We start from the raw sequence: 287,510 nt of genomic DNA, 5'->3' as shown, positions 1-287,510 counted from the left end.
CATGCTCTTTGGCCCAGGTGTCTATGAGGTTATTTTGGAAATGAGTCCCATTGTCTGACTCAATTCTCTCTGGGGTGCTATGTCGCCACAGGACTTGTTTCTCAAGACCCAGGATAGTGTTCCGGGTAGTGGCGTGGGGGACAGGAGATGTTTCCAGCCAACCAGTTGTTGTTTCTACCATTGTAAGCACATGGCGCTTGCCTTGGCAGGTTTGTGGGAGTGTGATATAGTCAATTTGCCAGGCCTCCCCATACTTATATTTCAGCCATCGTCCCCCATACCACAGAGGCTTTACCTGCTTTGCTTGCTTGATTGCAGCGCATGTGTCACATTCGTGGATAACCTGTGCAATAACATCCATGGTCAAGTCCACCCCTCGATCACGAGCCCACCTGTATGTTGCATCTCTCCCTTGATGGCCTGAGGTGTCATGGGCCCACCGAGCTAGAAATAGTTCACCCTTATGCTGCCAGTCCAGATCCACCTCAGCCACTTCAATCTTGGCAGCCTGATCTACCTGCTGGTTGTTTCGATGTTCTTCAGTGGCCCGACTCTTGGGGACGTGAGCATCCACATGCCGTACCTTTACAACCAGTTTCTCTACCCGGGCAGCAATATCTTGCCACAATGTGGCAGCCCAGATGGGTTTACCTCTGCGCTGCCAGTTGCTTTGCTTCCACTGCTGCAGCCAGCCCCACAGGGCATTTGCCACCATCCAGGAGTCAGTATAGAGATAGAGCACTGGCCACTTTTCCCATTCAGCAATGTCTAAGGCCAGCTGGATGGCCTTTACCTCTGCAAACTGGCTCGATTCACCTTCTCCTTCAGCAGTTTCTGCTACTTGTCGTGTAGGACTCCATACAGCAGCCTTCCATCTCCGGTGCTTTCCCACAAGGCGACAGGACCCATCAGTGAACAGGGCATATTGCTTTTCATCTTCTGGCAGTTTGTTACACAGTGGGGCTTCTTCAGCACGTGTCACCTCCTCCTCTGGTGATAATCCAAAATCTTTGCCTTCTGGCCAGTCCATAATCACTTCCAAGATTCCTGGGCGACTGGGGTTTCCTACTCGAGCCCGGTGGGTGATCCGTGCAACCCATTTACTCCACGTAGCATCAGTTGAATGGTGTGTAGAGGGGACGTTTCCTTTGAACATCCAGCCCAGCACTGGCAGTCGGGGTGCCAGGAGCAGCTGTGCCTCAGTACCAACCACTTCTGAAGCAGCTCGGACCCCTTCATATGCTGCCAATATCTCTTTTTCAGTTGGAGTATAGCGGGCTTCGGACCCTCTGTATCCCTGACTCCAAAACCCTAGGGGTCGACCTCGGGTCTCCCCTGGTGCTTTCTGCCAGAGGCTCCAGGTAGGGCCATTCTCCCTGGCTGCAGTGTAGAGCACATTTTTTACATCTTGTCCTGCCCGGACTGGCCCAAGAGCTACTGCATGAACTATTTCTCATTTAATCTGTTCAAAGGCTTATTGTTGCTCAGGGCCCCATTTGAAATCATTCTTCTTCCGGGTCACTTGATAGAGAGGGCTTACGATCAGACTGTAATTTGGAATATGCATTCTCCAAAAACCCACAATGCCCAAGAAAGCTTGTGTTTCCTTTTTGCTAGTTGGTGGAGACATGGCTGCTATTTTGTTGATCACATCCATTGGAATCTGACGACGACCATCTTGCCATTTGATTCCTAAGAACTGGATTTCTCGTGCAGGTCCCTTCACCTTACTTTGTTTTATGGCAAAACCAGCTTTCAGGAGGATTTGGACTATTTTCTCTCCTTCCTCAAAAACTTCTTCTGCTGTGTTGCCCCACACAATGATGTCATCAATGTATTGAAGGTGTTCTGGAGCTTCTCCCTGTTCCAGTACAGTCTGAATCAGTCCATGGCAAATGGTAGGACTGTCTTTCCACCCCTGGGGCAGTCGATTCCAGGTGTACTGGACGCCCCTCCATGTGAAAGCAAACTGTGGCCTGCACTCTGCTGCCAGAGGGATTGAGAAGAATGCATTAGCAATATCAGTTGTGGCATACCACTTGGCCGCCTTTGACTCCAGTTCATATTCAAGTTCTAGCATGTGGCACAGCAGCACTCAATGGTGGAGTGACTTCATTCAGGCCACGATAGTCTACTGTTAGTCTCCACTCTCCATTAGACTTCCGCACTGGCCATATGGGACTGTTAAAGGGTGAGTGGCTCTTACTGATGACTCCTTGGCTCCTCAGTTGGTGAATGAGCTCATGGATGGGGATCAGAGAGTCTCTGTTGGTGCGATATTGCCGCCGGTGCACTGTTGTGGTGGCGATTGGCACCTGTTGTTGTTCGACCTTCAGCAACCCCACAACAGAAGGGTCCTTTGAGAGACCGGGCAAGGTAGACAGCTGTTTAGTTTCCTCCGTCTCCAAGGCAGCTACACCAAAAGCCCACTTGTAACCTTTTGGGTCCTTGAAATACCCTCTCCTGAGGTAGTCTATGCCAAGGATGCACGGAGCCTCTGGGCCAGTCACAATGGGGTGCTTTTGCCACTCATTGCCAGTTAGGCTCACTTCGGCCTCCAATACAGTTAGCTCTTGGGATCCCCCTGTCACTCCAGCAATGCTGATGGGTTCTGCCCCTATATAGTTTGATGGTATTAAGGTGCACTGTGCACCGGTGTCCACTAAAGCTTTATACTCCTGTGGGTCGGACGTGCCAGGCCATCGGATCCACGCAGTCCAGTAAGCCCGGTTATCCCTTTCCTCCACCCGGCTGGAGGCAGGGCCCCTCTGGTCTTGATCATGGCAGTCACAACTCACTTCCTGTAAATGTGAACCAGGAGTCCCTCTATTACACTTAGAAATAAAATCAGCACTTCTACTCCTCTGTCTGGGGACCTGCTCACTGGAAACTGGAGCAGCAGCTTTCCTGGAAGAGCCTCCCTGAGCGACTGTTCTTCCTTGCAGTTCATGTACTCGTGCCTGTAGGGTCGAGGTAGGCTTGCCATCCCGCCTCCTCATGTCCTCTCCGTGGTCACGCAGGTAGAACCATAGGGTGGCCCGTGGTGTGTATCCCCTTCTTTGAGCCAAAATACGCTTATTCCTAACAGCTGAGACACTGCTCTGTCGAGGTGGGGAGTAGGACAGATCTTCTTTGAGTTGCTGGACCTCTTGGGATAGCTTCTCCACAGCAGAGACGAGCGAGGAAGAGATATTTGTTTCGTAATCCCGGAGTCTATCAATCACCTCTGCCACCGTTGGTGTCTCGTCATCTTTCCAGGACATCACTGCCAATGAGTTTGCGTGCAAAGATGGTGCGCTCCGTAAAAACTTCCGCCACGTGGGTCGTGTGCACTCGGCTTCATCTGGATCTTTGGATGACCGTTGATTGTACAGGTCACCATAAATCACCTCAAACACAGCTAATTCCCTGAGATACTGGATGCCTTTCTCCATAGTTGTCCATTTTCCTGGGCGATATGTAACATCTTCTTTAAAGGGATACCTTTCCTTCACTCCAGACAGGAGTCGCCTCCAGAGGCTGAGGGCTTGTGGTTTTTTTCCAATTGCTTTGTCAACGCCCCCTTCCCCAGAAAGGGTTCCCAATTGTTTGGCTTCTTTTCCCTCTAGTTCCAGGCTACTGGCCCCATTATCCCAGCATCGGAGCAGCCAGGTGACAATGTGCTCACCTGAACGACGGCTATAATCTTTTCGCATATCTCTTAACTCGCTTAAGGACAGGGATCGGGTGGTCTCTATTTCATTTATGACTCCTCCCTCCTCTCCCCGTGACGACCCTGGTTCTTCATCATCCCGTTCTAAACGAGTTGATGTCCGCTTCCAATATTTCGTCTTGTGTATGGGGGCAACTGATACTGGTACGGGTTTATTTTCTGAGCTAGCTCCGGTACTTGTTGTGGGGGTTTGAGTGGCTGCAGTGCCTGTTGTTAGGGCTGGATTGTCTACAGTGCCAGTCACTTTGCATTTCAATCCAGAGACATTATCTTCCCCCTGGGGGCACTGAATACTGTTGAGCAGGGCTCGGTATGCATGGGCCAGACCCCAGCATGTTGCAGTTATCTGTGTCTCTCTGGAGATCCCAGCGTAACAACATACTTTCTCCAAATATTCTACTATTTTTTTAGGATTCTGCACTTGTTCGGGGGTGAAACTCCAAAACACTGGGGGTGCCCACTGCCCTAGGTATTTGCCCATGCTATCCCACATGCCCTGCCACTCGTAACTATCAAGCCTCGGGGCAGATTTCTGGGTGATATTCTTAAGTTGCTTAGTCAAAACCAAAACAACATGCCCAAAAACTAACAATAAGTGCACCTTAACCACCCAAGGATGTTGTAACAAAGGCACAGACATCATAGAACAAAGTTGCAAAGGTACTATTCTGTATTTCCTCCATATAAAATCTCTCCGAGGAGGAGGTATAATTGCTAATTGCCTCAACAAGGTGCTATCTGAAGTACAGTAAGGGTTCCAGCAAAACCCCCCAAATACCAGATAAAGCTGAAAACGAGTGTTTGTATAACAAATCTTGTAGGCAAAACGTTACTAATCACAGCAGACTAAACAAACCAACACCGATTTTTAACACCAACTGCAAAAAGGACAACATGGTGCTGTGACCAGCAGCTGTTGTTATCTCCAACCCTTGAGCCCCACGTTGGGCGCCAAAAATACTGTTGTGGTTAAGCTGGCAGCTCAGCCCCACACAGTCGCTCGCTCACTCCCCCACCGGTAGATGGGGGAGAGAATCAGAAGGGTAAAGCTCATGGGTTGGGATAAGAACAGTTTAATAATTAAAATTAAAAGAAACAACAACAGAAATGCAATGTAAAGGAGAACAACGAGAGGTGCAAAGCGGGAGGGGAGGGGAGGGGAGACAAACCGCACATACCACAGCCACCCATCGACCTGACACTGCACTACTCCTGAGCCATAAACTGCCCCCCCTCAATATACTGGTCATGGTGTCACGTGGTATGGAATGAACCTGCCATTGGCCAGTCAGGATCAGCTGCCCCCACCATGGCCCTGCCCCTCCCAGCCCCCCCCCCGCCACGCGGCAGAGCGCGGGAAGCTGGAAAGGTAGCCGACCCCCACAGTGAGGAGAATTAACCCCTTCTCAGCCAAAACCAGCACAGCGTCTCATAAATGATCTTAGTCTACTTTAATCCAGGCTGTGCAAACAAAGCCCTGCTTTGCAGGGTAGCGTGTAGGAGCAGTGAGAAGCCACCAACTCCATTTCCTAATGAAGGCAAGGTGAGAAGGAAATCGAGCTGATTGATATTGCTTCCCAGACCTCATTCAAGTGGGTTCTATGGGAAATCTCTATGTTCATTTGCTGTGGAAGAGGTAAAGTATCTTCTCAGGGAGGTCTGGATGGTATGTTCAGACCATGTGAAGCCATCTCAGTGGACAAAGATAAGCTGAGAAAGGAATCTGTCTCATGGGTCAGGGATGATGGTTACTGAAGTATGATTTTATGTGTCTTTCATTTCTGCATTTAAAATTTTGGGTTATACCTCTTAGAAAAGAGGTGCTTTGGGGACTCTTGGGATTAGAGTTAAAATAAATGTCTGGTTCAACAAACTGAAGATGGCTTCTTTGTACAACCTAATGAGCATCTGCTTGGTCATACAGCTCCTTGATTAATGTGTGTCTCTGTCACTGCAGAGAAGTCCTGCTGCCAGCACTTTCTTTTCCATAAGCAGAGGGAACAGGCTGCAGCAGTGTGAGTTGTCTACACAGAGTTGTGTCACTGGGGATGCAGGTTAAAAAAATCGTTCAGCGCTAAGTGAAGTACTTGAGCAATAAAGGGTCGTCCAGCGATGAGGGAGAAGAGCGGGGGTAATGGAAGGCAGCTTTTTCCTGCTTCTAGTCTCATTACATGATTTATCTATGCCTGTAGATTGCAATGCATTTATTTCTTAAATTCTGTCTCATTGTACCAAGAAGGAGCAGTTATATGTCTTCAGCCATTATGATTGCTGCTGCTAAGATATCCCTGCTGCTCCTTTTGGGTTCTACTTGCCTCCTATCGAAGGTGATTATCTTTTCTGATGGGCTGTTTCTCAGGTGCATGCATCTGTTCTACATTGTAGTCACACTGTTGTTGGTTTTAGCTGGGAAATCAGTCTGACAGACCAAAGAGGTATATGGAAGGTGTGGGCACTTCCCATCAAACATACGAGGAATTGGGAGCCATTGTGTAACTTCATGTTAAGCTTCTCAGGCAGGGAGCTGCCAGATTGAGGCTCTTGCTTGTTTGTTTCCCAAATTACAATAAAACGTCCCTCTCTCATTAGTAGTTTAATTACAGCCTTTTCATAGTCTGTCTTCAGTGTTGTCAAAAGTTTGAATGTACTTCATTTTGCAGCCCTATATTAAACCTCTTGTGGTAGGAGTTTTTACTGTATCAATTATACATATTATGTATAATTACCTTATACATTCATATGCTGAGATCTAAAATAGAGCATATTGTCAAACGATGCTAACAGAAGACTGATTTTTATTTTTTTTTATAATGACAGAAGCAACAAAACTGAATGCCAAGCCTCATACTTCATGGTTGTTATGGCATTTTGAGGAACGTATGCATCTCAACCCTTGCAATTTCAAAAGCGTATTTTTAAACCCTGCAATACTCCATCGCTTCGTTTCACCTCTGTAAGAATGTGCAGTACCTACCTTGTGGTGGGGAAGTGCTGAAGGAAACTTTAAATCTCAGTAATGTGAATTTGACGGATACACTGTGGAAGTGTGATGTCTCTGTCTTTTGTCAACACTGTATCTCCTGACTGGGTAATAAGTTTATTTTTCTCAGATATTTTATGACTGCTCTTGCTATATAGCAACACTATGTAATGTACCTCCTCTAAGTACTATGGGGATGTTATACTGTGTTCTTTCTCTCAGAAACTGCAGGTGTTAAACCAGAGTGACACTGAGGATGGTAATTGATTTTTATAAAATGTCCCTGTTTCCTTATCATGATGGATGTTTAATCCCTTTAATTAAAATAGGGAGCCAGCTTTAGCTGTTAAGTTACATGGTCTCCTCTCCAAAATGTTCCCTTGCTGGAAGTGGATCATGCCTAATCTGTTTGACTTTGATATCACAAAGTACACGTTATGCCAGAACAGCAGTTTATGTGGAATTAAGGACAAATTACTAAATTACCATATTATTTAAAATAAGATGATTAGTTGAAAGCACATACAGTTACATTTTAAAAAACACTTCTGGAATTCTGTCTTGTAAAAGTCTTAAGACTGATTACTTGGAGGTACATAGAGTTACCTGAAAACTTTCAAGTATTTTTAGAATTTCTGCTTTCTTTCCTTGGGGTGTCTAGCGAGGTTCCCCGTGTAGGGTAAGTCTGTCTGTAGGAGTTGAGAAAAACAAGTCCACAGGAGGACTTGCTTGTAACATCTACAGCTTAATAAATTTGTACTATCTGTAACTGATGCCACTATCAATAGGGAAGCCTTACATTTTCTAACAGTGATATGATGAGGAGATTTAAAGCAAGACATGATTGTTCCCCCGGGAGAGGATTGTAAAAGGAGCCCACTTTATTCTTGGCTAAAAGCATATACTAAAGCAGCTGCAGATACAAAGTGCTGAGGATCTCACTGCTGATTTTATTTTTCATTGTTGTCTTAGGGAGCATTGCAGCTGTCTTAGTCAGAACTCTTGTCCTATTCTCCCCCAGGATAGAAAATGTTAATCCCTGGAAAACTATCCTGGAGAAAGAAAATGACCTAATACAGTCATGGAGCTTAACTCTTCCAGCTTCTCTCCTTCATCCTTTTCAGTGCAGGATGCTGGGTCCTTATCCCCATTTCCCCCATGTGGTATTCTGCACCATCTCTCTGCTTTAACACTCTCACATATGTTGCAGTTTGTTGTGAGCTTGATGTAATCTCATTTAAAGCAGCTGGGTTTAATGTTTGATACTGAATTGTATGGCAACGGGGGGGAAGGGCACTTGTCCCTTGCATCATTTATTGCCTTCTAACTATTACATTCCCTTAGGGGGCCATCGCACAAGGCGGTTGAATTGCTGAATTGATCAGATGTGATTATAAGTCTTGATTATTGGGATCTCAGTAACCCTTGCACCCTGGAGATCCTCCGAGTTTCTTAAAGCTAGATTAGCTGGAATCGCATATGTGTTTTGCCCTTGAGGGAACTGAGGACTCTGTATTTGTTACACTATGACTTTGCATTTTGCTCCATACAGAGAGTTTTTTTCCTTAGTTTTACTTTTCCTATTTCTTGGCATTAGGCAAAATCCAGAATAAGATTCTGCAGCCTTTCCTCCCTTGATCCCCAAGGTCTGCATCAGCCTTCCACGCGAAGTGTGTGGGGTTGCCTCGCTCTTAAATGTGTGCACACATTTGCGGCTTGTGTGTTCCACTCCTGACAGCAGAGATTTATAGGCTTGTTGGGGTGGAGTGGGGGAGAAAGGAGGGGCAGGGAAGGCCATTTGGCCGTGATGGGCTCCTTGCAGCTCACAAATTTCCTTCCTGTCTCTATCCCATGTAATCTGTTTTACAGCTCTGCAGTTCTGGATGGAGAAAGAGTAGAATTTATGGTGATGGTTGATTTATAGATTAACTGCAACGCCATTTGCTCTCAGGCAGATTTGGCAAAGCAAGACCCTTTTCTGTTGATAAAAGGGACAGAGGAAGGAACAGCGATATTCATTAAAAGAAATAAAAGGAAAGTGAGATAAAGTATGGCCAGGCAGACCAGCTTTTTACTCTTCTACCTCTCCCAAAACTGTTAGGTGAAAGCTGCTTTGGAACAGGCTTTCTGTGTTGAGAACCTGTGTGCATGTTGATTTGCCCTGAGATTTGTGAAAGGAGTGATACATTGAGATGCAGAGTTGCATCCCCCTGTAATTCACTGATAAATGAGAGCAGTGCAGCGGTGAGTTATTAATACAGCCTTTCAAGCTTCATATACCGCAGTCATTAGTTAATCAATACAAATCACATTATACTTCTAATATTCAAACAAGCCTTTCTCCAGGCTCCCCTCAGGTCTGAGGGGTACTGTTTGTCCTGGAGATGTTGCTGTGGGTGAAGGATGATGTAAATCTCATTAGGGAGGGAGCACTGCTAGCTGATAGTCTGCTTTAAAAATCCAAGGGATTGGCGTATTGTCCAGAGGCTAAATCTTGGGTGACTTGAGTGGTCTTAATGTGGTTAAGTCCTCAAACCAAACTGCATTAAGAGTTATGAGCTCTAACTTGTGTTATGTGGATTATCTTCCCAATCAAATGCCTGCAATTAGAATAGTGGAGATTTTTCTTTTTAATAGGCTTAGATTTTTGTTGTGTTTTATTATGCTGTTGTAGAAAGATTATTAAAAGATAATTTTTCCGATGCAGAGGAGGCACGGTGTTCTGGGGAGGTAGGACTCGTGTGTTGCCTTCATTCACCCTCATCTAACTTTGAGAGAAAATGCCATAAAGATAAGCCAGACTCTTGGACTGATGGCATCAGCTACGGAACTTGTCTGAGGAGGGACTGTTGCTCCTTAAGAAAACAGATGAAATGACCTCAGCCAGCCAGGTGGCCACTCGTACCCTTGCGGTCTGCCTCCTCCTTTTACTCAGCTCTGTTCTATATATGCACTTCCCCTTCCAAAGTCCTATTCTGTCTGTTTCTTAGTCTTGTGTAAATCCACTGCAGAAGACGTAGTATTAGTGCGTACTTTGCTGCCATTTTAGTTTTCAGTTTGTGCTTTTTATGTCTGTCTTTGCTGGGCCTGTTTAATTAGTTTGTTGAAATGATAAACTCTTAGAGGTTGGGTTTCATCTGCGAGTTGAACCTCACCTAGCAATGTGGAGATCCTTCCGATCTATGGCTGTCTCTGTACCTTTCCATAATGATCTTGGAAGGTGGTGATGCTGATCTGTGATCACATCCTCGTTTTTACAGCAGTGTCTTCAAGTGGGCTCCTACTCCACTGACACGGTGTTTAATGTGTGTACTGCTGTTTCCACCAGCACTAATAATTCATCACAGCTCAGTAGTCTCAGTCTGGATTGAGAGAAGCATGTCTTTGATCCAAGAAGGCTCTCGCTGCAACTCATTCTTACGTTTTGAAAAGTGTCTGCTCAAAGCTCAGGCCTGATTTGAAATGAAGATCTATGGAAGTCTGACAGGATCACAGACTGGTTTTAATAACTGAGGCTTTTGAAAAATGCACTCTGCCACTGAGACAAGATGGGAGGGAGATGTGCTTCCATGCTTCATAGAACTCCTTCAGCCTGATCTGACTTGGGCCCTGTGGGAGGATGAGCTTGCAAATTCTGCCTTGGTGTGGTGCTGAAAGGAGGGGTTGGAAAGACCAGAAGGAACCAACAGTGGTACTGCAGAGCTTTGTCTTTATTCACGTTTTGTTAACACATTGGCAGAAATCAGCAGGGATTTTTTTCTTTACTCAGCAGAGAAAATTGATGTTGGGTGACGCCAAGTGCAGTACAAGTGTAGTTTAAAATAACAGAAGCCTGTAGTAATGACAGTACTTAAATAGCACTCTGCATAGTCTGAGTGCTGTGCAATTGTTAACTAGTTAACATTCTAAGTAATATATATGCTGGGTTTTTATCCACTTCATTTCTAACTGGCCAATCAATGTGACAAAGGGGATCAAGTAGAAGAAATAAAGGAAACTTTACAAACTGGCACTGATCTTTATCAAATCTTAGCTATAACACTTCGAGCTTTGATGCTGACAAGAGCATAGGCGTAGCTTCAAAGTAGCAGCTGTGGTTTGAACCAGTGCAGCTGGATGGATGAGGAGCATTAAACCTTTGGAACGCTTCCCCCCCCTTCAAAAAAGAAAAGAGTGTGCTTGTGTAGAGGCATTGCACCTCTAGCACAAGGGGCTTCCTAATCCAAAAATATCTTTATTTACTAGTGAGCAGATTTCTTTTGTTCTGCTCTAGGCAATTATCCACATTTTTTTCCAAACGCGGTAAGCAGGAGTGTGCGTGTGCCTGTGCCCAGTAAAGGAGGCAACTCTCACAGGCCAGCTGGTACAAGGTAGGAACATCTGTGATCTCCCCTGGTTACCTTTTTTTCCCTCCTTGTTTGATTTGCAGTGAGGTATTTTTTTCAGAATATAAGATCTCTGAAGCATAATCTTTGCTTTTCTTTATATGCACACAGTATCCACTACAAAAAGCAACCAGTAATTAATAGTCTGATTGCCAGTTTTGGAAAATAAATCTGATGTGAACAGGTTCTTCAAAACAAATAACAGAGAATGGCAAGGGGATGAATATTGTAGTCATTCATCTCTGTTGAATTGTACTCTAATTATCTTCTTGGCCAAACTGAGTGAATAAATGATTTAATAATGTTTTTCCCAAAACACCTTTTCTTAGTAAAATACCCCCTTCATAGTGCTCATTCACTACATGCAGAAGCAGGCTATGGGTTTATTTTGTACGTGTGGAAGGAGAGTCACTCCAATGTGATTTGTAATTCTGTGCTTTATGCCTGGCATTTGTCGCTGTGAAGCTAACTGGACTGGTACATTGATAATCTTTCCAAGAGCAGATGGTTGTTCTTATTAAGCTCTCTGTTTTAAAATAGTATTTAAAAAATGCATTTGAATTCTGGAAAAATCTCCTTTTTGTATTCATCGAGTTTTGGGTTCGTGAAACACTCTGAAAGTAGCCAATTGCTCAGTTGTTTTGTGCCAATCTTGTAGTTACGAGTTCAGGTGCACCTCTTGAAAATTCATATTGCTTTAAAAATCAGAATTTTAAAAAGCTGCTGTCTAATGTTGCTTCTTGAAACTAATACCTCTTTTAATGCTATTTCTAGCTCATGGCAACCTTAAGGGTGAAAGAGCAATACGTGATTGGCACAAGTCAGGTTTGACTTTCATCTTCCTACAGTCAATCCATAAGGATTTGATCCCCGCTCCAGAGTGACCTGAGAGATTCTGCCCATCGTTACTGGAAGACAAACGGCGAGTTTGCAGTTGCACAAGCTTTAGTTTCTTAAGGGAAGAAGGAAGTTTCTCATTTGCTTACTGCTCTGGTAGCCTTCAGAGTCGCTTGCTGTTTGTTCATATCAAACTTGGCAATGGGATTGATAATTAGGCAGCTATGCGCATGGAAAAGAGATCTACGGAGGGAGGTGGGCCCTGTGGTGCAAGTGCTGAGACTGCTTGCTGTTACCCAGGGCCTTTCTGAGCAGGTCTTGTCCTGATTTTCTTCCTCTACTGGTTCCCAAAGGATTGTATTTGAGCAGCTGTCTGCGGAGCTCATTTTAATCCGAGCTTTAGAAGACAGGTTGATTTGGTATGTTTGTGTGGCTGTAATCTTGTTCTGTCATTACCTATTCACTCCTTATTATGGCTGTTTGCACAGATACTCCCCAGCCTCTGTGTTTATCTTTCTCCCAATGTGTATTTCAATAAAAATGTCGTTATTTGAAATCATTGACTCTGCTGGTTAAAGATACTGAATTCCATCATCTATTGTCCTGTAAAATGATCCATTAAAGATAAAAGTGCAGACACTCCATAAAGGTTCTTTCCTAGGAACAAGGAGCGCTCTGATCTGCGAACGATCTTATCTCCAGAGCATGTGTTTGCATTCTTGATGTAAAGGAGCCCCAACAGAAGGGGACTGACGGGGAGGCCGGAGATTTTCCTTTCCAAACGGCGATCTTGAGAAGGGAAGCTGAATACTTACAGCAAATTCTCTGTGGGGTAACCTCAGATATTGATGAGGAGAAGAAGAAAGGGAGTTGATTTTTGTCTTTTAACAAACTGAGAGGGAGAGAGGGCTGAAGGGAGGTTAAACATGGGGGGAAGTAAAGGTGAGGAAAAGAGCTGACCATGAAAGGGAGGGAGATAACAGTCCATTCTTCCTGTTGAAATGCCTTTTTCTTCTTCGTACAGGCTGCAAAACAGCTTAAAAATAGTGTGGAAAACCTACTTTGGTTGCTCTGAGCTTTCTTTGACACTGGTAGGAGATGTAGTCTTGTAAATACTTTACCTTGTAGAAAGATCAGGCCTTCGAAGCAGGATATGAACTTTGCAAATGAGGGACTACCCTGTATGTAGTGGTGGTTCTTAATGGCTTCTATTGGGTGATAAATATTCTTGATAGACTGAGGGCTTTCTTTGGAGGCATTGCTGCCGTCATGGGGGTTAAAGATGTTGAAGGTCAGGGTTCAGATTATGCATTTATGGACACACTTTGTCTTAGAGAGATTGAAATAAAAGCTTTTTATTCTGCCTGTCATGACTGAGAGTAGGTTGGCATTTGAATCTTCAAAGGGTCAGTATTCTTGGCACAACTAAATCTGCTTTGAAGACAGATAACTAACCCCCAGCTTGACACATGGTCTTGGGCGTTTTAAATGTGCTGTTCTCTTTGTTTCTGTTCCTTATTTCAGTAATTATAGCATGTTAAGCTGTGTGGGGCCTGTTTGGCCAGACCTTGTGCAGACACTGTGAAATTAACTTTCTTACCTTCTCACATGAATCGGACTGAAGTGACATTTCTGAAGCCTTGTGGTTGAACCTCCTCCTGCCCGTGGTGCCCAATCTCTAGCAGAGAGTGGGTGCATGAGATTTAGTAATCTAATCGCTGCTTAACTGCTCTGTGCTGGCGCAAGGAGAGGGTGACATGAGATGAGGTGGAGAGGCGAGGTGTTGTCGCAGATGCACAAAAGTTTTTTGGTAGTTAAAACTGTAGCAAGAAGAGGTCTTGGAAGCTTTGGGGGGAGGATGAACTAAGGGACAGGATGGTCTGGTCCTCTGCCAAAGCTCGTGATAGCTTCAGGTGAGAACAGCTCTTAAATGGAGAGAAGCCAGAGGAGGATTGCTTTTGTTATGGATAAAGTTTTTAGTAGCTTTGAGTGGCCAAGGAGATGACAAAATGGAATTGCACCCCCTTTGAAGAAGCAGCGGTGAGGGCAGAATCTGAGCTAGGCTGGAAAGTGCCTGAAGAGCACCTGATGCTGGAAACTGTCGCTGCCATAGTGTGCTTCCCCCTTATGTCATCTCTTAATGGCTTCTAAACTGGTCCTTGTATCCCAGGATGGTCTGCCTGCTCTTTTTTACTGACACACTCATTTAATTCTTAACTCAAAAGACATTTGCTTATTTATTTTCATTGTTCCTGATAATAATTCTAAGCCATTAGAGGGGAAAATTGTATTCAAAAATGCTGTTTCACACTTTGTTTGATGATTTAGAGCGATAGAAAATAGCACATTTGCTGGCTTTTATAGTCTGATAATTATCCGCATCCATCAAGCCATTCCAGGGGAACAAACAAAACACCAAGAAAATTACACTATTAGTGACATCTTTTATGGCAAATAGGAAGGATCTTTTTTTGTGTTAAGGATGAAAAGGGGCCTGGCCAGTTAATCATTTCCCTACAGTGGTAGTTTGCTTTTGTTACCATAGGTTTATCTGACACATTTGTAGCTTTGGGGCAAATAGCTTCTGGATGCTGGTGTCTGGTAACTACAGTCAGAATCAGTTTTGAAGTACATTCAAGAACCCAGAAAACTACACGCATTTAGAGATCAGAAATGCTGGAATTAGGTTTCGTGAAACAAGTCTGGAAGTCTTTCAGGTAGAACAGCAAGTTCCATATTTCTAGAAGTGATACTTAACCCATTTCAGGGACCTGCTTTTGTTTTGGTAGAAAGAGTAGAAAAGGGTAATTTAAAAGGATCAGTATATTTCTTTCAGATTGTTGACTTCGGGGTAAGATGACATTTGAGTCATACAGCTATAACTTTTTTTTGTCTTGAGAATTTTTCTCCCTCTCTGTAAATCTTGTGTTCCTGGGCGAAGCAGCAAGACGTTATTCATGCTGTAATCCGACAAATTGCTGAGTATCAGGTTTTCAGGTTAAGTTCGGCCCTTTGTCTTGGTCAACACTGCAAGGCTGACCCTTGGAAGTACATACTTAAGGCATTAGTCTCTTGGTTTGTTTGCAAGCCCAGTTTCTTGGAAGTTTGATCTATCTTACAACAGTTGCTGGTTTAGCACTATTTACGTAACTTTGCTTTTATTGGGAACCAGGTTGAACCAGAAGGGACAGATTCTGCACTTGAAGCAGTGGCTCAAGGTCAGCTTTTTTGACACTGTTGTGTTTTCTGTTGGCTGTTGCAGATGTCTTCTCTGCAGTAGTAGTAGTCTATAAAAAGATGGTTCTTAAGCAGGGCTGTTACAGTACTTATGCTGCCACCACCTCTCCTTAATTTAGGCTGTTTGGGGCAATGGAAAATTCTTGTGCCATCCTCGCTGTGGTTAAAAGGAAGTATCTGCTCAAGGCTGGATCAAAGTTAGTCCTGCTCTACTCTTAGATTGGTTTTCTCCAGGCAGAGGGATGTCATGAAACTGCTTCTATCAATGGGGGTGAAGCAGTGGGCAGTTCTCAGTCTGGTAGTCTTGACACAGCCCAGTTCAAGATCTTTCGGGGGTAGCATAGTCTATTTTGGCCAATTGATAGAAAAGTGGTATTTTGCTTGTTCTGTGGTGTGTGTGGTTTGTTGTGAGGGGTTCCCCCCTGCTCCCTTTTCTTTCCTTGCCTTTGTGGAACGTGTCTGTGCTATGATCTGAATCGGACAGGGAAGGGAAGCAGCTTCACACGTGTTTTGATTTTTTTTTTTCCCCCCTTTTTATCTTTTTAAGATTTTGATAGGGTGGATTTTGGTATTTCTCTAGAGGGAACCTACTACATTTAGTATTTGGGCTGGGGTACTAAAGGAAAAAGAACCATGCTCTTTGAAAAATGTGTTGAAAGTGATGCATATAGGAAAGGAAATTACTGGATATGCTTTACCATCTTTACCATGAATAATCTTGTCAGTTGTCTCTGGAATTCAAGATACTTTGCTGTGGATCTGAGCCCCAGCCTGTGGGTGCAAGAGGGATGGTAACAAATTGTACTGAATGACAGTATTTTGTCGGTTCCCCCTGTCAAGGATTTTTGTCCCCAGCAAGTTCCTGGCCATTTTTCATAGTTAAAGCAGGAGGTTGGTACCATAAGGTCGGACACAAAAGCCAGCCCTTCGTGGATGTTTATATGCTCAATAACAGTACTCCTTTGATTGCAGCAATTTCTAATCTTTCCCTGTCACCCCCATTGTTATTCTACCTTGTAATCAATCATTTTATGTCTAGATTGAGCTAGCTAGCTCAATCTGTGCAACGCTCACAGAAGCCTTCTGTTTCTCTTACTGGTTTTAAATAGCAGCCCAAATACTTTCTTTATTGCCTATCTTTATGTAAATCAGTCAGATTTGTGAGTGTAACTTAAAGCAGAATTTGACCTACTTTTAATTCTCTTCTGCAGTTAATTTTTTTAATTCCTAAGAATAAATGTATAAGGATGTATAGGTTCTGCTTCCTAAAAGACTGGCCCAGACAAAAAACTTAATTTCTAAAATTGGAGTCGGCTGTTACCAAGAGGCTGGTCTGTGGTAGGGTGTTCTGATTTGTATATTATTACATATAGTTCTTTTTCGTAAGCTGGAAATTCCTCCTCTCTTGCTGTTTTCTATCCAAGCAAGTCCTTTTTCTTTGTCTCTCCATGGACCGTTCTCTAAAGCTCAGCTTGGCTTTTTGCAGTCTGCAGTTTCAGATAACACAATAACCATGTTCCAATGCATTAAACTTTTAACATCCTCAAGATTCAATTAATCTTATCTTTACAACTCCCAATTACAGGCACTAATTAAGTGAAGGTTGCATTGTAGACTGGGGATATTACATTAATCATCAGCAGCCTTGTAGCCATAAATTAGTTCTTTCCCAATCCTTCAGCATTTTTCCCAGAAGGAATGGAATGTCTCATTTCCCTGTTTTAAGGGACATTAATCCCACAAAGGAGTTTTGGATTGGGATTAGTTTTATCACATTTATGTAAGTGATGAATGGTCTTTGTAAAATGAAAGCTGCTAGCTTTGTCCCAGACAAATGAATTGTCTGATAATTATGCAATTTAAGGCACTGTCAAACTTTGGTCAGAGGATGTTGGGAGTCCATGACTGTATTTATTATTTTACAAGATTAGGTGCCACATAGTATTTTCCCTTAGATTTTTTTTTAAGAAGCCATCAGTTTAAATCGGCTTAATGTCTAAATCTTGAAGCATCCTATGTATGATTTCTGTCCTTTGTTATCCTCTCTAACCTGCCAGACCACAACAGATAAATTTTGGTTTTGTACAAAAACAATAGAGGATGTGACTTCAACCTATTTCTCCTTACATTGTAGATAAACTTTAGACTTGAAAATTGAGAAGCTGAGCAAGGGGACTGGCTGCAAGTCTTCTAAAGTCAGGTGTATTTTGAGAGATCCTATCATAAGCAGAGCAATAGTGTTTACCTGTTGTTGAGATCGTGTGGTTGCCCACGACAATATCCTGTTTTCAGCTTGTTATAATGAGACATGATGGTTTTGACATCTTCATTGGAAATAACAAAAATAATGCATTTTTTATTATTCACATTGGGCAGAAGTTATAGCTGGCAATAAACTGTCACTCTCACAAATGTAAACTTTCAAAATTCCCTGTTACAAAGCATGGTACGAGTGCTGCATTTAATTTGATGCCATATGTAAACAATGTACAAAATTCCATTGACATTATTATGTGTGTCATCATGTTAACCGTGTTTAAGTGTTTCATGGTATTTCATTATCTCGTTACAACCCGAACACCTAAAATTGTCATCGCCTGATTTTTGCTTCCCTGAATACTGAGGCAGTACAACTTCAAAGCAGTAAAGTAACTTACAACTTTTGGGAAGAAAACCAACCATTTGAAACTTTCCTGATCTCTTAAAAGTAAACATCACACACAGTACAGTTTCTGCAACTCTTAGAACTCTTTTTGCAAGTTTTTTTCCCAGTTGTTTCTAACGTGCGCGTTGCGTTAGGGCATGCACGCAGCAGTCGGCAGCGGCTGCACACACAAACGAGCTCAGTGGAAGGCTTCTGCGTCATAGAAATGAACGGTCTTTGGCTTTCCTATAACCGAGTGTATTATCTCTTTGCTTGGCAAAACCATTTTAGAAGTAGGACTCTGCTGTTTTCTAGTGATCACAGGGGAATATTGCAGTTAGGCTTGTGCGTGGCTTTGGGCAGTTGGTTGTTTTTCTAGAATTATGTTCAATACTTTGCACTTGTGGGAAAACCCCCCATTTCAGTCAAATTCTTTTGTACTCCTTTTACCCCTAATCATACAAAACTCTCTTTAACAGGCATAGAAGTTGTCCATGTACCCCTTCAATGTTGTTTTCCTCAGAAGATCCTGTTTTTTCATTCACCCTACCAAGAAAGTTATCAAATAGTTAATTGTTATTTTTTATCAGACAATACAATCAGCATAGTTTGACTACTTCAGATATTATGAGAAATATTCTACTTTTTTGAATAAAACAAAAAAGATTTGCACAGAGTTTTCTTTGGAAGAATTTATCTTTGTTCACTGTGGATATGCCAACATGCGCAGACCCTCCTTCGCACCACCTCAGCCCATCCAAAATTTCTTGCATCCTCATGGTTTTATTTTGCTGGTATCCTTCCTGCAGAAAACATGCCTGCTGTTCCCTATACTGATTTATTTCCATTTTTTTCCAGTGCTGTATCATCACTTTGCCTTCTTGGTTCTCCTACCTTGTGAATTCTGTGTTTAAAAAAATTGCAGGGAAATAACACACATCATATAACATGTCTAAGAACTTTTAGTAAAATATTGGCTTTCTTCCATGTATTGAAATTATGTGTTACCGATACCTTCCAGACTTCTAAAATTTTGGTTTAATTTCCAGACGTTAACTGTAAGTGTGCGGTGCTAAAAGTTATTACCACACCTGTTTCTAGCCTTGTTTTTCTTTCAGGTTAGTGTGTGATTTTCATTTTCTTTTTTCTTGTGCGTTAACTTCCCCTAGGTATGCCATACCTCCAGAACATGGCAAGAGATTGGAACGCCTGGCGAAAGGTAAGCTTTGCTCTTCCTCCTGTGCTTGGAAAAACACATGGGTGTGTTCTTGGTGAAGGGAGAATCCTACCCTTGATTTTTTAAATGGATTGATAAAGAATTGACATTGAACTGGCTGCTATAATTTAATCTTGCAAGAGCTGCTTGGTGAACCTGCATGGGTATAATAGCTTCAGAGTCAGAAACCCTGTCCTCTGGTCCGTGAATTTTCCTTCTAGTGCAGCTGTTTCCTCAAAGCCTCGGTTTTCTGATACACCACCACCCTAACTAAAATTGATGGAAAAAACCTTTGAATTTTGAGGCGTTGAGACCTAATGCTCCCACTTCTGGGAAATGGGTTTAACAAGAGACCCATCACGCATCTCCGTGTGTGATATGAGGTGTGTCATGGTGAGGCGAGAGCTGTTGCTCTGGTTGTATGGAGTGCAGCCTGGGGCGCCTGCCTCTTACCCCCGTATACACGTTCTGTGGGGAAAAAGGGCGGTAGAAACTACTCTTTCTTCCTACATGATAAATGTTACATATAGAGTATTAGCATTGATTACTTTCAGTGGTAAGGAGGAAGGTGCTTACAAATTCAGCAAGAATGTTCATGGAGGATAGCTAGTGGAGTTCTCATTTCCTTCTGTAATGATATGTGCTGTATTTGGTGGCTTGCCTTTTATTCCGGCCGTCTTAAAAAAACAAAACAAACCAAAAAACCCCAACAAAACAAAAAACCAAACAAAAAAAGAGTAGGGCTAGCTCAAGCGGTGGTAAACTTCCACCTCTCACCAGGCTGTCTGTAGATTTTTGGCCTTGCAAAGTGCCAGCCTCAGCTGCTGATAACCTTGTATGAGCATGTGAGTTCTTGCCTGACTCCCTGCCAAGGTCGTCGGTAGCGGCCGCCCGCCCCAGCACAAGCAGCGAGCACAGACTGCAGCATCCTGTTCTTGGCATTTCTGCCGATTTCCCGTTGGTAACGCTGGAAGCTTCAGGGAAGATGTCTGACTGCAGAAGTACATATTTTTTAATTTGTTGATGTTGCGGTTAGTTTTTGTTGCTGTTTTTGTTCACTTGCAAATGTTCTAAGTGCTGCCCAGCTAAAAAAAGCTCCTGTCCCAGAATAATTAACTCAAAATCTACGTGTTTCATCTTCAGTGAGGCATACTTTAATGATTTAAATCTGTTGTGGAAGTTAGCGAGCAGAAGCAGGCAGGAGAATCTGGAAGACTGTATTCTGAAGCAAAATATAAAAGAAGTTCTGGTATTGTTCTTCCAGAAAGTAGGCAAAGTCATAGTAATGACATTTCTTGCTGACGGTCTGACATTCTATTGACTGTTTCATACTTGAATAAAAGAGGGGAGCACATTGAAGGGACCAACTGGTTGTGCAGGATAAATGTAGAGCAAATGGGTGTAAATGGCCTAGGGCCTGGTAGCACTGTTTTCCTGTGCAGTGAGACCCGTGATCCCTAAATACAAAGAATATTGAAAATTGCTGCTCCGAAATGTTGTGTTTCAAAGCTATGGGTCAGTTTAGTCATTTGCCAGGTTTTGTAAAAGTTACTTTTCATCTATTGAAAAGTTGATAAATCCAGATGACCTGTGTTCTGCAGAATCTGAAATACCACACCGAAGTCTGACATAAATTATACTAAGTCTCTTGCCGCTTGTAACTTATTTTTACCGATGATCAATTTTTGAGACACAAATGGTTGGCAGTGTATAAACCAGAAGCAAATTATCAATGAGCTTGTCTTTATTTTTCTTTTCTGTTGCTTAATACCTTCTGGAAGTTGGGGTGGGTAATGTTTTGAAACTACGACGAAGCAGTATTGCTGCCTGGGCGTTCTCCCTGTCCTATGCATCAGTCGTCTGTACTATGAAGAAGTTTACTATGGAGAAATGAGTGTGCAATTAATATAGAAAATGAATAGCTGAGCTGTAAATGGGCTCACTGGGAGAGCTATGGAGCCCATGGAGAGCACGTTAATGTGTTGCCATGTTATTGGTGCTAATCACTTAAAATGTGCTTCTTTATTAGTAGCTTTAATGAGAGCCACTTAAACTGTGCATTAAAAAGAGGAACTGCAGAGGGGGACGACAGACTGGGTAGCAGACAGTCATAATTTTAATTGAAATGCTTTTAGTACAAAAATATAAGAAAACCTGGAATCCAGTGATCCTTTTCACTTTCTGAAACCCCTTCCATTATGTCTCATCAATTAGTTTTGTTTCCAGAGCTTGGGTTATTTATTTTCCTAAATAGTGATGGGTTTTAATCCCTATAAACACATAATTTGTTACTGAATCACCCACTTGGAGTGGAACATGTGGTCTTGAAGAAAATGGTGTTACACTGGTCAAGCTGACATTTCTGGGAGCTAAGTGCTGACATCAAGGGGGTTGTTCAGTTTTTACCACAACTTTAGTATTTATAATTGTTTGTGTTTTTTGTTTTACTGCCTCGGCATGGATCTTGTAACTATGGTAGAACTTAACACTTCAGAGTCAGATCGTGCTGTCTCTGCCAGGCTTGTTAGTGACCAGGGCGGCCAGTGAACCAGTGTCCCTCCTCCCACTGCCCTGTGATGGATACATTTTGTTTCCTTTCCTTCTTTAGACTGCATATTAACATCTACATACTTATTTTTTTTTCTTTAGGGGGTGGTATGTAGGGCAGATTGGTCTGGAATCTTACGAGTTGTGTTACTTTCCCAGGAATAATATAGCTGCCCATCAAAGAAGGTATGAAAAGGACAGCAGTGCTTGGAGCAGATGATGCATGCTTGTCACTTTTTTCTTATCCATATTCAGCAAAAGGATGGCTCAGGGTTTAGCTGAAACTAGAGACAGACAGGTTCTGTTTCTTGATTTGCTAGGGTTTACTGAGATTTTGACCAAAAGTTGCTTATTCCCAAACATAGACGATTTAGATGCTCAACAGGCAAGTTTTTGTCACAAAATTTATCTGGTATTTTAAACAATGAGGGATGTGCTAATTTACTGACATCATCATGCCTGCTGTTTTCGTCTGTATAAAGTATTGAGGCAGGCTTTCATTTTGTCAGCTTGTCTCTGCTTAAATAATGATGGGGGATACTATTCCTATAGTGATACTCCTCTTTTTAATGTCTCTACAGGATTTTTTCCAGGAAGCTCTCAGGGATGTGATGCTTTCCTCCGTCACAAGATGACCCTTATTTCACCCTCAATCTTGAAGAAGTATGGTATTCCTTTTGACCGGGTACGTACAAAGGATGCATTGAAGACAGTGGCAAGTTGTTGAGGCGCACAAGGCGTAGCACCCCTCTTTTAAGGAAACAATTCATTGCGAGCCACTGGGGAGCAATTTGCTTAATTTCTAAATACATTGTTATGCTAAATGTATCCTATCGGTTTCAACCAGGTGGCTGCCTGTAAATGAGGATTTGTGGTTTGGCTAAGATGCTTTCTGTGAAGTGCTTGTCTTCATAAAAGCTTTCACTAGAACTAACTTTGTCGATTAGAGAGGCTCTCCAGGTAGAGAGGGGAAGCTGTAACACAGATGCTGTGGCTTATCAATAGGCAGCATAACTCATAGGTAATTCTTGAAGGCAGGCATTTTTTTTTCTCTTCTGGATCTGGTATGAACCAAAACCTGGAGTCAGATGTGCTGGTTCTCTGTTGTGTAAGCGTTCTTTCTTACGCTAAGCCAGCAAGCATCCACGAATCTTTAAGTCCTCTGACTTGAAATGAGAGGTCATGTTTATTTGGTATGATCGTTTTAATATGCTTATTCTTAGTCTTCTGGCAAGAAGTAAATCTCCTCAGCCAAGTGTGCTTACCACGGATTTAGTATCTGTGCAGAATCAGTCAAACAACTACTGGTGCTGCGTGTTACTGGCACGCAGAGCCCATCCTGCCGGGGCGGCCAAGGACAGCCTTTGGATGTGGGGAAAGGAATTGAGTTAGAGGCACCAGGACTCTTATCTCCAGTGGGAATTGTCAAAGAATGCCTGATTCAAACTGATTGCATCCTTTCCCATCCCCTTTGCATCACCAGCTGTAGGTATTATGGCCATCTTTTTCTAAGTAAGAACTCTCAAGTTCTGATATATTTTTTTTTCTTTTAAGCATGGTTTTGCTAGATTTAGTCCACCTGAGACAAAGTGTAGCATCTATTTGATGAGCCTGGTGATTCTTTGAGATGGAAGTAAAAGATCTTGGCTCCTTTATAGCATAAAACCTATGAATTCATTCAATTTACTGCTCCAGAGACTGTTTCATTTTTCCTAGTGGAAGGCTATGATGAACTAAATTTGAAGTGTAATCATCTGGCTTGTCAGATGAGCTTGCCATCATTGCAGGGGAGACTTGCATGAAGCAGTGCGGTGCTTACGGTTCAACATCAGTGGCTAGGCTTGGCCTAGTTTGCGCGTGATGGTTGGTATTAAATTGTTCATAGAGAGCAACAAATTGTTTTTCTTGTAATTCTATCTGTGGAACCTAATTCCCAAGTGTGAACACACAGCCACCTGCTACACATGGTTGAAAATAGTAATGAAAATAACTAATTGTGGGATCTGAATTTTTTGGTAAGGATTTTCATTTTACAAATTTCAGGAAAGTAGATGTGTGGATTGGAATATGGGAGGCATCTCAGTTTAATGCATAGATGCCCCTCTGAGGAATGACTTTTGATAGAGGATAGAAGACGTTCTCTGCCCTGACCATATTCAGAAAAGAATAAAAAAATCTGTAGCTAGTACATGCTCCTGGAAAATCTGTTTGACCTTATCTTTATTTATTGGCCTGTGAATCCTTAAACTGTGAAGTCTAAGGATTTATTGTGCTGCTTTCTGCTTCAGTATCAGTTGAACGCTGTTTCTTGCTACTTCTGTGGTGTTTTTGTTAAAAAGTTGTTTTAACCAGAAGCCATCAGTGGTGCAATAATTGGCTGAAGAGAGCCTAAAAAGCGTGTGCTGCTTATCCAGAGAAGAAGCTGAAAAATAGTAATTCAAAAACTACCTGTTGATGCACAGTAGCTGTTCTAAGCGAAGTTTGCCGTGCGACCCTCTGGTGACATGCAGTTGGGCAGCAGGATGGAGGAGAACAGGAAAGGGGAATTAACTTCTGCCGTTCCATTCAAGCAGCATGCTGGGGCCGTGCTCTTGGGTCTGCCGGGGTCAGAAGGGGAAGGAAATTCTTGCAGGACTTCAAATGTTGGAATGTTGTAGGTGGGCATATTTTTCTCCAGAAATAATACGTTGTTCTATCTTTGCTTTTCTATCTATCTGAGGAAAGTGGCATTGACTAGTAGTTATATACTAAGTGATTTCTAATCAATAACCAACCAAGAGGAGCAAAGGAGTTTGTAAAAAGGCAGTAAAGGAAAACTTTCCTTCCAAACTTATCGTGAGTCAGCTGTGGTAAGCTGTATGGTGGGAGGGGTGGGATACAAAGTGGTTTACATACGGCAGTTTCTAATTTATTGCCTGGTAAAATGTCTTCACCTGCTTAGCTAGGCTTCCCACTATGAAACTTCCCACTGTGGTTTGTGACATGAAGGTTTTTTGCAGACTGATGTCTGGTGTCTCCCTCATATTGAGTATATGTAGAAATCTTTAAAATATGCACTCTCTGAACACAAAGAGTCTGATTTTTGTCTCCCTGTTTTTTAGAAAAAACAGAAGATGCCAGTGTACACAGAGGATGAGGTTACTGTCAAACCCAGACCTTTTAAAGGAAGGGGGATTATTAACACGTTACTTTAAATATAACTCCTAATCCTGATTTACAGAGTGTGGGGGGAGTGTGTTCTTTACGATAGCTTCTCTCTTCGCTCTGGCACGCACTGGAAGGACCTTTTTAAATGTAAAAAGGCGGAGATCTCTTTCATCGGAGCAGCCTGTGTCTGCAGGCTTCCTGTGCTGAAATAGTAGCTTTTGAAGGAGCATCACTATTATTCAGACACGGTGAACACGTGCCATTTTTCTTTAGAATCAGAGATAGGATCACTTCGTCTAAATTCCTGGCAGCTTTCAATGAAGTGAATAGGCTAGCATTTATAAATCTCTGTAATGGTATTTACTTCTGGAAAAAAAGAAAGATCAATACTAGGGCTTTTTAATAATTAAAAATGTGTATTTCTGTAATCTCCTATTGATTTCTCCATTTATTCTTCAAGAGCTTGCAGAAGCCAGTAAATTTAAGGCTTTCTCCATGAGTGGCAGTTTGTGCTGGCTTTCCTTCAATAGTTATTACTTTTCTGCATGGCCTATCCATCATCCTGAGTGCTTTCTAATTTATTGTAGGGATAATGTTGACAGCAGTGACATGGAGGACATACACTGTGGGCTTGAAATGAAGGCACCAGGATGTAGATTTCCTGACAGAAACATAATCTTTCTGTCTTCTGAAGTTAGCAAGCTACCACTCTGCTTTGATTTATGGAGGGGGCTGGGTGGGAGGATGCTCCGCGAAGCTGGGTACAGACCGGACTTTGGCACCTCTCATCCAGAAACACTGCAGAAGCTTCTTGTATTGTCATATCAGCTTTTAATCTCTCTCTTTAATTATTCTGCTAATGTTAATGACATTAGCAAGTTTAGGTGTTAGTCCAGCCAAGTGGGTAAATGTTTTAACTTCTGTCTGTTTACGTTTTGTGTTTGGACCCACCTGCCTGTCCGTAAGCGTAAGCTCGCTGAAATCGCTGCAGGCTCTGAACTGCTGTGTTGTGAGTTACTGCTGGTGGGAAGGAATCCAAATGGAGTTGCTTGGCATGTGATTGCTATGAAAGGCCTGTCAGCACTTCTGGGTTGGAAAGACAGGCAAGGTCAAACTTTGCCTCTCTCATAATCCGTAGAAGGGAGGTGCTGTTGCACGCTTGCTAAGCTAGAGCGCTGCACTGGAAGGATTGCTCCAAGTGTGCTCTATCGCTGCCCGCTGCTCTTCTGATCTGTGCCATACTCTAGGAATGAAATTCCTTCTTTCCCCAATGTCTTCTCTGCATAAGATTTAAAAAGAGGATTTTCTAGAAGCATCACAAATTGATTGGCCTCTAATTACAGCCATAATCTGCAGAGTTTTCAAACCTTATATTAATAATGTCCGTAATGCTTATTGCTGTTTTAATTTTACTTAAGTAGAGAAGTGGTGGGCTGTAATTTTTAAGTTGTTTGGCTTACGGGTGAACAAAAGGGAGTAATGCAGTGGGGAAAGAGATACAGTGAAAGGTAGTGTGTACTTGAATGGGACCCTGCAATGTAGAGCACATGTTAGGAGGGAAATCCAGTTCTCCCACCATCATGCCAGCGGGGCCAGGAATGTAGATTTGAACTTACCATGAGCTGAAGTGGTCACAATCATTTATTGATCTTTTGGAAGGCTGCAGCCTGAGACCTCTTGTAACTGGAGCCTGTGAGTCTAAATAGTTCAGATCTTGTGACCCCTTTCATCCATTGAACCTTCTTTTTTCCTTAATAGAAAGGAATTTCTTCATTATTATACTTCATTATGATTTGCCACACTACACATACTTCAGTTTTCCTGCAGTTAACAAGAAATTGTTCTAGGCTTAACCAAGAGTTGGCAGTGGCTGTTCTGCCTGCCCTCCAGCTGAGAGAGAGAGATTTAACCAGTGAATTTTTTTTTATAGGTCTCTTCTCAAGCTGTGTCAACTGACCTGTGGGTATCTCTTCCTTTTATTTTTGTTTTTCAGATCACCCAGGAAGCTGGAGAGTTTATGATTACATTTCCTTATGGTTACCATGCTGGCTTCAATCACGGCTTCAACTGTGCCGAGTCTACCAACTTTGCCACTTTGCGATGGATTGACTATGGAAAAATGGCAACCCAAGTAGGTGCCTGTTTGGATGAAGGGTTACTTAAAACCACTAGCTCATGAAATACAGAGGAATGAGAGTGGGAGACCGACCCCTAAGAACAAAATGGAAAGTGCCAGTGTTTTGGCAATGCGCTCTTTCATTGTGCCGTCTTGCTGTTTTATGCCTGTTGATAACTTGTGTCATTTTGAGGGCATAGTAATGACTTCCTTGCGTGCTAGATGCTACGGACACCTTGTGAAGAGGTTGTTCTGAGACAAGTAAGTTAGGATTACTTTTCTGATGCATCTAAACTGCATTTCACAGTGAATACGTTGACTGATGTAACTGAATACAATTCATTAGGTACACACTGAAGGGGAAGGAATAAGCTGGAAATACTTTTAAGCTTTAATAAGACTGTGGTAATAACCTTCTGAAAATATCTGAATTTCTCTATGCACTGTACAAAAGCTCTCAGTTAAGTCTGAAGAGGAGAGTCATGCTGGGATGGCTTTGGGTGGCGATTTCTCATTAGGGCAAATTTCTTGTATGTTTTGTTACTTTTGACAGTTCTGAAGTCAGTGATGGTTTTCATGGCAGCAGGCGTGCTGCATTCTCTTGTTTTTAATGTGAAGTATAACCGATTGGCTTAACTGACTCAATAGGATCTGGGAATTTTTAAATTAGGGTTCAGTTCCACATAAGTCTTTGGGGGAATGAGAAATTATTACAGTGGGCAGCGGTTTAAAATTGGCTCAGATGTTCCTTTCCAGAAAGGCACTCTTAGTTTTCACTATAGAATAGCATTTATAATATTTCCTTCACTTATTTTTCTTCTATCAACTCAGTTTGACTCTAACTTTTGTAATGCATCCTAATGCTTTTTTCTGGGCAAAACGAATCCTGTTGAAAACCAGCTGCAAATACATCTGTGTCTCAGTCTGTGGAACAATCTAGTGATGTCCATTTTCACTTTACAAAGGCTTATATTCTGAGAGTAGTAAAAGGTAGATGGTTACTAATGGCGTCATTCTCTTCTCAGCTTTGGGATCCTGGGGTCCTTGACAGCGCCCTCTTTAAAACCCTCCACCTTTTTGCTGTAATGCCTTCAGCTGTTTTTGAGCCAAGCTAAAACTTTCTGCAGAGAATTATATTTGGTAGCGATCGATGTTGTGTGTTAATCAGCCTGAGTGGCTGCTTTTGTGACTAATGTGAGTCACGCTTTTTTGCTTCTGGAGGCCAGTGCTGTTCTGGCACTGCAGGCCTCACGGGATCTTGTAGAATCGCAAGAGAAACCCCCATGCTGTTTCTTCTGATTTTTCTCTTTTAATAAGTGAACATCATTAACCCAACTAGAAAAGGAAGATGGTTGTCACCCCACAGGAGCTTTTTTCCTGCTTTTTCCCCCCTCTTTGGTATTCTATATCCCGCCCTTAGCAACTGCAGGCAGTCTTTGATTATCCAATGGTACAGCAATTGGTGTCTGAGAAGCTCATCCTGTGGAAAGCAAGCTCAGCCCATCAGATTCCTGAAAGGTGAAGCGTCTGTCTTTTTTACTTCTTTCAGTAATATTCAGCCCATAGTTCCAAGGACTCTGCTGTTAGCCAACAAATTTGACATTTGAGCTCTTTCCTTTACTAAAATAAACAATTTCATGATTTAATTTCTGAAGCTACAGCTGTGTAAAAGCATCTTCTGTTAGGCATGCAAGTGGCTGTGCCATGAAATACAAAAATGAAATACACCATGAAATATAAAATACACGAACTCACTGTGCCAGTGGGGTAACACCTCTAAATTTTGTTAGTAATGGCAACTGAAATGATTCTCACGGAGGAAGAATCCTCATGCTGTGAAGTTGCGTATTTGTCCTCTCTGTCTCCCACCAGTGTTGAAGTAGTGAACCCTGCGCTGGTGTTTGTAATCTCTTCCCATCCCATCACGGCTGTAGACCAGACCCTGTGGCAGTACCGGAGGCTCCGGGGCCGGATGGAGGGTGGGGTGAGAGTCGTACGTTTGAATTAGTCCTGGTGTTAAAGGGATGGTAAGAAAAACCTAGAACCGTGAGAGGCCTCCAATCAGTGTTAAGTGTCTTAAACTCAAAAATAGCCAAGCAAACTCGGTTTGAAAATTTTAAAAATTGCGTTTGTCTGCTGTGACCTTGTATACCAGGTTTATCTGTAGCAAATGGTCATGGTATTACACCCCAGAAAATGGGGTTTATCGTGGAAATTCTGACAGACCCTTAGCTACAGCAGTGCCAGCAGGCACCACTCTAATATTAAAAGCAATTTTGGGTTCAGCCATGTGTTCACAAACAAGTGACATTTGGGAAGTGCAGTTTTAGATTGAGCCTCCATGCTTACATTGTTAAGCAGTGTAGCGTGAAATTACTGAACAAGCAGCATAGAGAGCTCTGAGCAAATCTAGGGAGAGAAAGTTGAAGTGTTGAAGGAGACGCCCAATTTATTTCTATTGCACTCAGTGACACTTGTCTGTTCAGAGATTTCCATTTAATATTGCCTAAACCACGCACTGCATACATGTTAATTAACCCTTTGATACCTTACTGTCAGGTTCCAGGTGAGGTATGAATGCTGTTACACTGTAAGGGCAAAAGGTTTGTTTAAAACTCATTTTAAGTTAAACAGGGACTTAATGAAATATCACCTGATTGTGTACAATTGAGCTGCCTGCACATTTGTGGAGAGAGAATTTGTGGGGAGGCACATCCTGGAGTCTGATTTTTGGTTAACTACTGCAGGTTTACTAAATTTAAAAAAAGGCTATATTGATTTCGGTGCTCTCGGGCAAAATTAGATTATCCTTGCCCACATCCGAGCAGGGATTTCCCCCCCCACCCCTTGTCACATACTCATTTATAAAGTTCTTGGAAACTCTGCAGGAACATATTCTTACTGCACTGAAACCAGTTGTCTGGAAGGTGATTCTTCTCCTTTCCTCAGGTTAGCAATATCGCTATCTTGTCCTACCAGTACTCGTGAGATCGGTGACAAGGTGAGGTTCAAAATCAGCCGGTTGTAATGTTCTCCTGGACATTATCCTGCGGCTGGAACTTGGATTCCGGTCTACTGAGAGTGATTTATGTCAATGGCATAGCATTAGGGAGAGCTCGTACAGGAAGGTAATGGCTTACCTCGGAGAAACATAGACCGAGCCATGCTAGTTGCCTGCCAGATGGATGAAATGTTCTGCTAACCACAGCAGAACCTGCCTAGGCTATAAAAAGTACATAATAACCAGACTGAAGTTTAAAGATCAGCTTCTTAGATGCTGGTTCTGCCCTAATTGTAGAACAAGCATCAGCATTAGCAAAACAAAAAACACCAAGGAATGGCTGCAGAGTTGTGTAGTGGGTGATACGCTCGTGTAGTGGGGTAAATGTGCTTGTATCTGTGTAAACCTGTAACCAGGATGAACAGATCCTTAAAAACTCAAGTGGAAATTGGTTTGGTGAATACCCAAGTGAATAAGCTAGGTGTCCCTTTTGGTTCAAAGCTTTCTGAGAACCTAGTGAGAGGTATTGGAGCCTCTTTCAGAACTGCTTAGGAGAAGTTGGTGTGAAGGGTGTATGTATAACGGTAACGAGGGTGTGATGCTGGGTTTCGTGTCTTTAGATGGAAGCTGTAAGCCTTGCCGACAAGTAGCTTCTAACCATAAGAAGATATTGATGAAAACATCTTTATTAATTGAACATAGGGCCAATACACAGAAATAAACCTGTGTCTTCATCAGTATCAGATGCCTCCGGTCTCTGTTTAGCATGTCCCAGGCTCAGGTGGGCAATTTGAGAGCCAATGGCTTTTGGCACAAAGGTCAGGACAAACGTTCAGCAGAATTTCCTCCTTTCTCTCTACATTTTCCCTGGTCTTGTTTCAGCTTTTTAGCTATAGCAGGTGCTTGCCTCTTAAGTCTGATTTGCTGATCCTTCTAATAATTGCTTCTCTAGCCTCAATGCTTAGTGCTGGTACGTGACAGACAAAATTCATGTCATCTCTCACGATGTGCGTAAATCCTCAGGACTGATTGCTCTCTGTTCTTAGCAAATGTCAATCTCAGATTCAGAGAGGGGTATAACGCTCTCCTTTACTTCATGTCTTTAATTATATGGTGGTGTACCACTGGGAAATAGATGTCTTGCCTACAGCTGGACGTTGTGCCCAGAAGTATAAGAATTAACAGCTCTTTAACTGTTACCGCATTTATCGTCAATGTAAATGTCTCCATCTGTCCTCAAGGAACCTTGTGTTGCAGCTGACTTCTTTCCAGTCAAGGTGACTTTGAGGCCAACCCCAGCTTGCCTGTTCCGCCGAATCCATGTGAAAACCTGTGGCTGAACAGCACATCTGTCAGTTACTTGTCTCGGGGTGGGAGAGAGTTAATCTTGGGGTCCCCATAGATAATCCTGGTGTGCTGTCACTAGGTCTTTCCAAATACGTGATGGGAATTCATTTCAGCATTCTTTGCAGATCAGGGAATGCTCTTTCTGAGATACAGTCCTATTTGGCTAGCGTGAGGGTTCAGTTACGGAGTGCAAAGTAAAAAGAGATTCAGAAGAAAGGAGTTAAAAGGGGTTTTGTAGTGTTGGAGATACTGGTACAATATTGCAGGAGTCAGCTGTAACCTGACTGCTTTGCTTTAGACCTTAACATTACTGATTAAATAATACAGTTGAGTAGGGATGGGTTTATTTGTCTATACTGCAGTTAGTGTTTACCTGCATAGGCAGAGCCTGGAAAATTAGGGAGAAATATTTTCCTTTGTACTCCATAGTTGGAGTTTGTCAGTCATTTGTCTTCCACTAACTCTTTGTCATGTTCTTTTTTCTGTTTGGCTGTTGAAGAAGGCCTGGTGCATGAAAGGCAGTGAATGATAATTTTCATTCCTTACCATCAGTGTTTTTTTCCCTTTTTGTTTCGCTACATGAGCCTGCAGCTCCTTTCTGCATTACTGTTTTGATTTGCCTTTTTTCTGAAAACTCTTGGATGCAGCCATCGACAGTCAGAGGGCTGTATTAGCTGTGTATTTGACTAAACAACCCTTTTAAAGCCAAGTGTTTTAGTAAAGTGTCCTTCCTGAAGTCAAGGTGGCCTGTAAGTCTCCTGGTACTCAAAAAGGCGCTTTCAGAGTGCACAATTTTATAAGAGTCAAGTGTGCCTCACAGGTCGGCTTTTCTATTTCTTTTGCAAACTGGACTGGAAATAAGTGGATGGGAGGGGAGCAATTTCTTGCACTTTCCTGTATATTAATAGCGGACACTCCTGGATGATAACATCTGTGTTACTATTGGTTGACATTTTCGTACCTTCATTTTATCTCCTGTTTACTCCAGAGGTAGTGCTGGAATTATCTATCTCAATATAAAATGGGGTCAAGTCTGCCCTTCCTTCCCAAATCCTACATCTTATGTTCTGAAATAAGTAGCCTTCACCTCACCCTGCGCAGTATTCCTAGACAGACCTCCACTCCGGTGCAGTTCAGTCCTGCTCTGCTGCTTAGTCATTTCCCTGGGGAGAAGGGGAGGACAAGTAAGGCTCTTCTGTTTGGATTTTACTGATATATAAAGGCATCTTGGAGAGGTGCCTTTTGTATCGCAGACTGTGGCCTTTTCCATAGCTTATTGCTTCTGAACACTCTCCCACCATGGTTGGTTTTTTTTTGTATAATATTGAAATAACATCTCAAATTTACGTTTGGAGTATTTGTGATTTAAAGTTGTCTAGCATATAATTTTTGTTGTAAAATTGAAGCTTATTTCTTACGATTCAGATGTTAATTGGTTTTCTTACAACATGTCCCTATTTTCCAAGAAAAGAAAATTTGTGAGGTTTTTGCAGAAACTGGTAATACTGTAAAATTGGTCTCTGAAATAAGGGAAATCAGAACTGTGTTTTTGCAGTACTTTGTGTTTGTCTTCACTGATTCTAATTAGACCTTTTAAGTTTAGAATACTTTAAAAAATTCTAGTAAGGAAAATAATTTCCATAGTTTATTTTTGTAAGACATTCAAAAACTGCTCTTGTACAAAATCTTCCACTTTTTTAGTGCTTATTTCTTTCTGCTATTTGTAAACATCCCTAACACCTTACTCTCCACCAAGCACTGAGCCTGTGCGATGAAGAGGAAATTTTAGTGTTTTTCATGCTGAAGTGGAAAGGAGACAGTTACTTTTCTGACACTGTCATGGAGCTTCATTTTATCAGCTCTCCTCCAAGATGCCCTTCTGAAGTGTACTGACTGGGAGGTTGCTTGTCATCATTTTTGTTAATGAAGGAAGAACACTTGCACTTCTGTCAGCAGAAAAAATACACTCTGGAGGCTTCCAGGGTTTCAGTCCTCGGGGTGCCTGGCTGCCGCTGGACCCAACGACTGATGTCCGTGCAGGTGGATGGGTGCTGAGTAGGTACCTGGCCTGCCCCTTCGGGATGTCCTGCCCTTGAGAAAGGGCACCTGAGAAACTCATTTTAAATCCCGAATGTAATTATAAACTGTTCAAGACTTGATTCACACAGCAAATGGGACATTTCTACCTCGGAGCAGGCAGCTGGGGCAGCGATGAGTTCAGGCAGCTCGCCTCCCTGTCTGCTCAGTGGTTGGTGTAACCCTCAGAGCACTGAACTGGGGGAGGATCCGGGGTGTTTTAAACATTTTTAAACAGACTAGGCTTACTCATGCTACTCAGCCTAATTTACTTTGGCTTAATTACTGCAAGGTGTAAAGCATGCTGTTCTTGACTTTTGGATTGCTGTGTAGTAATGACTTTGTCAGCTCAGGGTGGCTCCAAGAGCCTGCGATGGAAACTGCTGGATCTCTGGGATGGAAAGCTGCCCTGAACACACACAGTCCTGATGTTGCTGGGTTGACACAGTCTCCCATTCTCTCTCTGCCTCACTAACCCTGTGATTTATAGTGTGGAGGTTGTGGTGTGCTTTGTAGCCGCAGTAAATAGCGATATGAAGAATGTGCTCCCTGCAGCTTATTCGTTCAGCTTCTCTGTCGCACAGGAGCTCCTGATAAAGTCTACCAGCTCCAATCATTCATGTGGCAGAGCGAAGGCTTAAGGGTCATCTGGCTTTGGGGATGCTAGTATGGCAAGGCCATCAAAAAATCTCTTTTAAAGCTGCCTGAGCATTGTGCTTTGCTGTGCAGCTGGTGCTGCTCCGTTGGAATTGCCTCAGGGGTGACACGTGAGGACATAGATACGAAGAAGAGAGTCTTACATTCCACCTAAGAATAAATAACTAAATAGTGCATTCTGTTCAAGAACTGCAGAAATGGTGATGGTAGAACTCTGAAAGGCAGCGTAAAAGTGTGAAGTAGCTGTGAATCGACATTACATGTTCTTATCAGGTACCTTTCCTGTTTGATGGCCTCTACAGAAATTCCTCCAGTGTACTGAAAGGCAACATTTTTTACCCTTCTGCCTCTTTGCTTGTGCACGAAGAACACTTTTAAAAATAAAGCCCATTTTTATTATAGTGCAGTGAGAGTAGATTGCTTATGAACAGCCTCGTTTACTTTTTTTTAAACTCCATTTTGCTTTAATTTGCTTTTCCTGAGGGCCTGGTTCCCTAGTGGCAGTTAGCGGTTTCAGGGGTTTCGTGGGGTGGCTCACAGCTGTGCGCTTCCTAGTGTCAGTCATCAGGAATCAGATCTTGCTTCTGCTCTGTACTCGCTGACTCTAAGTGCTTCAAAAATACGTGCAGGTAGGTCTCGACTGTTACAGGAAAGAGACAGAAGCGCTTCATTTGGTGTGTGCTTTTCAGAGGGGTCCTGATGTTCTTTCCTTCAGGATTGATATACAACTTGTTGCCTCCTTTATTTATACATCAACCTCCCTTGATTCTAAGTTGTGGCATTTGGAGTTGCAAAACATACATTTTCAGCTTTGTATCTGTCGTGGTTCAGCCTCAGCTGGCAACTGAACACCACGCAGCCGCTCGCTCACACACCCCCCACCCCTGTGGGATGGGGAAGAGAATCGGACGAGCAAAAGAACTTGTGGGTTGAGCTAAGCACAGTTTAATGATTACAATAAAATGATAATGATAAATGATTATGATAATAATGACAATAATGTTAATATAATAAAAGGGAAAAGGAAGGGAAAGGGAAAACAGGAAAAAAAAACCGCAGAAACACGAACGATACAACCGCTCACCACCCGCCGACCGACGCTGCCCGTCCCCGAGCCGTGATTGCTCCCTCCCTCCCCCGGCCAGCCCCTCCCAGCTAGCATACTGGGCATGACGTTACATGATATGGAATATCCCTTTGGTCAGTTTGAATCAGCTCTCTTAGCTGTGCCCCCTCCCCTCCCAGCTTCTTGTGCACCCAGCAGAGCATGGGAGGCTAGACATGTCCTTGACTAGTATAAGCGCTACCCAGCAACAGCCTAAACATCTGTGTGTTATCTCAACAGTTTTTTTTTTCCATGCTAATTTCAAAGCACAGCACTATACCAGCTAGAGTGAAGAAAATTAACTCTATCCCAGCTGAAACCATGACAGTATCCACCCCTTATTCCATATCATTGACATCATGCTCAGGTCCCATACTATTCAGTACAAATTCAATAATCCCTATCCATCTTCTCATCCTTTAACTATATATATATATCTATACAGATTTTTCATTTATCATTCCACTAGTCTATGGAACACCCCTATAAAATGCCTGTGAAATGTCCATTGAGTTCATTTAGTCCATGACTTTGGATTTCATCTCTTGTAAGGGTCCTTCAGAGAGGCGGTGTGTGTGGGGTCAGATTGTTGCATGTCAGTCCTTGTTCCATCACCGCTGCACTGGTAGTTCTTGTTCTCTCACTGCTGCACTTTGCTCGGTTCCATTGAAAGTTCATTTGCTATTATTATTAATTGGGAGATTCCCACCATGATAACATTCCATTGATGCAACCATAGTAGTGATGACATACAACATCATATAGCAATTAACAGCATATTATTCAGTTCATTGGCTGTTTTCACCCAAAATTAAATCCCCCTGAGGTACACACCGGACTCCTCCATCCTCCCGCATCACCCACCAAGTGCACCCAGGTCCTCGAGCAAACGCAATCCCACGAGTGGGTTTGCCTCTGCTGGAAGCAGGAATAACCCAGACTGTCTTGCCCAGCATATTTTTTATGTGCACTACAGGGACTCTATCCCCTTCCACAGTACGTAAGGATTCTGATTGGGCAGGGCCAGCTCGCCTGGCAGATCCCCTCGTGTTGACTAACCAGGTGGCTTTTGCTAAATGTGTATCCCAGTGTTTAAATGTTCCACCCCCCATTGCTCTCACTGTCATCTTTAATAGTCCATTGTATCTTTCGATTTTCCCAGAGGCTGGTGCGTGATAGGGGATGTGATACACCCACTCAATGCCGTGCTCTTTGGCCCAGGTGTCTATGAGGTTATTTTGGAAATGAGTCCCATTGTCTGACTCAGTTCTCTCTGGGGTGCCATGTCGCCACAGGACTTGTTTTTCGAGACCCAGGATAGTGTTCCGGGCAGTGGCGTGGGGGACATGAGATGTTTCCAGCCAGCCGGTGGTTGCTTCTACCATGGTGAGAACATGGCGCTTGCCTTGGCGGGTCTGCGGGAGTGTGATATAGTCAATTTGCCAGGCCTCCCCATATTTATATTTCAGCCATCGTCTCCCATACCACAGAGGCTTTACCTGCTTCGCTTGCTTGATTGCAGCACGTTTCACATTCGTGGATAACCTGCGCAATAATGTCCATGGTCAAGTCCACCCCTCGATCACGAGCCCACCTGTATGTTGCATCTCTCCCTTGATGGCCTGAGGTGTCATGGGCCCATCGAGCTAGAAATAGTTCACCCTTATGTTGCCAGTCCAGATCCACCTCAGCCACTTCAATCTTGGCAGCCTGATCTACCTGCTGGTTGTTTCGATGTTCTTCAGTGGCCCGACTCTTGGGGACGTGAGCATCCACATGCCGTACCTTTACAAGCAGGTTCTCTACCCGGGCAGCAATATCTTGCCACAATGTGGCAGCCCAGATGGGTTTGCCTCTGCGCTGCCAGTTGTTCTGCTTCCACTGCTGCAGCCAGCCCCACAGGGCATTTGCCACCATCCAGGAGTCAGTACAGAGATAGAGCGCTGGCCACTTTTCCCGTTCAGCAATGTCTAAGGCCAGCTGGATGGCCTTTACTTCTGCAAACTGGCTCGATTCACCTTCTCCTTCAGCAGTTTCTGCTACTTGTCGTGTAGGACTCCATACAGCAGCCTTCCATCTCTGGTGCTTTCCCACAAGGCGACAGGACCCATCAGTGAACAGGGCATACTGCTTCTCATCTTCTGGCAGTGTGTTACACAGTGGGGCTTCTTCAGCACGTGTCACCTCCTCCTCTGGTGATATTCCAAAGTCTTTGCCTTCTGGCCAGTCCATAATCACTTCCAAGATTCCTGGGCGACTGGGGTTTCCTACTCGAGCCCGCTGGGTGATCAGTGCAACCCATTTACTCCACGTAGCATCAGTTGAATGGTGTGTAGAGGGGACGTTTCCTTTGAACATCCAGCCCAGAACTGGCAGTCGGGGTGCCAGGAGCAACTGTGCTTCAGTACCAACCACTTCTGAAGCAGCTCGGACCCCTTCATATGCTGCCAATATCTCTTTTTCAGTTGGAGTATAGCGGGCTTCAGACCCTCTGTATCCCCGACTCCAAAACCCTAGGGGTCGACCTCAGGTCTCCCCTGGTGCTTTCTGCCAGAGGCTCCAGGTAGGGCCATTCTCTCCGGCTGCAGTGTAGAGCACATTTTTATATCTTGTCCTGCCTGGACTGGCCCAAGAGCTACTGCATGGACTATTTCTCGTTTAATCTGTTCAAAGGCTTGTCGTTGTTCAGGGCCCCATTTGAAATCATTCTTTTTCCGGGTCACTTGATAGAGAGGGCTTACGATCAGACTGTAGTGTGGAATATGCATTCTCCAAAAACCCACAATGCCCAAGAAAGCTTGTGTTTCCTTTTTGCTGGTTGGTGGAGACATGGCTGTTATTTTGTTGATCACATCCATGGGGATCTGACGACGACCATCTTGCCATTTTATTCCCAAGAACTGGATTTCTTGTGCAGGTCCCTTAACTTTACTTTGTTTTATGGCGAAACCAGCTTTCAGGAGGATTTGGACTATTTCCTTTCCTTTCTCAAAAACTTCTTCTGCTGTATTGTCCCACACAATGATGTCATCAATGTATTGTAGGTGTTCGGGAGCTCCACCTTGTTCCAAAGCATTATGGATCAGTCCATGGCAAATGGTAGGGCTGTGTTTCCACCCCTGGGGCAGTCGATTCCAGGTGTACTGGACCCCCCTTCAAGTAAAAGCAAACTGTGGCCTGCACTCTGCTGCCAGAGGGATTGAGAAGAATGCATTAGCAATATCAATTGTGGCATACCACTTGGCTGCCTTGGACTCCAGTTCATATTCAAGTTCTAGCATGTCTGGCACAGCAGCACTCAACGGTGGAGTGACTTCGTTCAGGCCACGGTAGTCTACTGTTAGTCTCCACTCTCCATTAGACTTCCGGACTGGCCATATGGGACTGTTAAAGGGTGAGTGGGTTTTACTGATGACTCCTTGGCTCTCCAGTCGACGAATGAGCCCGTGGATGGGGATCAGAGAGTCTCTGTTGGTGTGATATTGCCGCCGGTGCACTGTTGTGGTGGCGATCGGCACCTGTTGTTCTTTGACCTTCAGCAACCCTACAACAGAAGGGTCCTTCGAGAGACCGGGCAAGGTAGACAGCTGTTTAATTTCCGCCGTCTCCAAGGCGGCTACACCGAAAGCCCACTTGTAACCTTTTGGGTCCTTGAAATACCCTCTCCTGAGGTAGTCTATGCCAAGGATGCACGGAGCCTCTGGGCCAGTCACAATGGGGTGCTTTTGCCACTCATTGCCAGTTAGGCTCACTTCGGCCTCCAATGCAGTTAGCTCTTGGGATCCCCCTGTCACTCCAGCAATGCTGATGGGTTCTGCCCCTATATAGTTTGATGGCATTAAGGTGCACTGTGCGCCGGTGTCCACTAAAGCTCTATATTCCTGTGGGTCGGACGTGCCAGGCCATCGGATCCACACAGTCCAGTAAACCCGGTTATCCCTTTCCTCCACCTGGCTGGAGGCAGGGCCCCCCTAGTCCTGATCATAGTATTCATCACTCCCGGTAAATATGAATCACGGGTGTCTCTGTTAAGATCAGTCAGGCCATCAGCACTTCTGCTCCTCTGTCTGGAGAATTGCTTACGGGAAACTGGAGCAGCAGCTCTCCTGGAGAAACTCCCCTGAGTAATTGTTCTCCCTTGCAGCTCACGTACCCGTGCCTCTAAGGCTGAGGTAGGTTTTCCATCCCACTTCTTCATGTCCTCTCCGTGATCACGCAGGTAAAACCATAAGGTGCCCCGTCGTGTGTATCCCTTCTCTTGAGCCAAGGGACGATTACTCCTAATGGCTGAGATACTGGTCCGTACTGGTGGGGAGTAGGACATATCTTCTTTAAGTTGCTGGAACTCTCGGGACAGTTTCTCAACAGCAGAGACGAGCGAGGAAGAGAGATTCGCTTCATATTCCCAGAGTCTATCAATCAACTCAGCCACCGTTGGTGTCTCGTCATCTTTCCAGGACATCACTGCCAATGAGTTTGCATACAAGGATGGTGCGCTCCGTACAAACTTCCGCCACATGGGTTGTGTGCACTCAGCTTCATCTGGATCTTTGGAGGACCGTTGATCATCCAGGTTACCATAAACCACCTCAAGCACGGCTAATTCCCTTAGATGCTGAATGCCTTTCTCCATGGTCATCCATTTTCCTAGGCGAAATACAATATCTTCTTTGAAGGGATACCTCTCTCTCACTGCGGACAGGAGCCGCCTCCAGAGGCTGAGGGCTTGTGTTCCTTTTCCAATTGCTTTATCAATGCCCCCTTCCCTAGAGAGGGATCCCAGTTGTTTGGCTTCCTTCCCCTCTAATTCCAAACTACTGGCCCCATTATCCCAGCATCGGAGCAGCCAGGTGATAACGTGCTCACCTGAATGACGCCCGAAATCTTTCCATATATCCCGCAACTCACTCAAGGATAGAGATCGGGTAGTTTCCATTTCTTGTACACATGCTTCCTCCTCCTCCTCTTCTCGTGATGGCCCTGGTTCCTCGTAATCTCTTTCTAAACGAGTTGACCTTCTCTTCCATGATTTCTTCTTGCGTATAGGGGCGACTGATACTGGCACAGGTTGGTCCTCTGGTTTAGCTGCAATGCTTGGCACTGGGGTTTGAGTAGCTGCAGTGCCTGTCGTGGGGGTTTGAGTGGCCGCCGTGCTCGTCACCGGGGTTGGAGCAGCTGCAGTATCTGTCGTGGCGTGTTGGGTGGCCGCAGTGCTTGTCACTGGGGTTGGAGTAGCTGCAGTATCTGTCGCGATGGGTTGGGTGGCCGCAGTGCTTGTCACTGGGGTTGGAGTAGCTGCAGTATCTGTCGTAGGGGGTTGGATGGCCACAGTGCTTGTCGCTGGGGTTGGAGTAGCTCCCTTCTCTTTCCCTTGGGGGTACTGAATAGTGTTAAATAGGGCTCGATAGGCATAAGCCAGACCCCAGCACATGGCAGTGATTTGTATCTCTCTGGAATTGCCAGGGTGACAACATACTTCCTCCAAATGTTCTACTAATTTTTCAGGATTCTGCACTTGTTCAGGGGTGAAGTCCCACACCACGGGGGGTGCCCACCGTCTTAGGCATTTGCCCATACTTTCCCACATACCCTGCCACGCATAGCTATCGAGCCTTGGGACAGATCTCTGGATTATATTCTTAACTTGCTTACTAACCTTAGACAGATCTGATACCACCTGCCAAAGCAATATCAACAGATGTATCTTAACTACACAAGGATGTTCAAGATACTGAAAAGTTGTTGTAATGAAGGAGGAGACATTACATAAGATGGTAGCTACGGTGCCATTCTGTATTTCCTCCATAAAAAACTCCTCAGAGGAGGGGGTATAATTGCTAATTGCCTCCATGAGGTGGTAGCTGTAGTACAGTAATGGCTTCCATGCAAAACCTAAATAACCGATAACAGTCAAGGCCAGTGTTTTAATAACAAGTCTCCTAGGCAAAATATCTCTAATCACTGCAGAGCACAGCAAACTGAGAAAACCAACAGCAAGTTTTAACATGTACTTTACAATCAGCATGGTAAAGACTGGACAAACTAATACTGCGAGCAGATGAATCAATGCTGTGACCAGCAACTGTTATTATCTCAAACCCTTCGTGCCCCACGTTGGGCGCCAAAAATAGACTGTCGTGGTTCAGCCTCAGCTGGCAACTGAACACCACGCAGCCGCTCGCTCACACACCCCCCACCCCTGTGGGATGGGGAAGAGAATCGGACAAGCAAAAGAACTTGTGGGTTGAGCTAAGCACAGTTTAATGATTACAATAAAATGATAATGATAAATGATTATGATAATAATGACAATAATGTTAATATAATAAAAGGGAAAAGGAAGGGAAAGGGAAAACAGGAAAAAAAAACCGCAGAAACACGAACGATACAACCGCTCACCACCCGCCGACCGACGCTGCCCGTCCCCGAGCCGCGATTGCTCCCTCCCTCCCCTGGCCAGCCCCTCCCAGCTAGCATACTGGGCATGACGTTACATGATATGGAATATCCCTTTGGTCAGTTTGAATCAGCTCTCTTAGCTGTGCCCCCTCCCCTCCCAGCTGAAACCATGACACTTTTGAAAAATGTTACTGAATACTCGTTATTCCCAGGGGAAAGAACTTCAGAGTGTGCTAGAAGCAGAACTTGGGTTGTCACTTCAGATACTGACACTTCATATGCCACCAAACATAATTATTCATGTTTCTACAAACTGCCTATAGGTCTTGGTGGTTGTACATGGGATACAAAATGGTGGATTTTCATCTGCTGCTGTACAGGTGTGTAATACACCACAGCATTCAGCTTTCTTTTTAAAAGAACTGAATAACAAGCAGATGACCAAACAGGAAGATAAAGGGGAGGTTTACTCACTTAGCAGGAATTGTCTGGTGCGTCTGTCACTTCAGAGCTGTGGATCTCCGCCAAGCCACGTCAGTTCGTGCTCGCTGCTTGCTTAACGCATGAACACAGGGTGCTGACCTGCAGAAATGACATGGCTTCTGCAAACGGCAGTGGTCGGTCGTAGGCTGCTTTCACCAACTGCAAGTTTATGATGTGGAAGAAATAATACCTTGAGATAACCTCAGAATGATGTTCACTGTAGGCTACATCATGACCACTGGATAAGAGTCCTATTTTGTTTATCCCTTGTACTGGAATGAGCATGTCAAAACAGAAAGGAACTGGTACTTCATTGACTCCCCTCCTTGTAGCGCTGTTGAGAGCACTGAATTTCCTTATCTGTCCTTTCAGCCTTATCTGAGATGTAACTCAGGACCCCACTGAGCTGATCCTCCCCCTGACTGACCTTTAGCTGTGGTTGTGTTTGTCCTGCAGGAATGAGGATTGAATATATTTGAGATGGATTCAGGAGTAGTTGGCATCCTTGCAGGTGTGGCCTACAGAATAGTAAAAGGTAAAGAATTCTGGCAGAGGCTGCAAAATAGCTTTGGGGCAAAAAAAAAAATCTTGCACCATCTCAGCAGAAGCCTGATGCCCCCTGGGATGGGTTATTTTATTTGCCTAAAATGAAGCATGTCACATAGCATTTTATATTAGATCTTGAACCAGAATCCTCCTATTACAGATGGGAGCGGAGCAGGGCAAATTGACTCCCCAGCTAACACCACTTGCACTTACCCAACTCTTCTACCCAATAAAATCCGCATGGAACATTATGGAAGCAAGTCAAGGAAGCACACCAGGAGAAAGCGTGCCCTGCAGCCAGGGACCAGGGAGAGTCCTTGGAAATCTTTGCCTAATTGTTTTGTTTATGAAACTCTGTAGAGGATTTCCAGTGGGTTTCCTAATGAACTGGTTTGTTGTTGAGACTTACGGCAATGCTGGTAATTACACTAGAAACAGGGGGTCAAGACTCATCTTCTTTCCTACAAGCTTTTGACTACCAACCGTTAAACACACAAACTATGCATTTTAGGTTTTTCTCCTTCTTCTCAAAGTTTAACTCCTCATTTACTTGCAGAATACCTGCCACTCATCTTTCAGGCACATTCTTGCAATTGATGTGCCTTTGTCACTTTGGAAAACTTGGCTATCCGTGAGAGCATTGCTGTACAGCATCTGAGTGGAAACGTAGCTTTGGGCTGAGGGGAAGGAAAAGTAAACTGGAGCCCAAACTAGTTTATTCTGTCATATCGGATGACTGTTAAATAGATCTCAAGTAACATGTCTGTAATCCGGTAACAAATTGGATTGCAGTTTGAGTATTGCACTGGGAGGAGGACTTTGTGTTTCTTCCAAAGGCTGAAACTTGATATCTTGTTGTGGAAATTTACGGAGAGGAGGTTAGGAGCATTGTCTGCATTAGCAATATGTGTTTCTATAATATACTGCAAGAATTTCTCAGCTGCCTTTTGAACGTAACTGTCTGTCTTTCTCAGTAACTTGCTTTTAGGCTTCATTGTTATGAAAAAGCAGATACAAAAGCTGTAAGCAAAGATTTTGGGCTGGCATTTAAGAGCAGCATAATAGCTGAAAGAGTTCCGACTTTGAGCATGTTAGGTTTTCTTGCATTTAAGTTTCCATTAAGGCAAAATGGGAGGGCTGGCAGAGTCTTCAACTGCGCAGTGGGCCCTGATTTCATCTAAATGTGAGGGGGGTTTCCATGAGAACCACAGGTGCCAATTTAAATAAATCATTTTTGTGACTATTTCTACATAACGGAGAAGGGTTATTTTACATTAACTTTTTATGTGTTATGTAACAGATGGGGTTCAGTTTACTGTTAATAGCTGCGAAGTGAGGGAAATATCCTTACAAAAATGATGCTGAAGGTTGAAGTTGAATGAGGCTGCATTTTTCCATATATCATTTCATTTTATTACTGCAAGGAGACAGTCTTTTTATGTGACTGTTATTTTATATAGACTTATTAGTGTTTTAATTTTTTTTAAAAATCTAGGAAATAAGATAATGGTATCGCATTCAGTAGCCACAAATTTCCCACTAACAGTCTTTGAATTGTAATTGATGAGACAGGGTTCCTGGTGTGGTCAGATATTTTACCACAGTCTCCAACTCTGAGTAGCAGATAACAATAAGTAGAGGAAGAATGTTGGGGTTTGTGTCTGAAAAGTGCTTTGCTCTGTGCATTTCCTTATGGTATTTTTGCATGTGCTTAGATTGCAAGTTGCCTTTGCGTGTTCTTATCCTGTATGGGTAGCAAAGGCGTTAGCTTATGAAAAAGCAGAGATGAGCCTAGAAAAAGCCGTCAGAAGATGGAACAAATTAAGTTCCTGCAGATTTGGTGAACATGGAAGCTGCTCTCATTGCTGTTTCGGGTCTCGGATCCTCTATAACCAAAGGCAAAGAGCTAGCCCTAAAACTGTTATGATTTTTGGTTTGGGGTTTTTTTTCCCCACCCCCATTTTCAGGACTTGCAGTTGATCCTTGGAGATGCAAGTTATGAATATTCTGTTGTTCGATCTGTCGCTCTGACAGCCTTGCTGTTCCAAGCAGTTTGGTGTGGCCGTCTGGCTACCGAACGGGGAATGACAGAGGAGAGACGGGAAGATATTGGATTAGATCTCAGAGTTCCTTAAATTTCTCACCTGCCATTTTGACGTGACAGGCATATCCTTCATGTTGCCATTTAGTCACGGTCTGTGCTTTGGGTGACCATATCGCTCTTAAATCTTTCATGGGTCTACTGATGTGTAGGAGCTCTGTGACTACCTGAATTGGGGCTTTGTGGTTCAGTTTTGGCTCACATAAAGGAAATGAGGTTTCTTATCTCTCCTTAGTGGTGATTTTAAGTGTAGACATATTAATTCTATTGTGTTTGTTTCTTTAAAATTCAATAATAATGGCATGCTAAAGTGTTAGAATTTGAGGGGGGAAATGGAATATGGAAGGACACGTTCTGCAGAAATTGGGAAAGGGAGAGACAGAGGTGGGAGTTGTGGACATAGTATCTTGTAGGAAATACATGTGTTTATGACTACAATTAAATACTTGGAAAGAAATATGACTCTGCGTATATGGAAGGGGGCAATACATGGAAGTGGGTATCATTGACAGGGAAACACAAGCTTGCTGGTTTTGTCCTGCTCTGATGGAACAGAGCAGGTAGTTAATTGCAAAGGAAATTCCTTGCCCTTCTTTACCGCAGTCTCCTCCTTTGATCTCCCCCATTCTCCTCCCTCTCCCACCTCTCCCACACTCATGCACGTTCCCTTTTGCAGTTGTATTGGAAGCATCAGCTGTATCAAGCAGGATCTGTGTGTGCTAAGCTGGGTCTGAGGGAAGGGTGTGGAAAAATACCCCGGCCGTTATGGGAACGTGAATGTGACACAACCGCAGCAGCCGAGGAAATACAACTGTATGGTCCGGAAGAAGCCCCAAAGGAAAGAGGCTTTGTAAATTATTCATGCTTGCTAGTGTGAAAGCAATGAAATTAAATTAAAATTGAAATATAAATATACATCATGTTAGATTTGTGTGAAGAAAGGAACTTGGCTACTGCAGGCTTCTGGTGTTGTGGTGTGCTGGAGATTGCAGCCCACAGTGCCATTTCTCTGAATAGCAGTCTGAAGAGCATCCAGATAGCTCAGTATGTGGATACTTGATAATCTGTGTATACTTTGTGTTTTTGTGAGACGCTTAAGCTGATGCTGGTTGGAGACTCTGCTGGAGACCTTTAGACCTGTCTGACTTGGGATTTACTCCACTCGATTTGAAGGAATTGACATCTGTGTGCGGCAGCATGTTGGTTCCAGGTTAGGATCGGAAAGTGGACTATTCCCCTTTTAAGCCATTTTTCGTACTTTGTAAAGGCAGAGGAGGTCAATCTCCATAGCTTATTGATGATGTGTGCTGTGGGGTGCTCTTCTGTATTCCTCTTTGTAGCAGTGCACAGGTGCTTTTAAAATTTCTTTAGGAAAAGTTATTGAAAATCTGCTCAATACAAATCCCTTAAGCCAGTATTGATGGAGGTGCTGGTTGAGAAGCTTCTGCCTGGCCAGGAATTTGAAGCATGGATGCCATCTGTGTTCCTGCCATTCTTGGGCCAAATTGCATTTCCAGCCTTTCTGTCCCACACTATTTTTCATTAAATGAATTGAGTTTTCCTGAAAGTGCCTGTCCATAAATACTCCTTCCCACTCGGCACACTCGGGTTATTACTGCTCTCCCAGTCAGAGCAGAGCAGAAGGTAGCCAGCAGTCTTTGCAAAATAAAAAACAGGAGTTGGGAGGGAAGTGGGATAGCTGAGAACTGTACAGAAAGACATTCTCTCTCAGTGGCTTAATGGCAGCCATAAATCTTTTCATAATAGTAGTGAAAAAGGAAGGGGAGAATTGAGTTTAGTTTCATGCGTTTCAGCTGTGAAAGGATAGAATAGTTTTGAAAAGGTATGGAGTGAGGGTGAAACAGCTTTAAAAAAACCAAAAAAAGTCCTGCAAAGTGGCTATAATGACCTCATCCTCAACTTGAAGTTGAAAAGCAATTTAGTGCAAGTTCATACCAAGCAGAGCTTTGCACCTTAGAGCAGAACTAAAAGGGGGTCAACTTTTCACAGTGGCAAGGGTGTAATTCCAGAGGTTCATTTTAATGAGCTAGGTGAAATGAATAATACACGTTTTATTTGGCTTAGGCATATGTGGTTTAGATGCAGAACATAGTTATTGTTGTAGCCTTTTTATTTCTCTACAGTCTTGTGAAGGATTTATGTGCAATGTCATAATTATATTAAATTTAACTGCCTTGTTCACTAGTCTTTTGTTCCTTTAAGGCTTTTTCCAGTTATTAAGTGATACTAATAATCTCTTTTCAGCCTGAGAAACTCCACAAGAGACTAGCTAATGCAGGGAATCAGGCTTGAGATCAGACACAGACCTGGTCTACATCGACCAAAGTTATTACTGTCTAATGACTGTAAGGCAGTAGATGAGCAGCATGCTGGGTGTCGTCACCAGAAGGTTTTAGCTTGGTTGGTGGGCTGAGAGGGAGAAGAAAATTCTTGAACAGAGTCTTCAACTACCCTCAGGGTGTGGCTGCCTTGCCACGGGCAGGTAGAATCAATGCATTCCATGAAGATGAAATGCCCGGGTATACATTGATGTCATTCCAGGCACTGACTGCTCGTGTAGCCCACCGTAGGCCTTACAGACGAAACAGGCAGAGTTACCGCTCTGGAGAAGGGCAAACTCAGCTGGTGAGAAAAGCAAACGTTCCTCTGATCTGACGTGGTGTTGGTGTCTGGATATCTCTTGCAGTGTACTTGCCGCAAAGACATGGTGAAGATTTCCATGGATGTCTTTGTGAGGGTTCTGCAACCAGAACGTTACGATTTATGGAAACAAGGAAAAGACATTGCTGTCCTGGACCATATGAAACCCACGGCTCTGACTAGCCCAGAACTAGATGCCTGGAATGAGACGAAGGCAGAGTTGAAGGCTAAATTGCTTCGCAGGTAAAGAGGGGAGGAAAAAAAAAAGAAAAAAGTTGTGTCTGAGCTGTGTTTGATTTTAATTGCTAAGATTTTAACAATATCATTCTTATTTTGGGATAGTTTGAACTCTTTTTTTTTTTTTTTTTTAAAACGCTTTGTCTTGTCATTTTTCTTGGGTGATATGCCCCGTTGTTGCTCCCTCGTTGTTCTGTTTCCTTTAAATGTTATAGAAGCACATGTTTTCTGAAAGTAGGATGCTGTGTGCCCCCTCACATCTCATCTCTTATCCTGGAAGACAAAAAATCTATAGGAAACATTTATAGCTTCACTTATCAGAAAGCAGGAGGTAAAAAAAAACCCATCAATTGCAAAAGGGATTTTATGCATGCCTTTTTGTGCTTCCTTTGATCTCTGTATTAATTTTCTACAAATTTATGGTTTTTGTGTGTTACAAGCATGCTTGAATTGAAAATTTGGCATGCTAACCTTTTACTGTTGGAATCTTGCTTTATAGGATAGGAGATGAGGAAGAGGACAACAAACACCGGTATGTGACTTCCCTCATCCACTTAAATGACTTCATTCTTTTTCCCTGTCAAGTTTCTTAAAATAATAACTCTGAAAGTGTTTTCCTTTTCCAGTTAGTTTTTTCTTGTCCGCTTCCTTGAAAGGGCACAGAAAATCCTTGGGCACTGAGGTTTCCCAGGCTTCATTTTGGTTTTGTGTAGTTTTCTCAGATCGCCTCTGGCGTTGTTAGAGAAGCTCAGCTATCTCATGCCTGTTCTGGTTTTCCATTCTTGCATGTGCAGTTAATCTACTGAATTAGCAGTGATGTGCAATGATTAACTGGTTGTGGATAAAGCTAACTGGTCACCGAAGCAGACAGTTAATAAAAAGCTGCTGCTGTCCCAGAAAGTGGACTTGAACTAGAGCATTTTAGATACGGGCTGCTGATGTGACAACTTTCCTCCCTCATCAAGCTTGCTTGAAGAATTAAACTCCATAATATAGGAAATGGAATTATCCCAGGGCTTTAATGTACTCGGATGTAAAGCGTGTGCCCTTCCATATGCTCCCTTACCATTCCTTTTTTTTTACATCATTCTGATTCCTGCCTTGCCTGTTTCCCAAAGTGCTTGCAATGTAGCACACAAGGCTTACTTCTTTCTGCTCTCATCGAGTATTTGTTGAATTTCTGGTGCGAGTGTTGGCAGTTTCTGGAAATTGTACCGCTCCAACCAGACGTAATATTCTGCTTGTAATTTCAGTTCCAATATCACTTCTTTGAAATCCAGGAAAAAAGCTTTAAATAGGCTTTAGGTTTCTGGGGCCATCTTTGATGCTCTTTGATTTGCCTTTGAGTAACAGTTTAAAAACTATTGACCTAATAATTTGTTAATTTATTTAGGTACTGTAGCACAGAAAAGGATAACATTCTACTAAGAGTGTGTCTGTCTCTCTCTAGCAATGATCTTTACTGTCTTCCAGGACTTTTCAGTCACCTGGTGCTGCTTTGGACCAGTGGTCCTGTCTCTTGCCTTTTCTATGTGAAATGATGTGTCCATGATATAACAAATGCTGAAATGGGATAGTGTGTTCCCCATTAAATCCATGCTCCAAAAGACATAATAAACAGGGTATTTTGGCAGATAACTGACCTCTGCAACGTTGCTCCGCTCCAGAGGTTATATTCCTAACATGTTTACAGCTATTCCTTCTAGAGTGAGCTTCAGGAAAAGCAGTGTAGTCTGAGAGTCAGAAGTTGCGATTTATGCTCTGTGGGCAATGACTGAACTCCAGTGAGCCCCTGGATCTTTTTCTTCCACATCTGGAAACTGGGAATCTCTTTACTGCCTATGGCTATCAAGGGTTACTTCGCTGTTTGTAATGTTTGCGTACTGTAAGGTACTATATGAACACCAAGGATTATTCTCCCTCTTCGAGCCTATTGCTTAGAGGAGAAGCCTCTCTCAACCTCAGCTATTGCAAAAGATCCAGTTTTTTTCCCCCATATCTATTAATTGTTTCCTAGATTATTTCACTCTTTTCCTGGAGCAGTGTTGAAGCTGTCGACTGCTGCTTAGCAGTAGCCTCACTCCTATGCTTATGTCTTGGAAAGATGTAATTTTGCTTGAAGACTGACTTTTCTCAGCAGGATGGACTTTGCTGGAAGAATGGGATTCACCTCTGCCCAAACCTCTTCACAGTTGTATCTACTTAATTTAAGTCACTTTGTGGTCTGTTCTTCAAAGAGTAAAAATGCTGATTTTTTGCCAACTCTCTTAGAAAATGTAGCTTTTAAAATCTGCAGAGAGATATGTTATTTCTTTTCTAAGGTCATTTGTACTTAGTTACCTTGAAAAACTCAACTTTGTTTACTTTATGGCTTCAGCGAGAGACTGTTTCAGTCTGCAAAAAGCCCATTTCTGGTATGTGAATTATGTCAGATACAGAACATCTTCACTTCTGGAAATGTACAGGCTTCAGCTTGTAGTTCTGGAGGCACAGTTTCTTTAAATGAAGTGCTTTCTGCCTCTCTTCATTTTTCCACAACTTTAGAGTGAGAAGAGCACTGCAAAAAGATATTTTTTAATCCGCTGTGAGTATAAAGCTTTGTGATTTAATTTTTGCCTGGCATTTCTACACCACGGGAATAAAACACTTCACTAAAAATAGTGTGTAACTCTTGATTCTACTTCTATGATTTCTTCACCAACTATGGAAAGTTCCAGCTGCAATGGAAAAGTCTTACAGGTTTATCTCCTCCTCCCACCTTGCTTTTCCCCCACAGAGAAGTGGTGTGTACTTACAGTATGGGTAAAGAGAGACCCTTTTGGGTTCAGCTCTGTGTTCCTGCTAAAGAATGTCTTGCAGGTGCGAAGTTAACATCTATACTTGGAGGGCTACCATATGGTTAGAGTCTAGCAATTATAAATTACCGTGCATGTAGACCAAGTTTCTTTTCTATTAATCATTAATCTCAGGTTGAATTTTTGTCTTCCTCCTTTGTTGGTTACCCGATTAAGGGCTCGTAACTTCATTGTACTCCAAATCTAATTAGCAGCTGAGTTTCTGGGCTCTGAGGGCGGGAAGCTGAATTTCAGCTTTTCTAGAGTCTGGGGCCAATGAATGCAGTGTGATTGCGTTTTACAGTTTGTTATACCACGGTAGATGCAAGGGCCTGGAACAGGGAGGCCATATGGAAGATGCTGCTTTCAAAAAATATCTTTACATGCTAAAAATGGTGTAAAAATTGCAGGTCTCTGAATCAGTCTCTTCAGAAAAAGCGCACTTGTTAGACTTAAACCCAACCTTCAAGCAGCTATTCACTAGATCCTGTAAAAAAAATCGTGCCGGGTCTGGCTAGGATGGAGTTAACTTCTTCACCACAGCCCATAGGGCTGTGTTTGGGAGTTGTGGCCGCCAGTGCTGATAAGGCACTGATGTTGTGGCTGTTGCTGAAGGGCTCTTGCACGGTGTCAAGGCTTTTATCTTCTTCCCTCTCCGCTCCCTGCCCAGTGACTCGGCTAGGGGTGGGTGAGAGATTGGGAGGGGACGCAGCTGGGACAGCTGACCCAAAGGGATACTCCGTATCCTGTAATGTCACCCTCAGCAATAAAAACCGGGGTAGAGAAAGAAGACGGGACGGGGAAGGGTTGGCTTCCAAGTTGTTTGGAGACTGGCTGGGCATTGGTCTGCCTGTGGGAGATGGTGAGTGGATTTCTTTTGCTTATTTCTTTCTATTTTTATTCTTCCCTCTTTCCTTCATCTATTAAATGGTCTTTGTCTTGACCTACAAGTTTTCTGGCTCTTGTTCTTCCTCTTTTCCCTTCTTGTCCCACTGGGGAAGTGGGGAGTGAGCGAGTGGCTGTGTAGGTGCTCGGCTCCTAATACGGTTCCTAACCAAAATACATTATCCTGACTTAAGAATTTGCATTCGTCTTTGCATTGTGGCTGCTGTAATCTCTTTGTTTTAGTGGTGTTGACCCTTTAGAAAGAACAGCATTGCTATTGGCTTGTTAGTATTAGCCTGACCGTATTAATATGCACTTTTTTCAGTTAGACTTCTTTATAGGCCTTGCACCCTGTGAGTTATGCTACTGAAAAAACACAGACTGCCTATTGATTATGCTATAAGCATCGCTATCCTGTGTTTTTAGAAACTGGCAATGCTGGGTAATGTTTCAGAGCTGGAAGATGATGCTTTGCAGACTTCCAGCAGTTTGCCAAAGGGAAGCATGTACAGAATGAAAAGAAATGATGGAATGGAGGCAGAGGATGAAAGGAAGATTTATCACAAGTTTTGGTCTATATTCTGAAATACAAGCAAAATAGATTTAAAATACAATGAAAAGAACTCTAACTGCAGCTCATGAGCTTACATTAGTAATGGTGGGAAAAAGCTCTTCAAGAAACCCGAACAATTAATGGCTGCTGTGAATGGATCTTAACTGTTGTGTCATGCCAGGTTCATCTGTTTCCTTTCAGATATCAGTTTTGCCCTGTAGCTATTGTTAGCTACCTTGTGTTTTCGCTCCAAAGAAGATCCTTTTGTTTTGTATTCGGTTTTTAAAGTCAGTGATCGTTTTATATATTGAAGGCTGTTCTTCTATGTCAAATCACACTTCTGTACTTCTAGGTCTCACAGAAAAAGAAGTCAACCCAGAAGACATAAAACAGAGGATCAGAAGTCTCTTGGGGATGTCATGGCTATTGAAACTGCCTTGGAAGATGTGAAAGTAAAGGAGGAGCTGAAAAGAGGGACAGATCTAGAGGAAGAGGAGAGAAGCAAAGTGATTGAGGGAGGAGAAGGTGAGGGCCCTGCTCACTGATGGCAGATCACTTCAGTGAAGAACTGGGGCAAGCGATCTCTCTAAAACACATTTGTAAATAACTTGTCTGCTGTTGTTTATTTCTGTCGAAATCTCAGCGGAGTCTTTCCCAATATTAAATCTATGCTCACTGAAATACACCATCATTTACAGCAGCAATTGATTTTTCTCTCTCTTTAAGGATTCGGTCCAAATAGCTTTCTTGGCAGGGCTTGAAATTTCTGCCAAAAAGATTACAGGTTTGTAAAAATATATATTAGGGGGGAATATGTTTAAATATTTCACAGAGAAACAAATATATTTTGTGTACTACTCTGAAAAGGAATGATTTGTGCACTCCCTTGTGCAATTAGTCTTTTCCCCTTTCCCTCCCTTCCTCCCCATTTCTTACAGAGACTGTGACTATAGTCAGCCTTAGGTTGTGTGGGATCCACAGCCGCTGCATGAGTGCAAGTTGCAGGTTTGGCTTTCTTCAAGTCTAGCTGTAGGAGGGAGGCTTTTCCGCTTTCTTTGCATGGCTGAAGTTAATACCGGTCCATGACAATTCCCAGTCCTTTATGATTACTTCTGCACGAAAGCACAGGTTCCAAACGGTTTAGGAGAAGGCAAAGAGGAATAGGAGCTGATAGAACAACAGAGCTGTTTTCCACAAAGCTGTGGCTAGATTTATGTGCGACCTCTGATAAGCCACTTAACCTTTCTCTGCTCATCGACACATCTGTACAGCGGGCACAATATTTTTTAATACTATGGTCCTTCTGCAAGAAACAGTGTCTGTAAAATTCTTTGAAGCTGTTTGTTGCAATACACCATGACTTAAGGCACAATATAACTGAAGGCCTGTTGCAAAACCAGAACGTTTTGGTTTGTGGTTTTTGTGTGACATGTTCCTAGAACATATGGTTAGTCCAGAGGCCTGACCTCAGCCATTGTGCTGGAAGCTTTCTTGTGATACCTTTGTCTTCTTGGCTGTGTATGAAAGGCTGTGATTCTTGCTGGGAGTAAGCTGCTTCCCCCTGACGCAATAAGCATGGTTAAGTAGTTGATGTGTTTATTATGCACTCTCTCTTTGAGGCTCTCTGGAGCATTTCATAAACACTAGTGAATTAATTTTCATATATTGTATATATCCATTATTTGTTTAGCATTTGGAGAAAACTGATGCTGCAAACTGTTTAGAGAACCTTAATGATTTTAAAGGAAATCTGTGGAAGCTCTGGGAAAATAATTGAGGTCTTTGTTCGGTTCCAGAGTCTCTTAGCTAGACAGTGTATTTTCCCTTTTCATGGGAAATAAGGAGTTTGAAAATCGTTGTTGTACAGAGCAGGGGTAGCACAGTGCAGACACTTAATTCCAATTGCCCTAAGCTTGAAGGTGTCAGCAGTGTGTTAAATTGCATGCTCTTAGCTCTTGTACAAGTTTAATGGTTGATGCTTGTAATAAATGGCCCAAAAATGCTGATACCTCTTCAGAGACAAGAGATAAGTGACAAGAAGGGATTCGAGATCCTTAGAATGGCAGAGGGACAATAAGGACTCTGTTCTAGCCAAACAGGTTCTAAATCATATGCTCAGACTACATGTTAAGAGCTGTTTAACTGTTAGCACAGGAGGGAAAAACTTCTCTTCAGCGCCGTTGTAGAACTAGAACTAGACTATTTGCTTTGTGGTTTCTGAGGGGTCTAGTGCTCAGTGTGGCTGTTGGCAAATATCCAAGTTCCTTAATGTGGTACAGCAGTCAAATACCACTGAATTCTCTAGTTTTCTGTATCCTACTGTCTGCATTACCTTTCACAAGTGTCTTACAGTTTCATCTTGAAAAAGAAAATAGCATCTGTTTGGATGGCCCTGCTAATGGCAATTTAGCTTCCCCTCCACCTTCACTTTTTCTTTTCCTCTGGTTTTAATTTAGCTTGATTTTTGTACTTACACCAGAAAAGATGACCTTGAGAAGGAGGAAGAATGAGATTTCAAAGTAATCATTGGTTGTTTCTGAGTAGGTCTTGTGCTTCATGTTGGTTATTCGGACTAGCTGAGTATTAATAACATGAGACTTTCACAATTTCTCACCCAGATACTTTAAGGTGTTTTCTTCTGGTTTTTATGACTCAGCTTTATATTCGTAATTGATTATGTTACTATTAATACACTTAGAATTCTTAGCAGGTTGTCTTGGAACTTGAAAAAGGAATGTCTTTAAGCTCTGCTCTTCTCTGGGTGTGCTAAGCAGCACAAATACATCCTGTGAGTCAGCAGGCGTTATCTGCGATGCTGTGCCTGTTAAGAGTCCTGCAGACTTGGGCTACAAACCATGGATCTTACAGGAGGATTCTTTTTTCTTTTAAATAATGTAAGCAGCACTGAGATGCCTAACTGCAAAACAGTTGTGTGTTATTTTCTACCACGTTTCATTAAAAGGCATTCCCACATATCCTCTTGAGTGTTGCAATTGTAAACGAAGTGCATAATTACATGAAGTAATACTGTGACCAAGATGCCGGTAAGCCAGAACTGAAAACTTTTCTGCTGTTAGCTGTATATAATAGTAAGTTGGTGCATAGCTGATTTTTAGGTGACCATTTGCTACATGAGGATTTTAGTTCAGGCAAGATCTCAAGAACTGGCCATTAGCCAAGTGGCTCGTCTCTTGCTGATTTGTCTCCCGTGTTGCTTAAGCTGGCAATGTTGAGTTGTTAAGAGATGAGACTGTTTAAGGTGATGGAAGGTTTATCGTGAAACAATGCCATAGCACAAGAGTTTGTCCTGGAGACTTTCTGGACCTTTCTAGCATCAAGAAGAGAAAACAGAGCCGTTTCAGAAATCTGCTGTCAGTCGCTGTGGCTATCTACATATTTGCAGTACGTGCCATATGAAGTCCTGATAACAACCGAGCAGACACAGCCCCTAGAAGCAAGTAGAAGGTGTTTTCCTGCCACTTTTGCTTTCTGCTGCTCTGTCAGACATGTTTGCGTGTTCTGTTAGCATAGGTGATGTACAGGATATAAACACTGAGCATGTAGGGGTTGCTTTAAGGTAATATTCTCTTCCTAGAAGTAAGTAATGCTGCTTAAGTGAAAACGTGAACTTGTTGTTTAGCCTCCTAAACACCTAAACTTCAGGATGGTGGAACAGGTCTTTGTGATTATTTCATTTACCGCACAGTCTCCCACATAGATTGAAGAAAAACCCTTGAGTGCAACTATTACACAAATACAGACGTCTTGAAGGATGCAGTGCCATATTAGAGGGACGTACTGGCAAAATCCTTCTGCTCTCTCCTGAGTTTAGTTGCATCTTATCTCTGTGTTCTTCTGCTAGATTGGTAAATCTAATTGATAGTTGCTTTTCGAGCTGTTGATGCTACAAATTATTTAACTGAAGTTGTGGCTAAATTGCTGAAGTCCATTTCTAATTGTCTTGGCCCAGTCCCAGGAGATATTGTGCTAGCAGATGAAGTCTGTACTCTTGTAGCTGCTTTTTATGATCTCATTGCCCAAAGCTATGCTGTATGGTCCTATGTAGGTGGTTTGGCTTCCTCACCAGCACCTCTTCCCCTCGAAGGTGTTGTACACCTTCAGTGAACTCCGTATAGTATTTGCAATTATCTCTAGACAAGCAAGTCTTCACACCATGAAAAACCACCGTCATGGTCCTGTCTTCCACGTGTACTAGCTCTACTACTTGTGCCTTTCTTCAGCAGAAGGACAGCTGTGATAGGCATCCCTCTGTCAACCTGCCATACTGATTGGTGCATAAAGATCATCCCGTTCCTTTCTAGAAATATTCCTGTGATAGGCAGATAGGGCCTTTTGAATGTTACCTCACTTCTTCCTGGCTTCTGATTTCATAGATTTGCTTGCAAACTAGTTTGTTCATCTTAATGCAAAAACTTTAAACAAAGTTCTGCGTGCCAGCTGCTGTCAAATTACCCATTTAGAAGTCAATAAAGCTGGTGAATGGCATTTGTTTTGTTGTTGGGTAGAGAATTCTCTGAGTGTATAGAGAGTAAATATGATCTGGTTTTGTGCAACTGGGGAAAAATCCAATTTACCTTTCATTCAATATGTTTGTTTCTCTAAGGAAATTCAATATTCCTTTCTCTGTGACAGAACAAACCAGTTTATCGGAGGGACTGCCTACACAAGTACAATAACTATCTGGGCTGGACTTGTTCCCGAATTTATAAATTAGTGTAAATGAAGTCATCAGACCAGGATTCTGGGAAATGTCGAGGGTGAGGTACCCCTAGAAGATTTTGGCAGGAATTTTAGTATTTTACCTTATTGTGGGATTATTCACCACCTGTTTTTTCAAATCCTCTGTCATGGTTTTAGCTGGGATAGAGTTAATTTTCTTCACTGCAGCTGGTGCAGTGCTGTGCTTTGGACTTAGTATGAAAACAATGTTGATAACACGCAGATGCTTTGGGTGTTGCTGGGTAGGGCTTGTACTAGTCAAGGACTTTTCCAGCTTCCCATGCTCTGCCGGGTGCACAAGAAGCCGGGAGGGGAGGGGGCACAGCTAAAGGAGTGGATTCAAACTGGCCAAAGGGATATTCCATATCATGTAATGTCATGCCCAGTATGTTACCTGGGAGGAGCTGGCCGGGGGGGGGAGCAATCACTGCTCGGGGACCGGCGGCGTTGGTCGGCAGGTGGTGAGCAGTTGCAGCACTTGTTGTTTGGGTTTTTTCCCCCCTCTTCCCAAGATCTCGCTCATTATTTTTCATTGTTTTACTATTATTATTATTATTATTACTGTTTTACTTTAATTATTAAACTGTTCTTGTCTCAACCCATAAGTTTTCTTACTTTGGCCCTTCTGATTCTCTCCCCCGTCCCACAGGGGTGGGGGCAGTGAGCGAGCAGCTGGGTGGTATTTAGCTGCTGGCTGGGGCTAAACCACAAGACTGTCCCTCCTGCAGATACCTCATTGTTGTGTGATGGTTTATCTGATTTTCTGTTCATGATGTTTGGCTGGTCAGCTTTGGTTTAGTCCTTAATGGAGAAGTCGGAGTAGGTTGGGGCTGGTGAAGCATCGTTATTAGGGTGAATAGTCTTTCTCTGTCTTTCGTTATCATCAGCCCTCCTCCCCATCCTGTTAGTGGGAAGGTGACCTTTGCAGCAGAGTCATCCAGTCATCATCTGCAGGTGAAAAACAACCTCTTATGTAATAAACAGGTGCTCTACAGAGAGATGCCAGTGCTCAATTTACTTTCTTTTGAGTGAACTGATAACTTCATTCATGAAGTGGGGGAAGAGTTGGGCAAAGGGAACATACATCATTTTAGATGGAATAAGGCAAGGCATCACCTGTCCTAACCAAGAGACACTTGCCTAGTGGCCAGTAGGAATTCTAATTGCTCTGTAAAATCAGACTGCGTGGATCCTTTAGCAGAGTTATATTGGGAAGATAGGTGGGGAAGACTTCTATGGGTCATTGCTGCCTATGGTAAAAATACTGAGACATCTGGCTGTTCAAGAAGTGTTTTTGTTGTCACAGCCGTGTAAGAGACCTACAACACCATGCAGATAAGATGAGTGACAGTAAGCTGGGGGAAACAAGGGCAGATGGAGCAAGCGTTAGGAAAGGATATCTTGGTAACCAGTGCTGGCGTGGTGTCTCTAATAGGCTTAGTTCAATGCTGTACTTGATTTATGCTTTAAAGGCATCTTTTCTTAAAAGACCTTACAGTAGAATTCTTCTGGTAATAATGATTGAGGTATCTTTGTTTAATTCTTCACTCCCTAGGGCTGTTGAATGCATTGACACGCAGAAATACTCAGATAAGAGCTATGCTTGCAAATAGAGGGAGCAGTAAACGGGGGTGGTCCAGAGGTTAGGGCAAACCAGTGATACAGAACAGCGGTCTCCAAACCTTTTTGATTGCGCCCCCTTATCAGCAAAAAAATTGCGAGTACGTGTTCTGATATATGTATATTTACTTATAAAATCTGTACATGTCTTACTGTGCTAAAATGTTATGTATATTATCAAACATACACAAAAATAGACTTTTTAAAAGGATTAAATGAAGATAAAATACTATTTTAAAGATATACTTTTTAAATTTCGTTAACGGTAAAAAAAATTTTCTTCCTGCACCCCCCTTTGGAGACTGCTGATGCAAAAAACTTGAAATACAGAGTCAAGGCTACTGTAATATATTACATGCTTTTTGACACGCTGTCCAGTTTCTTAGGGGTTTAGATATTTTTTCCTGCAGGCAGCATTCATTTTGGCAGATGTTTTTTGTTCCAGTCAAGAATTAAATAATCCGTAGAAATGACATAAGTCTTTTCTTTCTAAAGTGGGCTTTTCTAAGTCAGTGCCGAAGTACAGCTGAATATGTCTACAGCTTTCAGTCTGCCTGTTTGAAAAGAATAATACCATAATGTAATATGTTAGCCCAGCATTGGAGCTTTCTGATGAAAGGAGAAAAATATTAAATGCCCAGAAATCTTGGCACATGAAGCTCAATGTCGCCTATTATTTTGAAACAGGTGACTGCAAAGTAAAGGCCCGTCCTCCAAAAGTAAAAAGTGAGAGGAAGAAGAAGCACCTTTTCCATCAGCATCAGCACCATCTGCAAGCACCTCAGCCTCCGCTGCAGCAGCAGCCACCGCCGCTGCCACCACCGCCTGCACCACAGCAGCAGCTGGCAGGGGACAAGGCGCCAGCCCTACGGCCACCGGCACCCCCAGCAGTACCCACGTCATCCGCAGCGGAAAAGAGCTTGCCTCCAGCTCCCCTGAACATTATCCAGCCCTCAGAGGCACCCATCGAGGAAGATGACTTCAAACCTCGGCCGATCATTCCCATGCTCTACGTGGTTCCACAGACCAAAAAGGTGGTGTTTGACAAGGAGCGCATGTCCTGCCAGCAGGCGTTTGAGCAGTTCGCCACGCAAAAGAGTCCAAGTTGGCGGGAGCAGGCGGTCCCTATGGAAATCCCTGTGAAGGAGGAGGAGAATGCAGAAGCAGAAAACACAGAGGTCGCTACGGAGGTCAGTGATTTACAGGTTTGCATGACCAAGGCTGTGGTCATAGCGTAGCATGCATGATCAAGGCATGTGGTCAGAGCTATATAGCTCGTGACTATGACATTTGCTAGTTTTAAGCAACAAGTTGAGGACTAAACTTGGAGTAAGAGGAGCCCTGAATTGTGCGTGAGTCTCCAGTGGAACAGTGCCATGCTGGAGAGCCATAGAGTGCTTCTACAGGAAGAGATTGATTATCTTCTCACAGTTCAGTCCATCATTGCATTGACGCTAGCTGATGAATCAAACTTGTTTATTGCCTTCAAAAGATGAAACAGAGAATCTCTTTCCCTGCTACTAACAGTACAGCTAACACTGAAATGATCATCCCAAGCACTAGGCAGGAAGACCCAGCACAAGCAAACAGCTGCTGCAGAGCAACTATTCTGAGAGTGGTAAAGCCAAACAATCCCAAGGGGAACGTTGATCACACCAACACTTGGATAATTCTTCCCCCTTGTTTCTGACTTCTCCAGCTGATACCATGTGCTTTTTGCTCCCAGGTGTTGGCCTGCTGTATAGCGTTGCCTAGGGATCTTTTCCGTCCTGAGATTTAGAATTGGAAAAGTTGGCAGAAAACTTCTTCATGAACAATGCAGTTCATGGCACGTAATCTGTCACAGGCATCTCTTCCCCTTGGAGAGTGCTTTCCTGAGGACAGCTGCCAAAAGAGGAAGGAGGATAATGTTCAAGAATTAGCAGCGAGTCAGAGCAATATTACGTAGCTCTTTTTTCCTGCATGATGCTGCAGAAAGAGCCAAGGGAATGGCAAAGCACTATTAGAAGTGGTGGGGTAGGGGAAATGTGCATTGCTATACCGGCGTGGCACATTAGCGTGCCTTTCATGTAAATTTTTCTAAGATAATGGCTGCAGACTAGAGAGGAAAAAACGGCTATGCTGTGCTCTGACAGGCTGCTGTAAGTGCTTTCATTTCTGCTCACTCCTGTGTGACATGGAATGTACTTGAATTTCCTTCTTAATGCTGTAGCACTGCTGCTTGTCCTCATGTTTGTGAACCAGAGCACGTGGTACTGTCAGTTTCTAGTGCGGAGTAACTCACCTGTAACGCCTTCGGTGCCCGTCACCAGAGAGCACTGCGAGCCCCTGTCATTAGAAGCACGCAGTATTTACAATGTTGGATGGCACGCAGGGCAGTGGGTGCAGTACAATATAAATATACTTGTCATAAAACACACTTGTAATGTTCTAGTAATCTGTCCCTGGTCCTGTATGCTCTGTACATCATTTTTGTGCTAGATCTCCTAGCTGTTTGTGATTGACCAGACTTTTCTTAAGCTAATGGAATTGGCAGGCTCGAAGCTGTTATGAGGCTGTTCTGATTTTAAGAAAAAAGTGTAGTTTACCTTTATCTGACATCTTAAGAGAGAACATTGGCTTTACCTACTACAGTAATTGCCTCGGGAGGCTTTATCGATCTCAGCCAAAAGGCAGTGAAAAGTTTGCTGTGTAAATTCAAGAACTCTTTATGACAAGGGTTCTGCTCTGTTGTCCTGTCTTTGCTTGCCACGATATTTTGGGGTTCCCATCTAGCTTCTTCTGGTTTGTTACAGACTGCTGCTGCTTTTTCAAAAATGAAAATGGAGATTAAAAAGAGTCGTCGTCATCCCCTGGGCAAGCCACCAACCCGCTCCCCATTGTCAGTGGTGAAACAGGAGACCTCGAGTGATGAGGGTGAGTGCACTAGCATTAAGAATGCTCGTATGACTCATCCGATATGAAAAATTGCTGAAGCCATTAACATAACTGGATAGCCTGAAACTTTTTGTGTTACACTTAACTGATAGAAAATGCAGCATGTTCCAATTTTGATAACCCAGATGGAAACAAAACTCATCCGTGGGAGGTGTCCCTTCTCACCTCCCACCCTTTTTTTTCTGTCAAGAAAAATATTTTGCTGGCTGCAGAATGAGGCAGCATTTTGGGCAAAGGGGGGAAAAATACTTTGCAGAAAATAACATCTTAAAGTAAAAGCTAATTCTTAGATATTGCATTAAAATGAGATCTGTTCACCTGGGAGGGTGGTGGAAGTTAGGTCTGCTGTTATGTGTATGGGGAAAGTTCATTCTAAATTTTTGGTTGGCCTTTTAATTGATGTGAATGTTGGGGTTCAGCTTCTCTTGGCAGATCCAGAAATGAGAATAATAAAGTCTCTCAGTGCTTAATTGTACATCGCTGATTTTGTTTCCCACATTCCAGTCCCTGTGAATGCCTTAACAGTCTGGACCAAGGGGAAAAAATAATACTCTTACCTCTTGCTTCGGTTGTGTGGTGTCATTTACCACTTCTGGGTCTTGCCCATATTATAAAGTACTCAGAAGGTAGAAAAGTCCACAGTAAGAAGCTTCTGTATGCTCAGGCAGGTACGTGAAGGTGTAGTTGGCAGTCCCTGCTTTCAGGGTACCTAGAACTTCATATTGAAAAGGGCATCTTTCCTGTTCACTTTCCTTCAGAGAATATATCCATTGATTTTAGAGAAACTTTGTGTAGGAAGGGGATATTTTTTACACACGTAGCTCCATTTCCTTACCAAGGCTGATGCATTTGATGTCTTGCATATATGTAATGTGGAGTGAAGCGTTGAAAGGCAGTTGAGACTAGTTATCTTGTTCTGGTGTGAGACCTTGCAACAAACTCTGTGCTGCAGGATCCTCATTAGACAGATTCTTTTCACTTTTTTGACTTTTCGGATGGTGTACGGGGACTTTGCTGGCTGACTCAGGAGCAACTTTCTGTGAAAGCTGGCATTTCTCGGGGACTGATTTACTGCACTGCTGGGCAAAATCTGATCAAACAGATTCTTCTCTTTCCCCACCAGGGAATAGAAGCAGCTCTGCACTCCTTACTTTTTCAGGGCTAATGTGTAAGGATGATCTGGAGGCTGCAATGAGGAAGAGTGAGCATGTAAATTAAAAGAATGCATACGCTACCCTGAGATTCAGTTGAGACAAATTGTTAGCCTTTTCTACTTGCTTGAAACGTAGCAGCCATCCTGAATGCTGTGTCTCACCTAGAATCCATCCTGGGATGAGTGAAGGTGATGATAACATATGACAGTCATTTCCTTTTTTCTCTGTCACTCTGGATTATGATGCTGGTTTCACTGATTTCACTGGTATCATAAATCCTTGCCTGTGTCCTGATGTGCTTTGACTAAAATTTGGAGAAACGTGGTTCAGTTTTCGGCTCATGTCTTAAAATGTCATTAAAGGTGTTTGATTTCTTCAAAAGGTGAGTGACGAGCTCCACTTGGAAAGTTAAGACATCTTGAAAGGATCAATCTGCATCCCTGAGATCATTGGTGTCTTTTTAAATTCTGCCTGTGCCTTACAGGAGATGCGGACACATAAGCACGTTTAACAAGGACGTGTTCTACAGCGTTAACTTCAGCTAATCTGCGTTGTTATGAGGGCCAGCTCTGGCCTGACGCGTGCTGAACTGGCAGTCAGCTCCTGGCATGAGCAGTGTCTTCCTCTAGGAAGGAATGCCTAACTCGCCCGCTGGCAAGGCTGTTCCTATTTGTCTCCCTATCGAGCAGAATCCTATGCAGTGTTGTGGAAGTGTGCCCTTGTGGCCCAGAAGGCCGGTGGTGTCCCGGGGTGCATTAAAAGCAGCGTGGCCGGCAGGGCGAGGGAGGTTATACTCCCCCTCTGCTCTGCCCTAGTGGGACCACATCTGGAGTGCTGCATCCAGTTCTGGACTCCTCAGTTCAGGAAAGACAGGGAGCTACTGGAGAGAGTCCAGCGGAGAGCTGCCAAGGTGATCAGGGGCTGGAGCATCTCCCTTGTGAGGAAAGGCTGAGAGACCTGGGTTTGTTCAGCCTGGAGAAGAGAAGGCTGAGGGGGGATTTCATAAATACCTATAAATATCTGCAGGGCAGGTATCAGGAGGATGGGGCCGGACTCTTTTCAGTGGTGCCCAATGACAGGCCAAGGGACAACGGGCACAAGCTGGAACATGGGAAGTTCCACCTCAATATGAGGAAGAAAAAAACCCCTTCCCTGTGCGGGTGCCAGAGCAGGGGCACAGGCTGCCCAGAGAGGCTGTGGAGTCCCTTCCCTGGAGACATTCACACCCCGCCTGGACGCGGCCCTGTGCCCCTGCTCTGGGTGTGCCTGCTCAAGCAGGGGTGGGACGGGATGATCTCCAGAGGTCCCTGCCAACCCCTGCCGTTCTGGGATTCTGTGATTCTGTTGTAGGAAAAATGATGGTATTAGCAATTATTGTTAGCCTATGGATACCAGTTTTAGTTCAAGATAAAAATATAGTAAGAAAGCAAAGACTTTTTAGGAAGTAGCCGTCATTTGAAGCATGACGGAGGTACACAGCGTTCGTCGTCTCAAAAAGGATTAATTAAACAGAATAAAATTTCCCACATCATCTGGCAAATATATATCAGATTAGTTGTGGGGAACATTTAAAATCTGATGTGAACTTAGCTATTAGTGTTTTACTACAAGTACCTTTTATCCTTTCTGGTAATGTAAGAGTCTGAAAGTCTTAAAAGTAAGCTAGAAATGGTGGGGAGGCTTAGACTTGTTGAGAGCAGAACATTAACTGTGCATTTCCAGTAATTAACAGTGAAGCGGTGAACAATTTGGTTTAATGTGCTGAGCTCTGGGGGTAATGTTCCTCTAAGATCTGTTTGAGTTCCTCTGGCCAAAGCTGTTCTTTTGGAAACTTTGCAGATTGACAGTGCAGTGAGTGATTTACACTTAGTCTTGTGTGGAAAATTTCTCTAACACTTACAGTGACTCAAAACGCCTCAGTAAGGAATGGTAAGCAACTTGGACCCCCAAACTGACACAAATGGGTTCTGCAGCAGTTTAATCATGAAATGCCAAGGGCCTTTTAAAGGTTTTGTAAAAACAAATAATTAGTGAACTAATTAGCACAAGCGGTACCTATCAGAGCTCTGGCAGAAGAGGAGGTGGTGGTGAATGCAAATCAAAGGCTTAGTGGTGTGTGCTTGATGGGAAGTAGCTGCGAAGCAGCTGCAGAAACGTGAAATGAAAACTTGAACCCAGGATATCTCAAGGCCAAGATTTGTGTTTGCAGAAACGGGTACGGGATGTACTTTGGGAAGGTTGGAACAGACTTGCTGCTCACCAGTGGGAGGTGGGAGCTGGCCTAACCAAACCAGTGCGAGCTGCAGGCGCGTCCTCCAGAGAGTGCAGCTCCCAGCTGGAGAAGGGAAAGGGGGAGATCCTTGCACTTGCATCGTGCATTTTGAACTTGGCTTCGTTAAAAGGATGTAGGTTTCCACAGCTAGAAAGTGGAGAGAGTTATGAAGGCAGTAAATCCAGATTCTCTTCTTTCTTCCTCGTGGCCAGTGCCATTAGGTCATTGGTGTCTCTATCTTGTCTATCCTACCCATAAAGTGGAGATTATATCCATTTAAGGAAGTATTTGAGGTACACACACATGAGGAACCGTGGATGAGTTGAATGTTCTTATTCATTGAATTTCTTGTGTTGTCGAAACATTAACTGTTTCACCCTACCTTGCTGCGTTTTGCCTCTACTTGACTGTCCATTGTTTTGGGATTTTTTTCTTTCTAGAAACATTTCCATTTTCTGGGGAGGAAGATATGAGCGACCCAGAGGCTCTGAAATCTTTACTTTCCCTCCAGTGGAAGAATAAAGCACATAATTTCCCAGCTGAAAGAAAATTCAATGCAGCTGCTGCCCTGAGTGAGCCATACTGTGCTGTCTGTACCCTCTTCTACCCATATAACCAGGTAATTCCTGATACAGCTCAGGTGGACGTGCCAGTGGTGCGTAGTGAGTGGTGGCTACTGTGTAAGTTATGATGCAGACCTTTATAATAAAGAAAGAAGACTCCTACAAATTTGCACACCAAGGAAGCGTGTTTGGATTTGGCAGAGGCAGTGGATGGGGCCTTTTTTGTTATCTTTCTTGGCTTCTCTGGCTTTCTCAGCTTTCATTTTTTAAATCACGCAGAAAGAGCTTTGCACTGCAAACACTACTTCACGCAGAGAAACAGTGCCACGTTGGGCACGTGATCGCTCTTGTTTAGGTATCAGCCCACACTTCTGAATATATGCAACCAAGCAGCAAAATAAAAATTTACTGAGTAAGCACATACATAATTTTTTGGGAAACTACCAATATGCTTTGGGGTATGTTTTGAGCAGAAAGGCAAAATTTATCAGATGAATTAGTTATTTGCCCAGTTGTGTATTGATTTGTTCTTGCGTGCTTGTAGAGCCAAATCTGGCTCTGTGTGTCCACCAGGAATACGTGCCTTAGATGCAGAACCCACCTCCCCTTTCAATAAAATCACTTGATTTATGATACAGACTGAAAATATCTGTTCTGATTGCTGGATGTTGTTGTATAACGGTTGTAAGGAAGACTGGGTACAGCTGGGCTCTTTTAATCCATTGTTTTTAACTCTGGTCTGCTACCAGAAACCTTGAAATGTCCTTCTGGAGAAATTCCTGCAGAAAGAGTAGAGAAGGATGCCAAAAGGATGGGAGAGGGGGAGGGAAGGTCTTGCTTTTATTAATATTTCACCCTTTCCCCCCCCCCCCCCCCCTTGGTGTGTTCAGCTGCAGTTTAGGAATTTAGATTTTTTTTTTTAACAGAAGGAAAACAGGGAAAGCTTCTCCTGATTCTAATGCTTCTTTGAGCTTTCAGCATAAATTACAGATCCCAGTACAGGCCTAAGGAAGAGAGAGATGAGCAGAAGGCAGGGGTGGGGGTGTGCATGAGAAGACAGGATTTAAAGCTCATTATTTGTGCTGCGTGGCGTCAGGTGTTGGATGATTTTTGGTTTTCAAGGGGAGTGCTCTAACTTGAACCTTAAAAATTGTGACCAGGGGAGAGGCGGTTCCATATGGTGATGGTATTTTTTTCTTTAAGTCCTTACAGATGGATAAAGAAGCTGTCCCGGTCTCCGCAGGGGAGACCACCTCCTTCATCCACCTTTCTAAGTGTGGACAAAAGACGAAGCCTCTGATCCCGGAGATGTGCTTTACCTCAAGTGGAGAAAACACAGAGCCTCTTCCTTCAAATTCGTATATCGGAGAGGATGGAACCAGTCCCTTGATATCCTGTGCCAAATGCTGCCTGCAGGTTCATGCTAGTGAGTGTTTCCTTCTCACCAAAGTGTTTTTGGGCATTGAGAAACTCACAAGCTTCTTCATACGTTGCCTATATTTTAATTCCTTCTGGGCATGCTTGCTATACCTGTCGCTCCCGCTTCGTCCCTTTCTGGTACTAGTATGTGTGTATGTTTGAGTCCATCTTGGCAGTCACTGATCTCAAAAATACACACAAATATTCTTTTTACTGTTTGCTGCTTTGGCTGATTCTTCTGTCTCACAGAAAAGATTCTTTTGTTGTCTTTCATTTTTTGTAATAAAGCAGAGATCACAAAGCTGATCGCGCTCTTTTCGCTTGTTCCAATATTGGTCTGCTGGGTAAGGTTGTATTGTTCTTGCGTGCATCAGAGATTACGGCGGAGTTTCTGGGATATATTTTATTAGTGTCTGTGTTACTGTTTGGAGGAACGGCACTTGATTACAAAAAGGAACATATGTCTGTTCATTTCCCTGATAGCTACATCTAAAAGATCTGATTAATCCTGGTAGAGTGTACCTTCACTGTAGATTGTATGACATCTAGTTAACATTTGCTGTTTGATCTTGGCAGATGGGACAACTTATTTGACTTGCATCAGCTGGGATTACTTTTGTTGTTCCAATTTTAAAGTCCGCAGGTCACCGTGCCGCTCAGTGTGACTGTCTCTGCTGGAGAACTAGAATGCAACTTTTATTTCTGTACTGCATCCGCGATTATGGTCACTGCTGGCTAGTAAGAGCACATGATGCAGGGTGTGAGGGTGAAGGCTGCTTTCTTACTTCAACAGTTGTGGTCTCTGTAGCGACCAGAACAGAGAGGCTGCATCTTGTACATCCGCATGTCTTGAATAGACTAGTCTATCAAAATGGTTGTAGTGGCCAAGTTCTACTTAGGGACTGAGGGACGTGGGCAAAGTGACGTTAATCTGCCGTCTCAGACAGGCCATAGAGACATTCAGCTTTCTACTCTGGCTGTGCTCTACCTTTGAGGAAGTCAAACGTAGTCTGATGTGGTCTCCAGCATCTTGTTGTTTCCTTGTCGCTGTTTGTACTTCTAGACTGTGATATCCCTTTGACTTTCATTATAGGATTGCAGTGTTGAGGTGTGTGTATTTTGGTTAATCTGGCAGCATGCTGTAAAAACAGGTGGCAGTCTCCTTGTTATTGAGAAGTGCCCTCACCCAGCTGTGCCAGGTTAGGGCGACAGCAAGGACATACAGAGAAGAAAGCTTTTGTGAAGGTGTCTGGCCTTTTAAGGTGTTGACAAAATCCATGAAAAGAGCATACTTTTTTTTGTTCCATTAGGATCATCGTTAGGGGACAATCTGGTGTTCAGTAAGCATGACTGTTTCTCCCCTCAGATCCCATATCCAGCTACCTGAAGCAAGAAATCAGTGCTGAAAATTCAGCCTGTTTACACCGTTTCAAGCTCAGCAGTGTTTTGGTGAAGGGCATCGCCTTCTCCTCCAGCGCAGTTTCCAGATCAGTTTTTCAGACTCGACACCCCTGCTTATTTTCTAGGACTGGGTTGAATCTGCTTTCTTGATTTGCCATATGATGAAAAGAGACTTCAGATGTGGAAGACAGCTGTAGTGAATCTATATTATTGACTTTTTTTGACATAATGTTTAGCTGGTTAAGTGGATGATTTTTATAAATCAGGTGGTTGTGGCAATCTCAGTGCTTTCTGAGTAACTTCTTTTAAGTTTAATTCAGTAATTGGAGAGTCTCCAGCTGAAATATTATGTCAGTTCTGTTAGGGTAGGTAAAGGCCATGGGATGAACTTTGTTTAGCTAGGATGCTGGCCAGCAATTTGTGGTATGTTTAATTTTCTGCTACGGGCTTTCTTTGCAAGCTTGTGGGAATCACGCAGATCCAATTTTTCACAAGTATTTTTATGTCTTGACCCCATTGTCTTCAGTGGCAAACCTTAGTGCCTTTTACAGAATTTTAAGAGCTTTTTTTGGTGTTATTTCCCTGTCTTTATAATGAGTGTAATATGCTTTCCTGTTTTGGTGCTGCAGAGAAATATGTAGGAGGATTTGGTGCTTGCATATTAGACATTGATGCTCTGTAAAGTCAGATATTTCTAACACTTAACATAACCAGAAATTAGTATTAGCTTAAATACTGTTAAAAACGCAAAATGCATGTATTTAGTTTCCTTGCAATATTATTGGTTTTGTCCTTCCTCATAACACCACTTAGCAAAGATGACTGCTTCAATCATGCTAAAATTCAGTGGTCTTAACTGTTTTGATGTGCGAGTGCATTCCAGCAGTAGTAGCATCCCTTTTGAGCCCTGTTCTTGCCTGAAGGATCAAAGTACTGCTATTGTAGGCCTTACGAAAGAGGGGAGAAAAAATGTTGAGGGCTCCCTGTGTGTGGTTTTTTTTTGTTTGTTCATTTTTAGACCTGCTGGTCCCAAATTCTACCTGCCCTTCCAAGGATGACTTCCCTTACAGCTTTTGTCTGAGCCTAGACTAGTGAGTGTAGTTATTCAAATGCTACACCTGATTTCAAAGGTGCTTCTGAACTGAAAAGTCAACAAGTCAATACTACAGATACGTCAGCAAAACTCTGAAGGATATAACTGTGTTTCTTTCAGGCTGTTATGGAATACGTCCAGATTTGGTGAATGAAAGTTGGTCTTGCTCACGGTGCTCAGTCAATGCATGGGCAGCGGTAAGCATCCACTCTTCGGGAGACAAAGGAACACTTACTGTGGGAATTAATTAGATGCTTCAGCAGAGGTGGATGGTGGGAGGGTACAGTTTGCCTTTGCATCCCTGATGTGGTGTAGTCATTTTTTGGGAAAGAAAGGCAGTCTAGCAGAGCTTTTAGGCCCAGCTCTGAATGGGTTTTGTTTCTACAGGAATGTTGCTTGTGTAATCTCAGGGGAGGAGCTCTTCAGATGACCACTGATGGGCAGTAAGTAATGCTTACTTTTGTCCTTCCATACTGCATCTGATGTTCTAGTGTTGTGAGTTTGGTCTTGATGCTCAGTGTGACAACTAGTTTTGGCATTATGGAGGTAACTGCTACTCACGGGCTTGGCAGGATGAGCTTGAATAAGTGCGCTGTCTCACACTCTATGCCAGGCTTCTCGGTAGCAGAGGTAACATGGCTCTGAACGCTGTTAAATCTGGTTTATTCTCAGATTCTCTGAGAAGTATTTTCAGAGAATGTTTAGTATCATGCAAGATCACATGCGCAAGAAGGTTGATCCCTGTTTTTCCAGAGACATTTACCTTGTACGACGGTGATTAACAATCGGTTGGTAACGTTGCCAAGGCTGCCAACCACCATAAATATGCTTTGAAACTGAGGGAGTCAGAGAAATGTTAACTGCCCTCTTGAGTATTTAATTAAAATAATGGTAGACTTTGATTTGTCTCTTCGCTTTTTTTTTTCCAGGTGGATCCATATAATCTGTGCTATTGCTGTCCCCGAGGCCCGTTTTCTCAATGTAATAGAGCGTCATCCTGTGGATATCAGTGCTATTCCAGAGCAGAGATGGAAACTGGTAGGTGTCTTTTACCTGTAGAGAACGTTTGTGAACAAAAGCCAAAAAAAAAAGAAAAAGAAAAAGGCTTTAACTAGACAGAAAAACATTTTGTGGGATCATAAAGTAGCTGAGATTGGAGGTGATGTTCTTGCTCTTATTTCCAGCAAATGCCTCAGGAAGCTGTGTCATTTGGGTATCTTCTGAGGTACTATCTCAGTGCTTTGACACACAAACAAGCTGTGATTACCAGACCTGCCTTTGCTCTCTAGGAGTGTGCTCTTACCCTGGGCAGAGCCTAGGACACCTACCCACCTGACAGTCAGGTCTAACTACCTGAAAGCTTCATTTACTGAAAGTACTGCATAGCGGGAGTGTGAAGGGACGTGGTGACTAGAAAGAAGCTGACACATCGCTGACTTGTTCATCTGTTATTTCATTTGTCTTTCTTTACAACATTTCTCTCTTTCTATCAAGAAATCTCTTGTAGAAATTAATAAACGTATCTATTTGGCCATGACTGCAAGGCGAGACTGCAAAGATTTTTAATAAAAGTCCAGCTACAACTTATTATTTAGTTGCGTAGCCTCATCTGAGGGATTAGTAATGGATGATTCATTAGCTCAGAGCAATTAATCTTAATGTTAGTTAATGCTCCATCACTATAGTGTGTTATTGCAAAATAAATTGTGCTTTTGCTGCTTTTTTTCGTTCCAAAGTCAGCTGGGTGACAGTTGGGAGTGTGGCACGGGGGAAGGTGATGTAGCAGTGATGCATTGGTTAGCAGTGATGTATTCGTTAACTGCGCAGCTCTTTAGTGCAGACAGCCAAGCCAGGGCCTGGATGAGAGATAGGAAGAATCTCTGTCTGCTTCCAGAGTTATTTCTCTGTTGTGCAAATGTGTTTTGTACACAAATGTGAATGTAAAAAGCATTCATTATTCAGGTGGAGTGATGGAGCGGCGTGTTGAGAGTGATAAATCTTGCAGCAGTGGTTCTTTATGGATCATCTGACATTTCCAGCATGTGTCCTCTTCATTACCAGCACTTGTAATGATGAACTAAAAATGCTTTTACACAAGGCTCACTTTTATTGCTTAATGGAGCCTCACAAGGAAACATGACTTAATTCTTTAACTCTTCTGTGGCTACCTTACAATCCTATAGAGCCAGGGCAGTATTAACGTATGTACAACTCTCTTGCTTCGTTGTGCTCCGAAGCATTGGCTGTGCCGTCGGAAGCCTCTGCGTGGGCCTACTGTGCATCTTTGTTTCGTTCCTGAATTGAAGCTTCATAGTTTTGTTGACTGCTTCAGTGTTGTCTTCTATTCGCACCTCGTGTTTTCTATGTGTCTCAGGAAAGGTAGAGAATTTTTATATGAAATACCTTGACTTACACAGTCTAATGATGTCATTTACAGGCACCTATTCCTTATATTGAACTTAGCAAGAGCCTGGCTTGTGGCTCAACTCTTGTCAAAGGTTGTCTTTAAGTGCTTCACTTGGAAAGTGTTGGCTTGGATGGTGCTGCACAGTGCTTTGTCATAATCAGAGTGGCTTTTCTAGAGGTGTAATGCTGTTTTATTTCTGCCAGGATCTGTCATGGCTCTGCCAGCAGGGCATGTTGGCTAGTCCAGGTAGCTTTGGACACAGGTTCAGGTCTTGGTCTTGAGTTTCTGTCAGCATGCCAGCACGATCCCTCTGTAAGATGCCCGGTGCTCCCATACAGCTAGCCCAACCGTTGGATGTAAGAAGTAGACTTTCAGCCTAATTACTCTGCGTTCAAGGATGTCATCAGGTAAGTATTGTTGTATTTAGACTGATTATAAAGATCTTTCTGCTCTGTCGGTCTGTAGTTGTGACCGCCTTTACAGTATGTGTGCACGCGCCATCAATGTCTGCTGAAAAAAGTTGCTGTTGTCACCATGTATATTGTGGCTTTATGAGGGTCATTTGCCACAGGGGAAAAAGGCAAATAAACTATCCTGAGCTAAAAATTGAAATAGGTTTTAGAGTTATAAACTAGGTAAAGATGAAAAAAGAATTAATCTGGATGGCAGAATGTAAAGTCAGCGGTGCTTATAGCAGCAGCATTGGTGTAGCGTGCGCAGGAGTACAAAGGAAACTTAAATTGGGTAAGATTGTGTGGAGAAACACACTCATGAGCCATCATGGGGAGCTTTAGGATTCTTCTTGGCAATTTACAGGCAATTCTTGGAGCACGAGTCAGCGGAGGAGTTGGGGGGTGTCCGTTTTTTGGAGGTGTGCAGCAGCATTTAGGAAGATACACTGAGGGTGACTAAAAGGTGGTGGTGATGGATCTGATGGCTTTGGCAGTGGCAGAGTTGCTGCAGTGCTAGATAGAATTGGAGAGATGGCCTTGTTGCTGAAAAAGATGGAAAAGGAGAGAAGGAATGATGTGAAGGCTGAGGACAGTTGAAGTGAATGGATGAAGGTAATGAAGGAAAGAGGGGAGAGGGGTTATCTGGGATTATTTTCTTTTTTTCTTTGTATGTTTGCATTGTTTTACCGTGAGAGGGCTGAGGTAACAAGCAGTTGCAGTGATCTGTTTAAAGAGTATCTCCTGTTCTTCGAGTGTGAACCAGGCCTCCCCTTTCAAGCATAGGCTTTTCAGTCCCATTGTGGGTATCGCATCATTTTAAAGAATGCAGTTTGCACGCTTCCTGATCAATGGCGTATCACAGGCCTGTGCATGTAAATTATTTATGACGTGGAAATTTGGAATAATTAGCTGTCATTCCTCGGAGTAAATGAATTTCAGTGTTCATCATGCAGGAGACAGCCCATTTCTTACTCTCAGCTATGACCTGACTCTCTGGTGTATTTACTCTGACGATTTTTCTCCTGTGCTTTAGACCTCCTCTCTCCTGGCTACCTCCCCTCCCACAGAAGATGGCTTTAAATCTACACGTGCTGCTTTATCACAGCACTTGGCACTGGTGCTTTGGTCCGTCCCATCTCCCACACTTTTACTCCTTCACTCCTTTCACTCCTTCCACCGTCTTCTGCGTTTCAGTCTCACTGTAGCTCATGTTTTTCTTTATCCTTTGATGATATTTGCTCTCAATATTCCATTGGTGTAGCTCTTTTACCTGTCACAAGGAGTTTGGTTTGCCACTGGGGTGTCATTAGGTGCATGCTAATCCTTCTGGCTTGGGAGAATCCTGTTTGCATCAATAAAGGCAGATTCCTGATACTGGAGGGTTAATGCTCCCTTGCAAGGTGGTATTGAGCACACTGTATATCAGCAGTTGTCCCTGCTGGCATGAGAATTAGGTATTGACAGTTTAATAATGAGATCTCATTGCTATTGACTTGCTTTCAGTGCCGTGTTCCCACTGTGCACTTTGCTGTGGTGCTTATCTGGCTTTTGAACATGGTTTCCAGAGAGATAAAGGCATAGCTTATTAAATACTAAAAAACACATTCTGGTAACACTAAGGCCCTGGCTTTGAATTTCCTGGCTTTTGTTAGTTTAAGTAAAAAGGCCAAATTAATCTTTGGTGTAAACATACTGAGTTCAGTTAATTCACAGGAAGTGAATTTGATTTATTTCATATGCACGCAGGGCAGACCCCCGTGAGGGACGGGTGATGTTGCACAGATATGGGGAAGAACTCGTCTCCCTTTCTTTTGCATGTTTTGCTTTCAAGGAAAAGAGAAATAGTCTTTGGAGAAGGAGTGGTCTTTTGTTTGCCTTGGCAATGTGTTGCAGCTAGCGCAAGCGGGACCCTGGTCCGTGGCTGTGATAAGACACATAAAACACAACATTGGAATTTGGCAATTCTTGTTTTGCGTTTACTGGGTGGTTTGTAGGATGATACTGCTCTTCATGTTTTTGAGGGTGTGCTTTTAAGTTAGCTCAGACCTAGAAGCAGAGTGAGTTTGTACTTCTGGGGGTTGTGTTGGTTTATTGTGTGATATCAGGCAGCTTACGTTACATGTCTAATCCCATGGGATGTAGTAATTCATACGGATCTTAAAATTGAGGTCGTGTTCTGTAATGTTGCATACTTTGAGCACTGCTTTAACGGGAGTGAGGTAAACGGGAGTGAGGTAAACGGGAGTGAGGTAAACGAGAGGCCATGAAGAGTGAAAGAGGGGAAGAAGGGCTCTGTTTAATATCAGATGCTGCAGAGAGAAGAAGAATCTGTCATTCATAGTATCACAGTATGTTTATAGGACACTTATGTTTACATGATGGATTGGGAGGGAGGCGGGTCAAACCTGGGGGGCAGTGGCAGGAACAAACCAGTGTAACGTGCTTTGGAGACGGTAATCTGAAATGGGCACTAAAAATTACTGCTTTTCTGTCCCTCCTTATATGTGGAAATTATTTCTTTGTAATAAATAAATTACATAGCTGTATAGTCAGATTCATGGGCATATAATATCTCCCAGGATTTTATTTATATGAGCCACTCATTCTAACAAGTAAAATGCATGTTCATCTCATGGGTGTGATATTCATTTTTCCCTGACTTGCCTTGTCCAAGCCTCAGCTAAAGTAAAGAAGCTGCCATCGATCAGTGACAGACTTAAACCACTAAAAGCTAAGGATGGTGTTTCCAGATAGTTCCCTGGAAACATTACACGGGTGTCCATCTTAAACTCCTTTAGATTGGGATTCCTAAAACCTGGCCCTCTATTTCTGAGGGGCTGGAAACAAGAATATGGTGCTGTCAGGGAATGAGGAAATGTATCTCATGTCCCACTGACACCTAACGCTTGCTGCCGAGGCTGCAGTGCCATAAAGCTTCTGAAATTTAGCTTTGAAAAAAATTGAGATGTCTCTTTAAAGTAGTCACACTTAAGTTGATTACCTGCCCCCCCTAAGTGCTGTCTGATTAGATTGGCCTAGTAACTGGATCTGCTTTGCAGAAAACGAGTTTTAAAAATACTGAAATATTTCATACCTTCCCCCCCTCCCCACCCCCCGTAATTCTGGTGTTTCGTATGATGTTTTTAGTTCTTCTGTTTGCAGAACAGTGACTGAATTATCTACAGTAGCTAATCTGACACTGATACCAATAAAATATTTACAGTTGATATGTTTGTGTGTGTAAAATAGACATGCAATATTTTTGTCCCATTATATAAAATTATATTATCTTAGATCTAATAGGTATAATGTTCCGTTAAATATAGTAGCACAAATTATTGCACAGTTATTCTGTGTTCTGTTCTTTCAAAAATCGAAAACATCATTTTTCCAGCAGTGTATCTGTGAAGATCCAACTGCTGTTGGAATTAACATAGGTACATTTCATATATCTAAGGAGGATGAGCGTTGAGCTGTAGCAGTTCTCTAACACCACCGACGTGTGTTTGCCTGTTTTGCCCTCCCTTTCTCTCGGCCCTCCAGTGAGCATAGTCTCAAATTGGATTTAAGCCTGCTTCACTGTCCAGCATGGTTCTGGAGGGCTGAGCTACTGGTAGACGTTGTCGTGTTCAAGGCAATGATAAGTCAGTATCTGCTGTAGTGTCTTGGCTTACTAGTGGTTGTAGGCAAGTGTATGTGGGCGGTTCTGGAAGCATTGGACTTTTGACCTCTCAGCAGCGAACATCGCCGTTTTTGGCCGTGGCTTCTGGACTCCTGACACTAATGATACGGACTTTTCCACCGTGTCAGGTATCGGGGTGCCAGACGTTGTGTTAAAGCTGCTGTTGATCTGCCTGCATCATCTGGCCATGTTCCTTTTCAGAAATGCGTGTACTGTCGGAAACGGATGAAGAAAGTGTCCGGTGCCTGCATCCAGTGCTCCTACGAGCACTGCTCCACGTCCTTCCATGTGACCTGTGCGCACGCAGCCGGAGTGCCCATGGAGCCAGATGACTGGCCTTATGTCGTGTCCATCACTTGCTTCAAACACAAAGCAGCTAACCAGAATGTAAGTGGTTTGGGTTTGGTTTGGGGTTTTGGTTTGCTTTTTGGTGTTTGGGGTTGGTTGTTTTTTTGTAGAACGGTTTTTCTGCGCCTGGACTTTTGACGCAGCTTTTATGATTGCAAATTATTCCTTTTTCTCTATAATGCAGATTCAGTTTCGAAGGGAGGTGACCCTTGGACAGACTGTGATCACAAAGAACCGGAACGGACTCTACTACAGATGTAAAGTAATCGGCATGACGACACAGACTTTCTATGAAGTGAACTTTGATGATGGTTCATACAGTGACAACGTTTACCCAGAAAGCATTATTGTAAGCAGCTCTCTGTGGAGACTATTACCACTATAGATGAGTACAAAGTGTAGTGTGTGCATTCCTCTTCTGCGTGCTTTGGGGTGGAGCCATGAAGTAAAAGAAAAGTTGCTGCTTGCATAGCAAATCTCATACTGCTCTTCATTACTGTTGTTCTTGTTTATGACATTATCTCATTTCACTTTTTTGTTCCTTTACAAAGATGTGATTTTGCTGTACGCAGATGACTTAGCAGAAAGCAATGTTTGTTTTAAGTTGCATCCTATTTGGTTTGTGGTTGAATGATCTTGTATTTTTCAACTGACAAGTGTGGTTCATGGGGGAAGCAGATTGTAAGCACTTCTGGTCCAAAACAGGGAATTTACTTAATAGAAGGAATGTCTAGAAGAGGCTGCCCTGTCAACTCATGCATTCTCTTCCTGATTGTGCCATTGAATCACTATGTGAAACATAGAAGCTCACCCACTTGTTTTTGTTGATAGAGGAGATCCGATGTTTTGGGATTCGTTACGAGAGGCTTCCTAGAACTCAGTACTGTCACCAGAAGGAGGGGCGAGCATTTATTTCTGGTCTCTTAGTGTTTTTGTTTGAGATGACTGCACTTAATCAAGTGCAGAAGCTTTCTTCTACTTCATTATAGTGCTATGTAGCAACTTTGCTGAGCAGCGATTTTAACAGACCTAGTTCTTGAGCTTTGTTGGTGTTGGCTGTCTGACCTCTTTCACTCTGTCTTCAGAGCAGAGACTGCATCCAAATGGGACCCCCTCCAGAGGGTGAGTTGGTTCAACTGCAGTGGACAGATGGAATCATTTATAAGGCCAAGTTTATTGCAGCCCAGATCAGTCAGATTTACCAGGTGAGTATGGAAGAATAGCCACATACTTCACGTCAACGTCTCTGATTGTTTCTTGAATTGTATAGCTGACTGGCGTTGAGCGCTTGCTCTGGTCATGAAGGGAGGATTTGCCTTCTGAAATTAATACTGCTGGGAGTCTAAAGAGAAATATGGTGTTAAAATAGGATCACGGTATCAGTTTTGTGTGGCAGAATGTGGATGTATGGATTGACATATGTCTAGACTGTATCTGCTTTTAAAATATAAAATAAAGTTGCCCTTTTCCTTATAGCTCAGGTCTGACTTGGGTCAAAAGTGACCTACATGAGCTACTCTCTGATGGCTGTCCTGTGGCTGGAGCTGAGCTCGTCCTCTGTAGTTCCCCATGAGCCAATATCTACATAATTACAGCTTTCCTTGATGCTTTGAGAGGAAGTAAGGGAAACGATGGGTCAGGAGAGTACTTCAAGGCAGGGAATGGGAAGGTACTTTGTGGAGCAACAGCAGCGTGTGGGAATAAAGTCCTGCCGCTGTTGTGTGAGGAATTAGAAACCTTCAATCTCTAGTCTCATACACTCTCTCCATCTCTGTTTTTAAGGTGAGAAAACCAGCAGCCAGTTGGTTTTTTGGTCTTTGAGTCTGTTCCACATATGGGATTTTTGGTTTTTTTGGAAGGTTGTAATATTAAAGGAAGATTTAACCTGGTACACAGTCCTAGTATTTCAGCACAGAAGGTTTTATAAACTGCAGTACATTCATTTGATTAAATCCTTTTTAAATGGTACCAAGAAGTTTAAAATTAGAGTGATTTGGAAAGTATACTTTGTGTGCATCCTTTTCAAAAATATATGCCGAAATTTGCAAATAATAATCATTTTTACGAGATTAATGCCTCTGGACAAAAGGCAGAGGAAGTCACGTCTTGTATCTGTTTGAAATGGGGTTCTGATTTCTATCCTTTCTGCCTATGTGCGGAGAGCACGATAATCCACCCTGTCAGTTAGCCATCTTTTTGGTGTGTATAATGGATGTTAACTGCTTCAGAGAAGATGGGGTCTGAGGTGACCCTGGTTATGAATAAGTACAATATATAGTTCCATAAAGATCTATTGTTATATGCATGCTTTCCAGTTTAATCACGGTATAGGAAATTGCCATTGATTTCTCGAAGGTACAATAACTTGAAATATGCACGAGGAGCCTGTGTTTTTTCAAATCATGCAGTTACCTATAGGTAAAGCTCTTCTCCATGGGGAAAATAGCCTGAGCAGCTTTCCACGGTCGTTCTCCATGTAGATACTTTTTCAGTACTTACGGCGCATCTCTTTATCTGTTTTGGAATAGGATTATATTTAAAAACAAAAATTATTTTGTTATGAAATAAGCGTGCTTATAGGAAGACAGTGTGGATTAGCTTTTGCATTTTAAACTTGGCTTATTTTGCAGTAGCTTCCCAGTTCAGATCTCTAAGCCTGTATTTTGTGTGCTAAGATGAAATGTGTATATTTAAAAAAAAAAATTTGAGCCCAAATGACTGCCTTGTAACTTGCTCTAGTGTATGTTCGTAACGGGTCTAACCCATATTGGTGATTTGGAACTTACACCATCACAGGGTGGTTGGACCTTGTTTATTTAGGACTGCACAGCTGTGAACCCTGCCTTCCTACTGCAAGTTGGGCTCGTGTAGCGAGACATGGCAGGCAGCAATCTGCTCGTGCCTCGGCTGTTAAACTTCGTAATTCGTGTTCCCTTCTGACTCTTACGGTAGCGACGCTCTGTAAAACAGAGAGTAAATGGGACCAGTAGCATCTTAAACCACCTCAGCAGGGTTCTGCCGAGCTCACCTTCCAAAGCCTGTTCTCCCACCTGCCTAGTTATTACAGCTGGTGTGCGCTGCTCAGTTAAGGGACCTCGGCAGGCATCGCTGAGCTTGCATAACTGATGAGCTACAAGACCTGGGCAGCACAGGAGGAGTCCAGAGCTTTCCTCTGAATTTGTCCAGTCTGAACCTGACATCCCATATTAAGCTGTGGTGTATATTCTTCTGCATTATCCAGAAAAGCATAATAAGTCTTGAGCAAAGGAAATGAGAATCTCTTTAAGACTTCTAATAGTTTTAACATTTTTACGTGCACGTTGCCATGAATAAACATTCCTGTAACATCTGATGCATAATTCATGATATAATCAGTGCTTAGCAAAAAAGGTTTGACGTGAGGAGATACCACCATTTTTTGTACCTGGCTGACTATTTCTGCTTGTTAAAATACAAATGTATTTCAGTAGCTGGAGTTGTTTCCTTGACACGTGAAAATGCTTTGTTTAAGATGAAAGAAACTCTTATTACCATATTGCCTGAATACAGGGCTGCCTTTTATTGTGGTGAAAAGCTGTTTTTTTCAGGATTTGAATCAAAAATCAGTGGAAATCTCTAGAGCTCTGACTGGGAGGAGGGAGCGGAGGTGCTGGTCCAGCCGTAGTACAGACATTTTAGGATCTACCGGAGCACTGAGTGAAACCACTTGGGCCAGATAAGATGGGTGCCTGAGCAGCACTGAAACCAGCACTGTTTGGGTTCAGCATCCGTAACGCAACGTCAGGATGCTCATTCCGCAGCAATTGTGGAGACGTGCAGTGCCAAGAACAGGGGATCACCCGTGGGAGCTGGCCCCTGGCGCTTCCTTGGCCTTCCCATGAAGGGACCACATGTGGCACAGTCTGGGAAGGGACTGTTGAGGTACTGTAAATGTAGAGGCCAAGTTCTTATCTCATCTTCTGCCTGTTCTACAGGTCGAGTTTGAAGACGGTTCCCAACTAATGGTAAAGCGTGGTGATATTTATACCTTGGAGGAAGAGCTCCCCAAGAGAGTGAAGTCTCGCCTGGTGGGTATCAAAGCAACAGACACAGTAGAATGGCTGTGACTTGCAATACTCCTTCACATCTTCTTAGCGATTTGTTTAGACATCAGGTGAATGCAGCCTCCAGTTTCTGTGGCTGTAAAACCACTTGTCATTCACAAAATAAATAGAGTAGAAGAAATCCTTGATATAAATGCTTGAGAAGCATTTAAATGGTTTTCCCTTTCACATGCTCAGGTCTGATTTTTGTTTTCTCTGGTTAAAAGATTATGTTCATATCATGTTCATATGAATTTAGCTACACGGACTGCCGTTCTGTCTGAATGCCGCCTTTCGTCAGAAGTGAGGTGAACTGATCTACAGCTAAGCAGTTGCTGGAGAACCGACCAGTGACATGGGGCCAACCCCCTGTTTCTCACCAAATAGGAGATGCAGAACTTAGCTCTTAATCTAAAAGATCAGGCTGTCTTTAACTGCATATAACGGGATTATTGACCCTAGAAAATATGAGGGATTTATTTCATGGCTTTTTTGGTTCCAGATTTGCTGGGTATTTCCAAACCTGGTTCTTTAACCTTTAAAGCCACCTCATTTAAACAAGTTATGAGACTGGTTTCTGCGCAAATGGAGAATATACAGGTTTTTTCATTCTAAATGTCTGTTATGTTGGCCGCTGCAGGACAGGGACGGATCCAGAGAGTTACCTGCGATAAGGTTGTGGGCTTCTGTCTCTTTTACAAGTCAGAAACCTTCCCGTAAGAATATATGAATTGCTGTGCCAAGTTAAACGAATGATTCACCGGCCCTGTGAATCCATGGCCGCCAGCAGTGTGTGAGGTGCCCATCGTCAGGGGTGGTGCCAAGCACTGCTGTGGAAGGACTGATGGCGGTTTGGAGGAAACTTATGTTTGCCTGTGCCTGAAATCTTTGAGGGTTTTACCCAAAAGATACTTGTCAAATGCTTTCTCTGTATGTAATGTAATGTAACTCTGGATGGCTTCTCCATCTTGTTTGAGGTTGTTTATCTCATTAAGACCTCATGGCATAAATTTTAGAGGTTAATAATTTACCTTGTTATCCTTGAAAGGCCAGAAGGTGGCAAAGAAGCACCTTAGAATTAGTTTCTAAGACGTGCACAATATTCCAGTTTACTTAAGCTTGTCTAATAATAAAGACAACATATTGGAGCCCTGAAATATGGGATTTGGAAAGAAACGTACTCTCTGCAGTGGAGACATCCAGGCTTCATAACAGTTCCAGAGAAAGAAATGCAAGTTGGAAAGTGAATAGAAAGTTTCGAGTCTGGCTGAAAGCTAAAGCTTCTCTCATGAACTTTCTGCTGCCAGAAGTGTTAAGACTGTGGAAGTGATGCTCACAGTGCTTTAACGTAGAGCAGTGGAACAAAGTGATAGATGATGATAATTTCTACCAAGAAATGCATCTCATTTGAGAGTGTAAAAGCAGGACGAACAGAGCAATTGTTTGTACAGTGATCCCCACATACTTTCTCTGGGTCTTTTTTTTTTTTTAAGACATTAGGGAAGCTCCCATTTCCTCTGTGCTTCTGCTAGGAATGAATAACCTGAAGAGGCAGAGGAGGATAGGAGTACACAGAGAATTGGCAAGGCAGGAGCTGAAGTGAAAGATATTCTGAAACAGAAGGAAGGCGACTCGAGGGTTTCTCGTTCCAGTTTGGTTTCAGAAGCCCAGCGTTTTTAATTTCAGCTGGGTGCTTTGCATGTTTCGGAGTTCATATTTTCTACAGAAATACTCCGAACCAAATTGTTCGCTTGCTGTCCCTGTGGTCTTGTTACGCAGGCGTGCTCCGTGGTTTGCACCCATATCTCTCCCTGTTTTCCTGCTGTGCCTCTAACGATTGTACTTTCGTGTCTCCTGCAGTCCCTCAGCACTGGGGCCCCTCAGGAAGATGTGTTTTTGGGAGATGAAGTGAGAGCAGCCAAGCGCCCCCGGCTGGGGAATTCAAGAAATCCCGAAGAATACGGACAAAACGCAGATTACTTGGCCTTTATGGAGAGCCTGTTGCAGACACAGTACCAACCTGGAACTCAGAGCAACATGTTTTAACCAGGAATAATTAAAAATATTAAATTAACCTTTTTCAAGCCTGCAGAAAAATAAACTGTGGAATAAAAGACCATCCTCGTGCAATAGCCTGCTGTGAATTCCTTTCATCTACTCTTGGTTTGGATGGCAAGAAAATCCCGTCTGGCTGCACGCTACCTCTCCTTTGCCAGACGTTGCTGACCAGCAGTTGGGAGCTTGAAAAACCTTCAGACAGCATTTCACATGGAGACTTTGGAAGTTTGTACTAACGGAGCTTTGTGACTGGGTCCTTTTTATGAGGCTTGGAAAGGGTTAAAATTTGTCAAAATGACTTTTTAAAATATGTCAAACTTTTGTCTTTAAAGGTGCTATTACATTGACTACTGAAGCAGCCTTTGGAATTGTGTTTTCTGTGTATAGACGTCACCTTTGTGAAGTTTTCTATAAAGGAGCATTATTAAAAAAAAAAAAAGCAAACAAAAATAGGAAAACAAAAGTTTCCACAAAACATTTTTCTAGATTATGGCTTTAAAACACAAAATAAACAAAAATCCTCCCCCCTTGTCCCCAAATGAAATGTGACTAACATTACGGCGGGGAGAGAGAGAAGCAGGAGCAGATATCCTGGAAAGTTCTGGGTTCCTTTTTTGTAAAGAAACACTATCTTCTTTGTAAGCTGGGGAAGATGGGGAAAGAAATGTTTCATAGCCAGGATGTTTCTTACCGTTAGTTCTCTTAAAGACATGTGATAGTTATGTGCATTTCTGCCGTGTCACCAAGAAGGGGCTTCGGGAAGAAATGGCCAGGTTTTGGTCATTCTTGTCATCTTCCTTCCCCATCTTTGCCATTACAGTTGCTTTCTAGTTAAAAATCAGCATGGCTTTCAGTTACAATACACCACTTGGTTTTGGCAAGTGTTCTGTTGCTGCTTCTTGTGTTAGTTCCTTTATGAGCCATCCCCCTTCCCCACTGCAGGCTGGAGCGACGAGGGATTGCTCTAGCTCTCCAGTAGGCATGCCTCCCATAGGAACTTTATTCTTTTCTTTGTCTTCTCTTTTTGTTTTTTTTTTTTTGTTTTTTTCAAGTTGTGTTCCTTACAGTTGTGAGAATCATTCCATGACAGAAGCCTGGGAGGTGTTTGTATGTTTTTCTTTTGTCCTATTAAAGAAGAAATTCCCCAAACATCTCTGATTGTTGTGACATCCTTTACTTAAGTGAAGACTGAGCCTTTGAGCTACTCCTGGGGAGGAGGAATGCAAGCCCTTCATTTGATTGGACTCAGTTCGCTGAGAATTGAACAAGCATTAAAGGCAAAAACAAATCCTAAATATTGAGTGGGCAGCTCCCACTTGAGCACTTGAAAATAACCTCCATTTGAAGAGCTGTTACGGAGCAGCGTTTTGTAAAAGCCTGATCCCAAACCCTGCCGAAGTCACTGGAAAGTCTTCCACTCTCCTTGGAGGACCTCTGTCAATTCAGAGGGACAGAAAAAGACAGCCCTAGTACGGAGCTGGGATGGGGACGTGGCTTCCATGGTGTCTGGGTGAAGGGGGGCAAGGGTACATCGTACCACTCACCTCAATGCCTTGGCCTGGCAGAAGCCGCTGTGAGATAGAGCTATCCAGAATGCTGCACAGCAAACTTTTCCACTTAATTCCCTGAAATTACTGGACAGAGACAATATTCTTTCCTTTTTTTTTATTTAAGCCCCTTTGCAAGGTGGCCGTTGCTCTGTGGAGAGGTTTTCAAGCAACGCTATAGCTGGATCTTTAAGGGAATAAGTGGGAAGGATTTGTGGGCTAGCAGATGGTAGATTAGCATCTTAAGAGACTCGATGGGTATTAAACTGCCCTAGTGAAAGAGTGGAGATAGAATAAAGCAATTTTTTAAAAAATTTTTATTTTTGTTCTCCCTTGAGAGAATTGGAGTTCCTTTTATTTCTTACTGCCTCTGCTACGGGTTATTTTCTTTGTGTGTGCGTGTCTGTGCACGTGTGCACGCGTGCGTGTATGTAAGACGTTTGAAACAGGTTTTTTTAATTTCTGAGTTTTTGATGTTTTCAATAGAATAAAAAACAAACTGAGACTAATAAAAGTTTTAAAAATTGGCAAGGTTCTTAAAAGCCTCGGTTGTTACTCCTACATAGCTGTCTCCTGTCGGTTAAGACATGATTTAGTAGAAAACTTGCTTGTATAAAAGAATAAGAATGTTGCCAGGCCACAAGAGAAATATTTAAAGCAACTGCAAGAGAATTTGAACAGCAGAGGATTTTTTTTTGGAGGTGGGAGGGGAAGGGTGGGATGGGATGAGTGGTGGTGGGCAATGGGGAATTTCCTCTGCATGTTAAAGTCCTGACTGAAATAGCACCATTGCTGTATTCATATGTAGTACCTTTTTAAAATACTATTTATATTGTAAAAACAAAGTGTGTTTCCTCACCCCATATTCAGATGATGAGTTATGTTTAAATGTGAACCTAGAACTGTAGAATGCCCTTCCGTGTTGGAGGGGCTCTCCCTTTTTGTTCATTTTTAAATCCCGCCTCTTGGTTTAGAATGACTTGTGCAGATTATCTATAATGACCATACTGATGGCCTCTGTGCATCAGACTATTGAAAAGGAAATAAGAAATGCGCATTCCTACCCTCCCCTTCCTCCAGTGAAATATATTTGTAAGTGTCTGATTATGTGCTATAAAAATAATGATTTTTTTTTCCCCTCCCCCTAGATTAAGGATGTGATGTATTTTTTGCATATTTTTTCCTCTGCCTCTAGGTTCATGATGAATTAAAGGCTGTTGAGCACTTCAGAATTACACTTTCTGGGGGGTTGAAGTCTCGTCATTTCTAAGTTTAAAGTCTTTTGTACTGCAGGAGGAGGTGGCTCCCAGGTCCGATGGGTAAAGCTGGCTGATAAAACTGAGCCAAGAGGAGCTGCGACTGAAGAAGAATATGCTCTTTCCTTCCTCTCTGTTAGCCATGCAGAAGAGGTCTGTCACTGCGCCCCTTCCTAGAACTCAGAACCAAGCTTGCAAAGTGTTTTTGTCCAAGGTCCCGGATTTGCTCCAGCTGGCTTGTTCAGGAGAAGCGTGGTTGCTAACTAGCCAGAGGTGGTTCTAAACTCCTTTATCTTTTAAATAACCAGTTTGCTGCTTCCTTCTTGGAGTCTGCTTCATAGCCTTCCAGTAGCCTTTCTTTCTAGCCCTTGGAGGTCGTGCTGACATTGAACCTCTTAAAATAGCATCTTCCCAAACCTTCATTTAAATATCTTCATTTCCCATCCTGAGCCCTGAAACTTCTCTACAAATTCCTCTCCAGTTGTTGCAGTATGAGGCTAATGCTGCAGATTATGTGAAAGAAGAGAAATCTCCAACTTCCAGTCCTTTGCAGCTTAATAGTGTTTCTTGAGATAATCTGAGGAATAATACTAGGGGGAAGAAGCTGCTGATACAAAGGCCATTGGAATTTACACCCACACAAAGCTTACCTTTGAATTTAAGGTCTGCTATATTGCTGTAATAAGAACTAATACAATTTTAAAGATGTCTTAAGAAGCAGTACATGCTTCAAGTAACTGCCTGGATCAGTGATCAAAAGGCAAGGATCAAACCTTCCCGTCACGCTATCAGAGCCTCCCAGGGTGCAACAGACATTTCCACACAAACTCCCCATAGTCACTGTGGGTTTCTGCTACTCGCCGAGATTGGTACGCTAAAATATAGATGATATAGGGTTATAGGAAATAATGCTGTGCCCGGGGAGTCCTCAGGGAGATGACGTGAATGCTACAACTGCTGTAGTGAAGAGCTTTGCTTCCTCTGCTTTCTTCTAAGTAGCATTTGGGGCTGGATGAAAGAGTGGAGATGAGCACAACTCATTAGCTGCCTCTTCTCACCTCTACATCTCTCTTATCCCCAGAGAAAGTATATCTGTGCGTATCTTAAACCTATGCAGCTGAGCTGCATCTTGTGCTAAAGCACATTTTGGTTTCCTCCTGTTGCTGTTCCGCGGTCTCCGTTTGCGCCAGCTCCATCCGCTGGCGCTCCCGCTGGCTTGATCTCCTCCGGCCCTGCGCAGCACGTTTGTGCACCGGTGCCTGCTGTACAGCTCCCCCCGCCTCTGGTCCTGCCCTGCAGGGCGCTTCGCTTGGGACTTGGTCATTAACGGCCCCGAGTCGCCACGGCGGGGATGAGACACCCAGACGTGATGTGTCTTGCACAAAGGACTGCGGGTTCTTACTGCTTTGCAGAGGCCCAGCTCGCTTGGGCTGGCGAGCAGCAGGGTGCCTTCGCACGAGCAGATGTTTTGAAACCTGTAGCATAGAAGCTGATAAAACTCCCTGAGTCAGTGTCACCAACTGTCACATGTGCAATAAAGTAATTTTGTGATAATTGCTGGCAGCAACGAGAAGATGGGGATCAACAGGCTGCTTCTTGCTGCTCCGAGGCCAGCAGAGATTTTTGCCATATGCCTGGAGAGCGGAGCAGCGGATAGAGATTCATTAACTCCATGTCTGGTTGGAGAAAGATCTTTAGCTTGGCAAGAAGAAATAGAGGAGATAATTCCTCTATTTTTCCCCTTTGTGAAGGACAGGGTTATTCAGAAAACTAAAAATAGCAGTGTTGATTGGGATGACGCTACTTAGCACGGGGGCTGAAGGGACGCAAAGCTTTGTGCTTTGCTGTGTCCTGGTTCTTTCACACTGGCAACTTCTTGTGCTAACAACGAGTCCGATGGAAACAATTCTTCTTGCAGAGGCGTTACTGCAAATCTCCAGCGTGCAGGTCTGCGTAAGCATGTTTGCGCATGGCATTTTGTGGCTTTCCCACGCACAGCCTCTCCGGGCTCCCAGCTTTGCTGCTTGTACGTGGGAGGACATCACGGGCTTTCAGGCACTCCCTTGGCGCTGTACTTGCTCCGTTCCTTTTTCGCTTTACTTCTGCGACTGTTCATTTTAGGGAAAGAGCAGATGATGGAAAACCTCGTCACGTGCTGTAGACGTCTATGCTTTGGCCGGTTTTGCAGAACTTTTATTTCTTGAGGTTATTCTGTGGGGTTTTTTCTCTGTTCCTCTTCCCTCGCTGTTCATATTAGTTCTTCCTCAGTAGTTCTCCTTCAGCTTGAACAAATTGCACCAGTTTAGTAAAACTGCTCATTACACAGGTGCAATTCCCTTCTGGAAGAATGCCCTTGTTTTGGTTGGAGTGGTTTACTCGGGGAATTTTAGCTTAACATAATCAGGAGCCGTTTTAAACTAAACTTTGCTTTGAATCTGAGCATGCTATTTTAGTTTAATAGACATTTGAGTTGAACCAGTGGGGTTTCTCATGAGGGCATGTCTTCTGCGGTGGTGAGTGAGCATCGTTCACCTGAGGGCTCCAAGGAGAACAGCGCTAGATCACGTTGCTTATGGCAATTCTGACTCTGGCTTGAATTTCTTCACAGTACAAGGTGAAGCCTTTCCTGCAGTAGGCAAGTCCTTGCTAGTTTTCTTGTTTGGGCTTCTTCTCCCTGCTCTACATCTAGCCAAAAGTGGTATAATAAACTTTTTATACCCATTTTGAAATAATTTAATGATTGCAAAGTCCTGACCTGCAAATAGCCCAACTTGGAAAGCACGTGGGTTTGCAGAAGAGCTTTCTCAGGCATGTGATTGTACTTTGATGGATTAAATCACGGAGCAACACTGTCTGCATGGAACATGCCGAGCGCCAGAGCTGTCCCTCTCGCCAGGTAGGTGTGATAACAGCTATGTGCAGCCATTTCCACACTCTCCCATTGTCTGGCACGTTGCTGCTGCTTCCTGGGGCACTCGCCTGTGGGTCTGCGGGGTGCATGGAGGCGCCACGTGACGGGTACCTCCTGTGACCCTTGTTATTTCCCATGGCATTAGTTTCATGTTTCTTGGGTTAGAAGGACAATTCATCCCTTTATCTCATTACAGGTTAACAAGGAGACCCTGGAAATGAGTTTAACCCTGTGAAATTTAAACTGTCTGCTTCACAGTACCTGTTACAGCGATACCTGCCAGTGCTCCTTGAGCTTGCCAACAAGAATAAAAGATGGAACAAATTGCCTGAGATCCCAGCAGAAACACTCCAGATGAGTTCCTGTGGGTTCCTGATTTCCAGCCCCACGTTCAGGTCACCTCTCTCGCTTCTGGTCCCACGAACAGCCCCACTGGTGCGCGCACACAGAGGAAAAAGGCAAATCAACTTTGGCAAAATACCAAGGCTTGAATGAGTTGGAGACGTTGAGATAGAATTATTTGGCAGCTTTGATAGTGGAAAGAGATAACTACTTGTTTACGTGCATGCCAAGAGAAAATTACTGGCAGTTATTTATTCAGCATTAGAGGATTAAAACAATTAAACTTTTTGTTTCCAAGATGGGAAATGTACAGGTCACTGTGCAAATATTGTTTGGCATTACATAGCAACCACAGCTTAGCCACTTTTCCTGTGGAATAAATAAGAATTTGGCTATGTTTCAGCACAGTTGACTTTGGCTTACCTCTGTACCCTAGCCTTGCCATTTCAGATGCCAGCTGCTAATATCCCCCAGCAAATGAGCTCATAGCCAAGCTGTCTCTGAAACAGGAGTGGTACCCTCCCCTGTGCCCCAGATCATGGTTTAAAAATAAATAAATGGACAGATCCACTGCTCATCTGCTTCATCTAACAGAGCTAGCTCTGGAAAACACAGCAAATTTTCTTTGATTAGGAATGAATGGTCAGTTACCCATGATACAAGCCAAGATGCTGCTGCCATTTAGAATAGCAGGGATTCATCTGCCTGACTAAAAAGATCAAATCTGAGTTGATTGTAAGTACAGAAGGGTCACAGAACAATTTTCTTCATGGAGAAGCGGTGAGATGGGGAGAAGGGCTATTGTGCAATTCCGACCTCCTTGTGTCTCCACTTAGAGCTGCTGTTTATTTTCTTTTTGTTATCTTAATAGCTTGGAGCCACTAGAGAATATCCAGGCTGAAGAAGTGGTGCACCTAATTAATCTGGGATTCAGATATAACATGGAATTAACACTGCAATCCAGTAGCTTTGTGTCCTGCGTTGGGCAATTACTGTGAGCGTTTTGTCAGTGAATAGTGAAAAATATGCCCGCTTCCAACTGTTTCTGTGAGATCCCACTGCTTAGGGATGTTTCTGTTTTACAGGAACAATTTATCATGACATTTTTGCTACCTCAGAGCATAGACAATTGGGTGGTTATTAAGTGCTATGACGTCTTCTGTGATGTTCGCAAATCAATGACCTGGTCCATTTGGTCCAAATTAATTTCTCTGCAGTTTTTCTCAATAGTAAGAGACATCCTCATGTTGGTTTTATTTTCCTAGCTGGGATTGAGATGTGCATGCTCAGACCTGAGGGGCTATGTACCTGCAGCGTGGCCTTTGTGGAGCTCCGCGATGAGCAAATTGCCCCGGGATTTCCCAACAACTGTGTGATAAAGCTGGGAAGGGAAACCTGACATCGAGCCTCCCGGCCCCACTGTGGTTTATGCTTGTAGGTGTTTCCCTTGACTTCAGACACCATTTTATGTTTTTAAAAGATTTACTCTCAAAGCACTAAGACCAAACTTCATGTCTACTTACAGCACTGCTAGAATCACTGCAATATTTCACGCTCAGCAGGTGATTGACTGCAAAGAGAGGAGACAAAACACTAACCTATTTCCTTGGCACATTGGGTTTTTCCTTATGTGGTTTCCATTGCAGCCTGGGCTCTCTCGGCTGCTCCCGGTCCTAGACCAGAGTATTTTTAACCTCATGCTTCTAGCTCTCCCCCTCACCAAAAGCCCAATAAAAGGGAACATCCCCTGGGTTTCTCTTGTCAAAACCCCAGCGGGATTGGGCCTTGGCAGTCCCCCGACGCAATGTGAATGCAGCCTGTCAGTGTCTTGTCACCTCTCTAATGTGCTTCTATTTACTGCCATAATCAGCACCCCTGAAAGGCAAGGCTGAACCACTGCTATTAAGTATAATTGTCATTGTGACAGGTCCATTGTGGGGGAGAAAATTTGTGCCTTTCAGAGCTGTCTCTCTGATAAAGAGCAGCAGTAAAGTCGGAAATTAATCCCCTGGCGCAAGACTGACACGGGGATCGGGGGGTTGGCGCGGGCAGCTCGGGGCAGCAGCTGCGCTCCCCTCGCCTTCAGCTAGTGTCCGCGGAGCCACGGCCCCTCCCTGCAGCCCCCAGGCTGCAGACAGGTTTTGTTGCCTTATCCTCTGTTTGAATGGAGAAAGGCAAAGCATTAACCGTTCTGTCATTTACTCCTCTCTGCAGATTTGCCTGCTTTGGATGTGTTGTCTTCCCCCGGGGGTGAGATGGACCCACAGAGCAGGTGCACTTGCACAGCTCCAGTCCCAGGCAAGTTCATTCTCTCCTGCCACCGAGCTCTTGGGGGCTCCTGCTGGGTTGCATCTGATGGACGTTCCTCACTGAAGATCAGGAGGAACCCGTCCTCCTCTGGGGACCTGGGCCGGGGCTCTTCCCTCCCAGCACGGCTGTACGACCTCAAATGACGGCGCTTAAATTAGTGGCGAATGGCCACGAGCTCTCGGTAGCGCTAGTGCTGCCAGAACGCTATAGTTCCCTTACAACCCTCTTTTCAAGCTCTTCATTGCTATGTGAGGAAAGCAACGCTGAAGTGACTCGTAATCTCAGCCATCAGATGTATTTTGGAGACAAAGTCTGATGAAAACCACTTTGTTGGTTTTCCTCTCCCAACTTCTGCCTGGATACAGCTGAGCACAAAAATCCCCTCAGCTGAGAAGTTTTTATAGTCGCATCAAGATCTCTAAAACAGTTTCTCCTAAAATATTCAGGCTTAGTCACCAGCGTGAAGGAATAGCGACCTTCTGCAGTTTGGGAGCTGTGTGCCGACACAAATGCGCAAACTACCTCCAGCAGCGCACTTGGGCCCCGGAGCCCCTCTCAGCGTAGGGCTGAAAGCAAGAATAAAATTAGCTCCCGGGGAGGTGCAGCCAAGCTCCGGCGTGAGCGGGGCCGTCTGCCCCGAGAGCTGCTCTGTCCCACTGTAGTTTCCCGACGCCGACGTTCGTCCTGCTGTTGCCTTCTGCCTTAGGTACAGCATCATGCCCTTCCATGCCTCAGTTCCCAAGCCTGCGCGGTGATGGTTCCAACCCTGCCATCCTTTTCCTTCTGAGTTTTATGTCAGTTTTCAGTAGGGGAAGTTTCTTCTTTTGAATATCCTTGCTTTCAATTTAACAACTCTCTGCTTCCCTGTAGAAAATTGCAAATAGGTTCTTCCAGCTGCTTTATTCCTCCACCAGGTTAATTTCTTTCCTTGGGACTTGAATGCACTGGGTTGGGTGAGGAAGAGCCAGGAGCCAGCTTCTGGTGCTGAGGAGATCCTCGAGCTCCTTGTGATCCCCTTAGGGCTTCCTCCTGTCCAGAGCAAGGAAAAAAAATGTTAAAATCAAGTTAGTGGAACCCAACACCATGCTTTACACTTGATTTTTATTTCAATATTTTCATGATTTCTTAACTCCAAAGTCAATCAGGGAAATTTATATATATTGCATTGCATTTTTGTATTACAGTAGCATCCTGCATACACAGTTGGGATTAAGGCTGTGTGATATAGAAATAATAAAACACAGTTAAGACAGGCTTGTGCCCTGGACATGGTTTTCAGTCTCTGCTGGGGAGACCCCACAGCTCTGTCTGGGATACAGTGAAAAAGGATGGCAGTGAAAAAAAAAGGGGAACGTGTGGTTTTCCAAATGTACGACAGAGTGTGTAATTACGAGCCTTCTGGATGTTTTATTTTAGTGACGCAGCAGACAAAGAAATAACAAAGCATCAATGACGACTCGAGGCAGTTTGCCACAGCTAATGTGGTAGCAGTTACTCTTACAGGAGGATTTGAAGTTTATGGTTTCAGGGTAAATTTGGGGCAAGAAGAAAGAGTATTACATGGTATTTCTGCCACCCTTTGCAGCTGCCTTCTCATAGCGACATGCACCCAGCGGTGGGGTGGAATGAGATTATGGATGGATAAACTTTATTCAGAATGCTTCATTTCTTTAAAGTGATTATTGGTTTCCAAATCGTCTCTGCTGAGCTCTAAGTGTATGCTGCGCTTCTGAAGCAGTGGATCAGCTCAGAAGAAAACAAAATAAAGCAGTGAATTTTGATTTGGCATCTTAAATGTTTTCGTGAGTCAGATGCCATCTCAGATGTTATGAGCTGAGGTGTAAAACCAGCTTTGGCGCGGGTCCAGCATCCCCCCCAGGAAAGGCATGAGAATTACCCATGAGAGAGACATCAAATGCACAGTCCAGGCTGGATCCTGCTGCCACTAGAATTCTCTGAGAGAGAAAACATTTTCGATGGTTTTTAAAAAAAGTAAAAAGTAAAATCCCTGCCAATTACATAAGGCTGCTTTGAAGTCTTGGAGGAAGCTGACGCTCATTCTGCATCCCTCCTCAGAAAGGGGCTGGGGGTGAGAGCTGCCGACGGACGGCAGCAAGAGGACGAGGACCTGGCCCTGAGCGGGAGCCGTGTGTCTGGGTGCTTCCCCCGCGGACCCCCCCAGCCGGGGCTTGGGGGCGTCGCTGCCTCCCCCCCCTATAAACACGGGAGCAGACAAAACCCACCAAGATCTGATAATAAAATCTGGAACAGCTGTCTGCTGACAATTATAATAAACTGTATTAATGATGTCATTATTATTCCCTAATTAAAAGCTAATAACTAAAAGTTAATTGCCTTTAAAGGATGAAGCAGTGCTATGGCAGGGATTTATCTCTGTTTTTCTTTGCTTGCCTGGCTGTGCTGATATTTTCAGGCTAATTAATTGAATCAAATCTTACTGAAAACTAATAATCTCTCTGTGTCGCTTCAACCAATTGAATTAAAAGGTGTTTACTGTGTGCTCGGTTTATAAAAACATATGTGTGCTCCTTGCAACTAGTTACCTCGGGTGATGATGGGCAGCAGGGCTTGGTGTGGGGCAGTGCACAGAGGCTCTCGCTGGCAAAATGTTCTGGTGGGGAAAACTTTCCCCTGATGTTAAGAGGAGGGAACTGGAGCATCTTAGGGCTCTAAAACTCAGTTATTGCTGAATAACTGTTCTAGTGTAGACAGACACAAAGCACCTGCAGCCTTAATAAATGGATTTTATCCAGAGACAGGAAAAAAAACCAACCCATTTATCCTTTTTTCTCTTCAGGTGTTGATCAAGATTTCTGTGGTCGGCGCGGGATGGGATGAAGCGCTGTGTTAGGATCTGCTCTTTTTTCATCCATTTACAAGTCTTTTAAGTCTTTCAAGAGCCGGGACCATTTGCAGACACGGCCGTTGGTTTCTGCTGCCCATCTCCCTGCCATCGCCGCTGCCCCATGTGGGGCTGTGCTTCGGGGTGTAGGTACAGCCACAGACGAGCCATGCACTGCGTTCTCTCCTACCTCGAAACTCCCCTCCCTGCCCTGAAAAGTAACACTTCAGCATCCCCCTCATAAGCTCCTGACAGTTGTGCGATGCTAATTGAAAGGAACCAAATGTTCTCTTTGGAAGTTCACTTTATCAGTGTAATTCTTCTATGTGGAGTAATTTTATTGAAGTTCCCCAAAGAGCAAATTGTAAATTCATTAGTGCCCATTTCGGATGGCGCCCTCCCCCGTTTTGGGTAAAAAAGAGATTAGAAGTCATCTGGGCTCCCTGATAATTAAAAAGACTGCTTGTGTAGTCTGCTTTTAGTCTGTTGGAAAGATGCAGAGGTTCCCATTGTAATTATGTGATTTATGATCTTCCACACAAAGATGTAATTAGTTCCCCTCCCCCCCCTTTTAAAATTTAAACATTATTTAGATAAAAAATGGCGCAGCAATTTGAATCTGCTTTTCCTGGTGGAATAGTAATTTGTTTTGGTTTATCTTTAGGTTTCAACCTAAAAAAATTCCTTCGTAGCCAAGAGGTGATATATCCTAAAACACAAGAACCACCCCCCCTGCATGTGTGAGCGCCCTATGGAGAGGGAGACAGGTTGTTGGGTGTGACGGGAGGGTAGTGGGAGGTGGGGAGGGAGACATTTGAGGCCAAGACGCTGTGGAAGCATTTCTGCCTGCTTAAAAAGGTGAAATTAGTGTTTCCAGATGACACGTGTGGAACGCTTCCCCCTCCGATGCTGATCTGCCGCACTAAGTGGGTCTGTAGATGGTTTGGTTCTGCCTCTCACCTTCCGCGAAGAGCCAGAGTGAGCCCTCGGAGGGCAGTCACAAATCCTCACCAGGCAGTTTGCCCACACCTCCCTCAGTGGGGTGACACAGATATTAAAAGCAAGCATCCAGCCGTACCTTACGTGGCATTCTGCTCTGCAGGGAAGCTTGCCAGAGGTGAGCAAGTTGTTCCCGATTTCTTTGTTTAAACGCCTGTTTGAGTCTGCTTTCAAAGCTCCGGTCTCTCGGACGAGCATTGCCCTGTAGCTCATTTTTTTGTCCCGAATTCCCCTAATCTCATTTCACTGCGCTATAGGCCGTGCTTACCAACCAGGGTGGAAAACCCACCTCACTGGGACAGGGAAAAAGGGCATAGTGGTGTAAGATCAGATTGGTGCCTGAAGGGAGAAACTGTGTGCAGAACAGTGAGAAGGGCTTAAGTTCTCACCTGGAGAATAAACATCCGGGTTAGAGGACTATGATTTCTAGACCTTGCTGCTTCACCAGTGTCCTGGTTTCAGCTGGGATAGAGTTAAATTTCTTCGTAGTAGCTAGTATGGGACTATGTTTTGGATTTTTGCTGGAAACAGCGGTGATAATATGGAGATGTTTTAGTTGTTGCTAAGTAGCGCTTACACTGGTCAAGGACTTTTTCAGCTCCCCGTGCTCTGCCGGGTGCACAAGAAGCTGGGAGGGGACACAGCCAGGACAGCTGACCCCAACTGACCAATGGAATATTCCATACCATATGACATCATGCTCAGTATATAAAGCTGGGGAAGAAGAAGGAAGGGGGGACATTGGGCGTGATGGCATTTGTCTTCCCAAGTAACCGCTACATGTGATGGAGCCCTGCTTTCCTGGAGACGGCTGAACACCTGCCTGCCCATGGGAAGGAGTGAATGAATTCCTTGTTTTGCTTTGCTTCTGTGCGCAGCTTTTGCTTTCCCTATTAAACTGTCTTTATCTCAAACCATGAGTTGCCTCAGTTTTACTCTTCTGATTCTCTCCCCTGTCCCACCAGGGGGGAGTGAGCGAGCGGCTGTGTGGGGCTTGGTTGCTGACTGGGGCTAAACCACGACGGTCCATTTTGGCACCCAACATGGGGCTCGAAAGGTTTGAGATAATGACAGGTTTGATTGGAATGTGCTAGATGGAATTTATAGCAGTTATTGCTGTTTAGCTATTAATTGGCAGGCTTCTGTGCTTGCTATGGGACTTGCCTGACTTACTGTATGCCTTAAAATGTAGTGCTCATTAATGGTACTTTTTGCTTTCGCTGCTTGCTGTAGTGCTTATCACCTTACCTTGCTGGGCCTGGGAACATTCTGATAACAGCCATGGCCAGGCGCCTGGGCTGGCAGATGGCCAGGGCCCCGCTGCTGTTTCTGTGCCGCGGTACTGGACAGGCTGGAACGCCAGTGTAAACTCAAGTCAAAGGGACTGTGACCTGTGGATGAGTCCATGTGGGAGCAGGACACCCCAAAGCATCTGTGGCTGTGTATAAGCCCGTGCCAGAGCAGGTATATCTCGAAGCATCTGTGGCCTTGGTTATGTCTGTGCCACAGCAGGTATACCTCTGAGGCAATTGTGGCCCAAGGATAAATCCATCTTGGAGAAGGTGGTACACCTCGAAGTGTCTGTGGCTGTAAAGTCCGTGCTGCAGCAGGTACACCTTGAAGCATCAGTGGCTGTGCGTGAGGTCATGCCAGAGCCCCTCAAAATGCGTGGCCATGGATAAGCCCAAAATGGAGCAGATTTACTTCTGGAGGGACTGAAGCCATGGGGCAAAGACATGTTGGAGCAGGCTTTGGAGGGACTGCAGCCATGGGCAAGGCTGTGTTGGAGCAGGTTTACTTCTGGAGGGACTGCAGCTGTGGGTAATGCTAAATTGGCCTTAGTGAAAAATAAAATAAAATACGCAAGCCCAAGTCTCCAGACGCTGTGCTTTGCGCAGCTTTGCAGAGATTTAGCTTGAAAGGGCAAGGATCGGGGCAGAGGTGTTCATCATGGAAACATCGAGTGGGATTTGTTCAAAGGCCTGTTGTTGGTATAAGACTATTTTAAAGAAGAAATTTCGCATACATTGCATCATCCAATGAGTCATGAGGTCCCACATGCCGCTCGCCTTGGCAGTGGCACAGATGGTTTATATCGTGCCCTTTCCAGCTTAACCTGGCTGACCAGACCGTGCTGACCTGGGGATCCCCCCGCCCTCCTCCCAGCACCTTATTCACCGCCGTGCTCCAGCCGGGGGATTGCTTGGGTCACTTCTGGCACTTTCTTAGCTTGGCTACGAATATTGCCTGCAGCCATCGCCTGGTCACCTTTGAGTCCTGTTCTTCAGGGGGAACAGGGACAGGAGAGACACCCCTCCCATCCTCGTAAAGAGGAGAACATCTCCGCCTGCCAGACAAACAGCTTTATAAGTGGTGCTAAAGTAGCTGGGAGCCTGAGCGACATCTGAATATAACAGCCTCTAAAGCTGAGAACGAGGGTCATCAACCAGTTTTCTTCTAATTTTGGAAGTGCAGTTTTCTGGGAGTTGTATTCCTAAACATTTTTAAGCTCCTTCCTTTTGTGTGACAGCTGTAGCAGATTTTCTCTTTGCTTCTCTTTCAGACAAAGAAGCAGCGAAGAACGTTATTTCTTTTGTTCGTGGCCAGGAAGGGGCCGTTAGTGCTGCCCAGCTGCTTTGCTGCCCAAATCACACACCTGATGCCACTTTGTAGTCCTGCTTTGCTCCAGCCCGCTGCCTCACCTTGCCCTTGCCTGTCCACGGGCAGGGGCTCAGTGGCACCGAGAGGCTTCGCTTTCCCCGTGGCTGGAGGTTCCCTGGTATGGGTGAAGGTTAGTCGTGTTTGTGTTGCGAGATGTGGTGGCTCTGCAGCTACCATCGGTTTCTTAGCAATAGTCCTCCCAACTTGTTCTGCTTTGATGTCCCTTGTCCCTCCTCCGTCTTCTCCCAAGATGTTTTTGCCCTCCTGCCATTGTCCCACTGCCGTGGGAGGGCTGGGGATCAAAATGCCCATGTCTCGCCCCCCAGATCAATGTTGTTTGCTGGTATGAAGAGCCTGGCACCAGCTGCTTCAGGAGGCTGTAAGGGGGTTTTGGTGGTGATGTGGAAAAGCTCGTGTAGATCCAGCTCTGTCCCACAGGAGGTGGTGGCCACATGGCATCTGGGGAGACCCCCAGCACCCCCCATGTCAAACTCAAGTCAAATGGAGCTGCTGGGAGAAGGAGAAGCAATGGCACCGCTGGCCCTGCCTGCTTCTCGTGGCTCACCGAAAGCTGGCGTCACTTCTCCAAAGGTAACTCTTCAGCATCTCCTCCCCAACCCCTAGGAGTACCCTGTGGGTAATACCTGCAGGGCCCACGGCGGTTTCTAATCATCTGCATTTTTTTGTCATTTGCATCGTATTTGTGGCTGTGTGATTCAGCGAGGTGCCGTATGCTTCGACTGTCATCTCCAGGCTGGTCTGTAGTAAGGATTTGCACCTCACCCCCAAGGCAAATGCTCCATGAGCTTCATTTCATTGTAGTGTTTTGGAGGAAGTGAAGACGGCTGCATATTACACTGAAATTTCACCATCTCCTCCTCCCCCACATTTTAGGTGACTATGTATAAGTCTCTGCTGTGCCCAATTCTGTCTGTTAAATGTAGCGGTATGGAAAATGTTATTTCAGTTTTATCTATTTTAAAATGATTGTATGGATTAACAAACCAAGCAGAAGATTTCTGCTGCTGTTTAACTTGGTGTCACTACGTCCTTTTGGAAGGCTCGTGGCTGCAGGTCGCTGGCAAGAACTCAGGTGCTTCGTTTGTATTTCTGCTTCCCCAGAAGTTGACAGTAACGCTGGGGGTGCCTGAGCCGCCAGGTGTGGGGTAACAGCTTGCCAGGGTTTGGAACATAGTAGAGATGCCTTCAAAAAAACCTGGTCTTGATACGACTGTGGTGTGATGAGTTGCATTAGACAGCCGAGGTCGAGTTTTATTGAGGACAGTCCCTTCGGTGCCTGGCAGAGCCGAGGTAGGTTGCTGTAAGGGACTGAATTAAAAATAGGGACCACAAACCCACATTGCCACTGGATTGCTTCGTCTGTCCCTTGTTGTTGTCTGGGTTTGGCGGAGGAAGGTGAAGGCGGTGGCTCTGGTCCAGTCCTGGTGTTGCCGTGAGGATGAGGCTCAGCTGAATCCAAACCAGGAGCTCGTTGGCAAAACCAGGTACAAAGCATTTGAGACCGGGCAAATAAACTGCACTGCGAAGGTCTCGCAACTCCCCAGTACCCACCCCTGGCTTTAAAAGTGGGACATCTACTTATTCTAGTGGTGAAGCCTGGAAATGCAGAAATGCAGGTGGGGCCTGGGAGCTCTGTGGTCCCCGGGCCACGCAACTAGGAGTTGCCAGCGTTGATCCCGGTGCAGCTGCTGCCTCTGGGCACCTCCACAGCCCATAGAACCACCCCGCCTTCCTTCTCCTGAGGCTTAACATGTAGGCAGACACCTCCTGAGCCTTGACCAGGGTATTTGTTGCCCTAAAAAAGAAACTATATATATGTATATAAAAATATATAAATATATATAAAATGAGTCTGGCTCGTTCTTTGTGCACAGAAATAGTGTGCTGGCCCCATCCGTGTTGTGGGGCTGTTGGTTATTCTGCTGGGAAGTGCTTGGCTCTCCCAGCCAGAAAGAGCTGGAAGAGCGGCCCGGTGGAAGAGGAACCTGAATGCTTAGCAATTTCCTGACCACCACCTTACACACAGCTCAGGCAGAATGTTACGTGTTTAAAGAAAAGATATATTTTTTTTTTTAATCATTTGGACACAATTTTTTTTTGGTAGAGGGGTTTATTATCCTCAGTAAGCCCAGGATAAAACCCTTGTGTAACCTATTAATCTAGGATTGCCATCTGCATGTATGTGTGTGCCTGTATGTATGCATCGCCGTACACATACGCAGATGGATGGAGCCCCAAACTCTCTTAATCAGGATGTCTCTTTAATGACTGGAAGGGAATTGTGCATGTCCGTCTTCCGAAAGATAAGGGCGTGATGAGATAGCAACAGTAGTGTTTGCTCTCAGTACATATTGCCAAGGGATCTAGAGTTATCGCTCTGGTGTATAGATGGAGGGAGAGGTAAGCAGACAACAGGGAAATAGGCAGATTAAAGATGGACTGGGATGAATATGTTAAATGGTTGGAGACAGCGCACGGTTGATAAATAGAAGCGTAGCGCTGCTGTTCAGGCTTCAGCCATCTTCCTGGGTTGGAAACAACCTAGTAGTTTGATTTTATTGTCACTAGTTAGTGCAAGAGGCAGGCGCAGCCGTGCGCATGGGTGAAGTTCAAAGCAATTGCTTTCTTGTTTTAACTGCTTGTGGCTGTATGGTTGTGCCCTGGTTAGTCACCAGGACAGTGTTTTCTTCAATTTCTTCATAATTCAATATTCTTTATCTGCTGTATCCTAAATGTGACTTTAAAATAGGCTTCCCTCCCTCCACTCCAGAAGTGTTTTAAACAACAGTAAAAGCAGAGGGGCTGTGCCTTACCCCTCCTCCCTGGCCTTCCTCATGTGCTGACCAGGATGTGAAGCGGTTTAATACCTCCTGTATCTAACAAGAAATTACAGGTCAAGCAAAAGCAACACTTGGGATTCAAACTTAGATTTGTCTTTTGGATCTCCACTGCTGGCAGAGCTAAATCCCAACCCGGCTGTTAGCCGAGAGGTCAGTGTGTGCAGGGCGAGCCAAATGTTATCGTCTCCGCTTCCCTGGTGTAGCTGGATTTGGTGATGGGTATGTCAGACGTGCTCTGGGTGCGGCCCAATTCAGCCAGCACAGCACCATCGGTGCCCATTGGCACAAGCAGGGAACGTCCAGGGCGTCTTGCTCCTGCACGCTTGGGGTGAGAAGCCAGGGTCTGAGGACCAACCTGGAGGTCACAGAGGCAAAGGTGCCAGGGTTGTGCCATCGGCATGCCCGTGTAAGCAGGGTTTCGCTAGCAAGCAAGGTGCCTCTGCAGGCTGATAGGGCATTCAGCTTGGTAGGAAGAGCAACAGCTGCCACCCGGCTCTGGGATGTCTCCAGTTGTGCCGGATGAGCTGAGGGTGGTGCCAGGAGCGGGAGGGGTGGGAGCAGTTGGTGGCAAGAAAGGGGTAGCTTGGGGTGGGCTTTTCCTTCGGACCCTGCAGAAGTGATGGAAGCTTGGATGCGAAGAGCGAAAGCTGTGACAGTTCTTGGGCTGCAGCTTCTGCCATGCTCCAACATGGGTTTTGCTCCTGAAAGGGGAGAGAGGTTTTCCGTGCAGCCGTGGGCGCAGATGAGGGGCAGTGGCGTGTTGGCTCAGGTGCTGGCTGTGACACTGCGATAAAAATGATTGTGCTTGTTCTGGTTTCCTCCTTAGGAAACGTGGGAGTGGTCTCCCCATACCCCTTTCCCCATGGATGAACTTGTTGAGGTAGTAAGACAATTTTCTCAGTGCCTACAAGGATATTTACTTTTTCCATTTCGGTTCTACATCTGTTCAGTTACTGACTTGGAATTTGCAACCATCTTATTTAGGAGAAGGGATTGATTTCTCATTCTGTTACTGCTTCTCTTGGTATAATTACAGTATATTGCAACACGAAGAATTTCTCCTGGCCTGGGAACTGGTTTGCCACTTGGGTAATTCTGTAAACCAAGAAAGGCTTTTTCTTTTCCTCTGGAATGTAAATTACAGTTACAGCTACTTTAAAGTCTTTGTTCTGCTGCAGGGGACTGAAGGGGCTCTTGGTTTAGGTTTGTGCAGAGGTGTAGGGGCTTTTGCAAATCAGTCCTTTGGTGATTTGGCATCCAGGCTGTTGCAAATTAAATCTGATGCAGGAGCTGGTTTAGCCCAACGTGGTGTAAATGAGAACTGGGGCAAGCCCGCTCCCTCCAAGGCCCTGAGAAGGGCTCTCTTCTGCTGAATGCCATCTCTGCTGCTCTGAGCTGACCCGCTGGCCCATGGGCCCTTGCTGGGGAGCCACAGCTTCGTGCGGCAGCACCAGCTTGCCCGTAGGGGTCTTGGTGCCCCCAGCCTCCCATGGCGGATGGAGGGACAGACATGCAGCATCTCTGCTGCCTGGGCTGGGGATGAGGTGATGAGGCTGGGCCAGGCAGGGCAAGGTTGCCACGTGCCAGGATGTGCTCTGGGGTCTGCGGGTGGCCCTAGCGAGTGGGGCTCGGGCTTGGTGGCCTTCCAGCAGCTGCACTCGAGCAGAGAAAGAGGAATTCAGAATTGACCTTTGCATGTAGCATAAAGAGTCCCGTTAAAGGGAGAGGAGAGAGGGAGGGCTTGGAGCCGGTTTTTAAACTGTGAAAATAATTGGTTCAGGATTTGCATCTAAATGATGTCGGAAGTGCCCTGAGATCCCCCTGCTGCTGGAGAGGGCTGCGCGGGGTGGGCTGGCTGCAAGGTTACACCGGGAGGCTGCAACCCCCTCTAAGGCAGTGCGGGTGCTCGCCCTGGGGGTCCCTGGCGACGGGACCAGCGTTGGCCAGGGTCAGCTGTGAATTCTGCCGGGGCTGCTCCTGGCTGAATCACTGCTGTGGGACACTGCTGTCAGAGCAAACACTGAAATACACCCAGGACACTCTCTCTTGCGCTGCAGGCTGTTCTGGAGGGATGAATTAGGCTCCTTTGTCAATGGCCCTCTCACCTTTAATTAAAGAGGGCTCTGCAGCTGAGATTCCCTTGTAAAACCACTATCTGTGCTTTAACCCTGAGCCTCTGCAAGGAGTTGTATCAGTGTAGATCTAGAGCCCTGGTGACAGTCCTTTTCTGTAAAAGATATTACCTGCAATGATTTACTCCCGTGTGCTAGCATCACTAATAAACTTGCTGTCAAAGCTGGCTGTTGAAGCTCATATTAAGGAAAGAGTGAGACAAAGAGTTTAAAAAAAGACCCTTGGATCACTAAGAAACAAGAGCCTTCCCTACTGCCCTGCTGAAAATGGGCATTAATGGGCCCTCACTTAGCATTTAATTAAAACATGTGTCAGGTTTCAGGCTGGTGCTCTCTGGCAGGGCAAGCCCTGAAAGATGGCGCTTGTAGCAAGAACCCTGATTTAATTTGCTCTCTGCAGCCAGGGCTGGTGCCGCGGTGCAGCCAGGGTGTACCACACGCATCCTGGAGCCCGGACTCATTTATGCTTCATCACACCACTAGCACATCAGTCTATTGCACCCAGGAACCACACCTTACATGTAATTGCGGCAGTTGATGAGCCCCAGTAAAAGGCTGTGTCAATGGGGGTGGTACATGCAGATTTTTCGATGTGTTCGTGGTGCCTCTGCTGAGGCCAGGGCTGTCCTGGCCTAAGGCAGAGCTGGAGACCGTAAAACCTGCTGGTTCTCTTGTGTGCGAAAGCAAACCTGTGAAAAGCTTTGCAGTATGAATTACACTGCGCTAAGGCAAAGTAGCAAGGTGTCGTGGTTTAGCGGCAGCTCAGCCCCACACAGTCGCTTGCTCACTCCCCCACCGGTAGATGGGGGAGAGAATCAGAAGGGTAACGCTCGTGGGTTGGGATAAGAACAGTTTAATAATTAAAATTAAAAGAAACAACAGTAGAAATGCAATGTAAAGGAGAACAACGAGAGGCGCAAAGCCCCGGGGGAGGGGGAAGGGAGGGGAGAGGGGGAACGAACCGCCGAAACAAACCGCACGCGCCGCAGCCGACCCGGCGCCGCGCCGCCTCCGCGCTGCCACTGCCCCCCTCAATATATTGGTCATGGTGTCACATGGTATGGAATGACCCTGCCATTGGCCAGTCGGTGTCAGCCGTCCCCACCATGGCCCTGCCCCTCCCAGCCCCCCACCACGCCACGCGGCAGAGCGCGGGAAGCTGGAAAGGTAGCCGACCCCCACAGTGAGGAGAATTAACCCCTTCTCAGCCAAAACCAGCACACAAGGGTTCCAGATTTTTGTGAAGCCACGATCAGGTCGCTCCAAGTCCTTTGTTATCCCTCTTTGCCCTTAGGAGCCGTACGTGGTGGCTGCTCTTTGCTTGTGGCCCGTTTGGCTTTTCTGCTGTGAGCAAATTGCGTGCCTAAAAGCACAAGGCCCAGCGCAGTTTGGCTCTGCTGGTGCGAGCCAGCCCCTGCCTGGCCCCGAGCGACGTGATGGGTTCCCCAGCCCATGAGCACTTTTTGTCCTGCCTGTTCTGGTTGCAGGGAACCACAGTGGTAGGGGGTGGGGATGGGCGTCATGGCACCCTTCCTTGGCAGTGGGGGTTTCTCTGGATGGCCAAATCAGGACACCTCAGATGGGTTTTTCTGTGCCAGAAGCGGTCTCCGGAGCATCCCAGTGGGTCCATCGGCCCAGGATGGTGGGTTCTGCTGCCTCTTTCCTCCCACGTGCTCATCCTCATCCTGTGGTGGGAGGTGCAGGAAGGGAATGTGTTACTGCTGCTGCAGGCACTGCTTAAATGGCTTCTTGTGATTTATGGGGTACGGAATGGACATCAGATGGCAAAGCTGGTACTGGGATTTTCTTAGCAACGCTGCTTTTGTTTCTTGACCTTCCAAGAGGAGCTGTTGTGGGACCATCACCGCCACTGTAGGTGTCGAGGTGGACTCTGTCTTTGTAAGTCTTTGCAGCTTTTGTGAGCCTTACTCATGCACCAAGCTTTCATTTTGTATTTGCTTCTGTAACTGGCTTCCTACTGTATTGGGGTGGGTTTTTTGGGGAAGCTTTACTTAGTCCCCAGCTGTTCCAATTCTGTTTGTCGCTCGCCTTCCTTTGCTCCATGCAGTAGTTGTTTCTGGCCCAAAAGGGGTTTGCAGCTCAACGTGGGGGAAGGTCACACCAGCTCACAAAAAATGAGAGCCTGGCACACAGCGATGAGCACAATTAGCGTCACGGAGCGGCAAGAATAGCATTGCTGAGCGTGCAGGAGGCCAGGTAGGCATAGGATGGGGGGGAGCCTGAGGAACAGAGCTTAGAAGAAAAGTCAGTTTTCCCTTTCTATTCGTCAATAGTAAAATAAAGGGGAGTCAAAAATCCCCACGTTGATTGGCACAAGGCTGAGGAAGGGTGTCTGTCCTGTGTTGTGCTGCTGCGCTGTAGGGTTCAGTGCTACAAATGATCTTTGTGAAGCCAGGAGATTATGACGAGTCAGCAAGCATTACTAGTCAGACATGCCTGGAGGTACTCGCATACATGAGGCATAATTATAAACAGGGAGCTTTTCTTTTTCTTTCTTTCTCCTTTCTTCCTGTGCCATCAGGTTGTTGCTGTTTGATGTTTGTTTGGCTCCTGACCTGCTCCATCTATCATGTGGAGAAACACCGTTTTGGCGGTGGGAAGCCCTGGCTTCCCAGCTCGCCTGACGGTTGCTCGTGGAGCTATGCAAACTTGCTCATCCTTTTTCTTCCCCCCACCCCTTTAGGCACGGGCCAAAACGCTGGCGATGGTGTCATTCTAGTAAGGAGCGATGGTTTGGGCCAGCACAGCCCAGCTGTAAAAGGGAGGGGGAAAAAATACCTGAATATTCCCATCACCCTCCTGCTGCTGCTTCTGACCTCCAGTGCCCTTGCCAGCCTTTCCCGGCTTTATGCGGCACTGGGAAACCCAGCCCAGCCTGAGCCCACCTGCGCGCCCCAGCCACTGTTACCACAGCCCTACTGATGCCTCGGGTTTAGCCTATTAGGCTCTGGTGCAGCTGGACACAGATTTATTTTAAGCAGCTGCTGTCGGTATGGCAATGGCAGCCGATCCCTGCTTGCAGCGCTGCCGGCCCATTGCGGCATAGGCGATGACAGCGCCAGGCACGGGCTTTTCCCGGCAGCGGAGGAGCTGCCTTCGCTTCCTCCACTGTTCTGCTCAGCCTCCGGCAGCGGAACACGGGAGATCTGCGTTGCAAATGGGACCCCAGGCTTTCACCGCCTTCTGCTTCGGGGAAGCCTGGTCCTTCACCGAGACTGTCGCTTGCCTGCAGGCTTGGAGCCGCCCTCCGGAGCTGGGACAGCACCGGGCCTGGCTCAGGGGTGTTGGCAACCACGGCCCATCTGGACGCCAGACGGCGCAGGCAGCAGGCCGGGCTCTGCGCCTTTTGAAGCCGCTGTCCCACAGAAGGGAAAGACCAAAGAGCACCAAAGGGTCTAACCAAGACGTAACCCCCCCACGCCCGTGGCTTCTCAGCTGGGCCGCGGGCCTGGCTACGCTTGTGCCAAAGGCTGCGCTGCTACACCTAAACTAGCAGCAGGCATCTGCCTGCGCTACTGCAGCTCTTTGCCCAAAAGCTCGCCAAATGAGCTTGTTTCTTTGCAACCACATGTTCGGTTTTTAAAGGTGGCCTATTTTTAGAAGGAGCATAAGCACAGCCGAGGGAGAGCAACCTGCTACCTGGCTGTGGGCACCAGCAAAAAGGTTTTTGCCATCACTGCGTTACACAGAGCAACTGCTTCGGGCATTGCCCACGCCTCCCAACAAACAGGTTTGCAGTCAGGCCTTTCAGACAATCTTCCTTTAATACAAAGTCAATATATCTACATACACAGTGGTATGAAAACCACTTACTGTTTCAGTTTGAAATAACAGTGTGAAAGCAACAGCACTTTGCTCTCATACAAAGGAAAAAACCTGCCCCCCCCCAACTTGTCCAGTAAGATTTTGCTGCAACATACTTAGAAATTTGGGCAACTTTCACACAAATAAGAAGTAAAATCTTGAAGAAGCCTTTTGCTCGTTTCTTTTTTTTTTTCTTTTTTTTTCAGTTAAAGACAGGAAATAGATTGTTGTGGGGTCTTCGGGGTAGCATTTGATGGCCATGATTACCCCTTCTAGAAAAATAATAAAAAAGGAAAAGTCACAGGCAAGCAGTGTTCAGGGCAGTGCATCTTTTCCAAGACATGCTGTCCTCTGTGCACGTCTGCAAGAAAACTCCTTGTCACGTACCCTTGCAAGAGCATTAGATCTGCAACCCGCACACGGAGAGCCTCGGGCCGTTACCTACAACACACCCGGGACGTTAAAATCCCCCGTGCGCGCTGAGGCGAGCCACGGCGCCGGAATTGCTGTCTTGCTGTCTTCCGTCATCGTAAGACACCGGTATCGTTTAGTCTCCCACTTCACCCCGGCCCTGTTAAGAGCGGGCAACACAACAAGCAGGGAAGGGGCTGGAACTGCCATGTCTAGGCCTGCCTGCTAACCTCACACCCTTCCAGAGACACGTGATATGTCTGCGATTTAAAAGAATCCAAAATAAAAAGAAAAAAAATCCAGAAAGGACATTTTGTTCTTACATGAGCGAGTTAAACCTTTTAAATGGTAGAAAAGCAATATGTAGAAGTAGCAATTTGCACTGCATTTTTATATATCACAGCCATTACATGTAACATTTCTACAGTGAAAAAATAGACTGTCTTTGAACATAATATGAACAAATAAGCAAATTTTTCTTTTAAATTCATTGACTGATATTCTTTGTCTTTTTTTTTTAAAAAAGGAAAAAATACACTATTTAAAAAAAGGTAATGTCACTTGTTACAGTTACATCGATACTTTAAAGAAAGCCACTCACAGTATATGCCATTGAATGCCGCCTACTTGGTCTTTCCCAGTCATTCATACAGCTAGGGCATGCTTGTAGCTGTGCCCGTGGGCTCGGTGTGCCGTGGTACCGGGACAGTCCTGAGAGTAGCTCTGCATCGCTCCTGGAGAGCCGCTCTGGTCAGAGCCGAGGGGTCGGCAGCAAGAAGCAGTTGCCTACTGGATATCAATTTTTTAAGGGTGCTTGTCAGGCTCCTTTCAGAGAGATGCTCCTGGGCTCCTGCGGCAGCACCGGGCAGGGCGGCACAGCTGCTCGCAGCAGAAGCAGGGTTGTGCGAATGTGCAAAAGAATGGGACAAGGGCTGCCTTTCTTTACGGGGCGTCCCACCACCGCTCAAATGAATGCCTTTGTGGTAGCTGGATGTGCTGACAAGGGGGAACAGAACCAGCAGTCAGCGAACCCAGCCTGGGGGAGCTGCCACCTCTGCCTGGCCCACGGGTACGCAAGGGGAGTGGACCACACCACACAGTCAGGTCTGGGTTTTATAGCACTCTCTCTTTCTCTGTAATTTTAAATATCCTAAAAAATAAATTTTGGAATTAGAAGAAATGAGGAATGTTCCAAGTATTCAAAATGTGAGCTATAAAACCTCTCGTGTGGCAGGGACATTCAGTGAATGCTGTTGGTAAGGTGCCTGTAAGCCCAGGATCAGCCCAATGTTGATACTGAGGTTATTAAGACTCCAGCTAGAAGAACTCCTGACCCTAAGTTTGCCTAAGTGTTGAGATTTAGTTCCTTTTCGTATCTTTTACAGACCACCTTCAATTCTGCAAGTGACTTCCTTTAAAGACTGCCAACTATATTAGTAAATAAACTGAACTCTAATGATGTAACCAAAGTCGGTTTCCTTCCCTTCTCCAGCGGTAACGTTTCGCAAGGTGTGTTTTAGCTTTTGGATCTGTTTCATGATGTCCATACGTCCTCCACAGCGAACACCACTTGAGGTAACAAGAGCAGATCACCACTTAAAGCAGTCCTTCAGCAATCTCCTGAGCTGCCTCTTCACAGTCCAGGTTACAACATGGAGTTACTGAAGGGGTGTTCCTTTCAATCCTTCCCCCTGCTCCCCAATGCATTGTCCAGATGAAAAGGTACTTCTTCTGATTCAGTTTTGTAAGTTCAAGCGCTCCTCCTGGGTCAAAAGAGGCCTTCCAGGACTTAAGTGGTTGGTAGAGTCTGCACAACGGATGGCTTTTTATGTTGCATAGTGATCAAAACTTCCCAGATACTCCAGAGCTGCCTGGTAACAGAACTGGTATTCATCCTGCGAACAGTAAAGAGAACCAGCTTCAGAGGGTTGAAACAGCTCTTCAGGAACCCTGCCCTGCTTCCCAGCCAGCACATGCTTGGGCAGGAATACGCAGAGACTCTTTTATTCTCAAAGAGCTGTGAACTACCGGGAAAGGAAGTCCCTTCCCTTTATTGTCTGTGCATCTCACAGATCCCAGTGAGCCCCCCACTAACCCTTCTGGCTCCGCAGCCAGCCTGGGCTGTGTTTAGAGGCAGGTGAATCCCCCTTAGGTCGGAGGCAGGGCTGAGTTAGAACAGGGCTGGCAGACTGGGATGAAATCTTTAAGAGACTTTATAACAATGGGAATTTTTTTTTATTAGCTAAGTAAAATCAGCAGCACAGCCTGGGCTTGCTTACTCTTCAGGGAAGGTTTTGCTAGTGGTTCAAAAGGCAAAAGGCCCGCTCTGCTCAGCCACAGCAGCTGAGGGACTGGTGTGCAGCCGTGGTGCTTTGCTACTCAGTCCTCTACGCTGCGGCAGAGGCTGGGTTCCCCGCTCCCCCTTACCTCTGTTTGCACCATAGCAGGTCGTTGTGTTCGCAGCATCTTTACTGTCTGGAAAATATCTACAACCCCCTCATAGCGCATTCTTTCCAGGACAATACTCAAGGTGATAAACACGCCGGTCCTGCCCACGCCAGCACTGCAGGGATGGGAGAAAAGAAGGAAGCGTACGTTACAGCGTTCAGCCGCTTTCCGAAATGCTGAGGTTACGGGCTGGTTGAGCTAACAGCCGTGTCTTACGAACACGAACACGTTAGAACTGGAGAGCCTCAGTCAGTCCTCCTGGAGGGAGGAGATAGTAAAACTGCCACTGTGCGTGACCCAAACAAACGTATGCGAGACCGACATAAAAAAAACAAAATCAAAAGCTTTGGGTAGTGGTAAACAGCATTCAGTATGAAAATTATCACTAATATGTAACATTAGGCTTTTTAAATTAAATAAATTGAAGAATGCATTATCTTCTGCTGCCCAAGGGTAGGGAGGCGCAATTCTTGCTATCAGCAAACACAAACCAGCGGTGTTTGTGGTGCGGCGCTGGTATAAAACCACTTCCAATTCTGCAGGTCAAATACTAACACTGTGATTCCCATTTCCTTCAAAGCACCAGCATTTCATAGCTCTCCCCTAGATGTAAAGGGTCAAAGGCTTTGCGGGCAGTGACCGGGCCTGAAGGGAGAGGAGTTTGGTTGGCAGAAGCAAAAGGGTTTGGCGACCCCCTCCCAACAGATCTGCCTGCAAAGATGGGCGGGGGGAAGGAGGGCGATAGCTGCAGGATTTTAATCCCTTCTGCTCTTTTGCATCCTCAGATGAATTAGATGTTTCCATTCACCCATGCCTACCTGCAGTGAACAGAGATGGGGCCATCCTGGCCAAACTGTTCCTTCGTCTTATGTACCTGTCCGATGAAATCGATAAACCCTTCTCCTGATTTTGGCACGCCTTGTTCCGGCCAGTCAGTGAACTGGAACTGACGAACAGTTCGTGACTGACCGTCCTGGGGGAGAAAAGGGTCATATTTAAAACATCCTCTATTTGTGGTACTAAATACGAAAGGCAAGAAACCCCCATTTTTTTTTTGCTAGTTCATTAAGGGGCACAAAAAGTTGAGCCAACTTTGTGTTATAATCAAGTGAACGTATCTATTATAGATATCTAATGATGCAGCTGCTCATGTTGCAGTTGACATTTCTGGAGTCAGCTTGTCAGCAGAGATCTATACGCCTGGCAGGTGTGCTGAAAGCTCTGACCACTGCAAACACTGCACAGATGGAGTCTTCAGCAAAGGAACATTCAAGGTGAGGTTATGGCCTCTCTATCAATCTTGAGGAAGAGCTGCTGTAGTGTCAGAATTACCGCTGACAGGAAGATAAATCTTGTTCTACCAGGGCTGATGAGGCATCCTCCTTCTCAACCTTGCAAATAGAATTATCAGGTTCTACAATACTGGCAACCTCAAAAGCAGAGGACTCTACTTTGAGTGTGAGGGCTACATTTGCCAAACAAATTCTAGAAGGTACCGAAACGTTCCTTTGGAGGAGAAATCTGACATTGAATCTAAGATTATTTGAGTGAATGTCCCTTTATATGGTATATATGAGTATATACAGTATATATGAGAAAGGGTGGTTCCTCAAAGCCAGAGGAGAGGTGTACATTTTCTGTAGGGTGCGGAGTATCCTTTGCAAGTCTGGCTTTTTATTAGCTGGCTAGGGAGGTGCTATTTTCTGCTTTCATCTCCAATAAGCTCCAAGTAAAACCAAAAGCTTGGTACATCTCTAACAAAGTGACTTGCTACTGTGATTTGCGAGCAGAGGTTCGAAAACTACTTTCGATTTGTAAGAAGATATATTCGAGTACAGCCTGTGTTTGTGTGTTCTGTTCCTCATCACAACTCAGCTCTCCTCCACTGATGATCATCCCAGACTTCCACAGAGAAAGTGTTTACACCTCAGACTTTCTTACAGGACCCAAAACATGCTGAACGCCCTTTTTTTGTTATGTAAGCCACCTTCCCCATTGCATGGGGGTGACTCGCTCCAGCCCAGCCCCAGCCAGAACCCTCGCAGCACAGACTGCACATCATCCAGCACTTACCCTGGCATCGGTGACCTTGAACTCTCGCAGGATGTACTGAGGCATGTTGTACTCAGCCATGGGATCTACTACAAAGTACTGGTACCGGGCAGAGCGCTCCGCTGGCCAGTACTGATGGCACTTTTCCTGCCAAGGAGAAAGGGGGTCTCTGTTAGCCCTTGTGCTGCAAAGCTTCCCCTCCTGTGCTCGTCCTCAGCGCGCACTTACCCGCCCCATCTCGCGAAGCTTAGTCAACATCACGACAATGGTGGAGTTGTTCTCCCACAGCATCCGCCAGAAATCTTCAGTGGTCTCTGCCAGCGGCCCTTGAGTAGCAATGTACGCCTTCTGTTGTCTGAAACAGAGCACAAACCTGCGGGGTGGGTCAAGGGGGTGTGGAGAATTGCTTGGGCAGAAGCTTTGGGAAATGTGTACAAAGGCCAACGGGTCAGAGAACAAACGGAAACGCTGGGGAAGAACTAGAACAGCACAAGGTCTAAAGGGGCAGGAGGTGACTTTGCTGCTAATGGCCAATAAAAATATTAAAAAGCCAGTGGTGAAGCTTTCTCTAAATACCTTTTCCAAGGGGTAAATCCAGGTTACTCTAGCACGATGCCCTGTATGGAAGAAGGTGTAACAAACTGCATGCCCGATTCTTGGAAGCAGAAGCCGTGTATTCTGGGCCTGAGTAGCACCAAGAATTCAACTGCCAGGCATGGAGATCATAGAATGGTTTGGGTTGGAAGGGACCTTTAGAGGCCATCTAGTCCATCCCCCCTGCAGTGAGCAGGGACGTCTTCAGCTAGATCAGGTTGCTCAGAGCCCCGTCCAGCCTGACCTGGAATGTTTCCAGGGACGGGATGCCCCAGCCCCAGTGCCACAGCCAGGGCCATTACTGCTGCCTGCACCTGGAGTTGAGAAAATGTGCACAGGGGGTTGCTTTGTTCCCTCCGTCAGGGCTCAGCTTTAGCTGGCCAGGCTCCGAGCACACCGGTGGAGGGCTGCAGCTCCCAAGGCTGGAGCACACGGCATGCATTGCCTGTAGGAAGCTAGCCGAATTGCAACATCCCCAAATCACAAAAGTAATAAAAAGGCTAATCTGTTTTTAGAAACCTCCCAACAGCAAAATCCACCCCCTCACTGACACTCTATGTTTAGGACCTGCAGCTGGAGAGTGTTTTGGTTTGATTTAGAGGATAAGTAATTTTAAGACCACAGAGAATAAAGCTTATCAGAAGTCTGTATTTGCGTCTATGTGTGGGTTGCCAGCCATCAGCAAGAGGGCATTTCGCTCTAGCGCTGCACCACTGTGTGCGCTAGAGCCAGGTGAGGGGACAGAATGACAGACTACCTCTGTTAAGGCCTAGTCCCTCCCTTAGCACTGCTGCATCCTCAGCCTTGTACACAAACTCCCTGACCGCAGTGGGGCAGCGAGGTGCTGTTTACCTGTAGCCATCGATAAAGCTGGCATTGATGTAGTCTGACCCCTCCACTCCTCTGATGGGCTGAAGGCAGACCCGCGTGGTCTCATATGGCATGATGTTGACAAGGCGATTCTTGAATTTGTTGCATGGGAGGTTGGCGCTGATGAACCTGGAGGTGTGGGCTTTGGAGTTGGCCAGTCGCTGAAGGCAAAAGCAGAGTCATAACCAGTTGTTCAGCTTTTTTTTTTGTTTGTTTGAGCCCTGTGCCAGCCCACTTAACTTACCCTCCGTGTCCCGCCACATTGTTCTGCCTTGTGTGCCTTCCTTTTTTTGTTTTGGGGGTGGGGACAGAGTCTGAGACCTTTCCCCCAGCAAAACTTTCAAAGGGGGGGAAAAAAATTGCTTAAAAACCCACTCTAAAGAGTGAGTAAATTCAATCTGGATTTCAAATGACCAGACAAGCCTCCTGCAGCAGCAGGTAGGTCTCCCCAGGGAACTGCAGTACCATAAGTCAGAAACGTAATTACTTCTCTAACATGGAACCAGAAAGTTCCCGTCAGCCTTATAAAGGCTCCCTGCCTGCTACGCATTAGTGCCAGCAGAACAAAGCGCCTGTGAGGAATACAGAGCCTTCCCCAGTGACTACTATCCCCATTCAAGCATCTGCCATCACCTTGAACTCCAGCTCCATGCCCGTCACGTGCTCTCCGACTTCAATCTGTGCCAGTTTCTGAATGTAGGTGTAAAGATTCCTGGCTGGGACCTCTGTGTTGCCGCAAGCAACAGCCTCAAGCAAGGCATCGTGTATAAAGCTGTACTGGTCTTCTGTCTGTACCATGTAGTTGCGCTGTGACCTCATGAGGGTGACGTGCCCGTAAATGTCCACTGTCTTCTCATGTTTTATCCTCTCTAGCATGGCGTCGATCACAATGAAGCAGCCGGTCCGTCCAACGCCCGCACTGGAAAGAAAAGGGAAAAAATAAAGCGATGGACTATTCTGCCACTGAAGAAAGATAGTCCAAAAGGCCACCCGCAAGTGAGGATGTTTCCACTGCCACAAGGAGCATGAACACAGGGTAGAAACAGATGCACAAGGCACAGAGTGAACTGCTAATGCACTCGGTGACTGGGAAGGAACGAAGGCCTTACGAACACAGCTGTTGATGGACCAAGGCAAAGGAAAGCCTGGCAAATGAGCCAAATATGTGGGTCCAGCCATTTACTTGAACTTTGTTGTATTCAAGGACCTTGCCTAATGGAACCGGTGCTGGCGAGTGCTGTTGCCCACTCACCTCAGTGTGTGGCTCAATTGTTTTGGAGCATTTTGGACAGTTCTACAGCGCGCAGGGGAGGACAGTGATGACAGCAAAGTCACTGGTGCTGTAGTGTGTGAGCACAGTGCTGCACTGGGGCTGGTAAAGCCTGCACTGGAAGCTAAAAAGCTGTTTATCTGAGCCCCACCTGGGCCAGTGCTGCCACAATGTCAGGGGGAGGCTTCTGGATCAGAGCCAGCGGATGGAAAGGTCCCCTCATCTTCTGTGCCCATCTGCACGCACGAATATTCAGGCTTAGCCCCAAAGAGTTTACAACATGCAGAGGTTTGCTTCAAGTCTCAGCTCAGTTTAGCAAAAACTTTCACAACTAAGTCTGGTCTTATGTCACCCGAGGACAGGACAGAGATGAAAAGTTGCCTCTGGTGATGTGCCGATTGCCCCTCCGTACTGGTCTGCCCCGTTTCTCCTGCCTCTTCAACTGTGCCACCCTGATCCCTTCCTGACACAGCTGGTGAGGGAGACACCCAGGGAAGGCACCCGCTGGACCACAGACAGAGAAGACCTGTGGGTGATGCGATGGCTGGAGGCTGTCCTGGGCACAGCGATCATGAAATGATAGAGTTTTTGATTCTCAGAGAAGTAAGGAGGGGGGCCAGCAGAACTGCCACCTTGGCCTTCTGGAGGGCAGACTTTGGCCTGTTTAGGAGACAGATCGACAGTCCCTGGGAGGCAGCCCTGAAGGGCAAAGGAGTCCAGGAAGGCTGGACATTCTTCAAGGAGGAAGTCTTAAAGGCACAAGAGCAGGCTGTCCCCGTGTACCGAAAGAGAAGGTGATGAGGAAGAAGACCAGCCTGGCTGAACAGAGCACTGGCTGGAACTCAGGGAAAAAAAAAAAAGGAGAGTTTGTGACCTTTGGAAGAAGGGGCAGGCAAGTCAGGAGGACTACAAAGGTGTAGTGATGTTATGCAGGGAGAAAATTAGAAGGGCCAAAGCTCAGCTAGAGCTTAAGCTGGCTACTGCCATAGAAGACAATAAAAAAATACTTCTATAAATACATTAGCAGCAAAAGGAGGGCTAAGGAGAATCTCCAGCCTTTATTAGGTGCGGGAAGAAACATAGTGACAAAGGATGAGGAAAAGGCTGAGGTACTTAATGCCGCCTTTGTCTCAGTCTTTAATAGTAAGACCAGTACTTCTCTGGGTACCCAGCCCCCTGAGCTGGAAGACAGGGACAGGGAGCAGAATGGAGCCCCCATAATACAAGGGGAAATGCTGAGTGACCTGCTACAGCACCTAGATGCACATGAGTCTAGGGGGCTGGATGAGATACACCCAAGAGTACTGAAGGAACGGGTGGATGTGCTCGCCAAGCCACTTTCCATCCTTTATCAGCAGTCCTGGCTAACCGGGGAGGTCCCAGTTGACCGGAGATTAGCAGATGTGACACCCATCTACAAGAAGGGCCCGAAGGAGGATCCGGGAACTACAGGCCTGTCAGCCTGACCTTGGTACCAGGGAAGGTTGTGGAGCAGATTGTCTTGAATGCCATCACGTGGCACATACAGGATAACCAAGTGATAAGGCACAGCCAGCATGGGTTTAGGAAAGGCAGGTCCTGCTTGACTAACCTGATCTCCTTCTATGACAAGGTGACCCGCTTAGTAGATGAGGGAAAGCCTGTGGATGTTGTGTCTGCCTAGATTCTGGTAAAGCCTTTGACACCATTTCCCACAGCATTCTTGTGGAAAAACTGGCTGCTCATGGCTTGGACAGGAGTGCTCTTTGTTGGGTGAAAATCTGGCTGGCTGAGCCCAGAGAGTTGTGGTGAGTGGAGGTAAATCCGGTAGGTGGCTGGTCACAAGTGGTGTTCCCAGGGCTCAGTGCTGGGGCTGGTTCTGTTTAATATTGTTATCACTGATCTGGATGAGGGGATCAGGTGCACCCTCAGTAAGTTTGCAGATGACACCAAATTGGGCAGGAGTGTCAATCTGCTCGAGGGCAGGAAGGCTCTGCAGAGGGACCTGGACAGGCTGGATCAATGGGCTGAGGCCAATTATGTGAGGTTTAACAAGGCAGAGTGCCAGGTGCTGCACTTGGGTCACACCAACCCCAGGCAACGCTGCAGGCCTGGGGCAGAGGGGCTGGAAAGAGCCTGGCGGAGAAGGCCCTGGGGGTGCTGGCTGACAGCCGGCTGAGCATGAGCCAGCAGTGCCCAGGTGGCCAAGGAGGCCACCAGCCCCCGGGCTTGTGTCAGCACTGGTGTGGCCAGCAGGAGCCGGGCAGGGATGGGGCCCCTGTGCTCGGCCCTGGTAAGGCCCCACCTCGAATGCTGGGCTCAGGTTTGGGCCCCTCGGGACAAGACGACCCTTGAGGTGCTGGAGCGTGTCCAGAGAAGGGCAGCGGGGCTGGGGCAGGGTCTGGAGCACAAGTGTGCTGGGGAGTGGCTGAGGGAGCTGGGGGGGTTTAGCCTGGAGAAGAGGGGGCTGAGGGGAGACCTTATTGCTCTCTGCAACTGCCTGAGAGGGGCTGGAGTGAGGGGGGGGTTTGGTCTCTTCTCCCAAATAACAAGTGATAGGATGAGAGGAAACAGCCTCAAGCTGCGTCAGGGGAGGTTTAGGTTGGATATTAGGAAATATTACTTCACTGAAAGGGCTGTCAGGGATTGGGACAGGCTGCCCAGGGAAGCGGCTGAATCACCATCCCTGGAGGTATTTAGAAGACGTTTGGATGTCGTTTAGTGGTGAGCTGGCAGCGTTAGGTTTACGGTTGGACTCTATGATCTTAAAGGTCTTTTCTAACCTATATTCTGTGTATTCTGTGTCTGTGTATCCCCAGGACAAGACCTCTCCTGGCAGAGACAATATTATGACAATTCTAGGCAGGGGGGTCTAGACTGGAACAAAAGGCTGGCATGACCTAAGGGCTTAAAAAGCATGTTTAATCACTCAGATCTTCCAGCAGCTGAGAAACTATTGATGTTGTAATAAGTAACATGCGTCACCTCTTTTCCTAAATGTTTTTGTGCATCAAGGTAACACCAAACTTGCGTGTAACGGCATTTGTGAATCAGCAGGGGTCTGTGGGTCTATGCATTTGCCACTGCTAATAAAGGGTTTCCTTTTACTATTCCAGTGCAGTCCCTTTTTTCACAAAGCCCCCTTGATCTCTTTTAATTAGACTGCCTAACACCTGAACCAAGCAGGTGACTGGAGCTTTGGCACGAATTTAGCAGCTGATCTGGGAGCCGGTTCCTGCACGTTGTGAGCTGACAGCTCTCTCTATTCATTTTCTGAGAGGTGCACGATAATTGCCATCTGCAAGGTTAGTGATAAGTTGCCCACTTACAAAGACTGTTTAAATGGCATCTTCTAGGAGAGGCAGGATTAGCTTCCCCCAGCAGCCTGTAAAATTCAGATGTCTTTCCTCAGTGCCGAGGGACCTGCAGGCTCCTCCACTCCCTCCGGAGGAACACAGGCATTTATCTAAGTTGAGGCTGCAAGCAAGTTGGGTTGTAAACTGAATTAGGGAACGCTACCTGCCCAGAGGGGCCTTCAGTTTGTCAATATCAGAATGGCTGCAGCAATCAAAAACCCCCTCTTTCAATCACTGTCAGCTCTCCTTCTGACAGCAGAGGCAACTCTGCCGCCCAAACACCCAATGCAGCAACACCAAGCAGCTTCCTAGGTCACACTCATTCCTCCTCTTTTCTTGCTGTGACAAGAAACAACCCCTACACACCGGACCAGACACCAGTACAGCACAGGGCGCTTCCCATTGCTAACAGGTCTGAATGATTTGGTGCAAACTAAAGGACTCATCATCTCAGGAAATTCTGCGCTCAATGGAAATGCAAGTATCCTCCTCAGATGCTGGCTGAGAATCCACTTTAGAGGACAGCTCTCGCCTGCTGGGTACTCGCTTGGAGACTGTACGCGTCTCCTAGGTGCAAATGAACAACCTTCTGAACTTCTGCCTCGCTGGCAGGTGGCCCCACGCAAGAGTTAGGTGAAGGAAATCAGTACCTGCAGTGCACCACAATAGGACCAGCATCAGGGGGGTTGCAGGTTTTCACCCGTCTCAGAAAAGCCAGGAATGGCGTGGGGTACTCGGGTACACCGTGGTCAGGCCACGCTGTGAACTGGAACTGGCGGACCTCCCGCTTCTCACTGGAGCCATTCTGCGAAGACAAAAGAGCACCAAGTACAACGTGAGGTACCAGCACACTGCCATACCCTGCCTGTACCATAGTCCATCCCTGGGGAAAAACAGGAGCAGGAGAAAGCTTACCTTATGAAGGGAGAACGTTCGAACGCAGAATGTGGCCAATTCAATGGTATCGAGTAACGTCACTTGAATCATTCCATAGGTGTCTGTACCACGGCCTGGCCAGTACTGGTCACACTTTATCTGGAAGACAGGAGGCATTGCTCAATGCTGGAACAAACCCTACGCTGCAGGGGAAGCTCATTCCAGAACTGCCCTGATGTTGTTACAGGTGAAGCTGGCCAGGTCGCAAAGGGGAGGGAAGGGGCAAGAAATGTCTTTCCAGAGCACCACGACAGGGGCAGCCACATGAAAAACTCCTACTGACTAAGCACAGGCTTTGATGCACCACATCAATCATGTAGACAATAGACTGGAATGATCCTGAAGATTAGAGTGAATGTACTGGGGCTTGTTAAACAAGAGAGCTGAATGTGAAACTTGCCACATGATTAACTCCGAGACAGACCTACAAAGCATGCAATGGGATTGAGTGTCCTCTTCTCTTGGAGCTGCAAAGGAGGCTGCAGCTTTCCAGGGTGAATGGTTTGTTTTTTCAAAAAGCAATGAATCACTGAACTTTCAGGGTGCTGGCAAAGCAGGCAGAAATTCCCCACTGACACAGATGTGGGCTGCAGATCAAAGGGATTTGCTGTTCCCCAACTCTACCCTCCAATCCCCCAGGATTATGACTAACTAGTCATCCCTCTCATGCATCTTACCCGTGATTTCTCCTCCAGCTTAGTCATCATAACAATAGTAGCTGAACGCTGCTCCCACACCATCCTCCAGAAGTCTCCAAAGGTCTCTGGCAGAGGTCCCTGCGTGGCAATGTAGGCATTCTGCTTCCGGTAGCCATCAATGTAGTTGGCGTTGATGTAATCACTGCCCACAATTCCTGTATTAAATCAACAAAAGCAAGTTAGTGGACTGTGCAGGGCTTTATATAGTTTGAAGCATGAGGAGATCTTTGCAGGAATGTTGGTAGAGATAATTCCCCTGCAAAACACCAGAGCCTTCACGGCTTGGTGGGCTAGAATCACAGCTGGAAGTAACAGGCTCTTTGCTAGTTCTTCCCAGCTAAAGCTCCTGCCTCCAAGGTCTGCATTGCAGGGAGACAAACAACTTCTTGCAAAATATATTAAAGAGACTGAATATCAAGCCTTGAAACCATAGTCTTCTTACTGGTGTTGCCAGTAGGAGGAAAAAGTCCTGGCCTAGGGCTCTTGCTTCGCTGGTCTCAAACAGGACAAATCCAAGTCCTTGTCCCAGAACGTCCAGAGTCTGGGCAGCAAATGCACCTGGTTGATGCGCTACACAGACCATAGTCTAATCCCAGGCAGGGAGCTACAGCTGGACAAAGTAAGGAATAAAACCAGGCTTGATTCAGCCAGTAAAAGCATCGAAATTACAGGCTTTGACTTGCTTTAAATTGTCCACTGTTGTTTTTAGGAGTGGGGTTCTTTTTCTGTTCTCATGAGTTACAGGCTATTGAGTTACAGCTGAGGGGTTTGATATGAGTGGCAGGAGGTACTGCCAGAGCGAAGAGAGTGATTGGGACATGGCAGGAGAAAACTGCTCTGAAGTTAAAATGGACACTGGCAAGCACTGCCGTTTAGGTTCAGCTTTAGAGGCTCTGAGATTGGCAACGGAGGATTGGCACTCTTTGGCAGTTTGGCCCATTCCTACTTACAGCAGAGCGGCTGGCAAGGTTGGCAGGTTTTGCTAACCTATGATTAACTTGGTACAGAACGCTTAACTCCTGTCTCGAGGGGAGCCAAGGGTGAGGAGCAGTACCAATATGAAATTGGGTTGCTAGTCCTCATCCTGCTGTAGCAATAGACATTGCCGCTTCTGCTGGCAAGGTGCAATCCACGCTGAATTGCCTGCCAGTCCTCAAGGGTACTTGGTAATTTCAGCTGCTGGTAGAAATGGCTTTTGATTAAATTTCTGGAGGGTTCCCTGCCCCCATTCCTTCCCAATCTGAAATTTCAGGAGGGAAGGCGGTTATGCAGCAGCAGGAGGAACGTGATCAAGGCTGAGCTTCCAGAATTAATCTCCTCTCCAGCCCCCTCGGGTCCACTCTGTAATTTAAAATGGTGGCCATGAACCCCTGCAGTGTTTCGGTGCGTGACAGGCCCAGTTACAGGGAAGTCACGGAATTAAAATCACTACTTCTTCCTGACCAAGCAGACAGTGACAATCTGCAGCCTTGACAAATCCAGATTTAAAACAAAGAGAAAGCAACAACTAATTCCTCCAACTCCTTTCACCTTCCAGCCCTCAGCGTAAAATACAGCCTGGTAGGAAGGAACACACCAGCCAAGACATATTAGAACCTCTCAGATGCTTGAAAGTTAAACCTTGGCCCATCACACTTGCACCATCGGTCCCTCACGATGCCACCTGGGCAGAGTTAGGGCTGCTGCCTGTGTCCAGCCCCGTGCTTCTGCTTTCCTAAGAGCCGAGACCCAAAGCGTCCTTCATTCCTACACTTGTGTTCTTCTCCTTTTCCCTTGAATGACAAGGCAACTTTCAGAAGACTTTGCTTTCCTTGGCTCATACAATATTAATCTCAGAAGAAAACCAAGCCAGAACACAGTCATCTTCACAATGAGAAATGTTGCAAATCCTCTAATGGCAGACAAGACCAATCCAGATTTGTGCGGCTTTTTGGCAAATCACCATGTTCTGCTGTTACCCCAGGAACGGTTCTTCCGCTTCCCCACGTCCCTCAGATTTACCTCAGCAGAGGGGGATTATTCTCACAATTCCCTTGTCACGAAGGCTTCTGAATTAACCTTTACATTCACCGGGGGGTTATTAGGACATCCCATATCCTCTCTGCTCAGATGATCAGCTCTTGGCAATGCAAGACTGGCCTTAAATGCTTTATCTGTTCAGCACAGCCACATACAACCAGAGACGTCAAAAGTCGAATATTATCTCAGCAGCAGCAACCAAAGCAGATGCCCTGTTAAACTCCATCTCCTCTCCACCAAAACCCCATCTTATCCTAGCGTGCACCAGAGCAACTCTTGTCAAGAGCCAAAAGTTGTGAAATTTAATGTAAATTCTCTGACTGCACCATCGCTCATGTAAGCAGCTCAGGAAACAATTTAAAACCTACCAGGCTAACACTAACCACTTCTTATTCTTAGCCTTTTACGGGCCAGGACTGCAGCAAGAGCTGCAACAAATGCAGCAGCCACATCTTCGCTACGCTGCTGACACTCACACTTGTTCAATTAGTCCTGTGCTTAGTTCTCATTCATCCGCCATACAGATACACTCCTCATTCATCGCCACCCGCTGCCCCATTCCTGCGCTCTAAAGCATGATGTGGTCTGAATTCTTCCTGTTAGTCAGCAAGGGATCTCCAAGTAAAGGGAAGACAGGTTCTTGATAAACCAGCCCTTGAAATGAGAGATTGCAGCTCCAGGGAATATGTCAGTCATCAGAACTTAACAAATGCGTGGTTTACGGAGGTATCTCCTGCTTGCTAAACTCCCAGGGAGATGCTAAGAGAAGAATATAAATAGAGGGTAACAGGGAAGGGAGAAGAGCATGTGCAATATGTTTCCCAGCAGCAACTTCAGCCTGGTGCTAACAGGTAGGAGTGGAGATGCTACAGTACCTTCGATGGGCAGCAGGATGACACGCGAGTGGTCGTAGGCAATCACGTTTGCATAGCGGTTTTTGGGCTTGTTCACTTCAAGGTTGGAGTGCTCCCAGGTGAACTGCTGGCCAGGGTCAATGGACTGGGGGGATTGGGAAAGAAAAGGGAAGAGTCAGAGACGGGAAAAGCAGCTAATCAAGCTCTGAATACCGTGTTCCACGTGGGACAGATCATGGCTCTGAAGATGTAGCTGAGGAATGCAGCATTCACCATCTGCTTCCCTCAAGAACTGATCTTTGCTGTAGAAAAACCCCAGCCCGGTGGCAGTGCGTGCTCATGTCCCGTCTCCCTTGGCCCCAAGAGCACCCAGAGCAATACCTGAGACAATTCCCCCCCCGGCACGATGCAGTGCAACCCGGTGGCAAAAGCATCAGTGCAATTTCAGGCTGCAATACAGAGACCTTGGATCGTACTTCTGCCGAGGCTGCACTAGATTAGTTACAGCCCTGCGTTACTGACACTGATAAACGGCGGGCAATTGGGAGAGAACAACAGGAACAATCACATCAGGATGCATTTATGAAATGATGAAGAGGCCAAACCTGTGCATAGTTAAACTAAACAACAATTAAGTGGGCATAAATATACCAGTGTCTTGGTGAGTACTAATACCTAGAGAAGAAGATATTTAAGCTAGGACAAGGTTTATAACCACATGTGCAAGCAGGACATGAAACATCAGGGAAAAACCTTGCTGCCATAGGCAGCAGGAGGGGACAGAGCTGCTCCATGAAGAGCAGAGACAGCATGACTTGGGTCCATGAAAACTCAGTGCCGAAGGTCTCCCGGGTGCAAAGCAGGGAGCCAGCGCCACGGGAATCTGGCAGGGGCAGGCTCGGCAGGGCGGGAGGAACGCATCTCCCCGGAGAGAGAAGGGGTAAGGGCCCTGGCCCTAAGAAACTCAATCAACATGGCTTTTTCCTGGAAGGGATGAAGGAGTAAACAATGAAATGCACTGGAGAGAAAAAAATCCTCTCTGCCCATCCTGGTAATTTATGCCAGGTTTGGTGGTTGCTTTTTTTTTTTTCCTAAAGTCCAGCTGTCCCAGATATGGAAATTAGGTTAATTACGTTTACCTCTAAATCCTCAGCCAGAGAATTAAATAAAACAAGGGCTTAATTCCTTCATCATTTTGCAGAGCCCTAGGGGTTTGCCTCAACTGGAGGCTTGGCAGGAGCGTGCGGAGTTGTGTTTCCCGCTGTTGGCTCCCCCTCTCCCTGCCTGCCACTCCTGGCCGGTGGGGACAGGGTCCCGCACAGGCCTGCCTGGATTCACCCCTGTGAGCTCGCAGGGGTGGGCCCTCACCAGGCACCCGCTGCCCTCCCCTGCCTGTGCCACCCCCGGAGCCCCCCCAGGAACAGCTCAGCTCCGGTAGTCGTGGCAATGCTGGTACAAAACCACCCGACACAAACGTCCTCTTGCACTCTCGCTGAGGAGCATTTCTAACTAATGGGTATTTATACTGTTGTAACGTGTCTGTTTGCTCTCTATCCCTCTAATCTCGCCTTGCATTCATTTCATTAGCGATGTTTGTTTAGCTCTGGCTCTCCCACTAGAGGAGGTTGCGCTGGAATGAAGCCAGGGCACTTGGGATATTGCATTATGCAAATCAGCCTTTGAAATCTGGATAGAGCATATTAACAGGCTGCTGCTCCCCCCGCGCCCCAAGGTGGGGTGAAAGACCCCAGCAGAGCAAAAGTGCCTTCTTCAACGCGCAACCCCCCCTCCGTGGGTGCGGAGCCGCGAGTACGGAGCTGCTTCAGGCATACTGATGTTTGCAAGGCAGACCGGGGAGAAAGCGGAACCAGTCCTTTGTTCAGAGCGTATCCCCTCGCGCTCTGCCCGCAAACAGAACTAGGCAGTCTAGACTAGCTATTAGCCTAAAAATATCGGGGCATTTTATGTCTTTGAACAACAACAAAAAAATTCAGTCATATGTTCAATGTGCAGTGAAAGCAACCTGCATACCGACGGCCCTGGCAGCACCGGGCATTTGCACTGGGATTTAACCAGTGCTGATGCAGCCACAATAGCGTGAGCAGACTGGAGCAGGTTGGTGCAAGCATGCAGCCCTTCCCCGTCCGGCGACAAGGATGTCACGCTATGATGCTACGTAGCAGCAGCGGTAATGTGGGGGCTATGGTGGTCTTTGCCTTCCCCCCCCCAGTCCGCTTTGGGACTGACCTGACCTGCCAGCCTCGGCAAGGTGGGAATTTTACAGTCTGGGATAGTCATTTGAAATGCAAGTCCAGCAGCTGCAGCTGGTCGTCTGCAGGAGTCCATTTGAGTAATCAAAAATTAGCAGGAAGCAGAAAAAAAGAGCACAAAAACCCCTGACAAGACAAAAAAAATGCACAAATCACCCTGTTTTTTCAGCTTTAGCCCCGTGGCTGCTGGTCATGTCAGCTGTGGAGGACTTGCTGTTCATCTCGCCTAACTTCAGCGATCTAAAACTGGGTATCACGTTCCTTGGCTTGGTCCTCTCCATGTTCAGCAGCAAGACAGAGGCACCCCAAGGACACCCCACCCTACCAGTCTGGCATCTTCCAGAAATGCATCCTCCTCCACAAAGGGAGCTCGGATCCTGTCCAAGATGCCCACTCTTTGGACAGGAATGGCTCATGAACTGAGCTGCTTTTCTATGATCTGGAATTGAACCTAGCAAAGCACTGAGCAAGTATTTCATTTTAAATACATAAATAACTTTTTTATTTCAACTAACCAGATCCTTAAAATGAAGCTATGTTGATTTGGATGAGGGCCTGTCTGAATTTCCTTACTCCCTGGCTCTGCAAACCCATGCACAGCACTCACTCTTGCTCATACCTCATACTCTTGGGACAATTTCAGGTTATCATTAGCTTTGAGATGCTCTGTGTGTTCAGCCAGCTCGGAAACAGGGATTGGTGGGTGGCTGAGCATACCTAAAAGACAAGACAGCAGGAAAAGAATCTCATTTAATAATAACTAAAATTCACAACTGTTGCATATTTTATAAGAAAGAAGAAACAAGAAAAGAAAAAAAATTACTATGTAAGATCTGCAATGAAAGTAGGGAGGTTAGAAGAGAAGAATTCAGGGCTCGAAATTGTGTCCTTGGGAGTAAAAAATAAAAATCAAGGAAATTAAAAAAAAAAAACAGTAAAATGAGAGTGTTCCCGTGATGGCCCCATTTTCAATGTGTAAATCAGAGCAAAACAAAAAGGAAAATCCAAAGAGCAGATGCGTGTTAGCGATCCCAATAGTGGACTTAAAATGAGCAAACGCTGCCAGAGGAACCTACGCAGCAAATGTTACAGCACCCGCAATGATCATAAACAAACTCCAACACAAAAGAAGGGAAGGGGCAGGGATCCAGCCAACCATGGTGATGTGGGGCAGGGGAAAGGAATGCAGATGGGGGGAAGCAGGGGAGGCTTTTCAGTTGTCCTTTGCACAGCACTGGCTCTGTAAGCTTCTTGGTGAGCTCATGGATGCAGTGGTCTAACCTTCACCGCTCCAAGAGCGCAACCAGGTACGGAAATGTCGAGTACTGGCTTCTCTTCCCGCTCATGGCCGGTGGATAATGTTCCTTCTAGAGCACAGCCCGCAGGCGGCCAGCACTGCCCTGTCCTCGCCCTCCCTTTTCCACCTGCGGGGCAGGCTGTATCGACCCTGTCGCAGTCTCTGCTGGGGATGTCATTACCTTTGAGATGGAGAGGCAAAAAGATCCTCTTGCCCTTTCCCAGTCTGGGGGATGGGAAACAATTTGCTGGGGAGACCAATGCCTCACGACCCTGGTTTGCCTACTGCCCTTGCACCAACAGTTAGTTGTGCTCGTACTGAGGCAGACAGAACTGCCAGAGAGCTGACTCGATCTTCTTGGAGATGTGCTGGCAGTGGGAGGGCCACGCTGCATCAGACTGGCCAGACTGAAGGCACATCTCAGCCACGAACGGGGCTGCGCAGTGAAGGCAGACTCGGTTTTCAGTCTGAGGTGTGATTTGCACATCCTGCTCTGAGAAGGGCAGCTGGAGCTCTGGAAAGAGCAAGGATCCTTCCCGTCCTATAATCTCAAACAGCTATGCTACAAATTGAGGTGGAAAAGCGCTCCGTGCTTTGCTCATCTGCATTGGATCATGTTTTTCCAAAGGCTTCCCATGCTGCCTGCCAGCCGATCGCGCTACGAACGACAGCAGACAGGCAAGGACAGCAGCATGCTGCGAAGCCCTGGGCAGTGCCCCCAATGAGAAGGACAGGAGTGGAGAAGAGATGGAAGCCAGGGAGAATTTCGAGCCCCGTGGGTGTTGGTGTGTGACAAAGCAGCGGCGGTGGTAGCAGCATGGTCAGATACTCTGAAAATTCAGCACAGAGATGGCAAAGCAAGCATGACATCCTCAGTTTTACAGTGACTTCTAGAGAGATGCTGCCTCCCCCAGGCCTGGGGACAGGATGAGTCTGCCACAGAGCGGGCATTGGTGTCACCCCTCCAACAGGTGTCTCCTAAGCTAACTAGACGTCTATTTTCAACACAAAGAAGTCTGGCTGAAAATAGAAGCAGGGGGGAATAGACCAAAACAGCTCACAAAAAGAACCCCAAAGTATTCCAGAGGCTGCGCTGGCTCCATCCTACTCTGCTGAGGACCAGGGCAGAAGGTCCCTCCCAGCTCACGAAGGAGAAGCTCCTAGTTAAATCTTTTGCTGTCCTGTAGCCCACTGCGCCTGGAGAAGGATTTCTCCTTTGCTTCCCACCCTGGACTGGAAGGTGGCTGCTGTGCACCCCAGAACCACAGCAGTGGATTCAGATGAGGAGCGTCTGGAGGAACTGGGCCTCTGTCTGCCCGCACGGGACGGGAGGCCCACACTGGCTGAGACGTCAGAGATCAGAAACCAAACCAAGTTAACATTATAAACATTTTTCTCAATGTCTGTCCTTCTGCCTCTGAAAGTAAGGGCTGAACATACCTTGAGCTGTAGGGTAAGAGCAACTCAGAACAACTGGCAACTCAATAAACTGTCTCCAGATCTCTGCAGGTCACCCCCTCACTGACTTCTTCCCACCTGGGCTGGGAGGCAGCCAGGCAGCTCTCGGCCCAGCTGCCACCAGCTGACTCTGCGCAAAAACCTGGAGATTATTTGCTGAAGCATGCCGAGAAACGCAGTGCCGTAAACGAAATCCAAAATGATGAACACGTAAGTTAAAAGGAAAAAAATAACAATCAGAAAACCCAGTAATAATGAGCAAGCAAGAAAAAAACCCCCAGATTCTCTTTGGCTTAGAGGTCAGGGAGCAATACATGCCATTCCCTCTGAGCAAGAGGGTTGCATGGGAAAGGCCCACTGTGCCAATGTGGAATGAGAAGTCACATTCTCCTTGAAGGCACTTCCCAAGTTTCCTTCATAAAAACTCCAGGAAAAATCCTCAGCGTGACCAGCTCCTGAAAACCAGCTCTGCCTCTTTGCTGGGGAACATCCTGCCCTCAGCTCCACCCTGCTGCAAACAGACACTGGCTGAGAACACACAGGAACTTGCCTTGTTTTACTGCTCTCAAAGACAGAAGTCTCCTTGTCGGATCGATTTCTAGGGCTCTTTTATTATAAAGAAGACCGGAAAACTCTGCAGCGATAAACACTTTCCTGGTCAAAATGCCAAGTGCATCGGGGTTCCCATTAAGATCCAGGAAGAGTTTGATATTAAATGAGCCAGGAATGGTACTTCCCAGCAGTTCCAGCCCGCGCTGCCAGGTCAGCTGCAGCAGCTTCTTTTGTCTGCTTTAATTCAATAACTCTTAGTTAGACATGAAGGGAAACGGCTTGCAGGTTCCTCCGCTCAGCGGTCCCCTGGCTACCTGCAGGGCTGCCGCCCAGGCAGACCTCCCGCAGTGGCAAGGGTGGCAGAGGGAACGCTGCCGTGGGCTGAGGTTCATCTAGGGATCAGCGTGGCTTGAAAAAAAACCCATGCAAACCCCCACTGTTACAATAACGGGGTTGAGGGGAGGTGGCAGGAGGACTGGGACAGGAGTGTTCAGTACCAAAGAGACCAATATTTGCATTAAACTGTTCAGAAAAATGCTCCAGCCCAAGCAGCATCTGTGATTCTTCACATTTGTCAGCTAAAACCTCACATCTACTTCTCTGGCCAGCTTAAAAAAAAAAAAAAAAAGAAGAAATCAAACCCAAAACCCACCCAGCAAAGCTGGGATCTTGGCATCTAATGGGGATGAAGTCTTTTAGAGCCAGTCTCATCTAACGTTTCAATCACTTGAACCTCTCTAATCTTATCACAAAAGACTTGATTCTCTGTGCACCAGCCAACTCGCCAGAAACGTCACCCTAACATCTGTTCCACGGGCCAGAGCCCATTTATCCTTGCAAAATCACCACGGCTGGATGGCACTCTGCATGAAACCCAGGGGGTGTGGAAGAACATGGAGAGGCCTCTGGTCTTTGTGCTCCTGGAACAAGCTGATGCCAAGGAACAGACACCTGCCGCAGCTGGGAAACGGCCCTTTTCCTCGTCTGGCATGAGAAGGTGCCTGGGTGCCTCTCTCCAAAGAGTGAGGGGATCGTCAGCTGCAGCTCCGGTTTCCTCCTTCCCCATGTTACGAAGCAATGAGCACAAAACCACAGGCACGCACACATACAATGCTCACACGCCGGCGCACAAAGGTCGCTTTCTGCCTGTGGATAAGTATGAGGGACATTTAGCCAAGCTTCAGAATGAAACATCTTCGACAATGGGAAGAAAAGGAGGCCTTGAAACCCAGGTCTTTCTCCTGAGACAGCAAAAGAGACACAGGAGGACGGACAGTGTCCCACGCTGCTACCAGGGGCTCTATTCTTCTGCTGCTGTGACTACCCTTGTCTTGCAAAAGGCCTGTTATTTGATACTGTAAAACTGGAAGTGCAGTTCAGACAAACAGATGGCACAGAAAAGGGATGAGATGGGCAAACACCGCAGGAATACAGAGAATTCAGCCAAAAAAAAAAGAAGAAATAGTAACAGGAACGAAACAGAATCGGAAAGGAAAGCAACTGAAGAGAAAAAAATAATAATGGGGGGAAAAAATGAAACCAACAGGAACAAAAACACACAGGAACTAACTTTCAAAGTCAAACTCAGGGTCACTGAGAGGGCTGCTCAGACCAGAATCTGCAGAAAACAGTAAAAAAAAAAAATAAATAAAATATACACTTTAAAAAAAATTTCATGCTAATAAAAAAACAAAACCCAACATAAATCTAAAGAGGAAAAGAAAGTTATTTTTTGTGCTGATTAGGCTAGGACAGGATATCCAAGATGTGCTACGCTTTCCCCCCTCCGAGCTGCCCAGATGCTCACGCACGCTCCCATTCCCACGTCCCCCCTCTGTTTTGCTGCTGGGGACAGGATAGAGACTCTCTGCTTGCTGGACCTGGGTCATCTGGCTGGAGAAGAGCCTACAGGCCCTCTTCTAAACCACAATCTATTTAATTCAAATGGCTTTAAGTCAGACGGCACCTATGGAGTCCCCCTGCGAACTGCACCACAATCTCTCCATCACCACCAACACACTTCAAGCTCTGATTTTCCACCCGCTTCCATTTTTACCCAACTGTTTGCAAAATTCTGTGGGAGGCAGGTGACCAACTCTCCCAAAGCCTTTAAAACCTCGTACTGCTTTACAAACTATATAGCAGAATGAACTAGCTAGATAAACTCTTTGGCTAGCTAAATTGATAAAGAAAAGGTGGCACCATCTTTCTAAAGCTAGGCCGGACAAAGCCAGGCAGTCTTTTGAGATCTGCAGACCTTTGCCTAGCAGAGCCTTAATGGCAGGTTTGCATGTCTTAGCTACCTTTTGCAAGCCTCTGAGACCAAGAATTCAGAGGTACAGCATGACCAAAACAGCAGGGTCAACAGAAGACAGACTCACTCATCTATCGATCCCATTAACTGAGGCTCAGAAGTGCCCTGAGCTGACTCCGCTATCCTGTGGGGACAGGGGGAAATACCCAGTAAGGGACCACACGAAACAGCACTCCCAGCTGCTTCTTAGCACCCAGGCTAAGCTGGACGGCCCCAACTTTTCATCTCAGCATAGGTTTCACACGGAGAAGTGCAGCTCGCTCTCTCGGGTCTCACGTCAGCACCTGGTGCACCCAGAAGCCAACGTGAACGCTCCCAAAGGGAGCTCCTGTTTGCACCCTGTATGTAACACCGAGCCCTTACAAATACAGACCGCTGCTGAGCTGCAGCTGGGGGCACTCAAAAAAAGCTGGGACAGCAGGATTCTCTCAAGCTTCCCAAGCAGTGTCCTGCTCAGCCCCTCACATGCTCAGAGAGACAGCAGACTGCTCTCCTGCTGCAGACCTCAAACACCTTCAGACTCTCCTGCAAGAGCACCACTGAGTAAGAGCTGATTTAGGGACCTAACGGCAGCTGAACTGCTCTGCATTCAGTCCCTGCATACCGGATTAAGCCTGCTTCCATCCCTCAGCTGAGACTCCATCATTCCTAATCTTGGGCTGATTCCAACGCGTTGTTCCTAACTCTTTTTGATACGAAACCCTCAGCTCAGTGATGCCTTTGTGCTTCCCCACAGATCCCTGCCCTCTGGGTATGTACTGACTTGCCAACCTCACCCTGAGAAAACTCAGACAACGCTAAGGACAGGACTGGGATGGGAAGGGGAAACAGGAGCCGCAGAAACATTACTAACAAGCACAAAACAGCAAAAAAAAAATACAAACAAACTGAAAACAACAGCCAGCCCCAAAAAAGCACAATAAATTCCCCTCCAAATCCTCAAGCACCAGGAACTCGGAGGCAGAGGTGTGCCCCAGCACGCAGGCACTGTTCAGCATCGCCAAGTGTCTGTCTGTGCGAGGACATGCCCGTGCTGGGCCGTGTCAGCGGTGGCTTGCAGAGGTGCCATGCAGGCAGCTTAGACATGCATGTACATGGGGACACACGTATACAGAAAGGAGGGTGCCTCGAGCTTCTCTGCCCAGGAGTGAAGTGCAGTTACGGCTGTTCGCAGGGATGGCATCTGCACTAAGCGAGGAGATGCTGCCTCGTCTGCGCAAAGCAACCGGCTGCCTTTCTCTCTCCGCACAACCCACAGGGCAGGCCTGGCTCCTCACACAAGTGTTTTGGCACGTGTGCAGAAAGCACCAGTTACATGTGTGGCCTGAGCACCGCGTGCCGGGCAGCCCGCCACGCTTCATCTGAACCACCCCCGGGGATGTCCCTGCACGAGGCACGGTGCTGCACGGCAGCACTGGTGGTCTGGCAAACTTGGTATGGCCACGGCACTTGCAGCTGGGTACTTAGCCCAGAATGCACCAGTTTAGCTGGGTATCCAGGAAAGCCCGTCTTCCTGCCTTGCTAGTGCCTGTAGAGCCTGTGCAAGGTCCTTGAGGTTTCCTAGCAAAGGTTTCTTTCAGCAGGCTTGCTTAGCAGAGGCGAGGCTTTGAGGTTTCTTGGCAGCCTTCAGGCAGGCAGGAAGGGACTAAGGAAAGGGCAGTTGCTCCACTCCTGCCTTCCCAGTGAGAAAGGCTGGTTTGCAGCCGGTTACCTGGAGTTTGGAAGTTGATGCGCCTCATTTCCACAGGGTCCTTAGGGTGGTGAGGGGTGATTTCAGCGTTGTTCAGGAGGCACTTCGTCCGCGGCTCTGAATCTTTCCGTTTGCTTTTTAAAGAAAAAAAAAAAGGAACAAAAAAACGAAAAGACAAAGCGTCTTAGCTTATGGGCCTTTTAGTCTTTTCAACTACTCAAGTTCAGACCTGAGATAGCTCCCACTGAGATCAGGGCCAGATGCAGCCAAGGATGCAAGTTACATAAAATGCATCAGAAAAGGGATGAGGTTTGGAAGGGTTTGTCAGGGCTGTATTTGATGGGTTTACAATGGCCCAGCAGCTTTCAGACAAGTCTGGAAGTTCCCCCTTCTCACAGCAGTACAGACAGGCAGCACGGAACAGCGGAGGTGCTGTGAACTCACACCTCAGCCTCCCGGCACAGACAAGCCTCCACTGAACTCTGCAGAGCTCTGCAAGCAGAAACCTTCCAATTCTGGCCAAGCCATTTTCAGCCTGAAAGAACCAGAGCCAACATAATCATTTGGAAAAGTACAGGATCTCCTGGCCATGACCTTCGACATAAAGTACTGATATTGCTCTGTTGGCTTGTTCAGGAGCTCTCAGTGCGTTGCTGCAGACAGAGAAGTCAGAGCAGTGGTTTTTCAACCTTTCTTGATCTGCAGAATACTAAAACTCTGGGTTCAAAAAATACCAGCGTAGACACATCCTCTCCCATCACAGCTGTGCCTGCTGAGATCTGCTTCACCTCTTTGCCAGAAGCTGAAGCACGCTCCAACCTGCCAGCTGAGCTGCACGTGTAAGTGCTTCCTAATATATTTTGCTCAAAATGGGTTAGGTTAGCTGAGGCAGTTGAAAAGTCTTTGCTGACCTGGCTCATTCTCCTTGGAAAGAACTTGGAAGCAAAGCCCAGTGCTGATCTGGAGATGCGATAACCTCTGGCAAGGGAACAGTGACAAGCTGCTGGGAGCAGAACTTCTCCAGCGGGCAGAGAACGTGTACCCACACCCTGAGGCTTGCAAATAATGTCCTAACCCTTCTAGCAAGATTGCTGTAGAGCTCCTCGCCTCTCCTGCTTGGGTTGCACAGAAGCCTCCAATAATATTCCTGCAGCAATAATGGCAATTACTTAGGCAGAGAGGAGGTTATTCAGTACATTTTTAGCTGTCTCTTAATGTCATTAATAGCTAGAAGAAGTGGCATGAGCCCTGCCAGCACTGCATGGGGCAGCATTTTGGAATTACACCACTTTGCAGTTTGGGAATAGTTTATTTTTGCCGCAGTTCTGAAACCGCTGTTAATAGTTCATTGGCTAAACCCATCAGTTACTTCCAGTGAAAGCTCTCCCAGCCTCGGAAATGGTTTGAAATCAGTCTCATTTTTGCAGTCATAAATGAACTCTGTCAGAAGCCCCTGGCTGATGGGGCAAGGACAGCTTTTGCGGTGGGGCGAGGACAGCTCGGCTGGTGAGATTCTGCTTCCAGTTCACCAGTGGCTCAGGGACAGCCTGTATGGAGCGGTCAGACATGGAGAAAACCCGCTTTCAACTCTGACTGCAACACAAATGGGTGTTTCTCTGCTCCATTAACCCAACATTTTATGAGCCGTTTACTGTCTCTGCTGCTCAGCTTGAGAAAGGGCCGTTATATTTAGGAATGGACAAGCAGGAGAAAGATGGGCTTTCTTTGCTTTTTCTGCCCTGATTCATGGTAGGAACTGTACCAGCAAAGCCCCATCACCACATACAGTGAAACACTGCCTAACACATGGCAAGAAAGAACCTAAGTAAATGGCAAATCCGGTGCTCTTACCTGTCTGGCTTGCTGTCCAGGAAAGCAGTAAGTGGAGAGAAGACAAGATAAATGTTCAGGTTAGAAAGGACTTGCAGAGGAAAGGGGAAGCATTTGCTCAGCTCTAACCCTGGTAACACAGGGGGAAGGTGGGACCAGCAAAGATAACCCATTTAGACAAGTGCTAATGAACACCAAGAACCACCTGAGTCCCTGGCCCCAGAGCACTTGTGTGTCCAGCAGCTTCGCACATGCTGGGATGCAAAAGACACACCCATGTGGGTAAGCAAACACACCTGTGCAGAGGAAAGACAGAGCAGGGTTAAGAGATGTCCCAGCTAAGGACACCCCTGCATTGGCCATAGATGCCCTCCTGTCCCTTTTCTTGATCTACTTTGCTCAGGATCTGCTTCCTTTCCTGTTCTCTTTCATTGCACAGTGTGGCCTACGTGTGCTCAGGGGCCCCCCATTCCCATCCATGCACCATGAGCTCCTCTGAAAGCCACGGAAAAGGGAGAGATTTCCAGGGGTCTTTCCTTCCTCTCTCCTGCAGACTCACACTACACCCCTGCTGCTGCTGCTCTCGTCTCCCAACTCCAGCTGAAAACCAGTTTGGGAACAATGGAGGTCTCTGCTGATCCACAGCACAGAGGTGTTTCTCTGCATCACCCCCACCGTGCGCGCACACAGAGCACAGGAAGGGGGGCCCGAGGATGTGGCTGTGAGCAGCTCTTCTGGAGGAGACAGGCAAGAGACCTGACAGACTCACTGCGTGTATGCCATGACAGACTGTCTATAGACAAGCACAGCTCTACTGAGAGTGCTATGGGGTAGACTCTGAAGCAGCAAGTCCCTGCAGCCCACTGCTAACGCCTCCTGTGCCAGTCAGACCCTTCTGTTTTGGCATTTGTGCCTCAGGGCTCAGCACCTCTCTGGTGCTGGTGGAAGGATTTGTCCTCAGCTGACAACAACAGGACCAAGGAGGAAATTCCCTTTAGGGGCTAGAGCTGGGGACATTCAGAATGGTCACAGATCTGGGCAAGAAGCATCTCTTACTTTTTGTAGAGTAGAATGGCAATGACGATGCAGATGATGAACACCACGGCCAGGACGGGCCCAATGACCCAGATCAGCCCTTCCTCTCCATCAATGATCGGCTGTGGGTCAGGGTTATCCAGCTGGATGGGGTTGGAGAAAGGACTAGCAGCGAAAGTCTGGAAGACATGAGAGATTGTGGAACAGAGTTCAGAGATGGACCGAGGACTGAAAACAATGGGCAAGCACACAGTGTTCCACAAGAGAAATTGCCAGAGAGGATGTGAGCTCTCTGCAGCACAAACCAAATAATAGCAGAGAAAAATGCCCTCTTCAATCTATAGAGAAAACTCTTCTCTGTGAGCATCTATGTGACGGTATCTTCTTCCTCCAATGCTCCAGGCAAGACAGGCCACTGAAAGATCACATTCACAGGAAGCTGTAGGCTGCCTCATGCCTATGGCTCACCTAACCTTGTAGCCACGAAGGTGCTTTTGGAGAACCAGTTGACTGTGCCTATGCTCCACCACATCCCTGAGCCCTCGCCACTGCCACAAACACACACATTCTATGAGCTCTCGTGTAACCATCTGGATTTTGACAGTCAGATGGGATTACAGAGAAAGGGGGAAGGGATTAAACCAAGAATTAACGCTTAGAAACAGTCTGGTCACTTGAAAAACCCAATCCTTACAATTAAATATAAATTAATAAAATGCAATATGTCTCTTCTGCTCCCTCTGCAGCGAGCTGGGCTCTTGAGGAGAATCAGAGGCACACTCAAACCCATCAGGGTCCTAACTAGCGGGCGTTGCCTGCCTGTTCTCGTGAGTGCTACAACCTCCCCACCCCAGGAAGGCTGCATTCCCTCCCATCTTACACAGAAACTACAGAAACTCAAATGCGCAGAGGAGAATGGCATGCCCTGGTTTGATTGAGAAGTCTGGGACAGGACAAGAACAGGAGCTGGGTCCTTGGGCTCTGGGTCCTTGAACTCTACCAGCTCTCAGCAAGGCTGAAATGCTGCCACGTACTTGGGAGCTGCTGTGAATCCAGGCTGTTGTGAGGGAGTATGCAGTACCTTGTTCTAAAGCAGAAATTACCACAAGCTGCAGTAATCCGATTGAGAAACCCATTCAGAAGTGTGTCAGCCTAATCCTTTAATATCAAATACACAACTAAATATTTATTTGGGAAAAAAACCCTCTGAAAATCCTTAATTTCAAATAGCTCCCTGCTACAACTCCATAGGGGGATTTAAAACCAACAAAGTATTAGATTGCTTCCTATTGTGCATGAGGGAGGAGGCAGGTAAATATTCAAACAGTTGTTTTCATAAAGCGAAACACAGCACCACTGAAATCAGCAGAGGTGCTGAAGTGGTAAAAAGAGCAGAGAGCACAGGTAGTTTTTCATTTAAAAATGCTCCCCTCTGCTTGGCGGGGAACTCAGAAATGACCAGGGTGTGTGACACACTGCTCTCAAAGCAGGGTGTAAAGGGTCATTGCTCTAAGGAATACACAGACAGCCTTTACAAGAAAATACTCTTTGTAAAGGGGTTTGAGTGAGGGATCTCTGAGCTCGAGTGTAGCCAGAGTGGATAGTTCAGTACTCCCCCATTCTGGACTCGGATCTGGAGCCACAAGTCCTGCCTATGGAGACTGGCAAAATGCAGCAGCAGCGCACCAGACGCTTGCAATCATTAGCCCGCTTGCTTGGAAGAGCACGTTTGCTGCATGCAGACACAAGCACAAACAGCTCCAACAGGCACATGCAAAAGCTCCACAGCTGGACTGGAAGATCTTTACAAAGAAAAAAACCTCAAGCTCTGGCATCTGGTGGGAGAGAGTTACAGCCAGGAGGGCACCAGGGCTGCTGGCAGCTCACGAGGGAGCAGCTGCTGCCTCTGGTCGATAATGGGGACAGAGGGGCACAAGCATCTGAAGAGGGCAAGAGAAAGCAGACAGCACTTACGGCCTCAGGTTCCTGGAGCACTGCCAGGATGAAGATGACATATTTCTGCCCTGGCTCCAGGGCTCTGTTCTCAAAGTTGTCGTAGTGCTTCATGTCCCCCAAGATGAAGTGGGAGGGGAGGGAGCGAAAACGGGCAGCAATGTAGGGCTTGGGGAAGTCCAGTTGTCGGGAGTGACGCAGACTTCGGCGTCGGAGCCTGGCAATGTCCTGAACGAGCTGGAGGAAGCAAAGGAACATGCTGAGCCCTGATGCCTTCAGCACCATCAAGGGAGCAGGAAGGAAGGAGAGCCAAAGCATCCCTCTCAGACTGGCCACACCTTAGCTACTCAGAACGTGGAGCACAGATACCCCAAACCCACCCTTCCCAAGCTCTCAGGTCACCATCCCATCCATTACAGCTCTTTGCTCTCTCCCTACAACTGTCTTCAGTTTCACCCACGCTCACCTCCTCCAGGTCCATCTCCTCAGGGCTGCCCAAGGGGTTGAGGAACTGTCCTCCCCGGGACTTCCTCAGAGGCACCACCACAATGTAGTAAGCCCTAAGAGTTGGGAATAATCAGAAGAAAGAGAATGAATTAATCTCCTTCTATGAGCCACAGAAGAAGAGAGGGCACACACTGATGCGGAAGGCTAGGTTTGCCCAACCAGCAAACCCCTTATTTTTAATTTAGCACAGTTGTTATTGCTGCTCCTGGCACGAGCCTAGATTCAGCGGCAGTCCTATATGACACAACTCCTTATTTACTCCCTTTCCATTTCTTTAGCATCCCCTTGTTAGCTCTGGGAAGTAGCTCCAAAAGACCAGAGTAAGCAAGGCTAAAAATGCAGGGAACACACCCCCTGCCGCTGCCCTTGCGGGTTTGTACGGTGGACTCCAGCCATCAGGGCTGACCCCCATGAGCACCCCCCGCCTGCAGTTTAACAGAAACCTACTGGACAGGCACAGAGCTCTTCACATCGGGGAGAATCACCACCACGTTGCCATCAGCATCAGGCTTGTGGGTCACTTCTGGCTTCCTTGATAACATGTCAGCAGCGGTCCAGGCAGCGACGTTCTGCTGCAAGCCACCCATGCTATTGCCCCGGTTCATGAGAGCAAAGTTGTAGAACGTGCGGGGCTTCAGGTTGGTGATGAGTTTCTTGGTGGTGCGGCCGTCCACATCAACGTTCAGCCCGTTGTACTGGATCTGTGGGAGGCAAAGAGGCAGCAAAGTTGTACCATGAGCAAGGCTGATACTGTTCAAGCAACCAAACGCCTTCCTCCCCATTGCTTCAGTGTGCAGAGACCACGGGGCACTCGGCTGTGCCATGCTCCATCCAGCTCTGCCACAGCTGGAGCAAGCACAGGAGTAGGAGGCATTTGAGTGGGAAGCCATCTGTCTCTTGTGCCCACTGCACATGAGGGTCCCCAGGTATAAGGCAGATGCAGGACAAAGCCTTGAGACTTTGCTGGAAGAGAAATTTTTATCCAGAAATGGGAAAATTGTGGTAACTTGCCTAGGGAGACAATGATTTTGTAACAGAGGTGGGAATGCAAATCAACAGCCCTGATTTTCAACCCATGTCCTTGATCTAGGGAGTAACCATTATCTGCCCCCATCTGAGAACTGAATCCACAATTCCTGCTTACCACCTCTTATTCAAACCAATGGACAAGACTCCCGGGAAAATGAGAAGGAACACAGTTCTCACTCTTCCCTTCCACTTGCCTTGTATGGGGTGGGAGAGTTGTAATTCTCAGGAAACTCCCAGCTCAAAAGGACAGATGTCTTTGTCACCATCTTCACCTTGAAGTTTTTGGGTAAAACTGCTGAGAGAAAAGTGAGGAGGAAGGGGAGAGAGAAGAAAAGGCAGCAGAGGGAAGGAAGAGCAAGAAAGAGAAGGAAGACAATGTCAGGCACTGGCAGAAAGGCCTGCCAGTCTGGCTCTGGCAGCCACTGCAGGAATGGAAGGGCTCGCTCCCTCCTCCACACTTTGCTTGAGTTTTGCCAAGGCCCATCTCCCAGCGCTCCCAGTCCCCATGCCTAACCCCAGGGAGGGGTGAGGGAGGGTGCATGGCTTTGCCCACACACTTATGGGTCTGGGTGGCTGCTGCAGGAACGAGGTGCTGGCTTTCTGAACATGCTCAGGTGAGGAAACCCATCCCAGGTCACGTTTTGAGGTTTTTTGATTTTCCTGTTTTCTTTTGGCTGTTTGCAAAAGCTGAAGAAAACGCTCTTCCCACCTGTGTAGCGACTGGCCCCCCACTTCAGGTGCCAGAGAAAGAAGGGTGTCCGGACTTAACTTAGAAGAAAGTGGTAAAAGGGACTTACCTGGCACAAGGCAGAGAGGAGCTGAGGGACTGAGTGTGAGACCAGAGTGCTTTGCATTTACTCACGAGCCTGGCTGAGCCTGGCTTGACCTCTCCAGCTCTCTGCCTCCCGGCACCAGCCCCGGTTACAAGGAGAGAGAGGGAGGAGAAACCGGTAAGTCCTACCTTGATCCAGCTGGAACGTCCGATACTGGACAGTTGGGCTGTACGGCCCGGGGCCTTTACTGGTGTGAGCACGGATTTTAACATCATAGGCGGTGTTGGGTTTGAGGCCGTTGAGGGTGTACGAGTTCTCTGGGGAGGGGGGCAGGTCTTTTTCCAGCGGGTTGCCGGGAGAACCGGCTTCCCGGTAGGCCACGGTGTATTTGACGATGGCTCCATTCCTCTCGGCCAGCACGGGGGGGAGCCAGCCAAACTGGACCGACATGGAAGTGATGTTGCTCGCCTCGAGGATTTGGGGGTAACCCTTGGGGATGTCTTCAGGGGTGGTGAGTTCCTGCACAGCTTCCTCCCCAAAGCCAGCCCGGCTTTTCACGGCCAGCTTGAAAACATACGTGGCGCCCTTGTGGATGCTGGGAGCAGTGTACTTATCCTCCAGGGCCGTGAACTCCAAGGTAGCCAGAGGGTCAACATCCTTGCGGCCAAACTGGAGCCGGTAGCCCATCACCTGGCCTTCCGCATCCAACGGAGGCTCCCATTTCACCAGAAGAGTGTTCTCCTCTGTCTGGTGCACAGACAGGATGGGCTTCCCTGGGACTGGGAGAGAAGAGGGACACCATCAGTCAAACGTGGGACAGGGTGGCTGGTGAGGAGATGCAGAGATTCTTAAGCTGCAGCAACAGGTTCCTCAAATCAGAGGCAAGGTTTCAGCTTGACTCGGTGTACTTTAGTGTATCCCGCTGTAAACCGAGCTGCTGCTGCTGCTGCCCACCCGCTGTACAGGTGCATGGTCTCTATCAAGTTTAGGAAATGAGGTGCATTGCCAGTGTGTCAGCTGTGAGGTGCTTACACATTTCTGGAATCATTTTCTTCCCTTTCCTCAGGATGGAAAGGTGTGCAGAGTCCTCCCTTATCACTGGATCACTTACTGTCCCACACTGGGAAGAACAAACTCAGGAATCCTGACTCCCAGCCTCCTGTCCTAATCACCTGAGCAGATTGCTTCCCAGGGCAGGGAAGAATGAATGCAGGAGTCCCCCAAACTCCCATCCTTTCTCTCTCCCTCTCTCTCCATTACACAGCACAACTCATGCAGAAAGAGACTGGAACAGATTGGCTCCGGCTGGGAAGTCCAGAGCAGCTGAGGGTGAAGTAATGAAGGATGGGAAAGGAAGTCTGGGCAGCCCCAGGTCCTGAGCAGCAGGCACGAGGCCAGCTAAGCGAGTCTGGCAGGCATCTGATCACCCAGTTGGGTACAGAAAGAAGGAATCACACAGAGAGTGGAAACAGAGGCCAAAATCTGTGCGAGGCAGAGGGTAGGGAGAGTTGCTCCTTACTCTGTGCAGTTTATCCCCTCTGGAGGAAGGAAAAAGACAGCTGAGTATTGGTGTGTTTTCAGTCAGCTCCCTCCTTAACCTGTCAGTTAGTTCCTCCACATTTGGGGGGATATTGTAGGAGCTCAGCAGTGCTGCGCCTCTGTCTTATGAGCCCTGGCACTGCCTGGCTGCTAAGCAAGCCCACAGCCACAGTTAAATGACATGTGTAGGTCCAGAGGCTCCTGAAGCTGGAGAAACCAGAGCATTAATTCCAGCAGCTCATGCGTCATTTACACTCAACTCCACTATTAGAAATCTAATTTCCTTCTCTCCGCCTTAGTGTTTCTTCTGGTCGAACAGGAGGAGGGAGAATGGAGTTAGGAGAGATCCCGTCCCACTCTAGCAGAACGAGTCTGAGTGAGGGTCAGCAGGTTGGAAAGCTGTGGGCAGTGTGGCTAACGAAGCGGGCAGGAGGGCGCTGGCAGGGAAGGATGCTGCCCACGCAGGGATCCTGGCAGAGTCAGACTGGGGAAGCCACTCTGCCTGCTGCATCGACCGACATCGGAGCGTGGGGATGAGGGGTTGTCTCTGAAACAAACGCTTTATGCATTTCAAACTGCCAGAGAATGGCTAGGAACAGTGCTGGGGGAGCTCCCTTGGAAATGCCGAAGCAACACATTAAAGAGAAAAACAATGCCATTACCTTTACGTTTTGTTTTTTTATCACAAATGTTACTATAATCAGCTGAGCTTGAAAATATTACATTTGCACAACAAATATTGTTTGAAAGAAAGGTGAGAAGAAAGCACGGGGGGGGGGAAAGTGTTTTATTTGGCAATTGGTTTGGACAGTAAAGGAGAAAATTGGATGTATTACTGTATTTAAATTCAGCCCCTAGCCCTGAATGATAAAGAAAGAAATCTCTCCTCTCAGAAGGTATATTGACTCAACACTGCAAAGAAGATAAGAATGTTACAGAGCCATTTGAAAGATTTTTTTAAAATAGCTATTTCAAGTTGGGGGAAATTGAGTTTTGGGTAATAGCTGCTGTGCCGGAGAAAACATCCCTCTGTGACTGATCACCTGCACTGCAAATCCTAATGGGGAGAGATGAGGGAGGGTGACAAGAGAGAGTGACAAGGGAGGGAGGCAGAGAGAAAGGCTCTGGGAGAGAAAAATGAAAAGGGTAGAGAGCCTCTGGAAGAAGGAAACATGAAGAGAGAACCAGGGAGCAAGTGAGAAGAAACATGGGCAAAGCTGGCGGGGGAAGGAGAAGGCGGAGAGTGAAGGAAAAGGCTTCTGGCAGTGCACTGACACTACAAGGCATGAAGAAAGAAGCCTGGATGCTGACATCCAAACGCACCCTGCTTTAACATCTGCAAGAATTGGTGTCCTGGAAAGCAACCTTGTTCTCCTGTGTACTGTTCTCTTAACTAGGCAGGAGAGGCAAGAGGGGAGAGAAAGGCTGAAATCCCATTCACTTGTCTGAACACAAGAACATAAAATGAGATGAAGATGTGAGTTAGGACAGGGAAAAGGCAAGGGCAGCCGTGGCTCCAGCCCTGTGTGTTCCAGGCCAGGGCTCCTGAGCCTTCTCTGTCCTGTGCGCTCGGCTGAGTGTCTGTGCTGCCTCTAGAGCCTGAGCAGAGGTTTCCAGGTTAATTATGCTCACTGACCGTAGGCCTTCAGTCCCTGCAGAGGCAAAGAGCAATATTCTTCCAGAAACAAGGGATGATGTCAGTTTATGTCAGCTGCTACAGGCAGGGTAAAGACGACTGCCCCAAAACTAAGAAGAAAATGAACAGATAGCCAGGGTTGGGAAGTTAGTAGACAAAGAAAAGAAATGAAAGGGGGAGAAAGGCATCATCTGACAGCAGGAACAAAGGAAAGAGCATTAGCAAAATGGGGTGAGAGGAGGTAATGAGAGCCCAACGAGAGATGGGCTGGACGAGGGACAACTCCGGGTTTGGGAAGCGTAGTCTCCCTCCACTGCACGAAACCCTTCCCATACTGCAGAGCAGTGCTTTAGCTGTGAGAGCACAAACCACAGGAATGCAGCTGCTGAGAGGTGGAGTGTACACCTCTCTTCTCCTGCAGCACAACTGTTTGGAGGAGCAAGGGATACCCTGTTGCCCTCTGTCATTCCTCTGCTCAGGCCGTGCCATTCTAGCTTGGCACCACATCCTCTGTACTGAGGCTGACAGACACTTTGCCACGAAGAACAGGTCAAAGGGAGGAATGAATCTGGGTGGTATGTGCAGACAGAGCCCAGGTCCCAGAAACACTTGCGAGGAAAGGTCATTACTGTCAGTACTTTTCCCTCTGCTAGTCCTGAGCAAAGAGGAGATGTATATTCAGACACGATACTAGAAGAATAGAAGAGTGGGCAGTATCAGCCACCACTGGCTTCCTGCTGCTTTTCAGATCTTTGCAAGTCAACACCATGACAGCAGACCTCTGGCTCTCCTGTTCCCCAGGGTACCTGTGTGCACCAACCATCAAAGCTACACAGTCTCAGACCAGGCAGAGATTCTCTTTACTTCTGGTGCACTGGAATTTACAGCGCAAGAGATTATAAGCAATGAATTCATCCTCTGTTGCATTTCTGGGTGTGTCTGGGCTTTCTGCAGCACTGGACAGAAAATTATGCCATTTAGTGAGGGCTAAGTGTGAGGAATGAAGGCGTTTCTGCCTTACAAGAAATAATTCTGTCTGCAGGGCAGCGTGGCATTTGTTGCAAGTCTGTCCTTTATGAAGGGAGTAGGATGGAAGAAGCTGAGTCTGGAGGAAGAGCTTCTTGGCTTTAGGGAACTGGTGAATCCCACCAGTTCAGGAAAAAACTCTTACCTGCACCCTTCGTGGTGACCACTTTTGGTTTGCTGCGAGCACCATCTCCCTTCATGGTGTAGGCGGCTACGGTAATGGAATATGCAGTCTCAGGCTGGAGCCCAGCAATGATCATTTCCTGTTTGTGAGATTCCAAAGGAAAATCATATAAATATTCAGGTGCACACGGCACAGGTAGATCTCTCCTCCTTGCAGGAGTCTCAGCCCTTTTCTAGCATGCAGGAACATTCACTGAATTGGAAACCACGAGACACTCTGGGGCAACTGGGTAGATGTGGCAACTGGCAGGAGGATGAGTGCCACACTCCCTTAGCTAGAGGCACACACACCTCGGATGCAAACCGTCCCTCTGTAAACACAGCGCATCTCTGTGGGGCCCTGGTTCAATGCGTTCTCTTCCAGATCTACCTCTCACACACTCCCTGTCTCAACACAAACTGCTTCAGCCATCAAAACGCTGTTGCGCTCTTCAAAGCGTTCCTCTTCGCTATGCCATCTCAGAGGAGGTCTCAGCGGTTTCAAGGAGATTACATTTTTTTTCTCCATTACCCCCCTCCCTTCTCTCCTCAGAGATATTTTTTTTTAATGCCTTCATAATATTAAAGGGATTGCTTTAACGCAAAGTGCAAGACGACATTTTCTACTTGCACGCTGAAGCTCTCTGCTAAATCCCCAGCACCCTCCCTCCATCCTCTATCAGCCTCACCACACCTAGCTCCCAAGAGCTTTTGTTAGAACACTGGCCTCAAGAATAGCCCTTTCCCATGGAGTATTCAGCCCTTCCAAAGGGCTGTGTTCTCAAAAGGGATACCTGTGCTAAATCAAACAGGATGGGAGCATACGCAGCAGGGTTTTCTCCAAGGCCCTGAAAAGGAGGGAGATGCGAATATTGCATACGTTTTATGGCCTTCCTCTCCCCTCATTCCCACTGCCACTTTGTGCTTTCGATATTAAATCTCAGAGCAGCATTTGGGAAGAATTTGCTCGCCCTGAAAGTATCTATATTGCCCCCAAGGCTGAGCAGGGAGTGGAACAGCAGAACTTCAAAACAGCAAGATTCTGATCAACAAGTTTGGAAGCCATTAGCTACCGAGACAGCTCTGTCTTCTAGAAGTCAGGAAACCTGTTCTGCTTTCACACTTGCCACTGAGTTTAATTAAGATTTTAGGCAAGAGACTTTGCCTTTCATGTGACTCGGTTTCTCCACCTGTAAGAGAGGCCCCTCGCTTTTGTAGGGCACTTGGCAATCTCTAGGAGACATGAATGCACTCAGTTTAGTACTGCATTATCTTGGGACCCTGCCATTCCAAGAAGGAAATGCTTTCTCCTACTGCTTTGTAGCTCTAAGATCACAGAAAGCATGTAGCATTTTAGCAGAAGTAGCAAATACCAAACAGCCAAGCTGATTTCAAGGCCTACTTAAAAGGTAAAAGCACCAATAGCGATTCAGTGCTTTGTACCAACGAGGATCTAAGAATCTTGGCCCTTTAAGGGCACAAGGCGTTTGTTCATGCCCTGATAACTAGGAATTCTGGGGCTTTGAATACCCAATGCTTTTCAGCCTATGTTTTTCAGACACAAGCCAGAGGTGCTTGCAGACCAGCCCATCTTTAAGCGTATGTTCAAGGCAGTCCCAAATTCAGTGTCCCATCTGCCTCCTCGTGGAGGAGCAGGAGTCTCACTTTTCCTTCGGAGCCGAGGGGAAAACCCTGCAGTATCGCTGCGTGCTGACAAACTATGCAATCACACAGGGTTGCAGAGCAAAGTGAACGGGGTAGGGACAATGCATGGGAACGCCAGCGACAAGGCTTTAACACAGGCACACTGGCACTGCCAAAAAATCAAGGAAAAGGAAAATATCACATCACAACAGGAAGTGGGAGAAGGGAAGGGACAGAACCAGGATGGGAGGATTTTTACTTTTTTACTTACGTATTCAGCAGTGTCATCTGTTTCCCACTGGGCAGAGAACAAGAGAGGTTTTGCACATGAGAATACAAGAGGGGAAAGAAGGGAAAGACAGAGACACAGCATGAGGAAGGAGTCCCTGAGCAAGCAGCCACACAAGGTCAGAAGTTACCAGGCCAGCATGAAGGAAGAAGTAGAGTGGGAGAAATGAGTAGATTCCACTGTGGCCTTTGCCTGTCTTAAAAGACTTCCCAGACACAGGGAGGATGGATGGTATTTAGTTCAGTGCTGGGACAGCAGTTCATACTCTTCCACAATAGCTATTGTCTGGGAGTGCAAATGAACTGCAGAAAGACAACATATACCTTGTCATAGAGACACTCGTCTACTTTCTCCAGCATTACGCTGCTTGGGATGAGACAAGGCGGCTGGAGCACCCACCCCCTCAAACCTTCCATGGGAGATTGGAGTAGGAGGCGAGTCCTTACCTGGGCATCAGCCAGCATGATATCCTTGATCTGGGGCAGCCCCCTGGCCTCTCCATTCTCCATGCGTACATAGTGGACCTGGTAGCCACGAATCTGGCCATGCTGGCGGTTCTGGACTGGAGAGCGCCAGAACACTTGGATTGCGGTTGAGTTCAGGACCTCCACCTCCACTTTCCGAGGTGGCGCACTGGGCACTGCAAGGAAGGGAAGGAAGGGGTAAGAGTCATTTGGGTATTTCTAACTGGAGCCTGTCGCTTCACCTATGGGACATACATACACTGAATCTACAGCCCTGAAAGGAGGGGGAGACTTAAACTAGATATCCCCTCATCTGTCACTGACCTTAACTCAGTGAAACAGGGAAGCAGTTCTGGGGGATCTAATCTGCATGGCTTGGAGATACGCATGGCAACAGGCCCATCTCATAGCCCAGCCATTCTTCCACAGGCTCCTTTGCCCCCAGTTTGCTCAGACGGAAGAAACCATATAGTTCCAGATCACATTCTGAGGGCAAAGCTGATCTCTAATGAGCCAGAAAAGCTCTGGTCCTGCCTGTGGGGCGTTAGGGTGGAGAGGATGCGGAGGGGCACTTGCCCTTGGAGTTCCTTTCTCTCTCAGGCAGGGCAGGTGGGCTGGTGGTTACGCTGCTGCATAATCTCAGGACAGGAAACAAGAGACGTCTTGGATGGAATTTGGGATGAAGTTTTGGAAATGATGATGACAATGATAGTAACAATAATACAGTGCATGACAGCTTTATCTGCAAGGAAACCGTACTTTCCCTGAGCAAGGTATTCTACCCATTTGGATGTGGACAGATGCTCAGGGAAACCCATGCTGGGGACAAACCTGTTGCTTTTTTAAAATTCTTTTTATTTGGGATGGAGGAAGAAAGCCTGAGAAGTTTGGAATTTACTTATGTTATTTACTTGACCTACATTATTTGAGGGCCTTACCTCACGTCACAGTGAGGGTGCTCTCCCGACAAGCACACATTCATATTTTTTCCTGGGTTTATTTTACTGTAGAAATACCAGGAAAGTTCAAGTCTTGCTGTCTGTGTTTGTGCTGAAAAGTCTCCCAGCTGGGCCACTAAACTGGTGCCTGAACTGTTTGTCACTGAAGGTTTTTTGAGCTTTAAGAAAGAGATTTTTCCTTTTTACCACTAACCAAAACTTTGACTTGAAGAGGCACTAGTAACAAGGAATGTGTGGGAAGCACTCTTAATATTTTAAAACAGATTCTGGCAGCAATCGTCTCCTCTGATTTAATTTCTTTGCTGCCTCAGCTGCTTCTTTGCTCAGTAAGAACATCTTTTCAGGAAAAGTGGTGCAGTTAAGGCTCAGAGGCTCGTATTAAAAAAACCACCCAGAAATCCAGAAGACCAACCCTAAAGCAGGGAAGGACAACCCTACAGAGCCAGTGCTCAGAGGGGCTTAGGGAGATGGCAGCCAGGATGCTGCACGTCGCGTACCGGAGGCCGCCCTGAGGCCCCGTTCAGGCTTTGCTCTCGCATCACTCATCAGCCACAAGAAGGGACTCGACACGTCCCCCCCCCGGCGTGGGGAAAGCCCACTCCAGGGACACGTATTCACCAGGGGACTCAGGGGAAAACCAGAAAAAGCGCAATTACCATCTTCATCTGTCCGGATGATAACCGGCGAGCTCTCTGGGCCCGGCCCCACCTCCGTATGAGCCACGACAGTGATGCGATACTCTGTCCACTTCTCCAGGGACTCCAGTAGGATCTGACTGGTGGTTGGGGGGATATCATTCACCTCCTTAAGCTCCGTGTCCTCAGAGTCCAGCGCTCGATAGTAGACGCTGTATCCAGCCAGGACGCCATTTTGGCTTTCGGCCGGAGGCGGCCGCCAACTTACCAGAATGGCGGTGGATCTGGTGCTGACGCATTTTACGTCTTGAGGGGGGGCAGACGGTTCTATGAGGGGGGAAAATTCAGGAGGGAAAGGGAAGAAGGGGGAAAAACAAAAGATGGGAAAGATAAAAGAAAAAAAAAAGGAAAATGATAACAAAAAATCTAAAATAAAACATACAAAAATTTGGTTTAGGAAGATAAAATTAGAAAAGAAGAGAGCTTTTTGTTGTTGTCTTTTTTTTTTTAAATGAAAAGAAAAAAGCCAACAGAAATGAAATGGGGCATCAAAACTGAAATGTTATAAAGCAAAGGACTAAACCAGCAAGCGGGCTAGCCAAGAGGGGTCCTGCTGCTTCTAGTAAGTGTGGCTGGCACAAAATAAGCACCCAGCTTTACCCTATAAAAGACCTTTCCTTTAGCTCCCTGTTCTACAGCAGTCTGGCAAATCCTGCCCTGGTAAAACACTTGTTTCCAAACTGCAGTCTCTGAGATCTTGAATTTCTTTGAAGGGATCTGTGAAAAGTAAGTAAGAAAAGCAAATCTTTTGCCAGGAGGCTTAAATTTAAGAGTCTATACCTTCAGATGGAAGTTATTAGTTGTCCACAGACTGAAGGAGGTGAAAAAACACAGTGGTAATGCCCAGGATATTGCCAAGCAATGAGCCCACAATGTGTTTAGATAGGAGGGTTTTAGAGAAAAGACTTACAAAGGAGGGAGGCAGTGGGTTTGACAAGGTATTCAGGTACCCAGGGGGATTTTCAGAAGCAGCAGCAGGTCTAACTCCCATTGCACTCACTGCCTGAACTACGTCAAGGTATTTCTGAAAGTCCCAGGAGGACACCTTTGGAAACGTGGCCCTAAACAGCCGCATATTCTCACGGTGGCAGCAGACAACTGTCTAAGGGCTGATTTTCAGGCGATGGGGAAGGTATAAACCACTGCTTTCTAGTGCAGGGCTGCTCATTTTGGTGTTTACTGAGCTATAGCAGGTGATTTTTCACGTGGTCTGCTCAGTAGGAAGCAGGACACTGCCACCAGCTCCGTCAGATGCTACGTGCTGGGGCGCACGCTGCTGTGCCATGGCCGTGCCCTGAGATACAAGGTGAACTGCAAGAAACACAGATTTGTCAAGGGGGATGCCACAGGTCTGAGACCTTGGTGAAGTCTGGACAAAGAGCCTTCCACTTCTGTACCCCGGCTGTAACCCGGGAACTTTGGGCAATCTCAGACCAGATTTCTTTCAGTCACTAATTACAACCAATTAGCCCAGGCGAGCAGAGAGGGGGATATATTTTCAAGGCAAATCTGCAAATCCAATCTCACCCAATACGGTCAAACTGCAATAAATAGCTTTTAAATCTCTGCAGACACCGCCAGAAACCGGGGTGTCCTTATAAGCCCCCAAAGCATCACCTGCAAGAAGCAAGGGAGACGATAAATGCTGGTCACCATTCCTCATTTCTCTGTTGCTTTTCAATCAACAAAAAGTTTTACTGAGGAATGATTTTTTTCAAATCTCTTACTCCCATCCCTGAGTCACAAACAGATGTTTAGGCCCAGCTTTCCTTGAGGACTTTGCTAAATCAAGTCACACTTCTCCCAGTTCACACTGGAATGAAAGCCGTGTGCTTTGTGTATGCCTCCATCAAACAGAAATTAGGGTTTTGCAGAAGGGGTAAAGACAGTCCTTATGCTGCAGTGCTGAGCGCTCTGTCCAGTAGGACATTTTGGGTGTTGTCCTCCTACTTTCATGCTTTATGGCTACGCTTTAGCTGTATTTAAAATGGCAGAATGAAACCCTTATCCTCAGAAATCCCACTGCAGAGGGTGACGATCCCTGGCCATGGCTAGCCACGCAAAATAATACAAAATATGTCAAACAAACAAAACCCAAAGTAACAAACTGGAAAACAGAACATAAATCAAGCCAGTAATTTAAAATTAAAAAAAACATCAGAAAGGAAATCATAATAACAAAATAATACTGATATAAAAAGTGACTCCTTCCAGAACATTCCCAGTCTGTTTACCTACCTTCCACGCTTCACCTGCTAATTTATAAGACTTTCTTACGAGAGAACAAGAGAAACTGAGCTACGAGGCCAGACCAAGCTCCTGGTGGGTTTCTGCACATGACTGGCTTTTGAAATGCCACCCTGCCCCGCTGCTAGCTCCCTCCATGGAGTCACTCCCCCGCTGCCGGCAGAACCCTAGCTATTGCAGTAATGGCAATTTTGGACCCCAATCTATTGTATTTTGCTAAGTTACCTGTACAGAGACCAGAGAGCAGGGCGGCAGAGTCCCACTGACGGATCTCCTTCCCCCTATAGCTCTCTCCACCTGCTGTGATCGATGCAGCACCAACATCTTCAGAACGGAGGTGCACTGCTCCTTCCCGCACCCCAGAAGCAACTCAAATCCCTTTCAGGGTATGAAGGAAAAGACTCAACCCTCTTCCAGTGCCTGCCATGATGCTGTTTGCTTCTTTTTTCTCCCTATCAGGGGCTGGTAGTTTAAAAGCCACCCTTCCTGCTTAGCAGTCCAGCCAAAGCCACCACGGCTGAGAAACCCACTGCAGAGAGGGTCTGACCTGACCTACCCTTTCCATCTTGAAACTCATTATGAAAGCCCCAGTAAGCAGAGCCACAGCTCCAGCTGGCACTTGGGTTCACTGTTTGCACCGGCAGCTGCTGCGCGTGGTCACGCTTGCTTGCTCACTCACCCTCTATGCTCCAGCACAGGGACCTACCGAGAGGCCCTGGAGCGAGGCCTTCTTTTGGGATGGTTTGCACTTTCTCTGGTCAAAAAGGTGGGGTGGGTGGGTGATGGGGGAGAAGGCCCAGATCTCACCCAGACCCCCTCCCCGTCACTCTCGACTACAGCACCTGGATGAAAACAGCCACCAAGTGCTGGCTGGCCATACTGGAGACGCATCTGGGGAGTTCATGGCACTGTGAGTTTCCTTCACAATCCAGCCCAACCTGCGTTACCCTGGAGATGTGCGTGCGCGCGTGGGGCCGGCCTCGAGGAGGCGGGAGCTGTATGCAGGAGGCAAAGTCCTGCAGCCCAAACTGGAGGCTGGGAGCCCGCCTCTGCAACAAGCCCCTTTGCTGGAAGGGGAGCCGCAGCACAGGCGAGAGCCCCCCCGGCCAGCAGATCATCATCTTTGTCTGCTGGTGTGTTTTTACCAGGCAGACAGCTCTTTGGGAACCCCTCCCCCCCTCCCCCAGGCTCCAGGACAGAGGCGAGTGTGTGCAGAGCGACAGGGTGGACTGTATTTGTGAATCCGCTTGAGACCAGCCAGTACTCACCTGAACTGCATCTTTTACATGCTTTAAAGTTGACTGTCCAAGCCACAAGAATGACCCTTACTGACCTTGTACAATACAATGTTTTTTAACCCTTTAGGTACCATAGACTTTGTATAAGTTTTGTTCAGATCGTATACTGTGAGGAAGGGGGAAGGGAAGGAGAGCAGAGCTAATGGGTGGGGGAAACATCCTTTCTTAGGAAGGAACGGAGGGTAAGAAAGTCCCGTTGTTCCTCTACACCTGCACATGCAGCCTCACAGCACCCACCCTGCCACCCCTGCCTGTTGACGCATGCTTTGCACTCTGCAATTTCTGAGTAGGAGAGTTGCCAAGGAGCCCTGGGAAGGTCATGGCTAGTTAGAAAGGGCAAAACAGCTTCCTCCAACCATGAGATTCTGTTATTTTTACAATCTACGTCTCTGGTACTTGAAGAGTTAAAACCCAGCTACTTCAAGAAGAAAAAGATACTTTACCTTTAGTTTAATGGATTTTACTTTGGTTATGATGCTCAGGAGGAGCCACCCTGACAGGGAGGTGGAGGGTGTTGTGTGGAAAGGTGTGCAACGCAGGGAGGGCTGCGGCATGCAGGCACATGCTTGCCAGCTGAGCTAGGAGGGGAAGAGCACCGAACACCTTGGCAGGCTGCGGGAGGACGGAGGCTTTGCTGTTGCAGGGACAAGATGCCATCGTGGTGTGAAACCGCCCAGCAAGAGACAGACAGACAGAGAGCAGGGAGCTGGTTTCATCGGGCTGTGACAGCATGCAGGCAGGCAAGAAGACAGCAGAAGAGAAAAGAAAGAAGAGCCATGGAGCAGGCCAAGGAGGAGCTGAACGGAAAGGGAGCTGCAGAGGGAAGACACAAAAGCCTGTCCTGAGCCAGAAGGTCTGTGAGCCGAAGGATGTCGCCCGGACCAGGGAGAATTGACTCGTTCCTCCAACAGCCAGCCAGGAAAAAATGATTCACCGTGTTACAGGACACTGACAGCTCCCAGCTGATGTTCTTAAGAGCATTAAATTAATGAAACTATCCCTATGAAAGCTGAGCTACAGAGAAATAAACCAGGCCTCATTCTGGGCAGGTGCCAAGGTAGAAAATGTCCCAAAGCCTTCCCCTTTCCCAGATCCCCTTCTCTTCACCCTTTGGGGAAAAAATTTCAGCGTCACTAAGCCCTACTGCCATCAGCTCCCACACCCCTCTTCCAGCCTGTTTTTGTCAAACCAGAAAGCACAAATCCCAGACCCTCTTTTCTTCCCATCCCCACGAATCTCAAGGAGGGAAACCCCTTGGAAAACAGAAGCAGAGTGTTAAGTTTGACACTTATTTTTCAGGTCCTTTCAGTTCATTTTCCCCCACCCCACAGTGATGCTCCCTCTGACAGTACCATACTGGGATCAGAACCAGCAGGTTTGCAGCAGAGTCAGGAAAGTATTTTCTTTTGATACGTAGAGAGAGTAAGGAAAAAAAAAGGAAAAAAGGGGAAAACATTTCAAGGAATGAAGAAAACAAAATATCTTTGAATAGACTGGAGGCCTGAGAAAGCCCCAGTAAGGAATTCTGTCTGTGCAGAAACAGACTCCCCTTTCCTCCCACTCCTCAGGGGGAGAGAAGGAGGAGAGAGAGAGGGGAAAGAGAGACAGCAGGACATGACAATTAAAACGGAAAGATGGGGCAGGCACCCAGCCGAGAGCCCGCTGCTCTCCCTTGTTAAGGACTCTGAGAGATGGGAACAGGCACCCTCTCTCCTCACAGTGGTGACCAGAGCCATTTCTGAGTTAGTTCTGCTCCCGGCTACTCCAAACTGCAGCGGAGTGATTTAGTAGAGATGAGAGGAGACAGAAAACACAAACAGCTGCCACAGCCACTCATGCAGTGAAAAAACACCTCATTTAAAAGCAAAGATCTGTGAAAAGCCCAGGTTGAAATATTGCCGTCCAGGGTTATTGTCCCCAGGGCAACAGTGAAGGGAGACAATCCATTAAACTAAAACCAGCACATTTTGGTTGCATACACTCCATCCTGATGTCATTAATATCCCCCCCTGCCAGCCTCCACATGACTCCTCTCTCCCGCTCTGCTGGAACCCAAATGGGACTGTTCCCAGCGCTCGCTGGGCCAGCAGGCCTTCCTCCCCACGGCTAAAAGTCGCTCATGGAAAAGAGCATGAGGACTGCTTTCCCAAAGGCTGGTGAAAACGTTGGACTTTTGATGAATCACCTTCCCATCTCCTCTTCCTCCCGATTCCCCTGCCATCTCCCTGCTCCATTGCCTGTGCCCACCTTCCGGACAGCTGCTGCTCAGTTTCTGCTGGCGGACAGGCGAGCTGCTGCGCAACGGTGGGGTGCCGTCCTCCCTGAGCATGCTCAGCACCACGGGCCAGCGTGGCCCACCAACAAGCTCTTCCCTGCTCCCCACCCCACCAAGTGGATGGTGCTTAACTGGCCTCCTGTCGCCCCCCCTCCCAAAGCATGCACCAGCTCCGCTCTTCGTTCACAGCTCATCTATCTGGGTCGGCAAAGGGAGAAGGCAGCAGGTCCCAGAGGCGCCCCCCGCCGCTGCCCACCTCCCTGCAGAGGAACCCCAGATATGTGAAACGCCGCGAACGCCTGCCCCACAGCTCCGTACCCCTGTGCCCACCATCTCTGGCTCCCTGACTGTCTTCCCCTCAGAGAAGGGTGGGAAAAGGAGAGACACCTACTAGACTGCAAGGTGCGCTCTCTGACCTCCGGGGTGAAGGCCCCCAGGCCCAGAGCTGAGCGGGCAGCCAGCCGGAAGACATACTCAGTGTTGGGCTTCAGGCCTTCCACAGTGAAGGAGGTCGTCGGCTCAAAGTTCTTCGGCACCTGAGATGGGCGAGGGGGAAGAAAAAAATAAAAACAAACAAAAAGGAGCAGAGGCGAGCCCTGCCTGGAGACACCGGCCTTACTCCCCTCTCTCGGCCACCTTGGGAAAAGGAGGGCCGGGATGCTCCTCGGGGCCCCAACCCTTTGTGCTGCTCCTCTCTGGACTCACCTCCCTGCCGTGGTCTCCTTCCTTATAGAGGAGCTCATACTTCACTATGATCTCCTGGCGGGGAGGGCTCCACGACAACACGATGCTCGTCTCTGTCTTGGCTTCTGCTCGGAAGCTGATCGGCTGCCCAGGAACTGACACAGAGAAGGAGCCGATGGGGCAGAGGAAGCAAGATGAGAGACAGGAGAAACCACATTAACTTGGCTAATTAGAAGACTCCTACCCTGTTTTCTTCAAAGTCTGTGTACAAAGAGCACGTCTGCAGCAAAATGCCACGCTGCAGAGCAGGCAGGCCCTTTCTTTGAAGCAGTAGAAGGTTAAATCCCAGTGCAGGACTCAAGTCTATGTCCAGAGCTGCTGGAGATGGACGAGTCCTACTGGATCATATACCTCTTCCTTGGCAGTGCAGAATACAGCCCTTCCCACTAATCCCCAGTATTAAAAGACTCTGGTAGTGGGAAGCCCATGAGCAGCCCATTGGGGGTGCAGGTTTTCCCCACCAGCACCCCACGCCAGAAACAGAGCACCAGAAAGCATGCAGGGTACAACCTGTGATAAAACACCTTTTGTTCTCAGCTCAACACATCTGCTGTGACAATTAGGGCTTTGTTTTGCTCCCCTTTGAGAAAAAGGCAAAATAAGGCTCATTCCCCACTCATCTCTGAGAAGATAGTTTCTGGGTATTTTAAGAAGAGTTAAGCTTCACCACTGCCTGGGCAGTGAGTGTTTTTAGGTCTATTAGAGATATTTAGAAACTGGAAGAAGTGAGATACCTTTGAAACATGGCGCAGCAGAAATGGATTCTCTTTGCATTATTGCTTGCCCCACCCATTTAAGAAACAACCTTTCTGAGAAAAAACAAATCAGAAATCATGCACCAGGCCCTCTGGCTCCAGCCACTGCACTGAGCTTCCTCCCATGTTACTTCTGTTTTAATCAAATGGAATCAATAAAGAAAAAAAATGCTCTGGTGACATGGCAGCCACAGCTGGGTCATGCTATAAACCAACACCTCTTCCTCCTACAGCCCAGTGCCTACACGGTTAGTGACACAGGTGCTCACCTCCTTGCTGCGTCTTCACCTGGATGGGGTCGGAAAGAGGTCCATCTCCCACGGAGGTGAAGGCCAGGACCCGGACTGTGTAGGTTTCGTCCTCAAGAAGGCTGCCCACCGTGGTCAGGAGGCTATCGTCCACGTTGTGCTTCTGCCAGTTGCTGACGGGTTGATCAGGCTCCATGGTATAATACACACGATAGCCACGGATCTGCCCGTTAGGCTCCACCGGTTCCTCCCACTGGATGATCATGGTGGTGCTGCTCAGCATTCGTCCCTGCACATTACGGGGGGCACTGGCAGGAGCTTGTTCCCCAGTTCGAGTGACCACCGACTCGCTGGGAGGCCCCTGCCCAATGCTGTTGACTGCAGAGACCCAGATCTCGTACTCAGAGTTGGGGCTGAGCCCCCCAATACTGTAACGTGTGGTGGTGATGTCCTCTTTGATCTGATACGGTCCATCCTGGCTTTTAGACTTGTATTCAATGACATAGTAGGACACAGGGTCTGGATTTCCAGTGTCCCAGGTGATGGTGATACTTGTTGCTGTTGTCTCTGTCACCACTGGCGTCCCAGGAGCCTTGGGGAGTGCTGAGAATCAGGAAGAACAGACATTTTAAAAAAAACCACATATGCTGAAATGGCGCCTAATTGGGCTAGTTAGGGCTGCAGGAGCCAGAGGCACAGTACCAATTACAGTGCGGCAGTTCACTAAAGTGCTGCTGAAATATTATGAACCTAGTTATACACTCTATTATCCTCCTTAAACTGCTCCATCAAAAGGAAAGTGTTCAGCTAAACATCTGGAATCATTAGCACAGACTTCAGCTGCACATCCGCTGGCTCACACGGCAGTTAGAAAAAGCAGTTTTGCAAGAGCTCCTTCCGAGCACGTAATCCCATCTTCCGAAACAGCGCTGGCAGCCCGGCTCCAGCACTGCTGAATCTCTCCGTGTTTAGCGTGCAGGTAACAGTATAGCGAGGACTGTGCTCTCCAGAACTAGAAAACTAGAAATGCTTGGAGTGCTTCCTCTCAAGCCACAAACATGTGTTGATACTCATCTCCCCTGTCCCTCATCCAGCAGACTGCCTTTGGGCTTGCTGGAGACTGTGTGTTGAATGTCGGACACCTTTAACAGCAAGCTCATGTGTTTTCCTCACTAAACACTTGAGACCCTTTCCAACCTCATCTTCTCTAGACTTGAGCACCTCTAAAGCTCTAACTTCTCCCTTCATCTTCTGACTGGGAAAGGCTGCAGGTGCTTACGCACAGGAACAAAAGGGGGGACAGAATACAAAGAAAATGACAAAAGGCAGAAGGAACCAGCCGGGCAAGATTCCCCATCTGAGGCGATAGGATAGTTGGAAGCAGAAGGAACGTATCTTAGACAGCAGCTTTTAAAATTGATAGTATAAGACAGGGAAAAAGGGGAAAGAAGAAAATACTCAGGAAAATAAAGAGCACCTCAGTCCAGCCCTAGGCATCCTTCTGCTAGCACGTGAGCCCACTCCCTGTGCAAAAGCTCAGGACGAGTGTCATGGCAAGATTCACTAGTCCCTACTCATTTCTATCGTCAGACCTTCTGTAGTTGGATGCACTGATACAACAGGATTGTTCTTCTTTAGCCCTCCCCTTCTCCAAAGTGCTTCTCCTCCTCTCCCCTGCCCACCCACCCGCATCCTTCCCCACCCCGTCTCCCCCCAGACCCCTCACGGGCAATGCCAGCACTCAGAGCAGACACCAGCTCATACACAGAGCTCTACACTCACCCAACCACAGGGGCATCCCGCTTGGGTTTTAATACTCCCCTGCTGAGGACAGAACAGATTGAAGATTGCACCCATGCTCCTCTTGGGAATTGCTAGCTGGAAGCTGGGGTTATTCCCCCTCTTGCTGAGACAACAACGGCCACTAAGATGCTGGAACTAGGCTCTACTGCAAGGGCAGGCATGCCAAAGATCCTCAGGGTCTTGGCTGAATCTCTAAGCTTGGATCAGGATGGCATGCAGGCTTCAAGCCATCTGAAGCTCCTTGCAAACTGCCCAGCCGGCCTCACATCCCAGGACAGAAACAAGCATGCAGGGGTTTGAATGACAGCTTGCTTCATAACAAACAGCTCAGTTGTCCTAAAGCGAGGACAGATCTCAAGCTACCAGCTTCCCCTTCACTGTGGATTTCTTTGTGCGCGGGATCCCCAGAGACGCATGCACAGAGCCCATCACCCGGCACTCGTGGCGCACAAGTCTGCCTTCCTGCTCATGCTCACGTACCTACGCATGTACATACAGGCTTGTAACACCACGGACTTACACACATGCAGTCAGGCACCCACATAGCCATGCTGCTCCTTCTCCTGTGCGCGCACACACACTCATGCATGACTGCCTTTTTACATGCATAATTGTGTCCCCACACTCCTCATGTGCAGATCAGACAGTCACGGGCTCACCCCATGCAGACAGACAGACACAAGCAGAAGCAGGTACCCACACGGCCACACAGTGTCATTCTCCCTCATGCACTGGTGATGGCTGACAGGCACGACCACGTATCTACAAATGCTCACATGCATGAACACGACATGTGCCCACGTTTGCTTTGTACACATGCCCAGACGCTCCGTTACAACCATGCACCCAACACGTGCCTTGCACATATATACACCCATGCGGCAGCTCACACACTTGCGTGCACGCACTCCTACAGGCATGCACTGTTGGGGAACCCACGCACTCACTCACGCAAGCGTGCTCACACTCTCTTACATTTCACCGTGATCTGAGCAACGGCTTCTATGACTCCCAGACTGGACATGGCCACACACGTGTAGTTGGCTGAGTCCTTGACATCCGTGAGCTCCAAGACATTACGGCCCACAGGCATGTCATCTTCAGGCGTCAGGTCCTCTGCTCCCTGCATCCACTTGACATATGGCATGGGCGAACCCACGGCCACGCAGGTGATGTTGACGTTGCCACCGGGCATGATTTCATGGCTGATGGGTAAGATGGAGAAGCGAGGGGCCACGCGGCGAACTGTGGACGAGATGCACAGAGGTAACAAACAAAACAAAATGAAACAAAAAAACAAAACAAAAAAAAGAAAGAAAGAAAAGAAAAAGAAGAAAAGGGAGAAAAAGAAAAAAGAGCAAAACATAATTTAAATATAGATGGGGTTTATCATCATTTATTTTCTTCCTTCATTAAAATCAAAACAAAAAACAAATAAATTAAAAAATCAAAAACCAAACAAAAAAATTAAACTTCAAATAAATTTTTACTTCACAAACAATATATAGAATATAGACATAAAAGCGATATTTCATAGCAACAGGGTTCCATTGATCAAGATTAGACCCATCACAGCACAGATAAATACACAAAAATTTATTAGCAATTTCTCATCTTTACTGGCAAGAGCTGGCATGGCGAGCATCGAAAAATCTCCTTCACAGCCGCTGGGGCCCCCAGCTCCCCGCTCCGTGCCCCGGGAAGCCTGCTCCTCCCCTTTTCCAGTGGAGTCCGGCTCCCACATCGCCTTCTCCCACGGCAAAATGAAACAGCCCCTCCACCACCACGGCCCGAGATGGTCCAGGGGCCTCCCCGTCTCTGGAGAGGGGCCCTCTCCCGCCGGCCACTCTGCGCCCGAGGGATGCTGCAGAGGCGGGGTGGTGGTGAGGAGAAGGCTGGGGTAGAGATGGAAACTTCTCACGATTTTGCCTTGATGGACCCAGAGAATCCAACAAAGAGAGAAGTATCACACCCCCAAATGCCAGAGGGACACCACTTGAGGAGTAAAGAGGCAAAAATATAAAAAAGGGAGGAGAGGGAGTCCCCGGAGCCGGACAGAATTTAGTCAGTGTCTGCATGTGAGAACCGTCCAGGGGGAGGCAGTCCCCCTGGAGCGAGAAGGAGTGTGGAAAAGATGAGAAACTCTAATGAAATTTTTGTGGTTTTCGGGTATAGAAACCCTAACAAAGCCTCTTTAAGATCTGACACGGTTCCATCGATAGATGCAGCTCTCAGAGTCACAAACATCATGCAAAATAGGTAAAAAAGAGAGAGAGAGAAAAAGATAGAAAGAGAAAGAGAGAGGAAAATGAAGAGAAATATAATTTATGGGCGGCTAGCAAATGTCCACATGGATACTGAATAGAAAGAGAGCGACAGAGAAAGAGAGGAAGACAAGGAGAAGGAGAACAAGGAGGGGAAGGGAGAAAGAAGAGAGAGAGAGGGAGGGGAGGGGGAAACCCACTTTAATGCTGCATACTTTTTCTAGCTGATGTGACCCAATGTGGTGGCTCACATTGTCACATCTCAGCCCTGGCGGAATAATAAATAGAATAGAATTAATAAGAAAAACAAGGTAATGAAACTTTAACGTTGAGAAAACAGTGACATGTTCTGTGCATCTCCTTAGCAGAGAGGCGGATGCAGCTTCCAGACCTTACACAATAAGAACATGGATGCAAAGGGGAGGGCGTGGTTTCCTTGGCTCCATTTTCTGAACTAACAGGGCTGGCGGGATGGCCAAGGTGGGTGCTCTTCCTTGGGGGTGAAAGCAGGAGAATGGACACAGGAGAAATGTAAGTGGACCAGAGGGGCCCAAGGGAGGGAGCTGCGGGCAAGGTCCTATCCGGCAAGCGAAGACAAAAGGACACAGACCCCAAGAAGTTGCAGGCACAGCAGCAGCCTCAGGAGAAAAGGAGCACGGGACCCCTCCAGCTTCAGTGACAGGTAGGGCGAGAGCGAGGGGGCAGGGGAGTTGGGAGTGCTGGGGGCCTGAAAAATATCCGTCCCTGCTGTACGATTCCCAGGTAACCTCTCTGAATAACCCCTCTAAAAATATCAGTGGCGACCGTATCCATGCAAAAGCAATGCGAAGGACATCAGAGCTTAGCGCGCCATCGCTCTTCTCAAGTCCTAGTGCCTTCAGCGGTCCCCCGGAACTGATGTCTTGGGTTTTTTCTAGTATTTTTCTTTCAGCCCACTTCCCCGGCTGCCACTCAACGTTATGGATCTTTCCAGACAGGAAGGGTGCTGCCAGGAGAGGTAGTGGCTCCTTTCCATTTAGGGGGGCTTTGCTGAACGAAAGCCAACTATAGGCTCTGCCGCCTCCCGCAAGCTGGCAAGGCATCTTCGCAGAAAGGTGTGCTCTTCCCATCGTGCTATCAGATCCTTTTCTGCACCGTTACTGGTGCCCAGGAACCAGTACTGAGAGGCAAGGAAGAGAAGACTTCCAGATTTGCAGCATTAGAGCTCAGAGATGTCACAGAACTCCTACATGCACAGATTCGTGAAGGGAATAGGTAGCAGGCCCTCCCCTCCAGGGTAGCTGGGAAAAGGACTGGAGCGTGGGGGGAGACTGCAAACTCACCGGGGCACTGACACTAGAAGATGACTTTCTGCTTAGAGAAAGGTGGTAAGGGGAGTGCAGTGGTGTTTGCGCAATCTCAGGCACCAGTACTGACTCAGGAGAGCCGGCCACATGCTCCCTGCTCCCTCCTGTCACACCGCTATGGAAGAGTTTTGGCCCTAGACACGAGGGTACGTCCCTGTCGCCTACTCCATCCTTCCTTCCGCTCTCTGCTTTAGGAGGTACCACATTTCAGAAAATGGAGCCATGTGAAGACCACACCGGTCAGAATCTGAGACAAGATGGAGAGAACTTGAAAAGAAACAAGTGGGGTCAACATGCAGACAGAGCTGGGGTGGGGATGACTCTTTTGAGGAGGGGCTGATATGTAACCTTCTGGAAAGGGGAGGCAAGGTGGGAAGAGGTGAGGGGAAATGGGGAGACATATGCCGGACAAGATCCGGTCAGCAAACAGCATCAACAGCAACAAACAACGGCAGGTGGGATGCAAACACTGAGTTGTCATGGGAACAGAACAAGACAATTAATGCAAACTGAGGCTAATCACAAAGAAATCAAACAGAACCGAAAGAGAAAGGAAAAACAAAATCAAAAAACGAAAGAAAAAAAAGAAAAAAGAAGAACAAACCAGAATTTAAGAACTGAAAAGCATCTTTTGATGTACGGTGGAATGCTGAGAATCGGAGTCTGAAGGGAACAGACCGCTGCTGTCTGCGTGGTTTGGGGCAGGGAAGGGAAGAGATCCACTCACAAAACACAAGCTCAGGGCCACGGAGCCGGAGCCGTGCAGCGCACGCTCACAAACAACTGCAAAGCAATTCTCCCCACCCAACTCGCAGCACCCAGGGGTTTAGGTCACCTTCGTAGGGGCTCAGGGCAGCACTACTTTTTGGCTGGTTTAATGGCTTTTGTCACAGTTAATGGGAAGCAACCAGCACATCTGGATGCCAGCCCAAGACAAGGCGCATTCTGCAGAAAGGGAGAATTTGGATTAGGGTTAGTGTCAGGCTAATGCAAGACCAAAACAGGGAGGAGCACTCCCGTCGTGCATCCTGGTTTAAAAAAAGCTACACACTCCTGTGTGTGCACAAATATACAAACATCCACACACCAGCCTAGGATGTGACAGTAACTCCACCGTTCAATGCTGAGCTCAGAGAGTCCCTACATACGTCCCTGCTACAGCTCAGGGCTGTGACACTGCATTGACTGTAACAGGAAACCCTTGTAGGGCTCATCTCTGGATACCAAGAACCACCATGCTGCTGCTTATTTTAATTGCTGTAGCACTCTGATTTGGCTGTTGACATGAGATTTGTCAAGCTGAGAATCTCTGGGTCAGTGTTTAGGTCAGGGCCTAGGAGGAAGAGAGCGGTGGTGGGAAGAAAGCTTGAAGTGCAGCTAGAGGTTGAATCAAGAACAATTTCAGCTCTGGGTCAAGCTGGGTTTCATATATAGCAGCTGAAGGAGTGAAATTTTACACGTAAAAAATGCAATCAAGAGATTAATTCCATTTTGCTATCCAACACATTCGAAGGACTGGAAAGAAAAGAAGACTTGCCCTCTCTGGAAAGGAAAAGTTGAGATGGGGCAGTCAGGTCTTTACTTTATAGACACTTATCTAATACTTTTACCAATTTCTGGTTTCAAGAAGCACCTTCCCTGAGTTTCAGGGATGTCTGGTTTCCATGACAGCTTTGTCAGACCTGTTTTACGAAGTCAACCTTGCATGCATACACATATATGTGCATGCTCCATGTGCATGTGCAACATCTCCCGACATACACACAACAAGCAGGCACACACAAACACACATTTTCAATGGCCAAAAAACTCTCAGGAGCTTTTTTCAAACAAGGATACAGCTTGTTACTGATAGAACCAGATTTTAGAACCGGAGCTGGACATTGGTGATGCAAGTGGAATTACTTCAATGCAGAGAAGCCATTTCTGAGACACAGAAAGAATTCTTCAGTGCAGTTAGTTATGAGTCTGTTTAATATCATCTGTTGGGTAAGTGTTTTGTGCAGGCAAATCTGCACCCCAAATTCTGCTTAAGATAACCCTCATTAGAAACGGAACAGATCCATAACTTTTCACACCCTTGTAAAGCCAATTGGTTTTGTTGCTGCTCACGGATGCAGAGAGGTTAACCCGGTTTGTGTTCTGTGAGTGGCATTTTTGGTGCATTATTCTTTCCAATGAGAAGGTACCAATCAACACCGCTACGGTTCCCCACCACTACCACTCAAGTTAAAAAGAGAGCTGGGGTCCACAAGGTGAGAGATGTTTTTGAAAGGGACAGATTTACAGACCTGATCGGAAGAGACACTGGGAGATCCAGGGTTGACTTTTGCAACACCAGAATCCATCCTTAAAATGTGTTCCCAGGATGCTGCTAGTGAGAGAAATCTGAGGACCAACCAACCAGTTTGTGCTGAGGAAACCCACCGGTTCTGCTTTTTAAGCCCCTTCCAGATTAGCTCAGGGAGAAAAATGTTGGAGGAAGAGCGAGGTGGGGAAAGGAGAACGTACTGACAAGAACCCGTCACTTCAAACCCCGATTCACATTAAACCAACTAAAAGATAAACATATTTTATATCTCAAAGAAGAAATTAATTGAAAAAGGAAACAAAAGAAAGTGAAGTGACTGGTTGAAAGCACCAAACAAAACCAAATGGTATTGAACATTTTGACACTCAGCAAGCTGCTGCTTCAAATGAGGTGAGAAGGCGGACATTATTGGCCATTTTGGTGAGACAGGAGTCATTCCGTCTTGCTCCAAAATGAGGAGGGGGTAGGGGAAAGGGTGCCAAAATAATGTGCAGCCTCTACATTATTAGTGAAGCTTAGATTACACCTGTCCTCCCCTCCCAAAAGGTGGTCCGTCCCTGCCCCCGTGCTGTCCGTGCAGCCGCCTCTGCCTTCTCCCTCTCCCATTCCAATTGCAAGTTCATTCCGCTGGGGCGAGACACTGTTCGGGTTTGGATTTCCGACCTCCGTCCCTCCAGAGGACGAGATACTGAGATACTTCCCTCCTCATGCCCATCTCCTTCCTAATTTCCTTCACGGTAAATAAAAATAGATAAGTAAATAGGTAGATAAATAAAGAATGAGACCAAGGCTTGGATTTGGTCTGGAGGAAATCCATTACCTTTCCAATCATTGTTACTTTTCCACTTAAAAAAGCACATTAGTTGAGTGACAGGCTGGCTGAACATCTCTGGTCTTTTGTAATTTTTTTTTTCTGTTACTTTTTACAGGATTAAATATAAATAATCTGTACCCAATTGTTTTCCAAACAGCTCTGTAACATTAAACACAGGCTTTACTACTTTGTGTTATTTTAATTTGACAAGGTGTAATCTAATTTTTTCCCCTAAAACAAAGAGAACAGCGATGCAAAAGGTGTAAGAGACACAGGCAGGCAGAGATTTCGAGATCAGTACAGCACAGTGTTCCTGCAAAGTGCCCTCTATAGAGAGATATACATATATATACACATATATATATACAGTTTGGATTTTTGGTTTGTTTGGTTGGGTTTTTGGGGGGGTGGCTTTTTGTATCCATTTCCATTTCCTGATACCCTTGAGAAATCCTTCTGCAGAAACACAGCAAAGTTGTTTGTTCACTTCATTTGGTTTTGAACTAGAATTTCAGAGCTGAGGACACCCCAAACACAGGCAGGGCGCTCCCCCACCCACGGAGGTGCTAGTGTAACGCTTAAAAACTGTCACAGAACCCTCCCTCCCTAAACTCCAGCGCCTGGAAAAGGGCGCTACAGGGGCAGCTGTACGAACTAGCGGTGGTTCTGCCTCCCTCCTTCTCCATTAAAGAATTTATCAGTGCTAGTCTAAAAACGTATTCAAATTCCTACGTTTTAAAGTATCAGTGATTGTTCTGAGCTTGTGGCTATTTGTTAAATCTATGGTGGAAGTGAAATTATTTCCTTCTAACCTCTACACGGCATCGAAAGTGAAAAGCTTAGCAACCGTTCCACTTGCCTATTGAGGGACGGGCTGAGCAACCAGCAGCTCTGGTTTGACAGTCAAATTACACAAGCCAAACTTAACCCAGGAACAGGCTACAGCCTAAATTATTTGTTAAATTAGTCACATTTTAATATATATTTTGGAGCTTTATTTCCTGAGGGCCTAAGTACACTATTTCTGTGCCTTCTATGGTTTTTATTTTAATTTATTTCAACTAATTTTGCTATTATGTGTTTAGCCCTGGTCTGTTTTCATCTTTGGTCTCTCAATGAGTTGAGGTTTTCCAGAGAGCCTTGAAAAACATTTGAAATGTTCTCAGCAGGAACCGGGCTGCAGAGCCTCATTCTGGGTGACTAAGCACTGTACTTGACTCCCGCAGCAGAAGAGGCAAGGCCTAAGCAGGCACAGCGAGCGCACTGTGCTGTTTTAAATGCCTGCTGAACCATTTAAAACTCCCTGGGCTTGAAAAGAGCAGAGCAACAAGAAGCTCGAGCAGAGAGGAAAAAGGATTATCCCTGCAGCACCATAACTGCTGCCTTTTGTAACTCCTGCCAGGGCACCACTGTGTGAAATAGGGGAAAATTTTTAATTCTGGTAAATTCAAACACGACAATTTGTCCTGTACCGACAGCAGCAGCTCTGCATACTCAGAGGTTGCTAAAGCACAGCCCACACAGCTCCACGGTGCATTGTTCATTCTTCCTTTCCCTTTGTAATATCGAAGAGCCTGCAGAGACACTCAGTCCTTACATGCAGTGCTCCACCTCGAGCCAAGCAGCTGGCTATTTGGATCAAAACAGAGCAATCAAAGTGGAAGTCTGAAGCTTTCAAAATTAAAAGGAAAGCTACAAACCGCCCCGTTTCAAGGGGGCAAAACAGCTGTGGCCATAGATCCTGGACAAGCAGGCGTATGCCCTCTCTAGGGCAAAGCCTGGACCCTGCACATATTGACTCACTGACGCTTGGAGAAAAATACCGACAGATACAAGTTATTCAAACTGTTTTTATCCACCAAAGTGGAGTAAGTGTCTCAGCCCTTTCGGGCAAGATTCAAAGCATCTGAAAAAGGGCAAAAAGGTTTCCCTTCCGTCCTAGCTGAAGGAAGGCCGTGCAGCTCTCTGCACGTGTGCCATACACAGATCAGCTATGAGAACTGCCAGGCTCCCAGACCAGCCCTCCCTGTCCTAAGGAAGCCCCCGTCGCTGTGCACGGAGAGGCACGACGCCGTCTCACAGCACCGAGACAGACGTCTCTCGGTACACAGGACTTGGAATCTGCCCTTTCCTGCACTACAGGACAGATGTTCGACAGCAGTCATGTCCCTAGGGATAGAGAGAAGCACCCAGTGAGACTTTTGAAAGCCACCTGAGTTGTGTAGCTCCCATAAAAATCAGCAACCCCATCTTAAGGTGTGCTGACTTGCCCACTAGAACTGTGTCTTTCTGTTCACTGGCTACAGCCAAAATCTGGACAACTGGCTCAGACCAGAACCTTTCATACACCCTATGCTAGTGGCAGAATTCATCTCACCTGCTTCTCGATCTGCCTTTGTGGGTCTCCATAAAGACACTTCTGCATTTGACCTTGGAAATTCCCTGCTAGCAGACTCTCTGCTATTTTGGACCATGGCATGATCTGATCTGCAATAATACACAAGGCAAACCCTTAACCAACAATTTCAAGACCATGCCCATAACTTCTAGCAATCCATATGAGCTCTTTTAGCCCAGTATCAAGTCTCTATTTCCTTGCCCAGTGTCATTCCAGCCTATCATGACTACATCCAATTTAGCTTTAATTTATTGTTGTTTATATTATTATTATTATTATTATTGGCTCTTAAGGAAGAATTTAATCTTAAAACCTTCTCAGATCACAAGAGATTCTAGCAGCAGCAGTGCAGTTTGGACATGTTATAAATACTTTATAAAAGATAAAATAAACAAATCAAAAACAATGGTGTATAAATCCCTTTTTAATTGCACCTAAATGCTGAAACTCAAACTCCTATTCATGAAGAAAAATCCTATAGTTAGTAGTGATTAACACCTTTTAGTCCTAGGCAGGAGGGAGGTGGGATGGGAACACCTAATTTCAAATATTATTCCTTCTCTCTTGCTCTCTTTAAATAGAACAAGCCTTTTCTTCTTCTTCTTTTCTTTTTTTCTTTTTCTTTAAATAGAGCATTGGGGCTGGGGGATGTCTTTTGGCTATTGTTGGCATCAAAGTTAGAAGAGCCACAGCTGGCCGCTTCAGAAAGACATTATCAACCGTGCAGCATTTCGGAGTGGTACCCTTGTATCTAAGGGGAGAGGGGGAGAGACTTGAAAGGGGAAGGGGGGAATACCAGCACTGAGGGTCCAAGCACTGAAATCTCAGCATTTTAAGAAAAAGAGAAGGACAGACAGAGAGAAAGCGAGAGATAGAGAGACAGACAGATACTGTGTCAATACTGCACTGGATTTCTCAAAAATCACACAGCTTTAATACCTGTACACTAGGAAAGCCACTCCTTTGGTAGATTATTGAGTAGTGAGGACTGATGGACGGAGGGAAATGCATAAACACAGACAGGAAGGGCATTCAGCTCTGCAAAGGGCAAAAGCACCGAGCACCAATGGTACAACTAACACACTGCAAAAAACCCACCTGTTTACTATCCCATGTGGCTCACCCGCTCAGGGTGCACACATGGGAGGCAACAGAAGCTTAATGGGGATCAACAGGGAGATGAGAAGAGGGAAAAGAGGCATTTTCAGCTACAATGTAACTTGTCAGGTTTCTTGTCGCTGTTTACAACAGAGATGCAGCTGCCAGATGTGCCCCAGCCGCCTCTTTTGTGTCTACCACTGCTGCATTTCTCTTTCCCCGCTCCTTTAGAAAGGAGGGCTCTACTTTCTCTGGACCTGGCTGGTTTTCCAGGTGCCTGTAGCCAGGCAGTAATGGCTCAGCAATAGGGAAGAAAGAGGGCAAACGGGGAGGGGCAGAGCCAGGAGACCCAGCTGCCCTTCTGCAGAAGGTGGCTGGCTGGCTGCCCTTCACTTCCGACACTGCAAGGACGAGGCATCACCCTCCTACGAGGGAATCTGCCAAGTTCTGCTGATGAGACACGGCACTGCCTGAACAATGGGGCTCTCCATGCACACACGGGTGCTACGGCAGAGGCAGCTGCGCGTCACCCAGTACAGAGCAGGAAGCTTTCTGTCTCTACTATCCTGGGCTGGCAGCAGGTCAGCTCCCGTACGCAGTGTCTTAGGTATTACTGGAGGGAGACAGCCGGTTACCAGTGAGCGAGTTCTGCATCACTGGGGAAGCCCTTCAGGGCAGGGATCAGGGTTTTTTCTTTGTGTGCAGGATGTGGAACAAGAGCCACACCTCCAAGAAATATGTAAGCAATAACGCGACCCATAACGTTATTAGGTAAGTAATAATGTTAGGGTCTGCTCTAACTCCGGGAACAACACCCTGGCTTCTTACCATCTTTTCCGCTTCCCAGATCCCTCCCTCCCCCCAAAACAGAGGCTTGTCCCAAATAGCAGGGCTTCCATGGACAGGCGTTAGAGCTGTGTGACTCCTTTCCTCCTGGAGGGATTGAGGAGTTCAGTTACCACCGGGTAGGCAGGAACACTGGCTTCTCACAATGCATTTGGAATAAACTACAGCACAGCATAACCAATCGAAACTGAAATAGGAAATCAAGAAAAAGCAAAAAACCCAACGGAACAAAAAAAATTAGAAAATAAGAGTAAATCCACTTCAAATAAACCAGAATTGTAAAAAAACCCAAACAACTATACATATTTATATATAGAAAAAATAATTAATAATTAATTTAAAAAGTGGCATGCAAAGAAGATTGTTACATTCTCCTATCATGCATCAGGCCCAATGTCCAAACCGCAAGGTAACCATGACGACAAAAAAGTGCAAGAACTCAGCGACATTACCAAAGGATGCATAGAGAGGCCCACAATGCAACTCAACTCATCTCTGCGAGACCCGGGAACGGGCGGGTCTCGCTCATCTTAAAGATTTCTTGCTTTTTCTCTTTTTTTTTTCTTAATTTTTTATTTATTTTTTCTCTTAAGAATGTAAAAATGTGGGTAAAGAAAGTAAAAAAGAAAAAAACCACACCAACCTTCTCGTAGCTCTGAGGGATGTTAAGGGGGTTTGATGCGGAACACAATGACATGAGGAGAAGAGAAAAATAGGGGAAACACAGAGAGAGTAAAAAAAGGCCTTCTCAAGGCTGTCAGCTGCAAATTGATTGGTTTTTTTTTTCTCTTAACCAAAATAAAAAGAAAGGAAAAAAAAAATGAAGATAGTAACAACCCTCTTTCCTGCCTTCCTAGCTCTCCCCCTCCCATCCAGCTCGGTACCTTTTGTTTAAGAACAACCATGCTCTGTACAGAGGTCAGACTGTGAGCAATCCTAGTTCAGAATCAGCACCTGACAGAGGTGCCAACCCCCGAAAGGAGTTCTCACTTCTGTAAGTCCATCTGCTCTTTAGCGAAGGGGGAGTGGAACCTGTACCAGGTAGAGGAGACCCGATACAAAGGAGCTCCCAAGCTGGAAGTCCACTCCCCCAGCCCGCGCTCCCACCAGCCCCGCTCCCGACCTGCTCGCACTAACTCCATAACAGGACTGAATAAGGAAAAAGAAATAATTAGAAGAAGAAAAGAAAAGCAAAACAAAACCAAAACATTTCCTTGCAATGTTAAAACTTACAACTCCTATCCCAGGTGTTCTATAGAGACAAGCATGTTATGGGAGAAACAAGTCAATTGGAAACACAAGAGTGTTCAAGACTCTCTTAAAACAAAAAACGGGAAGAAAAATGTGCATGAACTCTCCCTCCCACCAAAGCAAATCCATTTCAGAAATTTGTTACCTTTCCACGGTATTAACACACAAGAAACAAGGAATTAAACAGCATGAAAAACACCCAAACCACAGGCCGAGCTTGCTTACATGGTGTTTTCTGCACTCTCTCGGCCGGCTAATGCTGGCTTTGTTTTTCAGGCAGGCCTCAGGTACGCACAGGCTAACTTGGATAGAAAGAGAGCTATCCACCTGGAGCCGACTCTTATCCAGGTGCGGAGACAAGCAATGCCGTGGTTACAGCCTTTGTCTCCTGGGTAGTTTCCGAGTGGCCAGAAAGGTAGAGGAAATTTATAAATAAAAGAATAATGAAAAAATCCCCACATTTTTTTCCTGTTTCTTTTTTTTTAAAAAAAAAAAGAACTCAAAACATTCCAGCTAGGCTGTCTGTGAAGGATTTAGTCCTGAATTAGTCTCACATCCAGATTTACGTTCCCAAAAGAAGAATTTTTGGGGCCCAGGTGACAGGGCAAATTTCAAACGCAATTTTCCAGCTGGCCACAAAAGGCTATTTAAAAAATTAGCTTGGAAACATTAAATTATTAAAGTCCTTCTCTCCATGTGCATGTGATTTAGTGAGCATGAGACGAGAGAGAGAGAAAGAGAGAAAGGAGTGCACACAGGAGCATGGCTCTGCATTTGACTGCAGAGTTAATGTGAGTGTAGGTGGGAGGCGCTTCCTCTGTCGATGGGATGGAAATGGGAACAGTTTGCTGGGATGTAACTTTTCTTTTTTCCTCCTAATGGCATTTTTCTTTTTTTAAAAAAAAACGAGAAGGACCAGCCCTGCTCTCTCATTACCAAAAGGGTTTTGCTGTGGAAAGATCTTAAACCAAAGCTACACACAAAATGTTACAGGTCAGCGAGATTAAAATAAGATAACGAAGCAGAAAGGCTATTGCCCCACTGCGTGAGAGAACATCGAGGGGGCATCAAGCAGAAGCCAATCCCCCCATCATCCGTTCCTCATGCTACATGGGCGAAGGAATCTGTCACTGCGGCAGAGGTGGCTGCCGGCCGCCTCCAGCTTTCTGTGAGGCTGTGCCCACAGCCAGCGTTCGTGCCCGAGGAACCAGCGACAAATTACTGCTGGCAAAGGGAAAACCAGCCGGGACTTAGGCGAGAAGTGAGAATGCACCCTCCTGTTGCAATCTGCAAAGATCCAGGGGACAGAGAGCTCCGTGGAGGGGGCTGAGAGGGTCCTCCCCTCCTCTCACACCCACACCAGCAGAACTGAAACCTTCCCAATTCCAGGGAGCAGGGATCCTTTGGGAAGAAAGGGGATTGTGGCCTCTTTGCAGCTAAAGCTGTTCATTCCCCTTTGGGCTCTGTGGGCTGATGCTGGCAGATTCTTGGGCATGCTATTTTGGATCACGCTTGACTTCACCGCAGGTGACACAGCCGTGTGTTGCTGCTCTGCAACTCTGCCGTGGTAGCTGGAGCCACCAGCAACGGTGAGGAAGTCAGGGTGCACCCTGCAAGCTCAGCAGGGCACTGTAAGGATCCAACCGATTACCACCAGTGCTTCCCCTGCGCTCAGGGACAGGATCGAATCAACCAGCTGGGGGCAAAGGAAGGCCGTGGGGAGGGAGAGAGTTGCCAGTGTTGTGAGCTGATGCGCTCCCTACCTCTCACGTAAAGGTTAGCGGGTGAGGAGTAGCGCACTCCGGCGCTGTTGCTGGCGACGCATTCATACTTCCCCTGGTCTGTCTCCTCGCTGCTCTCAATCTGCAGGCCACCTGGGAGGAGAGAAGACGACGGCAGCAAAGACACAATCATCACCATTTTGTTCTGTTTTTAAGAGAGAGCAATAGCATCAGTGTTTGGCTTTCTCCTCCCCTTGGGCAAATACACACCGGGACACTCCCTGGGGGTTTTGGGCTACGAGCTCTGGAAGCACCGAGTCCTCTGCTGATCTCAGCTAATGTCTGTGCTCAGCGTTACAGCTGGACACGCACCCGAAAGGAAGAGAAGACTTAATACCCCCTCTATGCAAAGTGTTACTCTCTGCACTGAAACGATCAGCAAAAGTATCAACTTTTGTGGCTTCTGCAATGCAGACATTCTGCACCAGAGCCATGAAATCAACGTCAACAATCCATATTACTGTGATCCCCAGAAATCTATCAGAAGGCAGTTGACTTTCCCTTGCTTGATTTGAAGCAGTGACCATAAAAATAAAAGCCTTTGTCACCCACTGCCTACGATCCCTGGAGCATTTTTATCACTGCTGCCTTTGTTTTGTGCCCAAAATACCCGACTCACAGGAAGCCTGCAGGAGATAAAAGTCAGTGTGAAAAGAACCTTACTGATAGTGAATTTTGCCAAGGGAAAACCTTGTAAATACTGCATTGGAACTTTGAAATTGCCCGTGTGGTTTACACCGACTGGGCCAAAAGGATTAAGGCTTTTCTTAAACCTATACATTATTGCAGCCTATGAGAATATACCCAGAGCCCTTACTAAACACTCCTGTAAGCAAACATGCAGAGATATGCAGCATGTAACTACACAGAAGAAAATTGCCTCATTTACCTCAGAAGGCTTCATCCCTGCAAAACTCCAGTTAAAATACATACTACATAAATAATTCAACAGACGATCAAATGTTTTATGTATTAGGAGTACATGATTATACTACAGATACGGACAGAGCTCACATGTGGTTAGACTCAACTCCCATCTCTGGAAAAAAAAACTTAAATATGAAAACCAAACAATTCCATCTCAGTGTAATGTTATTGATAAAATCTTAAGTGAGAAAAGTGCAAATGATATCAGTGCTGGTTGCAGATACAGCCTCTTCAGGAAGGGAAAACCAACGTGTTCACGAGAAGGACACGGAGTTCGTGTTCCTCTGTGCGTGCATGGGTGAAAAAGGATGCTGCGTGGGAAGATGTGAGGCTGTGAATTTATGACAAGGATGGGGTGTCATGGTGCGACTCCCGCCAGCATCCACTGGGTCTGGTAGCTCCCAAAGGCAGAACAGATAGCATTAAAAAACAAAAAAAAACCCCACCCAAGCCACTAAACCAAGCTAAATTAATTTCAAATAATCTGTGGGTATTTCAGTATAACAGGAGTTAGAAACCAAATAGACTGAAGCTTCACACTGAGATACCAGCTGAGCATATTTCATACTGAATTACAGCTTGAGCATGCTCTGTCATCTGAAAGCTCTACTTCGGTGGAGAGCTGGTCAGTGAGTTTTCCTAGAAATGCCTGTTAATTTAGCAAATCTGTGGGTTGCTTCAACTAGCTCCAGACAAATTTTTTGTGCAGCTCATGAGCATTGCTTGTCTGAGCGTACACCAGGGGAGACGAAGCCACCCTGCAGAGCAGGAGCAGAACCACGAACCGCAGGCAAGCAGCTTCTCCAGGGGAATAAGGACTTACCCCTTTCATCTTGATCACTGCAGCTTTGCTGGTGAGTGCAATGGTGGAAATTACACTGTAGAGAGATCAATGACTTTTCTGCACTTGCCAGGAGCCAATAGAGATGATGTATGAAAAAGTAAATCTCACCTACAGCACCTCCTGTTGCTTTTACCAGCAGAGAATGATGGACTTCTGAATTTGCCAGTGCAGATAAAACCAAAGCAAAGTCTTCCAAGGGGTGCACACCCAATTCCTCCTGACCTTCAATGGCAGCTTGAGGTCTAGTATCTTTTGGGCTCCATTAAAAAGCCAATGCAGAAGCTACTTACCACGGGTTTATTTCCCAGAAAAACCTAAGGGTAAGAGAGTGGGGAGGAAGGGAAAGAAGGCTCTGGAGCCAAACAAAGAGTACGCTGAGATGGTAAGAGCTGAAGATCTGACTGAGCAAAGGATTGGAAAGCTTTCACCACCATCAGTGTCTCGGGAGTACTTTGCTCCAACCAGGAGAGGGCCCTAAGTATTTACCAAGCTTTGATAGCATTTAATGCTCAAGATAAACTGCAGTCCTGCACAGTCCTGGAGAGATTAGGTCTTAAAACTCTGCCGTAAATCTGAGGCAGCACAGCCCGAGACGGTATTAGAATAACAGCATCAGTATCACCAAGTGCACCCAGCAAACAAAAAAGGACATTATAACCATATATAAAATAAAGACAGGTATAAAAAAGAAATATCCAGAGGTGAAGCAGGACAACAAAACGTAACAACAACAATAACAAGAGTCCGTACTGAGCACAGGTCAATGAAACAGGAACTGAGTGGAGAGAAGTGTTTGGAGAGTGAGTGGGTGAGTGAGTGAGCTGGGGGCGTCTTACCTCGGATCGGTGTACCTTCTGCAAAGAAAACAAAGAAAATAAGTGAAAAGACTGTAAAACCCCAAACACCTGGACTGCCTGTGGGAAAAGGACCTGAGTCAAGGAAGACAGTTCCCAGTAGGAAACTTCCTGCTCTACCTCATCTTAAATTATGGGGACAGACTGAAGAGGGTTTGGGGTGCTTAAGGCAGGGATGCCCTTTTTAAAGCAATCCAATTCAGCTGGCTGTTGAGAGAGCCTCCATGGCACTTGGCTTGAAAAGTCTTAAGACTGGCTCCATTTTAATGCAAAGAAAGTCTTCAGGCTCTTGGCTAACATTACTGTTTGCTACTCGCAGAACATATGATGAACCTGCGTTCATCTTCATCGCTCCTAGGGAAAAGGGTCGGCATTATGGCCGTGCTAGCCCAGACAGGGAAGGGGACATCCAGGTACCTCGCATCACATTAAGAGTTGCAGGTTTGATTCCACCTTTGCTAGCAAATTCCCAGTTCCAAACTTAAGTTATTGGCACAGATGTGCAAGGAATTCAATGCACATCCTTATCAGGACCTTCAGTTACCCTTCAGTGGCTCGGCCCAGAGACCGAAGCCAGATGCTCTGCACTAAAGGCGGCCATGCTACTGCAAGGGTTACCTCATGCAGCCGCTCTGGAAACTTCCCTAATGCCAGTGCAGGAAGGGGGTTGTATGGAGAGAGAGGAGAGTCCTGCTACACTTGCCTGTTGACTGCATCTCCCTTGAGTTATTTCTATTCAAACCCCCTCCAGTTGTCTCTAAGTGCCTAACGTAAGTCTGCCCAGGCAGGTCTCACAGACGAGAGGAAGTGACGTCGTGGCTGGTGAGCCATGCCACAGTCAACAGTAAACTCACTGTCCCCCCGTTTGGCCTCCTGAGGTTGCAATCATCTTCCTTTGAAAACACGGCAGGTCCTTTTGCTCACAGTGGCATTCAAACTTGTCACACAACTTATCAAGGAAGGGGGTTTAGTTGGTTGGTTTTTACCCCAATCCTGAAAACGGGGCAGACACCGCAATTCCAAGTATTGCCTCTCTCTAGGGAGAAATGCAGAAGCCTCTCTGAAACGGTAACAACGCTGGCATTCTGCAGCACCTCCCAGCCAGGGCTTGTACAGCACAGTACACAACAAATATTAGCCTTACACTCTCTCCTCTCCCCCAGTGAGGTACAGCAGCATTATTAATCCTGCTTTATGGATGGGGAAACTGAGGTAGAGGTGAAGCGACTTGCCCAAGGTCCCAGAGGGAAGCCCGTGGCAGAGGCAAGAACGGGAGTCAAAGCCTCCTGCGTGCCAATCTTCTGCCTTAACCACCAGAAAACCCCTTCCCTCCTTATCCTTCAGCCCTGCTCATCCTTCTTGTGCTGCGGTTCAATCCTCCATTTTCAGGATGGAAGGTAAAAATATATAGATACTGATTACAGTTCACCTTTATTTTTCAAAGGAGATGAGGGAAGAGAGATATTATAGTGTTAGGATATTAGATTCTAGTTATATTCAGCTTCTAGTTAAAAGGTTAGGTTATTTGCTAGAGAAAAGTTAGCATCTAGTTAGGATTAGGAACTGGCTAAGGTTAATAAAGCAGGTTGGTTAACTATCAGGAGAAAGGTTGGAGAGACAGCGCTTGAAAGAGGAAGAGGTGAGGGGAGCGTGTACTTGGGCAGATCCCCACAGAGGAGATGGCAGGAAGGTTTGAAAAAGCGCACGAGAGAGAGACAAAGCAGCAAAGGGTTATAGTTCAATTCAGTGGAAATAAAACAGCCTCTGATACATCCTTCTGTCTCAAAACGGGAGTGAAAATCTGCCATCTGTGGCACAAGTCTGGAAAAAGGCTAATAGGAAAAGGTTAAAGGAGGAGAAGAGACCCCAGTATCACCCACCACTATACAGCTTCTTTGGCCTTGGTGAGCCTGGCCATTTCCTGCCAAGGTTCACTCTAATTGACAGGAGAAACACCCTGGAAGTTAGAGCCACGTAAGCGTAGATACAACAGCAGCCATTGCCTTCTTGGGTCAGTGTAGGTTAGTTATTCCCTGTTCCCTCTAAGCATCAGTGTTGCCCCTGGGAATAGGTCGTGAGCAGCTCCCAGAGAGAGACTGTCTTGGAGAGCAAGATAAGCCAAGCAACGCCACCTTGGTCTTTCCAAGTCTAACTCTGGCTCGTGGGACATAAAGGTAAGGAGCAACACGTGTTTTGCCAGATGCCCCACACCAGGGATGGAGGGGACAGAACTTCAGTCAAAATGAGATCAAGTAACTCGCAAGGAAAGAGCGGTAGTTTGAATGGCGGCAGGGACACAGATGGTAGATTTTCACTACTGGAGTTTCACATCTAACCAGCTTCGTATTTAATATAGGGGCAGTAGGATGGTGCTAGAAGAGGGCATGAAAGAGATTAATTATTCTGAAGAACTCTGACAGGTCCTGAAAGATTTGCTACAGGGTCGTGGTGGTGGAGGGGAGGCACCTGGGATCAAGCTAGCTTGCCTGGGGCCCTAAATAGTGCATGAGCAAACGCACAAGGCAAGCCACTGTCCAGGGCAGAATAAGGGCACTGGCTTTGCAGGAAAACTGAAGGAGGAAGAATTCACGCTGGATGCTGACCTTCCGAGTGAAAAGCTGGTTTTGAGATGCCACGTGCATACTACTCATATTGCCTTCCACAGCCTCCCAGGATCTGGAGAACTGCCTATTTAGGGCAAATTTTGAGGCTGCATGAGCCCAGATGGCCAGCCTAGCGTTTAGCAGCAGAGGCAAAAGGCAGCTTAGAGGACTTGCCTCTGGATTATAAAGGACCAAAATGGTGCCAGGTAGAATACCACGTGCAGGTGTCCCCCTCTGTCACAGAGGATAGGATCTGCTCTTCCGCCATCCCTTCCTCTGACTTTCCACCCAGCAAGCTGCCTAAGGATTCTCCAAGCCTTGAAAACAGGGAGAGGAGGACAGTCACCATTGCCATGGTAATGACAGAAAACACATCCCCACCTTCTGTCAGGCCACGTGTGAGAACATGTGTGTGCTATGCTCCTCTCCCGAGGGCTGGAAAGAGCTTTCTATTCTAAACAAGCAAGCAATCATCAAGGGTCTATCTGCGATTTTAAAATGCCGGATCCTGGCTGACAGCTGCAATTGCTACATCTCTAATAACAAAAGGGGACTTGGCACACAGAGGAAATGTGACGTGAGTCCTGCAGACAGGCTCCTGGCTTCTCAAGGGACAGGGATGATCGGGGGGGGCTTTTCCTTTGCTCAACCCTTTCCCATAGCCTGTGATTTACAGCTTCAATTTGAAAAGGCCGCACCCCCACCTCTCCCTTCTGATAATGCCAATAACCCTGTTAGATGTGAAACTCCAAGACCTCCTGCAAGTGTGAACACAATTATCACCGTTCCAGGGTACAAGCTATTGTGTAATTGGGGAATTCCAGGACAACTGTTGCTAAGTTACAAAAAAAAAATCTATCCAATGTTAGGAGGTTCATATTTAGCTGTTATCTCTTTACACACATATATTAATTAGGACGATTATTATTCTTTTTGTAGCCTGCAATACCCCTGCAGAAATTTATTAAGAGGGCAGAATATCCCTACTGAAGGAGTTAGTAGAAGAAATGCATAGCATGCCTCTCAAGAAGCTGTTACAAAGGAATTAGTTTAAAGGGCAAGGGTTACAAATCTGGACATTAGCAGGTTTGAGGTTTTTTGGTTTGATTTTTTTTATTTGAACAAACTTACCAAAGGTCTCTGAATGTTAAAAAAGGTGAAAGAAAAAAAAAGGAAAAAATAAGTTTGTTATAGTCAGTTATTTAGAAGACAGAAGACAACAACAAGACACACAAGGTTTTAGTGTTTCTCTGATGTAAGAAGGTGGCTGCAGGCTGCCTCCCGTTATCCCCCCTAGGTGGCACGGTGGAGCAAAGGACATCGCCTTCTACTTTAAATGTCCTGAGACTGCTTGCATCAGGCTTAAGCAGAAATATCCATTTCTCTTCCACCACCAAGACCCATTAAACTCTTAGACAACCTGGGTCTCTAAGGCTGAGACGTTCATGTACGTCTAAGGGAAGCAGTGGCCTAGGCAGAGGTTCTTCCCATTCTCCTCTGATTGACAATTCAGCTTTTCATTCAGTCAAACCCCCCAAGCATTAAACGATTTCCAGTTGCTTGGAAAGTTTATCTGGAGACGGAAAGGAGAAGAAATACTGGATAGAGAAAACCCTCTATGGTTAATGACCTATCACCTATTTCTCAATTATATTGAAGACCCATAAAATAATGGGTCCACAGGATGATGTGAATATAATGACCATAGTCTCAGAGGCCCATTTATATTGCCAGCGAAACATTCAGGGTTTTTTTTTAATATAAATGAGTACCAAACCTGGACATGGCTACCTGATTTTGCAGAGCTCTGTGTATGACACTGCACTTGTACCTTTTAATGAGCTAATTTGCATGTTTGCCATTAACTCGTACAGTCATATAAATTCAGTTCTTAACACCCTCCGTAACAAAGCAGCGTGGCTGCTATCCTGATGACTTTATGTCCAAGACAGAATCTGGGTGACTGTCCTGTCCTGCTGCTTTCTCAGCCTGTCCCAGTCTCCATCAGGGAGCAATGCACAGCCAAGTCTTCAGAGACAACACAGTCGCTGGCCTTTAAACTAAGCCTGTTAGCACAAAGTGCAGAGATGAAGTGGTGGTTTAGTACCGGGGTCACTCCTCCTCCCTGCACTCCCACTCGCTGGTCAAACACCTGTTAGTTGGGTGTAATTGTCACTCCCCAAGAAGCTGGGCTGGAGTCATACTGATGACCTGTGGGTGAAAGACACTGAAGCTCATTAGCAGTGTCCTGAAGCATCCAAAGCCCTAATGTGTGCTAGTGCCACACTTCTGGCAGCAAAGTTTGTTTTCTGAAAAGATAAATGTGTTAAATTAAGCTCTGATTTTAGCAGCACTTGCATCATCAGCGCTCAAACAGGCATCGCCTTGCACATCACACTCAGGTTACAAATACACACTCGAATCTGCTCTGCCGTGGTCTTAAAACTACTCCTTTCCGCTGACTAAAGTACTAACACAGGACAGGTGACCCTAATGTTTTGCATTTTCACAGGCCTTTGTGTCACAGAACGTGCAAGTTTTGAAAGGCCATAGAAGTAGATGAAATAGGGGAACTCTGAAGTCCTGACTGCCCAGGAATCCGCACTCCCTTTCACACAAGCAACAGGTTTCCACCCCTAAGGACAACAGGGATGCTTCAAGGTTTCACTAATTCAAAGCAGCTGTAAATGAGATTAATTCTCAGCAGGTATCTTCTGATTTATCAGAAAGGCCTCACTCTGAGGCTAACCAACTCACCAGAATAAAACTGCAGCACTCAGGTGGCTTTAAGGAAAACACCAGATCAAACCCCATTAAAGAGTATAAACGCATTCTCGCAAGATGATAAATGTATTAAAAATAATCTGCCTGTGCATTACTCACACTTCAGATCCTGGTCACAGACCGTGATATAATTCTAGTTTACCTCTCATTATTTATGCTGAGTGATTTTTTTTGTATTTGCCCAGCTGTTATGGTAAAACAGGGAGGTCAATCTCATCTGTGTTTGGGGGATTCAACAATCTATTCTAATTCAAAAAGCAGTTTAAGTGTCTGCTCGTAAGTTCACTTCACTGAATAAGGATGCGTTTATGCAAGTGTATAAAAGCTACTCTGAACTGGAACTGTACCGAATCTTTTCCACTGGCAGCCCACAGAACCAAAACTCTTTATATAGCACCTTTGCCAAACGAGGCGAGAGAAGAACCAGGCGGTTACATCCTCTGATGTTCGGATCCTGCATTACAGTAGTCAGAAGTGATTTCTTTGGAGGTCTGGGCAGATGCAGTCGGCTATCACTTGACTGGCTGACTTGTAAAATGTCTAATACAAACAGAGCAACCCCAGTTGCTTCACTAAAACCTCTGCTTTCCCTTTGCCTACAACAATGCCATTCTTTTGCCAGAAGACTCTTGAAAATGCCACATCTCGCTGGGCCAAAGGAATGTTCTGAGGAGCTGAAGTGACACTTGCTAGGTCCAACCACACAGATATGATTTCTCTAGGCTGGGTCAAAGTACTCAGTCCAAGCAGTATTTGAAAAGGATTATTTCCCGGGTTAGTTCTTTGTCAAAAGGTAAAACTTCCAAAGCTTGTTTCATTTTTGCGGCTATCAATGGAAGTGCTTTATCAGTAGTACTCAAAAATAACTACACCTGTGCCCTCCTTGCACACATACACACATTCTTACACAGAGACTGGCAGATTTAACAAGGATAAAAACAGCTCCTGAAACGTGAATATTAAGTGATGTCACATTGACACACACAAAACAACAAACATAAAACAAACAAAAGAGCCAGATGGACAAGCAGATGGGGAAAGACGGAAAAGTGACAGGAGCCATGGAGCTGGGGTACATCTGTTCATAGAGATCCACTCCATGGGCACTGCCACTGAGCACCAAGGGCTCACTCCAGAACGCCCACAACTGCTCTCTAGCGATGACTGCAGGTACTGGATGCCGGAGAGATCCTGCAAGAGCTGTTCTTCAGTGCCAGCTTTGAGAAGCTCAATTTACACCAAGAAGATCATGCTTTGACAGTCAGAGGCTGCTTGAGCTGTGGACCCTATACCAGATACACGTGGCCTAAAACGCCATGTCTGCTGGAGTGCTTTTCTCTCTTCCTTACCTAGTTCTCAGTCTGAGGAAGAAACCCTCAGCTCCCACCCAGTCCCCAGTTCCCCCTGAGCTGGAAGAACACCATTATTCAGTGAACTAGTTATTGCATCGCCTGGATGGGAACCAGCTTCCCTGCTGTGATGCCCTTCATGTCAGCTAGGCAGTAGGGAAGGCCAGGAGGATGGGTTGGAGGGGAAAATACTCCAACCACTCCCTGAGTAAGAACACGAGTCCCAAAAGCAAAGAAAAGCTAATGCCCCAATCCACGCCAGTGGTGCCCGTGTCCATCAGCCCCCTCTTCTGCTTCAGAAACCTCTGAGCAGTCTCTTCACACCTCTATCGAGGTTTCAGTTCCTCTAGTCTCACACAGACACCTTACCTGATCTCAGTTGCTTTATTCTCCCATTGCTCGCGCTGGGGTCAACAGGCAGGAAATCTTTAAACCAAGTGATCTCTGGGTCTGGGTTCCCACTGGCCGCACAGAGCATTGTGGCTGTTCGTGTCCGCTCCACCACTTTCAGCTGGGGCCCCATATCAATGTTTGGGAAGCCAGGAGGTAACTGGTCCTCTGGTGGCAGGAACAAAGGAAGAGTGGTTAAACCCGTACTAGGGACGCGGGCAGCGGGCAGCTGACGGAGCTGTTCAGGGGAGTACGCTGAGGAGAGCAGCAGGCAGGCTTGCTGCCCAGTACCCTGTGCAATGCAATTTAAAACAAGGCTGCGGTAAACGGTCCAGAGATGGTTTGTGAAAACACATTATACCGTAAAATATACCAGCTTGTCCATTTTTTGTGACTATGCTAATGTCCCACAAGATTCTACATTTAAATTCAATCTGTTAAAACCCTTTGGGGCATGGGAATAGTAATTTCAAAGTTTCTGCAGGTTTTGCACTGAATCCCTCTGTCAGGTAAGTGACTTGCACTTATTCGTTTTCACAGCGGAAGCTGTGCACACATATGGCAAAGATCCCTGCACTGCAGAGTACAGGCACATTTAAAAGGAGCGGTTCATCTTCCCCCTCCAAACCCCACAGTACGAAACAAACTGCGCAAGAGAAATAACGAAAGCGACTACGTGAAAAGGCCTGTCAAAGACACAGTGGAAACTAGGAGAGAAAGGAGAGGAAAATATCATCCAGCTGTAGCTACCACAGGGGACACACATAACAATAAGCCAAGTGCTGTCAGGCAGGGTGAATTTTAGATTTATTAATTCAGAGTGCTGCTGCCCTAGAAGAAGAGGGACGTGGCACCAGCACCTAGAAGACAGGCTCAACTGAGCTTCCTGCTTCCTCTCCTCTTGCCTTTGCCTTCACTAATGAGGGCGAGGAGGGCAATCCCAACCAATGCTGACTAATTTGTGATAACTAATACAATACCCCCAGTGCTTCCCCCATAATCTTTGTCACAACCTCCTAACTCCTGCGGAAGAGAGCTGTCTTACGCTGGCTGTTACAGCTCGGGAACTTGCCATTTTCTTCCCCCAGAAAACAGGTCTTTGGGGAAGGGTGGCCTGGAAGGAGGATGCGGGTACCAGGGTGAGATGTTATAGGGATTGTCCGTCACTTCAAACGGGGCACGTTGAGGAATCACAGCCTCGGGAATCTATGGCATTAAATCCATCGCAAAAGCAGGTGAGGGAACAGAAGGGAAATAACACAAAGGATTTTAAAAAGGTGGGATCTTTAAAAAAGTAACATACATCACAATCAGCCCCCCACTGAAACCAATGGGAGCTCTCACAAGGGCAGCAGAGATGGGCTGGAAACCCTTGCCTTGGTTGGGAATCATCCCTGCCAACTGCAAACACAGCAAGACCTCGTTTCCTACTGTTGGCACATTACGTACCAGAAGCAATGGAGCCAAGCTACATATGCCCGAACCCAGAGACAGGGGAGCAAGAGAGAAACCCAGTAGCCTTGCTATGGTGGGTGTCTTCTCCTATAAGAGCAAAGCAGAATCGCCAGATCCCAGTACCGCTCTACGTCAGCACCAAACGTGCACGGTTTGGGTAAGAGCTATACCACACCGCTGTGCCTCACACTCAACTTCTAAAAATCTGTGAAGGTCATGAAGGCAGAGTGAAAGGTTTGTGCAGTGCTCTGATACCCAAGGCCAAGAAACTCTTGTTTAATACCATCATTAGCTGCACAAAGCTACCGCAGAGGAGAAAAGGGCTTAAACGCCTCAATTGTGTGTTTAAAAATGTGCATTGTTTCTTTCCTCTGACCATTGTTAGAGAGTTATAAAGGATCTATTGTGACTCACTGGAGAGTGAAATGTATTAACCACACCTCTCCTCATATATCAAAGGAATCTGACCACAAACAAAAACACGAACCATTTTATAATTGCTAAAATAATACAGATCTCCTAGTATGGCCGCACTTACAGTTATATAAAGGCACAGTCATTTCAGTGCGTCTGAAGCACCTCTAAACCAGGGTATTGCATTCTAAATAGAGACATAAACATCTTTAACTAGGGACTGAACCAAACCTTTGAGTTCTCAGTTCAGCAGGCTGTGCCTGGGTATTGTAGGAGCCTCCAAACAGTGTGTGCTCTTGCAGATCACGTGTGCTGCAAAACCCTCGGCCCCCCAGGAGTGAGCTCAGGACAGAGGGGCCCTGGGAGTTGCTTTGCCTTTGCACAGCTTTCAGCCAGGCTTTTAACGTCTTCTCTTCCCTTCTGCTATTTAACCAGGCGGTGGTGTGTTGTTAAGGAGCTGCGGAGCTGCTGCCGCATTGGCTGCAGATGACATCATTATTGATCACTGCTTTTATCCTGCTCCCTGGTGATGCTACTCCACCTGGCTCAAACCCGCGTCCATTAATTTCATGAACCAATTAATCCACAGAGAGAATAACCCTCTTGTCTGGCAGGGCGTGTGTGTGAGCGTGTGTGTGTGCACGCATGTGTGTGTTGGGGGAGGCCTGGCACAACTATTATTACTGAGTGTTTCTAATTAAACAAAAATGTTAATCTTGCAGCACAATGTGCAGAATTCCTCTGAGTTTAATTAAAACAACTGCGACTAGAGGCGTGATCAGATTTGAGGATCAGATCAGCAGAGGAAGCATCTCTGAACATCATATATTGCACTGATTCAAGTGCTCAGATTTCCTTCCTGCCAGGAAAGTGAAACTGCCTTCATCCCCTAACAATTGGATTCCCTGTAATAATGCAGTTACAACCTCAACTCAATCCCCACAAGACATGTACACACATGCCCCGCCACCTCCCCCATCAATCCCCAAACACCAGCCCAAACCCATTACCAAATAAATAAATAAATACGGAATGGTTTGGCCTGTGAATTCTCTTTCTAAAAGCAGCCCAGGCAACTGCAAGAACAAAAGAACCAAGACACAAGCTGAAGATGTTTCAAGGGCACATCTGGGCAGCTGCCTGCTGCGAAAATCATGCTAGCTTACGCAGGCAAATGTTTTCACGTGTTGCACTTGCCATATTAGCAGAGCATCCCAAACACCTTATTCATACCTGCTCTTCGACTGAGTTGCTTAAAGGACCCCCCCGATGAAAAGCTGGTGAAATAGCTCAAGGCCACTGAACAAAGTAGGGTGAGAAACAGTAGGGGAGGAGGGATGGAGAGAGGCAGGGACAAAAGGAGAAGAGTGCTTCAGCATTCATTTATAATAAATCCTACCAGAGGACATGCTCTGTACTGGGGGACATGCCTCAAACCAACCTGGGCGCATGTGCTGACACACACACGGTCATACAGAAAAAGCAAGGGTCGCCAGCTACAGCGAAGGGAGACACTGGTGCTCGCTGTCTCCTTGTCGCTCTAGAAGGTGGCAGCTCTGTGTTTAGATAATTAGCTGTGCTGGAAATGAGTATGATAAAGAAAGATAAAGAGGGTGTTGCTGCTGCTCTTTTTCCTGCAGGGTGTGCACAGTTGTTTAATAATTTAGAGGAGAAGGAGGGTGTGAGCATGTACAGGCGTGCTACGTATTGAATGCAGAAAGCCACAATGAGGATGCTGCCGAAGTGAAGAGGAGCAATTTTTGGCTCTTCTCTGGAGATACGCGGCCCAGCTCATGGATGCTGGCTGGGCTCTAAGCAGTCAGCTATCCTCACCTCAGGGTGGAAGAACGGAGAACACAGAGATGAAGCAGCTTGAGCAACACTAGTTTTAAGTAGAATCAGGATCAAAATCCAGCACTTCTGAAATTTATCCCTGTTTTTTTTTCATTAAGTTCATGACCACTTACAGCTGCCCCCTCCCCAACAGGTATCCTGGCATTACGCACCTTGTGAAATTACATCAAATTATTTCCACCAATGTGTAGGTACCTGTGTCTCAGTTAACTGTTATTTCACAGCAAAGACAATTTTAATACATGGAAGAGTCTCAGCAACATGCTCCGCCTGTTGATTCCATTTATTTTGATCTGAGAGTTTTACTCCGAAAATAGTAATAGCTTGACAATGTTATGAAAAATTTGCAGGCTTATAGACAATAAATACACACTTAGACCTGTGTGTTGGACCCTGTAACAGCGCAGGTGATACACTGCCTTCCCTACACTAATGCACCCCCATGTACCCTCCTTACAAAGGCATCTGAGCTAAAATCGCTCTGACATTATTCATAAGCTACGGAACTAATCTGCTTTCAACGTGGCCTGGTTTTCAGGTCACTACAAGAAAAGCAAAACAAGTCAAGTTTGAAGAAAGTCTGCCAAGAATTTTTCAAGTGGCAAGGTAACATTTCAGAGGGGCCAGCTTCTCTTCAAGATGTGCTCCTGTGGGACTCGATGCTTTCTGCTGAGCATCTAGAACTGGTTTTTGTTTACCTTTTGCTGAGCTCAAGCCAACAATTACAAAAAACAACAAAACAGCAGGGATGTTGCTAGAACTTTATATATGCCCACACCAGATGTCTTCTTGGAATAGGAAATATGTGAGGAGAATTTCAGGCCAGAATTGTTAGAGAAATGTATGAATGCTTCATGAAAAAAATCACCAGGGAATCACCAGAAACCAGTTCTGAAAGTCTGTCCACAGCAGCCCGAATCATACTCTGGTAGTAAGTACCACGACCTTACATGCCTAATAGCCAGTTTTCCTCAATTTTCCAGAATGCAGTCATCATCAGGAAAAGACACCATTGGCCAGTATGCAGCAAGCGATGTATCGGGGCACAGTAAATGTTGTTCCATTACATTTAACTGGATCAAGCCTTGGTTTTTATGGGATCATGCTGCATTTACTAATGACTCACAAAGGCTAACCTCCACGGAACTCACTCCATCAGCTTCAACAGAGCAAAGAACTAACACTGGCCGCTGCTTGAAACCCAGCCTGTGCCTCCCAGCAGCGGAGGCAATACGGGCAGAAGGTGGCAGCCAGGCCCCCCTGTGCTCAGCCCACTGGGCTGCTGGCAGCACAGGACAGTCAGTCGCAGCACGAGGATCTCTGCTCAGGCTACCAAAGAAGTGGAAGGAAAGTACAATCTGTATACAGGCAGCAATAATAATAATACTATTAAAAAATATGTATATCTTTTCCAGGAGCGTGGAGCTTAGAGAAACCACACCAACTGGGCGCTGGGGTACCTGTGCCAACTAGCTTCCTTTCTGCCTCAGTTATAATGAAAAATGACAGCAGCTGGAGTCAACAATAACTGGAAAATGCTTCCCAAACCCACTTTCTCTCCTTTTCTTTGGGCTCTGCAGGAATCAGGTTTGCAGGCACTATGTCTAGCCAGCTGTGGAAAGAACAGCAAGTCTCCACAGTCCTATCAGAACTCAGATCCCTTGAGGAAACAGAGCAGGAAGGACAAAGAAGCCAGCAGAGCTGGTGTTAAAGAGACTTTGTGTAAGTTGAACGGTGTCCATCGCAATCTCTGCTTCTCAGAAGCTCCCAAAGGTTTCCTCTCCTGCAGCTTCCTGTTTTCAAGCGAACGCATGTGGATTTCTATCAGTGTCTGATCCATGAGCGGTCATGTGCAGAGGCAAAAAGGGATTGAGAGTCAATCCCTTCAGCAGCTGCATCTAGAGGGGAAGAACACATTACTTTTTTCTCTTCCGTTCACAAGACTGTCTGCACTGGCGCTGAGGAAATCCCGTAACCGTTCATGCATGTGTCTAGCATGAAGGAACACACATGTATTTCTAACAGTGATTACAACAGCACAGCCAACAGGCTGCAGAATCACTACAAAGCCCATCCTGCAGTTTGGGACAGCTGGGGCCCAGGTTTCCATACTCCACAGCATGCCAAGGTAACAGCTTCTCCAAATGACAGCTCACATTCATCTCCAAGATGTGGAGCAGCCCCCACCTTTATGCTAAGCATTAGTTCTGAAAGTGAGAGAAGAGAGGCAGAAAGGAGGAGGCCTTGCAAGGCAAGATAGAGAAAAGACAAGCAGAAGAGTGGGTGAATGCAGAAGCAGAGAGGAAAAAGAGGGGAATGGATGCCAGCATGCTGAGTTTGTCATTGTGGAGATCCGTGGATTTGTGTTTGGTCCTTTTAACTTTCCCAGCACTTAAAAATGTGGATAAAGAAGAGGTGATCTTTGCTGTGTGAAAGCTAAGGATGGAGTAACTCCATTAAGGATGGAGTAACTCCAACTGAGCAGGGAAGGGGAGAGTACGCTATAAAAACTGCTTCCTCGATGCTCTTCAACAACATCATGGCCCAGGCCTGCAGCTAATCACTGCTCCCCTAAACTTCATGAACCGGGTAGCCTAGCTGCTCTTCCACGGCCACTTAACAAAGCTACTGAACAAGGTCCCATTAGGCAAATGGAATAGGAGAGCTTGTGAAAGCAGCACAACACAGGAGCAAGGCACACAGTAATAATGTTCTGGTGGGATCAGCAAAGTGCATAATTAGTCAGGCAGTGGGGAGATGTAGCTCCTGTTCTGTCATCTGTCTCTCTAGCTGATGTGTACGGTGCTGATACCAGAAGGAAGAGCTGCAAAAAGACATGTACGAAGAACCTCAGTCCCTAAGGACAGTCACTGAGCTCTGCTCGTCACTTCCCATACATTGCAGCTTTCTTTTGGTGGAGAGTGCCTTAAAAATGCTGTGAGAATCCAGGGGATTTGTGAGGGCAGCAGCTGGAGGACAACCTTCTCTCTTGTCACTGCTCATAGCTAAATTCGAGAGGTAGAAATATTTAATATGATTGCAGGGCACCTCTCCCAAACTGTCACAGCTCCCAAGGAATATATGGGGATCAGTGTGAAGAATAAGGCTCCCAAGCCCTCTGGGATACCCACAGGCAGACATACTCTTGTCATAAAGTGCTGTTCCCATCTCCTGACAGATACATCCCACCACATACTGCTAACAGAAGGTTAAATGCCATGCCAGGCAAAGGAGCTACACAAAGATTTAAGTGCACCTACACAGATCTGTCAGGCATGACTGGACCACGGGCCCGCACGCTCAGAGGCAGCCAGCGCCTTGACAGCACAGAGCCTGCCAGGCAGGCAGCAGAAGGGATATTCCCCGCTACCAGGGGAGGTCGAGGGCTTTGCCACGTGCCCTTTATGTATGGTCTTTATTTACTGCTGTACGTTGGGGATTTGCACACAAATTTTGCTCTGCACTATTAGGGATGTGCTCACTGTCTGTTCAAACAAAAGGATTTAAGATGCTCTTGGAGAGAACACGGAAATTGCTGAAGAAAAGGCAGCTGGCATAGAGGCAGAGCTACCACTCTGTCTTATGAGGACCACAAACGGCCTGGAGCACCTAAAACTGTTGTTAGCAGTGCTCACTGCAGAAATAATGGCTCTTTCTGCAAGTACCCCTATTCAAAAGCCCCTGGCTTTTCCATAGCACCTCCTGCTGATGGCTTCATCAACAGCCAACGCTCCCAAGCCAAAGTCCCTCCAGACGCTCTCAGGCAGTCACCCACCACACCCTTTCTGCCTGGATCACTTGCACTGCCCTGTGGTTCAAACAGAGAATACCACACATCTTTTCCCCTAAAATGGGTCAGTTTTAGCAAGCAGCCTAGCTTAGTGTTTCACATAAAAATTTTACAGATCTCCAGGGTAATAACAGTAAACCTCCAGAGGCATCCACAGCAATAGCATATTGTTCCCTCCCCCACAGCAAGTTCAGGGAGCCTATTTCAAACAGATGACATGAAGGAGGCATCCACGTAAACATCCTCTAATAGTGGGGACAAGTGAAAAAAAGAACCAGAACAAGATGGAGAGGAGAACTGTTCTCTTGGAGAGCGCATGGAGCAAAGGATCTCTGGAAAGAGGGAACACACCCACAAGAAAGGCAAAGACAGGTCTCCTGCCAAGGGAAGGGGCTGGCATTGCTACCACCTGTGTGAAAGCCCATGCAGATGTATAATCATCTTAGCCTCAGCTCATTAAGTGATTCCTCAATGAAGAAGGTTTTCTTGGGGGTCTGGATGAACGGTGCCACATTTTTGAGGAGAGCGATGGGGAGTTTCTGGTCCTGCTCATAAACCTGAGGTAGGAATTTTTATTGGAGAGGAGGGAAGATCATAGAGTCATAGGATAATTCAGGTTGGAAGGAACCTCAGCACATCATCCAGTCAAACCTCCTAAAGTAGTCCAGTTTTAGCCTTATTTCTTACACAGCAATTTTATGACTCTGAGCTGATAACAGCAAACAGATCTGACAGCTCAGAACAAACTGAAAAAAGTAGGACTTTGTGCCTTGGCCACACGTTCTGCGATAGCCTTCCCACTCATCTGAAGGGAGGGAGAAGCTGAAGGGTCCCTTCTCCCCTGTGACACTGACACGTGGCAGGCAGACATGCTCTTTACCTCGGAGGACGGTGAGCTTGGCATGGACAGTGACCTCCCCATGAGGGTTTTGAGCAACACACTCGTAAATGTTCTCATCCCGGGGAGTCCGGAGGGGCTGGATCCTCAAAACAGCACCTGCACTTTCATCAAATTCAATTGTCTGGGGGATAAAGGGAAAGAGAGACACACACATAGTAAGCATTCTTGGGTTGCAAGTAGAAGGTTCATTCCTGCTTCTAAAGGAGGCACCAGCACATATACAAGCACACACACTCACAAACACACTTCAGCAGCTGCCCCACAATCCCCTACACATAACCAACATGGTCAACTTGTCTCTCCACTGACCTCAAGGTGACAGAGAGCTGTCCCATGCCAAACCCTGTCCCTGACCACTGACCCACTGAAACTGCTATGTACGTCTCAAATGCTCTGAAAGAATGCGCCACGGTGACAGTGTGTGTAGCGTGGGTGTTTGGAGTACAACTGTGATGAAGGAAAAGGAAACAGACCAAGCGAAAACAAAATAAAAAAGAACCCCTGCCTTGTTCCTCCATCTGCATGGGCAGCTGACACCACAAAGCTCCTCTCAGCACACAGCTGCCTGGCAGGGCTGAGTCCCACAGCAAATTCCACAGGATGACCTCCTAGTCCTTGTTCCTCCACTCTCATTTCTATCTAAACAATGCCAATTGCTTGGGTCTGGTTGCCAGCAACTGTAATGTTTACTCCAGGCTGTCCCAGGGTTAAAATAATGAGCCATGGATCGGTATGAAAGGTGCATTTACAGAGCTGAAGAAGTACCAACTTAGTTGGGGTTTCTTAGGGAAGGAAGAAGGCAGCTTTATATTATACCTGAGGAGGGGAAAAAAGCCCAACAAAACAAAAGAAAAAACTCCAATAAGGTAAGTGAGCCAAGCTCTCTCTTGCTCTGGAACAAACCCAGCTGTTGACATGGCCAAGAGCTTGCATTTCACTCCTCCTGCTGTTAAAACTCCTCCCCTTCCACACCTCCCTATATTATCGGGTCTGAGAATGGCCAAAGAAGCGCACTAGCTGCTTTGTGCCAGTCTCTCTCTCTTTACACATTTGCAGACACAGATTTCAAGGACGTATCTTACCTCAAACCTCTGAGAGTTCACTTTCTTCCCTTTCTTGTTCCAGGTGACCCGTGGCTTTGGGTCTCCAGTTGCTTGGCATACAAAGGAGGCCACCCCTCCCGACACACCAATTTGGTCCACAGGTTTTTTAATGAACACAGGGGGACCTTTAAAAAAAAGAAAGAAATATCATCATTGGCAAAAGGAAAGGCAAACTGTAATAAACACTCTTTCTAATTATTAGTAGCATTTTCACTGCTATTCTCCAGTCATCCCAGATGAAGTTAAACCTCTTGGCCTTTTAGGAACAAACAGTCTTTATCTCCATTTTACATACGAAGAAACTACAGCACAAAATGATTAAGAGCCTGCTCCCACAAAGAGATTTCAGTGGGATGATGTTGCAAAGCCTCTTTTAGTTCTAAAAAGTTGACTTTTAAACTGTTTTGCACAGGGGAAATTGCCCTTGCAAAGTCCATCTAATGATCGTTACCAAAAGCTGGTAGAGCTGAAAACATCATCTAGAAACAGTGAATTACACTCCCCAGATCCTAGCAGATGACCAAAACACCAAGGAATCGGGGAGATGTATAGGAACACACCCAAGGCAGGGGGTAAAAGGGGGGAGAAGGACCACAAAATAAATGGAACAGGAACTTGGCACATAGAGATTTTGAGGATGATGGTGTGAAACAGGCTGATGCCAGCGGCTTTAGGATGTAAACCTCCTTGGCTTGTAGCACCTCTGTTTTCATCTGCAAATCTTTCCTCTGGCCCTCACCGATACATTTACACTGCAACAGGTATGCCATCCTTTGGAACAGGCAAGTTGATAGGATACAGCCCCTCAAACGAAAGTTGTGATCATTTCAAAACAATCCAGTTGTCAAGACCAAGAGCATGGCAGCCAAGCCTGCAGTCTCCTCCTGCAGTTCCCCCTTCCCTCTTCTCATCACGAGAAAGAAAAACACGGAATTCACACTGCTGAAGGAAGAAGCCAAAAGCTCCTCAAACTCTTCTCATAACCAGATACTCAAAGGTGCAGTGATGCCTGAACAAACACACTCACAGCCTGGGGCTGCATTTTAGCCAGCCCGGACCCAAAGGAACAACACTTGATCTCACAGCACCTCTCCCTCACCCCCTGCTGCTGATTTCCACCCGTGCCTGACTGCCTTCAAGAGCACCTCTGCAAGGAGGGGAGAGGATGCGAGGATGGGCTTTCTGACCAAGGAAGGTGCCAAGGGCCTTCTATGAGAGGAAGACGAGGCCAGGAGGGTTCGTGCAGAGCCCATATTGCCTCTACCCTCAGGGAATCCTCCCTCCGTGCTCTAACCTGTTTTCCCTGCACATTTTCCTCTCATCTAGTTAGTTTAAAATTTATTGAAATATTTAAATCACAAGGCCACAGCTGTGTTCAAATAAAATCACTCAGATCATAAAGTTGCCATCTGTTATTCTTGAGAGAAGTAGACCACATGACTCCAAAATGTGTATATTTATATGTACATACTCAGAGTCTATAAAATAGGATGTAAACAGACTACCAAAGAGCTTAAGAAAAGGGCAAATGGTAGCTAAAGAGAAGTCTCCAGGGTCTTTTAGGGGTCAAAAGACAAAAGGAAGCATTCTCCCCTTCCCTCCCTGGTGTGGCCAGCAGTATATAAATAAAAGCCACTGAGCAAGCTCATGTGATGCAATCAAGCATTTGTTTCCATGCTGGAGGTAAATACAATTTGCTGGAGCTGTTTATGTCCCACCAATGCTGTGTGTACAAAGCATCGCATTTATAAATATCCAAATCTATATTTAGAGGTCAGAGTCTTTGCAATGTTATAGCTAAAGGTTATCAAGCAAGTCCCACTGGAGGCACTTGCACCGGGGAATCTTTCATCTGAGAAAGGCAAAACCAAAACTTTGATTCAGGCTAAAATATAAATGCCCACTTGCCCGCAACCAGACTTCCTTCCTCTCTTCTCTTCAGTTCAATATCTGAAGAGTTTGCAGAAACCACTTCTGAAGGCACAGCCAAGAACATCCAGGGCTTTTAAGAACACTTTATTGATGCAAGTTCATTTCCTAAAATAAAAGCCCCTAATAACCCTTAATGCCATACATACATTTAAATGGGTGCAAGCAGTATGATGACGGCACAGCTGAGGAGAAAATAAGGTTTGATTTCTGTCCTAAAGAAGGAGATGGTGCTCAAAAAAATAGTGAACTTGGAGTCATTGCTCAGCATCCTTTTTTGGGGACCTCTGTGGACTCAGCGTGTGGTAACGGGGAAGCTCAGCTGGTCTGTGAACAGTGCTTTCCTGAGTTCGCCGCAATGCTGAACTGCCTACAATGAGCTCGCTCTTACACAGCGAGAGACAAAAGAAAAGAAACGAAACATAAAGCCCTATCAAACAATCTATTAGATTTTGCTACTCACTCGGAAAATCGGTGAAAATCAAAGCTTAAATTGTTTATTTTAAAATTGCCCAAGCCTCTGAGCTCCAGGCTTTGATTCTCCCCCCCCCCCCAAATCACCCGTTGTGCTCTCCACCTATGCACCCCTCCCTAGTCACTGAAGCACTTGTCACTCCAGCCCACGCCAATTGCAGAACAACCCTCTCCCCTCTGGGAAAGAGAAAGCCAGCGCTATCGCAGGCAAAGTGGTGATGATACAAAGCTGAAACAAATTCCTACGTGCTGCGTAGGACTGCCACAGCTCTGCCGTGCCAGGTCCAGCTTGCAGGGAAGCATGCAGTTAGAATTAAGTCTTCGGCTCTGCAAATGGCTTTGAAAGCCTCCAAAAGCAGGAACAAGGTGCCATGTGTAAGTGAAACGCTATCAGCCCACTCAGAGGGGCTTATGTGCTTCCCCTCATTTGCCAAGATTGTAGGACCTTGGTTTTAAATAAGTAAATAACAATCAGCGACAGGCATTTTCCAGATGACATACTTGCAATCCAGGAGATTTTATATCACTTCACCAATCCTCCTCGCAGAGAGCTGAGAACACGTCAGTCTTGGAAAGACTGAGTTTGAGTTCCACCTAGGTCCAGTGGTCACAAGAGGTTTTTCTTTTTCCCCTTTCTCTGCTCGCAAAGCAGCAGAACCTGTTTTTTTTGCAGTAGCAAAACAGGAATGGAAAAACCTGGAGCTTAAAAGAATTTTCCTACTATGAGCGGCTTCCTGCGGGGTCTGGGTCTCCGGAGAGAAGGTTGAAAAGACCAGATGGCTGCTGCATACCTGTGATTCTTCTCTACAGCTTAATGGAAAGCCATCAAGTCAAACTGAACCTTTCACTCCTGCCCACTGCCTACGCACTTCCCAAAAGCAATAGCCGGGGCAAGTGACACGCTGGATAGTTGCCACAGACTGTAAGGAAGAGACATATTCACCATCCATCCCGTGCTCTGTAATTGCATCCATAAAGATGATAAGCACACACACTGTCTGCTCTCTGACCTAACCTCTGCCACCCCTTCCAGACAGCTCTGCCCCTGCCCTGCATCCCTGATTGCTGTCGAGGGCAGCTGATGGGACCGTGCACCCACCCTCCTGGTCACCCCTGTGCAGACAACCTCCAGTTGGCTTCACTCTCCAAAGCACAGGCCTAGAGAAACATGGGTGGTGCTGTTCAGAAGGGGCACGGTGCACATTTGCTGCTGGGATTTTGTGAATTCTAACACAGACTTTGAGAAGGAGCTGCGAGGTGATAAGGGTGGGGTCTGCGACTCCTCCCCGAGGCATGTGCAGTAGAAGAACAACGGTATGACATCAGCCCATGTACAACGGCTCCACACCAAGGCAGCTTTCTGCACAGAAGAGGAAAATGCTGCTGCCTCACTTCTCCTTCCTTCCTTCTTTCATGTGACGCAGAGTAAGTTCTTCAAATGCAGTCATGTAAAAAAAAACCCACCACCCCAACATCTCCCTGCGAATAATACACAGATGACAAAACAGTCTGAGAAGCTTTACAGCAAGGAAGCTTAAAAGATATAGGAGTGGGGAAAAGGAGGGGACATTTCACCCTTTAAGCCCAAATGCCCCTCAGGAACTGCTGCCATGGTGAATGAATAGCGGGTGATGGACGAGGAGCGTCCATATGCCTGTCTGAAACATCAAAAGCCAAAGACAGAGAAAGGGATGGAGAACCCAGAGGTGGTTTGAGGGGTGGGAGAGAGGCAGGAGCACAAATGGGCTTAACATATCTGTTATGAACTTGCACCACGGATCCTTCTTTGTTGCCTCCTGTAAGCTTGGTCTCCAGACTGAGCTGGCTGCCCCTCCTGCCAGCACTGCAGGTGGGCTTAAGCGGGGACGAGGAGGTCAGGGATGCATTTAACATCACAGACCACACCACAGGGTAGGTGCAGCTTTTTCCACACTACCCGAGTATGCTCCAGCCACAAAATTGGACAGCCAGCCTGAAAAGATGAGGGAAAAACTCGTACCAGCTCAGCTAAGGCAGCCAAATGAAGCCCTAGCAGTGCAGAGGGCTGTGTAAAACCAGTATGGCAGCTACCAGCCCACTTCCCATCTCTCCGGGTAGTTTCAGGGAAGGCTGACCAGACTTAACCTGAACAGGCAGAAGGAGACGCGCATCACAGTGGGGAAATACTGACTTCCCTGGGCCTTTCTGAGGCAAAATTGATTCTCAAAGCCTTTCGTGCCAGCCTGCCAGATCGATACCCTGACATCCTCCCAGCTGCCCTCAGCCAAAGCGCCCTGGTGCTGGCTCAGGAATATGGGACAATTTGGGAAATGTATGGGGTTGGCCAAGAAGAGCAGACTGAAGACAGCCCCCTGCCCCTCCAGCCTCGGCTGCACAAGCACACACACACAGCCAGACCCTGCCCCGCACCATGAAGTTCTTGAGGTAAAACCCTCAGCCTCGTTACATGCAGGACTGGCCAGCGGCACGCGGCCCTCTACCTCTCCGCCATGAGGGAAGAGAAAACCCCACACACTTTGCTGCCAAAATGGCTGGGAGACCCAACTGTGACCTAAATTGCTCCTGCCTCCTGAGCTAGAGCCCGCCAGCTTTGGGGAGGTCTGAGGCAGAAAGCTGCTCCCACAGGGAGAGGGACAACGTGTCCGCCATGTCTTCTTCCACCTGCTCCCCACAGGGGAGGCCTGGAGGCACCACTGCCATAGTAATAGGCCTGTCTCCCCACCTTGGCAAAGGCCCAACTCATGGCCCCAGAGCCCCACAGTCACCAAGGAAAAGTCCCGAGGGTCGTCCCTGACCACATTACTGTATTATTTGCCGCAGCTTTGGGTAGGAAATGGGCAGTGTGCATGTAAACCATCCCTTTGTGCCGCAGGCTCTCCCTGAGTGGGCTGCAGACAGGCGCCTCCACATCTCTGCTTCCTCCTGACGCCCCCAGCTCTCTCCCCTCATCTCCAGCCCCACCGCAGGGACCTGCTGCTGATTTTAGATGGTGAAATTCACCTCTGTGCTTAACACCCCCCACTTCTGCAGCCCCCTCCTGCCACCCACAGGAAAGCACCTCAACAATGGACCACAAATAAAGACGAACCACTTATTCTTTCATCTGTCCCCAGCACAGAGAGCAGCGTGAGCCTGCCTGAAAGGGCCCCTCGCCCACAGCGGCAGCAATCCATGGAGACAAAAGAAAGCCAACTACAAAACGCCCATTTTAAAAGGTTCTGCTTCCATTTTTGGTGCCCCTGGTCCCTGCTGTCAGCGCTCTGGTGGAGGTTCACGTGCCGGTCCCACTGATCCATGGCACTGGCACATGAAGCACTGGGTTTCAGCTCGTCCTTCGCTGGTGAATAAACACTCATTATCCCCACCCTGGGGAACGGAGGGGACTCTCTGCTGTACTCGCTGTACCTGAGACCTGCCACAGAAACTAAAGCAAAAGCAAGAGCACAGCAGGCAGGCCATTTTCTTGCCATTTGACCGGCTTATTGTAGCCTTCCTAAACATGTTTGGCAGCCATCCTTTTGCCCACCGTTCCCAGTCGACCTTCAAGAAACAGCCCCGTGGTGCTGAGCCCGACATTTCCCTGCGGAGCTGCCCACCATGAAAGCGTGCCCATGCTACAGAGAGATTCAGGGCACATCGGCCAACGACAACCTTTATCCTAGCTCAAAGATACAGAACAGATCAAAAGTCACCCTTTTTTTGTGCATATATATACACGCACATATATGCACCTCTACCTTTCAAGAACAAAGGTAAAAGATGAGACCATTAAGCCATTCATGGTCAATGTTATTTTGCTGCTAGTGTTAGCACACCCCAATCTGCTCTTCCAGGCTCCAGATGATTCCCATAATCGGGATTCAGATCTCTGGCTCTGACGCAAATTTGGCTGACCTTGGGCACTCACCCTTCCCCGTACCTCAGTCTGCCACACGTAGCACGGAGGTGACAATCCTCATTTCTCACACCTGCCTGACTGCTGGCCTTGGTCTAGACACTACAAGCAATTTGGAGCAAAGGATGGTCTCTGAACAGATCTGTTCAGCACTCAACGCTCTAGGTGGTATTTCACACAACTACAGTCTCTAAATACTGTAATACAAACAAAAGAAAATAGCCACAAAAAAAATCACTGGAGACAGAACTCAGAGACCTTCTTCCACATGTACTTCTTGGTGGGAGCAGAAGATAAAAAAACAAAAGCCAGACAAAAGCTTTGCAATCTCCCAGCAACCAGGTCACGTTAGCTTGAACGGGGACATAGCTCTTCATTATTTCTTACCCCTCGCTAACTTCAAGAGCAGCTAGGAAGGAATCTGATGGCATTCTCCCTGGCATGCAAAGGGTTAAACCCCCCTCTTCTCCTCCTCCCCCTTCCCTTTGGTTTTTGGGCTGAAACTTTCTGCTGATCTAGTGAAACTCCATCTCCGTTTTCCACAACTGCTGACAGGCTCACAATCAGAGACGGAGCACAAGGTACTCCACCAACTACAGCCCTGGGCGGTAGTGCTTTCATCTCCCCTCCTAAAAACATCTCCAGGAATGTAAGATCTGGGTCCGGCCATGCACCTAGTGTTTGTTTGCTGGTTTAGGAAACGTGTTTCACACGCATGTGCTGCTGCCGCCTGCTTGCATGCAGCAGATACATGCCCTGCGTTTGAGGGACCCCGATGGGAGTGCTGAGCAGCTGGGGACAGCCTGGGAGGCACGGCCAGAGGAGCAGAGGAACAGCTTTGTCACACCAATGAATGGGGGAGCAGAGGGTAGAAAGGATGGGAAAATCAGTGGGGATAAGGAGCGAAGCGATCAACGGGGAAAATGCAAGAGAAGTGGAGCAAGATGGAGAGGAGGGAGGTGTTCAGAGCCAGAGCAAGGAAGTGAAGATTAGATAGAGGAGACAAACCACGGAGCAGATGAAAACAGGAGCGAGCAGCCAAATTTGAGACAGATGGAGAGTGGGGAGCAAGAATGCGACATATTTCAAAGCAGCAGCATTAGGGAGCGGGGGAGCTTGCAAGAGGGGTAGAGGCAAGAAAGATGGCTGCATAATTTACATTTTTCTTCATGAGAGGAGTGAGAGCTGCAGACCAGGAGCAGGACTGATGCAGGCTGTGAGGAGGGTCTTTATGGAGACACTCAACAAGATTGAAAACACCCCTCGGAGAGGTCCTGCAGAGACTCTGGTCCCCTTGAAATCCAGGGTTTTATTGACAGATTTTGCACTTTTTTTCTGAGGGCTGTTTCTCAGTGCCTCACAAATAAAATTAAAATGAGGGTTTTCTGACAGAACAAACAAACAGGGAGTGAATTATATTCCATTTCCCCGTCAATAACTTCTCCCCAACCCAGTCATCTTATCATCATAAAAAGTCCATTAAGCAGTAATTGGGGAGGCAGTAGAACGCAGGGCTGGTCCATGAAACAGAAGTGCGCTCGCTCCCCAACTGGCCTTTTCTGGGAAGGCAGACAGGATAATTATAGGCTTCAGACAGAGACTTCCTCTTACTGTCAGCAGCTCTCGGCTCCCTTCAGGGAGATGGGACTAGCAAGGTTGGGGAAAGGAGGGTAAAAAAAGATCGAGGACTCTTTTTTTTTTTTAAGAAGTGAAATATTTTCACCTTGCTATTCCCCTGCTGCCAATCCACCAAAGCCCTTACCTGACTCAGAAAAGCTGGGCTATGCACAGGTGCATGCAGGCGTTTCCCGTTGGGTACGGGGGAATGTCACTTGGAAGATTACCTCCTCTCCTTTCTTGCAAGGCGCCAAGAAGGAAAGACAGCAGTGAAGGATGCAACGCAGCACAGGATTTAATGCATGCAGAAAATGGGTGAGAAAGATCAAGAACTCATTTCATACACCTCCACTACACTGGCTGTCCAACAACCCCAACACCTGCTCCTTTCTGATGCCTGCCTGTGCTGCCAGCTCCCACCTTTCCCCTCAGCCAGGCTGAGGCAGCAGACCCTTCCTAACCAGCACCATGCTAAGCTGTTCTTGCCATGAGGCTTGTAAATTTGGGAATCTGGCACATCCGTACAGCCTTCAGGCTCCTATTTGCAATGCACTCAGATACAGGCCCTTTGGAAGAGGAGGTATGAGCCTGCAGCAGTGGAGGCAGGATGAGACTGAGGCTACCAAAGATCTATTCCTAGTTCTGACACGCAAGGTGAGAAGAAAACACGTTACCCTGCCTGCTGGAGGGGGAAGCATAATCATTCCTTCTGGTCTATTTAAACTGCTAGTTTTCAGGGGTGGGACCGTGCCTTATCGCATGGCAACAGTTTCGGCAGGACTTCTCCAGGCTACCATCGCACATCCGTATGTATGGAAAGGATCCACCTCTCTCCATAGCACACAGGGTATTTCACACTGCCAGAGATCAGACCCAGCCCCAGTGACTGGCACCCTGATACAGCCAAGGAGAACATTCTTCCAGCTGTGATTTATGCAAATGTATAGGGCACATTGTAATGATACACATATACAGGATGCAAACTGCTCTACAGGACAGGACAGAGAGCTGTCCCTGTTCTACAGGGAGTGGGATGGTATTCTGGACCTTCTTCCCTCCCTAATAAAGGCAAACAGGTATCTGGTACCTCACGCCATGTAGCGTGCACACACCAGAAACCACCCATCCTGTGAGAGCTGTGGCATGCCGGAAGCCCGGAGCCCCACATGGGCTTCAGTTTAATGAATGAGAAATAGGGGATTAACACTGGGGTGAAGGGATCTGTATTTTGGCAGTAAAGGACAGCAAACGTGGCAGGCAGCTGGCACCCAGCATCAGAACAGGACTCTGCACATAAAGCAAGAAAGGATGGAAAAGAGGCTGCATTTAGCAGCACATGGCGTACATGCACCAGGGAATGTTATCTAGAAGGTACAAGACTGAGTTTGCTTTACAATGCATTCTGTGGCCCCACTCCACAAATATCCTCTTCCCATGCCTCAGTTTCCCCACCTCCCTTCTCTTACCAATTCAGATGGAGATCACTTTAGGGGTGCCAACGTGCCCCCCTCTGCTTACTGCCTGCACCCTGCACAGGGTGGTTCCACCCTCCCTCCCCGGTAAAAATCAAACTGAGGGGCAAAGGAGCAAGGAGGTGGTAATGCAGATGGACCTCTGGCCTGGATTCTCGTTCACCTTCTGGCACTACAACACATTCCCATGAAGAGAGTTGCTCCTTGTGACCAGCAAGGGCTGAAGCAGACAAGCAATGCTGTCATGTAAGATGGCAGCCCTGGGAGCGGCCGCTGAAAAGGGCCAGCAAGCACAGGAGCACATGCAGCCTCAGCAACGTGGCCAGCCAGGACCCTCGGGGTGCACAAGTGCTTTCAATCAGCTGTAACAACATCTCATTCCATATTTGTCCACAAGTCCTGTAACAAGGCATAATAACCCAGAGCAGAGCAAGAGCAAGAAACCCAAGGAGCTATCCTGGCAACTTAATGAGGGCCCCTTGTCCATCAAAGTCATGACAGCAATCCCAGATTGTTTGCAGTCAGAAGCTTAAGGCAAGGAGCTCTCCCTCCCCTTGCCATGTTGCTAGGACAGCTTCTACTCCAGCCGTGTCATCGATATTGGCATCCCGGAGAAGCTCGATTCACCCCCTACCTAGAAAAGACACCGCTAGAAAGGACTTGGCTCTTTACTCAACTTCCGCTGCTCTGTTTGAGTCACTAAAGAATCAGAGTCTATGGGGGATACCAGAACATGAAAAACCACCTCCTATGGGACAAGCCTGAAAGAAGAAAAAGCTTAATGAGCAAGGATCCCAACTCCCAGGGGGACATGCCATCTTAATATCGCCCAGCAGAGGTCCTGAGCCGCTGAAAAGTGACAGCAGAGTCAGCAGCAATGGGGAAAACAAACTGCTACAAGCTTCTGCATCTCATGCTCTCTCAGAGAAAGCGCAGTGCTAGAAGCCCCAAGGATGCGATCAGGGAGATCAGTTCTGATCCTTGGTTTCGTGATATGACACAGACCTTTGCAAAATGTAAACATGTAGCTAGGTCCCCTGTCTTGCACCGCCAGCTCAGAAGGGGCTGCAGCACTACAGCAGATGAACTATCCCAGTCAAGATCCACCAGCTAGTACATGCGTGTAGGGATCATTTTGGGATGAAAGGCACACCAGATAAATAAAAATTCATCTGATAAAATTCTGCTCTTTTATTCCTGTAAAATAAAAGCTATATTACTTCCACCTACTAGCTGTTGTCTGCTTCTCTCTTTCAGGCAAGAGAGGAATTCTCCCGGTCTACAGGAAAAGGGTAAGGTACAATTCCTAGATAACAAAATTTTGGGTATTTTCAAAAGCTTTTTACATCATTCCTATCTGACCTCTGGTAAAAGACTTCGGCCCACATTTTCCATGGAACAAAAAGGGATTCTGGGTGTACAAGCTCGAAACGCTTTACCCTGGATCATAACAGTATATTGTGAGCTTGTACTGTTTATCAGTATTGAGACTGGGCTGTCAGCGGAGCTCTAGATGGGAGATCTTGAAAACAAGAAACCAAAAGCTAATAAAGCTGTGACTAATGGATGAACACATCCTTTAACAATCATGAACTTTGACTCCTACTGCACGAGTCATTACAATTTCTGTCTCTGAACCACAACACTCATCATTCAGATTTGTAGTGGGCACATCAAGACAAAAGAAGAAAAAAAGGGAGAATCCAACAACAGTGCTGAGAAGTGACAGCAGTGGGAACCTAACAAGTTCAGCTTTGGGATAACTAGAGACTCATTGAGTCAGAAAAACCATGCACACATGAGCAAGAGAGAAATGGAAACATGGAAAAGCAGCAGCAAGGACCCCTTAAATTCTTCTATCAAAGACAGTAATTAAGGAAGGTGGGTTTTTTTGGTAGGACAGGTTCCTGTTCGTGCTTGACACCTGCCAAGAGAAGCAAGGCATGGCTTTTTATCTGAAGGCTGTAATGCAGCCCCTCCAGGCACCAGGGCAGAGGATGCCTGCCCCTTTCAGGTGTAGGCAGTCCCTCAAGTGGCAGCTACTGGAATTAACCACAATTAGCATATCTTGTAAAGAAGGGGGAGTATCACATAAAGAAAAAAATAAAAAAAAAACCACCACACACAGAAAGCCCTCAAAACCAGATCCTGCCCATGCAGACAGACAAAGAAAAACAAGAGCTGAAGGATCTTCCTGGCTCACTGGATGGTCACATGAGAGCCAGTCTCAAGGTGATCTTTAATAGTTGAACTGAAAAAACCTACACCGTCTTCTAGACATTCATTCAAAGAAATCAAAGTCCAGGCTAAAGGTTTTTTAGTGTCGGCACTCTTAACAGCATGCTCAGAGTAATTTATGAATAAATCCACGAATTCTGATGGAGGTGAAGGAGGAAGAAGACATAGCCAAATTCATTTGACTTTATTAATTAAAAAAACCACCAAGTTTCATCACCCCACCACTCTTTAGAGGTTGCGTGAGAGTGGGGGGAGTTCTGCTCATTAATTATGCAGAAAATGCAAAACTATCATCCTCTGAATGAGTTTAAAATAAGGAGAAGCCCTTTCAGAATAGGGAGAAATTACTCCCCAAGGCAGCTGAAATTTCTCTTGCAACTTCAAAGGACAATAAATTATTCAAATCGCTCGCGCCACTCCGCCTGCTCTCTCCCTCTCCCCTTCTCAATTTTATGCTCCTGAGTCAATTAAAGGTTTGGAGGACTTGGAGAAACTTTGTAGAATGCTAAACCACTTGCAGCCCCTTCTATTTATTTTTTTTCTTTTTTAAAGCTTTGCTTTTCCTCTTGGCCTCAAAAGGAAACAGAAACAATTCTGTGCATTACAGATTAAACTAGTGGCATTGGTTTTAACCAAGCTCGTATGAAACAGCGATGTTTCAATCTGCAACCAGCAGGATGGGACATGCTAAAAATTCTCTGTGCAACGATACTGTGAAAACCGGTCAATCCATACTCCTTCATGTCAACGGTTCAAATCATTCATTGCAATATCCCCTTTCAAAATCTTAGCAGTAGACATCCAAAATATATTTATAATGCTCTCTCCTGGCAACCTCCAGGTCTAGGTTAGCTGTGATCTCTTCCATAGTCACGCTGTTATCTGCTGTGCCCTTGGACAGATTAGGTGGTTCCTCTGCCAAAGCGTAACATGGCTATTTAGCGTTTGCAGTATGAGAACCCCAAACCAAGACTGAGACTAATTACACCAGACAACAACATGGCAAGAGAAGTCCTCGCTCAGAAAAGCAAATCTAGACAAGCAAAAGGAGGGCAGGAAGGTTGAGAAGGTGCTTTCATAGAGCAAGGATGCACGCTCCTGACTCCTGATCCTGTACCCAGCCCACAGCCCGCGTGATGGTTAGCTCCACCACATGCAGCAGATGGCAGAAAACGTGACTGTTTTCATGAACTTTAACAATCCCCCAAAATTAAAGGCAGCTGCAGTGCAGGGAACATCACGGCTTTCTAAGGTGGGAACTGGGACCAATTATGTTGCAAGAGAACATCCTTGACTGGAGGGGAAGAGTGGCACAGAGTAAATAAAACTGTTCTTCAGAGATTGTGTCTCACAGGCCAATTCGAGCCCAGATTCCATCCCACGCACACTGAAGAACGACATTCCTCTGGTCGGGCGTCCTTGAAAAACACTCTGCTTTGCCTTCTAAGAATAATATTGGGCTTGCCAGGCCACAATGAGGGTGGGAATACCCTTGCAGATTTCCTTTAGTGACCCAGGAGATTCGTATCTAGTTGGTCTTGAAAAGACACAACCACCCAGACCTTACTAGACAGATGAAAAGCCGTTGCGACCCAGGGTCTTGGTGAGATACCAGAAAGATCCTGCCTTCCTGGCAGCACGTGCAAGAATTGTCTGGGTGGGAAAAGCACACCTAAAGGGAAGAGTCGCAAAGAAGTGAGTATTGGCTTCCTGGTAGAGCCAGACACAGTAAAAGCCCTTGCTTTTTGCATCCAGGTATGGCGAAAACATAAATTTTCTCTATCACAAATACTATGTAGATGACATTTTCACATAAGCCGCTTGTTTACACAACAAACAGATGCTCTTTTCCCCTAACTTAGCCTTCTAATGAGGCTGAGCAGCAAGAACCTCTGGCTGTGAAAAGATCCTTTACCAGGAGACACCCATGACTGGGTCCCAAACACCCATGGCTGCTGCTGTCCCCAGGTGCTCCTCAGCAGAGATTAATCTAATAAGCATTCGCAGCATGGGGCACAGCTGAGACCCGGGAGGTGACAGCCCCCCCTGCCCCCAAGGAAGCTCTTTCAAAAGATGATTTATTTCCTCTCCTGGTCCTATAGAAGGCAAAAACTTTCCAATTTGAGTTATCTTAAAAATAAAGAACAAGAAAAAAAAGAGAGATACATCACTCGACCCAGGCAGGCAAGGTTTAAATTAATCAGGCACTTAAACAAGGTGACACAGAAGCTTAATTCGGTGTCCTTGAGTGAGACAGCAACTAGTCCAGAACCCCCAGCAACCGCAGGCTGGATCGCAGCTGGCAGACAGAGAAGGCAACAAAGGAAAGGGCAATTCGGAAACAAGGACAGCTAGGTGTCTCCTTGCCTACAAAGGCAACTGGTGCGTGGGGAACACAAGCAGCAAGTGGGTCCGGGGGAGGGAAGCAGAGATCTCTGCCCTCTGGGAGGATGCAATTAAGATGCTGCCTTCTCTTGCACACCGTTAGACACCGCTCACCGAAGGAACCATGTGCAACACCAAGTGGAAACTCCACCACCTACCAACAGACCACACAACCTCCATTACGTCCCCACCTTCACTTCTGCTACCCCTCCTGCCCACACCCACCAAGGGGAAAAAGCCTTCCCGCAGCATCCCCCCGGCTCCTCGCCCCCCAGCAGGTACACTGTCACGTACCTGAACTGCCCGTGGGGCAATTCAGCCTCACCACATTTCGACATCTTCCTCCTCTTGAGACAGTGCTGTTACATTGTCGTGAATCAGTCTCAAACGCTTAGAAATGGAGTGGCTTTCTCCCACAGCGGAGAAAGATTCACTTCCCACTAATGTCAACACGTCTATCAAATCCTAAGATGGAGCCTCCTTGATTTTTACTACCATCTTATCTGACAACTGCTGTCTTGGCCAACAACAGATCAAAGCTAGGACCTCCAGAGCTAAAAGCTGTGAGCTCTGCTGCAGAGGCTAATCCTCTGTGGATAAAAGCATGGGAGGGACCAGCCAGAGGAGAGGAGTCAGATACACCTGTAAGCGGCCATGACCTGGATCTCAGCGAGAGGAGCCGTGCAGCCAGCCACCGGCTCCTACATCTCGCAGCCTGGAGCACACCCGTTCCACATGCCTTTTTTCACTGCACCGGCTCCCAAAACGCAGCACTGCTTTGCCAGCCTGAACATGGAGCTACACGAGCTCCTCTCCCAACCCACCGCACATATTTTCCATCCTCTCTGGAAGCCCCGCACACGTGGTGCAATCCTTGCTGCCATCTGCTGCCAGCCTCTACGGATGCGCTGCAGCTCATGGAGCGACAGAGCCCCCCACACACATGCGCCCGGCATGAATTACTGTGTTCTGCAAATTAACGACGGAGCAAGGGCAATTAAAAGGGAAGAAAGCCAGGGTAATGCATCATAAAATGGGCTTTATTCTTTTATTTTGTCAATTGCAATTTAGATTTAATTATTTATGGTAATACTTCAGAGTGTGCTAGTAAGCGTTCTATAACGTGATTTATAAAAGGAAGGAAATCTAAGTAATAAGTAATGTTCGCTACTGCATCTGCTATTAAATCTTTGCTGGGGCGGAAAGCGCCACATACCAGCCTTCTGTGTATGCAAAGTACCAATTAGCGAAGCACTATTGTAAAACGCAAAGGTTTCATCAATGGGAAAAATCCACTTGAAAACAGCGAGCATGCTGACTTCGGTTATAAAAATTACCACATTTCTATACAGTAAGTGGCTTTTTATCTGCAACTGAGGAGCACTTAAAGCAGGCACATTGTTCCTTCGGGTAGCACAGGAGGGCAGGAGTACCTGACCACTGCCCTAAGCCCCAGCCAGATGCAGCTGCACTCTGCACGGCGTGGGCAGGAAAACATCCTGTCCGGCTACTGCCAGCGAGACGAGACTGATGGTGCATATGCACAAAATGAGATGTTTTAAGGTGCGCACTGCAGAGATTTTATGACTCGGGCTGGGGGCATGACCGGGAAACAGCAAGGCTTGGTTCTGTGCCTGAGTACATCAGCACTTTGGGAAGCCATTCCCGTCCCTGAACCCGTATCCAGATCTCATCTGTCTGTCTGCGCTGTCGGTTTTTCTGTCAGCTCTAAGGGGTGCGAGACCCACCTCTTCGGCTGTGCGGCACATCAGGGCACAGCTCTTGGGGAAGGCCCCCTCTAACTCACTGCAGTAATGCAAATTAATGTTACTCGTACAATCAGCCCAATCCTTAACAAAATGATAATACGTTCCATTTAATGAGAGGCCACTGAACACAATCGCGGAGTTAGCAATTGCCCGTTCCATGGCTGCCCTTGACCATACAGAAGAAACAAAGAAAGCGTCCATATGCGACTGAAGAAAAAGAGAAGAAACAGGTCTGCTTTATACCTTTCAATTATTATCCTCTTCAGCTTCACAAGGAAGAACAGCAGGCAGAAAGCAGTGTGGTGCTTTGGTTTTTTAATTTAAATAGTAGCTTCCCTTAAATAAAATGTTCCTGCCATAGAAAGATTTAAATCACTGACTGAGATCAATTAGCCTAGGAAAGAAATGAAGTATTTTAATGGGCCTTTGATTGCAGAGGCCACAGCTCCTCCAGCGCTGCCCTGGAAGAGGAGGAAAGCTCAAGCTTTCAGCCCCTCGCTTGGCTGCAAGGCGAGCCATTCCCCTGCGAAGCTGGGAAGATGGTGCCCTCCAAGAGCCCGCGTCCCAGGGGTTTCCTACCTGCAATGTGGGCTTCCCACTGTAGCAGGGGCACCACCACCCCGGCACTGCCTGGCATCCCTTGCCCTGGGGGCTGCAAGGCCTTGGCAGCCCCTCTGGTGAATTAGGGCAGGAAATTGGGTCAGCATCGTGGCAAGCACCAGCCAAATGGAAGCCAGCCAAGGGATTACGCGAGAGGCAGTGTGACAGAGCCCAGGGCCATCTGATGGGAGAGGACATTGTCAGAACAGAGTGACAGCTCCTCACAAAGTCTCTGCAGTTGTGACAGACAAAGCTGTTTGCTGTTTGTGTGCCTCAGCGGGGAGCACTGCAGACCAGCTCGGATGCTACTGACTGGCTTGGCACAGCCCAGGCCTCTCCAGGCAGAATTCAGCAGCCCCTCCAAAATCAGGGGTTACCAACTCATCATCATCATCAGGCATATAGCAACAGCCGCAGAGCAATTCAAACAACCGGCACATAACGGGGAGCATCCCCAAGGGCAAACAGGTCAGGGAGATGCTGCCATGCTCTACGGGAAGCAACAACGCCTGGCCCAACTTCATCTGCACATCAAGCAGGTAAGAGCAGCCCTCCCTCGGACACCAAGTCCCGCAACCTGCAAAGTTCCCGTATGTACATCTGTGAGCAGCAACGGGAAAAAAGCACAAAACCTCACAGTGCAGGATCCAAGGACACTGCAGAACTACAGGAGAGGGAAACTTGGCTGCTGGCAGCAAGGTGTCTGCTGAGCAGTGACAGATTTCAGCAGGGCTTGGGCCACGCAACCGGTGCCTTCTGCGTCTGACCAGCATCAGCCCTTCCTGAGGGCATGCTTCCACCAAAAGTGCTTCACAGCAGTCAGACAACATGTGGGATCTCCCAGCAAATCTCACCCCACAGAAGACAGTGACAGAAAAGATGCTTGTTTCTTCCCAGGAAAACCAACACCACAGAAAAACTGAAGTCGTACAGCCATGATTTTGAGGAGCCCTGATTCTACAGAGTGCCCACCCCCGCAGTGAGCACACGTGGCTCGGTGCACACTTCAAAGAAAAATGGTTTTCACAGGCACTCAGACGTCACAATGGATGAATCGGGGCTCTGCTCACACAGTGAGGCACCTGCACACACAAGCTCTCCATCCACGCCCGCAAAGCTGCATTGCCTGCTTTGAAAACAAGAGGACAAAATGATTTGGACAGGAGTGTTACAGCAAATCAGTTGCAGGAATGGGACCCTGGAGACGTGACACTGGATTTTCCACCATAAGCGTCCCCTCCTCTCCTGACTCTACTGCACAAAGAGCCAGGAATGGAGTTTTCTGCTTGCAGTCTCCTGCTTTTGCAGGAGATGATGGAGGGAGCAGCCTACCTACCACTAGTGCCCACTTTCACAGGCCAACAAGGCCACCCTGAGCCCAGGTGGAACACAGCAGCTAGCTTTAACCATCTCACACAGAATCCCAGGTTGGAAGGGACCTCAGGGATCATCTAGTCCAACCTTTCTAGGAAGAGCCCAGCCTAGACAAGATGGCCCAGCACCCTGTCCAGACAACTCTTGAAGGTGTCCAACATGGCCGAGTCAACCACTTCCCTGGGGAGATTATTCCAGTGGTGACTGTCCTCACTGTGAAACACTTCCCTCTCGTGTCCAGTCGGAATCTCCCCAAGAGCAACTTGTGTCCATTCCCCCTTGTCCTCTCCATGTGACTCTGTGTAAAAAGGGAGTCTCCATCTTCTTTGTAGCTACCCTGTAAGTACTGGTACATGGTGATGAGATCCCCTCTGAGCCTCCTTTTCTCAAGGCTGAACAACCTACCTGGCCTACAAGAGCATCGGCTGCAACATCCAAGTAGGACCCTTGATAAATACTTGGACAAAAGGCTTGTGCCAGGTTCCTTGCTGCCAAACACCATGCTGTTCCTGCTACGCAAGATATGTGTCTCAGACTGAAGCTCGGGTATGTCTTTATGAACACCAGCGGCACCGTCTGAGGTAGGCTGACCCACAGCTACACAATAAAAAAGTAGCCCGACAGTGAACCTCCCAGAGCCCGGCTCACTTCCCAGGCTTATGAAATGAAAAAGAGCAAAAGGAAATATTATCTCCCTGCACATGAACGTCTCTCCCTGCAGAGAGGGCCTAAGCACGAACCAAACAAAACTCAGGAGTGAGGCAAGGGCAAATATATCCCCACGCGCCTACTGCTGAGAAGAGAGAAAGCACTGCTCAAAAAAAAATCTCCCAGCAACAAAAGGTCGAGGATCCACTCAAACCCCAGTGACCGCGTCATCTTAATAAACCCTGATAACGAAGCAATTATCTTAAAAGCTGTCAAGGGCTACGCTGACCAGAGCAGCGCTCTTACCAGCTTCAAGCAGCTTTGCTGGGGAGCAAAAAAAGTCATAATTCAATCAGCTTGGAAGAGTCTATTCCCCACTGATCTCAAGTGATCAGCCTTCATGTCGAAGGAACATTACATTCAAGTCGCTGAAGATTTTCACTTTCTTTTTTTCTTCCCCTTTTCATTTTTTAAAGCAAGAATTGAAAGGCAGCAAAGATAAAAACTGTGTTAAACTGGAACTGGTTCACTCAGGGGAGGGAGAAACATAATACTCTTTCTTCGGATGCTGTTTTGAATCCAGCCCCAGCGAGTAACATGACAACGGTCACCAGTGTCTGACAGATGCCTGAAAGGCAAGAGCAGGAGAAGACAATATGGGTGAGCTGGGTGGAGATGGGGGTGGAGAAGGGGGAAGAAGGCTCCGGCAAGAGCTGTCGGGCAGTTCCGTCCCCTTCTCTCCAGCTCTTTGGCAGTCTTAGGGGCAACCCAAGATTCAAAGCAGGCTACGAGGACCTGCTGCCCTATAATGTCCCTCTAAGGTGGGACTGGGAACAATAGGAAGGCACTGGTGGAAAGCTAAAGACACTGGAAAATTAAGACACATCATCAGGTACTGAGCACCTCCTTAACACTAACAAGGTGGGGATATATTTGCTCACTCCAAGCACTAAAGCCTGCTCCTGTTGTCCTTCTCCAGGGGAGGTGAAGTATGGGTGAAAAAAGGGGCAGGGGTACAGCAGAGCCACTTACTTTCAGCTACGCAGCCTATCAGCAGCACGGAGAGGAGGTTCACGAGGGAGACCAGCGAAGACATCCCAGGGCTGGGAAGGATCCTCATCCTCTGCAACAGCCTTCGGCCCCAGCTGGGAAGGCTCCGGGTCAGCAGGACTCACAGCGTCTCCCCAGCGTTATCAGCACCTGTGGAGGCACAAATGCAAAGGGGAGAGCACTCAGAGAGAGGAAGGAGGGCAGCTGACATCACAGAGGGAGGGGGCAGCCAAACAGAGCCCGGAGAGGCAGTGGGGTCCCAAGAAAGCGATTGCTGTGCACGGTCCCTGCAGGGAGGCCAGGCAGCCCTTGGCCTTGGTGCCACCGGGGAATCGGTCGACTCCATCGCCAAGCAGACTGGTGGGGGCACGGGTCCAGCCTGCTCCTGCCTCGGCAGCTGATGGTGAATTTCTGTGCACACACTCACACAAAGAGAGGGAACAGCACGAGAAAGAGAAGAGTAATCAGGGGGCACCAAATGTGCAGAGCCCATGTTTAAAGTTTAACACCTGTTGGCTTCTCTCCCCTCCCCAACACGGGAGAAAGGCAGTGCTGGCCGAGCAGCACACAAGCAATGAGGTGTGAAGGGATCTGACCCAACAGGGCCCAGGGACCCTCTTAAAGGGCAATTTTTCCACAAAAGCACAGGGCAGGGAAGAAAAACTGAAACCTCACAAATGAAAAACCCAGGAAGGAAGAAAAAAAAAATGCCCACAAGAGGGAAGATGAAGCAGGAGATGTGTCCCCTTTTGTTTGCTGAGGATACGTGCAGTTGGAGGAGAGGTTTCTTTCCTGCCCAGGCAGGCTGTGTGTTGTGCAGCATTCACCCCAACACAGCAAGCCTGGACCTCAGCCCTGGAATCAGCGTGGCTGCCCCAAAGCCCCTCTTGCAATGCAACTGCATGCTGGTGAGCATCCCAGGCTTCTGACCAGGGCTGGGATTACAGCAGCTATTCTACATGTCTGAGCGTTCCCACCCAACTTGGTGCCTCAGTTTCCCCATCTGCAACACACAGAGGATCCACGTTACTGAGCTAACACAAAACTGGAAGACACAAAACCTGGAACAGAGGGTACCATAGCTGATCCTGACGGACCAAAAGGCACAGCAAGCAAACACAACCTCCAAAGGACACGGGAGAGATTCTCTCCTGACTGCTTCTGCCCCGGACGTGGCAGAACGGGGCTGCAGGACAGCAACGGCATATTAGCGCAGCTGCGACAGGGGAGAGCAGGCTCAGCACCAGGCTGCTCCCCTTGCCCTGCGGCGCATTTCCATGGAGACAACTCCTGGCTCCAAATGGAGCCGCCTGCTTACAGCTTTATCCTGATCCCTTTGCAAAGCTGGAATGGCATTAAGGGAGCTGTATTCTTAGCAACTACCCCAGTCCTGTGTGTCAATACTAGTAAACGCTTCCTTCTGTCAGAGAGGTGAGCTTTGCCCCAGAAGGGCTGAAAATAGAGGAAAGAGACAGTGAAAACTGCAGCCACAACCTCCTCGTAGGGTTGGCGGCTAAGAGGTTCCTCCATCAGACAGGCTCTGATCACCAGAATAATGGGCCAGAGTTGTGTGAAGGATGCTCTCAGATCTGTACAGGTTCCTTCCTGCTATCAGTTACCCCAATTAAAAATCAAAACCGGGGTTTATCACCTTTTGGAGTAAAGCCAGGTAGGAGATATTGTACAGTGATCAAAGGCTCTAAAAGGACTAAGGGGATAGTGAGGTTGCTTAAGCTTTCTGACACACGAGGGTAGGAGACCATTGGGACAGGCAGTGTGAAGGGGCATTTTAATCTTTTTCTGTCCCATTACCTCTCCAAGGCTGAACTGTACAGAATTAAAAGAAAAGCCAGGATAAACAAGAAGTCCCCATATGTACTTGCCCCTAAAGAGCAACTTTTCAGAGAGAAGCTTTGGACTTGCACTTTGAGGATTACAAAGCCTCTGCTGTGTGCTCTGTGCTAGTCTAGATCCATCACGCTTCAGTGCTGGCTTGTGAAAACCGAGCACAAATACCAACACTCTCACAAAAAGAGAGAAAAAGTCTGGATTATACCACTGGGAATCTCTTCAAATGTTTGTTCTAGATGCACTTAGAGAAACACAGAGAGGCTCCAGCCAGCCTTAACAGAGGGTTCGCAGGGTTCCAGGGTGCAGAACAACACGTTGTGGTTTCTTTTGCTGTTGTCAGAGGCGAGCAGAGACTGGGAACACTATGAATAGCTGTGATGGTAACTGTTAATTAAACTGGGGAAGTGGCATCAATGCCAGCACAACAAATGGAACTGAGTTGCTGTTCGCTGGCTCTCCCTTCTCCCTGCTTCAGTCGTGCAGCTCCTAGTTCCCACCAGTGAGGCTGGAGGAGGGGAGAGCAAGTATCCTCCCAACCATTTCATCTCTCTATATTTAAAAAAAAATGGCTAGCTCAGCCAGCATTTCAGAAACTCTTGTTTTACTTTATCAGAGCAATATCCTCCCCCACAGCCCCAGTAAATTCCACCAAGCATCTCCTCATCTGCTCCCCAAATGCAGCACAGCAACCTTCCACAGCTCAGAGCAGCCAAGAGGCTGCGCTGCCCCATGCAGCACGCCCCCAAAGTCCCCCGGTGATGGAGCCGAATGCAGGCATGTCAGGGAAATGTTCCGCCTCCTCCAAAGAGGGGAGCCTGGCAGCTCTGCTCTCCCACATCTAGCATGGCTTTTCATGCCATATAACGGGCTCCGATAGAGAAGGTCTGGTAAAGGGGATACAGCAACAGCTCCAAGATTAGAGAAGGAGATGCCAGAGGGTGACGCTTCTACTCCGGTGCTAATGTGCTTCCCAAGCCCTTGACGGAAGCAGAAAGTGCTGGCAGAGATATTAGGACATGTCAGCTTCAATCCAGCAACTCATCCTTCAGAGCAGGTACGTCACTGGCTGTCTCCCCCTGGACATGGGATTTTGAGGACAGCGAGGACAAGGGAACCCACCTGGCTCCCCTATGGATATCAAGGAGAGACTGGGACAGGAGTTTGTTCTGCTTTCTTGGTAGCACCCTGGCGATAGGGAGAGTGGAATCAGACTCTTATCCACTGCCCGATTCCTGCCTACAATGCAGAACATGCAACATTTGGAAACCCAGCTACCATGCAACAAGGCTCTCCTGCCCTCCTGGTGGTGCTGAATTCAAGTGGGAATTGCTTTGATGAATGCTCAGATCACAAGGGTTTCATCACCCATTCCCTCCCCTCCTCTGCATGTGCACAGCTTACCTTGTCTATGCTCTTTGAAGCAGGTTTGCATCACTCCTCCTGCCTGCCGGCTGCACACCCAGCCAAGCTCCTGGCACCATGTACGTAAACATAATGGCAGCTTACCTGCGCTGCTCCACAGACCTGCAAACCCTCACTCACTTCTCTGGCACAGGATTTCCTGCAACACAAGCTAACCACCTAATAGACCTCAATCCTTGCTAAAGAATGCAATTAAGTGAAGCCATGGCCCAAATGGGGTCAGATTTGTGCTAGATATGGTCACATTTCAGGAATAAGATTAATTCTTACAGTAAAAGAGCTCCTGTAAGGAATTCATTCTTGTGCACTGCCTGATCTCTAGCTCTAAGTATGTACATGAATACATGAATGCATCTTGTAAGCGCTGAGCACAGGGTCTTGAAGAGCATTATTAAAAGTAATACAACTGAGAAGCATTTGCAAGAAGCAGCTTCCCATTGTGGCTCCTCCAGCCAGTGCTTAGTTAGGGACCTCCAGGGACCCAAGGGTGCTAGGCTTGAAGGGTAAAATGCTCAAAAGCACCTACGTTTCTTAAGAGCTTAAGCTCCACTGAGAGTCAAAGGGACTTAACCTAAGCCGCTAAGATACTTTTGAAGATTTTCCTCCCAGTAACTCCCATTTCAGAGGGTGCTGGACATCTAACTCCCTTAAGCTACTTTGGGTACCCAAGGGAATACAGGAGGAGGGGGCTTTATCTACAAGACCAGTTCAGCTAACTTGGTCCCCGCAGCTTAAAGAGGGAACCCGTGGGAAATGCTGCTACAAACAAGTGTCTGCACACTTACCAACGCTGGGATGGGTCAGAGCTATGCAGGTATTTTGCCATTTGTTACTTTTTCTTAGCCCTCATGGAGCCAGTAATTGAAATATTTGCTCTGCATTTACAAAAATCCAGGAGGGTGGGATCATGCCTCCGTTCCAGATTCATTATAATACAACAACTTGAAAAAAATTTCACAAAAACACATCTTCTGTTCTACCTTGCATGCAAAAAGGAGAAGGGCGATTTTAAAGAAATTCTCTGCAAAAAGTTCCACACAGATCTAGCAGATGATTAAACATCTTCATTTTCAGTAGCTGCTGTGGGAGGATTACTCCCATCAGACATATCAATCGAAGCAAACACCTTGCAGGCAGAGGGCTGCACTGAGGTCTCTTTTCCTTCCAGCAGCACCAGCTTCATTTGTGCTGCGTATTAACAAAGGTCAGTGGGTCACTTCATTTCCTCCCAGCAACCTCTTTAAATAAAGAAAGAAAAGCTTTTAGCACAACCACTAGCTCATTTGTCACCTCCCCTGGGGAGGGGAGAGATGAAATTTAAATTTGCCACCCCACATTTCTATCTAACACCCTGACTTCGGCAAGCCCAACCCCACCAGGGCTGGGACGGGGATGCCAGCGCTGGTGGCTCCTGCAATGTGGGCAGCTGCCTGCTGGGATCTGGCCCAGGACCCCACCATGGGACCCTCCCCATGGGTGCGGGGGAGCGAGGAGATGCCAACATGCAATGCTGTCCCTGGAAGCCCACGTGGGCCCTGCCTCCACACTCAGGTTGCTCTGCTGGCAAGATTAGCCTCTTTTCCTGGGGAAACAGAGCATGAAGACATGAGCTTTAACTATGTGCTTCTGACACTCATTTCCCCCTCCCCACCCATGACCATGCTGACCAGCTCAACCCTATTTAATATTGGGGGAGAGACCGCAGCCCTCACAGTTCCCCATCAGGCACTTGGAAGCCAGTGTTGGGGCAGAGAGGGAGATGCTGCTGATGCCTCTGCTTGAAAAGCAGCCACTCGACCTCAAATCTTGGTTAGAGACAGGAGAGCCCCAGAGGAAGCTCACCCAGAGAGCCAGATCCACATGCAACAGCATCGATGATGCTGCTGCTCACCAGGTTAGCTCAGGGGAGAGAGAAAACAAAACAAACCTGCCATCCACAAAAGCAAAATGCCAGAAGCCCCAGCGAGAACCAGTGCCAGAACTGTGCACATCCTTCCCCCACAGCAGGGAAACTCCTAACGCACTGCAGACCTCCCTGCACCTGCTGACTCACGCTCATCAGGCTAGCAAAGCCCCCCAGATGACTTTGCCTTCTGGGCCACTTCATCTCAGCGAAGACGCCCTGGAGCCATGGCAGCCTGTTGCTCAGAGGAGCAGTCTCTGCTGGGGCACGTGGGGCTGCCGTGCTCCCGCCTCCCACAGGACCCACCTTCCCCACAGCGCTTCAGTACCCCTTAATAAAACAAATACAACCGCCATCCACCAGCAAAGCTCACCTCAAGACTAACTGATGGCTTTAAGTGCCCAGCTCCAAGGGCTGTGCAGAAAGGACTGATCTCAAAGGACACATGATCCTGCCCGCAAAATGAGGTGTGGGAGTATTTCTAAGTCAGCCCCTTCCCCTCCAAAGCTGCTGGACGCAGTCCCTCCTCTACGCTTGAATGCAACTCCCCACTTCAAAATGCAGGCCATGGTCTTGGCAAACACAATTAGAGCAGCCAGTAGAGATCCTTCAGAGCTAAGCATGACTGTTTATCTATCAGGGAGTCACTTAGATCTTAAAAAAAATATTTACAAGAAAGGCAGAGTATTATCTTCTATGGGGAAACAAACACAGATGGAGAAAAAAAAGCTTTGATCAGTCCTGTCTCAGTCCTATACGCTGCTTTTCATCCCCAGATCTCAAAGTGCTTTAATATGACAGTGCTACCCCTTTTTACAATGTGGGAAACCAGAAGACACTGCACACTAAGACAGCGTTCTGAGCATGAAGTCATACTGTCTCCTGCTGTGTTTGCAGGCATACACACACATCCCACACACACACTCTTTTTCTTTCGTCCTGCGGCATTTCTGGTCCTCCCATGCGTGCAAAGTGCCCAGTGCTGTCCCCAGGCAACAGGCACGAGGGGCATTTTGGGGTGCAGCAGTGCAGGTGTTGGAAGAGATGCTACTCCCTGGCCGGGAACACGATGGCACGGTGAGGGTTAATCAGTGGTCACTGCAAGAGAAATGAGATGGGAGAACTCCGAGCTGGGTTTGAATCATCAGGAGAAATTAATTTCCCCCCACCATGTTCCCCGCAGTGACAGCTCTGACAAGCAGTGATGTATCTGCAGCGGCCGGGAAGTGTTCAGCAGGTGCAGCACAGCACGGACAGGGGCAGCAGGGACATCACTGCAGCCAGAGGCAACCAGCAGCAAGGGGAGGAAGAAGAGGAGGAGGAAGCACAGCTCTCCTGGCCGGGCTGCACCCCTGTTAAGCCCAAGCCGGCCCATGCTGTGGGGTGCTGCGGCCACAGCCCAGGGAGGACCCCAAAGGACCACGGCATCGCTACAGAGAGGGAAGCAAAGATGGAGCAACCGGAAACCCCAGGAGCATCCTCCTGGGCCCAGCAAAGAGCTGGCCTGAAGATGTGGCTTCTCCTCTGCCTCTGTGCACACAGGGCAGGAGCTGGGCTCTCCCCTGGGATGCACAAAGGCACAAGGCAGGGAAGAATCTGACCCAGGACCATGTTCCCCCCTGCCTGATCCCCTTCCCCTCACTCACACGCAAACACACACCAGCCTTCAGCATTTACCAACAAACCATTGCAGATCTCCGCTGAGCGCCTGACAGCATCAGCGATTGTCCACAACCACATTTCCTTCTGGTTCAGGGTAATACTTTGCATTTCTTTTTTCAGGCCTTTGAGCTTTATTTATTTGTTTAGATAGTCATTCATCATTAGCCCCAGCTTAGCTCCCTGACAGACTGGGAGTTCCTTGGGGCACAGACTGCATCTCGTCTCCGTGCTCGCCACGTGCACGCCGACAGCACTGGGTAAATAATCGTCCGTCAGCCTCATCTCACAGCATCCTCAGCACAGCGCACCAGCCAGCCTCCGCAAGGGGAATAAACATGATCTTCTACTAGAAAATAACGCTAAAGAGAAAATCACCAACATCCCCTGCCCAAAGCCCCCACCCCCGAGCCTGGGAGCCGGGCAGGTGGGTGACGCCAGGTTACTGCAACATGCTCAAGAGCGGCAGGGAAGCACGGGTTAGCAAAGGAGCACGCACCCAGCACCAAATTGCTCTGGCCTTTGGGATGCTAGGCACACTGCCAACTAAGATGACATATGATTTAAAAAATATTCAAAATCGGATACCAAAAATACCAAAGGCTGAATAAAAGGGATATGTGCCCACTTCTGACCTACAGCAAATGTACCAGGCTGCAGTTCCTGCACACACAAACCACCCCCACAAGGGACTTGATGTTATTTAGTCATGCTGGTCACTAGCAACCTATAGGTCTGTGTCCCTTTACACAAGTCCTCGCTCCGAAATCTGTGCCCTGGCAGGAGCACTAACACCTCTCCCCATCACAGCCATCCCTCCTCCAACCTGGGCAAAGTGGCCATAATCATCACCGGAACTTTTCCAAATTGGGGATATCAGGTACCACTCAAAGCAGAGGAAAAAATTTTTAAAAAAAGAAAAAAACTCAACAAAGAGCCCAAGCAAACAGCCCACCACCAGCAAAACTGCACCAGCTTTTCTCCTGTCTGGAGTCCAAGCCAAGAAAAAGCATTTTTCCACCCCAGATCAAATGAAGAGGCAGATCAGTGCTCCACCTTCTTGGGGAGGAATGACTTCCTGACTCACGTCTGTCAGAGTCGAACTGAGAACATGAGAAGAGCTCCGAACAATGAGGAACCAGTGCTCCTCTGACTTGCAGCGTGGCATGGAGATAACCTGTACTGGGAAGAGCCCAACCAGATGGCCTCGGTCCCTCTGAGCAGGCTAATTCCTCCAGCTTTGGCTTACTGTTCCTTTCACGTAGCAACTTGGATGCTGCTGCATCTTGCGACCTTCTCCTCGGTCCAAAGGAGTCGCCCGCTCTGCACGGGGACTCCCTTTGCCATTAGCAGCAGGAGGGAGCGAGGGGCCCCAGCAGCCGTGCCAGGAGCATGGGAGGCCAGTCACTGCCCCGCAGAGGTCCACGGCTGCAGCCGAATGCTGCAACCTGCCCACCTATTCCTGCTATGAGTTTATGTCCCAGCAACGCATCTTTCACCAGCCTTCAGCCCAAGCAGAAGACAGAAAAGAGATGAAAAATCGAAAGAAAAAAAATTAAAGGAAAAGTTAATTAGGAACATGGGGGTATTTTATCAGTTCCAGCTCAGAGTGCTGGACCGGAGTAGGATGTCACCAGCCCTCTCGCAAGAATGACCTTCTCATTACAGGTGATTGCTGATCGATTACCTCCATTTGTTATCTTCATCTGCTCTAGGGCTTCTCGGAGCTCTCCATCGAACCTGCGAGCACCCGGGCAGCTTGATGGGAGGGTGGCAGCAGGACCCTCCTGGCGCTCCCACGGGAGCTCACCGCCCGCTGCAGGCACCCTCTGCCACCCGCGTCACCCAGGGAGGGCAGCGCAAACACCCCCAAGCTTTGTCCAGATTTTGCATTGCTCCTTTTTTTTTTCTTTTCCCAGCTAGACACAGCCCCCAAGACTATGAGCTACGATAGATTTACCCCCCTAAAATCCCTGAACTGCATGCATGTGCACCTCAGGCCAAAACCACACAACAAAACTCACCCAAACAAAACACCCTGGAGAATTTCAACTATCTGCTACAGATCAGGCAAGGACCCCACTCCCTCACACCACTGAACCCAGAGAGGCTCCTGTTGACTAACATGGAGCTGGTCTGGACTTACACGTAGACAGAGGAAAACTCAATCCCCTGATTATCATTTTTCCTATCTCCCATGCTCAAGAGATGCAGAGCGGCTGCCCTTGCCTTCTCATTCATGAAGAGGTAATTAAACCCCAGACGCTGGGACAGCTCAAGCCCACATACAGGCAAGCTGAAAGCCTTGGGAGACAAGAAAGGAAAGAAATACATTTCCTTCTATGGCCTGTATGCGACATGGCCACTCTTGTCTGCAAATCTCTGGGTAGCCAGGCTGGGAGATGACACTGGAGTGCTGCAGTCCCTGTGTGAGGATGGAGCCCACCTGCACACACCCCTCTTATCAGCAAGAAACAAACGAGAGGAAATACAAGTCGTGAAGCAAACAAGCAAAGTTTAGCCTAATTACTGTTTGGTGGTAAACAAAAATCATTGTGGCAAGAGTGCAGCTGATTATCTGTTTTGTTTCCTCATACCCCGATGAAAAAGGTGCAGTCGTGCTTCCATTAGGAAGGGTTAGAAGCAGTGGTGGAAACAGGAGGGTGAGCCGGGCCGCTGCGCGCTCTGCACGGCACAACCGTACCAGCAAATCCCCCAGCCAGCGAGGACGGGGATCCACAGTAAGAAGGATAGAGAGGCTTGTCTGTCTTGGTTCATTCCATAGACCTGGCTTTGCCGCAATAGCTTGCATCTTGCTGATTAGTGATCAGCAAGCAAAGCTGATCAAGGTTACTAGTAAGTGCTGTCTTCCCTGGGTTTTATGGCAGCCTGCTCAGGAGCCCCGCACAGGAGGGACGTTCACCCGACCTCCATGCACTGAGGACGCTCCTCCCAGCCCCGAACACCCGCTGCCGGCCAGCACACAGGGCAACACAGCTCCCGCAGCCACAGGCCCATCAACACCTCCGTACGTGGTTTTTCCACCCCAGGATCAAGCATGCCACAACCAAGACCAACAGAAAGGCAGAGTGTACCCCTTGGGCACTGAGGGACAGGGATGTCCTTCCCAGTCCTCCCCTCTCTCTAATTCAACCTGCCTTTTCTCTCCCCCACCATTTCCTTGCCAGAAGCTCCAGCCTTGCCAGCCAACACAGGGGGTTAAACTCCATAAAGAGGATTTGGTTTTGAGCTTGCAAGACAGAAGATGAGCAAATCCCTTCCCTTGCTCTGGCAGGAATCCTGTGTCTCAGACCCACCAGCTAGGGGAGATTAAGAAAAGAGGAGAGAAAGAAAAAACCCATCCATCACTCACTGCCATGATCTCATCTGAATTTAAGAGCTAAGCTGGGAGGATGCTAGGTCACTGCTTGGGCTGGTGGAGCCCTGCAGACCAGCAGACACCAGAGCAGACTGGACAGAGTCTTAGGCTGCACTGCTCAAGGTCAACCACAGGGCTAGAAAGCTGCGTCCACACTCCGTGCTTGCTTTCCCTCTGATTTAACTCCGGCCTGTCTGTCTAGGGAAGCCTCTGGCTCTTGTCACATCCTTGTAGAGAGCCCCAGCTGTAGCGGGTACCTCCAGGAGTTACCTTAAGGCATTGAATGAAGCCCCCCAAAACACACCAGCATGAAGCGACACCCGAGTGGTGCAAGCCAGGAATGCGTCTGAGCTGAGCAGCTCGGCCAGGCAGGGCTTTGCTGCAATTGTCATCTTCCATATGAGATGCAAAATTAAGAGGCTGCTAAATAAGCAGAAATTGGGAGTAACATCATCCTCGCGATACTCCAGCTCTTGCCTGGTAGCAGGGCAAGATGAGGCTAGGTTTTTTCTATTAAGCAGTTTCCTCCCTTTCTGCTCTGAGCAGCTGTAGCAGCGCAGTCCTGCCAGGCTCGCAGACATGCCGCCCCAGAGGTAGCTGCGTTTCATTGGTTAAGATAAAGCAACCCATATGCAGCCTGTCCACACCAGGGATGCATCAGAGGCAGCTTAAAACATTTATAAGCATTTGGAGATTGATAATACCCCTCCTACAGCAGGCTGTCGGAAAGGAGCTCGCAAGAGGAACCTGGGAGAACCTACCCATTACCCAGGATTCAAAAAGACTCCACCTGCTACGCATGTCATTTTGTATTTTACTTTAAACCAACATAAGGGGTTTTTTGACAAGCTGGTGAGATCATGTAGGTGTCTCTGTTACCAGCCAATCATCATAAAGACCAGGCAGACCTTTTTCTGAGTAGGCTGGCTGAGTATTCACGACAATGTTTTTGCAATGCTGAACAGCACATACACACATGCGTGCATGCCCCCGTGAGAAGTGGGCAATGAATTAAACATGCAATAATATTTACGCGGCAGGTGAAGACCATCGGCGTGCAACAGGCTAAGCCTGGACAGGGAGAAGGATGCTTTTTGTCCTCCATTTTCAGCAGGGCAGGAAGAGCACTGCCTCATAAAAGCAGATTCTTTCACTCTTGATGAGTGCGGCTGCAGGAAGCTTTCCAGAGCCCGTGACCCCTCTGCCCGCTCAGCCAGCGAGCGTGCTCGGTAATGACTTGTCCATCTTCGGAGGCACTGAGCCAAACAGGAACGGGTCCAACAACAAATCTCTCTTTCGGACACGCAGAAGCCACCATATTGCAGAAAGTGCTTTTATTCTCGCTGCACCATCTGGAGTCACTGGGAAATGCAACTTGTTCTGTCCCCATCAGTTACTGAAGGGAGAAATCTGCTGTCCCCTGAAAGGCAAAACTCCGCTTTCTCCCCGCGCAAGGGGAGCAGGAATGGGCAAAATGGAGCTGAGCCCTCTCTGCAACACACTCGGGTTTTATAACCCGCCGAGCCCTGACACACTGCTTTGAGCCGACCCACAGCCTCCCCCATCCCAGCTCAGAGCTGTCTGTGCAGCTCAGGGGTTCTGCCTTGCTGGAAAACAGAGTTTCCTAAACCAAGAGTTGATGAGAATCCCCCATGCTCTCCCTTTCACCAGAAGCGGGGGACAGTGCGGCCGGTGCAGAGGGGTGGCGTGGAGCATCTCCCAAGGGAATGACATCGCCAGTGCCCTGCAGGAGAGGCTGCACGGAGCTGAGCCGGCCGCGGGGCCACAGCCAGGCAGCGCAGGCAGCTGGGGAGCGCAGCCCAGGGACGGGAACACCATCACTGTGCAGGTTTTTAAGAAGGCCAGGCATGCACCTGCCTCAAACAACTTCCAAATGCGCGATGCTGCCCTGGGCCGGCGAGAGGGACTAATTGACCTTCCAACCTCCCTTCTGTCGTTACTTTCTATGATTTTACAACCTCTAAATGGTTCATTTATCTTGAGTGAATTCCTGCTGCATCCTGCTCATCAGCCAGTGGTGCAGCACCTTACACTGACCGCACGGCGCGAGGGCAAACCCACTGCAGGTGTGTGGCTGGGCCCAGCATGGGGCTAGCCCATGGGAAAGAAAATAAGGGCTGGGGGGAACCCCAAAAACCTCTTGCTGAACAAAAGTGTTAAGAAGAATCTTAAATTTCTCAACTTCACACCTGTCTGTTGGCCTGAATTAAAGCCCAGACCCTGAAGGCAATATCCCATGGTCAGGGTGGCTCTTGCCTTGGAGGGGTCAGTGTTTCCAGCAACAAGGACACCAATTAAAGCTTTTAACAATGCAAGCCCAGGACCTTGCTAAGCCCTGAGCAGCCTTCGCCCAGTGCTCTCTTTGCTAATAACCTGGTGCCGTGGCCAAACGATGGGTGCTGGGCTGCCTTTAATATTTATGACTATCGTAGATGGCTTCTTTCCTCTCCATAATGATCCTGCTGCACGTTGCCCCCCTCCATGTGAGCCCGTTAGTGCCTGTCACTGCTCAGGCAGAAAGGACTGGTCTCCTCCCGGAGCACCTCCAAGAGCATCGGCACGTCCCCAGAGCAGCAAGGAAGGGTGCCAGGGCGGGATTTTATTTTGTTTTTAAAGCCTCCCCCCAACCCTTTCCCACTACAGCCTCAGCTCGGGTTCTCTTGTTAATCTAATTGTTCTCCTAATGAAGATCTGCAATTCCTCAAACATTAATTACCAACAGCAGCAGCAGCAGCTGTGGAACAAGAGCTCCCTGTTCCTAATAACACACTTCACACTTTTGCCTGCCACAGCTCAATTTAGCTTTGTGTGATTTGTCTAGGGGGAGATAAATAATATTCCAGCTACGGGGCTCTGCAGACAACCCCAGGAGGAGGCAATGCTCTCCCCATGCCCAAGGTGCTCTGGAGCACTGTAGGTCCTCAGCCAGCTGCTAAAAAACCCCTTTTTTATTCCACCTGCAGCTCCAGCCCCCAGTCCGGGGCTGCGCCTCCATCACGGCACCATCTCCATCAGACGCAGCTTTTAGCAGGTGTAAGGAGCTCTGCAAACAGCTGGACCCACGCCAGCTGGAAGCAAGAGAGAGGTGCTACATTCCCGGTCCCCATCCGTACGCTAAGTGCTACAGCAGCGCAAATACACCAGCAAAAAAGTGAGGGCGCGGGTAGGGAGGAAAACAAACACCAACAGGATGGGCTTGGGCGGTCGGGAATGAGTCAAGGGAGGGAGTCAGAGAGAAGGTGGGGGCTGAAGGGAGGGCGAAACTCAAGCCATTATTTGTTTCACTCATAGTAAAATGGAAAAATAAATGAACAGAAAGGTTAGCGGTGATGGTGAAACTCGAGTACGATTGCAGGCCTGGGGGGAAATGCTCGCGCACGCACTCTCCCCGGTCCCAGGCAGGCTGCCAGGGCAGATGCACCGGCAGGGACGGCTCAGGGGCTGCAGCGCAGCACGCTGCCATCCAGGCAGCTCCTGCAACCAGCGGGCTCGCGTGGATGCAGGGGGTGTCCTGCACCCCCCGGACCCAGAGCGTGCTCCCACTGTGCCCATAAACCACCAAAGCTGGTTGCAGCTATGGAGATGAAGGAAAACCAAATGCACGGGTCCAGAACCAGCACTGATACCGTCACTGCATTTTGGGGGCAGCTGGTCTCTTCCACACCCCTCATCTACCATGGGCCATAATGCAGTCATGGAAAAACACCGTCCACGTTCACTGAGGTCAACCCCTTCCAATCCCAGCAGCACTGCCACCTCCGGCCCAAGGGCACACGGGGGGAGCAGGGAGAAAGACGTGCCCAGCTGGAGGAGAGCTGCCAGGCGAGTCCCTCCTTACAAAAGAGGCTCAAAACCATGGGTTAGAAGAAGCAGCTGGAACGACTGGAGCCAGCAAAAGCTGTAGCAGCCCCTCTCGCCAGCACTGCGCAGCCAAAAATACACAAGGGGAACAAAACAACACACACAAAAAAAAAAACCGCAAGAGTTTTCAGCGACAAAAGCAAACAAATAGATTTGTGAATAAATATTGATTTGACAGGAAGTCAGACAAACCCTTCCAAAAACATACGCTGGCACTGGGTCCCTCTCCCAGCACGACGAGCAGCCGTCATCATTTTACGGGTGCCTTTGCACGGCCAGCAGTTTGAGCTGCTTTGCAGGGTTTCGGTTTCCAGGGGGTGAGGTCTCCTGTGCCGGGCATCGCGCGGCAACATCATCTTGAGAGATTTCAAGAAATAAATGCACGGGCCGGACGGCCGAGGAGCCCGTGCTGGGCAAAGCATGCAGCCCAACGAGCGAAAGACCCACTGTTTGCCCTAATCTCTCTCCAGGAGCGGGCAGGTGCCCAGCTAATGCTCTCCAGGACTACAGGCCCAGTTTGGTCCAAAGGAGTTAAATCTTTCCTTCAGCTGAAGTGCGGGGCTGACTCAGAGATCCGGAGTCAGGGAGAAGACGGGATGCTGCTTCACACTCGCTTTTGCCTGACCGCAAACACATCTGCACATACCCCGATCCTTCACGGACACACACACAGAGGCCTTTCATCCCGGGAAAACCCCCCCAGCATTGTTGCTTTGCAAAAATTAATTAATATGCCCATACGGGGAATTTCAAGACTTGCTTTCCACTACAAAGCAGGCGTCTTCAGGGGAGAGATGGGCACCGTTTCATCGATGGCAGCGCTGGGATTGTAGGGTAAAGTCCAGACCCAGCACACAGCATGGACCTGGCCTTCCCCTGCTTCGCACAACCCTTTGTACTGGGTTAGTGAACCTCCTGCTGAACCCCACTTTGCCTCTTACAGCCCCCCAAGAGCCACACCGGTGCAGCAGAAAGCACCCAGCACCAGCATCACCCATCTTTGGTGGTTTCCCACTCAACTACCCAGCCTTGCTCTGCTCATGGCATCCAATGGTGGGATCAAGGTGGCAGATTTCACCTGATTCACCCCCAGAATCATCATGCGAGGGGAAAGAAAGCCCACCACTTTCAGGGGTCTTCGGGTCACTACAAACTGGCTAGAGGTTGGCAGAAACACCCTGGACAAGGTCTAGGTGCTGCATCCCGGAGCTCATCAGGCAGCAGCCGTGGCCAGCACTCGGCAGACACGTGATTTCAGGGTGAGCATCTCGGCACGGATCCTGCACGCCTCCAAAAAAAGGTTCCCTTTGTTCAGCTTTCTCCCAGCACAGCAAAGAAATCCCAGCCCCGTGAGCACCATGAGGGGCCTGTGATGCTGGTCACAGCTTTCCTGCTCATTTCTTTTTCAATGAGTGAATTAGCAGGCAGCCAGCCGACTTGAACATCCCCTTATCTCTGCACCAAGCTCGCTGCTGAGGATTTGCATAATTTTAATCTTTCCCACCAATGAGCATGAAAAAATTAGTTTTCCACTATTTTATCTTCTATTTGTGTTCAATAAACAGAGCTGGCAGCTTTGCTCCATGTATTTGTACTGGGAACCATGAGGAAGAAGGGGCGGGGGGGGGAAAATCCCACATGTCCAGCACTTGGCCAGGTGGAAGGTTAAACTGGAGGAGGGAGGCTGGGGGAAGGCTCTGCAAAACTGCTTCACATACTGCAGCGGGAGACGGATTTGAGATTGAAGCCCAAATTTCCTTATCCAATCCCAGCTGTTTTCTCCAGAGTCCCTTTCCTATCTCCCAGCACCAGCATCCAGGCTTCCTCCCATCATGAAGACCTTTGATTTTCCTCTCAAGAAAAGAGTTTGCTGTACTCTCCCCGAATACAGGCTCTAGATCCCAAGAACATCAGGACTCCGGGGAGTGGGAGCGAGGTGCCTGGACAATGAGGTCCCACCTGGAGAAACCTCCTCGTCTCTGTTAGCAGGGAATCGTGCAAATGCGGGGACAGGGTTACCGCAGGTCCCTGCTCACGTTTCTGCACCTAATGAAGGTTTCGGCTCCCGTTGCTGCAGGTACTCAGCTTTGCAAGACCAGTCACGCACAGCAGCACCCAGCAGATTCAAAGCATTGCCCTTCGCCGTCCTCCTGGGTGCGTGTGGCGGCAGCCCAAGCTCACACCCTTCTCTTTGTTTGCAGGATCCTCTGTCCAAATTGCTCGCGCTTCGCGGAAGGAGGGAAGGGAGAGTGAATCACACAGAAAATCACTGCCGCCAACACAGAGCTTCGGGTGATTTTTAATCTAATGCATTCTTTAGAAGAAAAGGATGCACTAAAAATTAAGCTTGTCCATATAAAACAGGCATTTAAAAGCAAAAGCTCCTGCTTTTGCCCTTTTTGCTGCAGAATGAGAGCATCTTTTTTGGCAGCATGCGGCAGCAAGGGATGCACGCCAAGCCCCATATCCCACACCCGTGCACTTCTGGATTACACATCTGAAATCAGGGCTACTCTGAAGGAAAAAAAAAAAATGCAGGGAAAATCAAAGCTTTGTCCTCGCATGTACCCCACACTCCTGAGCAGGGTGGAAGGCCCAAGCAGGAAAACACGTTTTAATTTCTTTCCAGCCCATGGAGGGACACACACCAGCCAGATGATAGGCAGATTTCCACCATCTCCATAAACCTGGACTGGCCTTTGTGCCCAGGGAGGCCCCCACGAGGTACCCCCAGAGGCAGGTTTGAAGGGAACTGCCTCCCAAAATGCAGGGACTAACAGCAGTGGGGCAGCTCACAGGGCTGGTCCTCACCTCTATGGGGCTGGGGGCCCCCCAGGAGCTTGCTGCAGGGTCCCCCATAGCACTGCAGAGAGGACGGGAGCGCAAGGAGCCCAGGGTGAAGCAGGGCGCAGCCACTCCACGGCAGGGCAATGCCCGGCAGCCCCGAGGAGCCAATTTCTCCCTCTGCCTCTACCCAGCTCTTCCCTCTGATCCTGGCCTCCACGCAGCCACTCCCTGCTACCAGCTAATCTGCACCCCGAGGTGCAATTACCTTCCATACATTCTCTATTTACGCTCTAGGAACCATATAATTTTCTAGACCAAAAACATAATTAAAGAGTCGGAGCTCCCTGGAACAGAGCCCTCTCTCCTGCCATCGCTCTTATCTTCTCTAAAAACACCCCGGCGCAGCAGCCCTGTGCCAGGGGTCAGCTCATGGCAGGGCTGAGCCATGGAAAGAGAATGCACCCAAAAGTACTCACTTTGGCCCCAGAAAGGGGCTGCCCCAATGGGAACCCTGTGCTCTGCACCCAGCCCTGCTCTGCGCAGTCGGGGCTCCCAGGGATCACCTATGCAAGGAAATGTGAATTCAAATTTAATTTTTAATGCGGTTTCTCTAACCAATCTTAAAGCCTTGGGCAGACAAATTGAGAATTAAGGGGACTTCGATGTTCGATGCTCGTTGGTCTTCCAGCAGAACCAATGTGGAGTTGCATCCAGTTTATTCCAGGATAAATCCAGCCTTCCAGAGGAGGTGCAAAGGCACATCTGCACAGGGGAATATAAGACTTCAAAGACACTGGCTTTTCCCTCGACAACAACAAATCAAGCTGTGGCTACGGTCCGGCCCCAGGAGGAGCAGAGCATCTAGGACCTTTTCCAACCAGGGAGTTTCCCAGGTGCAGGAGGAGGTGCTGACGCCATGGGTCTCGGGCCCCGCTTGCTGCCCCTCCAGCCACCGGGGCTCAAAGCACAGCTCTCGAGGTGAAACAAACCTGGGGCGAGAGACGTGGCTGGGGAGCGGGAGGAACCCTGGCTCCACAAACACACTCGCAGCTCTGCACACCCCCACACACCTCCGGCCTCCCCACACATCGCTGCGCGCACCTGGCTGGCAACGGCACCCAAGCAGCTTTGATATTTGGCTGGAAAGGGCTGGGTTAGGCTGGCGATTAAATAAAGTGGGCAAAAGGCAGTGAGCACAGCAAGGTGCTCTCAGCCACCCGTTTCAGCTCAATCAAGCTCCCCTGGAGAAGCAAAGCACTCACAATTTCTGTTGGCGTTTTCCTCTGTTCGCAGTCACGGTATTGCTCTAGCCCGAGCAGCCGATCGCAGCGAGCAGCCGTCAGCCACCCAGCCCCACTTCTGCACCACGGGGGCTCGCACGCTCACCCCTCACCACCTTTAAACATGGGCATAATATCCTGCTCTGTAACAGAGCATCACAAAGCTCAATTCATATCCATAAAGCCCAAGGGAGACCACACTGTGGAGGCAGAAGCGCTGCCAACCCTCTCCACGCTCCTGCTCATGTGCTCATTTTGGTTGGAAAACATGCTCAGGTGGTTTTGTGGCAGCCACCCCCAAGAAAAACCCCTTCAGACAGAGTATGTGCACCCACAAAGTGCTTGTGCACCCCAGGGAAGTGCAGTACAGACATGGTGGCTACGTGGGTAGGAGCCGGTGCCCACAGGGCAGTTAGGGGGCCAGGGGTGAATGGCAGGGTGCATGCCACGCTCTACCTTCTCCACAGAATAATGGTTTCACATCCTATACACAGTTGAGCATGACCAAGGTCACGCAGCAGGGAAGTGGCAGAGCCATGCATTCACCCCCCAGCTTCCCCAGCCCTCTCAGATCCCGCTGGCAGGAGCAGCAAAGGAGACAGAGCTAATCGCACTTGCTCCCACCCACAAAAACGGTCAGTGCTTCTTTCCGCCCCCAAAAAAGCAAGCAGCATTACAACGAGGCACACGGAGCCCAGCAACTGTGTGTAACCAGACACACACCTGCTCAGAGCAGGAAGATGGAGTCACGCCATGAGACCCACTGCTCCCTGGGCCTCCCCTGCCCTCATGCTCCCAGGAGAGAGCCTAAAACACCAAGGATGCGCAGGCTGACAGACACAGCACAGCCTCCGCAGGAGTTAGGCACCTTCCAAGAGGCGAAATGCAAAAAGAAACCCTTCTCTAATCGCTAAACACAGCACAAATGAGCAAAGCGAGAGCTCGCAAAGCCCCGCCAGCGGCACACACCCAGCATGCCCACCCCACCAAGCCATGCCACAGGCAGGGGGAGCCGGGAGCCGCTTCCCAGGCGGGCAGCACTCCATCTGCCCACTGGTCCTGCCCTGCTCAAGTCTGCACAGACACATGGGCTGAAAGCTGGGCCCGACTCCCCCGGCCAGAGCAGCTGCGCTGGGTCCCGTCCAGCCGTTCCTCTGCGATGGCTCGGGGTCAGTTGGTGGCAGACCCTGCTGGCTGCTGCTCCTTTCCAGCTCCAATTTGCTTCATTTGCTTCCTGAGTGCAAGAGCTGCATCCCCCAGCAAAACCGGACCGCTCCCACCAGGGCTCTGGGGGAAGGAGTGGGGACCCACAGCTGCTGCGGCATCGCACGTGCGTGGGGAGGCGGAGGAATAACAGCAATAACATGGCAGAGGGGGGAGAGAGGAAAAAAAACCCAACAGAGAAGTACAAACCAACTATGAAACAGCCCTGGGGGAGAATCGCTCGCCCAGACTTGCTGTAATTACACTCCTACTGCCGAATACAAAGCTCTTGGCTCAGCCTTCTCATAAAAGTGGGAGAAGGAAGGTATAAATATATTTTTTTTTTTAAATATCCTGAAGGGTCAAAACAACCTTTTAACTTGTCAACTAACAAGTTCAAACAGGACTGTAAGTACTGCTTTCCATAGCTTCCAGGGAGAGACATTCAGACCAGTCATTTGAACTCAAGTCCTCCAGGCCTTTATGATTTTTCAACAGCCAGAAAAATCAAGGTAAAGGTATTGGCAATCTACCCCAAAACCACTTCCCAGCAGAAGCACCAGCCTGGACACAGCGCTCCAGCACACAAGACAACGCTGCTGAGCTCCAACCCTGGCTCCATCACCCCATGTCCTTGGGCAAATCATTTTGCTTTTCGGTGCACTGGTTTCCACATCCTTCCCTATAATCACGCCCTTCATTGCCTGCTCTTGCTCTCTGCCTGCGTGTGCTGCACAGACTACCCTGCCAGCACAAAGCCACGAGGCCCGGGATGGGGAGGAGAGCTCTGCCATCCGCTCTGCCCCATTCACACGCACCTTTGGAAATGGTTCAGCCAAACCAATGCAAATCCCCAGTAAAAACACTTTGACTTAAGAAACCTGCTCCTTGCAAACTCAGGGCTGGCACGGTTTTAGCGTGAGCTTGTTAGAGCACTGCCCAGAAGCCAAAGTACATATAGAGTTCCCATGAGCTAGGTGGTGAGTGAAAAGCCAAGGGACCCCACAGGTTTTGCCTTCACTTGTTAATTCGCATGAAAATGTAACTCTGCTGAGATATAACCTTCTCCTGAGATTGCTCAACCCATACACAGCCTCCAAGTAACCAGTAAGCCACCTGAAAGAATAAAAAGCAGCATCCACAGAGCCTTTGGTGCTCACTTCAGCAAATACACAGTTTCCTCAGTTCCCCTTGGCTTTGGGTGCCGGGTCTGTACATCACTCATGCCACCCTAGTGCTGCTGCCGAAACCAGCAGCAGAAAACCTTCTGAAAACTCACTTTTATTGCTTGAAGCGCTGGCAGCCCTCTCTCCAGTGGAGCATTCCTCACTGCCATTCCTGGAGACGCCTTGATGGGGTCCAACGTGGGGAGGGGAGGTTTGAAAGTTCCTCCAGCACCAGGGAGGCTGAAGGATGCTCCTCTTCCTTTGACTTCAGGGTTGCTTTAGACGCCCTTGAATAGACCAAAGTAATCCTTCCCAGTCCAAGGGTGAATGGGCCCACCAGAAGAAGGCCCGAAGCTCCTGGAGGCAGGACTCTCAGGCTGATGAGTCTGGAGGTGCCTCCCTTGAGAGCCCCAGCAGTGCTGAACATCCCTGCTCCAGCAGACCAGACCTTTAAAGGAGTCACTAATTTGGCTTAAAGGTGGGTACGAGCAATGGGTTTTACGGGTCTATCCTTGGTGCATCTGCAAAGCATCGGGGGTACATTTATGACACATCCAACAACAAATCCAATTTTCAGGTTCTGAAGCGATTAGAGGAAGGGTCTGATGAGGACTTTTCTGTATTTGTTTTCTGTGTTTTTCATTTCAGCCTCTTACACAATATTTACAAGGGAAAAAAGGTGTCTGAAGAAGCAGCTTAAAAACACATGCATTGCTGTAAATCCTCCCACTTCCAAGATTGTATCAACAAAAGAAAAGAGGAGGAAGAAAAAACATAAATAGGAGTTTCGCATTGACAGGGTCCCTTTGAACAATTTTCAAAGAGCTCCACTACCAGCTCTCCTATTTGGCTTTCTTTTTTCAGAATATCTACATCAGTGTTACTCCATGTACCAAATCACTCCACCAGTCCAGGTCCCTTTTCTGAACTGTTCCTTGAAGAAAGCACCCCTGGGTCAGCAGCTACCACAACAACCGCTTCCGATGTCTGCCCAGGACCGCGGCTGTGCTGGGATCGGTTTCAAGGTTTGCTCAAGAGGGACCACACAAATGAGGGACTGTACATCGACAACGAAGATCCTATTCCCAGCTCAGCTGCAGATCTGCAGTGGCTTTTCCCTTCAAGGCAGAGGTTGTCTTCCATCAAGGATATCCAGATTTTCCCTTCAAGGCAGAGGTTGTCTTCCAGCATGGAGAAGAGCAAAGCCTTTCTTTTGGGTGGGATCATTATGAGAGAAAGCAAGTGGAAATCTTGAGCATATGCCAAACTTTGGCAGTTGAAGACATTTAAGGCATCAGAGCCCTTTGCTGGATGCCATAACCTTATTTTTAAATTGAGTATTGACCTACTATGCTCAGTGCTCATAAGGACAGGTAAAGCAAGAAGAGTCCCCAAACCCCATCGCAAGCAGATTGCAGAGACCAGGGAGAAATCACCCTTTAAAATCAGTCATCCACTCCTGAACCAAACAATCTGTGCAGCATCAAAGCCAGGAAATCCTTCATTTATTAACCCAAATCTAAAGTAAAGAATTTTATTCACAATCTTTGTGGTGCAAGGGGGTCTGCTCTGTGTTAACGGCTTCGCCCTGCTGACAGCAGCCTGGCAGCTGCAGCCTCCCCCGACCCAGCCAGACGCAGTGCGAGACCACTTGGAAAAGAGCTGCCGAGGCACACGTGCCCCTGTGTTACGCAATGCTCAGCTGATCCTGCCATCCTCCCTCTTTGCAGGAAGCAAGCAGCCCATAATTCTAGCTACTAGGCGGCATGGACAGCTGTGGGCAGGGGCAATTGTAGCAAACAGGCATCTGCTGTCTGACCTGGAGGACGCAGGTTGACCTGGAGGAGCTATCTCCCATCCTTTCCTTGGCTACTTTTCTCCACTTCCAACAGAAAACTAAGTCTAAAAAGGGGAAGGAAAAAGGTTTGCCAAGCCCAGGATTTGGGACTCTGCAATAAATAAAAGAGGCTGGGGCAAATCACCCAGCAGCAAGACCAAGGAAAGCAAGAAAGAAAAAGGTTTGTTTCCAGAGAAGCTCGGTCCCAGCACATGACTGCACCAGAAGCTCCAAGCCCTTCTCTCTCCTCCTAAAGCAAATTCCAAGACCAAGGTTGAGTAATGCCTACAGACCTTCCTCTCCATCCTCAGAAAAAGGAAGAAAAAAAAAATTATCAACCTGCATGAGCGAGGCAGCCCTGGGACCCACGCAGCTGATGCTGCAAGTGATTTCTGAAGTCCAAGGGGCAATCAAGTTTTGGATTCATGACGGGAAAGAAGAACCGCATATACATAAGCACAAACCACAGATAAACTGGAAATAAAGCCCATGGATATGGTGACAGCAGCCCCCAGACAGATCTTTACAAATTGCCTTTTTCAAGTAAATAACATTATATCAGGGTTTATGGGCTTCCCTGAGATGGGCATGGGCAGCCCTGGAAATACTGCAACAGCATCAATTCAGCAAAAGGCAAAACCACAGGGATTTTCTTGTGTTCACAACATGGCTCTGCTCTACAATGGCAGGATGACATGAGGAAGGAGAAAGAAATACGGTCCGGCATCCCTGGGCAGTGGGAAGCCCTGCAGGACAAGGGCATTTTCCATCATTCATCATGCCAAAGGATCATGGAAACCCACAGGAATCAGATCCCCACTTTACCCTTCACACGGTGCATGCGCTGGCCAAATCATCCCGCCTCAGTTTCCCCCCGTGCTACATGAATAGAACATGCTGAAGAGCTATTTAACAATACCAAGTATCTAATTCACTGAAGATGTTTAAGTGCCTTGAGATTTCTGAAGGAGTTGCTATAGGGAAGGCATTAATTTAAATATCTAGTGGCATAGAACATAATGCCAGGCAGATTTTCTTCCATTCTTTTATAATAGCTTAATAATCCTCAAAATAGTTTCATTGTTAATACTCCTGTTGTGTATTTTATTAGGGCTTTTTAGATTGTAAAGTAAGGTAAACACTCCACATTTCTCTAGCACCTACCAAAGTGCTTCTCAGAAATAATTACTTAAGCTTCACAAACACCCGCATGGCGGGACCCTTCCTGTTTAGATACGAGTGCATCATCTCCCTTTTCATCCAAAGCCACCCAAGACACTCTGAGCTTGAACAGCGGCAAAACGCACTCTCCTCCCTCTTCCCCCAGACTTTCATTACTAGTTATCATCTCCTCTCTCTAAAGATCCACCGATTGTTACGACCAAGAGGAGCAGCTTCCCAGGCCCTCGTGCAGCCGCCCTCCTGCAGCCGCCCTCCTGCCAGCCCACGGGCTCTGCAGACACGTTGGCTCCAGCGCTCGGGGCTGGGGCTGCCCCTCACCCGGTGGTGCGGGCAGGGTACCAACTCCTGACCCCCTCACAGGCGGCCGCAGAGGAACCGGCCACGGGCAGACAGTGATACATCTTCTGTCGGGAGAGGAAGGAGACAGCAGTTTATCTTTTTTTAAAAAAAAAACAAAACATGAAAACCCTGTGGCTATTAAAGACTGTCCAGACCCAAAGAAGGCACGGTACACATCCCCTTTGCCTTTGACTGCAAAGCTACCGATGCTCCTGTGGCTTTCCACCTCTGCATCCCCGGTACACGCCTACAGCCGCATTTATTGCAGAGCTCCACGACGTTTTGCCATCGCACTCGTTATCCCCATCCTACAGACGCAGAATGGAAGGACCAGAGGAGGAAGCGGCTTGTCCAAGCACATGGAGGATCCCCATGGCATAAGGGGTAGATTGAAGCTCAAGTGCAAACTTCAGTTTAACACAGTTACCCTCCTTTTTGGGTCAAGTTTTAGCTTCGCACTTGCAAGCTGGGAGGCTCCGTGTCCGATACACCACAGCTGAGATGGTGGGATCTTCCAGGGCAGAGACAGGCTGAGCGAGTTAGGACAAAATAAAAGCTAGTGTACCATCAATTAGCAAACCAGCCTGAAAAGCACAGCAACTCCAGTGCTACGGTGGGAGAGGAATGAGAAACATTAAATGTGTAGGCAACTCTCAGCCTGAGAGAGGAGAAAAAGAAAAAAAAGAAACAGTCTTATTTGGCCCTCTTGGAGGCAAAAAATGAAAGGAAAAAAAAAAGAGAGGTCTACACTGAAAACCACACCCCCCCCAAGAAAATATACAGAAAGAAAAATGCAAGATCAGCCAAAGTTACTGATGGAGAGGCTCCAGGGTATAGCCAGTTATTGAAGTTTTGCAACATAAAGCTTAAATTATTTATTATTATTTTTATTTTTCTAGAAAAAGAGAGGAACAATGCATCTCCTTCCTCAAAAGTTAACAACTGTGCGACATCATCTCTGCATTGTCTCCCTGGTTTATCGCCACAGTACAGCGCTGAGCAGATTCCACCCCAGGGCAGACAAAACCACAGGGCCACGGTTTCTAATTATACCCTCTATTCTCAGGGAAATGGTTTATTTATTAGCTCTTTGAGCCTCCCTTTCATTCATTCTCAGTCCCAGTCCCGGCAGCGAAGGGCTCTCGACAAGAGGAAATTTATTAGGTTTCCTCTGTTCTCCACCTTCCCTGCTCCACGCTCTCCCACCCAGCCTCTCCCTCCTCCCCCCATTCAGCATTACAGGCAGTCTCATCACTTTTAATTCAATAACTTGCAGTATAATTACTCCAAAATAACACTATTATCTTAACATTTACTCAGCAGCTGTGATCCCCTTACAGCAAGGCGAGGAGGGAGAGGAGAAGGGATTCTCCGGGGAGAAGTGATGGGGAGAGACGCCTTCCTGCAGGAGAAAGACCCAAAAATAAACCCCAGCTGGAGATGGAGATGCTGCGGCAAGGACTAAGAGAGCGGGGTGCACGACGAGACGCTGTGCCTGCAGCCCTGCCCAAGTCCGTCCATTTTATCTCCCTTTCATCAGAACCTGGCAGGTTTTGCACGCGGAGGAGAGAGACCAAAGGGACGCTGCGTACGCACGGCCCCAGGTCTGCAATACCACGGAAGCCATTTAAACAAACCCTGTGCTTCAAAACCTCCCTGAAAAAGCCCTGCCATTAGGTAAATGGACTAAAAATGGGGGTAGGCAATAGCAAAAGGCCCACTGAAGGATATGGCTGTGCTCTATGCTATAGGAAACGGGATCATCTCCTGCAAAAGTCATCTATCTAAACACAAATATTAACCAGATGATGTAACATGCTTATATATTATCCCAACTATCACTCACTGCAAAGACTGGTTTTAATTTTAACTCCAGCAACCCCTCAGAAAAAGGGCTTCCACATTTCACCGCAGCACATTTGGTAAATAGGGTACGAAATTCTTACAAAGCCATAGACTAAAGCTCCAGGAACTCGTGCAGCAAACGAGGTGGGGAACAGTCTATCAGACGCAATCAACTCCAAGCTTGCCTAGAAAGGCAGAATTTCTACCTACAAGCCTTTCCTAGCCCTTACAAACAGCTCAGGTGTTGGCACCTTTTGCCTCCTTGCTGCGGTTTTCTTTTCTATGATATTTAAACAAACAAGCCCACTGCATATTTAGGCAGAAATGTTCCTACATGCACCACAGAAAGAGCAAGTTACTACAGCCCCTGCTTAAGCCAGCATGACTTTGAAGCCTACAAGGTGAGGTCAGGTTCATGTAGATATCAGGTCCTGAAATCACACCCAAAACTCAGTACAAATACCAGCGTTAAAGAACAATTCACACTATAATGTATCTGTTTCGTACACATGCTGCAGCAAAGGGGTAAACACAGTTTATTTTGATTGATTATCCATTCTGTAATGCAGAGCTATAATTCCATCAAGCCATCAAAGCGATTCAGCAATTATATAAATCATGGGAGGAACGTGTGAAAGGTTTGTCGTTAGAAACTCAAAATGGAATTTCCTCATATTATATTGCTGCATATTGGCTTGTTTTTTAATAATACACAGTCAGATGATTTTGGTTTCAAATTTGTTTACATGCCTCTCTCATATACCAACTGACTGGTTACTGCCGATGACAGATCACATCAACATTAATAAGACATTTTATGCTCTCTTCCATTCTACAGGAAATTTCCAAAGCAAACTAAGACTTAAACGCAGGCAGTGTGATGAAAAATCACACCCCGTGCCTTATAACCCAACCCCTCAGAAACAGCTGAACCTCCATAATCCCAACCATGTGCAATTCACACGGAAGGCGAGACTTCCTGCTTTCAGCTGGGATATGAAAAAGTATGCTACAGGGAGCCCCTTCGTACAGCTCAGGTGTCACTATTTATAACATTATATAAAGCCTTTATGACTGAATAGATCTTGCGTGCAGACATAATTATACGTATATGCATTATCATAATTAAATCTACAATAAAGTAAATAAGACAGTTTATGATGCATTATCCAGACATTACTGAGTTTTTACACCTATTTAGTTCAAATTTAGTAGAAATGACAACCCCGAGCTCTAGGACGTTCCCGACAGAAGCAGCTGCTTTTGGAGGTTTAACTCCTTTTTCCTTCCCCTTTCCTCTCCTATGTGACTGCAATCCCAAGCAGTGGGGCAGGAAAAAGCCCTCGCAGAGCGCCCTGAAGCTCATCCTCTTCCAGTCCAGAGAAGGAGCAAATCCCAAAATCTGGGCAAAAGGCACCAAACTCGCAGCCTCACTGATGCTGGTATCAGCGGGCCCCGGCTCGACCGCATCTGCTAACCTCAGCTGCGGAGACCATCCCTGTCCGCGACACAGCCCAGCTCCTGCGCTAAAAGAGAAATCATTACAGATTTATAAGAGGTGATGGCAAAACTCTCCTTGCCTTCAGTGAGAGCAGATTTCATCTCTCCACTCTGCTCTCCCAGCCCAGCAGGGAACCACATAGGGAGAACACCACTGAAGTCACTGTGATTATTTGGGGTTGGGGTTTTTTTCTTCTTTACAGATAAAAATAAAAGCAACCACTCTCCCTGAATTGTGTGCCCTAAATCAGTATTTATAATCTCTCTTTCTGAGGTTTTTGGGGGGAAAAAGTAAAGAAAAAGCCATGCTGAGCTGTGCACTGAAAAGCCACCCAAGATAAACCGAACAAGCATTAAACATTGTGCCGTTAAGCGAGAAAAGCCTAGAGCTTTGATATGACACTTGGTTGTTTGCTGGCACTACAAACTACTGCACACTAAAAAAGTTTGTTAAATGCTCCATAAACTTTAACACATTACTGAAACACTTTGAACCAAGAATTTTGCTTGCCTGTCCACAAAACCGTGCTTCGTAACAGGTGAAGAACAGCAAATGCATATTTTTCTCTAGAATATACAGGCATGTTTTAATTACTAGAGTTCAAAACAGTGAAATTAATACAGGTAGATTTAAGAATTCCCTAAGAAGAAAGCACCCGTGCCATGTCTGCTTTAGGAGTATAGCTGAAGCCTCAAACTGTGATCGCGTCATTGGGGTTCATCCCTCCTCCAGCACCTCTGACCTTTATATTTTGAGAAACAACCGACTCCTGGTCATCAGGCAGCGCCAGGAGAGCAGTAAAGCACCAGAAGAGCTCTGCAAATGGCGAGGAAAACAGCAGAGAGCAGAGTCCGCGCTTTGTCTTTTCTATGTATTTGCCGAGACTTGCATTTCCAAAGCTATTCCCGGAGATCTAAACCAGGGTACCAGCCAAGAAGCAAAACACAGCTTTAAAATAAATCCCCAATTGTTTTAATATTAATGTTCATTCCTCAGCACAAAGAAAATGGGGTCTTTCTCATGATTTTGCCATTTTGTCCCCCAAGCAGGAGGGAAGACAACAAACTCCCCAAAGAGGCAACGAGGAGTAAAGCACGTGAGCCACCCACAGCTCCCATCGCCTTGATCTCCATCAGAATTTCACACTAGACCTGAGACACTTTCCAAAGGAAATTTTTGTCCAGTGAAGCTTGCTGAAAAACCTAAAATCCACCAGCTGGCTTAAGCATCATTGGCTTTGCATAAAACCTAAAGCCACTTCTAACATGTCACTCATCTTCCCTACTAAGCCTAATGCAAACTGTGCGCCATGCGGCTCCCCGCTTAGGGACAGATGCAGATTTGGACGAGTCGCCTGGAGGCGGAGAGGGAGCGGTATCAAGCCTCTACCCTGCCTGCCTGCACTTGCACATCACGACCACGGACACGCGCGCAGGGGACGGAGGAGGGTACAGCCACACATCCTCCTAGACCAGCCCTGTACAACCTCCCGGGCACATGGGCTGTTGCAATTTTCTACTGGTAGTTACTCCAGCGCTGGTGCAAGGGAGAAGCAAGGATAGAAATTAATTTTGAATCACAACTATACCTGGGGCTAAATCATTCAGATGGTGCAATTTACACATTCCCACCTCTCAGGGAAGTGCATAAAACACAGCGCAGGCCCATCATTCATTTCAGGATATTGCTCTGGAACGCACTGTCAAGCGAGTGTTTCATGGCACATGAGCGAGGCTTGCTGCAAGGAACTGGGCGAACTCAGCAAGTAGTACTCGGTGCTTCTTGTGACACTCCACCTTCGGTAAGAGAAATGGACTCCTCGTAACGGACTACAATTTCTTCCCCTCCAGGAAGGCAGCACTGCAACCATCAAACACGTCAGGTTGGAGGCAACGGTGATTCATCTAGTCCAGCACACCATCGCCAGCAGCACCCAAAAGCAGACGCTTCAGAGGAATTACCTGTCTGGGTGAAGTTTCTTCCTAGCTCCAAGCCACCACTGCTTGGCAGAGGACCTGAAGTGGGACTGGATCAGGCCGCTGGGGCAGGGACCACAGAGGAGCACTTGCCTATGGCATCCTGCAGCACCCAAGACTCCAAACCCATTAACACTGGAGAAATGGTGGCAAGCAAGCAAGTTTCCACTCCTCGACAGTTATTCAATGCACTAGGTACAAGGCATGGACAGAGAACAGGACCCATAAGATACTGTAACAGAGGGGCTGGGGAGCCCAGAGCCCTCCTGGCTACCAGGGCCCATCTCCAGCAGGAGTTAACCCACTTGGGAAGCCTGGAGCAGCCTGAACTTCTGCAAGGTCTCCTCCTGCCTGCACGGTTGGGGCTGCAGCCTTCAGCCCCAGCCCAAACACCAGGTCTTGGTTAGTGAAATAATCCTTTGCATTCGAGCAGCTCCCATTTCACAGAGCACCACAGCTGTTCACTTCCCTGCACACATTTTTACAGTGAGTTCTTCCCTCCTCTCCCCCTCCCCCAAATTTTTCTGTCTTTTGCTCATAAAGTTCAAATAAACACATTTTCAGGACGGTGGTTGTAACTTTATCCCTTATTTTTCATTTTCCTTTTTTTCAGACCAGTGTTTTAAGGCCTTCCGACTTCAGAAACCTTGCAGACACAAGGCTTGCTGCATTACCACGGCCCTTAGCCACCACTTTGCTCAACACAGAGAAGAAAGCAAAATTCAACACAGTTCAATAGCCTTGACATTATGGCCACAGCAACACAAGGAAAGACAAAAGATCCCCCAGTCCGAACCCTCCAACACCTCCAGGTCTCTCTCACATCTCGCAGTACCTCCTTCATCTCAGTCCCAAAATTTCCTTCATTACACTTGAATTTCCTGCTCCTGCCCACCTCCAATTTTCTCATTTTCTGATGGAGAAGTGGAAAAAAGTCACCCACAGGGGCTTATTTTACAACACAAGCACGGAGCTCCCTGCCTGGCTGGGGCTGTACCTCTGCCACACACGGCTCGCGTCTGGCAGGCGGAAAGGAGCTGCACACGGGGCGGCTGTACGTCCCTCCCCACACGAAACAAACCCAGCCCCGAACAAAACCGATGTTTACAGCACACACGTGTGCACGTATAGCCCCAAAACATGAATCAAAGGCCCGAAAGTGCCTTCCAGAGAGCTGACCTCCCTGAAGCAGTGTTTCTAGGAGGCAAAGCCAGCAGACTTCAAATCTTCCAGGCAGTTTTTACACGTGGATTTGATCCTCAAACATGGCACTGGTCAGAGATTGGATTTTACTGTGGCTATTCCGAGGTCTCCATTTCGGCCAGTTCCCAATGGCTCTCACTGCTATGCAAACCCTCCCGGCTCTTGCGGGCAGACATGGGACAGGGTATTTCCACCCACGCATGGACACCCGCTGGCACAGAGGGCTCCGGGAAAGGACTGTGTGATGCATCCTGGCGATATCCCCAGGAGTCTGGTCCTACCCCAAGAAAAATAGCAATTTTCCCTTTTCCAGGCCAGAGCGTATTGAAATATCTGCCCTTGGGGGAAGCTGTTAAAAATCAGGATTTTCTTTTCTACTCCTTCACCCAAGGAGACCAGCGGCAGAAGATACCCCACATCCCCCTCCCTCCTGGCTCAAAAGCTGCCGATTCCCAGCACAGCCCATCTGGTGACCATGGGGAAAGACGGATGGACGCGGACATGCAACCTACCCAGATCCTGTAACAGAGCATGGGGAGAGGCTGCTGCTTGCTTCCTTAAGTAAAGGATAAAGTTTTAATTTAAGCTGATCTCTGGGGAGAGGAGGAGGTTATTGAATCCATAGGAAGCAGCAGGGAATGAACCAAGTGACCCCAAGGCCAAGCACAAGCAACCAGGGCTCCCAAGGGTTACAAAGCTGGGGGGACAGACTGGCACCAGATTTGCTGTGGATTTTTTTCATTCCCTGCTCCGGATGCACACACGTCCCTTGAGCTGCCGTACAGAGCAAACAAATGTCATTTCTTTGGGAAAAACTGGGAAGATTATTTTCTTCCCAACCCTTCCCCCTCTCCGAATCCTCCCCCCTTTGCAGTTTGCAGAAAAGTGCCCCTAACCCCCAAATTCTCTCTCTCTACCTGCAGCAAGAGCTGAAACCCTACCCGTCCCCTCCCCCAGCCCTCCAACCGTGCTAATCCATCAAATTCCCTGGCCTTGCAGCCCACCCCCAGCCCCAACAGCAGCAATCCTGGCACCAGATGTCCACTAACAAAGGCAGCGCCAAGCATCAAAAAGCAGTCGCCCCATCACCCCTGTCCTGACGGGGCCCCTGGGCAAAAAGCGAGTTCAAAGCGCAATAACTGGCCTGTGCAGCCGAGCATCCTTCTGCTGCTGCACATCCTGGGCACCAGCGTGACCGAGAGGGGCCACATCCCTCACCAGGGATGTGGTGACAGGACTTAAACCACATCTGAGCCCGCTGAATGGTTACAATTCCCCCTCTTGGATCAGGGATTTAAAACGGGTCACTGATGGAAAATAAAAGGGGTTTTATTTAAAAAAACAAAAATAAAATCAAACCCCAAGCAAGATATCTGTGCTCTGTCCACACAACGGCTGAAGCAGCATTAGCAGCGACTTTGTTTAAATGCGACTGTTGCAAACCTCTTCTCAGCATCCTCCTCACCGCCTGCCAGAAGGCTTTTGCTAGCCAAACCATGCTCCAGATTAGCCATCTGGATTATCTGTATTTGCTGAACTCGACCGCAAGACTGGACTTTAAGACAACACACCCACCTCCAGGGGTTTGTTCACAGAAAGAAAAGCGGAGGGGGGAATAATCTCCACTCCACATCCTCAGTAACTTTTCAAATGCACTGATGTTTTTTACCCTTGCCTCCCTTTTTCTTCTGTTTGGTGGGGTTTGGTACTATTGTTTCCGGTACTAGGGCACACTATTTACATCAACCTCCTCTGTCAAGTCCCGCCGGGCAATTTACAGTTTCAACCCCCATTCTTATTTCACAAATGCAATTTCAAGCTTTCTCACATTTCCCGCAAAGAAACGGGAGAAGCAATGTGCCAGCAGGCACAGACCATCCCAACACCAACGCAGGAGGGACAGGCTGTGCAAGCAAGCGTCCCGTCTGAAACCCACCCCAAAAAACCCCCTGCGTTAACGGAGCCAGCCCAAGAGCAAAACCCAGCACGCTGCTGAACGAGAGCAACACCCCGCTTCTACAAGTAATTATTTGCAACAGACTCCCCGGTCAGCTCTTGGAACAGCCCCAGCTAATGGTTTCCCTGATTTGTACGGGAAGAGTATCTCTCCTCCCTCCCACACCCCAGCATCGCTGTGCTGTGGGGACAGCCCCTGCCCTCCCCAGCCGCCCACGCTCCCACCTCCTCCGCAAGCAGGGACCGTACGCAACAAATCCTCACAAGGCTCGAGGTGCCGAGGCTTGGGGGAAATCTGAACTGTCATTTTCCCTATTACACTCAGGTCTAGCGCTGCTGTTCCAGCACCATTTTATTTATGGTATTACTTCTGTCATTATAATGATCCTACATAAATTCCACATACTGATTCCAGAACAATACTTGCTGCTATTATAATAATGATCCCATCTGAATGGCACAGGTGCCATTATCAGAAAATCTGTTTGTAATAGAGAATCAACTGTAAAAAGAGGCATTACGCCCAAATGAACTATTTAAGAATTACCATAAATAGGGGACTAGCCTCAATTCCCTTAGCTGCAATGTGCTGCTTCCTGCCTTGTCGGGAACAGATAGCAAGTCAAAATTAGCAGGTAAGTCATCCTGTGACTGATGCTGAAACCGAGCGCCGTGTGGCTTCCTCACATGAATAAAACCTACCTCTGCGCAGATTTTAATAAAGAGTTTTTGTAACACACTTACTGAGTGCTAATCAGTACACAGAGAAGTTGAAACACACAACACACCCTTACAAACCCATTAAAAAGTTATCCGCAAATAGAAAGGGCAGGCAGAACAGCGTCTTTAAAAACCCAAACTCACCCAAGCACATATGAGCTCATGCAAAATGAAGGCGGCAGTCACTTTGGAAATGACATGAGATGCACGGGAAAAATAAAGGTGTATTGGGTTCAGTTTGATAGATCTCCATCCCTGTGTCAGCCCCTGCACGTTCACAGCTGCAACATCTCCCAGGTGCCTCCTGATTCAGAAGGTTTCGCCTACCGCAACAGTTATTACTCCTACAAAACAGTTCTGGAAGGGCAGCTACTCCTTCAAAGACAGCTTCTAACAGATGTTTTCTCACCGTCAGCATTTGAACAAATACGGTGTCTCATACCTTCCACAGTCCCTAATTTTACCAGTTCATTCTTCACACCCGTAAACGCAGCATGAAATAAATACAAATGTAACACGATTACACTTCCCCGGTGCCACAGGACGCGCTGCAATCTCTGCCGAGTCCGACAGCAAAGCCTTGCACGGGAATAAAATATACCTGGGGTTCAAAATCTCTTCAGAGGGCAGAGGATGGCTTGGGGGGAGTGGTAAGGGAACAAGTGTCTTTCATCTCCAGGTGACTGGTAAGAAATTCGGCCCAGGTGAGCAGCATCTACAAAGTCCTCACTACACTAGGGCTGCACAGAAGCCAGCGTGAAACGAGTAAGTGGCTTCAATCCAGCTCTTCGCGGACCGGTGTCAGACAACTTGTCACTCCTACACCTGGCACCACCGGGCAGCCCCCAAAAAGGCACCAAGGACGGGATCATACCACCTCATTTTTCTCCCTTACACATAGCCGGGTGACAGCGGCACTGCTGCTCTTTTTTGGCTTGTGTCCACACACAGGAGACAGGGACGCACAAGCAGAAATCAGAGATAGCGGGTCTATTCCTGGCCTCGCTGCCGACCTGCCGCGGGAGCCTGGGCAAGCCTTGCTACGGCTTCTGCCTCGTCTCGTTTTGGCCAAACAATTCAACCTGTGGTGCTTTGGTGCTTTTCACTGGTTGACCCTAAAACACTCTACAGAAAGGAGCTATGCATCGCTATTCCCATTTTACAGACAAGGAAGCAAGCAGATTGCCATTTCCCCAAGGCTGTTTTTCTGGCACGCTCCTTAGAGATTAAATCTAGTGAAATAGCTTTGCTGTACAAGAATCTGTACCCACAGGCCAGATTCAACACCGAGGGTAAAGAGGGTGTTTGAAACTCACTGTGATCAAGGTTAAGAAACATAATAAAACACCATATCCTGCTTTTCCAGCTCTGCAGGGTAACAAGGATTTCCTCATATACCTGCTGCAACTGTCACCTTTGCAGGAATTTAGTACCTAATACTGAATTCACTGTCTGTCTGCACACTGAACCTTCAGACGGTTTATTTTGGTGCCTCCATCTCCCCCCAAAAATGATACTCATCTCTTCCAAGTCAAAAGCATAACTAGGCCTTCTCTGGTTTCAACGCCTTTGAAAAAATCACTGCTTCGCCTTTTGGCTGCAGGAGGCGGTGGCAGAGCAGCTGGATTGCAGAGCAGGACCCCGACGCTCCCCCACTCCCTCGTTCCCACTCCGACTGGCAGAAAGGTTTGGAACAAGCGTCCGCCCTTCTCCCAGAGGTGATGTACCTCCTTCCGCAGTAGGGATCAATGACACCTTCCCCTCCACTTGGCAGGCTCTGGGAGCAATGACATGAAAGGATGGCAAGCATTACGGTTTTTATTCCAGGGATGAAAAGCAAAGAGGGAAGCACAGCCCCAGAGCTGCCGTCCTCTACGCAGATCCCTCCTCCAGCGCAGCTCAGTCCCCGGTGCGGGGCCACCTCATTTAGCCGGAGCTGCCATCTGAGCCAGCCTTACTTACCATCTTCCAGCCCACATCCCAACACACTCCTCCGCAAGAAGTGAGAGGGCGGCTTGAAAGGCACCAATCAATGCTCATTACGTTAGAGAAAACGCAAGTCACGAAGAAACTGTTAAAATAGCTCGATTAGCTCAAACGTACATTTTTCATTTCCTCCTTTTTGGTGGAAAAAAAACCAAAACAAGTAAACCCAAACCTCAACCAACGGTGTAAGTCTGTAAATAAATATTAATCTTGTGAAACACCAGGGCTGACAAGCACCTTTGCAGCCAGAAACAGACCAGCAGCAGATTACAGACACGCGCCTGACGGACACTGAGCTAGTTATGATAGAAGAAAAATTTCTCAGTGCAGGTGGTTTGTTATTCTCAGAAAGTCTCTTTTCAGCAGATGTTCTTCTGTTCTGTGTGTGGCAATCCCAGTGTGCTTGAATTTGTGATTTATCCTCCGCTAAGTGACGTCTTCAGGAAAAAGGAAATGAAAGGATAGCGAGATGCAGCTATACAAACCACAGGCTAGAGAATCCTCGGCTTTTAAAGAGAAGAACCGCAACGTTAACTTTCGAAACTGCTTTTTATATATAGTAATGATCAGCTTCATCTTTACATTTTTTTTCCTTAACTGCAGGAGAGTTCTCTGCCAACGAACAATATAAATTTAAATTTAATTTCAAGTGTTCCTTTAACTGCCTCGAGTCAGTCCAGCTGCTGCGAATTCAAAGTTAGAGCCTTGATGTAAAAGTTACCCATGACATAAAAGTATTTTGACTTTGCCAGAGTAAGAAAGAAATCATAAAGGGATAAAATATGGCTATTTCTTATGAAAGTTCCAGCTACACAGTTCCCGTAACAAAATGGAGCATCTTTTTTTCCCCTCTTATGTTTCTAAAATTACATATTTTGGACAAATCTGCATCTCGAGCTCGAGCAGTAGTATAATGTCTAGCAGGCAAATCCCATAAAACCGAGAAAGCGTGTTAGATTTTAATAGTGGGAACCGAGTGCAGAAGTTGTGCAACGTTTACGGCGAATAAATTTTGTACGTTACTCAAACACTCAAAGCCTGTGTCCTGCCCCGAGCCACGGAAAGCATCCTGCGGGCGACTGCTGCAGACCCAAGCTGCCTTTTAATCATTAAGAAATAAAAGGCATTTCCAGTACGGAAAAAAGAACACGTAGTAAAAGGGGTAATTTGGAGAAAAAGGGTGAGCGGGAGAGCTGGTCCTTTGTAACGCAGGCGAGCGCTCCCAGCACGAACCGGAGGTGCTGGACGCGGTTTTTACACTTTTATGTCTTGTTTTGCAGCAAAACGCCCCCGTGAGCCATCGGCTGGAAAAAAAAGGGGAGAGGAGGGTCCCCTTCGCAGACCCCAAACGCCGCCCCAGCCCGCTCTCCCCCTCCATCTGAGCAGCGCTACCCATCGCTCGCAGCTCCCAGATAAAGCCCGGCTAAGCAGATCCCTACACAAAAGGGTATTTTAAGGCTTATCCGTCAACGGGGGCCAACACAGCGGCCACAGCCCGCGGTCACCCCAAGACCCCCGCAGCCCCGTTCCCCCCACCCGCCGCGGGCCCGTCCCACTCGCGACGCCGGGAGGACCCCGGCCGCGCTGGATGCTCCCCGGAGGGCGGAGGAATAAATACATTTTCAAATCAAACCGACTGTCTCCAGTCCCGTTTCGGTGCCGGAGGGGCTCCGGGGCAGGCCGTGGGGTGAGGGGAGCCACTCGGCGCCCCCGGGGGCGGGGGCAGGCACTTACCGGGAGGGGACCGGCCGTCCCACCCGCGCCGCCCTCGGCACGGCGGCACGCGGCGCCTCCGGGCCCACGGGCGCCGCGACCCCGCCGAGGAGCCCGCCGCGGCCCGGGCGGAGGGAGGCGGAGCCGGGGCGGGGCCGGGCCGCGGGGCCGCGGGCGATGTGGGGAGCGGGGCCGATGGGGGGAGGCCGATGGGGGGAGGCCGATGGCGGCAGCGCGCCCGCGGGGGGCCGGGGGCCCAGAGAGGGGGAGCGCCGCGGCCCGCCAGGCCTCGCCTGCACCCCCTCAGGGCGCCCGGCCGGGTGGTCTCTCACAGCCCGGATTCCTCCGCCGGTGCCCCCGGAGCTGAGCCTCGGGGTGCCCCCGCTCCAGCCCGGCCTGGGATCACCCCAGCCTGGTCATTCAGGGTCTCCCCAAGCCTGGCTTCAGAGTTGAGCCCGGCCCTTTGGGGTCCTCTCACACACACACAGAGCCCTGGCCCTTTGGGGGCCACCCCCCCACCCCTGGCCCTGGCCCCACATCTCTCACGGTACTCGCCAAAATAAAAAGCAAAACCTGCCCTCGTCCTCCCTTGCCAGGGGAGCACCACTGCTCCCCCCGCACCCCCGGCCATGCCGTCACTAACTCATCCCCACAAGGCAGCCGCTCGCTGGCAGCGCTTGCCCGAAGGGGAAACTGAGGCCCTGCAGCCGGAGCACACACCTCACCCCCTCCAGCCAAGAGCACCCAGGCTCTTGGTGCACCCATGACCAGCTCCCATCCGAGCAGGAGCCGGGGCTCCCCATGAGCCCCCCAAACCCCAGTCAGAGCCCAAAACCCTGGACCTGGGGCAGCTTTGAGCGGTCCCATGCCAGCCTGGCGCAGAGAGCCGACGGGGAAGGGGTACAGCTGAGATAACCCCCGCCTTCAGGGTTCTGGCAATACAAAGCCCAACACCACTGCTTGGGTCCTTGCTGCCTTGGGTCTGGCTCTACAATCAGATAAACTCTCACCTCCAAACAATTTAAAAAAAAAGAAAGAAAAGAAAACCCAACAACAAAAAGCCACAACCTTCTTAATTTATATTTCATGGCGCTCCACAGATGTGCAAAGCTCTTGCAGCTATCTGTAGAGAGAAGGTAATTCCTAGCCTGAGGACTTTATAGTTTAAATAAGACATAATGCAACAAGAGGACAGCAAAGAGAAAGGCGAGAGGGGTGTGCAAAAGGGTTTCTTCAGAGAGAGATTAGGATATCATGATTGCTACAAATATGTCTTTGCATTGACCATATAGGATTTCAGAGTAGCTCTGTTATCTCTGGGCAGGAACAAAACACACCGTACTTGCTCTTTTCCAAATCATACCAAGAAACTGGAACCAAATAAAACCCCAAACAAAAAAATCACAACAAAATTCCTTCTCTCCCCTCCCCTCTTGGGTTTGCCTATTTGTTTTTTCCACACAGAGAGATATTTTGCCTTTTTTCCCTTTTTTTTAAAGCTCGGGGTTGAAAATCCTCGGACATTTGGGAATTCTCAGAGCCAGTGACCGTAGCGGGGCCGAGCGCAGAGAGGCTCTTGGCAGGCCCCAGCGCAGAGAGGGCTGCGCTGGAGCATGTGCCTGGGAGAAGGGGGGGACGTGGGGGGCAAAGGAGGCCACATACATTTTTAGAAGAAAAAAAATTTAAAAAAGAGAAGGGAAAAAAAAGCGTCACCGAGGCCTGCCTGGCATGCACACCAGCTCTGGGGGCTGGGAGCGGGGGAGCGCAGGGAAGAGAAACACTGGGTGGATGGAAGTGAGGATCCAGATTGAAAACAGATGGGATTTTTCTTGCCAACCTGACATCCGAGACCGCAGGAGGCGGGGTAAAACTTCCCCTTCGGAGAGGCTGGCAGCCAAGAGATGGGGGAACACAAAAAAATCCCAGTTTGGTTTAAAATCCTTTCTCACTCCCTCTCGCTGGGGCTCCCCGGATGGCAGAGAGGAGCCTGCTGAAGCTGGGTTGTTTTTAATACTTTGAGAGGTTTGATTTTACCATTAAGTGTCTGATTCATCTATTCCTGCCTGCTGGAGCTAAGCCCAGCCTGGCAGTTAATACTTGCCCTAGGAGATATTTTAGGGGCATTTTGCACCCACGTGGATCCCTCTGCATATGCACACGAGGGAAACCCACGTACGTGCACAGAAATAACCCCGTGCACACCTCCGCCCTCCCGCGTGGCACACTGCGGCCAGCGTCAACCTGCAGCTAAACACCAGCCACAATCTCCACCCAGGGATGAGCTGGGATGCAGCAAACCCATGCTCCAGTGTGGCTGCAAAGATCCACGTTTCCAGGTAAAGGAGGCACTGTAAACCACAGGAGGACCTCACATCTCTTGGTACAGCCTCGGGCACCTGAGTTGGTAGCCTCCAGCAGCCCAAGCTCCCCAGGTTTTAAGAAGCTGCAAACAAATGATGCAACAGCCCTGAAGTGACTTAGCAGTGATTCACCCAGGAGTCAACTTGTGGCTCCCGCTCTGGGTCGCGCCTCCCGCTTCGTCCCTCCATCCACGCAACCCACGCTTTGCACCGCTGGTGCAAATCCCACCTGGTCTGCCACAGAGGTGGCAGAGGGGTCTCCGGTGACACAGGGATGCAGGGGCCACACGAGTCCCCATGCTTTTTGGGATGAAGATTGCCACAGGACAGCAAAAGGCTCAGGACGTGCACAAGCCACTGCCTGACGTGCACCAAGCCACTCGCGGAACAGTCCCTCCGGCCGAGCGCTGGCGTCCTCCCTGGCCTGGCAGGGACGCGGGGTCCTTGTCCATCCCCCCAAGGGATTTCACAGCTACTTTACAAACCAGAAACAAAAAGTTAATGGTGCGGGCTTGACCACATATTTTCCAGGGGCTCTGGGAGACCAGCTCTCCGCAAGCCAGCTAACACACACACTTTTCATTCAGAGCTTTAAATACCCAATTGTGTCTGTTTTCAGCATGCTCATTTTTAGCATTTTAATGATATGGTCCCTGGCTCTCGCCCTCCTTGGATTGGCCACGGTGTGGGAGTTTTTTCTTTTTTTAATTCTTTTTTTCCTTCTTTTTAACATCTTGCAGAGTGAGAGGGGAAGGGGGTTAGCAAGAGGTCACACATTTCTCCTAACCCAAGTGTTTTTCCAGCAGGCAGGGGGTCCTGCCAGGGACAAAGATGAACCAGCCTCTTCGGTTGCCTGTTGGCTGCGAGCACTGCACCTTCCACTGCGGGTCCTCAGCACAGGTGCGGGACAGGCGTGCTACCCTTGCCAGAGCATTTCAGTAAGGTGCAGGATCCAGGCACGCTTCCCACGAGAGGCGGTGGGCAGCAGCACCTATCCCCACAACCTGACACAGCCAAAACCTTGCTCACCATGACCAGCCCTGGAAGAAAGGGCTTGGGATTTCCCACTGCAATCGCTTTCCCTTTGTCTCCTGCAGCCGCAGCTTTCCTTGGGCCCCACGGGCAGGATTTTGCTTGGCTGTGCCGCTCGGCTTGTGGCTGGGCAGAAGACCCCAGCTGCAAGCAGGACGTGGCACACAGCGTGGGCACAGCGCCTGCTCCCAGCCCGGCTCCCCAGATCACACTCGGACACCCCGGGTGCCTGCACCCACCTCACATCCCCCCATTCACACCCTTGGCCTGTTGGAGCAACTCTGCTTTTTGCACTGGAAAGCTCCCAAAGAGGCTTCAGACATGTTAGAGCACAGCTCAAAAAGACTCCACTGGGAACTACAGGGAGCCCTGAGACACAAAGGCACCACGGGACCCCCGAACCCCCACCAAGAACTGTCCCAGGAGCCCCCAGAGCCTCCCTGGACATGGGACCACACCATACCACCTCCCTGGCACAAACCAGACACAAACCAATGTGGCAGCTGCTGATTTCAAATAGCCAGCTGCAAAACCAACCCCAGCTTCACCACCACCACCTCTGAAACCACTCGCTACGCTGCCTGCAGTGCCCGCGCAGGGGTGCCAGCTTGGTCCTGGGCGCACAGGGGTCAGTTTGGCTCTGCATCATGGGCAGCCATCACTGCGCTGACACAGCAAAGCTGCTTCTGGTCCGGGGTTAGCTTCAGCATCTCTACCCGCCCCCACTCCTAAATCAGCTGGCGTGCCTGTGTGCCCCGGTCATGCAAACTGCTGATAGAGCCAAGGAGGCAGCAGGAGAGGCACAGCTGCAGCAGAGAGGTACTGAAGGTGCAGCTCCTGCGCCATGTTCCCTCCCTCGGCAAACATCCACATTTCCCCCTTCCCCAAGCACACCCAGCCCTGCTTGCTTTTGCACGTGCTGCTGCGACCCAGCTTCTGGCCCAGGCCAGTCCCAAGGGATGTCCTTTCCTCCTGCTCCCCCCACAATATTCAGTGTTTTCCCCATCCCCTCTCCCCCAGCTCTCCAAACACGTCATGTCCATATTAACCATCCTCACAGGGTGCTCCAACATCAGCCGCTCAGTGGATTTTTTTTTCCGCCAAGTAATATCGAAATGATATTTATTAAATTTGCTGTCTAAGTCCCTCAATCTGCTCCATAATACAGTGAATCTGCAAGGTGGTTTCACTGATCCCGCCTCAATGAGACCAGATTAATGCAGATGATCCCGGCTTCGCAGCTCCCTCATCCCAGGGAGGGTCAGAGGTTGTACAGAAAGGCAAAACCCACTGGCAGTGCTGGCACGGCCAAGCCAGAGGAAATCACATGGCCTCTGAAAATTATTTCCGAGGTTAATTCCAGGTGGGAAGGAGGGAGCACTCAGCAACTTTTAAGTCTTTGGAAAACCCGTTTGGCTCTTTATTTCAGTCCCTCTTGCTCTTATCTCCCTCTGTAAGCGCACTGATTGCACCTGCCCCCACCCCGCTCCCCAGCAAGAAGCCCATTAAATCTAAAGTTAGCTCCAGAAAGGTTCATCAGATCCATTATCTCTGCATTCAGCTAAATTATGAAAATCATTAAGATAAGGAAGCATGGAGCCTATTAGGTTCCTGGAGAGGATGCTTTACAATTTTTTTCCTTCTGCTTCCACATTTAATTACCTTAAGTTTCACAGGTTTTAATTCCATTTATTAAACCTTTAATACATGAAAACAAAACAACAACAACACAACCACTTCTGGTCACCTTTGGGAAGGGTGCGGAGCCAGGGTACAGAGCAGCATCTGCTCCCCCATCCCCTCCCCTCCTCAGGTCACGGAGAGGCCCCGATCCTGCGGCTGCACAGGGACCCTCGCAGCCAAGCTGGAGCTGTGCTTATGCAGGATGCATCCATTAATTAAAAAATTAAGGATGTGGCCAGCCCAGGGTCCTCCCATGGGCTCCCCCAAGCCAGGCTGGTCCCCGAGCCAGCTGCTGGGAGCTTTGCTACAACCCGGAGGGGTGACACAAAAAGCAGCAGGGTTGCGGGAACTCTGGTTTTTGGGGGTATTTTTCCCTAAAATTGCAGGAGCACAGTTTAATCTGCAACACCGCCACACCCGGAAAGCCCAGCGGGGATGGTACTGCCACAGGTACACATGCAGGGATCCTTGCTTGGTTATTGGTGCTATTTTTCTGGACAGATGCTATTTTAGGAAATTGATAGCAAGCCTACAGAAACAGCAAACCCCCCCACGCTTCGAGCAAGGTCAGTCTGAAGCATTAGTGTCTCTCTGGCTGCATTTTGCCTTCCCAGAGACGCTATTTAGCAATCTTGGTTACTATTAGAGCAGCATCTAAAACCCCTTATCCTGTATTGCCAAACAAGCTGTAACCCTCACGCCGGGCTGTCTCTTTGCCATCTAAACAGAACAGAGACCAAAGAGTAAAAACAAACCCAGAGGCACAGCCAGGCAAGAGCTCAGTGCAGGGTCACCCACCATGCGATGCATGGAGGGGAAGAAGCCAAGCCCAAGCCTAGCTGGTCCCCAAGCTGAGCTCACCGAGCCCACGGCACAAAGGCTGCAGTTCCACATCCCTGTGAGCACACAGTTACATTCCCATATACCAGCATCTCCAAACACCTCCTTGCAGGAGATTTCAGCATTCTGACAATTTGTGGACCGCTAAACTTCTCCCAAGAAGCTGTGAACATTCATGGAGCGTCTTAAGCTGTTCGTAGACCATTTTCTCCAGCACTTGCAAGGCACGGTTTGCAAAAGCCGCTGCCTTCAAGGCCTGTCTCATCACGCAGCCCAACAGGGCGCCATGGCTCCAAGCAGCGCAGTTTCTTCCCATCCACAACTTGGCCAGCATTTTGCATTTGGTTTTTAAATCAAAAATCACTCTGGAAAAGTAGCACCAGGAAGAAAAAAACAACTTGCTAAAGTGTTCCCCAGCAGCATATCCACATACTTTAATATAAAAAAGCTGCTGCTAATTTAAAAAACAAATGTTTAAGCAATCAAGCATGTTTATTTAATTTGTCCTTTCTGTGCCAGAGAAGGCCCGAGCCACTCGCAGTGGCTGCCACATGGCGTTGTCAAGTGTGTTCACGGCAAGTTCCCCACGTGTTGGGGTGGGAGCAGCTTGGAGCCCCAAACCACCCTTTGGAGGGGGGGATCGGCTCCTCCCGGCTCCCAAGATAGGGTCCCTTGGGATAGTCCAGCCTCAGACCCACCACCCCGAGATGAAAACGGACATCTAGAGCCAAAAGACGGGACTCGGGATTCAACCCATTGCTTGCATCCACCATGAACTAAATCATCTCCCTATTCCTCCAAGAGCACTGACTTTTAGTTCATTTGCCATCACTGCAGATAATGTTTTTTTCACTAAAAGACCACGTATTTTTCACTAAAAAGACTCTGCTTGCAAAGAGGGTGCAGGATGCACAGAGACAGGTACAGGGGAACCCGGAGCCACAAAACAAACCCAGCTGGAAAGGGGCAGCTGGTGCCTCACCATGGTGAGACACTGCTGACCACAGGTCCTTTCCATCCATGGCCTCCCAGGAGTTCAACACCAGCAGCTTAAAAGTACAACTTGCACTCTATTTAATTTAAATACTCTGAATGCAGATCAACTCTTGGTTTAAAATATTTATTGGTGCCATGATGGGACCCGTGAGCCATCCAGGAGGAGGGCTGGGAGCTCCATCCACCGCCGTGGCGCACACCTTCAGCCCCAGGACCACTTCGTACCACCTTATGGCCATGTTCCTAATTAATGCCAGCCATGGAACCTGCATCTCTTACAGCAACAGTAAACGCGAAAGGGACTTTCCCCTCCTTTCTCCCAAAGCCTCACCAGTAGCAAGCTAAATCCAGATCTGCTCTTCACACCCACCCACGAGCTGGGGCAACCAGCAAAGGTTCATTAGCAGGAGGAGCCGTATCCTCTTGCTTTGAACATGAAAGCAGCCCGAAGGGGGGTTGTTTTGTGGGGGAGGAGAATAATCACAAAAATACCCCAAACATGGAGTGGCAAACATTGCCTTCAGCCTCCCTGATGCCAAAAGGGCTCCTGTGGACAGGGTTAAGGATGGAGCATTACCTAAACTGGAGGGAAGAAAGGTTTACCTTCTCAAGTCTTATCTTCTCAGAGACCTCTGTCCACCTGAGCTGTGGGAGATCAGCATTCACCTGCTCATCTTTCCCCTCTGGCCTCCACACCAGTGTATTTGGGGTTGGCTCTTGCACTCAATAGCACCTGCTATTCACATAATTATTATTCCACCAAGGCAATGCAGGACACAGGCAGCACTAAACCAGTAAACAAACATTCCCGTTTCCCAGCTGGACAAACACTCCATCTCTCTCGATGTGAGATCCTGCACTGTTATCACCTTTAGCATGAAATATTCTTGAAATAAATTGGCCAGGAGGAAAGTTTTGGGGACACCAAATGGCAGCAGCTGGATGGCAGCCCCCAAAACTGCAACAAGCTGGGCAAAGTCCCTGCTGAAAGGCTGCAGGAGGAGTATTTTGGATGCCACAGAAGGCAGGGGCTGGGGAGGGGAGATATGACACGTTTGCTCTGTGACAACAAGACCTGGAGTTGAGGATGCTCCATCCACCTTCGTACACCATTAACTCTGCAATCAGGAGATGCTGGATGCTCCCATGATGCAGTGTTTTATTCTCGATAACAGAAGCCAAACACTTTTTGGTTAACCTTTGGAGGGCAAACACAGAGTAGCCAATAGTCCTAAGGAGCCAGGTAATGTTGGCTGCTTCTTTAAACAAGTTATCAGTAAGCCAAGGAAAGCCTGGTCTTCTCAAGTTCATGGTTGTCATGTGAAAACCTCACAGATTCACAATCAGTCGAGTCCTGGGCTCCTGAAGAAGGATGGGTCTGCATGTGCCCATTTCACAGATGAGAAAGTTCAGGAACAAACTGGAAAAATAACCTCCCTTTGGTCTGCAGCAAAGCAGAGAATGGAGCCTGCTCCCAACCATCCTCCCTCCAACAGCTACCACCACATGCAGCAGTTCTCACCGGGCACTTGCTGGGCGCAGTTTCTGAAAAGCCTCCAAAGGCCCAAACTCATCAAGACGTGAGCAATAACCACAGGAGAGCGACTCTACAGGTAATCCAGATTTCTCATGGATCCCAGAACACCCAGAAGGGCCCAATTCTCAGAGCAGAAGCGAGTCCCCGGAGAGGCTGGAGAGCCCCTTGCCGCTCCTCACACCGCTGGAAAAGCTCAGACATGGATCACAGTATCGCCTTTCCCACCACAGCACTGTAAGGAATGGCAATGCCTTGCAGAGGGAGTGGGAGCGCAGAACCATGAGTGAACCCATCATAAGCAGGAGCTCAATTTTTTCCATCATTATTGTTGGCTTTAACAAATAGCTTCTAGGGATGGCAGGTACTTTATTAATTTTTCCCCTGTGCAGTATGCAGGATGATTGAAGAAATCACTGGCCTGTTGATTTGTTTGCCTCCCTGGCCCAAATTAACTAGCTATTTATTTTTAAACAACAGGATGCATCAAATCCTCAAATCGAGGCGATGGAGCTGGGAGGACGTGCCACACGCATCCATGGCACCAGTGCCTAGGCAGAAGGGTTCAGCCCCTTTCTCCGCCTTGGGAAAAAGTGAGGTCCAAGTCTCTCACTTGTACTTCAGACACAGGAAAAACTGAATAAAGGCATTTCCCACCCCACTGGGTTTCTTCTGGCAGCCACGTTCCTGGTGACCCCACTGGGCTTGTTGCCCACCGTGCCTGAGCTTTGGTCTGCATGAAGCCCCAGGAGGATTTGGGCACCTCAGCCTCAAATACAGCCCCTGGCCTTGGACTTTGCTGTGCACCCCGATGCACAGGGCGGTGGGGGATCTTCTGGGTGATGTTAGGACAGAAAAAAAACTGCAGCATGCACATCTGGAAGCAAATAATCTTGGAAGGTGCTTCTCTAACAGTTCTCCTGCAAAAGCACAGCCACAGGAGATACCAGGCACCGGCTCACGGTGCTGCAGCACCTTGCTGAGTCCTCCAACACCCTTCCAACATATAAGCAAACATAAGTTTGCCATGTCTCTGAGCCCTCCTGGTGCCTTCTAAGGTCGGCAGCGAGCTGGGGCCAGCTCGGGCATCCACATCCTCATTGGAGCTGGAGCGCCTCTCCTGTCCCAGCGGCCACACTTGCTCGTGCAGAAGGATTCAGGATTCACGTTTTGCCCTCCCATGGGATTGCTCCAGGAGCACAGGGAATGCTCAAAGCAGCAGCTGATGCACAAAGGACCCATGTTACAAAAAAAAACAGGTTAATCAGCCCTCCCGAGGAAATGCCACTGAGGCTGCCACCTGGGTGTTTTGGGGGTGACCTCCCTGCAGGGCTGCACGGGTGGGAGGGAGCATCCAGTCCAATGACATCCACAGGACAAGACATCTCCTCCACAGCTCTGCTTCGTGAAGACATCCCTTGGGTTCAGGGGAAAGAGTTTCTCAAGTCACACAACTCCAGCAGAAATTATGTGAGGCAACTTCAACATCCCCATCCTGTAGGCCCCTACAGATGACCTTTATATGGGGTTTTTTGAGTTGTTTGGGGGGTTTCTTTTTTTTTAAGCACCATCTCCATTCTTCATGGTTACTGAGAGTGTTTTCCATATGAGCAGCACTGGAGAGTCTTCCAGAGCCTGCAGCCACCCCACACTGCAGCCTGCTGAGCAGCCAAGCGAGACCTGCAAAACCCCAATGAAGGCTGCAAGCTGCCACGAGGACCATGTGGGCAGTAATGGATCTACCAAGGACTTATGACGAAACCTCTGCTGGCGAAAGGCAAAGCTGAGAAAGATGGCACAGATGGAGGGAGCTGCAGCAGCAACATGCCATGGCCAAGGGGACACAGGAACAGAGAGCGAGAGCAGCCGCCTCCAGTGCTGCCAGTGTTGCTGGGCTCGTGCAGGGTCCCCAAAGTCCCCAGGCAGCGGTGGCTGCTGCCTGCGATGGTTCAGCCTGGAGCACACATGGTCACCTGCCTGCTTCATGGAGAGGCTTTTTTTGTTTGTTTTCTTTTTTCCTTAATTTAGAAAAAAGGAAAAGGGGAGGGAAGCAGCTTTGCAATTCTCTACGGACGCAGGACGACTCATGCCCATTCCCAGAGCAAGGCTAAACTGCATTAAGTCTGAACAGAGCTCTCCAACAGAGCCCAAAAGCAGAGGAAATGAGCTCCCACGCTTCCTCCTGCTCCCCAAGGACAGCAGAAGGGACCCAAGGGTGCATCTTCTACCTGCCATACACATGCACCATAAATAACGTGATACGCAGCGTGCTGTTTAAAAGCAGGTCCCGTGCAACCATCCACCGCACGCTAAGTCATGCCGGGCAGCGGCATGGGCTGGTGCCCGCCTCCCCCTCGGCGAACAAGGCTTGTGCTGTGTGCAAACACACCGGGTTCGTGCCCAGGGCTGTGCGCACTGAGACTAGCAGCTCCACGCGGCTGCGAAGGTGGCACTGCCCTGTCCCAGCACGCCCGGGTGGGGACTGCGGTTTGCACGGCAGAGCCATTTGCGTTGGTCTTGCTTTGCCACTGTAGCGTGCTGGGGTAAATCAGCGTACGATAGCATCACCTGATTGATGAAGGTAGGTAAAGACTCTGCTTTCCTGGCTTGGGAGAGAGGAACAGCAATTGCTGCCTCGAGGGGGCTGGGTTGCAGCACCGGTAGCTCAGCTGTCCCATGCCTAATGTGAAGACCCAGGTCTCCCTGCCAAAGAGACCTCCAGAAATACACTGCTGAAAAAACAGCAAATACTACACTCTGCTGCATAACACCACTCCTTCCTCCTCCTCCCCACATCCCAGCCACACTTTCCCTCCCCTTCCTACCCTGTCCCATCAGCCGTTGGCTGCGGAGGGGCCCTGCCAGCTGACAGATGAAGCTTCAGGTTAACGAATCCAATTTGTAGGACACAAAAAGCCAAAGCAGTTCATTTCTGCTGGTTTTTCCTTTATGAAATTGCTCAGACATTCAAGACGTGAAATGTCACCATGTCACTTGGTGGCAGCTGAGGGCACGGAGCTGGAAAGGTTGGCAAAAGCTCTCTGAGAGCTACCCCTGCTCAGCTTGGATGGCAGGGGGATGGGGCAGACCGGGCCACTGTCACCACTGGGGACAAGGGGGCCATCAGCCCACGCCTCCCCCAGCTGCAAGCCCAGCGCTCCCAGTCCCACGAGCTCTCAGCAGAGTGCAGAGGGATGTTAACCACCAGCGCTGGAGCACGAGCACCCACTCGTGATTGCAAACGAACCCTTTTTCTCTCCTTGGCTCCAAAACCCTCTACTACACTCCCCTTGACTCAGGAGCCAGCTGGAGCAATCGCATTTCCCTGAGCTTCCCCAGCTCACCCTGACCACCCTGGGGAACGGCGGGCTCATCCTGCTCCTGCACTCGCCCAAAGCAAAAAAACGCAGCCACGATGCTTAGCCAAGCCCTCGCATCCAAAAAGCACATATAATCAACACACAGGATGGCAGATCTGCCCCAACAGCCGAGAAAGAGCCCTGCAGCCAGCTGGCCCACAACAGGGCTGAATATCTACTGCAAATCCCTCCCCAGAGAAGTGCAGGAGTTTGCACCCCTAAAGGCTTTGGTTGTGGGACGTTTGCTCTGATCCTGCCAGCAACACCCCAGGCAGCTCCCTCTGCCCTGGCAGAGAAAGAAACCTGTTCTCGGGTGCCTCATAGCCCCCAGGATGCCACTCTGTTTTATTGCAAATAGTAAAAGCAAGAAGGAACAAAACCAAAGGGTTTTTTGGAGGGCCACTCAGGACATCTGCCATTTGGGTTGGACACCGCAGCAGCATCAGAGGCACCGCAGAGTCTATCTGTGTCCCACCAGGAGCAGGGAAAGCTCTGGCAGGTGCCAGTGAACCATGCAATGGTGCTTCGCCACGACCTCTGCCTCCCCCGGGCTGGGTCTGGGAGCAGGGATGCCCGGAAAGGTTTCTGCTGCATTATCCCGCAAGCAGCACTCAGGGCACCCTGCCTCCAAACCAGAGGGACCCAAAAGCTGCGTCAGCACAGCAGGAGCCGGGCACAGACAGACAGGGCTGCGTTCCCCGCCGGGTCATGCCACGGGGCAGGGAGCAAGAGCGGCAGCTCCTGGGCACCCCTCCAGCCGGGAGGGAACCTGAGACCCCCCCACGGGTGAATTTACTGCTGGGAACATACAGTTACAGACCAGCCAATGCTGGAGGTGAGGAAAAACAGGACACCCTGTGGCACACAGCCCAGCTATGCAAGTTAAGAAAGTGCCTGAAAACAAAAACGATTGGTGTCAGTCCGTCTCTGGGGCCAGTGAGCCCACTGCCAGCAGCTTTGCTGCAGACACTGCTCCAGTTGCTCTTTAATTGCAGGAGGCTGGGGAGAAAATGAGCTGCTGCAGGTTTCTGTGCGTCAGCTCCAGCCTTATCTCAGTGCTGGAGCCTCCCTGTATGATGCAAGGCTGATGCTGGCCCAAAGGCACCCCTGCTCACACGTACCCGCAGGGGGGTGAACAGCCGAGGTCAACGGCAGCATCGCCCAGCCCTCCCGCCAGCCAGCCAGCAGGACATTATGGGGATGTCACACTGTTGGTCCAAGCTCTGTGCGATGCCCGAAGCACAGCGATGCAATGCAGAAACACGGGAGCCCGTGCTGGGATTTCACAGTCCTGGCCCAAAATGCCAAACCCCCATCCCAGAGCGTGGCAGGTACCAGGTGGGAGAGCAAAGGCTGCTTCCCACACCAGCCCGCCACACTCCCCGGATGGTTCGCAGTCCCAGCAGCAGGAAGGGACCAAGATGCAGAGCAGGGATGCTGCTCCAGCTTGCCTCTGGGGCACATGGATAAACAGAAACCAAGAGAACCACTGCCAGGAGGGCCTGGTCCAGGCACCGGCGAGCAGCCAGAGCCCAGGAGCAGAGAACAGAAAGACACATCTTTGGTCAACCTCAGCTGAGCAGCGGCCGCCTGCCCTGCGGCACCCGTGGGAGATGCGCACGAGCATCTGCGGGGGCAAGGTGGAGCCTGGACTCTCCAGCAGCAGCAGGGAGCTCCCACTCCCACAGCACGGGGCTCTGACAAAGCTGCAACGCATCCTCCTGGGAGGGGGCGGCCACAGCACGGAACCCCGCCGGGAAGAGCGGCGCAGCCGGAGAGGGGGCAGTTGGCACCAAGCTGAGCAGCAGGGCTGCGCACCCCACTCCACCGCCAAGCTGCACGGGCTGTTCCTGCACCCGGCGTCCCTTCCACCGCCTCCCTCCCGGCGGCATCCCCCACGCGCCCATCTGCTGCCACCCGCTCTGTCCACCCCCACGCCAGGCGCTCCCGGCTCATCCCACCCTGCCTTCCCAAAAGCCCAAACCTTCCCCGGAACAGGGCTGCTTGGCAGCGACGTGGGTTTTCCCGGCCCTTCCCCAGTTGTGCCAAAGCACCCTTTGAGAGATTTGATGTCAAGCAAGCATGTGCTCATGGCGTCAGCTGACGGCAAGCGCAAGTGCGCCAAAGGGTACCCCCGTCCTGCGCTCTCCTACTCTGGCTATCCACATCTAGAGGCTGCAACGGCAAGAAGAGCCAAGAGATGCACATACAGACAGAAGAGGACTGACAGACAGGACTCCATTTGATGGCACTGCTTTCAGTGTTGCCTTGACCGAGGGCACTGAGAAAGCAGTACAGCCATCTTGTGACTTTAAAAAGCCCAAGCCTGGTGATTACTTACATAGGCAAGATTTCAGGATACGGGTTTTTTCCCCTCCTAAAAGACTAATCAGGGAAAACGTGGTTTTAAAATAAAGCATCTTCCAAAGAAAAATTCAAGTTGAAAGTCTTGCTTTAATATAATTCTGAAGATTAAAGCATGCTGCAGAGCATTCTGGGGGCCCAACAAGTGTACAGCATCACAAGCTCCTCTGATATTTCCTAGAAAAACCTGCAACCAAGTCACCTGTAAACAGTCCTCATGAGAGGGTTTAGAGGGCTTGGAGAACAAGGCTGTCTGCGGCAAGCACCACCTGGATGTACGCCTCTGGACAGCCCCTGCTTCAGGAGCGTCTGTCCTGCAAGAGTCAGGACTGAGAATGAAAAATTGAGGCACAGAGAAGGGATACGACTCGCTCAAAGCCATCAGAAAAAGTCAAGGGTAAGCCAAGAACAAAGCATCAGGCTGGGAGATCCAGTTACCAGACAACACAGCCTAATTACAGCCTGGCTCTGGGTGGTTTTTAAGAGCGAAATACAAGCCTACGTGCTCCATGGGCTGAACCAGCCAGGCCAGCGCTGGGACGGTGACCCTGCGGACGGTGACTCCAGGGCACAGGACCCTCCGGGGACAGCCCTCTGCCCCACTGCAAAGTGTTTTGCAGAAAGGCTCTGGGCAAGAGCCAAAGGGCTTCTCCGCTGGATTCCCATCCTGTCAGCACGCACTCAGCACAGACTTCCCCAGCAGCAGCAAGCGCTGAAGCGTGCGGCAAGTCCACCCCTTCAAGGAGGTGCCCAAAGACCGTGCAGACGTGACCTGCCTGTCCCCCCTGCTTCACCAGTCCTGTCCACCAGCAACCCTAGACACAGAGCCAAGGCCCAAACTGCACCACTGTGCTGGTTTTGGCTGAGAAGAGGTTAATTCTCCTCACTGTGGGGGTCGGCTACCTTTCCAGCTTCCCGCGCTATGCCGCGTGGCGGGGGGGGGCTGGGAGGGGCGGGGCCGTGGTGGGGGCGGCTGACCCCGACTGGCCAATGGCAGGTTCATTCCATACCACGTGACACCATGACCAGTATATTGGGGGGGCAGTGGCAACGCGGCGTCGGGTCGGTGGGCGGTTCGTTTCGGCGGTTCGTTTCCCCTCTCCCCTCCCTTCCCCGGGGCTTTGCGCCTCCTGTTGTTCTCCTTTACATTGCATTTCTGTTGTTGTTTCTTTTAATTTTAATTATTAAACTGTTCTTGTCCCAACCCACGAGCGTTACCCTTCTGATTCTCTCCCCCATCTACCGGTGGGAGAGTGAGCGAGCGACTGTGTGGGGCTGAGCTGCCGGCTAAACCACGACAGTCTTTTTGGCGCCCAACGTGGGGCTCGAGGGTTGGAGATAATAACAGCTGCTGGTCACAGCACCATGTTGTCCTTTTTGCAGTTGGTGTTAAAGATCGGTGTTGGTTTGTTTAGTCTGCTGTGTTCTGCTGTGATTAGTAATGTTTTGCCTACAAGATTTGTTATACAAACACTTGTTTTCAGCTTTATCTGGTATTTGGGGTTTTTGCTGAAACCGTTACTGTACTTCGGATACCACCTTGTTGAGGCAATTAGCAATTATACCTCCTCCTCTGAGAGATTTTATATGGAGGAAATACAGAATAGTACCTTTGCAACTTTGTTCTATGATGTCTGTGCCTTTGTTACAACATCCTTGGGTGGTTAAGGTGCACTTATTGTTAGTTTTTGGGCATGTTGTTTTGGTTTTGACTAAGCAACTTAAGAATATCACCCAGAAATCTGCCCCGAGGCTTGATAGTTACAAGTGGCAGGGCATGTGGGATAGCATGGGCAAATACCTAGGGCAGTGGGCACCCCCAGTGTTTTGGAGTTTCACCCCCGAACAAGTGCAGAATCCTAAAAAACTAGTAGAATATTTGGAGAAAGTATGTTGTTACCCTGGGAACTCCAGAGAGACACAGATAACTGCAACATGCTGGGGTCTGGCCCATGCATACCGAGCCCTGCTCAACAGTATTCAGTGCCCCCAGGGGGAAGATAATGTCTCTGGATTGAAATGCAAAGTGACTGACACTGTAGACAATCCAGCCCTAACAACAGGCACTGCAGCCACTCAACCCCCCACAACAAGTACCGGAGCTAGCTCAGAAAATAAACCCGTACCAGTATCAGTTGCCCCCATACACAAGACGAAATATTGGAAGCGGACATCAACTCGTTTAGAACGGGATGATGAAGAACCAGGGTCGTCACGGGGAGAGGAGGGAGGACTCATAAATGAAATAGAGACCACCCGATCCCTGTCCTTAAGCGAGTTAAGAGATATGCGAAAAGATTATAGCCGTCGTTCAGGTGAGCACATTGTCACCTGGCTGCTCCGATGCTGGGATAATGGGGCCAGTAGCCTGGAACTAGAGGGAAAAGAAGCCAAACAATTGGGATCCCTTTCTGGGGAAGGGGGCGTTGACAAAGCAATTGGAAAAAAACCACAAGCCCTCAGCCTCTGGAGGCGACTCCTGTCTGGAGTGAAGGAAAGGTATCCCTTTAAAGAAGATGTTACATATCGCCCAGGAAAATGGACAACTATGGAGAAAGGCATCCAGTACCTGAGGGCATTAGCTGTGTTTGAGGTGATTTATGGTGACCTGGACGATCAATGGTCATCCAAAGATCCAGATGAAGCCGAGTGCACATGACCCATGTGGCAGAAGTTTGTACGGAGCGCACCATCTTCGCATGCAAACTCATTGGCAGTGATGTCCTGGAAAGATGACGAGACACCAACGGTGGTGGAGGTGATTGATAGACTCCGGGATTATGACACAAATATCTCTTCCTCGCTTGTCTCTGCTGTGGAGAAACTATCCCAAGAGGTCCAGCAACTCAAAGAAGATCTGTCCTACTCCCCACCTCGACAGAGCAGTGTCTCAGCTGTTAGGAATAAGCGTCTTTTGGCTCAAAGAAGGGGATACACACCGCGGGCCACCCTATGGTTCTACCTGCGTGACCACGGAGAGGACATGATGAGGTGGGATGGCAAGCCTACTTTGACCCTACAGGCACGAGTACATGAACTGCAAGGAAGAAGAGTCACTCAGGGAGGCTCTTCCAGGAAAGCTGCTGCTCCAGTTTCCAGCGAGCAAGTCCCCAGACAGAGGAGTAGAAGCGCAGGTTTTATTTCTAAGTGTAATAGAGGGACTCCTGATTCACATTTACAGGAAGTGAGTTGTGACTGCCATGATGAGGACTAGAGGGGCCCTGCCTCCAGCCGGGTGGAGGAAAGGGATAACCGGGCTTACTGGACTGCATGGATCCGATGGCCTGGCACGTCCGACCCACAGGAGTATAAAGCTTTAGTGGACACCGGCGCACAGTGCACCTTAATGCTATCAAACTATATAGGGGCAGAACCCATCAGCATTGCTGGAGTGATGGGGGATCCCAAGAGCTAACTGTATTGGAGGCCGAAGTGAGCCTAACTGGCAATGAGTGGCAAAAGCACCCCATTGTGACTGGCCCACAGGCTCTGTGCATCCTTGGCATAGACTACCTCAGGAGAGGGTATTTCAAGGACCCAAAAGGGTACAAGTGGGCTTTTGGTGTAGCTGCCTTGGAGACGGAGGACACTAAACAGCTGTCTACCTTGCCCGGTCTCTCAAAGGACCCTTCTGTTGTGGGGTTGCTGAAGGTCGAGGAACAACAGGTGCCGATCGCCGCCACAACAGTGCACCGGCAGCAATATCGCACCAACAGAGACTCTCTGATCCCCATCCATGAGCTCATTCACCAACTGAGGAGCCAAGGAGTCATCAGTAAGACCCACTCACCCTTTAACAGTCCCATATGGCCAGTGCGGAAGTCTAATGGAGAGTGGAGACTAACAGTAGGCTATCGTGGCCTGAATGAAGTCACTCCACTGTTGAGTGCTGCTGTGCCAGACATGCTAGAACTTGAATATGAACTGGAGTCAAAGGCGGCCAAGTGGTATGCCACAACTGATATTGCTAATGCATTCTTCTCAATCCCTCTGGCAGCAGAGTGCAGGCCACAGTTTGCTTTCACATGGAGGGGCATCCAGTACACCTGGCATCGACTGCCCCAGGGGTGGAAAGACAGTCCTACCATTTGCCATGGACTGATTCAGACTGTACTGGAACAGGGAGAAGCTCCAGAACACCTTCAATACATTGATGACATCATTGTGTGGGGCAACACAGCAGAAGAAGTTTTTGAGAAAGGAGAGAAAATAGTCCAAATCTTTCTAAAAGCTGGTTTTGCCATAAAACAAAGTAAGGTGAAGGGACCTGCACGAGAAATCCAGTTCTTCTTAGGAATCAAATGGCAAGATGGTCGTCGTCAGATTGCAATGGACGTGATCAACAAAATAGCAGCCATGTCTCCACCAACTAGCAAAAAGGAAACACAAGCTTTCTTGGGCATTGTGGGTTTTTGGAGAATGCATATTCCAAATTACAGTCTGATCGTAAGCCCTCTCTATCAAGTGACCCGGAAGAAGAATGATTTCAAATGGGGCCCTGAGCAACGACAAGCCTTTGAACAGATTAAATGAGAAATAGTTCATGCAGTAGCTCTTGGGCCAGTCCGGGCAGGACAAGATGTAAAAAATGTGCTCTACACTGCAGCCGGGGAGAATGGCCCTACCTGGAGCCTCTGGCAGAAAGCACATGGGGAGACCCGTGGTCGACCCCTAGGGTTTTGGATTCAGGGATACAGAGGGTCTGAAGCCCGCTACACTCCAACTGAACAAGAGATAGTGGCAGCATATTGAAGGGGTCCGAGCTGCTTCAGAAGTGGTTGGTACTGAGGCACAGTTGCTTCTGGCACCCCGACTGCCAGTGCTGGGCTGGATGTTCAAAGGAAATATCCCCTCTACACACCATGCAACTGATGCTACGTGGAGTAAATGGGTTGCACTGATCACTCAGCAGGCTAGAGTAGGAAACCCCAGTCGCCCAGGAATCTTGGAAGTGATTATGGACTGGCCAGAAGGCAAAGATTTTGGAATATCACCAGAGGAGGAGGTGACAGGTGCTGAAGAAGCCCCACTGTATAACAAACTGCCAGAAGATGAGAAGCAGTATGCCCTGTTCACTGATGGGTCCTGTCACCTTGTGGGAAAGCATTGGAGATGGAAGGCTGCTGTATGGAGTCCTACACAACAAGTAGCAGAAACTGCTGAAGGAGAAGGTGAGTCGAGCCAGTTTGCAGAAGTAAAGGCCATCCAGCTGGCCTTCGACATTGCTGAACGGGAAAAGTGGCCAGTGCTCTATCTCTATACTGACTCCTGGATGGTGGCAAATGCCCTGTGGGGCTGGCTGCAGCAGTGGAAGCAAAGCAACTGGCAGCGCAGAGGCAAACCCATCTGGGCTGCCACATTGTGGCAAGATATTGCTGCCCGGGTAGAGAAACTGGTTGTAAAGGTATGGCATGTGGATGCTCACGTCCCCAAGAGTTGGGCCACTGAAGAACATCGAAACAACCAGCAGGTAGATCGGGCTGCCAAGATTGAAGTGGCTGAGGTGGATGTGGATTGGCAATATAAGGGTGAACTATTTCTAGCTCAGTGGGCCCATGACACCTCAGGCCATCAAGGGAGAGATGCAACATACAGGTGGGCTCGTGATCGAGGGGTGGACTTGACCATGGACGTTATTGCACAGGTTATCCACGAATGTGACACATGCACTGCAATCAAGCAAGCGAAGCAGGTAAAGCCTCTGTGGTATGGGGGACGATGGCTGAAATATAAATATGGGGAGGCCTGGCAAATTGACTATATCACACTCCCACAGACCCGCCAAGGCAAGCGCCATGTGCTTACAATGGTAGAAACAACAACTGGCTGCCTGGAAACATCTCCTGTCCCCCACGCCACTGCCCGGAACACTATCCTGGGTCTTGAGAAACAAGTCCTGTGGCGACATGGCACCCCAGAGAGAATTGAGTCAGACAATGGGACTCATTTCCGAAATAACCTAATAGACACCTGGGCCAAAGAGCATGGCATTGAGTGGGTGTATCACGTCCCCTATCACGCACCAGCCTCTGGGAAAATTGAACGGTACAATGGAATGTTAAAAACTACACTGAGAGCAATGGGGGGGTGGAACATTCAAGCACTGGGATACACATTTAGCAAAAGCCATGTGGTTAGTCAACACGAGGGGATCTGCCAACCGAGCTTGCCCTGCCCAGTCAGAAATCCTACATACTGTGAAAGGGGATAGAGTCCTTGTAGTGCACACAAAAAGTATGCTGGGCAAAACAGTCTGGGTTCTTCCTGCCTCAGGCAAAGGCAGACCCATTCATGGGATTGCTTTTGCTCAAGGAGCTGGGCGCACTTGGTGGGTGATGCGGGAGGATGGAGAAATCCGATGTGTGCCTCAAGGGGATTTGATTTTGGGTGAAAACAGTCAATGAACTGAATGGCACAATGTGAACTGCTGTATAATATTGTGTGTCACCTCTGTGTTTTACCAATGATATCAGAGTATGAGCCTCCCAACCCCTGGAAGATCAACTCTGAAACAAGCCGTGCAGCAGTGATGGAACGATGACTGACTCGGTATGCAGCAACCCAACCCCACACACACCATCTCTCCCACCCTGAAAGACTGATACAACAGATGGAGCCCAGAGTCATGGACTGGGTTGACTCAATGGACATTTTAATGGACATTTTACAGGGAAGGGCCATGAACTAAGGGAATGATGTCTGTGTCTTATGTTAAAGGATGGGAAGGGGAGGGGTGGTGGTTGGTAAGGCTGTATTGCATCATATGGGACCTGGGCATGGTGTAAATGGTATGGAATAAGGGGTGGAGAATGTGCTGGTTTTGGCTGAGAAGGGATTAATTCTCCTCACTGTGGGGGTCGGCTACCTTTCCATCTTCCCGCGCTCTGCCGCGTGGCGGGGGGGCTGGGAGGGGCAGGGCCATGGTGGGGGCAGCTGATCCTGACTGGCCAATGGCATGTTCATTCCATACCATGTGACACCATGACCAGTATATTGAGGGGGGGCAGCGGAAGTGGCACAGTGCCGGGTCGGTGGGTGGCTGCGGCGAGTGTGGTTTGTTTCAGCGGTTCGTTCCCCCTCCCCCCGGGGCTTTGCGCCTCCTGTTGTTCTCCTTTACATTGCATTTCTGTTGTTGTTTCTTTTAATTTTAATTATTAAACTGTTCTTATCCCAACCCACGAATGTTACCCTTCTGATTCTCTCCTCATCTACCGGTGGGGGAGTGAGCGAGTGACTGTGTGGGGCTGAGCTGCCGGCTAAACCACAACAACCACCCATGCTCGATGAGGGGGGACAGTCTAGTAACTAGGGCACAGGATGAGGTAGGATGCTGGGGTAAGATGCCAGGTCGGTCCTCCTGTGCTGCTCTGTGCACACACCTGGACCGGGAAGACCCCTGCCAATCACAAACGGAGTTCCAGGAATGAAAACTGCATCTCCTCTCTTCATCCCCTCCTTGCCATTCCTCACTCAGCCCAAAATCTAGCCCCTTGCCAGGCCGGGCACATGTCAGAGGCCCTTGACGCCCATCTGGGCACCCATCTGAGCCCCCACAACCGCACAGCATGCTCCCCAAGGCAGCTGGGATGGGAAGTCTTAGCTGCAAGGGCCATTTAATATTTCATGCCCCTTCTTCTCTCACTTCTATGAAACACTCTAGTTCCTCCCCACCTCCTTACTTTTCCTCTTTTTGAAACAGCCTTATACCTGCTTTCAGGTCAGCACATCTCGGGACGGCAGCATGGGTGCTGTCCCCTCTACCACCGCTGACGGCAGGACAAGCAAAGGGATGGTTGTGCCCTCTGCACTGCTGGGGCAGCTGCTCAGCCTGGGGAGTTTCAAGCTGTTTTGCAGAAGAAGAGATGGATGGACAAAGCATTGAAGGTGTAGTCCTGCTGCCTGCAGCTCAGGAGCGGATGCCAAGAGGTCTGTGGTCGCTCTCAAAAGCTAGACAGCCTCACTGGGATCCCCTTATGGAGATCAGCAGGAAAGCCTTTAGGGCACACAGTCTGCAAGCAGCGCCACGGGCCAGAAACACCACCCTGTGCTCCCACCCCACAGCGCCAGACAGGCTTTTGCAGGTCAGGCTACTAAAATTGAGGTGCTGAAAGATGATAGGGGCTGCCAGAGCTTCCTCCTTGTCCTTCCCTGAGGAAGTGGGATCACATCGACAGGACATGCAGCGACAGCGGCTTGGCTTTGGACCTTGCCGCCACTTCCTGCCCTGCACCCAGCTCCGCTCGGGTTCTTTGTCATCCTTAGCTTTGAGGGTGCCAAGTTATGCTTTGGGCTCCTGGAAGAAAAAAATCTTCTTATCAGCACAGAAAACAAGTCCTTCCAAGGAAGAGTCAACAGGGAACTTGCTCAGCTGCCCTCCTCCATGCGGGTCTCAAAGCAGGGCCAGGGCTCGCACAGCAGTTGGGCAGCGTCCAGGAACTCCAAATTCAGGGGGACTTCCCTCCTCCTGACAAGTTTTGCAACAGAAGAGAAATAGGCTGCAAGTTTCAGGGCCTGGATGCCAGAGAGGAACAGAGGTGACAGGAAATCCCAAACCAGAGGAAAATTCAACTTTTTCTGGGTCAAATGCGGAGGAGGAGGAAGCAGAGCCACAAGCAGAGGTGCAGGGAGAGGAAAGCCCTTTCCAGAAGAGCTTCCAAGAGGTCAATGCTGGACTACCTGCCCCAGCACCACACGAGAGCCGGTATAATGCTGCATCCCCTCCTGCCGAAACCACAGCGACAGTCTGAGTCAGCGGCAGGGATTTACCCAGCACAGGTGGAAGAGGCCCAGCTGCCCAGTGCTGTGGGAGTTAATCCACATTGGGACAGTGCCCAAAGCCCCCCAGCCACAGGCAGGGAGCAGGCAGGACAGGGACAGCATCTAAAGGTCCCTTCAGAAATCCCTGGGCAAGAAAACACTGTCAGGTACTAACAGGGACACCAGGTTACATCGAAACTGCCACCATCTTAGAGACCTGAAGAGAAACAGCCACACACAAATACCACCAATATACCTGACAAAATCAGATTTGCTTCTTGCTTTATTTATCAGCCAGGCAAGCAATTCTCTGCGCAGACAGGGGTGGGAGGGCAGGAACATATCCCCAAGACACCCTCCTCCAGCTCCAAAAACATGTTCATTTTCCCCAGGCAGCTTCTGGCAGGGCAGGGAGATCATTCTCCAATTAGAGATGTTTATCAGTAAGCCATAATGAAGGTGGGACACTGATACCGTGATGAATATTATATTTCAGGAAAATTTAAATGAAATGATCCATCATGGCTAGCAGAAGATCAGCAACACCTTCTGCCAAGCACCTGCGCTGAGCAGCTCCTCCGCCAAGGCTCTGCTTCAGGGACCTGCAGTCACCATGGCTCACTGCTCCGGAGGAAAACCAGCAGCAAGAGATAAAGAGAGGCACTTTGGATTTCCAAGAGCACACAGCGAAGCAGCAAAGCTAACCAGCTTGCAAGGGAGTCACCGCCTCCCCCAGCATGGCAACAAGATACCCCCATGCACAGGCTCCACCGAGCATCGCAACAACCCATGTTCCGTTTACTAGAGTGAGTTCAGGTCCTGGCGTCCAGCACACCCAGAAACAGAGCACCCTCGGAAACAGGACATCATTCATGCAGGATGCAGAGGGGAAGGGTTACCGAGCGGCTTTTCCCCTAAGTGAAATATTGCTGCCGGCTCAATAGAAGCAGGAGGTTCATCCCTCCTGGGAGGAAGCTATCAGAAACCACTCTCCCTCCAAGCACGGCTAGCCCACGTTTTGCTATCTGTTTTTACAATCAGGCAAAATGCTGGAAGAGTGCAAGAAGACATTAAAAAAGCAAGAGTGGGTGCAGCAGCATGCAGGGCAGGCACACCAGAAATGCTACAAGCTGCTGCAATCCAGACACGAATGCATTACCCATTCTTCTGAATTTTAAATACAGAGCATTATTACAGCCATCCTCACAACTGCCACGGCAACCTTGGCACTACAGCTTTTATGATAATTCACAGGGAGTTACCCACAAGGCACTGCAGAGATTTTCTTGACAGCCATCCTAAACTAATTTTTATAGTTTAGTGTACAGTTATACATAAACATTTAAGAAAAATAAAATGGCGACTCAGAAGGAAGGAGCCGATCGGGAGGTTTCAGCCCCGCTCCCCTCGTGGCATGTGATGGTCCAGCACAAAATGCCACAGGGCCGAGGTCCGTGCTGCCCACAGTGAACCCATTCCCGGGACCAGGGGACAGAAATGCCAGTTAATGCATTAACTGGTTTGCACTGGGCAAACCCTGTGCCCCATCTGCTATGATGCCCAGCCCTCAGCATCGCTCCTGGACCAGTGCCTCTGGGTTTCCAGGGCATCCCCCTGCCCTTTGCAGGGTGTCCAGCTCAACCAGGTCATGCCTGGCCAGGAGGTGGCACCGCCACCGCCCTGCCTGCTCCGAGGTGGCCCATTGGGTGCCTGCACACACAGGTGCTGGCCCGCAGGGCTTAGCCCCCATCTTCCCCTACCCCCAGCTTGCTTGGGGGGGTTGGGTGCACCAGCCAGCTGCCTGGAGAGGACAGGAGCAATCCCAGGGGACAAGGATATGTTGATGGAAACCACAGCATCCTGAGAACAACCTTTCGTGTGCTCTGATGCCAAATCCTCCCTGTCACTGTCCCTGCCCACCCAGGGCCACCACTCTGCCCTGGGCACATCCCTTCCTGCTGGGAGGAAAGGACGGTGCAGCCCCCATCTGCCTTCTCCACCTCGGAGCTCCCAGCGGGACGTGGCTCTGCCCATCACCTTTGCTTTCCGCCCATCCTGAGCCGTACTAGCCAGCAGTGACACAGGAACTTTACATGGTGACTGGAAACTGCTGCTCAGCTTCCAACTCCCTTTTGCAGCCAACGGAGGGAAAGAGTCAAAGCCGCTGGCAGCAAGAGACAGCAATGCGCAGGAAACAAAGAAAAGGAGCACCGGGAGGGAAACCTTGATTGGTGCAAGCCAGAAGCAGCACCCATCTACATTTCACTGGAACCAGAGCCAACACTTGATGATATCAGAGCTGAAGATTAGTTTATAAAAAAAAGAATCCCCAATTCCTGCAGAGTTTGCATGCACGCACATGCATTCGCAGCATGGCAAGCAGGTACTCTGTCCATCTCTGCTGTCTTCACAAAAGCAAAATGGAGGCAAGCACGATCGAGACGTTTAAGAAACAAACCTCTCAGTTTTATATCATCCGTGGAATTACCAGCAACACCGATTTAGATACAGGGATACCACAAAGAAGAAAACAATTAAGTAACAGCTCAGAGTGAGAGATGGTAAGATACGACTCAAGCTCCACAAAGAGACAACCAGCTGAATTTCAGATGAGGCTGCTATTTTCCCAAGATGGGATTATTATATTTTGCGAAGGCATGCAGACACCAGCACACCACATCCTCCCTCTCCTTCCTGCTATTTGCAATCCCGGCTCAGTAGTCACAAGCAAGAGCGGTTGAGAGCGCTTTGCCTCCAGCCTTGTGCCTCCTGTGCCCAGAGCATGTGGTTACCCCATCGATCGTATCATGTGTTCCCTGACCGCAAAGCAAAATGCAGAAAAAATCCTGAAAGCAGCATTATATAAAGTTCGTGCATTTCTGAAAGTAGGATCTGGTGTATCTTAACTCATCCCTCAGTCGGGCATGTAAATCCACCACCTCCCAGGAACACGGCAGCAAGCGCCCAAGGCAGCAAATCGTTCCTAAGGTCTGAGCAGACCAGCTTACCTGTTGTGCTCTTAAACTGGCCAACTAGAAGAAACTCAAATGTGGGACACCAGGCGCATTCCTACCTCCGCACCCCTGCAGACCATGTCCGAGATGGCCCAAGACCAAAGCAGAGAGACGGCAGCAGGAGAGGCAGGATCCCACAGGCATTGTGCTCCCTGCGTACAGGCTCGTATGCAAATCCTTTGCTACTCAAACCCCAGTGGGCTTAAAAATCCCCCTGGAGAGAGACCCTCCTTGCAAACCACCTGCAGGACCTGCCACATGTTGCAAATCATGGCTGCAGCCAAACCAGCTGTGATCTGAATCAGCTGCCTGCTGCCATCCACCCTCCCACCTCCTGAATCGAACCGTTAAAAGCCACTTGACCTTCGGGTTTGCTCCTCCATTAGGACATCCCCGCAAAGGCGGGGGCTTCCCGGTTGCTTGCGAGGTCACAGCCAAACTGCAACCCTCTGGTCTGATGTAAGACAGCACCGCATAGAGCAATCACCTATGAAATGAGGTTGTAAACAAGTGATTCAGCTGCTGCTTTGCAAAAACAGCCCCAACACCACGGCAGGAGTGGAGACCTCCAGGAGCTGGGCAGGAACAGCCACAGGCTTCCTAAGCTAAAACATCCCACAGCCCTGATTTAATCTAATTCATGCAAATGTTAAACCAATCTAGGCATGCACATCGTATGAGTTGCCTGGCCCAGTTTGATAGGTTTTTAAACCTGTTTAGACAAACTAAGATATCTGCTTTCTAATCTAGAGCAGCTCTTAACTGTGCAAATGTTGCCAGGGAACTAGAGCACAGACGTTATTACAGATCCTGTTTGTGTGACAGCGCTCAAACTGCAATGGCCTGAGCTATACTAACATATGGAAGAGGGCAATGCTAAAAATCACCTCTCTCTCTGGGCTGGCCATGTCCATGCAGCAGGGCTCTGAAACCCTGCTCTGCTACGCTCAGTGTTGTACAAAGGCCATCTCCAAAGCTTTCCAAACCCAAGAGGCACAAGCCCAGGTGAGTCCCAAGTAGCCCAGGGCTGCAGCAGGCTGGCTGGGGGTATGACAAAGCCTTGCTTGTCCAGGGCAGGGGACAGAAGTCCCTGATGGGACCAGCAAGTCCCAGGAGTAGGGAGAAATCCTAGTGTTGGGTCCCGGAGCATCCCTGGCCCCGTGAGCTGGGCCTATCTTCACCCTCATCACAACCCCTTTGCCTCCAGAGACAGAGCAGAGCACCCCAAGTGATTCTGAAAGCCTGCACCTCCTTTAAAAAGCTCAGGTGAGCATAGAGCCCCCATTGCTCTCCTTGCTCCTGCACGTGCTCCCTCCTCACGCCTGGATGTCCCCGTGGGACGCACGCACCCGTCCCCTCCCTTGGCGGCTGCGCCCAGCACGTGCAGCTCGCACGCCTGTGTGGGAGCCACGCGCTCGCCCTCGGCAGCAGGCGGGAGGACGGGAGCCAAGAGGTTTCATGGATTAGAAAAATAATAAGTAAATAAAGTTTAAAGAAACCCATGCCTCCCAACCAGCTCCTTATCAAGTGATATCACGGGCTGAAAATCAATTTTTTGGATGGTGCTGTGCCTGCGCTGGGAGACGTCCATCTGCAAAGGGCTCTGCGTGCAGGACATGTGGCTCTGCAAGGGCTCGTTCAGGCGAGCAGCAAATAATTTGACAGCACAGGCAGCTATTGCAATGGGAGCGCCAAGCTCGATCAGTTACTAAGCCAAGACAATGATACCCAAAAAAAGAAGAGTCCAAGAGAATTACATTGGATCAGACCCAGAAGTCTGGAGGGTTTACGAGTTGAAGGAGGGGGGTGGGAAGACGGACAAAAAGACAATTTCCAGTTTGCTAGGCTGATGCCAAAGGAAAAAATCAGTTATAAAGCAAACAATCAAAAAGAGAGGATAAGAGCAAAAAGAAACGGAGTCTAACGAACCGAGCGCTTCGATTGTTCCAGCTTATTGTCTAATAAACTTTGCAGAAAGGAAGCTGGCCTGAGCTTTACTACTTCAGAGCTCACGAGATTAAAACTGACAACAAATTTTTAAACACAATACTTTTAGAGACAAAAGCTTTGCAGCTGCCTGGCCTGGCTATTTTTTTCAGTTTGCAAATATCAAAAGAAAAAAGTCCTGGGGATCCTGCCCATAGTCACCGGCCCGGAGGAAAACCCAGGACTCCAGACCCTGCTCCCGCTGATCCCTGTGCTCTCAGCAGGAAGCGAAGAGCTTCATGGATGGAGGGAGCTGGGCCAAGGCAAAAGATTATTTGAAGGAGAAAGTTAGGCACAATTTTCAAGGTGTTGAAGCAATGATATTTAACTAGTCATTTGCAGATTTCCCTTTTTTGGGGAGAGAGTAATGAATAACATGCATGTTCTTATCAACTTATATAAGCAGAATTTAAAGCTCAAAGTTCAGCAACTGTGGATTAAACTACTTAGGAGCACGTTTTTAATACAACTGAATACTCTCTCCTTACCATATGCCCGCACTGACTGGGGTTAGATCTGGCTTCACTTTATCTCGGTATCCTACACTTGCAATTTTGTTATCTCTGCAATGCAAAAGAAAACCTGTTTTAGTCAGAAACAAAGAGAGGGTTCAAACATACCTGGTGGCCAGCCACAGGCAATATTTCACATCCATCATGACGACTCACTGCCCACGCAACTGCACATGCCACGTGGAAAAGCAGATAAAGAGTTCACCATGCATTTACTACCTCAAGCGATCCTGCATCAAGGCGAGCAGCTGGATGGGACCATCACCCCACTCCATGCCGCCTTCAAGGTTGTTGAAGCCACACCAGGCACCGCAGAGGGCACCCATCCCAACCCGCTGCCACCCAGCCAACCCATCGCCAGGCTGTATTTAAAGACCTCAAAGCAGCATCAGGTGGGACAGCCTCCCACCTCACAGACAGCTTTGAGACCTCCAAATATGGCCCGAGCCCTTCGGGCAAGTGTGGCAGGCAGGAATGCTTCCTGTGCTATAAAGAACAAGAAACAGCCTCAGTTTCCCCAGCTCGTGACCACATAATCCCCCCGGACATCAACATGGCTGGGTGTCTCTTCACACTCATTCCACCTTGCCTCCCACAATGGAGCAGCAGAATTAAGGCTCTAGCAAGAATTCATCTGCCTGGGAAAAAGCAAAGGCACATTTTTCCTCTTCTCCTTAGGCAACATGTCACACCAGCTATTCTTTAGCACCCAGACAAAAGGCAGAGCAAATCTGCTCCTCTCGGGGCAAGAGGGAAGAGACACCCTGTCTATCAAATTCACATTTATAAAACCTGGAGAGCACCAATGACCGGGGGACAGAGAGCCGGGGACACAAAGGACCTGACCCCATCCTGCCAGTGAGGCCAGTGCCAGAAGACAACTACAAGAAGACTCGAGGACCTCCTTCCCCCGTCACCTCCACCGCCTCGCACCCAAGCATAAGAATGGCTCTGCTCCCAGGGACCCTGCTCCCCCTGCACGCAGCCCCCCGCATTACTTGGTGGCACGGCTTCAGCTGGAAGCTCCTCTCACATTACTCAAAGTATTTATGACTTTTTCCCCATTTGAAATATGGAGGAAGGAGGAGGAGAGTGCCATCAAACTTGTTAATTTATAAGTCAATCTGGCAAGGAACAATTAACAGCTTTCCCACCACAGGGGTGGCAGGAAGAGGGGAACCTTCTCCCCGGGGAGGGCAGAAGGGCCCCGTGTCAAGACACACCCTGCCCTGCTGAACCCAGCCAGCTCCGTGCTCAGGACCCAGACGCAACTTTATTTTCCCCCATCAGTAGCTCTCACAGCCGGAGGGGACGAGCAGCCTCATCCCCCGCAGCGGGACACACTTAAGGTCCTGCCACCAGCTCCCTCAGCCCAGCACAGGTGCACAACCCCCAAAACACTCTTTATAGTGGGGGGAAGGGCTCCCTGCCCAAGTGGAGCTGCGAGGCAGTGCTGACAGCCTGGGAGCTGTGGGCAGGAGCAGAAGTGCCTGTGGGAAACACCCCCTGCTAATTTAGCAGGGGGTTTGTCTGGGGAGGGAATGGGGGTACACTCCAGATGTGCACCCCCGCGCCCCTGTGGGTTGTGCTGGCCCAGAGGCAGGGCTAGAAACCACCACCAGCCCCCCCAACTAAAACCACTTTTTTCCTCCCATTACAAGCACTTTTGCAAAAGTGAAGCCTCGCAGGACTTGGAGAGGGCAAATGCCCAAAGAGCAGATATGTCCCCACCATCGGAGGGTTCAGCACCCACCGGGAGGCACCACCCATCCCCGCAGAGCCCAACACCCCTCCCACAGATGTCATCCCTTCACCAGCCTTTTTTTCCCTTATCCCACATCAACACCATTTGCTGCCCAAGGAGGGACTGGAATGGGATCCTCCCGGTGAAACAAAAACACCTTTAATCATTACTCATATTTTCGGAGCGGGTTTTCACCCTCCATGTGACAAGTTGTGGCTCGGGAACCCCGGGGCTCCGGGGACAGCTCTCGCCTGCTGCAGGATGGCCCCAGGGCTTGGGATTTCAGCTGAAATCCCTGATGGCAGATGGAAAACAGCCACCCGCTGCCAACCCCAGGGGTGTCCCGCAGTCCCCAGAGCCAGCCGCACTTTGCAGGAGGTTTGGTGCAGCCACACCAGCGCAGGGCCAGGGGAGGGACCCCCCTCCTAACACGGGGTCCTAGGTAGTTTCAGGGTGACCTAGGCCCCTTCCTCACTGCTGTCACCATCGCTGGGCCACCACACAGCCAGCGGGGAACGGGGTGAAACCCACTTCCCGACGGGCTGCGGAGCTGGCAGGGAGGACAAAGCAGCCGTGTTGCCACCGGTGTTTGGGGTGGGGCACAGGCAGCGCCCCAGGGTGACACAGCCACATCCCCAGGCTGCGGCATTGTCCCGCCAGCGCCGTGGGGAATGCTCTGCCAGCTCCTCCGGCACTCGCATGCCAGCAATGTTGCTCCCAGAGCGACACCGGCTTTGCAATGGCGCATCCCCAGCACGCGCAGATGCCAGGAGGTACAGAAGCCACCGATCCCGCCGAGAAGGGATGCAGGTCCCCAGCTGGCCCCCGCCTCCACGGGTGGTCCCACAGTGCTGCTCCGTGGGAGCACAGCCCTTAGCACGGGGATGATGCCAGAGCACCCCAGATCCCATCCCTTAGGTCAGTGCTGAGCACCCACTCTCCTGGTGGGACCGTGGTCCGGAAGAGGTGGCCGGAGGGACACCGCAGGGATGGGGTGGGGGAGCAGTGCCAGCATGGCAGGGAAACGGGGTTGCCTTCTCCTAAAGGAGGTGGGTAGATGCGGGGGGGTTCAGAGAGGGTGGACCAGTACCGGGGTGCAGGACGGAGCACTGCCCAGGGAATGGAGCGCATCCCTGGTATCGGGGTGGTGGATGGAGCACAGAGCGCATCCCGGGTACCAGGGCACTGAGAGAGTGAACCGGTACTGGGGCACAGCATGGAGCACTGCCCATGTACAGGAACGGAGCACAGCGCGCATCCCCGGAACCGGGGCGTGGGACCGGGCACGGCGCGCATCCCCGGTACCGGGGCGTGGGGCGCGATGCGCCCTGGGCTGCAGCCGCTCCAGGTGTCCCCACCCGCCTCTCCCTCGCATCTCCCGCTGCAAGTGCCGGTGGTCCAACGCGCCCCCTCCCTGCACCCCCCGCTATAGCGCGGCCTCCTCCCCTCCAATGCAGCCCCCCATACCCCTCCCATGCGCTCCCCCAGCAACATGCCCCCGGCCTCCGGTGCCACCCACTTGCACGCCTGTGAACCTCGCCGGTACAACGCGACCCCCCCCCGCAACGCCAGCCGGCCGCACCCCCCCCACCGCCCAAACGCTCCCCGCTATAACGCCCCCCTTGCCCCCACCGGAGCCACCCGCACCCCTCTCCCGCCCAGCGTCGCCACACCGCCCCCCCGCCCCGGCGCTCCTCGCTATACCGCGCCCCTCCTCAGCGGAGCCCACCTGCCCGCCCCCGCTACAACGCGGCCCGCAGCGAAGCCCACCCGCGCCCCCTTCCCAGTTCACCCCACCGCAACTCACCTGCGCCCTCACCCTCCCGCTACACCGCGCTCAGGGCGCACCCCACCTGCGCCCAGCCGCGCCCGGGCGGCCCTGCTGCAGAGTGTGTGCACCCCCCGTTACAGCGCGCGCCCCCCGCCGTACCTGGCGGCGCGGCAGCCCGCTCCCATGCTGGCCGGCGGAGGGGCGCGGGAGGGGTGCGGAAGGGCCGCGGCCGCCCTCCTCCGCCTCCTGCCTCCTGCCTCCGCCCGGCGGCTGCGCGGGGACACTGCAGCACGAGCTCCCACCCGCCGCCGGCTACTCGCACAGATGATGTCATTCCCCGAGCCGCCGCCTGACGTCACCGCGAGGCGGACCCCCGCCCCCGTCCCCGGCCCTCCTGGGGAGAGGAGGGGGAAAGTGGAGGGGGAGGAGGGGGCGCGCGCCGCCGCGGCGTGGCCGCCCATTAAAGCCCCCGCGCGGGCCCCGCGCACGTGGGCGGGGGGGGGTGCGAGGGACGTGGGTGGCTGCGGGCGCGCAGCGGGGCTCGGGGTCCGTGGGTGCCCCCCGCAGGTCCATCAACAAACTTGCCATTTTCAGTACATTTCCCGTTTGGGGCATAATTGAAATATTCAGTTTATTTGCCGCTGTCAGGATATGTCTGATAGTTAATGTGTTTCCCTTCACATATTATCGACGTTCAATCTATTTTCCACACACCTGACTGATAGTAACAACACTCCCTCCGGCTCCCGCGCTGGGTGAATTGCTCATACCCACCGTATTTCGCGCAGGGACCATGTTATATTTAACCCACTTCCCACATTTGCTATATTTGCCAGATGGAATGTATTGTCAGTATTCAATATATCACCTATATTCCATATATTTCCTGTGTTGAATGTTTACTCACATGTAATCTATCCATCACATCGATATTTCACACCCTCAGTATATTCCTCATATAGTCCTTCAATATATTCCCCATATTCAATATATTCCGGATATTTAATGCATTTCCTGTACTCCACCCCTCTCCCGTAATTCTCCCTCGTTGTCTCCCACCCACCGCAGCTCCCCGCTAGCGACCGTATGGCCCCAATACAGCGGCTCTTTCGATTTCTAATACCTCTAGCACTCCTCAGAGCCTGTGCCGCACCGCGATGACCCCAGCCCTAGTGAGCAAATGCAAAAATTGGCAAAAAAAGAGCAATGTGAGAGCAGGAAGAACTTCGACCATGGGAGGGCTTTGCTTCCAAACCTGGAGGACTGATGCTGGGGAAATGCTCGAAGACAGAATCACCTTTGAGACAGGTAAAAAAAGGGGAAGAAAAAGGAAAAAGGGAAAAAGGAAAAAACGAAGAAAGACTTTTTTCTCATTTTCCTTCTCTGAAGCTCCGGCGCCCAGATTCAGCTCTGTGGCAAACCAGCCGGGCGCTCGCACTCCGACAGCAATCACCCGCTCCCCATCTGCTGCGCCGTGAACTTGCGTCGATGCCCCGTGCACCTCCTAATACTGACCAAATGTCAGCCGAACACTGAGTTTTAACTGTTTGGGGGAAATCGGGCAGAAAAATGTTGTTATTTCTCTCTTCCAGGGGCCAGGAGGAGCCGCTCGGCCACACAGCCTCGTGCGTGGGCATAGATTTTGCTCTTTGTTTTGCGTGACAAGAAGCACCTGTTTTTCAGCCGAGAGGGTGCCGTTGCTATGGCCTTGGAGAAAAATTGTTGGCATTAAACATGCTCTGCTTTCTCGGATGCAGCTGGGAAATGCCATCAGGTCTCAGTGCTGCCATGTGAGCCGGGAGGGTGTGGGGCGGCACCGTGGTCCATCTGCCCCGGGCGGGTGCCTGGAATTGGACGGGGAACCTAAAACTGATTTAAAAATTACTTTTCCTTTGTGAGAAAGGGCGATTTCCAATTAGAGGACACCACAGAGAGCCACAGGGGACCACAGGAGATCATCAATACCCATAGGGGTCTACAGGTGTCCATAAGATCCCATCAGGACCCATAGGGGTCCAAATAGACCTGTAGGGGGCTGTAGGAGCCCATACAGACGCACAGGGGTGTATAAGAGCCCATAAAGTCCCATAGGGGTCCACAGGAGCGCTTAGAGACCCATAGGCACCCGTAACAGCCCATGGGGACCCATATGACCTGTTGTTGTCTGTAGGGTCCCATAATGGTCTGTAGGAGCCTGCAGAGACCTGTAGGGGTCCATAGGTTCTGCAGTCATCCATACATGTACAAAGAGATGAATAGTGTTCCACAGCAGCCCATAGGAATCTGTAAAGATCCATAGGATTCCACAGAGACCCACAGAGATCCATAGGAGTTCGTAGGAGCCCATAGAGAACCATAAGACCAGCTACAAGGTGCCCACCCTGGTGCTGCAGGGTCTGGCTCCACCTTCTCATCTCCTGGAAGAGTCCCAGGCTCTGCCCTGGAGAGCCATCCCAGTCCTTTCCTGCAGCATCTCTTATAAAATGGGGTCGATCATTGATTTTCTTCTGCAGGTAGAAAATGCCCACTTTCCCCATCTGCTGGACTCCTTTCCAAACGGCTGCGGAGCCTGGTGGCAACCACCACATCACCACGGCTCCCACGTCCTATCTGCTGCGTCTATGTTCTTAATGGATGTATAATACTTCACAGTAATTTCCTCATTTGTCATGCAATCAACTCGTTGCATCAGACATGGGAGAAATGTAAATATCAATTATTAACCATCCCATTCCGGTCTTGCTTGACTGGATTTTTTTCTTTTTTTAGGAAGGATTTGATTCATTTGTAATTCAACTCTACCAACATATTTTTAATTAGGATGCTTACATTTCTGGCTAGGCTCTACTTTTGAAGGGGAGAGGCTTGATCACTAGAGCAATTGATGACTCCATGTATATTTTATAGCTGAGATGATAGTTGTGAAAAAAGTCTAAAATAGAGGGGGGTTTGAAATCCTGTGCATAGAGGGCCGCTAGACCATGGTTAAAATTCTCAGTGGCCAAATTTGCTGCCTCAGTCATTTATTGCCCTCAAAGTGTGCGAAGCAATGGCATGAGATGGAGAAGTGGCCAGGAAAGTTCTGACAGAATATTTTTCATCTGCAAATAGTTGGTTTTTCTTTATTTGAGAGTGAAACATTTCGTATAACTGTGTTGCCTTAGGCAAAATTGGCTTTGGAAATTAAAATAATAACAAAAAAATTAGAAGGTTGAAACTCAGCTGCTTTCTTTTTCACTTCCCATTTGGAAATGGTTTTCCACTCAAAGTTTTAGAATTTGCTGGTGTATGTACAGCCTGAAAAGTCAGGCTGGGGTTGCGATGCACGTTTCTCCTTGCTTTTCGGCATCCACGCTCTCATGACATTTTCACCGGTGCCAGTTTTGCAGGAGGTAATCCCCATCCTCCCCCCCGAATCCCAAATTTGGCTTAAAATGCAGGAAACCTGGACCGTTCTCCTCTCAGCCAGGCTGTTTATTTGCTTTCTGGAGTGTTAATAAAGCTCTAAGACTTGCATTTTCCAAGCTGTCTTCCTCCTGAAAGGGAGCAGGCTGCGTCTCCTTAATAGCTGCTTTTGTTTGCTTGAAGGAAAATACGAAATATCTCATGACTTGCCATAAAGCCGCGAACGACTGCAAGGATGCGCAATTGCTGGGTGTCCTCATGACTAATGGGTGAGTTTCCAGGTGCACGTGGAGCCTGCGGAGATGTGCCGGCAAATCCTGCAGGATTTTTTTTCTATCGGTCAATCTGCTAAAGTCGTCTTCTCACGAGCCAAGTGGTGGTTGGTGCCGAGAAGCTTCCGCAGTTTTCCCGCGGTGTGAAACAGACCCATCTTAATGCCACCTTGTCATTACGTTGTACCGAGATGATGCGACCCGGCCCACGCAGAAGCGTTTTGCGGCTCCTCCAAAGTGTAGCGAGACTTTCTGAAGGCGACAGCACCCTTTATACTGTAACCCCAATGCCCGCATCCAAAGGCATCACCCCAGGGGATCAAAGGTTTGGGCTTGACCTTGACACTCCTGGGTTTGTGCTGGAGGCAACTTTGCTCCCAAATCCTTTTCCAAACCGTTTTTGCTTCCGCTGCATTTTAATTCATCTAAAAGCCGGGGTGGAAAGCGAATCTGCTCTAGCAGCTGTAGCCGCCGTGCCCAGACATGGTCAGCGGTGGGTTGTGAAAGAAGCTGTTGAGCTCCCCCTTGATGGCATTTGAATTCAGTTGTTAAATTAAGGATGGTAAAAAAACAATTTGAAGAACAAGCGCGGCGCACGATCAATGCTGGCTTGTCACCAGTGGAAAGGGCAGGTGCCGATCCATAAACCCCATCTGCTGGGAGAGGAGCCTTGCCACGACCCCCAGCCGAGGGTAGTGGCCACTATTGCTTCTGGCAGATGCCGAATGCACACGTACCTGTGGCTCAGGTAGACATGCTAGGGCATAACTGAGCCTGCAATTTCATCAGATTTTCTGTTTAATATCCATTTTCTTTCAACCAGAGAGTATCCATCGTTTCCCTGGTCACCGGAGGATTTTGGCAGGTAAGCCACGGAGAACAATCAACACCCATTTTCCAAAGCCTGCGTTATGGCCTCCTGGGGGAAGTCTCACTTGCAGCTGAGAAGTCACTTCAAAAAACTCACCCCAGGCTCTTTTTGAGGCAAAAACTCATCTGCTCATTTAACTTAATGAGCGGCTCTCCATCGCTGTCGTGACACCAGCACCCACCTCCTGCGCAGCAACAGCGCTAGGACAGCGAGGCTGACGGAGCAGTGGGGAGGGTTAATCCAGCTCACCACTGCTGTCAGGAGGCTTTGCTCCAGCTTTGGGCTATCTCCTTGCTCCCAAATCCTTAACATGTTGTTTTCCAGAGAAAACAGGGAGGAATAAATTCCACAGCGACGGGGAGCTCATGTGAATCCGACCTGCATGAGGCTGCATGTCGGCCCCCGCTTGCGCCCCTGCACTGCTCAAATGCAACAGAGCTGCTGAGGTCGGTAAGGGAAATGGAAACCCTCGCCAGTGACAAAGCTGCCTCTGCTCCAGGCTCCCCAAAAACATGTGCCCATGAGAGACACGAAAAACCCCGCTGGGCTGCAGGAGCATGTTTGAGGCACAGTTCGAGGCAAATTACCTGGGGTAATTTGCAATGGCAGCAAATGCATTCCAGTGAGGATTTTTGGGGTGTGGTTGTGCCTGGGGGCTGTGGGGAGGCAGCTCAGGCTGGAGTAGTGCAGGGATGCACCCAGTGCCATCGCCAGACTGGTTTCCAGCAGCATTGCTGGTGCCTGGGGACCTCATTCCGGGTTAGAAGATGGGCATATGTCAAACACGTAAGACACGCTTTGGCACCGTCTGCTCCTGCAGAACAATAGTTACTCTTCGTGTTAGTTCAGTTACAGATCAAATAATCTAAAAAATTCACAAGTGGCTGCGGATAAAAATTAACTTAAAAACATTTTGAAAACATTGCAGTACTGTGGAGAATAGAAATGCGGCACTCGCTGGCGGGAGAGAAAAGCCAAGTGTCTGTACAAGAGTCCTCCACATCAACATTTTCCCCACGTCAGATAACACAGAAAGCAGCTAAAGCTGGATGATCGTGGTCCAAGATGGAGCGATGCCCTATGGAAGCCCAGGGAAGTTTTCACTGCTGTTTGCTCTGCTGATGTTTTTCAGCTGTGTCATTGGTACTTTGCTTTATCAAGAACATTACGGGCTGAATACTGCCTTTGCAGTGAAAAACAGTAGGCTGAGTATTGCTCTCTATTGCACAAAACACATTAGTTGTAGGAAGTTATAGGACAGAGGTATTTGGCTTGTGGTCATAACTGCATTTAATAACTGCACAGTAAAAGGTATAAGACCTTGATTAAACTTTATAGCGTCCAAGCCTCAAATCGGCTCTTTGCGCTCCAGCCTGGCTCAGTGCAAATGCGGGTTCTTCGGACCAAGGCAGCAGCGTCCATGTGCTGACAGAAACTTGTTATACACAGAAAGCAGCCTGTTGGGAAATAAGCCATCAGCTGATTTCCCTTTGGTTTTGTTTCCAGGAGGGACATTTCCAGCTCAGCTGCTTGGTGGGGCTAGAGTTCATCCTCTGCTCCGCGGTGCCTAAATTGAGACGGTTTTGGGGTGGGGAGAAGAGCCTGTGGGATAAATATGGAAGAGGCTAAATAAGGAAAAGCGGCATAGGCTTCTGCAAACAGCCTCGATGTGAGTGTAACCCACTCCGCACATAAGGTCTAAACTCATACCAACGCTGGGGTCTGTTTTCCCCAGCACGAGCCAAAGCCGACGTGAAAGTGCAGCGCAGCAGGTGCCCTCCCAGGGTGGCTTCCAAAACACCGGCCAGACCCTGTGGGGGTGATGAGGGAGGAGGGGAGAAGCAACGGCAGAAATGTCCCCCCTTGCTGCAAACAAATTTCCCGTTTGCACTGCAGGTGCTGGTGGGTCTGTGAGAAGGTGGCACATCGTGGCTGGGCCGGCACAGCCGCCGGCATGCACTGACGCTGGGCACCATTGGTGTTAGCCAGACACAAGACTTTCTTGAAGGCAGAGCAATTGCACATCGCCTGGAGTGGCTGCAGAGAGCATGTTGCAGGGCATGCCTTGGGGTGAATTCTGCCTCTGGGCTGGGTCGCCCATGGGCCTGCACTTTCCCTCCATTAGGTCTTCCACCTCCAGCTGCTACACCAGGCTTTATTCTCTCCTGCTTGCTTCCCTTGGGTGTGCTCCCGTGCCACATGCACCTCTTACAGCCCAGTGCAGAAGGAGCCCTGCAGCCAGGGCTGAGCCCCAATCAGCTCTGCAGCCGCATTTTCCCATTGCACCCCAAAGTCCTACTCAGCGCCAGTGGCCCCTATCCCACCTCCCCTGTGCTCAGGGTCACCCCACAGAGCCACCATCAAAAAAACCCCAAACTCTTTGGGCAGCAGAGCACGAGCAGGAGCCACCGGCGTTACTGCTATTGCTGCTGTTATAATCGCTCCTCCAAAGCCGGAGCAGGCAGCAGAGTCTTTTTCTCTGAATGAAATAAGAACAAAACTGGTTGGAATATCGTGGTGATATTAGTCATTAGTCATTTCACCTTGTTTGGGAGCCGCTGCTAATTGAGATGCTCAAGCGTTGCTTGGAAGCTGTCTCACTGCGGCCGTAGCGCTCGGACCCTCCCTGTGCCGACAGGGCTGTATTTATGGGTGTCACTCAGCCCATCTGTGCCTTCGCTTTGCCCTTTTGGGCCCTGGGAGCTAAAACGGGGGGAAGGCAGAAGAGACAAATGGTCTCGTAAACTGCAATGAGCCATGGCAGAACATCGTTGTGCGGCGAGACGCAACCCGGTGCTCTCGAGCCCGAGGAACATGTGGGGAGCAGAGGGGATCCCCTCTCTTCTCTCCTTGCCGGTGCAGCTGAGGATCTGGGCTCAAGGGCTGTCGTTAACCTACCACCCTGCTTTTCTCTGCTGGAAAATTATGGCCGATTGATGTGCCTGGTATTTATACAGTCCTCATTACCATAGCAGCTTGTATCCCTGGGGGAGACGCCGTCACGCTGGGTGCCCCTGTGCAGCCCTTCATACTGGATGCTTTGCTGGCTTTGCCACCTCCGGGTGTCCACCGGGTCCGCAGTGCTGCTGCTCACAGCAAGCAAAGCCGCAGTTTGCAGCGAGTGACTGTGGCAGGAGATGTCCTGCCATTTTGGCTCTGCTCGCGACCATGCCGGCTGGCACACAATGTTGGGTGCTGCAACCAGTGAGGCAGTGTCAGCCGTGGCATCAGCCCTGCCACAGGAAAGTGGCAAGGGGATGGTGATGCATCCGCACTTTCCACTGGCACCGGGGAGTGACTGCAGGCTAGTACCACTGTAGCACGGGCTGGAGCGAGCGCAGGACTTGTGATAGACATCAGGAGGGAAAGCTCGTACGGGAGGCCAAGCACTGAGCCCAGAGTAGACTCACCTCCCGAGATCTGGCTGAGATGGTCTATGAGCATGAGCAATGATGCTTCACCAACCCCATCTCCAGCGCCCCTGGTCCAGCAAAGTTCTCTGATGAAGGCAGTGCCTCTTTATGGAAAAATCCGTCAGAAGAAAATGCGAAATGATGGCAAATCTGTAGTCTAATATATACGGAGTAGGTGTGTCCATATGTCCTGTAGGACCTAACAGGGGAACGACCCATCCAGCATGATCCTACGGGTAAAAAGATCTGGATCTGTCCCCGAAGATGCCTCTTTTCAGGGCTGTGACCCGTTGGAGTGTGCGACTGTTTTGGGTAGCTGCTGTGCTTGGGGCAGGGAGAAGAGCTTTTTTGGACTAGATTAAATTATCCAGAATATAAAATAGGGATCAGTCTGCTAAGGCTGAACAGAGTGCGCTCTACAGGACTGCGGTGATCTCCGTGCTGAACAAATGAGGTCTTAATGCCCTTGAGGAAGCTATCTTCCTTCCTTCCTTCGCTCCCTCGCTTTTCCTGTCGTCCTCTCCGAGGTGAGTGGTTGGTGAGACTTGCCTCCGTGTGAGCCAGAGGAGCCCCCGCAGAGCCGGCTGCTGCCTGCACGAGCCACAGAAACAAGCACCGCACATTCTCACCGTGCAGCAAAGTGAACTTGTCCCCGCCCTGCGGGAAGCTCCGGCATCCCAGGGACTTGGGCGATGGGGGTCTGGACCAACCTCTTTGCAGACACGTCTTTTTCTATTTGAATTTCTTCTCCTCACAGCTGCCCAAAGCTTCACTCACGCATGGGCGAACTGGAGCATAAATGCAGATTTCTGGGTTCTATTTGGCTGCCAGCGGGGGTGGGAATGTGGGCAAGGTGGTCTAGAAGGATGTTTTCCTTTTGTTTTGCAGTCTCATTGGGCAGCTATATTTAAGTGACTTTCAAATTTTCTGGGCTTAATTAATGAGCAAAAGTTTTCACTCACAGGCACTCAAACAGCTTGGGAAGTTCAGCCTGGTCACTGGGCAGGAAAATAAATCTCTTTCTTCTCTGCAAACACTGGGAAGTGACCTGCAGATAACCCTGGAGGAAGCCTCTCCACGGGCTCGCCGGGACACGCCAGCCCCGCCCCTGAGGCTCTGTGTGCACAACACGAGCTGGCAGACGCAATGTTGTACAGCTACACGCCGCAGCAACACGCGCAGCACCCAAGTACCCGCCGACGCGGGAATGCGCTGCCCGCGTTCATGGCGGCCAGGTGGGTCCCACTGACACAGTACCCGGATGTGCTGTCATAGGTGTATATCAGCCTTTCATGGGCATAAGTGAGCTCACAGGCATTTGTAGAGGTTTCAGTACATTTTTTTGTCTCCCCAAATCAGGCTTGGATGCATCGCGGCTGCTTGCAACCTGTGCTGGGTACAAGCAGTCCTGCTTCACTCTAACACGCAGCCCTTGAGCATCGCTCTAATAACGTAAAAGGGTTTCAGAGGGTGGATGGCTGTAAATCTTTCAAGTTTCAAGCCGCTTCCCAGCTTCGGGTTTCCACCTGGCTGCTTCCCAAATGGCTGGTTTTCCTGCGGACGTGCCAGATGACCTTGGAGACGCGCCGAAGGTGTGTTGGCCAGTTGTCCCTGTTACCTGGGAGCCTTTTTAGCGTTTGACAATGGTGCTGTTATACACCATTGCCAAATGCGTAGGGTGCTAAAGGAGATGGTGCCACATCCTGGCTCATCGCCGGAGTCACCCAGCCAAACCGGGCCTGGGGACCTGGACCAGAGGCCTCCCTGCCGCATCCTCTGGCATTTGCTTAATTTTTCTACCAGCTGAGCTTTTTAGCGCAGTACCTGTGGGGTTAATGCCGCAGCGCGGGTGCCTGCTTCTTGCCTGATGAGCACTGTCAGATGCCTGTCCAGATGTCTTAGGGCTGAGTGGACCCACGCCTGCGAGACGTCTACACGCACCCCTGCCTGACCCGGTGTGCTGTGGCAGGAGGCACACGTGGGCACTGCCCCTCGCACCCTGCATCACCCACTCACCCCTGGGGCAGTGTTAGTGTCCTGGTGTAAATCTCAGGACAAGCAAATGGCAGGAAAGGGTCAGCCACAGAACAGCTGCAACGCAGGGTTTGGGGCTGGAGAGTGACCCTCACAAAGAAATCATCATTTCTCCAGGGAAAATCGAGGCTAGAAAGAAGAAAATAAGATCTAGAAGTGTTTGGGTATTTGTTGCTGTTGCGTTTTTCCATAGCTGGCTTCCCTGGTGTTAATGAATAATAAACTCTGCATTTTATCTTGCTTTCCTCCTAGCCCTGATCAGGACTCTGTTCTTCTCTGGCACCTACATGCTCATTTACAGAAGCATAAAGCAAGCCAGACAAAG

General features: G+C 48.0%; 2 protein-coding genes across 8 annotated transcripts in view; one reads left to right on the top strand and one right to left on the bottom strand.

Moving 5' to 3' along the window:
- The window catches only part of KDM4B (lysine demethylase 4B), a 107,956-nt gene extending 23,974 nt beyond the window's left edge, over positions 1–83,982 (top strand). For 2 of the 3 annotated variants that reach the window (XM_075077587.1, XM_075077589.1), the window contains 18 exons: positions 18,965–19,014; positions 22,140–22,243; positions 26,699–26,836; positions 47,244–47,440; positions 47,934–47,966; positions 52,059–52,231; positions 58,754–59,256; positions 60,862–60,982; positions 64,870–65,048; positions 66,196–66,418; positions 69,026–69,102; positions 69,293–69,348; positions 69,835–69,943; positions 75,648–75,833; positions 75,979–76,143; positions 76,880–76,999; positions 79,769–79,861; positions 81,737–83,982. In XM_075077587.1, the coding sequence (XP_074933688.1) occupies positions 18,965–19,014; positions 22,140–22,243; positions 26,699–26,836; positions 47,244–47,440; positions 47,934–47,966; positions 52,059–52,231; positions 58,754–59,256; positions 60,862–60,982; positions 64,870–65,048; positions 66,196–66,418; positions 69,026–69,102; positions 69,293–69,348; positions 69,835–69,943; positions 75,648–75,833; positions 75,979–76,143; positions 76,880–76,999; positions 79,769–79,861; positions 81,737–81,922 (2,713 nt within the window). In that variant the 3' untranslated portion in view covers positions 81,923–83,982. The remainder of the gene's footprint in view (positions 1–18,964; positions 19,015–22,139; positions 22,244–26,698; positions 26,837–47,243; positions 47,441–47,933; positions 47,967–52,058; positions 52,232–58,753; positions 59,257–60,861; positions 60,983–64,869; positions 65,049–66,195; positions 66,419–69,025; positions 69,103–69,292; positions 69,349–69,834; positions 69,944–75,647; positions 75,834–75,978; positions 76,144–76,879; positions 77,000–79,768; positions 79,862–81,736) is intronic. The other variant, XM_075077588.1, reaches the window with a different exon arrangement.
- A 21,837-nt stretch (positions 83,983–105,819) lies between these two features.
- Positions 105,820–277,441, bottom strand: PTPRS (protein tyrosine phosphatase receptor type S). 5 transcript variants are annotated; one of them, XM_075077583.1, is made up of 33 exons: positions 277,350–277,441; positions 208,431–208,598; positions 188,977–189,122; positions 187,874–188,015; positions 179,460–179,648; positions 169,712–169,822; positions 156,596–156,865; positions 153,839–154,420; positions 152,776–152,909; positions 152,462–152,606; positions 146,212–146,517; positions 144,579–144,772; positions 142,183–142,300; positions 138,025–138,615; positions 137,258–137,355; positions 136,482–136,735; positions 135,994–136,087; positions 135,549–135,764; positions 133,596–133,753; positions 130,731–130,843; positions 128,276–128,323; positions 124,018–124,115; positions 121,150–121,273; positions 118,235–118,410; positions 117,537–117,656; positions 117,272–117,426; positions 112,650–112,935; positions 111,999–112,177; positions 110,781–110,907; positions 110,574–110,699; positions 109,319–109,473; positions 108,480–108,615; positions 105,820–107,947 (listed from the first exon to the last, which is right to left on the bottom strand). In XM_075077583.1, exons 2-33 carry the CDS (start codon positions 208,516–208,518, stop codon positions 107,879–107,881), a joined length of 5,748 nt encoding a protein of 1,915 aa, XP_074933684.1. In that variant the 5' UTR covers positions 208,519–208,598; positions 277,350–277,441; the 3' UTR covers positions 105,820–107,878. The 5 variants fall into 5 exon arrangements, with proteins under 5 accessions (XP_074933684.1, XP_074933682.1, XP_074933685.1 ...); XM_075077581.1 differs by lacking the exon at positions 277,350–277,441 and adding an exon at positions 245,260–245,364; XM_075077584.1 differs by lacking the exons at positions 128,276–128,323; positions 277,350–277,441 and adding an exon at positions 245,260–245,364.
- Between the last annotated feature and the right edge of the window lie 10,069 nt (positions 277,442–287,510).

Source organism: Phalacrocorax aristotelis, chromosome W, assembly GCF_949628215.1.
Source record: "Phalacrocorax aristotelis chromosome W, bGulAri2.1, whole genome shotgun sequence".
NCBI lineage: Eukaryota > Metazoa > Chordata > Aves > Suliformes > Phalacrocoracidae > Phalacrocorax > Phalacrocorax aristotelis.
Note: the sequence above shows the minus strand (reverse complement) of the source record. Positions and strands in the feature narration are given on the sequence as shown.

Bases quoted from the DNA above. Each gene is read 5' to 3' on its own strand.
- PTPRS (XM_075077583.1), bottom strand. From the start codon at position 208,518: ATGAGGATCCTTCCCAGCCCTGGGATGTCTTCGCTGGTCTCCCTCGTG. The intron at 179,649-187,873 runs GTAAAGAGCATG...TCCTGCCACCAG, and splicing joins CAAGCTCACCGTCCTCCGAG to AGGACCAGTTACCTCCTGGC. The intron at 128,324-130,730 runs GTAACCGGCTGC...TGTTTTCTGCAG, and splicing joins CATCAACTTCCAAACTCCAG to ATTCTGGTCTGAGCAGCCCT.